The sequence below is a fragment of the Aquarana catesbeiana genome, linkage group LG07 (assembly GCF_042186555.1).
Source record: "Aquarana catesbeiana isolate 2022-GZ linkage group LG07, ASM4218655v1, whole genome shotgun sequence".
NCBI lineage: Eukaryota > Metazoa > Chordata > Amphibia > Anura > Ranidae > Aquarana > Aquarana catesbeiana.
Window position 1 is genome coordinate 337925453 of NC_133330.1, and position 288358 is coordinate 338213810.

A 288358-nucleotide genomic window follows, 5' to 3' on the forward strand; every position below is an offset into this window, starting at 1 on the left:
ATTGAGAGAGTTTTGTTCTGGTTTAGGGCAGAGTCCCTACATGACATCAAGACTAGTGTGGAATGTTACCAACGGTGTAGAAGGTTCAAGCCAACTCTATAAGAAAAGAAAAATGAGGCCACCGAAGGAAGTTGGAGCTCAGCCTTGCCTTACATCGGTATTTTGACACTTTGTATGAAGGATAAGCATTACTGACTCACCGTTCTCGCACATCGCTGCCTACACATTCCCTGCATTATATAAATATGGATCACAGGCTATATATAAAAAGGATATTGTTTTCGGTACACAAGCTATATTCAAGCTCAAAAACTCGGAATTTTCCGTCTGGTATGTCTGATTAAATGCCAACTTAACAATATAAAGCTCCATTCTAAACAGGACCTTTTGTACGATTTTAGATATACAGCATGTACAGCTGAACTACAAATATAAATATATTCCTTTGTAGCCGCAAAGGATATTACTCCGCTTTGTAAGTGCCTTGAAAAAGTATTCATACCCTTTGAAGTTTTCCACATTTTGTCATGTTAAACCAAAAACGTAAATGTATTTTATTGGGATTTTATGTGATAGACCAACACAAAGTGGCACATAATTGTGAAGTGGAAGGAAAATAATAAATGGTTTTCAACATTTTTTACAAATAAACAAAAAGTGTGGGGGGGCATTTGTATTCAGCCCCCTTTACTCTGATACCCCTAACTAAAATCAAGTGGAACCAATTGCCATCAGAAGTCACCTAATTAGTAAATAAAGTCCACCTGTTTGTAATTTAATCTCAGTATAAATACAGCTGTTCTGTGAAGCCCTCAGAGGTTTGTTAGAGAACCTTAGTGAACAAACAGCATCATGAAAGCCAAGGAACACACCAGACAGGTCAGGGATAAAGTTGTGGAGAAGTATAAAGCAGGGTTAGATTATAAAAAGATATCCCAAGCTTTGAACATCTCACGGAGCTCTGTTCAATCCATCATCAGAAAATGGAAAAATTATGGCACAACTGCAAACCTACCAAGACATGGCCGTCCACCTAAACTGACCGGCCGGGCAAGGAGAACATTCATCAGAGAAGCAGCCAAGAGGTCCATGGTAACTCTGGAGGAGCTGCAGAGGTGGGAGAATCTGTCCACAGGACAACTATTAGTCGTGCTCTCCACAAATCTGAGTGGCAAGAAGAAAGCCATTGTAGAAAGACAGCCATAAGAAGTCCCATTTGCAGTTTGCGAGAAGCCATGTGGCACAGCAAACGTGGAAGAAGGTGCTCTGGTGGTCATATGAGACCAAAATTGAAGTTTTTGGCCTTAAAGCAAAACTTTATGTGTGGTGGAAACCTAACACTGCACATCACCCTGAACACACCATCCCCACTGTGAAACATGGTGGTGGCAGCATCAGGTTGTGGGGATGCTTTTCTTCAGCAGGGACAGGGAAGCTGGTCAGAGTTGATGGGAAGATGGATGGAGCCAAATACAGGACAATCTTAGAAGAAAACCTGTTAAAGTCTGCAAAAGACTTGAGACTGGGGCGGAGGTTCACCTTCCAGCAGGACAACGACCCGAAACATACAGCCAGAGCTACAATGGAATGGTTTAGATCAAGGCATATTCATGTGTTAGAATGGACCAGTCACAGTCCAGACCTAAATCCCATTGAGAATCTGTGGCAAGACTTGAAAATTGCTGTTCACAGACGCTCTCCATCCAATCTGACAGTGTTTGAGATATTTTGCAAAGAAGAATGGGCAAAAATGTCCCTCTCTAGATGTGCAAAGCTGGTAGAGACATCCCCAAAAAGACTTGCAGCTGTAATTGTAGTGAAAGGAGGTTCTACAAAGCATTGACTCCGGGGGGCGCTCTACAAATGCCCCCCCCCCCCCCACACACACACACTTTTCACATATTTATTTGTACAAAATGTTGAAAAACAGTTATTATTTTCCTTCCACTTCACAATTATTTACCACTTTGTGTTGGTCTACCAAATAAATCCCAATAAAATACATTTACGTTTTTGGTTGTCACATGACAAAATGTGGGAAATTTCAAGGGGTATGAATACTTTTTCAAGGCACTGTATTACCTTGTAAAAGTATCAGCAACATCATCACTGTTGTGCTGTACATAGCCTGTGCAGAGAGCAGAGCTGTGGGAGGGGCCCAGCAGACTCCACCCACTGCAGGCTGTCTGCAGAAAACTACCCAGATAGAAAGCAATTAAGCTGCAAGTTTGAAAATGACTTGCTGAGCTCTTGCTAGCTTGCCGGGCTTCACAAGTTTGTTGCACAATTGCAGCATTGTCCGCATTGCATGACTCCAGATCAACTTTCTTTGCAAACATTCTGCAAGTCTGCCGCAAGTTCTGGTTCAGTTCTGTTGTGCAATATAGTCCTCCCACCACAGGGGGTCACTGTGGCTGGACTTTCATGCTGTAGACTTGCTGAGCTCTTGCTGTAGACTCAGCGCTGCAACTTTGCTTTTGCTAGAGACTTGCCACGCAAATTTGCTACAAGTTGGGGAAGTGTCAACTAGAACTTGTGATTCTAGTGCTCTGCAAGTGTACAGCTTGCCAGTGAAAATGTGCAGCAAGATAACAAGACTTACAATTCAACACTGCCACAAAGGGAAGTTATCCATCCTATCCGGATACAAGAGGGGGGCGGAGACAAGACCAGTCATCCTGCACATGGAAGGACAGCAGCAGTGACCGGTCTCTATTACAGGACGCTCCTTCAGAGGTAAGGCAGTGGTGGTCCAGAAAGGGAAATCATCAAACGTTGCAGAATACACAATATTGTTTTGCAATCACCTATAAATATTGATAGAGAATACGATTGATTATTTATAGATGTACAATATACAATTCATAAAATTGATTGATCATATAATTGATCTGTAGTCTGGTCAGGTCTCTGGTACACACAAATATTTGTTCAAGCGATAAAAAAGCAATTTTCAAAATTCCACCAAAGTCTCAGAGGGCCAGTTCACACCATAGAAACGCAGTCCGGATGCTTTTCAGATGCATTTCTGCACGCGTGTTTTTGATGCGTTCCAGTGCGTTTGTGATGCTTTTTTTGGTGCGTTTTTGATGCAGTCCGGTGCATTTTTGATACTTTTTTTGTGGGAGTTTTTGATGCAATCCAGTGCATTTCCCCCTCCCTCTTTTTTCTTAACCTTACATAAGGACATGTGTGTTCCAGTGCATTTTTGGTGCATTTTTGGTGTGTTTAGGTGCGGTCTAGTGCATTTTTGATGCGTTTTACAGCATTCCAGTACAGGCCAGGGCAGGAAAAATGCAACATGTTCTACTATTTTTTTTCTTCTGGAACTGCAAGCACTGCTGTGAACGATGCAATTGAAAACCATATAACCCACTTCCCATGCGTTTTTGATGCATTAAAAAAAAAACGCACTCCACTGCATGTGCTTGTGAACTGGTCCAGAGTCTATATTGATGCTCGCCGTATTTATCAATCAGGGTTTTGTTTCATTCGATAAGTTTAGGCACATCAAATGATCAACTGAATTAACCTATCAATGTGTGTGAAGCCATCATTAGATTCACCTACAAGGTGCATAGTGCAAGGACTCGCCATCAACATTCATTCTCCGTCCAACCAGTAGACAATTCATTTTATTCCGAATTAGTTTTTTTAAGGATTTTAACAAATTTGTCAATTAGGAAACCTCCTCGTTTAACTAATTTTTCCGAATATTCGTAAATTCAAAAATTCGAAGATTCAAATTCAAAAATCCGAAAATTCGAAAATCTGAAATAATAACTAACGATTAAATTATAGGTGTTGGAATTTTCTTTCAAATTTGGCTGTTAGTGAGCATGATGAATACGAATTTATCCGAAGTTACAAATTATCCAAAATAACAAATGATGTTTCTAAACAAATGGAACAGAATGAATTAATAATAATAAATAACAATAAAAATAAAAAAAACGTTCCATTTGTTTAGATGCGGCATTCCTTATTTCGGATAATTCGTAACTTTGAATAAATCCGTATTCGTTACGTTCACTAATAGAAACATTTGAAAGGAAATTCCAACACCTATAATTTCAAAGGTTAGTCATTATTAGTTAGTTAGTTAGTTATTCTTTAGAATTTTCGGATTTTCTTTCTTATTTTCGGATTTTTGAATTTTCTAATTTACGAAATTACAAATTTTGCATTTTTGAATTTTCACATTTTCAAATTTACGAATTTACAAAATTATGAATTTTCAAATCTACAAAATTATGAATTTTCACATTTTTGAATTGCGATCATAACATATGACCCGAAAAACGGAAAAAAAAAAGACGATTGAAACGAAAATAAACACATTTTTCAGCAGTGCACATGTCTACCAATCCGGCAGGCTTTCTTATTACAATAAAACATGGGGATTAAAAAACAAAACAAAACAAAAAAAACCCCTCAGTTTTGAGTTTTAAGGCTTTATTCTCATCTGAGCGTATGGAAAATGTGCGCAAATTCGTGCATTTTTGTGCACGTTTGTGTTGCCATTCATTATTAATGGCACCGTGCTTTTTTGCCGCACACAAAAAACGTGCAACAAATGCGGCAAAAACACGTGGTAAAAACCTGCAATACTGAACACAGCAGAAAGCTACCTTGAAATGAAGGGGCTGTCAGCAGACACAGATAATCAGAATCTGAGCCAAAGGTCAGGACAGATAGAAAACACAGATAACCGGGATACTCACCAGAGGTCAGGCCATGCAGCAAATACAGATTAGCAGGATATCCACCAGAGGTCAGGTCGGGCAGCAGACCCAGATAACCAGGATACTTGTCAGAGGTCAGGCAGGCAGCAGACACAGATAATCAGATTTTGAGCCAGAGGTCAGGGCAGGCAGCAGACACAGATAATCATAATCTGAGCCAGAGGTCAGGACAAATAGAAAACACAGATAACTGGGAAACTCACCAGAGGTCAGGCCATGCAGCAAATACAGATTAGCAGGATATCCACCAGAGGTCAGGTCGAGCAGCAGACACGGATAACCAGGATACTCTTCAGAGGTCAGGGCAGGCAGCAGATACAGACTACCAGGATATCCCCTAGAGATCAGGGCCGACATGGATAACCAGGATACTCTTCAGAGGTCAGGGCAGGCAGCAGATACAGACTACCAGGATATCCCCTAGAGATCAGGGCCGACATGGATAACCAGGATACTCACCAGAGGTCAGAGCAGGCAGCAGACACAGATAACTGGGAGCTTTTCTAGAGGTCAGGACAGATACCAAACACAGATATCTGGAATACTCATCAGAAATCAGACCAGGCAGCAAATATGGATACTCGCCAAAGGTCTTGGTATGCTTACACCTTAAGAGTTCCCTTCACTGGAACTAAGGGGCCAAGCCAAACCCCTGAAAATCAACCCCACACCCTAATCCCCCCTCCACCAAATGATTTGGACCAGTGAACAAAGCAAGGTCCATAAAGACATGGATGAGCGAGTTTGGGGTGGAGGAACTTGATTGGCCTGCACAGAGTCCTGACCGCAACCCGCTAGAACACCTTTGGGATGAATTAAATCAGAGTCTGAGAGTCAGGCCTTCTCATCCAACATCACTGCCTGACATCACAAACGCTCTTTTTTGAAGAATGGTCAAACATTCCCATAGACACACTTCTAAACCTTGTGGACGGCCTTCCCAGAAGAGATGAAGCTATTATACCTGCAAAGGTTGGGCCAACTCAATATTGAACCCTACGGACTAAGACCGGGATGCCATCAGTGGCAGCCCATAATGCAGAGCCCAGGGGCGCCGCCCACCTAATCCATGTGCCCAGCCTCCTAATCTACATGTGGGGCGCCGGACGCATGGATTCCAATGGGTTTTTTCTTCTTTAAGCACGTGATTAGAGTCTAAGGCTCTGATAGGCTTCAAAAAAGGGTGGGCTCGGGGCGGAGAGCACTGCACCCCGAGCCTACCCAGTTGTGTGACAATAGCAGTTTAATATTGTCTTATAGTGTCTTCCTAATTCTCCTCCCAACCAATCAGGAAGCAGGTCCTGAGACCCGTCACCCGATTGGCCGAGAGGAGAAGCGATACTATTAGCTGCCGAGGAGGAGGGAGGAGATGCAGGGGAAGCCACTGTGAAGCATCAGGGGAAGGAGAGGACTGACCGATCAGGGGGGGTTGCCTGTGACCGACCCATCTGACCGGGTTGCATTGGGTTAATTGTTTGGCACCCCCCCCATAAATTTACCACTGGATGCCATTAAAGTTTATGTGAGTGTAAAGGCAGGCATCCCAATACACCAATAATATATCAGAAAAAGTATATATAAACCAATAATATCAGAAAAAGAACACAGAGACACAAACATGATGTAATGTCAATTACCATTACTATGTAACTATGTAACCATTATATTAAAATTATCCGAGTATTACAAATAATAATTGGCCAATCATAACAAATCTAAATCAGACAGTACAATGGGATGGGGGGGGGTCGGCATCAGACATTCACCTGTGACCCCCAAATCCGGGTTTGTACACAGCGGATGGATCCCACTTCTGCTATAGATCACTAGCGGCAAAGCTGGAATTCTGAGACCGAAGAGGAAGATAAGCGAGGGGGAAAGCGTCCTCTGAAGTTGTAACCGGTGAAGACACAATCAATAGGAATATAGCTTCTCAAATCATTTCCAATCGAACGCACTTCAGACAGCCGGCTGAGTACTTCTCCGAGCCGCGGAATGGAATCCACATAAGTATCATTCTTCTCCAAAAATCGTGCCTCTCTCAGAGGTGAGCGTCTTTCACCCCCCCCCCCCCTTTCATACGCGTCCGCCAAATGTCACGGAAATGGCGGGATCGCCGCGTCTTCTGTAAAAGGCCTTTTGCATCCTGGCCCCTCATTAATCTCCTACAATTGTGCCTTCCTTCAAAACAATAATGACATTTTTTAATTAATTATTTTTGTTTTCTTGGCACGCCTTGTTTTAGACCATGTGATGTCATCACTGGGTCTCTGCAGGGCCGTCTTTAATATTGATTGGACCCTGGGCAAAAATTTTCTTGGGCCTCCCCCCATGCAATTTCGCTCTCCACCTGCTCTGAGACATACAATAAATATCAGCTAGACTTAAAATCAGTTTACTGTATCAGATCCGGCGGCGATTGTGATTGGTTGCCAGAGGTTACAGCACATCATTACCACTTACTGACTGGTTGCTAGAGGTTACAGCACACATTAGAGGTTGCAGCACATGATTTCTGCTTGTTGATTGGTTGCTAGAGATTACAGTACAGTAATACTGCTCACTGATTGGTTGCTAGAGGTTACAGCACATCATCTCCTCACTGCAGAGGGGCATGATATACACATGAATGCCGCCTTTATTTACATATCAATGCCGCTGGCCTGAGTTATTTACATAAAAATGCTGCCGCTATTTACATGTGAATCACGGTTATTTACATGTAAACACAGGGTCTGCAGGTGAGTTATCTGTACACAACAATAGGGCAGAGCTGGGCAGCATTAGTAGCAGCACTTCACACTGAGATATCGGGACACAGCACAGGACTAAAACTTCAAGGGACAAGTGAATTTAAACTGGGGTAGTTGGCAAGTATGGGGCAGCTGCTTTGGGCCCCACAACAATGACAGGGCCCAGGGCAGCTGCTCCTTTTGCCATGCCTTAAAGATGGCCCTGGGTCTCTGAGCTACTCTACGCAATGCAGGCCGATTATGGCTGGTGGGAGGGGCTGGCAGAGTGCTGAACATCGCTTCTACAAAACATCCCAGCACCCGGCCTCGCTACTTCTTTTAAAGTGCTTGTATACTGATATATATGTATACCCCTTTACCACATTATTACCTACAGATAAGTCTATAATAAGGCCTATAATAAGGCTTACCTGTAGATAAAATGAATATCTCCTAAACCTGTATGGTTTAGGAGATATTCACTTTGCATGCAGCCGCTGACGTCAGCGGCGCATGCGCTCTGAATGTCCGGCGGATGCTGCCAGCCCTTGCCAGAACGGCCCTCAGTACTAATGCAAGCAGTGGGAGGAGTAATGCAAATACAGTGCCTTGAAAATGTATTCATACCCCTTGAAATTTTCCACATTTTGTCATGTTACAACCAAAAACATAAATGTATTTTATTGGGATTTTATGTGATAGACCAACACAAAGTAGCACATAATTGTGAAGTGGAAGGAAAATGATAAATGTTTTTTATATTTGTTTAAAAAATAAATATGTGAAAAGTGTGGGGGGGCATTTGTATTCAGCCCCCTTTTCTCTGATACCCCTAACTAAAATCTAGTTGGCTTGCCTTCAGAAGTCCCCTAATTAGTAAATAGAGTCCACCTGTGTGTGATTTAATCTCAGTATAAATACAGCTGTTCTGTGAAGCCCTCAGAGGTTTGTTAGAGAGCCTTAGTGAACAAACAGCATCATGAAGGCCAACGAACACACCAGACAGGTCAGGGATAAAGTTGTGGAGAAGTATAAAGCAGGGTTAGGTTATAAAAAAGATTCCCAAGCTTTGAACATCTCACAGAGCTCTGTTCAATCCATCATCTGAAAATGGAAAGAGTATGGCACAACTTCAAACCTGCCAAGACATGGCCGTCCACCTAAACTGACAGGCCGGGCAAGGAGAGCATTCATTAGAGAAGCAGCCAAGAGGTCCATGGTAACTCTGGAGGAGCTGCAGAGATCCACAGCTCAGGTGGGAGAATCTGTCCACAGGACAACTCTAATGCCCTGTACGCACGACCGGTTTTGCAGTCGGAATAAACTCTGAAGGTTTTTACGACGGAGTTCCGACAGAATTCCGCTCAAGCGGTCTTGCATACACACGATCACACCAAATTCCAACCGTCCAGAACGTGGTCACATACAACACATATGATGGGACTAGAAAACGGAAGTTCAATAGCCAGTAGCCAATAGCTTCCGTCTCATACTTGCTTCAGAGCATGCGTCGTTTTTGGTGCGTCAGAACAGCATACAGACGAGCGGTTTTCGCGATAGTAATTTGTTCCGTCGGAAAAATATAGAACATGTTCTCTATCTAAGTCCGTCTGAATTTTCGACGGAAAAAGTCCGATGGGGCATACACACGGTCGGAATATACGATGAAAAGCTCCCATCGGACTCTTTCTGTCAGAAATCCCGATCGTGTGTACACAGCATTAGTCCTGCACTCCACAAATCTGGCCTTTATGGAAGAGTGGCAAGAAGAAAGACATTGGTGAAAGAAAGTCATAAGAAGTCCAGTTTGCAGTTAGTCAGAAGCCATGTGGAGGACATAGCAAACATGTGGAAGAAGGTGCTCTGGTCAGATGAGACCAAAATTGAACTTTTCACATCACCCTGAACACACCATCCCCACCGTGAAACATGGTGGTGGCAGCATTAAGTGGTGGGGATGCTTTTCTTCAGCAGGGACAGGGAAGCTGGTCAGAGTTGATGGGAAGATGGATGGAGCCAAATACAGGACAATCTTAGAAGAAAACCTGTTAGAGTCTGCAAAAGACTTGAGACTGGGGCGGAGGTTCACCTTCCAGCAGGACAACGACCCGAAACATACAGCCAGAGCTACAATGGAATGGTTTAGATCAAAGCATATTCATGTGTTAGAATGGCCCAGTCACAGTCCAGACCTAAATCCCATTGAGAATCTGTGGCAAGACTTAAAAATTGCTGTTCACAGACGCTCTCCATCCAATCTGACAGAGCTTGAGATATTTTACAAAGAAGAATGGGCAAAAATGTCCCTCTCTAGATGTGCAAAGCTGGTAGAGACATCCCCAAAAAGACTTGCAGCTGTAATTGCAGTGAAAGGAGGTTCTACAAAGTATTGACTCCGGGGGGCGCCATACAAATGTACCCCCCACACTTTTCACATATTTATTTGTATCATTTATCATTTTCATTCCACTTCACAATTATGTGCCACTTTGTGTTGGTCTATCACATAAAATCCCAATAAAATACATCTAAGTTTTTGGTTGTAACAAAAAATAGGTAAAATTTCAAGGGGTATGAATACTTTTTCAAAGCACTGTAGCAAAATGCCCTGATGATGGGCAGGTGAAATCTTTGGCCTGAAGGTGAGGTGAGCCCCAAAAGTTTGTTATTTTATGAGCTATTTGTTTTTATCTTGTTGATTTTTACCTAAAAAGGAGCTCCAGCCCCCCCCCCCCCAAAAAAAATGTAAAGGTCAGAACCTACAAATACTGTACCTGCTGACTTCTAATATAGGGACACTTACCTGCCAAGGGATCCCACGATGTGCTCGCCCCAAACCTATTCATCAATCAGCTTGGGGTGCATCTCAAGGGACACAGGAAGTGAAACCTTGCAGCTTCACAGCTGGTTTCCTATTACGCATGCGCGAGTCGCCCTGCACCTTGGGAATTGCCCCGCAGTCTTCTGGGACTCGTCTTCTCCAAAAAATCATCCCACAGCATGACACTGTTCTGTTCTCCTGCACTCTGTTAAAATGATGTTGCCATGCAGTGCCGGGACAAAGTCATCTAGAGCCCTGGGCAAACTTGCCAAATTGTCCCCCCCCCCCCCCCCAAGATGTATTATGTGTCAGCGAAAATCCCCTCCCCCCCAAAAAAAATTGAGCACTAATCTGTATGCTTACCCCCTAAACACCCAGCTCAAATCCTCCTATGTGCCCCCAACACAAATCCCCCCAAACAAGAAAATCTTCCCCCTCCGAGCACAAATCCTCCACCCACCCCCCAATCCCCCATCCGGGCACAATTACCCCCAACCATCCCTACCAGCACAAATCATCCCCCCGAAAAATATTTTCCTTCTACCATATAACTTTTATAGCACAACCCCCCCCCCCAGCACAAATCCTTTCCCCCCATCCCCCCTCCCAACACAAATCCCTCAAATCACAACTCCTAGCACACCTTCCCAAATTTGCCCTCCTAGAACAATTCTTACCCTCTGCTGCCCACCAAAATTCCCCTTCTCAACACAACCTCCCCCCCAATCACCTTGCAGTGCTCCCCCCCCCCAACCTCACACAATACCACAGTGCCCAAGGCAGCCGCTTCTCCTGCCCACCACCCCTTGTCCCGGCCCTGCTGCCATGCAAGCTCCAGGCCGCCCTGCTGAACTAGTGGTGCCCGGACACAGAACGGATGTACTGCCTGTACCCTCACCTGCTGAACCGGCGGGGGCCCAGGCTCGGGCTGGGTATGGGCATACTGCCTATATCCCCCTTTGGAGCTCCACGCAGTCTGCCTTCTCCAAAAATCATCATCCCACATCATGACAATGTTCTGTTCTCATGCACTCTGCTAAAATGAGGCTGCCATTTAAGGCCCGGGCCGCCCTGCTGAACCAATGGGGCCCGGGCTACCATACGGATGTACTGCCTATCAGGGGCGGACTGACCATTCGGGCACTCGGGCACTGCCCGAGGGCCCCATGCCACTAAGGGGCCCCATCAGGGTTGCCAGCCTCAATAAAACCAGGGACAATATGTAAAAATCTGTGTTTTTTTCAAAATTCCAAAATTATAGCTGCCCCGCCTCTCTAGTACCTTTTCAGTTTGTGTGTATACTGTGTGTGTATATTGTGTGTATACTGTGTGTGTATACTGTGTGTGTATATTGTGTGTATACTGTGTGTGTATACTGTGTGTGTATATTGTGTGTCTGTGTGTGTATACTGTGTGGCCCCATAATCTCCTATTGCCCGGGGGCCCCATAATCTGCTATTGCTCGGGGGCCCCATGAGTTGTCAGTCTGCCCCTAGTGCCTATACTCTCACCTGCTTAACCGGTGGGGCCCAGGCTCGGGCTGGGTATGAGCATACTGCGTATAACCCCCCTTTTGCAGCTCCAAGCAATCTGTCTTCAGTCTTCTCCAAAAACTCATCACCCCACAGCGTGACAATGTTCTGTTCTTCCGCAGTCTGCTAAAATGCTGAAATGATGAGGCCGTGCCAGGCCTGGGCTGCCCTGCTGAGTCAGTGGAGCCTGGTACTACGGGCGTACTGCGTATACCCTCCCTTCACATCTCCATGTAATCTGTCTTCTCCAAAAATGATCATCCCAACCTCCCCTCCCCCAAACCCTTCATAACATTTCACCCCCACCTGTATGCACCCCCCCCCCCCCCAAATGTCACTGTAATGGCGAGATTGCCGCTTCTTCCGTAAAAGGCCCTTCTGAATCACAGACCCTCATTAAATTTCAAATTATTCTGTGCTATTCAAATGTCATTTATCTGCCTAGTAATTGTGCTAATCTCTATCTTTGAACCACGCTGCTAGCTCCGAGTGCGAATATGAAGAAAAAAAAAAAAAAATGTTTTTTATTATTACTTTGAAATTGAAGCTGCGCCATAAAAAGCGCACAATGACTACATTAACTTAAACGCTCTCACTTCACACGCTTGATTAAAAGATGTTTAAAGGGACGCTGTGTACAGGAACGGTTCCTGCGGCGGCTGAAGTGACTGGATCTCCTCCCTCCAGCTTCCAGCCGTCTTGCCCTGAGTAATTATTACTCTCCGGATTCCCTTCCCGATGTACAAAACTCCTCCTTTGCTCCCATTCCTTATTTATAGGCACTAATCCCGAATTTTCCCTGGAGGAGGTGTTATGTAAAAATTCCGGCACGCCGGAGAAGACTTGTGAAGCAAGAAGAGTTTAATTGCTAATTGCGAGAAGTTAACCTCTTCGGGGGGAGCCGGCTCTTTATAGCGATGGCGGCTTAAGGGCCTCAGCAACATTACATGCGTTGCTGCGTTATTCATTTTAAATGGCGCCCCAATGCACCAAGGCAATGCATGTGGTGGAGGGGGGATTATGGTGTGGGGGGGAGGGGGGATTATGGTGTGGGGGTTGTTTTTCAGGGGTTGGGTTTGGCCCCTTAGTTCCAGTGAAGGGAAGGCGTCAGTATACCAAGACATTTTGGACAATTTCATGCTCCCAACTTTGTGGGAACAGTTTGGGGAGGGCCCCTTCCTGTTCCAACATGACTGCGCACCAGTGCACAAAGCAAGGTCCATAAAGACATGGATGAGTGAGTTTGGGGTGGAGGAACTTGATTGGCCTGCACCTCAACCCAACAGAACACCTTTGGGATGAATTCGAGCGGAGACTGTGAGCCAGGCCTTCTCTTACAACATCAGTGCCTGACCTCACAAATGCTCTTCTGGAAGAATGGTCAAACATTCCCATAGACACCCTCCTAAACCTTGTGGACGGCCTTCTCAGAAGAGTTGAAGCTGTTATTGCTGCAAAGGGTGGGACAACTCACTATTGAACCCTACGGACTGGGATGCCATTGAAGTTCATGTGCGTGTAAAGGCAGACGTCCCAATACTTTTGGTAGTATAGTGTATTATATTGTTCCAAACCAATTGGACCAATCGAACGATGTAAAAAGTGCCATACCTGGAATTCACCACTTCCCTCCCGCCGGCCGCCAAATGATGGCTGGGCAGTGAGGCTTTTGTTCTGGGTGTACGTCATATGACGGCCTCCTAGAAAGACCGCTCTCGCGCGCGACGTGGCGATCACGGCTCTTTAAACATGTGATGGGCTGTGTCCAATCACAGCCAGTCACATGTAAACATGGAGATGCCGGTAATCGGCGCTCCTCGCCTCACACTGACAGAGTGTGAGGAGAGGAGAGCCAATCAGCGGCATCTCCTCACAGGGGATAGCTAGGTATGTAATCAGTGCCCTGATTACAATTAAGTGACCACCAGTGCCAGAACTGTGTGCCACTGCCAGCAATCAGTGCCAACCAGTGCCCACAATTGCTACCAATCTGTGCCCACAAGTGCCAGCAATCACAGTCAGTGCTGGCTAACAGTGCTGCCCATCAATGCCCATCACTGCTGCTCATCAATGCCACCCATGAATGCCCATCAGTGCCGCCCATCAGTGTCGCCCATCCATGCCGCCTATCCGTGCCCACCAGTGCTGCCTATCTGTGCCCAGTGTCCACCAGTGCCGCCTATCAGTGCTCATCAGTGCCACATATCAGTGCCCATAAGTGCAGCATATTCGTGCCTCCTCATCAGTGCCACCTAATCAGTGCCCCAGCCGATGTTTCCTTTGGCTCTCAGGTGCCGCCATTGCCTGTAAGGGAAACTCGCAGTGAAGCCTTACGCCTTCACAGCCGGCTCCCCAATGCGCATGCACGAAGCGCGCTGTGCTTTGTGAATGGCCCGGTGGTGGTGGTAGGAGGGGGGCCGCAGCCAGGTCTGCCAAAACCAGATACCCATTCCCCCCTCCCCCCAAAAGGTGCCAATTAGGGAACCGGAGGGGGGGGGAGAAGCAGATAAGCGGAGCTTACTCTTTTGGGTGGAGCTCGGCTTTAATGTGATCAGGGTGTGTACCAGAATTTTCCTTTTATCAGAAATGGCAAATGGGTATCGAGTGCAGGACCATCAGTAGAAATCAAAGGGGCCTCATACAGCCTACCTGACCGGGCCCTCCCAGTTTCTCCCTATACACTTTAACCACTTACAGACCAGATGTTTTCCCCCTTAATAAACAGGCGTTTTTTTTTTTTTGCGATACGGCGCTTTAACTGAAAATTGCGTGGTCATGCAACACTGTACCCAAACAGAATGTATGTCCTTTTCTTTTAGTGGTATTTGATCACCTCTATGGTTACTATTTTTTGCGCTTTGCGCTCTAAAAAAAAAAAAAGCGACAATTTTGAAAAACAAAAGATACTTTTTACTTTTTGCTATAATAAATATCCCCGCAACCCCCCCCCCCCAAAAAAAAAAAATTCTTCCTCAGTTTAGGCCGATATCTATTCTTCTACATATTTTTGGTAAAAAAATCGCAATAAGCGTATATTGGTTAGTTTGCGCAAAGGTTATAGGGTCTAAAAAATAGGGGATTGATTTATGGCTTTTTTTTTTTTTTTTAGTAATGGCGGTGATCAGCGATTTTTAGCGGGACTGCGACATTGCGGCGCAGAGATCGGACACTTTTGACACTTTTTTAGGACCAGTGACATTTATACAGCGATCAGAGCTAAAAATATCCACTGATTACTGTATAACTGTTGTGACAGGAGTCACTTTTGGGCGCAGGGTGACCAAGAAAATAATGAACCCTGTATCTGCCATATTAGAAATAGTGGCTGATTCATAATGTTGGGAGAAATACTGTAAGGAGATGCTGATGTCATTTCCAGCCACCTGTCTGTCTGCTATAATGTACATTAGTCTAGTATGACTTGTCACAGCTTCTAAGAGTCTTTTCATCCAGTGTGCTGATTAACCCTGCAATTGTATGAAGGAGTTCTGTGTTGTTCTGTATAAAGGAGTTCTGTGTTGTTCTGTATGAAGGAGTTCTGTGTTGTTCTGTATGAAGGAGTTCTGTGTTGAGATGTATGATAATTAGGGATGAGCCGAACACCCCCCGGTTCGGTTCGCACCAGAACCCGCGAACGGACCGAAAGTTCGCACGAACGTTAGAACCCCATTGACGTCTATGGGACTCGAACGTTCGAAATCAAAAGTGCTCATTTTAAAGGCTAATTTGCATGGTATTGTCCTAAAAAGGGTTTGGGGACCCGGGTCCTACCCCAGGGGACATGTATCAATGCAAAAAAAACTTTTAAAAACGGCCGTTTTTTCGGGAGCAGTGATTTTAATGATGCTTAAAGTAAAAAAAAAAAAAAGTGAAATATTCCTTTAAATATCGTACCTGGGGGGTGTCTATAGTATGCCTGTAAAGTGACGCGTGTTTTCCATGTTTAGAACAGTCCCTGCACCAAATGTCATTTTTAAAGGAAAAAATCTCATTTAAAACTGCTTGCGGGTTTAATGTAATGTCGGGTCCTGGCAATATGGATGAAAATCAGTGAGACAAACGGCATGGGTACCCCCCAGTCCATTACCAGGCCCTTTGGGTCTTGTATGGATATTAAGGGGAACCCCGCACCCAAATTAAAATAAGGAAAGGTGTGGGGCCACCAGGCCCTATATACTCTGAACAGCAGTATACAGGCGGTGCAAACAAGACAGGGACTGTAGGTTTGTTGTTAAGTAGAATCTGTTTGTAATTTTGAACATTTTTAACGTGTTTAGCTCCAGCCAAAAAATCTTTTCTAAGCTTTTTGGAAAACATAGGGAAGGGTTATCACCCCTGTGACATTTGTTTTGCTGTCTTTCCTCCTCTTCAGAAGATTTCACCTCACTTTTTTGTCCCAATGAAAAATGTTTTTTGAAAATTTGGGTTTTTTTGTGGAACAAGGATTGGAAAGCATCAGTGGAAAGGAGAAATTGTTTTCCCATATTAACTCTTACAGGAGAGAATTTCCCTTCCTAGGGGTAGATTTCATCTCACTTCCTGTTGTCTCCTTCCGTTTGCAAGTAGGAGTCGTTTGTAAGTTAGTTGTTTGAAAGTAGGGTCCTGCCCTATATACTCAGCAGAAATTTGGGCCTTAGGTGTTGCTGTGGCCACAACACTGTAAGCCCTCACAGGGCCCTGCTGTGAAATATTAGATCAAGAATTGTAATTACATGCCCCTGTTGAACAGGAGCTGAAAAATTAGGCCTTAGGCACTGGTGCTGGTGCCACAACACTGCAACCCCTCACAGACACTCTAGTTGGAACGCAGGAACGAGCCCTGCTGCAAATTATTGCTTCAAAAATTGTAATTACACGCCCCTGTTAGACAGGGGCAGAAAAATTGGGCCTTAGGCACTGGTGCTGGTGCCACAACACTGCAACCCCTCACAGACACTCTAGTTGGAACGCAGGAACGAGCCCTGCTGCAAAGTATTGCATCAAAAATTGTAATTACACGCCCCTGTTAGACAGGGGCAGAAAAATTGGGCCTTAGGCACTGGTGCTGGTGCCACAACACTGCAACCCCTCACAGACACTCTAGTTGGAACGCAGGAACGAGCCCTGCTGCAAAGTATTGCATCAAAAATTGTAATTACACGCCCCTGTTAGACAGGGGCAGAAAAATTGGGCCTTAGGCACTGGTGCTGGTGCCACAACACTGCAACCCCTCACAGACACTCTAGTTGGAACGCAGGAACGAGCCCTGCTGCAAAGTATTGCATCAAAAATTGTAATTACACGCCCCTGTTAGACAGGGGCAGAAAAATTGGGCCCTAGGCACTGGTGCTGGTGCCACAACACTGCAACCCCTCACAGACACTCTAGTTGGAATGCAGGAACGAGCCCTGCTGCAAAGTATTACATCAAAAATTGTAATTACACGCCCCTGTTAAACAGGGGCTGAAAAATTGTGCCTTAGGCACTGGTGGTGGCGCCCAGAACCAAAAATGTTCTTACAAGCTATCAGCGTGATGATTGAGGAGGAAGAGGATAATTACTCAGGGATAGTCACTCAGCATCAGCATAGGCAGTCTTTGAAGGGATCTGAGATTTCAAAAAAAATTATTCGGTTACATCAGCATCAGGTGCTTGGTAGCTGGTGGTGATCCAAGACTCATTCATTTTTATGAAGGTCAGCCGATCGACCGAGTCGGTGGACAGACGCACCCTGTGATCGGTTACCACGCCTCCAGCAGCACTGAATGTGCGTTCCGAAAGAACGCTGGATGCAGGACAGGCCAGTAGCTCAATTGCATACTGTGCAAGCTCTGGCCAGTGATCCATCCTCAAGACCCAGTAACCCAGAGGATTTTCGGTGGGAAAGGTGTCCAAGTCTGATCTTGCCCCTAGGTATTCCTGCACCATGTAAAACAGACGCTGGCGATGGTTGCTGGAACCGATCATACCTTGGGGCTGCGGACCAAAAAATTGTCTGAACGCATCGGTCAGACGGCCACCTTCTCCACCGCTCCTTCTTTGACTGACCGAAGCCTCAGCAACACGTTGTCCAGAAACAGGAGTTTGTAACCTCCCAGTCTCTGGGAACGCGTTGCACAGACCTTTCTGCAAGGCCTCCCGAAGATGTTTCATCCTCTGCTCCCTCTGCGATGGCAAGATAAGGTCCGCAACCTTACCCTTGTAACGTGGATCAAGGAGGGTTGCCAGCCAGTATTGGTCCTTCTCCTTGATACCACGAATACGAGGATCCTTACGCAGGCTTTGCAGGATCAGGGAGGCCATGCAGCGTAGGTTTGCTGAGGCATTCGGTCCGGAGTCCTCTGGGTCACTAAGAACGACATGGTCCGCAGCCACCTCCTCCCAGCCACGTACAAGTCCATGTGTTTCTTGGGACTGATCTCTTAAAGACTGCTGCTGATGCTGAGTGCCAGGCTCCACCTCCATACTGACACAATCTTCCTCCTCCTCCTCTTCCTCCTCGTCCTCTTCCTGTGTGATCGGCGGGCACGCAGGAACACTGTCTGGATAAAGGGGGCCTTGAGAGCTAAGGAAGTCCTCCTCTTCCTGCCTCTGTTCTGCCTCAAGTGCCCTGTCCATTATTCCACGCAGCGTGTGCTCCAACAGGTGGACAAGGGGGACAGTGTCACTGATGCATGCACTGTCACTGCTCACCATCCTCGTGGCCTCCTCAAATGGTGACAGGACAGTGCATGCATCCCTGATCATGGCCCACTGGCGTGGGGAAAAAAAACCAAGCTCCCCTGACCCTGTCCTGGTGCCATAGTCGCACAGGTACTCATTGATGGCCCTCTGCTGCGTGTGCAGCCGCTGCAGCATGGCCAACGTTGAGTTCCACCTGGTGGGCATGTCACAGATTAGGCGGTTCTTGGGCAGGTTAAACTCCTTTTGGAGGTCCGTCAGCCGAGCACTGGCATTATATGACCGGCGGAAATGCACACAGACTTTCCTGGCCTGCCTCAGGACATCCTGTAAGCCCGGGTACCTGCCCAAGAACCGCTGCACCACCAAGTTAAGGACGTGAGCCAAACAGGGCACATGGGTCATTTGTCCCTGTCGGAGGGCAGAGAGGAGGTTGGTGCCATTGTCGCAAACCACCATTCCTGCCTTAAGTTGGCGTGGCGTCAACCACCTCTGAACCTGCCCCTGCAGAGCTGACAGAACCTCTGCCCCAGTGTGGCTCCTGTCCCCCAAGCACACCAGCTCAAGCACCGCATGGCATCTTTTGGCCTGCGTACTTGCGTAGCCCCTTGAACGCCTACGGAGCACCGCTGGTTCCGAGGAAGAGGCCATGGAGGAAGAAGAAGAGGAGGGGGTGGAGGAGAGAGGTGTGTCACAATCAGCATTTTGGAGGCGTGGTGGCGGAACAACCTCCAACACTACTGCACCTTGTCCTGCATCCTTCCCAGCTGCCAGCAGAGTCACCCAATGCGCCGTGAAACTTAGGTAACGTCCCTGTCCATGCCTGCTGGACCATGAGTCAGCGGTAATATGCACCTTACCGCTGACCGCCCTGTCCAGCGAGGCATGGACATTGCCTTCCACATGCCGGTAGAGAGCCGGAATCGCCTTCCGTGAGAAAAAGTGGCGTTTGAGTACCTGCCACTGAGGAACCGCACATTCCACAAACTCACGGAAGGGGGCAGAGTCTACCAACTGAAAAGGCAGCAGTTGAAGTGCTAGCAATTTTGCCAAGCTAGCATTCAACCGCTGGGCATGTGTATGGCTGGGAGCAAACTTCTTTCGGCGGTGCAGCAGCTGGGGCAGGGAAAGTTGCCTGGTACAATCTGACGTCGGTGTACCAAAAGCAGATTGCCCACAAGTACTTGGCTGTGACACACCTAATTCTACACCTTCATTCCTCTCACTGCAGGTCTCAGAGAGGACTGAAGGTCTAGTGGGGTTGGAAATCTCAGCTGATGAGGAGCAAGGAGAGATCCTCTTTGTTCTTTGGTGTGGGTCTTTTAGATACGCTTGCCAACGAACTGCATGGCAGGTCAACATATGTCTGGTCAAGCATGTGGTACCCAAGCGGGAGATGTTTTGGCCACGCGAGATACGCTTGAGACATATGTTGCAAATAGCAGCGGTGCGATCTGATGCACTCGTCTCAAAAAAGGCCCACACCAAAGAACTTTTTGAATAACGCGCAGAGACTGCAGCGCCCTGCACATGTGGAGCTTTGGGGTGTGATGCAGTCAATGTGCTGCCCTTAGGCTGGCCCCTGGAGGGCATCCTGCCTCGTTGGTGATGTGCTGCCGCCTCCTCCTCCTCCTCCTCCTCTCTCCTATCAGGCACCCACGTTGAGTCAGTGACCTCATCATCCCCTCCCTCCTCATCACTGGAGCAAACCTGGCAGTATGCTGCAGCAGGGGGAGCATGACTGCCAGATTGCTGTCCTTCTTGGGCACCCCCTCTGTCCGCGCTCATGTTACTGCCTTCATCGAGCTCAGTATCGTCATCAGAGCCTTCCAAACGCTGGGCATCCTCCTGGAGCATGTACCCAACACTGTGGTCAAACAGTTCGAGGGAATCCTCATGAGGACATGGTGGAGCTAGGGAAGGAGTCACTGATGACATTGAGCTGAGGGAAGAGGCCGCTGCTTTGCCAGACAAAGCACCCTGGGCATGGGTGAGAGAGGATGAGGAGGATGAGGACGGCTTGGTCATCCACTCGACCAAGTCTTCCGCATGTTGCGGCTCAACACGGCCAGCTGCCGAAAAAAAGGCCAAGCGTGTCCCATGGCCACGTGCTGATGAGGATGCACCGTCTCCACGACCAGCACTAGACACAGAGCCTGCTTGCCCTCTCTTATTGGCTTGTGACTGTCTGCCTCTCCTTCTTGGCCTTCCAGACATACTAATGGCCTGTAGCTGCACTAAGCTGGGATAAAACACCTGTAATTTTCTTCAAGTAGCTTTATATACTGTAACCAGACAAGCCTGCCTGTCAGTAGGAAGATAACAGGAACGGATCTAGCTGAACACTGTGAGCAGGACGCACTGTACTAAATGTAAATAGTCTAGCTGCCTGACCGTGGTACTAATAGGATCAAATAGAACACCTGTAATTTTCTTCAGGTAGCTTTATATACTGTAACCAGACAAGCCTGCCTGTCAGTAGGAAGATAACAGGAACGGATCTAGCTGAACACTGTGAGCAGGACGCACTGTACTAAATGTAAATAGTCTAGCTGCCTGACCGTGGTACTAATAGGATCAAATAGAACACCTGTAATTTTCTTCAGGTAGCTTTATATACTGTAACCAGACAAGCCTGCCTGTCAGTAGGAAGATAACAGGAACGGATCTAGCTGAACACTGTGAGCAGGACGCACTGTACTAAATGTAAATAGTCTAGCTGCCTGACCGTGGTACTAATAGGATCAAATAGAACACCTGTAATTTTCTTCAGGTAGCTTTATATACTGTAACCAGACAAGCCTGCCTGTCAGTAGGAATTTAACAGGAACGGATCTAGCTGAACACTGTGAGCAGGACGCACTGCACTAAATGTAAATAGTCTAGAAGATAACAGGAACGGATCTAGCTGAACACTGTGAGCAGGACGCACTGCACTAAATGTAAATAGTCTAGAAGATAACAGGAACGGATCTAGCTGAACACTGTGAGCAGGACGCACTGCACTAAATGTAAATAGCAGGAACGGATCTAGCTGAACACTGTGAGCAGGACGCACTGCACTAAATGTAAATAGCAGGAACGGATCTAGCTGAACACTGTGAGCAGGACGCACTGCACTAAATGTAAATAGCAGGAACGGATCTAGCTGAACACTGTGAGCAGGACGCACTGCACTAAATGTAAATAGCAGGAACGGATCTAGCTGAACACTGTGAGCAGGACGCACTGCACTAAATGTAAATAGCAGGAACGGATCTAGCTGAACACTGTGAGCAGGACGCACTGCACTAAATGTAAATTGCAGGAACGGATCTAGCTGAACACTGTGAGCAGGACGCACTGCACTAAATGTAAATAGTCTAGAAGATAACAGGAACGGATCTAGCTGAACACTGTGAGCAGGACGCACTGCACTAAATGTAAATAGTCTAGAAGATAACAGGAACGGATCTAGCTGAACACTGTGAGCAGGACGCACTGCATTAAATGTAAATAGTCTAGATAGAAGATAACAGGAACGGATCTAGCTAAACTGAATACAGTGTATATATATATATATGCAACACCTGGGATGCATATATATACACAATACACTGTAAGTGCAGCTAACTGACTGACTGTTCTGCCTAATCTATCTAACTCAAATCAAATGACACTGTCTCTCTCTCTCTCTATCTCTCAGCACACCGGAACACACACTACACAGGGCCGCCGTGCAGGCGGCCTTATATAGTGTGGGGTGTGTACTAAATCCCCTGAGCCATAATTGGCCAAAGCCACCCTGGCTTTGGCCAATTACAGCTCTCTCTACTGACGGCGCTGTGATTGGCCAAGCATGCGGGTCATAGTGCATGCTTGGCCAATCATCAGCCAGCAATGCACTGCGATGCCGCAGTGAATTATGGGCCGTGACGCGCCACACGAATTTAGCGCGAACGGCCCATAACGTTCGCAATTCGGCGAACGATCGAACAGCCGATGTTCGAGTCGAACATGGGTTCGACTCGAACACGAAGCTCATCCCTAATGATAATGTGTATTGTATAGTCGGTGAGTTAGGAGACGTGAAGTCTGTCATAAAGGTCATTTCTGAGTCACCTAGACTGTCTAAAGTATTAGACAATTAGCTCATGTTAATTAGGTTTCTGGTGAGAGTATTTTCATCCTGCGGTATATATTTGTGTGAGATCTCAAAATAAAGAGTCATTCCTGTTTGACCCTCAATACAGAGCCTCGTCTCGTACTTGGGGGGGATTATTATTTGTATGGGTTTCTCGTTCGGCTGATTGAAGTGTTCGGTAGCTGCCTTTGTGTTCGAAAATGGAATGTCCTAAACGGCTTTAATCCCTTTCATACTCGGGGTGTCTTTACAAATGTCGCTGGCAGGGAAGGGGTTAACACTAAGGGGTTAAGTGTGTTTCCTGGGAGGTGTTTCTAACTGTATGGGGGGATGAGACTGACTGGAGGAGGAGAGAGATCGCTGTTCCTAATCACTAGGAACAGCAGATCTCTCTCTACTCCCCTGTCAGAATGGGGATCTGTCTGTTTACATTGAAAGATCCCTGTTCTGGCTCTCGTTCCTGCGAAAGAGGGTGGCCAGCAGACATTGCGTCCGCCCGGCCACGTGTATAGGGTCCCCCCGCCGTAGAGGAGCCGACGTACACCTACGGCGATTTGCGGGAACGTGCCGACCTGCCGCTGTATAACGACGGCGGCTGGTCGGCATGTGGTTAAGAGGTGTGTATGTATAAAACATTCACTATGCGGATGTCTTAACCATTTGCATGGGCACCACAAACATGTATTGTTTGTAATATCATTATCTCCTATACTCATCAACTCCTTCTAGTGGCTATTGTGCGGTATTTTTTTTTTTTTTTTATTAGTGAGGGTTTTCTGGAAAATATTGCCTTATGGCCACTAGATGAAGCTGACATTCATAGGAGATAATCATATTATAAGCAATAGGACAACCATTTATGGGTATGACACCTGCGCATCAAATAGACCCCCCTAAGTGTTAAGAGAACAAACCATTAAAAGTTGGGGGGGAGTTTTGATTAGCTGGTAAACATGAAGATTGGAGGACAGTATTTGTGGGGTGGGAAACAATTCTAATGGCAAGATTTTCAGTGGGCAGAAAAAAAACCCCATAAAACTCAATGTAGGAATCAGAGAACGATGGTGACAGCTCCACTTTCATTACGTCTGACTCATAAAAGCGGCATTAATGGCTCTTCCTCGCTTCCCTCTTCTCATTCTTCAGTAACGTCACTTAAACCAAACAAGACGGGCGCACTGAAGAACACTTTTAATGCTGCTCCTCACACGTCCCCTGATCCCTCTTCATCAACACTTCTGAGTCACGCTTGATGTAGATGCGCTTAATCATTTTCCCTTTTTACAATATTAACCCTTCAAGTGGATGTAAATGCAATAGAATTGATTATTCCATATGAGAATTCAATGAGATCCCAACAAGAAATGCCATCATATACATACAGCATGCTTACTAAGCTCAAATATCTTTCTTTAACCTGACATGTATCTCGCACCTCACTTCCTGATAGTGGGGTGGAGATTAGTCTCAGTGTTTAACAAAGCTATATGAAAAAACACATTCCCGGTATCCCTTTAGACATGCATGCTCCTCCTTGCTGGCCAAAGAGGGGTACTAACTTTATCTGTGCAATCTGTTGATCAGTTGCTTGAATGTACTCTATCACACCTGCTTTTGTAACAGAATGAACAACTAATACTAATGTCTGGGGGGGGGAGGGTGAGGCATGTATGTCTACAGCAGTGGTTCTCAACTCCTGTCCTCAGGACCCACCAGTGGTGGCTGGTGCTTAAAATTTTGGGGGGGGGGGGGGGGTGCAAACAAACTGAAAAATTCTGAAAAAAAACCCATCAATTGCAGTCTCACTCTACCATCAATCGCAGCCACTGTGCCCATGAAACGCAGCCACTGGGCCCATCAAATGCAGCCACTGTGCCCATCAATTGCCGCCACTGTACCATCAAACGCAGCCACTGAGCCAACAAACACAGCCACTGTGCCCATTAATCGCCGCCACTGTACCATCAAACGCAGCCACTGTGCCAACAAACACAGCCACTGTGCCCATCAGTTGCCGCCACTGTGCCATCAAACGCAGACACTGTGCCCATCAAATGCTGCCACTGTGCCCCATCAAATACAGCTACTGTGCCCATCTTATACAGCCACTGGGCCCCATCATATGCAGCCTCACTGTGCCCCATCAAAGGCAGCCTCACTGTGCCCCATCAAATGCTCTCATTGTGCCCCATCAAATGCAGCCCTGAGTCTCACTTACTTACCTTACAGGCAGCGCCGCTCAGGCCGTGCGTTCCACGGAGCTACCAACGTCACTTCCAGTTTTCCTGTAACAGGGAAACTGGAAGTAATCTCTTAACCTGAACAACAAAGCTCCCACCCGTAGTAATACTACGGGCGGAAGCTGTTCGGCGCTTTGGATTGCGCCACAAAGCAGGTCAAAAGCCTGCAAATGAAGCGCCTTGTGATTGCATTGACGTGGCGCTTCCCATAGTGCACTGTGCCTGGCGCCCAAACACAGTGCACTTAAAGAACCTTTTTTTCTATTTTTTATTTTTAAAGGGGCCCTTTTTTTACATTTTTTTTGTGACTGCTGGGTGGGGGTGGCACCAGTGCGCCCCCAATAACGAGCCGCCACTGGGACCTTGTTTAGCATCTTCCCGTTCTGCCGCTCTGTGACACGATCGTGGGACACCGGCAGACATCGAGTCCGCGGGACCCCCGGGCACACTCATGGAGTACGATGACACAATGGCACGGCTGCGCAAATGGGCGTGCAGGTACGTCCCCTTTAAATCACGGCATTGTGGGCACGCGTGTGCCCACAATGCCGTGATTTAAAGGGGACGTACCTGCACGCCCATTTGCGCAGCCGTGCCATTGTGCCGACGTATATCGTTGTGCGTTGGTTGGCAAGGAGGTATATATATGATTTTATTTTTTTATTGCTTACCTAGTGGCACCTCCATCACTTTAAAATGTATCAATTCTGAAGTCACTACAGTATGAAGCCTCATCAAGTGATGTCACTTCTTACAAGGGAGCTGATTGGTTGTCCACAATATTGTTATTAATTCTGCAACAATTTAAACACAGCACTGAGAACAGAGCTTAGCTCTCCAAACTAAAATAAATACATAAAATAAAACACAATAAATACATTAAGGTTCAAAGAACAAGAAAACAAAAAAAAAAGAATAAAGAAAAGAAAAAAGAAAAAAAAATTTCAAGTAGTTCTTGGCCAGCAAATCCTGTCCGGAGTCGGGGGAAAAGCCGCGAGGCACAACCCATCGCTCCATCGGCCTCTTATTAACACGCTGGCCCCGGCCTATGGGAAATGCGGAGCAGCCAGGCGCTGGAGCTCAGCCAAGAGGGAGCAAAATTTAATGAGCATCTTCTTGTTTTTATCTAAACAGAAAATAACAAACCAAGAACAGAAAATCTCATTACGCCAAGCAAAAAAAAAAAAAAACACTGGCGGCGAATCCAGGCTGCGCGGTTTATAAATGGAGAGTTTGTCTGGTTGGGGACAAAGAGGAGGAGACGAGCTGGGAAACCTGACAGCTCTGCCTCTTGTGTCTATACACACTCACACAGGCCTGTCGAGTCCTCCTCATTAGAAGGAATGAAAGGCCTTGTCATTAAAGCTGTCAGCAAGAAGCGCTTCACATTCGGTGAGGTTTCTTATTTGCGGCGCGGAGGTTGGAGGCCAGTGAAGGATTGGTGAGCTGATGCATTCTTCCGGGAAAAAGAACACCTCCAAAATAAAATTAAAAAAAAATAATTTGCTAAATTTTTTAACATAAATTATATGAAACCCCGACCAATCAAATCTTATATAAGCTTTAATTTGCTTTTTTGTAATTAAAACAAAAATAATTTACAACCTTTTTAAACCTGCAGCTTTAAAATAAAATATAACTCGTGATCCAGCCATGAAGATCCTTGTTCAGAAACTTCCTGTTATAGGGTGACTACGCTCTGTCCCTGTGCCCCAATTGTGCTCCTGAGTTGTCACCCTGGCCTACCGGAAGAGAATACAAATGGTGGTTTCAATAGTATTAAGTTTGAGGATTTGATGAAAACAATTACTGGTGGGCCTTCCACCAAGGTCCTTGTTTAGCCACTTCTTGTTTTGGGTGACAACAACACTTTGTAACCCCATACTTGTAACCCAAGTATGCCCATGTGTTGTCACCCTGGCCTGCCAAAAGGGACTACAAATATCAGTTTCAAAATTATTAAGACTGACATTTTTTTTTTTTAAATAATCCCTGGTGCTCCTTCAACAAAGATCATTCTTTAGCCATTTTTTGTTTTGGGTGACGAGGCTTTGTCCTTGTCACCCAATCGCATAGCTTCCAACTGTCCCTGATTTCGAGGGACTGTCCCCGATTTGTCCCTCTGTCCCTCTTTCCTTCTCATTTGTCCCTCATTTTTCTCTGATCTATATAGTTGTATATAAAATGCACTTTTTATCTTTCAAAAAGTGTTTCTCAGCGCTAAACCTTTCATCCAAATTCTACATTGCTGCATTTGTAAATTTTAAAAGCCAAAATAAAGGAACAGTAGTCGTAAAAAAAAAAGCCCTTGTGGATTTGATTAAACTTTTTTTGGTTAATTCTCCTTTAAGGGGGTGTGACAGGGGGCGTGTCCTCTGCCTACATACGTTTACTAGTAGGTGCAGGACCATTTTTAAGGCAGGGCAAAAGGGGGCAGCTGCCTTGGGCCCCATCATTGTAGTGAGGCCCAAAGCAGCTGCCTCAGACTTGCCAATTATCCCAGTTTAAATTCCCTTATCCCTTGAAGTTTTAGTCCCGTGCTGTGTCCCGATATCTCAGTGTAAACTTCTGCTGCTGCTGCCTAGCTCTGCCCTGTTGCCATGTACAGATAACTCACCTGCAGATCCTGTGTTTACATGTAAATAACCTGCATTGATATGTAAATAGAGGCGGCATTCATAAGTATATCATGTCCCCCTGAGGTCACATCCACCATCACTTCTGCTGAATGCTGCCCACTGGGTTGGTAAAGGGGCATGCTTAGAAAGTCCTACCTACAACTATAGTCATTAAGCCTCACATCAGCCTGTTCTGCAAAAAGTAAGCAAATTGGAGGTGGAACCCTTCTTCAAAATAACATGGTGCCACAGCACACTGAATTTTGGTGCATGCGAATACGCAGGCAGGCAGTGAGGAGATGATGTGCTGTAACCTTTAGCAACCAATCAGTGAGCAGTTTTGCTGTGCACTAACCTCTAGCAACCAATCAGTGAGCGGTAATAATGTGCAGTAAACTCTAACAACCAATTAGTGAGCAGTATTGATGTACAGTAATCTCTAGCAACCAATCAACAAGCAGAAGTCATGTGCTGTAACCTCTAGAAAATAAACAGTGAGCCATAATGTGTGCTGTAACCTCTAGCAGCCAGTCAGTGAGCGGTAATGATACACTATAACCTCTGGCAACCAATCACAGTCGCTGCCTGATCTGATTCAGTAAACTGATTTTGAGTCTAGCTGCTATTTATCGTATGTCTCAAAGCAGGTGGAGAGCGAAATTGCGTGGAAGAGGGGGCCCAAGAAAATGTTTGCCCAGGGTCCAGTCAATATTAAAGTTGGGTAAGTGTCCCTCATTCCCATCTCAAAATGTTGAAAGGTATGCCCAATCGTGCTCCTGAGTTGTCACCCTGGCCTACCAAAGGAGACTACAAATGGTGGTTTCAATATTAAATCTGCGGATTTTATTAAAATATTCACTGGTGCTTCTTCCACAAAGGGGCCTTGTTTAGCCACTTCTTGCTTTGGGTAACACGCGTTGTCCTTGTCACCCAATAATGCTCATGCGTTGTCACCCTGGCCTACAGAAATAAACTATAAATGGCAGTTTCAACACACATTACCCAGGTATGGACGACTGCATATCTCCCAACTTTTTGAGATGGGAACGAGGGACACCTATTAAAAAAAGTATGTAGGTATAGCACACACTTCTGCCACATCCCCTTATGGGAGAAGTATACAAAATAGAAAAAAAAATGATTCAGTAAACCCACAAGTGCTTTTTTTACCACTACTATTCCTTTATACTGGCGTTTGAAAGTTACAAATGGAGCAATTTAAAAATTGGAAGAAAGGTTTAGCGCAGGAAACACTTTTTGAAAGATAAATAATACATTTTATACACAACTATATAGATCAGACCAAAATGAGGGACAAATGAAGAGGGGCAGAGGGACATTGTTTCCAAATCAGGGACAGGCCCTCGAAATCAGGGACAGTTAGGAGCTATGCCACTGTTGTCACTTTGTTGATTTGAAGTGTTTTAAGACTCAAGCAAGCCCTGATGAAGGCAAACTATTTGAACCCTCAAAACATTCTGGCTTTCCTATTCACTTAAATATCTAACAAAATACCATTTAGAACTCTTTCATCTATGGGTATAGGGCCCTTACTTCTTATATAGTAGGGCAGATGAAAATCTAACAGGTGTTTGAAACCTTCTGCTTACCCATCAGCAGGTGGCACTATTCCGGCTCTCAGCGGTGGCCTGTGTCCCAATTGCTGGGCAAGGAGACGCAACCTTCCGGTTCTTCTCAGTGATTGCTCACTGCTGGCCTCTTCTATTCCCTTTTTGGTAGTCACATGCCTCCTAGCCCCAGGACTGGTCCCTGGAATAGGAGGTACCTTATTTATATAATCAACCAGTGTTCCAATGCTTCTGATAGTATTTCCTGCTGATAAAGTGTGCCTATATTCTTTACCTGTTTGTTGCTGATCTTTGCTACATTACTGGGTCTCCCGACTGTCTGCTGCCTTCCTTGACCTTTGCTGTTTGTTCTGTCTGCTGCCTGCCCTGATCTTTGCTTCTTTTACCAGATTATTTTACTGCCTACTACCTATCCTGGCCCTTGTTACATTTCTGAATCTCCCTACTGCCTGTTGCAAGTCCTGACCTTTCTTTAATAATTTCTTCTCCTGTCTGCTGCCTGACCTTTGTTACAATACCAGATCTCCCTATTCTATTGTCTGTTACATTTAAAAGATAGTCTCTCCGGTCTACTGCCTGCCCTGACATTTCCTACATTTAACAGATACTTCTGTCTGCTGCCTACTCAGAACTTTGCTGTGATTAACAGAATATTCTCCTGTCTGCTGCCTGTCCTGACCTTTGCTACATTTACCAGATTCTTCTCTTGTCCACTGCCTGTCCTTACCTTTGCTATGTTTGTCCTGTCTGCTGCCTGCCCTGATCTTTGCTTCTTTTACCAGATTATTTTCCTGCCTACTGCCTATCCTGACCTTTCTTACATTTCTGAATCTCCCTACTGTCTGTTGCATGTCCTGACCTTTGCTACCTTTAATCATTTATTTTCCTGTCTGCTGCCTGACCTTTGCTACAATACCAGATCTCCCTATTGTCTGCCTATTGTCTGTTACATTTAAAAAGGTACTTTCTCATGTCTATTGCCTGCCTTGACCTTTCCTACATTGAACAGATATTTCTGTCTGCTGCCTACTCAGACCTGTGCTGTGATTAACAGAATATTCTCCTGTCTGCTGCCTGTCCTAAATCTTTCTACATTTAACCGTTTGCGGACCGCCTCATGCAGATATACTGAGGCAGAAGGGCACGTACAGGCAGAATCACGTACCTGTATGTTGCCCTTTAAGAGGCGGCCTGCGGGCGCGCGCCCGCGGCAAGCTCAGTGAGTCTAATGTAAACAAGCATCTCCCCGTTCTGCCTAGTGACAGTGTCACTGATCTCTGCTCCCTGTGATCGGGAGCAGAGATCAGTGACGTGCCACGCACAGCCTCTCCCCCCGCAGTTAGAAACACTCCCCAGGACACACTTAACCCCTACACTGCCACCTAGTGGTTTACCCCTTCACTGCCAGTGTCATTTACATAGGAATCAGTGCTGTATAAATGACAATGGTCCCAAAAATGTGTCAAAAATGTCCGATGTGTCCGCCATAATGTCGCAGTCACGATAAAAATCGCAGATCGCCGCCATTACTAGTAAAAAAAAAAATTTAAAAAAATGTCATAAAACTATCCCCTATTTTGTAAATGCTATAACTTGTGCGCAAACCAATCAATAAACGCTTATTGCGATTTTTTTTACCAAAAATATGTAGAAGAATACATATCGGCCTAAACTGAGGAAAGAAAATGTTTTTTTATATATTTTTTTATATATTTTTCACTCTTTTTTTGTTTATGGCGCAAAAAAGAAAAAACGCAGGGGTGATCAAATACCATCAAAAGAAAGCTCTATTTGTGGGAAAAAATGGACGTCAATTTTGTTTGGGAGCCACGTCGCACGACCGCGCAATTGTCAGTTAAAGCCACGCAGTGCCGAATCGCAAAAAGTGCTCTGGTCAGGAAGGGGGTAAATTCTTCTGGGGCTGAAGTGGTTAACAGATACTTATCCTGTCTACTGCCTGCCCTGACCTTTCCTAAATTTTGCTCTGAACTTTGCTGTGAATAACAAATATTCTGCTGTCTGCCGCCTGTCCTGATATTTGCGACATTTAACAGATACTTCTCATGTCTGCTGCCTGCCCTGACCTTTCCTACATTTAACAGATACTTCTCCTGTCTGCTGCCTGCTCTGACCTTTGCTGTGACTAACAGAATATTCTCCTGTCTGCTGCCTGCCCTGACCTTTCCTACATTTAAAAGATACTTCTCCTGTCTGCTGTCTACCCTGACCTTTCCTACATGTAACAGATACTTCTCCTGTTTGCTGCCCGTTTTGACATTTGCTACATTTTAAAATATACTTCTCTTGTCAGCTGCCAATCCTGACATTTGCTACATTTAACATATACTTCTGCTCTCTGCCGCCTGCTCTGACTTTTTCTATGATTAACAGATTATTCTCCTGTCTGCTGCCTCCCCTGACCTATTTTTACATTATTGAATCCTCCTACTGGCTGTTGCTTGCCCTGATCTTTTTTACATTTAGGGATTCTTCTCCTGACTACTGCCTGCCCTGACATTTGTACATTTAAAGGATACTTCACCTATCTACTGCCTGCCCTGACCTTTTTTACATGATTGAATCTCCCTACTGTCTTTTGCCTCCCCTGATCATTTCTATGTTTATTCGATTCTTCTCCTGTCTACTGCCTGCCCTAACAATTGTCCCTTCAAAGTATACATCTCCTGTCTACTGCCTGCCCTAACAATTGTACCTTCAAAGGATACATCTCCTGTCTACTGCCTGCCCTAACAATTGTACCTTCAAAGGATACATCTGTCTACTGCCTGCCCTGACAATTGTACATTCAAAGGGTCCTTCTCCTGTCTACTGCCCGCCCTGACCTTTGCTATGCTTAACAGGCTATTTTCCTTTCTGCTGACTTTTGTTAGATTACCAGATACCTATACCATCTGCTGACAATCCTGTCCCTTGCAACATTCACAGATTACACCTGCTGCCTGCTGACTCTTCCATTGTGGCTGTATCCACTCATCTCTGTACAGTACATCTATTCTATTCTATTCTATTCTATTCTACTTTGGGTTCTCCAGAGACCTCCTACTTCCAGAGTTTATAGTTTTTGTAGGCCTGCTTGCTTTAAAGGTTGAGGGCTCCTGTAGGTGAAGATGCCTTCACCCGCTTTACTCTGACCGGAGTGTCTGTATGCAGACCTTACATCCCTACTCTATCCAAAAAATAAAGTTTTTTTTTATTTAGCTACAGGAGTTCTGTGATAAGACCACTTCACTTGCTGGGGTCCAGCAGCAGACTGCGCCGCGTTAGTGTTTTTTTTTTAGGACCATCAATTTGTCTGCACAGACATGCATGAGAACAATGAATAAGAATGATTTGTGGTAAGACGTTTATGATTGAGGTAGACACAACAAAAGCTGTGCGGACAAAAAGGACAACCGAGAGTGCCTGAGCGAAGCAATCACACCTAGAAAAACAAGAATGGGAACAATACCTGCGATGCCGCGACGGCGATGTCTGCATACAAGTGAACACAAAATTACCATCTTTCTGTAAGTCAACTCTGTGATTTGGGAACAAAAACGGTGATGCTGTCTGTCTGTGAAATATAGGACTTTGATATCCAGACCGGATCCCAAAGAATACAAAGCAGAAAAAAAATACATAGTCGAAGGTATAATAGATAGAGTAAAACATAAAGTATAACATTAGTGGCACACCTAGTGCATTAAACCTTGTCAGACTTAGAAAATATAAAAGCAAAGAAATTCACACATACAGTGCCTTGAAAAAGTATTCATACCCCTTGAAATTTTCCACATTTTTCATGTTACAACCAAAAACATAAATGTATTTTATTGGGATTTTATGTGATAGACCAACACAAAGTGGCAGATAATTGTGAAGTGGAAGGAAAATGATAAATGGTTTAGAAATAAATATGTGAAAAGTGTGGGGTGTACATTTGTATAGCGTCCCCCTGAGTCAATACTTTGTAGAACCTCCTTTCTCTGCAATTACAGCTGCAACAAGTCTTTTTGGGGATGTCTCTACCAGCTTTGCACATCTAGAGAGGGACATTTTTGCCCATTTTTCTTTGCAAAATATCTCAAGCTCTGTCAGATTGGATGGAGAGCGTCTGTGAACAGCAATTTTCAAGTCTTGCCACAGATTCTCAATTGGATTTAGGTCTGGACTGTGACTTGGCCATTCTAACACATGAATATGCTTTGATCTAAACCATTCCATTGTAGCTCTGGCTGTATGTTTGGGGTCGTTGTCCTGCTGGAAGGTGAACCTCCACCCCAGTCTCAGTCTTTTGAAGACTCTAACAGGTTTTCTTCTAAGATTGCCCTGTATTTGGCTCCATCCATCTTCCCATCAACTCTGACCAGCTTCGCTGTCCCTACTGAGGAAAATCTTCCCCACATCATGATGCTGCCACCACCATGCTTCACGGTGGGGATGGTGTGTTCAGGGTGATGTGCAGTGTTAGTTTTCCACCACACATAGCATTTTGCTTTTAGGACAAAACTTTCAATTTTGGTCTCCTCTGACCAGATCACCTTCTTCCACATGTTTGCTGTGTCCCCCACATGGCTTCTCACAAACTGCAAACTGGACTTCTTATGACTTTTTTTCACCAATGTCTTTCTTCTTGTCACTCTTCCATAAAGGGCAGATTTGTGGAGAACACGACTAATAGTTGTCCTGTGGACAGATTCTCCCACCTGAGCTGTGGATCTCTGCAGCTCCTCCAGAGTTATCATGGACCTCTTGGCTCTTCTCTGATGAATGCTCTCCTTGCCCAGGCGGTCAGTTTAGGTGGACGGCCATGTCTTGGTAGGTTTGCATTTGTGCCATAGTCTTTCCATTTTCGGATGATGGATTAAACAGAGCTCCATGAGATGTTCAAAGCTTGGGAGATTTTTTTATAGCCTAACCCTGCTTTATACTTCTCCACAACTTTATCCCTGACCTGTCTGGTGTGTTCCTTGGCCTTCATTTTTGCTGTTTGTTCACTAAGGTTCTCTAACAAACCTCTGAGGGCTTCCCAGAACAGCTGTATTTATACTGAGATTAAATTACACACAGGTGGACTCTATTTACTAATTAGGTGACTTCTGAAGGCAATTGGTTCCACTAGATTTTAGTTAGGGGTATCAGAGTAAAGGGGGCTGAATACAAATGTCCCCCCCCCACACACTTTTCAGATATTTATTTGTAAAAAAATTTGAAAACCATTTATCATTTTCCTTCCACTTCATAATTATGTGCCACTTTGTGTTGGTCTATCACAAAAAATCCCATTAAAATACATTTACGTTTTTGGTTGTAACATGACAAAATGTGGAAAGTTTTTAAGGGACATGAATACTTTTTCAAGGTACTGTAGGTATCTACTATAATAATACTTGTCACAGCCAGGGGGTCCAACAGCACATGTCCTAGTAGGGGGTCCAATATAATAACACTTGCTATAACCACACAGGGGTCCAAGAGCTCAGGTGTCCTACAAAACAATCCAATATAACTGTCCTATAAGGGGGTGAAATATAAGGGAGATCTAACAGCACGTGTCCAAGAAGGGGGTTCAATATAATTACATTTGTCACAGCCACAAGGGGATCTAATGTAAGCGACCAACAAAGGGGTTCAAAAAATTAATACTTGCCACAGCCACAAGGGGTTTCAACAATTTAAGTGTCCAACAAGGAGGTGCAATATAATAATACTTGTAACAGCCACAAGGGGTTCCAACGGTACAAGTGTTACTACCCACCTCCCAGTATCGCTCCTTTTGGAGAATATAGTACTAAATATCATTTTGTGTTGCTAAATAATTTGTGGAATTTGTTCATGGTAACAAGAAAAGCAGTAGAATAGATCCTCTGCAGCCAGAAACAATAAATCCCCTCAGCAACAATAGATCCACCAGCAACAATAGATCTACCCCAGCAAAAATAGACCCTCCAGCAGCCAGACCAATAGACCCCTCTCTCAACAGTAGATCCCTCTCAGCAACAACTGATCCCCACCAACAACAATAGCCCCCCCTGTAACAATAGTTCCCCACTAGCGATAAAAGACCCCCCCAGCATCTATGTTAACCCCAGCACCCCTTGCCATTACATACATTCAGAGCTTAAGGTGCTGGAGCTGCGTTCCCCACATCCCTGCTGAAAAAAGCCCTGCTTGTCACAGCCACAAGGGGGGTCAACAACATAAATGTCCAACAAGGGAGTCAAAAATAATAATACCTGTCACAGCCACAAGGTGGTCCAACAGCACAAGTGTATGAAAAGGGGGTCCAATATAATATTTGTCCCAACCGCAAGAGGGTCCAACAGCACACATGTCCAATAAGGGGGTCCAATATAATAATACTTGTCACAACCACAAGGGGGGTCAACAAAGTAAGTGTTTAACAAGGGGGTCCAATATAATAATTCTTGTCACAGCCACAAGGGGATCTAACAGCACAAGTGTTTAACAGGAGGGTCCAAAATAATAATACTTGTCTCAACCACAAGGGAGTCCAACAGCACGTGTCCAACAAGGGGGTCCAATATATTTATACTTGTCACAGCCACAAGGGAGTCCAACAATGTAAGTGTCCAACAAGGGGGGTCTAAAATGATAATACTTGCCACAGCCACCAGGAGGTCCAACAACGTAAGTGTCCAACCCCCTTGTTGGATATAATATATATATATATTATACAATATAACAAGTGTCCGAGGAGGATATTTGTGACAAGTGTTATTATATTGGACATTCTTGCTGGACACTTGAGCTGTTGGACCCCTATATTGATGTGAAAAGTATTATTATAATGGACCCTCTTGTTGGACAATTGAGCTGTTGGACCCCCATGTGGCTGTGACAAGTCTTATTATACTGGACCCCCTTGTTGGACAATTGAGTTGTTGGACCCCCATGTAGTTGTGACAAGTATTATGATGTTGGACCCCCTTGTTGGACACTTGAGCTGTTTGACCCCCATGTGGCTGTGACAAGTGTTTTTATATTGGACCTCCTTGTTGGACATTTGTCCTGTTGGACCCCCTTGTGGTTGTGACAAGTTTTACTATGTTGGGCATTCTTGTTGGACATTTGTGCTGTTGGACCCCCTTTATGGATGTAACTAGCGTCACCCCAAACTCAAATCTCATCTTTTCTAAAACCAATGAAATAAACAGGAAGGAATCTCCTGAATGGAGACAAGAACAGCATTTAAAACCTGACTGAGGTTTAAACCCCTTCCTACTCTATTCAAAACCAAAAAAAAAGTTTTGGCTACACTTGGACTTTTAAGCCTCGTACACACGATCGGATTTTCGGCCAGGAATTGTGGGATGACAAACTGTTTGCCTAAAATTCGACCATTAGTACGTTCCATCAGAGAATTGTTGTCCAACTCTCGGCCAACAAATGTTGGTTGGCAGGCTAGTAAATTTTCGGCGGACAGCGGTTTGTTGTCAGATTTTCGTCTCGTCTGAACACAAGTCCGTCACACAAAAGTCCAAAGTGCAAACACACATGCTGGGAAGCAAGGACGAGCCGGAAGCGGTCTTGTAAACCAGTGTTCGTAATGGAGAATTAACATTCGTGACGCGGCAAATTATGAAATCTGGAAATGCAGCGCACAATTCTCTTCTTCTTTAATGGGATAATAATGAAGCTGCTTTGCTGGTGATACTGATGGAGTTCTGCCAAACGTATTTTAAAAGGCTTTTTTTTTCTAGTGATATCAAGAATAATATTATGCTTTTTTTTTGGGGGGGGCAAGTTACCACAACACCATTATCCCGTAGTTTTTTTTATATCAAAGATACAACTATGTTAACTGCCGACTCCCAAACTGTCATTTGAAGTAAAACACATAGCCAAGTATTATTCTACACAATTTGTTTTATTGTGCATTAAAAAAAGATAAACAATTAAATTAGAGATGCTATCTGACATCCAAATATAAAGAACTTAACCAAAAAATACATTCTATGCATATAAAAATATATAAAATCTAACAAATAAAATCATTATTCAACAAAACAAAACAAAAAAAAAATAGTAAAGGAGGTAGGGGTGCAAATCCCCAGACCGGCGGCCTTGTTGGGGGTCTTGTGGCTGGTATTGCCACTGACTATAATGCTTCTGTGGTGGGTGGGGTGGCTGTGGTGGGTGGGTTGGCTGTGGAGGTGGTGGATGTGAGGCCACAAAATCACTTTTTGGAAATTTGGCCCCTCACCCCCTTGTTGAGGAACTGCGGGATGAGTTCCTCACACCTGCTCCTTTGCTCACCGTCCATCTGCCTTAATTTATTGGCAGTCAGCAAGGCAAATCCCTCAGCCTCATCCGGGTCTGTCCGTATGGCAGTAGTGGCCTGGCTGAGGAAGGCAGCTGTGGCCTCGTCCAGATTCCTGCTCTTCCTGTCCCTTTTAGCAGGAGGGCGTAGGGGAGGGATCTGGGACTCCGTCAGGCTGCTGGCCACGGGCTCCTCCTGACTGACACTTTCCTGTGTATGAAAATGGGACATAATTGGAATCTTTTTTAGGGTTTGGTCATCAATCACATCCAATTTTGATCAATTGAATGTGGACAAATAGAAAAGACTATCATTCTGACCCCAGCATTTTTTATTCTTGAACAAATCATTTTTGGTTACTACTGTTTATTGATATGGAAACCACTTTGTTAAAGTGGTTGTAAACCCTTTAAAAAAATTCCAAAAAAAAAACTTCAAGATAAAGGCATAATGAGCTAGTATGTATAGCATACTAGCTCATTATGAATTTCTTACCTGAGATCGAAGCCCCCGCAGCGGTTCTCATTCACCGCTCCGGCGGCCGACATCTCTCTGGTGGGTTACTTCCGGGTATCGCGGCTCCGGCCAATCACAGCGCCGGAGCCGCGATGACGTCACTGTACTGTCACCGTGGTGACAGCACAGTGCAACTGAAGCAACGGCACACATTCACGTTCCTGAGTTTGGGATGTTCATCTAATGTTTTTGAACATGCCTGTTTAGCCCCCAAAAAGGGGAAAAAATGCAAAACATACATGTTATACACCAAGATGTTGGTTTGTTTTAAAACCTTAAAATGCACATGTGAATGTGCTTTGAGTAAATTGGTTTTTACTAAACAATGTGCGGCTTATTATTTCAAAGCTCAATACCAGTGTATTTGTTAAGTAGTTGTAGTTACAGTGACAATGTGCTCTTAAAATGTGGCCAACTCCCGCAATTTTTAGTCCTCCAAAAAATTATAAGAGTTGAAAAGGCATAATGTTTTTGAACTTCATGCATTAGATCCATTAGGAAAAAAAACGGTGTGTGTGTGTGTGTGTGTAGCAGACCCACAGGACACCATAATAGTTAGTTGAAGAAGATATTGTCACCTCATGTAGCAAATAAGGTACATTTGCACTATTGGAGGAAGTGACCAAAACAATGCCTATTTGTGAACATACTAAACAGATGAGAAACACAGACAACAGTAGTTCAAATGAAATATAAGTTTATGATCTCGAAATTAGATTAGGCATAATCAGCTACAATTTGCTGGCAAGCCACTGCTCCTCTACCCTCACAATAATCGAGGTATTTCTGCTGTACATCTCTGGCAATTTGTGAGGGCAATCCAGCATGGGCATTTTCAAGAGCCGTCAGCACGCCAACAGACGGCCAAGCTGCAGCCTCTTCAGCTGGGCCTGCCACTGCAGGGTCCACGTCAGTTGGCACTGAGGCACTGCTAGCATTCCTCCTTAAAAAATTATGGAGTATACAGCAGCACTGTACCACATGGTTTATTTTGTACAGTGCCAGGTTAATTGGTGTTAAAAACAGCCTGAACCAACTGGAGAGGATGCCAGAGGCGTTTTCGACCACCCTTCTGGCATGAGAGAGCCTGTAATTAAATATTCTCTGCTCTGGGTTGAGGTTCCTCATAGGAAACAGCTTCATAAGATGTTCCTCCAGAGCAAAGGCCTCATAGTTACATATAGTTACATAGTAGGTGAGGTTGAAAAAAGACACAAGTCCATCAAGTCCAACCTATGTGTGTGATTATGTGTCAGTATTACATTGTATATCCCTGTATGTTGCGGTCATTCAGGTGCTTATCTAATAGTTTCTTGAAGCTATCAATGCTCCCCACTGAGACCACTGCCTGTGGAAGGGAATTCCACATCCTTGCCGCTCTTACAGTAAAGAACCCTCTACGTAGTTTAAGGTTAAACCTCTTTTCTTCTAATTTTATTGAGTGGCCACGAGTCTTGTTAAACTCTCTTCTGCGAAAAAGTTTTAACCCTATTGTGGGGTCACCAGTCCGGTATTTGTAAATTGAAATCATATCCCCTCTCAAGCATCTCTTCTCCAGAGAGAATAAGTTCAGTGCTTGCAACCTTTCCTCATAACTAAGATCCTCCAGACCCTTTATTAGCTTTGTTGCCCTTCTTTGTACTCGCTCCATTTCCAGTACATCCTTCCTGAGGACTGGTGCCCAGAACTGGACCGCATACTCTAGGTGCGGCCGGACCAGAGTCTTGTAGAGCGGGAGAATTATCGTTTTATCTCTGGAGTTAATCCCCCTTTTAATGCATGCCAATATTCTGTTTGCTTTGTTAGCAGCAGCTTGGCATTGCATGTCATTGCTGAGCCGATCATCTACTAGGACCCCCAGGTCCTTTTCCATCCTAGATTCCCCCAGAGGTTCTCCCCCCAGTGTATAGATTGCATTCATATTTTTGCCACCCAAATGCATTATTTTACATTTTTCTACATTGAACCTCATTTGCCATGTAGTCGCCCACCCCATTAATTTGTTCAGGTCTTTTTGCAAGGTTTCCACGTCCTGCGGAGAAGTTATTGCCCTGCTTAGCTTAGTATCGTCTGCAAATACAGAGATTGAACTGTTTATCCCATCCTCTAGATCGTTTATGAACAAATTAAATAGGATTGGTCCCAGCACAGAACCCTGGGGAACCCCATTCCCCCCCCCCCGACCATTCCGAGTACTCCCCATTTATCACCACCCTCTGAACTCGCCCTTGTAGCCAGTTTTCAATCCATGTACTCACCCTATGGTCCATGCCAATGGACCTTATCTTGTACAGTAAACGTTTATGGGGAACTGTGTCAAATGCTTTTGCAAAATCCAGATACACCACGTCTACAGGCCTTCCTTTATCTAGATGGCAACTCACCTCCTCATAGAAGGTTAATAGATTGGTTTGGCAAGAACGATTCTTCATGAATCCATGCTGATTACTGCTAATGATACCGTTCTTATTACTAAAATCTTGTATATAGTCCCTTATCATCCCCTCCAAGAGTTTACATACTATTGATGTTAGGCTAACTGGTCTGTAATTCCCAGGGATGTATTTTGGGCCCTTTTTAAATATTGGTGCTACATTGGCTTTTCTCCAATCAGCTGGTACCATTCCAGTCAGTAGACTATCTGTAAAAATTAGGAACAACGGTCTGGCAATCATACTCATCTGCAACAAAAACAAAATTGAGGCCCTCAGCATTGTCCTCAGCAGATGGCAAGTTTAAGGTGCCATTCTGGAGCCGCTTGTAGAACTCTGTCTGCATAATGACTGCTCCATCAGAGTTGCGGCCGTTTTTCCCAACATCAGGATACAAAAACTCATATGTGGCAGACACTACAGCTAGCAGAACTATGCTGCAAAAGCCCTTATAATTGAAATAATATGAGCCAGAGTTGGGTGGTGGGACAATCTTGACATGTTTTCCATCAATAGCACCACTACAGTTGGAAAAATCCCACTGATGATAGAACTGGGCTGCAACGTCCTGCCATTGCTGTGGGTTGGAAGGAAACTGTGGATTAAAAAAAGAAAAAAGAAATGACTACTTCTGCATATAACATTGCAAGGAGATTTGACACAAACATGCTTAGCCAACATAAGGAGAAAACTTAAATTAATATTTAAAGACAAAATGGTAAGGTCAACTCATCTGTTTCATCTACCCCTCTGGTGGTCCATTAGCAAAATTCTGTGGTGGGGGGATGGGTAGATGTTTTGGACAGGTAACCCTCTCCACTTCCATGAGAGCTGTTTGCATAAATAATCTGGGATACTTTAGCCAGCCCCTCCTTACTTACATTATTGGCAGCCCAGTGGACAGGTAAGAAGTGTCATAATCTAAAAATATGGATCCACACTGTCCAAATTGCAGCACATTTTGACTTTCAGAAAATAACTACCAATATAATATGGGACAAAAACTGTCTGTTACAATTTGTAGGTAATCAGGCAGGCCCTTGCACTACATGGTTGGGTGAATTTATACAGAAATTTAAACACAAAAGAGGGATAGTGTGTATGGGTTTGACAAAGTCAGCAGATAGAGTATTTATATCTGTTGACCTTGCATGTCTGGGGAGAGGGAGGGTTCCAAATTAGTTTTTGCCCCAAAAAATGGTCTCTGCCTGAATTTGAGGACAACAATAACATTTGTACACATTTTAGGGGTTGTTTAGGGTAAGCCCCAAAATTTAGCTGACAAAAAACACTGTGAAGTTACTAGGCTAGGTGTGTATGGGCCCAGGATGGCATGCTGGGGAGGTTAGATAGGGAAAATATGCACGTAGGCCAACAAAGGAGCAGGAAAAGCTTACAGCATGCATGAGGACAAAGAGGACATTCACAGCATATTACACTATTGAAAATTATGTAATCAACAAATTAAGACAATACATTAGCAAACATTAATACACAGAATGTGATCTTAAAGGGAAAAACGTACCTGAATATAGTCCTTCTGCAGTACTTGAATAATGGTTGATCAGGTGTCTGGAATAATGAGTCCCAGAGCCTGGGGGGAGATCCCAGTGGTAAACCTGAGGTCCTGAAGACTTCTCCCCATCGCCAAGTAACGAAAGGTGACTATGAGCCTTTGCTCTGGAGTGATGGCAAGCCTCATGCATGTGTCCTGCTTCTTAATATAGGGGGTCACCAGTGCCAAAACTTGGTGAAAGCAGGGGTCCGTCATCTGGAGATAATTCTGAAAATCATCTGGATTATTCTCCTGGAGCTCCTGCAGCAAAGGCATATGACATAATTGGTCACGATTAAGCATCCAATTTTTGGTCCAAGAAATCCTCCTCCTGTTCCTGGACTGGACTTGAGTCAAAGCAAAAAACTCCAAGGCCAATAATAACACATTCTCTCCTCCGATTCTGCAACATGGCTGGTTGACAAACAGCCGTTCAGAAACGAACTGAAAAGCACAAATTGAAAAGCGCGAATCAACACTCACCAAACTTCTACTAACACGAAATTAGCAGAAGGAGCCCAAAGGATGGCTCCTGACAATTGAACTTCCTCTTTATCGGCTTGTAGTATGTCTAGTATGTCACTACATTCGTGTTTGTTGGCCGACAATTGTGTACCGTTTGTATGCAAGACAAGTTCACGGCACACGCCCTTTGGACAAAAGTCTGACGCTCCGTCTGCCAACAATCGGATCATGTGTATGAGGCTTAAGTCAGGCGTGGGATGAGGCATAGCAATCACAACCAGGCTTATACTAGAACTTGAATATTCCGTGTTAAATCATTATAATGTGCAGAACATTGAGGCTTACTCTGTAGCATTGCCTGGAGAAGAAATATCATGTAGGAGGATTGATATAAAATGGGTTCATCTGACCAGACTCTCAGCCGTGAGTCAGGCCAACTGTATTTATGAAAAGAGCAAGCTTTGATATCACACATTTTTGGAAAACTACAACAGAAAACATTCCAGCTCGCATCAAACCAACCGATAAACAACATATTAAAAACAGAGACACTAAGCCTCATCGATCAATCTCAGCCCGCTGTCTAGGCCCCCCAGGGCCCTTGTAGTGGCAGAAATTTTGCCACCAGAAACCAGCAGAGATTTTAATCCTGTAAATTTTTTTTTTTTTTGTCTCTTTTTAGTCCATCCACGAGGGGGGAAAACATTAAAGTCCAGCTGGGAGGACAATGAAGAGCTGTAAGTGTTGAGCAGCAGGACGAACGGCCAGCGCTGAGCTGTCAATATGGACGTAGCATGGCATCTGTCAGCCGAGAGCGCCAGTTGGCGTACAGAGCGCTGGGGAACGAGCAAATGGATAAGAGCCTGAGAAAAAAAAAAATAGCCTCCCCGGAATGAGCAAAGACGGAGATTCGTTTCCAAGACGCCGGAGGAAAAGCAGAACTAGAATGTTATACACTGGGCTTCCCACCGCCAATGTGTCTGCATTAATTATGCCCATTGATAAACAGTTCCACATTGCCAGTGATTAATCAATGCGCTCGGCGAATCTACTTGGAATGCCACTTAGGACGGCTCTCATCATTTCTACTTTTGTTTGAATCAGGCTTAGTTAGAAACATTAGAAGATGAAGAAATTGTGTGATGTTGTATATAGCAACCGCATATCTTTTATACAATGGAAGGATGGTCTACCTTCATATATACAAGACATTTTCCACTGGTGGTCAGATTTTCTCACCAAACTGCCAATGTACTGTAGGTCATAGGCGTGTGCACAGGGTGTGCCGAGCGTGCCTGGGCACACCCTAATCACCCCGTGTGGTGCAGATTCCCACTGCTTCCTGTCTCCCTCCTGCAGTGCTGCTAGCTTACCTCCTCTCTGCTCAGGAGTGGGAGAAAGGGGCTGGTAAATATTTTAATTAACCGACCCCTTCTTTTTCTGAATGAACACAGTGAGTGATCTGTAACGGTCGCTCCTGTCTTCATTCCTAACGGAAGCATAGTAAACTATGTTTACTGCAGGCTGCAGAGAAAGGGATTGGGCAATCTCTGTACTCAGTTTCTTTCTCTGTCTCAAAAATTTAAAATCAGGGGTTTGTTTAGACCCCTGATATGTCACCAAAGCCCCATAATGGGGCACCTTAAAAAATAGTAACATTTAATGAAAAATAACATTGTAAAAATTAAAGAAAATAATACAAATTAAAAACTACTGATGCTGTCCACTGCACTGCTGATATACACCCATGTGTGTCTGTGCTCTGGGGCGCACACCCTAATGCAATAGGCAGCGCACACCAATGCTGTAGGTCATAAGGAAAGCAGAGTGCGCCCTAATGAGAGGATGGATTTTATATTAAAGTGGAGCTCCATCCAAAAGGAAAAGGTACCCATCCCCACTTCCGGGCGACCTTAACGCGGTGACGTCCCTTGAAAGTTCGGCCCCCCTCCTCCATCCCCGCTGCCGGGCTATTCACAAAGCGCAGCATGCTTTATGCATGCGCAGTAGGGAACCAGTTGTGAAGTTGCAAGGCCCCACTGCCGGTTTCCCTTACGAGAGCTGATTGAAAGATCGGCTGGGGTGCCAACATCGTGGGATTCCAGGACAGGTAGGTGTCCTACTATTAAAAGTCAGCAGCTACAGTAATTGTAGCTGCTGACTTTGAATTTTTTGGTGGGGGGCTGGAGTATTACAAAGTAACAGACAACCTCCAAATATAGCTCAAAAAAGTTAAAGTAGTAGTAGTAGTAAACTATAGGCAGTGGCAGGTGGTGGTAATTTTTTGGGGGGAGGTGGCAACCACCAATGCCCCCCCCCCGTCCGGTTGGTCGAGTCCGGAGCACTTACCCCATCTATGGTGGGCAGCGCTTCTTCTGGGCTTCACCGGCGGCTTCCCCTGCTCTCCGCGGGCATCACAGCGGCGGCGACTTCTCTTTCCTCTCTCCTCCTTGGCAGCCAATCGGGACGCTTCTTCTTTCGGCCAACCAGGAAACGGGTCTCTTACCCGCTTCCTGATTTCCCGGGAGGAGGATCAGTGTTTCAATAGCGAATATTTATTCGCTATTGTAACACACCTGGGTGGGCTCGTAGCGCAATGCTCTGCGCCTGAGCCCACCCTATTTTGAAGCCTATTAGAATCTCTGGTGGGGTGCTCCAACCCAAGGGATCTGGTCAGGACCCTCAAAACATACAAACAACACCCTAAAAATGCTTTTACATTCAAGATGGTGCTGCTATAAGACCGACAAACAGAACAAAATAGATTATAGTGCACACATACAAAAATGACATTAAATCCTGCAAGGGTCCTGACCAGATCCCTTGGGTTGGAGCACCCCATCCCCCGCCATTACCTCTTATTAGTGTCCACCTGTGTTATAGGAGGAGTCCTTATAGTTCTCCCATAAAGAGGAGTTTTTCTCCCATGGTTGAGATGCACCACCGGGCCATCCACCGCACACCACCGGGCCGCGAGTACGGTGGATGGGCTGCATGAGGGATCCGAGCAGGCAGGTGAGAGAAGCAAGTGAGCAGGCAGGCGAGCCATGTCCATCCCATGACATCATCTCTCTCCGCCCGCCCCACATCACTACATTTCCGCATTGCGAAGTGACTGGGTAAACGGCGGGAGACAGGCAGCACTGGCTAGCAGGGAGCGATCGGGACCAGGAGCTCCACTGATGCTCTGACCCCTCCCCATGTAGACAGCATGTTCGGGACTCGGGAGGCCGCAGGATATGAGCTGAGATCGGATCAGTGGTGGTGAGAGCCAGAAGCTTTGTAGCTGGGATTGGAGTGGGAGAGAGCAGGTGCCCACTGTACTGAAAGCCAGCGGATGTTGAGTTCGGCTGGGCAGGACCAGGTAGGTCCTTCCCCCCAAATAGTCTACCTGTGAGTGTGGACTAAATCCTGATCTGGCTGTGGCTGAACTGTTCACCAATTGGAGCACTAGCATAGCATGCACCACCAGTGGTGCTGGCACATCTTCCACACATAGACATAGTGAAATGCAACACTATCTTTAGGCCTGGTTCCCATCTATGCGGGTTTGCGGCCCCGCGTTTGTGCTGGGATGGCAGCCCATTTATTTGATCGGGCTGCAAAGAAAAGGTGCATGCAACATTTTAAAACTTCAGTGGCCTTGAAATCGCACGGTGCTTTTTGCACTGTGCAATTTCCCGGCAGGTCCCGCACCCACAAACGCGCTGCATTTTTAGGATGTGTGGGGGCGCCATTAGGAATTTGTTTTTTAAACAGCAGCATGTGCAGGAATCTCAGCAATTCCACCACCCAGGGTCAAAACATGCCGCTGTTTAAAAACACGCGAGGCTGCCATTCATTCTTAATTGCACCCCCCACACATCTAAAATTGAACTGCAGGGAAATCGCAAAGTGGAAAAGCTGCTGCATTTTTCTGCCTAAAAATGCAGGCACAGCAGCCCATTCAAAGGAATGGTCTGCCATGCCTGCGCAAACATGCCCTGCAAACCCGCATAGACGACCCAGGCCTAAAGCGTTAGTAAAGTCTTTTTTTTTTTTTAATGAAAAAGCTGGACCCCCTGCAGGTTTAACCGCTTGCCTACTGGCCACTTTCACTCTCTTCCTGCCCAGGCCAATGTTCAGCTTTCAGCGCTCTCACACTTTGAATGACAATTGCGCCGTCATGCAGCACTGTATCCATATGACATTTTTATTTGCAAACAGGTATTTTTTCGCCTTTACTGATGGGCCGCACTGATTAGTGCCCTGATCAGTGCAGATGTCCCCTTTCACACAAGCTGGTTACTGGCTCTCTCCTCTCCTCGCGCTGTGAGGAAAGGAATGCCGATAACTGGCAAGTCAGTTTACACCATGATCGGTTGTGATTGGACACAGCTGATCACGTCACGTGGTAAAGAGCTGCTGTGATTGGCTCTTTACCCCAATCTGTGATCAGCTGTGGCATAGAGTGAGCTGGGTGTGCACCGCAGTGAGCATGGTTTTCAATAGACTCCCTCCCAGAACTGGACCACACTGTTGATCTACTTCATTATATATTGCAATGTAACAATAGAAATAATGCGCTTCAATCACCCTGACACCATATCAACCATGGTGCCATGATGATTGAAGCGCCAACACCAGCCACTGCAATGTCAAACGTTAACCCCCCCCCCCCGGTCCTGCAAAAAGGTTTGTGACGCTGCTATGGGTTCTAGCCCCAGATCTTTTGCAGACCTAGTAGTACTGATAATGGGGTACTTTGACGTAGTGGTGGGCTTAGAGCTATATGGCCATATGGTGTGACCAAATCCCTATATTTTTGAATATGTTCAAGTGTTTTAAATAGCCTTGCAGGATATAATGTCATTTTTGTATGCGTGCGCTATAATCTATTTTGTTCTGCATGGGGGCCGGACGCTTAGATAAGGGGGGCGGCGCCCAGGTGCCACTAATGGACGGGTCGCCACTAAATAGGCAATGCTTCTTTTTTTTTTTCATTTTGGATAGAGTAAGTTATTTTTTGCCCTCTGTTTTCCAATGGGGAGATTTCCCTTCACTTCCTGTCCCATAGCCAAAACAGGAAGTGAGAGGAAATCCCTGCAAATTAAGGGAATCCCTTGGGGCCCCCTAGGTCACCATAACTAGTGTCCCCATTGGAAGATATCCCCTCTATTAACTTTTCTTGGGTCAGAAAATCACTTTCGATGATAATGGTAAACAGGACAAATAGAGAGGGTGAATCTCTCTAATGGGGACACAGACAGAAAAAAACTGACAGGGGCTCTAATCCCTCTCCACTCTAAAACTAAAAAAAAGCTCTGGTACTTTAAAAAGGAACAATAGGCCAACAGTCCAACAAGCTCTGGGTCCCTCTGGCACCAGAATCTTCTCTCCAGCATCTTCCACCGTCTTGATTGGCCAGTGTGGGATGAATTTACTACTGCACAGTGACAGTCCAACCATATGGGGCGCATGGGCACCCCCCCCCATCCTTGTGTCCAGCCCCCTAATCTACATGCAGGTGCCAGACGCATGGATTCCAATGTGTTTTTTTTTTTTTTTTTAGAAGCACTTGATTAGAGCCTGAGGATTTGATTGGCTTAAAAAAAGGGTGGGCCTGGGGCGCAGAGCACTGCGACCCAAGCCCGCCCATTGTCAATAGACAATAGCGAATTAATATTTGCTATTGTCTTCCCGATTCTCCTCCCGACCAATCAGGAAGCAGGTCCTGAGACTTGTCACCTGAATGGCTGAGAAGGAGAAGCGATCCTATTGGCCGCCCAAAAGGAGAAGGGAGGAGACATAGGGGATTCCATCGTGAAGCACCAAAAGGAGGAGACGCAGGGTGAAGCCACTGCCCGTCGCCTGGAGGAAGCACTGTCCGAGACCTAGATGGACTAAGTGCGGGGACCATCCAACTGACTGGGGGGCTGGCGGCGGGTGGACTGTTTGCCTCCCCCCCCCCAAAAAAAAATATACCACCAGTCACCACTGCTACTGCGTATGCATGGCAATCATTCATCCCAGCACACTGGAACCATGCCGGAAATGTAAACTGAGCTGTGCATGCCACTCCTCCCGTTTAAAATGCTTCCACTTGCCCCTTGATCCCCTCTGTCCTGCCATTTGCAGGATAGGCTGGACACTACAATTGTGCGCCCCCCAGTGGCTGCTCTGGGCCTGTCAAACTGAGCGAGTGCACAGTGTGCTCTTTCCGTCTTTAGCTGCAGCGGCTGAGCTTAGAAAAAGAAGAATGGAGCACACTGCGCATGCACGCTGTTTGAACTGCCCTTAGCGGCCACCAGGGGCGTTGCTAGGTCTCCAAAAGATCTGGGGCTAGAGCCCATAGCAGTGGTCACCAACCTTTTTGCATGCCCGCGTGGGGGGGAACCGGTGGTAAGCAATTTTCAGCGGGCGATTGCTGGTGTTGGTGCTTCAATCATCATGGCACCATGGTTGATATGGTGTCAGGGTGATTGAAGTGCATTATTTCTATTGTTAAATTCTAATATATAATGAAGTGGTTCAACTCACCATACTGCAGAATCAGTGGGAGCTCTGGGCGTGTCACTTGCCACATCTCCTGCCACCAGATGCAGCTTATCACTTGCCACCATCGCCTGTCACCAGATGCAGCCTGTTACTTGCTACAGTCACCTGCCACTAGATGTGGATTGTCGCTTGCCACGTCTCCTGCCACCAATTGCAGATTGTCACTTGCCCTATCTCTTGCCGCCATTTACAGATTGTCACTTGCCACGTCTCCTGGCACCATTTGCAGATTGACACTTGCCACGTCACCAGCCACCAGATGTGGGTTGTCACTTGCCAACGAATGTGGATTGTCACTTCCCATGCCAGCCAGTGTCACCAAATGTGCATTGACGCTGCATTGGTGGCAGGCTGGCAGCACTGGTCCATTTAGTGAGAGCAGGAGAGCGGTGATGAGGGGCGGGCAGTGAGAGATGATGATTTATTAGTACATCCTTCCTGAGGACCGGTGCCCAGAACTGGACAGCATACTCCAGGTGCGGCCGGACCAGAGTCTTGTAGAGCGGGAGAATTATCAGTTTATCTCTGGAATGAATCCCCTTTTTAATGCCAATATTCTGTTTGCTTTGTTAGCAGCAGCTTGGCATTGCATGCCATTGCTGAGCCTATCATCTGCTAGGACCCCCAGGTCCTTTTCCATCCTAGACATGTGACCACTATGACAGCCAATCACAGTGGTCATGTGATCAGGCAGACCTTCCTGCCCCCTGGGCATAATAGCCTAGGAAGCAGTTAAACTTCAAACTTTCTGCACAAAAAGCATGTCATGCATCCACTGGGGGGGGGGGGGGCAGAAGGCAGAGGGGGGGGGCTCATTTTAGGGGGGAACATGGAGCCCGTAGATAGGCTTTATAAAAACAGCCAACTTCTACTCTCCAATATATGTTGGTATCACTTGTATTTAGATAACTCTACTCCCTGCGCCATGATGGAGCACAGCAGGGGAAATCTTTAGATATCTCAGTGCAAAAAGGAAAGAGAATACATATAGATAATATAATCAGCATGACATCATACGAGGCGCAGCATTTATAGAGATCCTACACTACATATGAGTTTCTTGGAGCAGCAGGGTGGCTGTATATTACTATCCACTTTTAAAGACCTCTGCACTCCCAGCCAGCATGGGTACACAGATAAGAAATTATTGCATTCCCGGAATATTTGCTGCCTTCTTAGATATTTTTTTTTCTCTTTCATTCCGACTTTCAAGAAAACAAAGAGCGAGGATGGGGAAAGACTATTGCAACGGAAAGATGTAATCCAGGAATAGAGTCCCACTTTCCACCTGCTGCTGCAGAAAATTGCTTATAAATCCCTCTTGAAAAGCCAGTCTGGGGCCTCTCAATAGAATCTACAGGATAGATATGGGACAAGCCCAGCCCCCCACATGCAGGCTGCACTTATATATTAAATAGCTCCACTTAAGCTGGTGCACCGCTTACAAGCATTCGGTGATGGGTATTCACAGGTGGAGCCGTACCCGTGGAGCAAAGACTTGTAGGTGCCACAATGTAAACGTATGCCAGTTTAGATCAAACTGCCAGATGGTCCCAGCCATGTGTGGGCAAGAACAAATATTATCTTCCTCTTTTATTTCTTATGTAGGTAATGCACATGGGCCTGCATCACAAGGCAGTGCAAAGTGCAATAATTAAAGCAGATGGCAACCCTCATATAAGATTTAATAGGTTAATGTACATTTAAAAGTCGTTTTCAATATTTTTATTATTGCTAATAAATGTTGATTAATGTAAAGTTAATCATTAATGTAAAGTTATGCACTTGGGGGCTAAGAATATGCATGGATCATACATACTAGGGGGAGTACAACGGGGGGGGGATCCGTAGTGGAGAAGGATCTGGGGGTTCTGGTAGATCATAAGCTCAATAATAGCATGCAATGCCAAGCTGTGGTTTCCAATGCGAGCAAAGTCCTTTCTTGTATTAGGAGAGGTATGGACTCCAGAGAGAGAGATATATCATCTATACAAATCATTAGTAAGATCTCATCTGGAGTATGCTGTTCAGTTTTGGGCTCCAGTTCTCAAAAAGGATATCGGGGAACTGGAGAAAGTGCAGAGAAGGGCAACCAAACTGATAAGAGGCATGGAGGAGCTCAGCTATGAGGAAAGATTAGAGGAAATTAATTTATTCTTTCCTGAGAAGAGGAGATTAAGGGGGGATATGATCACCATGTATAAATACATAAGGGGGATATGATCTCCATGTATAAACAAATAAGGGGGGCATATATAGTTACAGTAGGTGAGGTTGAAAAAAGACACAAGTCCATCAAGTCCAACCTATGTGTGTGATTATGTGTCAGTATTACATTGTATATCCCTGTATGTTGCGGTCATTCAGGTGATTATCTAATAGTTTCTTGAAGCTATCAATGCTCCCCGCTGAGACCACCGCCTGTGGAAGGGAATTCCACATCCTTGCCGGTCTTACAGTAAAGAACCCTCTATGTAGTTTAAGGTTAAACCTCTTTTCTTCTAATTTTAATGAGTGGCCATGAGTCTTATTAAACTCACTTCTGCGAAAAAGTTTTATCCCTATTGTGAGGTCACCAGTACGGTATTTGTAAATTGAAATCATATCCCCTCTCAAGCGTCTCTTCTCCAGAGAGAATAAGTTCAGAGCTCACAACCTTTCCTCATAACTAAGATCCTCCAGACCCTTTATTAGCTTTGTTGTCCTTCTTTGTACTCGCTCCATTTCCAGTACATCCTTCCTGAGGACTGGTGCCCAGAACTGTACAGCATTCTCCAGGTGCGGCCGGACCAGAGTCTTGTAGAGTGGGAGAATTATCGTTTTATCTCTTGCGTTGATCCCCCTTTTAATGCCAATATTCTGTTTGCTTTATTAGCAGCAGCTTGGCATTGCATGCCATTGCTGAGCCTATCATCTACTAAGACCCCCAGGTCCTTTTCCATCCTAGATTCCCCCAGAGGTTCTCCCCCCAGTCTATAGATTGCATTCATATTTTTGCCACCCAAATGCATAATTTTACATTTTTCTACATTGAACCTCATTTGCCATGTATTTGCCCACCCCATTAATTTGTTCAGATCTTTTTGCAAGGTTTCCACATCCTGCGGAGAAGTTATTGCCCTGCTTAGCTTAGTATCATCTGCAAATACAGAGATTGAACTGTTTCTCCCATCCTCCAGGTCATTTATAAACAAATTAAATAGGATTGGTCCCAGCACAGAACCCTGGGGAACCCCACTACCCACCCCTGACCATTCTGAGTACTCCCCATTTATCACCACCCTCTGAACTCGCCCTTGTAGCCAGTTTTCAATCCATGTACTCACCCTATGGTCCATGCCAATGGACCTTATTTTGTACAGTAAACGTTTATGGGGAACTGTGTCAAATGCTTTTGCAAAATCCAGATACACCACGTCTACGGGCCTTCCTTTATCTAGATGGCAACTCACCTCCTCATAGAAGGTTAATAGATTGGTTTGGCAAGAACGATTCTTCATTAATCCATGGTGATTACTGCTAATGATATCATTCTTATTACTAAAATCTTGTATATAGTCCCTTATCATCCCGATGAGCGTCGGCATCGGGCGCCTTAACCCGGCGTTCGGTTCATCCCACAGCGCCAGTTCTCCAAGAGTTTACATACTATTGATGTTAGGCTAACTGGTCTGTAATTCCCAGGGATGTGTTTTGGGCCCTTTTTAAATATTGGTGCTACATTGGCTTTTCTCCAATCAGCTGGTACCATTCCAGTCAGTAGACTGTCTGTAAAAATTAGGAACAACGGTCTGGCAATCACTTGACTGAGTTCCCTAAGTACCCTCGGATGCAAGCCATCTTGTCCCGATGATTTATTAATGTTAAGTTTCTCAAGTCTAATTTTAATTCCGTCCTCTGTTAACCATGGAGGTGATTCCTGTGTTGTGTCATGAGGATAAACACTGCAGTTTTAGTTACTGAAGCCCCCCGATTCCCTCGTGAAGACTGAGGAGAAGAATAAATTCAATACCTTCGCCATCTCCCCATCCTTTGTAACCAGATGTCCTTCCTCATTCTTTATGGGGCCAATATGGTCTGTCCTCCCTTTTTTACTGTTTACATACTTAAAGAATTTCTTGGGATTTTTTTTGCTCTCCTCCGCTATGTGTCTTTCATGTTCTATCTTAGCCGTCCTAATTGCACCCTTACATTTCTTATTGCATTCTTTATAAAGTCTGAATGCTGAGGATGATCCCTCAACCTTGTATTTTTTGAAGCCATCCAGGATTTTTTTTCGCTCTTTTAAATTTATTACCCAATTGGAATACATTGGCTAATGCCCTTATTTAATATGCTCTTAAAGCAAACCCATCTCTCCTCCGTATTCTTTGTTCCTAATATTTTATCCCAATTTATGCCTTTTAGCAAGGTTTGTAGTTTAGGGAAGTTGGCTCTTTTGAAATTCAGTGTCTTTGTGTTCCCTTCATGTATATGATCTTCATGTATAAATACATAAGGGGGATATGATCTCCATGTATAATTACATAAGGAGGATATGATCTCCATGTATAAATACATAAGGAGGATATGATCTCTATGTATAAATACATAAAGAGGATATGATCTCTATGTATAAATACATAAGGGGGATATGATCTCCATGTATAAATACATAAGGAGGATATGATCTCCATGTATAAATACATAAGGGGGGATATGATCTATATGTATAAATACATGGGGGGGGGCATATGATCAACATGTATAAATTAGGGTTGTCCTGATAACGATACTAGTATTGTTATTGGGACCAATACTGAGCATTTGTGCGAGTACTTGTACTGGCCGGGGCAGGGGTGCAGGGTGGCAGACGCATATTCCGTCGAAATCGGAGACCGGAGCCGTCACATTCGGTAAAGGAGGTGACGTTCTGTGTCTCCCTCGGAGGTTAAACATCACGACCCCCATCTTGGTACACCCTGCTCTTGGCCGCAGTAAGCCAGCAGTGGGCTGGGTGTAAAAAGATGTCCGCTGTTGCTTACTGCGGTCGAGTGCAAGATGTACCAAGATGGGCGTTGCAGCATACTATGGTATATGATAAATGACAAGAATGAGGAGAGGAAAGGCAGGATTTTGCAATGCTATATGCCATATAGCATTGCAAAATCCTGCCTTTCCTCTCATCATTTATGTCACTTATTATGCCAGACCAGCAAATGCCCATAAGTGCCATGTATCAGGGCCAAGTATCAGTGCCCATAAGTGCCACGTATAAGTGCCTATCAGTGCCCATAAGTGCCACGTATAAGTGCCTATCAGTGCCAGCCATCAGTCAGTGCCACCTATTAGTGCTCATCAGTGCCACCTATCATTAGTCTCTATTGTGCTTTAAAAACTGTCACATGACATTAAAAAAAGTATCAGTAATCTGTATCAGCGAGTACTTGAAAAAAGTATCGGTACTTGTACTCTGTCTTTACAAAGTGGTATCGGGACAACCATAGTATGAATATATAAGGGGTCCATATAGTGAACTTGGTGTTGAGTTATTAACATTACGGTCATCACAGAGGACAAGGGGGCACTCTTTGCTTCTAGAAGAAAAGAGGTTTAAACTCCAAATATGGAAAGGTTTCTTCACAGTAAGAGCTGTGAAAATGTGGAATAGACTCCCTCCAGAGGTGGTTCTGACCAGCTCAGTAGATTGCTTTAAGAAAGTCCTGGATTATTTCCTAAATGTACAGAATATAACTGGGTACTGATATTTATAGGTAAAGTTGATCCAAGGAATATCTGATTGCCTCTCGGGGGATCAGGAAGGAATTTTTTCCCCTGCTGGAGCAAAGTAGATCCTGCTTTGCTGGGGTTTTTGCCTTCCTCTGGATCAGCTGTAGGTATAGGATTGTGTATATAGAATTGTATGATTTATTTATGTATTTTCCTGTTATTGGTTGAATTAAATAGACTTGTATATTTTTTCAATTAGACTATGTACTATAACTATGTAACCCAGGCTGGTGCAAGGATTTTTGACACCCTAGGCGAAACCTCATTTTGCCGCCCCATTGGCTCCACTCCTGACTCCACCCCCTTTGCCCTGCCCATGTGACAGAAGGCACCTCTATACAGGAAGCATCAGCTCTGCTTCCTCTAGCGCTGGCTCCAGTGCTGTGCTGCACCTCTAATTACACTACCAGTCGGACTGAGTTAGTTACATGCTGCAGCCAGCAGAGCATGCAAACCCAGAGGGAAACCAGGGGCCGGGCACCCTTAGGCAGCAGTGCGCCCTAGGCGGCTGCTTAGTTAGCCTAGTTGTAGCACTGGCCCTGATGTAACCCTAAAAACAGTGATAAGGTAGAGCAAAGCACGTTGTATCTGTTAAACTTGTATCTGTTGTTGGAGGTGTTAATTGTGATACAAGTTCAACAGATACAAAGTTTCAAATAAAAGGAGAAGTGTTTTGCTCTTCCTTATTCCAATTTTGGGGTTGGTTATTAGCAAAATTCATGTTCAGGAGTTGTAGGATGAGCAAGCACTGGTATAAGTTTAGACTTATGCCCCGTACACACGATCGGACTTTCCGACGGGAAATGTTGGATGTGAGGTTGTTGGCGGAAAGTCCGAGCGTGTGTACGCTCCATCGGACAATTGTTGTCGGACTTTCTGCCAACAAATAATTGGCTAGCATGTTCTCAAATTTTCCGCAGGCAAATGTGTGTTTTTCGGATTTTCCAAGCATGCGTACAAAAGTCCGTCGGACAAAAGTCCAAAGTACAAACACGCCTGCTCGGAAGCAGAAGCGGTCGGTCTTGTAAACTCGCGTTCGTAATGGAGAATTAACATTCGTGACGCGGCAAATTATGAAATCTGGAAATGCAGCGCACAATTCTCTTCTTCTTTAATGGGATAATAATGAAGCTGCTTTGCTGGTGATACTGATGGAGTTATTGCAAACAAATTTTCAAAGGCTTTTTTTTTCTAGTGATATCAAGAATAATATTATTATGCTTTTTTTTTTTAATTTGTGCAAATTACCACAACACCATTATCCCGTAGTTTATAAGATCAAATATACAACTATGTTGGTGTCCCTTGTCAATTTTAAAATGTAACTGCCGACTCCCAAACTGTCATTTGAAGTAAAACACATAGCCAAGTATTATTCTCTACAAAATCTCTTATGAAATTTCCTTCCAAAAACACACAAATGTGTCAGGTGAAAGTACATTTCTACACTTATATAATGATCAACATTTCATTCCTGGTTTTTGGGACACAGTTGAGTCCACCTCAGGCCTACCCAGTGACTGGGCACTTTTGCTCAGACCCATCCTGCTTACCAGAGTGTCTCGCCAAGATCACAACCCTAAGTTTAGTAATACCGCCTACTCATGACCCAGGTCACTGCAATTAGCATTTTTTGAGGTACCATGAATGTACAGTAACTCAAATAATGATGACACTGTGATCCCGGACATGACCCCAAGATGTGGGTCTTTCCCAATTCCCATCACATCCAGGACAGTTGGCATGTATACACCAAGTACACAGACAACCCTAGTGATGCCTTTATCCTTGAGGAAAAATGGATTGTTTGGACTTTATTTTTCTTGATGATATTGGTTGGCCAGTTTTCATCAGGAGACATTAAAATGGTGCAAACCACTTTAAAATATCTTACAAAAGTGTTTCCAAAAACACACAAAAATGTGTCATTTGAAAGTACATTTTTATAGACCAGGGGTCTCCAAACTTTCTAAGCAAAGGGACAGTTTACTGTCCTTCAGGCTTTAGGGGTGGTGGTGGGGGGGTCACTGTGTCCAGCGGGAGTAGCAAATACCCCAATATCAGTGCCCCAGCATTGCTTTTAATGGGAGAAATAACGCCAAATTGTCGGTATCAAAGGAAGAATTGTGACCCACTGATCAGGTCAGTAGGAGGAATGGTGCTCCATCATTGGTGTCAGTTGGGGAAATAGTGCCCGAAGGGCCAGGTAACGGCAAGCAAAGGGCCACATCTGGCCCCTGAGCAGCCGTTTGGAGACCACTGTTATAGACCAACGTAATTATGAACACTTCAGTCCCTCTCCCTGGGACACAGTTAAGTCCATCTCAGGCCCACCCAGTGACTGCACAGGCCCCTTCCATTTATCAGAGCAGCCCACCAAAACCATGCCTCTAATTATATGACACGACCACCAAATAAACACCTTTTTAAGTTACTGTACATGTGCAATAATTCAAGTAATCGTAGCGCTGTGATCCTGGACATGGCCCCATAATCAGTGCTGTATCTTGGCCTAGGCCGACAAGGCCCAGGCCTAGGGTGGCAAAAACGCCCTCCCCATCTGTCCTCCTGAGTCCTGGCTCCCGCAGCCAACTACCGCACAGTCCCCGGCTTGCTGTGTTCACCATTCCGTACGTATTATTATAAGCAGTATGGGGCAGTACAGTTGGGGGGGGGGAGCGACTGGCATCCCCATAAAGTGGGCGGTGACTTTTTTAATTAGCGAAGCCTAATGCTCCACCTACCCTCCTCCATGCGGCATCCTTATATTGCATCTTCTCCCGGCCCAGAGCGGGGTCTGCCTGTGATAGGAGGAGAGAGATATACTTTGCAGTACATGAATTTTCACTGAATGTAGACTGTTTAAAGAGTTTGTATTGATTTCAGCATGCATGGAGCACTTTGCAGTACATGAACTTTCACTGAATGTGGACTGTTTGCATTGATTTCAGAATGTGCAAAGTGCTCCATGCATGCTGAAAACAATGCAAACTACTTAAACACTCCACATTCAGTGAAAATGAATGTACTTCAAAGTGCGGCTTGCTATAATCCATACATAATTCGTATACACCAATAAGCTGTGATATTATGCAACTGATGGGGCTGCACTGATTGCCACTAATGAGGTGGCACTCTTAAGCTGCACTGATAAAGCAGCACTGATATGCTACACTGATGGGCATTGATAGTCCGCACTGGTGGCCCCTGATGAGGCTGCACTGATGGGCACTGATAGGCTACACTGGGGGCCCCTGATAAGGCTGCACTGATGGCCACTGATGAGGCCGCACTGATATGCTGCACTGATGGGCACTGATGAGGCTGCACTGATAAGGCAGCACTGATATTCTGCACTGATGGGCAATGATGCGGCGGCACTGATGGGCAATGATGGGATGGCACTGATGAGGCTACAATGATGGGCACTGATGAAGCTGCACTGATGGGCACTGATGAGACTGCACTGATAGGCTGCACTAATGGGCACTGATACGGCAGCACGGATATGCTGCACTGATGGGCACCGATGGGCTGCACTGGTGGCCACTGATGAGGCAGCACTGATGGCCACTGATGAGGTGGCACTGATGAGCTGAACTGATGGGCTGCACTAATAAGGCTGCACTTTTCATTATTTTATTTTTATGATTACTATCTCTTAAAATAATAGATACAACATTTGAAATGGTATACAAAATATACAAGTAGGCACTTGGTTTCCACTTATAATGTACAGAGAGGAAGAAGTGGAGCGCTAAGAGCAAAAGGTGGAGCCTAAATAGGAAGGGGTGTGGTTTACAGATGGCAGGGCGGGTATTAAACAGGAAGGGGTGTGGCCTTGACAGGAGGGGGTGGATCAGATTTAAATTAGAGTGTGCACACGTTTAGTCAGGTCTAGGGCAGCACAAAACCTAAATACACCACTGTCCATAATGTGGGACTTTCTCAGAAAATCCAGGACAGTTGCCATCTCTACACTACGTACATAGTCACCCCTTGCTGTTGCCTCTACCTTGTAGGAAGATTTGATTGCTTGGACTGGATTTTTCTTGACAAGATTGGTTGGCCAGTTGTCATCAGCAGGCATGGAATGGTGCAAAACACCTAAGAATTTCTTATGAAAGATCTTTCCAAAAACGCACACAAACATGTCAGTTGTATGTACATGTTTTTATACACTAACATACTTGCCAAAATTTCAGTTCCTGTCCCTGGGACACAGTTAAGTCCACCTCAGGACCACCCAGTGACTGGGTGGTCTAGCACAGACCTATCATGTTTACCAGAGTGGCCCACCAAAACCATGTCTCTAATTATGTGGGGAACTCCCACTTGTGACCAAGACCAGCAAAATGAACAGCTTTTCGAATTACTACACAGTGACTCAAGTAATGGTAGCACTGTGATCCCATGACCCCACATTGAGGGACTTTCCTGGGAAATCCAGAACAGTTGTCATCTATTCACTAAGTACACAGACACCCCTGGGGTTGCCTTTATCTTGTAGGAAAATTGGATTGTTTGGACTGGACTTTTCTTGGCAAGATCGGTTGGCCAGGTGGCATCTGCAGAGGTTGCAATTCGGTCATGGATAAAAAGTTGTTTCCTTATCTGCTTGTTATGGTATGCCAATCATCTCTATAAGTAGCCTAAACCTGTACCAAGTTTTTTTTTTTCCTTTGCCATTTATTTAAAGGATATGTTTTTATTTATTTCAGAAAATAATAAATGTGAAAATGGGTAAAAAATATGTATTTGACTTGAGCAGCCGACTCTGATTCTTTCACACCGACATGACTTGTTAAACAGACCCCTATGACTGTCTTCCAAAAACAACTAACAAGATTTTGTGTCAGCCAAGGGATTGATGTGGCATTTTAACGGTTGGGTGGGGAGTGAGAGGAAGAGGAGGAGGGGGGGGGAGCTTATAAATTCCGCTTATCCCTGCGCTCTGCTGAAACAGATGGATTGGCAGAAAAATATCTGTTCGAAGTAAGATGGCTCTGCAGTAACTACCTCATTGATGTGCAAATAAAACCCCGCATTTTAGTGCTGCTCAGCGAACATTTTAGGCAATAACATTAAAAAAAAGTAAAAAAGATAAAAAAAAGGTCTTTAAAAAAAATACATAAGCAGAAGAAAGAGAAATGTAAACATGTCTGAGACTAAAAACAGATTTAAGTAACCTCGCTGGCCTCCACTAGGTGCTGTTTGTGTTTGTACTTTCTGCCTTGCATAACCTTGCTCTGGTTTAGTAAAACTTCAATGGGTTTTGTTTGTAGCATATTGATGGTATGTGTGCAGAAGATGGAAATTTTGCCCCTGGGTGAAGATAATAGAAAATCCACTCCACCTGGGATTCAAATTAGTCTATTATTTGCTACACAGGGTAATTATCATATTTTCCGGGAATATTTAAAACAACTGCAGCCCCCCCAGAGGAAACTGGAGTGCAAAGGCAGCACAGGCTCCCTAAGTTACCTCTAGTATACTGCTTCCTATAAGGCCAATCACAGAGGCAGAGATTTTCTCACTCAATAAACAGCCACAGAGAGAACCTACGTTGAAAGCTAGCACAGGCTCCCTCCCCCAAGTTACCTCTACTGTGCTACTTCCCACTCAATAAACTGCAAATAGGAAACCAAATCTGAAAGATAGCATAAGCTCCCTCCCCCGAGTTACCTCTATTGCTTCCTTATAAGGCCAATAACTTCACAGGAGTGGGCATTCTCATTCAATAAACCCCCGCAGAGGAAGCCTAAGCTCAACAATAGCACAGTCTCCCTCCCCCAAGTTACCTCCACTGTACTAGTTCTTTATAAGGACAAGACATCACAGGGGTGGAGGTTCAAACTCAGTAAGCCCCCATAGAGGAAACACAAGCTCAAAGACAGTACAGACTCCCTCCCAAGTTGCCTCTAGTATACTCCCCCTATAAGGCCAATGACATCACAGAGGCAGAGATTCTTACTCAATAAACAGCCATTGAGAAATTGGAAGCTGAAAGCTAGCACAAGCTCCCTCCTCTAAGTTACCTCTACTGTATTGCTTTCTTATAAGGCCAATGATATCACAGGGGTGGGGATTCTTACTCAATAAACCCCATAGAGGAAAACTAAGCTCAACAATAGCACAGGCTCCTTCCCCTGAGTTACCTCCACTGTACTAGTTCCTTATGAGGCCAATGGCATCACAGGGGTGGGGATTCTCACTCAATAAGCCCCATAGAGGAAACTAGGGCTGCAACTAACGATTATTGTCATAATCGATTAGTTGGCCGATTATTGTTTCGATTAATCGATTAATCGGTTAATAACCTTAAAAAAAAGTGTGGTGCATAATTTAGTTAATATGTAAAGTTGTAAAAAAAGGCAATTTATTCTTAAATATCTTTATGCAGTGGTGAATATAAGTAACCAACTATATGGTTAGGGAGCAAAATATCTAATCCACTCTGAGAATAACAGACAGAAGAGATATTCTGTACATACTATTAGAGGAGATATACTGTATATACTATTAGAGGAGAGATATACTGTATATACTATTAGAGGAGAGATATACTGTATATACTATTAGAGGAGAGATATACTGTATATACTATTAGAGGAGAGCTATACTGTATATACTATTAAAGGGTGAATCTGGTAAATATCATCAGACTCAGAGATCTATTTTTTATTTAAAAAAAACAATGTCTTCCCCGACAAATGACAAAAAATGTCATTTTAAGAACGTTCGTTCGATTTTCTAATTGTTAGTGGGGTCAAACTCGAATTGTCAAAGGATCTGCGGGAAAAGGTAGTTGAACTATAAAAAAAACAGGAAAGGGATATAAAAAGATATCAAAGGAATTGAGAATGCCAATCAGCAGTGTTCAAGCTCTAATCAAGAAGTGGAAAATGAGGGGTTCTGTTGAAACCACACCACTGTCAGGTAGACCAACTAAATGTATTTATTTATTTAATTTATTTACAGTAGAGAATATTTGCTCTATTTGTACTATAAAGAGCTCATTTTAGTTCTTTTTTTAACCCCATTATGTTACTGGCCGATTAATCGATTATGAAAATAGTAATCGATTAATTTCATAATCGATTAGTTGTCGATTAATCGATTAGTTGTTTCAGCCCTAGAGGAAACACAAGCTCAAAGACAGTACAGACTCCCTTCACTGAGTTGCCTCTAATACATTCCCTGTAAGGCCAATGACATCACAGGGGCAGAGATTCTCACTCAATAAACAGCCATAGAGAAAACCCACGCTGAACGCTCCCACAGGCTCCCTCCCCCACAGTACCTTTACTGTGCTACTTCCTTTTAAGGCAAATGACATCACAGGGGTGGGTATTCTCATGAAATAAACTCCATCTGAGAAAACCAAAGCTGAAAGATACCACAGGCTCCCTCCCCCAAGTTACCTCTATTGCATTGCTTCCTTATAAGGGGATTCTTACTCAAACCACATATAGGAAAACTAAGCTCAACAATAGCACAGGCTCCCTCCCCCGAGTTTCCTCCACTGTACTAATCCCTTTAAAAGGCTAATTACATCACAGGGGTGGGGATTTAACTCAGTGTTGTCTGGATCTTGCTGGAGACCTGCCGGCTGTGTGTGAAGGTGTGCACAGCCTTTCTATTGAAGGGCATAGAAGCAGCTCAGTGCTCCTACCTACTGGTGTGGTCTGCTCAGGAGACAGTACTCCATAGTGGCGATAGGAGGTTCCTTGTCCAGAATGCTGAGAGAGTCAAGACGGCTAAGCGAGTCTGGAGGACTGAGAGAGTCGAGACAACTGAAGGAACCTAGCGGTATCAGAGTACTGAGGAGATCCCATATCGAGAGGCTAGGGAATGGGCACATGCAGCTGGGTGTTTTATGACGGTTACGTGTTAGTTTATATTTTTGAGGGGTTTTGAGTTGTGCGAAGTAGATTCATACAAAAGCTTGGAGGTAAAATCAATCTATATACAGAATAAAATTTAATGAAATGATAACAGATAAGGATATCAAATGTAATAATATTGGAAAATGTAACAAGAATGCTTAGCTATAGATGCCTTTTGCCAAGGATTCGCCTGTCTTATGGCTTGGCATGATGATCAGACCAGACATGTGCATAATGCAGCTCTGGTACAGGACTAGTTTATTCCGATTTTGAGTGTGGTATATACAGGACTTGGGGGTAAGTAACAACCAATTGTAACCTTTTGGAAAGTGAAATGACCTTTTAAGGAAGATAGCACACATTCCTGAAAGGGCTTGGTCATTTGGTCAGTTCATAATGACATTCCTATAGGATAAAGTCAGCTAAGGTAACCAGGCTTAGGATTCATTCTTAGATATTGGCGAGCCAATAATAATAAGGAAATATGAAAAATCCCCATCACTGGGAGCTGCAACTAAAAAAACTGAAAGAGCATGGATAGCTATGAGGGCCAGGAAATCTGGGTGAGCTGAGAGAGGGGCACAGGAACACAGTTACTTTGTACGAAGGTCTGAGGGACCAGACAAAAGTCCAAAGGCCAAAGTCTAAGGCCTGAGCAGAAGCACTGATGAAGAGAGGAAGCCAGGTTGCTTGATATTATTTTCACATTTCCTGTTTTGGTGGTGAAAAAAACCCTGCGTGGACAACTACTTTATGTTGAACTTTAAAAATGGACAGACAAGCCCTAAAACACAGTTCTAACTGGCATGGATGTTTAGAACTAGTTACAATTCAGGTCAGATCTGAGTTTGCTGTGGTCCAACTAGAGTATCTCTGAACATTAAAAGGAAGTGGTCAATAAATATCTATAGGAGAACCCGTGTTTCTCAACCTTTTTTCCAGTCAAGGCACCCTTTCAAATTATGGACGATCTCAAGGCGCCCCCTTCTAAATTGTAATAAACCAAACTAATAGTTTCACATAGCAGCATCCACACACGTAGGACACCCAACATTAGAGATGATTTATTCTTTCAAAGCAAATACACTTTTACACACTGACACTGATTAGTAGTATTCCAGCATTTCTTCTTTCTCATGTCCTACCCCCCCCCAAAACTAACATGACCACAGTGCTGATCAACCAATGACGTCAGTGGTTGTTAGGATGCTAGTGGCTGGCCTGCACAGTACCCAAGGTTGTAATTGTTCACAATGAAAACCTGTGGCTTTGTGTACCAAAAAAGTAGGCTTGATCCACCTGCTGACTTTTTAGGCATTTTGCCAATTTTTAGGCATTTTGCCAAGCCACCCTGAAGAACCCAGAAAGCACCCTGGTTGAAAAAGGCTGGCTTACACCAAGCTATGTAGCAGACCCGGGAACTAGTAGTCAAATTTTTACAGAATGTTAAAATCTCGTGCAATCCTCATCCATGATCTGATGAGTTAGGGTTGAAGCTCTGACAATGCACTATTTTACCTTTTCCTCTAAGTTTTTTTTTTTTTAACACTTTCAGATTTTTCTAGCTCAGCTCGGCAAAAACTTTTCTCCCTGGCTCACCTCTCATTCATTAGATCTCATGAACGTCCAGGATCACATGTGAATGTTACCTAGGGTGGTCTGCATACAATGCCCACTCCTCTAGACTACCTAGGAACTGACCATTAGACTCCAGACTGACTCCAGACTGACATCTGACCATTAAGATGTTTTGATATTCATATCAACATAGATACACTTCCTCAAACTAAATCTTTCTAAACCCGAGCTCCTCCCCTCCTGTGTCCTCCTCCCTGACTTTTCCATAAAGAAAAAATAATTCAACTATCAGTCCCCCACCTCACAGGGTACTAGGTGTAATCTTAAACTCTAACCTGTCATTTCAGCCCCAAATCCAACCGCTGTCAAAAGCTTGTAGACTTCACCTTCGTAACATCTCCAAAATTCGCCCCTTTTAAACTAATAAAACCACCAAGCTCCTCATTCACTCCCTCGTTATCTTTCGCCTTGACTATTGCAACTCCCTTCTCATAGGCCTACCTCTCCACAGGCCGCTATTCCCTCTTCAGTCTATCATGAATGCTTCTGCCAGACTTATCCACCTTACCAACCGCTCATTGTCTGCCAATCCTTACACTGGCTTCCGATTTCCCAGCGAATTTAATTCAAAATACTAACAACCACATACAAAGCCATTCACAGCTCTAGCCCGAGCTACATCACCAATCTTATCTCCAAACATTGGCGGTGCGTCCATAGAGGGCGCAGGAGCGCCGCTCCCTCTCTCCTGCACCCGTCAATCTCCAATAGATAGATTCATGCGTTGCATGAATCTATCCATTGTGGCCTTGTCGGGCGCCGGGCATCTGAATTACAGTGGCGGGGGTGTTTTTGGAAGTGCCTGATTAGAGCCGTCGGCTCTAATAGACGTCCTGATTAGAGCCGTGGGCTCTAATATGCTTCCAAATTGGTAAACAGCTGTGCGTTCGCTGCTTACGTAGTGCTGTGTTAGGGAATCAAATAAATCGCTTCCCTAACACTGACCTGCCTCTCAGCCATTCAGGTGCACCGGGTCTGGTTACCTGTCACCTGATTGGCTGAAGCGTCAGGCGCTGTGATTGGACGCCTATCAGGCGTCCAATCATAGCAGAAGAGGACGGGAGAAGATATTGAGGACTCGGAGGGAGCGTGGAGGACAGCGCTGACCCGAGACAGGTAGGTGCCGGACGGGGGGGGGGGGCACACTGGCAGCAATTGATGGGGCAAACTGGCGGCAATTGATGGGGCAAACTGGCGGCAATTGATAGGGCAAACTGGTGGCAATTGATGGGGCACACTGGTGGCAATTGATGGGGCAAACTGGCGGCAATTGATGGGGCAAACTGGCGGTAATTGATGGGGCAAACTGGCGGCAATTGATGGGGCAAACTGGTGGCAATTGATGGGGCAAACTGGTGGCAATTGATGGGGCAAACTGGCGGCAATTGATGGGGCAAACTGGCGGCAATTGATGGGGCAAACTGGCGGCAATTGATGGGGCAAACTGGTGGCAACTGATGGGGCACACTGGCAGCAATTGATGGTTACAGCAGCTGCGTTTGATAGCACAGTGGCGGCAATTTATGGGTGCAGTGGCTGCGTTTGATGGCACAGTGGCTGCGCTTGATGGCACATTGGCAGCATTTAATGGGCACAGTGGCGGCAATTTATGGGCACAGTGGCTGCGTTTGATGGCACAGTGGCTGCGTTTGATGGGCACAGTGGCTGCGTTTGATGGGTACAGTGAGGCTGCAAATGATTTTTTTTTTCAGTTTGTTTGCGCCCCCCTAAAAATTTTGAGCACTAGCCGCCACTGTCTTTAAATATTACCCAAACCGTCCTCTCTGCTCCTCTCAAGACCTCCTGCTCTATTAGCTCTCTTTTCTCCTTCTCCCATGCTTGTCTCCATGACTTCTCCAGAGCCTCTCCCATCCTCTGGAACTCACTACTCCAATCTGTCCACTTATCTCCTACTCTGTCCATCTTTAGGCGATCTCTGAAAACGCATCTCTTCAGGGAAGCCTATCCCACCTCCACCTTTCCCATCAGCTCATCCCCCACAGTCATCTCCTTTTTGTACCACTTGTCCCACTTTATTAGATTGTAAGCTCTTCTGAGCAGGTCCCTCTTAACTCTTGTATGTTATTATATTGTCTCCCTTTATTTTGTAGAAAGCTGTGAAAACTATTGGCGCTATAAAACTCCTTTATAATAATAATAATAATAATAACAACAACTCCCAGGAACCAGCCCGCTGCTTGCACCAGGTTGCCACATTGCATTGAAAGTAAATTATTATAATAAATAAATTACAATATGGCTTGTCTAGTGATTGTATACATTTTTTTTTCTAGATCCCTCATTTATGGTTTACTCTAAACTTATGAGCTGTAAAGCGTCACTTATTGATAATGATGAGTACCACATTTTTTTCCCCATTTTTTTGGGTGCATGCAGTTTTGAGGCTTGGCACATACAGTACATGTATCATTTACTCTACACTACCTCATCTTTTATTGTATATACGAAAAAATTGGGAATTAAATTTGGTTTTTGTGCAATATAATCAATTTTTGTGTATTTATTCCTGAAAATATAGATTTCATAAACAGTTGCGCAAAGTTTGCTCAACATAAAAAATTGCAATTACCATCTTTTTATTCTGCAGGGCTTCTGCTTTAAATAAATATACACAGTATTGGGACACCTGCCTTTACACACACATGACCTTTAATGACATCCCAGTCTTAGTCCGTAGGGTTCAATATTGAGTTGGCTCCGCCCTTTGCAGCTATAACAGCTTCAACTCTTCTGGGAAGGCTGTCCACAAGGTTTAGGAGTGTGTCTATGGGAATGTTTGACCATTCTTCCAGAAGCGCAATTGTGAGGTCAGGCACTGATGTGGACGAGAAGGCCTGGCTCGCAGTCTCTGCACTAATTCATCCCAAAGGTGTTCTGTCAGGTTGAGGTCAGGACTCTGTGCAGGCCAGTCAAGTTCCTCCACCCCAAACTCACTAATCGGTGTCTTTATAAACCTGTTTTGTGCACCAGTCCAAATTATTTGGTGGAGGGGGGATTATGGTGTGTGGGGTTGTTTTTCAGGAGTTAGGCTTGGCCCCTTAGTTCCAGTGAAGGGAACTCTTAAGGCGTCAGCATATCAAGACATTTTGGACAATTTCATGCTCCCAACTTTGTGGGAACAGTTTGGGGACGGCCCCTTCCTGTTCCAACATGACTGCGCACCAGTGCACAAAGCAAGGTCCATAAAGACATGGATGAGCGAGTTTGGGGTGGAGGAACTTGACTGGCCTACACAGACTCCTGACCTCAACCCGAAAAAGAACACCTTTGGGATGAATTAGCGGAGCGGAGACTGCGAGCCAGGCCTTCTCGTCCAACATCAGTGCCTGACCTCACAAATGCGCTTCTGGAAGGATGGTCAAACATTCCCATAGACACACTCCTAAACCTTGTGGACGGCCTTCCCAGAAGAGTTGAAGCTGTTATAGCTGTAAATGGTGGGGCCAACTCAATATTGAACCCTACGGGCTAAGACTGGGATGTCAGTAAAGTTCATGTGTGTGTAAAGGCAGGCGTCCCAATACTTTTGACAATGTAGTGAATAATGTTCTAGGGGTTTTAAATAATTTTATAGCCAAAAATGTTAATTTTAATGTGAAAAATAAAAATGAAACAATGGCTGTAGAGGGGAACTGGTGGTTAAGTACAAAATTTAAAAAGTCTGCAGATCTCTGGGCTTTTAAATAATCTGATAAAATATATATACATATTTATACCATGTATCTTTTTAAGTATGTTATTACGCAAATACAGAGACATTCCACTTATAATGAAATTGAACGCCAACTGTAAGTCAACAATATTGCCAAGATAACTATATATAAAGCAGACAATATAGAGGTAAGACTGTAAGCTGGATCTGCAAGTCTGCATACAAAGCACCACTTTAGAGGACAATGCTCGGTGCTCTAAAGTGCTTTCATCCTAAAATATAACCATACATATAATTGTAATAAAAAGGTTTTTGGTAAACATCTCTCCGGAGACTGAATGAGGAATGTTCAGAAACATACAGTCGATGGTGATTGTCTTGTGTATTTTTAGACTCCTCGATAGTAGACTGTCATCCACCATAGTAAATGTCAAAGTGCTTGTGACTAGTAATTCCCAATAACAAAGCGTGTTTTCTGCTGATGCAGATAGTCATCCCAAATAGCGAAACACATGCATTATACATAACGCATGTCAGCTGGATTGTCATATAAAAATATAGATATTAAAAAAAAAAAAAAAAAAAACACCATTCAGTGTTGTCTCCGTTTTGGATAAACAATGAAAACAGTCGTTTGTGGAAGGTGGGATGTCGATCCATCCATTGCAATGTACAATGATGTACAACAATGTACAGAGGAGGCCAAACTCCAAAGATGTACAGTTATACGATGAACAAAGGAGGCCACACTCTAAGGATGTACAGTACAACGATGTACAAAGGAGGCCAAACTCCAAGGATGTACAGTACAACGATGTACAAAGGAGGCCACACTCTAAGGATGTACAGTACAACGATGTACAAAGGAGGCCACACTCTAAGGATGTACAGTACAACGATGTACAAAGGAGGCCAAACTCTAAGGATGTACAGTACAACAATGTACAAAGGAGGCCACACTCTAAGGATGTACAGTACAACGATGTACAAAGGAGGCCAAACTCCAAGGATGTACAGTACAACGATGTACAAAGGAGGCCACACTCTAAGGATGTACAGTACAACGATGTACAAAGGAGGCCACACTCTAAGGATGTACAGTACAAAGATGTACAAAGGAGGCCAAACTCCAAGGATGTATAGTACAACGATGTACAAAGGAGACCACACTCCAAGGATGTACAGTACAACAATGTACAAAGGAGGTCATACTCCAAGGATGTACAGTACGATGTACAAAGGAGGTCAAACTCTAAGGATGTACAGTACAACAATGTATAAAGGAGGTCAAACTCTAAGGATGTACAGTACAACGATGTACAAAGGAGGCCAAACTCCAAGGATGTACAGTACAACGATGTACAAAGGAGGCCAAACTCCAAGGATGTACAGTACAATGATGTACAAAGGAGGCCAAACTCCAAAGATGTACAGTACAACGATGTACAAAGGAGGCCAAACTCCAAGGATGTACAGTACAATGATGTACATAGGAGGCCACACTCCAAGTATGTACATTACAACGATGTACAAAGGAGGCCAAACTCCAAGGATGTACAGTACAACAATGTACAAAGTAGGCCAAAGTCCAAGGATGTACAGTACAACGATGCACAAAGTAGGCCAAACTCCAAGGATGTACAGTACAACGATGCACAAAGGAGGCCAAACTCCAAGGATGTACAGTACAACGATGCACAAAGGAGGCCAAACTCCAAGGATGTACAGTACAACGATGTACAAAGAAGGCCAAACTCCAAGGATGTACAGTACAACGATGTACAAAGTAGGCCAAACTCCAAGGATGTACAGTACAACGATGTACAAAGAAGGCCAAACTCCAAGGATGTACAGTACAATGATGTACAAAGAAGGCCAAACTCCAAGGATGTACAGTACAATGATGTACAAAGGAGGCCAAACTCCAAGGATGTACAGTACAACGATGTACAAAGGAGGCCAAACTCCAAGTATGTAGAGTACAATGATGTACAAAGGAGGCCAAACTCCAAGGATGTACAGTACAATGATGTACAAAGGAGGCCACACTCCAAGGACGTACAGTACAACGATGTACAAAGTAGGCCAAACTCCAAGTATGTACAGTACAACGTTGTACAAAGTAGGCCAAACTCCAAGAATGTACAGTAGAACGATGTACAAAGGAGGTCAAACTCCAAGGATGTACAGTACAACAATGTACAAAGAAGGCCAAACTCCAAGGTGGTACAGTACAATGATGTACAAAGGAGGCCAAACTCCAAGGATGTACAGTACAACGATGTACAAAGGAGGCCAAACTCCAAGGATGTACAGTACAACAATGTACAAAGGAGGCCAAACTCCACCAAGGATGTACAGTACAAAGATGTGCAAAGGAGGTCAAACTCCAAGGATGCACAGTACAACGATGTACAAAGGAGGCCAAACTCCAAGGATGCATAGTACAACGATGTACAAAGGAGGTCAAACTCCAAGGATGTACAGTACAACGATGTACAAAGGAGGCCACACTCCAAGGATGTACAGTACAACGATGTACAAAGGAGGCCACACTCCAAGGATGTACAGTACAACGATGTACTCTGAGTACAAATACACATGTCCATATGTGGTCATACTGATTTAGATAAATGTTCTTATTGCGGTGTCTGTTACAGACATGTTTCGCCAATCATGGCTTCCTCAGGGGACTTGAAGATCAGTAATGATTAAAGGTCTACAACAAGTAGCATTCACTCTGTCAATACTATCCCCCGCTTACCCGAGCAATCACCAACAAACTCCCACCTGACCGCCAGAATAGAAACATGGAAGAGAGGATATCACATGGCCACAGGAGACATATATGGACCAGGCTAAGATAAAAAAATATGGAAGTAGCTTGCAATTGTTGGCCAACACTTTGCTTTCTTCCCAGGATTCTACATTGTTCCCAATACTGGGAAACCCTCAATTCTTACAGAATAGGATCTTTCATTCCCTACTTGACTCTGGTAGTGTTCAGGCTTCTCACTTTCTGGTGGCGGACGGTTGGCCGTCGGTACTTACAAGCGCCTCAGGCCCATTTATTTTGGACTTTTGGAGAGCTCTTCATAATTTCTTTCATTCATTAACATCCCAAAGTACTTACAGCCATCACCTTACTGTCTTTGAGGAATACTGTACCGATGAAGGCACACTGCCCCACACACTATCCATAGCATATACCTTGCTGATCACACCTCCAGAGGAACACCAGTTGCCCTGGGTGACGAAATGGGAGACTGACCTAGACCACACATTCACTTCAGAGCAGAGGAACAATATTATTAGGTTCCCTCTCAAATCCTCTATTTGCACAAAAATACAGGAAACAAATCTTCAAATACTGTTGTGATGGTATCGGACACTGTCTCAGTTACACAAATTTTTCCCAAACATTTCCGATCATTGTTGGAGATGCCAGGAGGAGTGAGGAACATTCCTACACATCTTTTGGTCCTGCTCCAAACTTGAAAACTACTGGAAAGAGGTACGGAGGATTGTTCAAAAATTCACGGATTCTGTGGTCCAGGATGATCCGGCCTTCTTTCTTCTCCACGCCTCCACTATCTCAGCTACAATTTACAAATGCTTTGTGGTACGCCATATCCTTGATGCTGCTAAATCATTTATTCCCCTTTCTTGGAAATGTCCGCAACCATCAACCATTAAACTCTGGCTCCACAAAGTGGAAGAAATCAATAAAATGGAGGACTTGATCCTTACTGTACTGCATCTGTTATGGAAATGATTAAGAGCTCCAATCGAGCCCAAGGTTATCTGCTGCTGTCTCTAATTGGAAAGTGTGGCTATGCATGCATATAAAAGTAAACACTCTGAGACACGCTCAGCACCGTTACTTTTTACACTTCTGATTTATTCAAGGCGGTGCTAATGTTTTATACACACAAATACGTCATTGCTATGTTAGTCTAATAGGTACATCTCATTGGTTAAGATAGAAAAGAAGATGGAGAATCTTCATAACGAGGTTTGGCTGTCCTTGGTTTTATCTTCAGTTCCGCGTTCTTCTGATGTGTGGGATGTAGGGGGTACCCGCCATTTTGAGAAAAATATAGGAACAGAGCTAATCTGTATACTTATATAATGAGTAAGGAGAAAAATATGTATGCACATAAGAAAATAGACATTTTCAGATTACTATTATTATTATTTACATCACATTCCTTCACACATCAACAGGAACGGTACTCCAAGACTTGGATGCTCTGGAACATGTTTGTCTACTCTGAGGAGGGGAGAGCTCTCTTTGAGGGATGAGCTTCCATGAGACCATTGTCATCAGAGCAGTAGGTAAGTGGGCATTCAAAATTTTAGCATTCAGTATTCCCCAACTTTATTGTCAAAATTAGGCGTGCAATTCTGCTTCATTACGAACCGAAATTTGTATGAAATTTTCATTATTCTGAGATTTGGATGTATCCGAATCCTCGAATCACAACAGTAATGAATTTCAACTAATGTAAAATACATTTTAATGAAAAACAGCAAATGAATTCATATTCATTCATTTCATTCGGATGACATGATGCACTGCATATGAAATGGAAACATATTGCAATAAATTCGATAAGGTATAAAATTAAATATGATGATGATTCCTACTTATTACTTACTTACGAAATGACATTTTGTTTCATTTGTTACTTTCGCATGCATGCGACTCCAGTCAAGATCGTCCAGTCAGCTCATTCCATTTCTCTTTGTGGGTTGGACTAGCAGGCATCTCACAGAGTGCATAAGTAATCTCCCGAAATAACAAATTGACATGTTAAAATATATATAGCCAAACAATGAAAGAACAGCAGAACTGCGAATCGATTTGGAACAACAAATATACAAAACAAATCCGAGCATATGAAACTAATTCCGAAAATGAATCATTCTAACATAATGAATATGATGAAATTAAATGATTTACTGATGCTTTAATGAATCCGAAACGAGTTTTCTATCATGCACATCTTTGGTTAAAATTTTAGAGTTGTCACAAAAGCAAGAGGTGAGGGGCAATCTTCCAGAAGGGACAAATGTTCTGGTGACAACTGTCTAAAATGGGAATTCCCCTCACTTTATGGAGACTTATGCCGCGTACACACGGTTGGACTTTTCGTCTACAAAAGTCCGACGGACGCCGACGGACCAAATACAGCGGACAATCCGATCGTGTGTGGGCTTCCCCGGACTTTCAGTGGACTTTTCCAGCCGCAAATCAGACAGACTTTTTAAACGTGCTTCAAATCTTTACGTCGTAACTACGCCGGACCCAGAAATTCGCTCGTCTGTATGCTAGTCTGACGGACAAAACCCACGCTAGGGCAGCTATTGGCTACTGGCTATCAACTTCCCTATTTTAGTCCGGTGTACGTCATCATGTACGAATCCGTCGGACTTTTGTGTGATCGTATGTAGGCAAGTCCGTTCGTTAGAAAGTCCGCCGCAAGTCCGCCAAAAGTCCGTCGAAAGTCTGTCGGACGGGCTGTCGGACTTTTGTAGCCAAAAAGTCCGACCGTGTGTACGCGGCATTAAGCCCCGTACACACGATCAGACTTACCGATGGGAAATGTTGGATGTGAGGTTGTTGGCGGACAATCCGACTGTGTGTACGCTCCATCGGACAATTGTTGTCAGACTTTCCGTCAAGAAATGTTGGCTAGCATGTTTTCAAATTTTCAACAAATGTGTGTTGTTGGATTTTCCGAGCGTGTGTACACAAGTCCATCAGACAAAAGTCCAAAGTATAAACACGCATGCTCAGAAGCAAGGACGAGCCAGAAGCGGTCGGTCTTGTAGACTAGCGTTCGTAATGTTGAATTAACATTCGTGGCAAATTATGAAATCCGGAAATGCAGCGCACAATTCTCTTCTTCTTTAATGGGATAATAATGAAGCTGCTTTGCTGATGATACTGATGGAGTTTTTGCAAACAAATTTTCAAAGGCTTTTTTTTTCTAGTGATATCAAGAATAATATTATTATGTTTTTTTTTTATTTATGCAAGTTACCACAACACCATTAACCCGTAGATTTTAAGAACAAAGATACAACTATGTTGGTGTCCCTTGTCAATATTACATTGTATTTTATAAAATGTAACTGCCGACTCCCAAACTGTCATTTGAAGTAAAACACATAGCCAAGTATTATTCTACACAAATTTTTTTATTGTGCATTAAAAAAAGAAAACAAATAAAATTAGACATGTTATCTGCCAATAGAACTTAACCAAAAAGTGCATTCTATGCATCCAAACATAAAGAAAATATAATAAATCAAATCATTATTATTCAACCCAAAAATATAATGATAATAATAATAATATAATATAATAAAAACTCCAAGGCCAATAATAAATAACACGTTATCTCCTCCGATTCCGCAACATGTCTAGTTGACGAACGGCCGTTCAGAAATTAACAGAAAAACACGAATCAACACTCCCCAAACTTCTACTAACACGAAATTAGCAGAAGGAGCCCAAAGTGTGGCGCTAAAGAGCTAAAAAACCACGCTCGGTTTTGTTGTCGGAAAGTCCGATCGTGTGTACGGGGCATTTCTCTCACTTTCTGTTGCATCTTGAGTACAGGAAATGAAATAAAATCTCCCCAGCAGGACCTGATAGGGGTTTGAACCCTTTTCTACTACAATCAAAGCAAAAAGAGTTGCATCTATACATTCACTTATCATCTCACCAGGGTAGGAAGGAAGAACTTCCCACTCATGTTAGATTTCACCACCCCACTCCACACCACCCAGAATGCAAATATCCTTTACGACAAAGCTGTCCACTGAGGAAAGCTCTGAATGCACTGCTGTTAGGTTCATCAAGGACAAACCCTGGAAGACATTCAGTGACGGACACCTTGCAGGGCCCCCCCAGACCACCTCCCCAGCCCAAGTTCTCAATTGCATTCTATATTTCAGCAAGGACGAAATTTTCCTATAAAAATCACGTCCGTGTTAATTAGTGACCCTTCTCGAACAACTTAATTCCATCAAACGCAATGACAAAATAACAATGTGACGGGGGAATTATTGTGCAGAAAGCAAGCAGGATGTGCCAAGGTAGCATATGGCGCCGAGTTATATCTGAACATAGTTACATAGCTGAAATGCCCAGAGGCAGCTCGTACTCCATTTATTTCAGGCAAGCTGGTTGCTGCCGCGGAAGAGCTGGTTGCAGCAGGCACTTATTTCAGCCGCTCATCAAACGCAAATTTCCACAACCGTCACATTGCTGATCTGGGCATGAATGTGGTGCCAGCTTGGCAGCCATGCTGTAGCCTACGCTATTGATTCTCTAGGATATTCGTGAAGGAACCATGACAAAAGGTTACAGTATCTGATGTGTACAGCCCCACCTTGGACCTATGGAGGAGCTGAAGAACGTGAAAAAGCATAAACATTCTGTGAATCATTGTGAGCAGCCAACTAGATCATAAACATCTGACATATTTTGTATTCTGGGCTATTTTGTAGAATTTGGTGTGTCCCCTTCTCTGAAGTCATGCACATCTGATATTTGGAGACATGTGAGGTGGTCTATGTTTTGAGCATAGTGTGCCATTGCTAGCTCTTGTGGGACAACCTGTGTAAGAGAAGCCAAGGGAAGGTGCAGAAAAACTTAGATGGCTGACAAATGTGAAGATCAGGCAAGCTCAACCAGGTTTCTGTGAAACTTTAGGGCCCCTGCAGAGGTTGTTAGAGGATCCTTTAGCTGTGGCTGATTGACCTCCCATCTAATGGTGCCTGAGTAGTTCCAGTGCCAACGCTATTTGACAAAACCAGCAGCATTACACAATTATTTTTTCAATGTAAGGAGCATTCTTCCCACTGACCACCAATGTAGGGGACATTCTTCCCACTGATCACCAATGTAGAGGACATTCTTCCCACTGAATAACAATGTAAGGAACATTCTTCCCACTGACCAACAATGTAGGGGACATTCTTCCCACTGAATAACAATGTAAGAAACATTCTCCTCACTGGCCAGCAATGTAAGGGACATTCTTCTCACTGACCTCCAATGTAAGGAACATTCTTCCCACTGATCACCAATGTAAGGAACATTCTTCTCACTGACCTCCAATGTAAGGAACATTCTTCCCACTGATCACCAATGTAAGGAAAATTCTTCCCTACTGACCATCAATGTAAGGAGCATTCTTCCCACTGATCACCAATGTAAGGAACATTCTTCCCACTGATCACCAATGTAAGGAACGTTCTTCTCACTGATCACCAATGTAAGGAACATTCTTCCCACTGATCACCAATGTAAGGAACATTCTTCCCACTGATCACCAATGTAAGGAACATTCTTCCCACTGATCACAAATATAAGGGGCATTCTTCTCACTGATCACCAATGTAAGGAACATTCTTCTCACTGATCACCAATGTAAGGAACATTCTTCTCACTGATCACCAATGTAAGGAACATTCTTCCCACTGATCACCAATGTAAGGAACATTCTTCCCACTGATCACAAATATAAGGGGCATTCTTCTCACTGATCACCAATGTAAGGGACATTCTTCCCACTGATCACCAATGTAAGGAACATTCTTCTCACTGATCACCAATGTAAGGAACATTCTTCCCACTAATCACCAATGTAAGGAACATTCTTCCCACTGGTCACCAATGTAAGGAACATTCTTCCCACTGATCACCAATGTAAGGAGCATTCTTCCCACAGATCACCAATGTAAGGAACATTCTTCTCACTGATCACCAATGTAAGGAACATTCTTCTCACTGATCACCAATGTAAGGAACATTCTTCCCACAGATCACCAATGTAAGGAACATGCTTCCCACTGGTCACCAATGTAAGGAACATGCTTCCCACTGGTCACCAATGTAAGGAGCATTCTTCCCACTGAGTAACAATGTAGGGGGCATTCTTCGCACTGACCTCCAATGTAAGGAACATTCTTTTCACTGACCATAAATGTAAAGAGCATTCTTCCTACTGACCATCAATGCATTCTTCCCACTGACTAAGGGACATTTCCCTGTTGCTTTGGAGGATGTATCACCTCTCCAGCCCCCTTCTGGACACCCCTCTCTAGGGATTGCTTTGAGCATGATACATATTCAGGTTGGTTATTTGAATCCTCCAACTAAGCCCTGGGAGCTTCTTCTAGAGTAAGAAGGAAGCAATCATATTCCCATCCCATGAAGCTCTGAACAGACCAGGCCAAACAATCACTCCTCTCTTGATTACAGAAAGAGCCAAAAGCTAAATGTACCTAGCATCCTACACTAGGAGGGTGCTACATACGGGGAAGTCTCTTGGGAAGGAAACTTGTGTCCAAAAGGCAAAGCATGGTTCATTGATGTAGGACCTGAACAGGTATGCAGAAGACAGTCAACAGGTATCAGTTGAGAAAGGTCACCCAGACAGATCCCATAGATCTTGGAGGCTAGGATAGTTCCTCTGGGAGGCCCCATGCCCATGGTATGCTACTAAAACAAGATCTCTACCCCTGGGCCTGGCAGCTAAGGTGCTTCTAAGACAAGGTCACAACTTCTGAGTCTGACAGCTAAGATGCTGCTTAGACAAGGTCACTACCGCTGGGTCCTGGCAGGAACAGTTTAAAGAGTTGTTCCCCGCTATACAACATGTCTATTTTTATATGATCATCAGAGTTCTTTAATAGTTTAAGTTAGATTGATTAACAGTGACATATTCTAATGGTGGACCATGCCTGCACAATCTGCACTTAATCCCCATCAGGGATGCATGTCAGGGTGACAACACACGAGTACAATTGGTAGCTAGGGACCGATCGTTGTCACCCTATAACCAGATGTGCCTCCAAGGCAGGATCACCAAATATCATTTTTAATGAAAGCTGCAACTTTGAAGAGATTGAAACCAACTTTTGAAACGACGTGAACATTTTATTTCTTATATGAGATTTTTGTGGTTGGGTTTAGATCTATTTTAAATGCTGCATACGGGTAAGCTATACATGTCTTCGTTTTCCCCCTTACTGTAAATACTTGAGAGATTCCTTTTAAATCCGAACTTTCTCTCTCGCTTCCTTTGGCAAAGAATAGTATGTCAGGCACCCCGAAGATACTACAAGAATTTGGAACAGCATACAACAGACACACAGTCAGAGTGGGGGCACTGAATCCTTTCCGCAGACTCGCGACTAAACTGACCCAGCCCGGCTTTTCTTGAGCTACCGACTTTCAACTGTGTTCAGAGTCAAACCGTAATTGCCTCGTCTTTGATGATGGGAAGTGCAAAGAGTGCAGAGCGTCTCCGAGGAGCCGCGGGAGAGGGTAGCGCTCCCTTGGCGCTTTGTCCGCAGACTTTACACTGCCAGGCAGGCGGTTTACAAATTAAATTTAGTTGCTGAACAACGAGAGGGTTTTCTAGAAGATACAAGCAGAGTAAGGATGGGAACAAATGAAGATAATCAAAGACCAATACAAGTATTTCCCAGACAATATCAAGACGCTCTTCATACGGCATCCTACGGGCAATTTACAAAGGAAAGATAAAAGCTTTGCCCTCGATTCAGAGAGTTCACCTTACCTTTGAGTTCCTGCAGACCGCACCAGACGACACCGAACTTCTGGGCAAAACAGAAAAAAACTAAATTGTCTCTTTTCCGAGAGAGCTGAAGTGGAAGAAAGTAATCAACGTGAGCTTCAGTGGCTCGGTTTATTTTCACTCCTCGTCTGGCCTGTTTAGCCTCTGATAGATCGGGTGAACATTCTTGCTCTCTCGGTTCAGTTGTGTCTTTACCCAACCTTTTCTATCCAGCGAATACTTCTGAGGACTCCATCTTTTAACAATGCTCCGGAGATTCCGTAAGAAACCCAACTACAGAAACGGCCCGAAAAAGTCTGTATAAGTGCGTTCGGTGGCAGTTTTCATGAGGCTTGAGGTTTAAAAGGCAGAAAGTTTTTCTGCATGGTCATGCAACACTGCACTCATATGAAATTTTTATAATTTTGTTCACACAAATAGAGCTTTCTTTTGATGGTATTTAATCACCACTGGGTTTCTTATTGTTTGCTAAACAAATGAAAAAAGACAGAAAAAAAAAAACAAAAAAAAGAAAACAATTTTTGATAGTTTGTTGTAAAATTTTGCCAACGGGTCATTTTTCTCCTTCACTGATGTAGGCTGGTGAGGCAGCACTGATGGGCACTGATAGGTGGCACTGATGAGGCTGCACTGATGAGGCTGCACTGATAGGCGGCACTGATAGGTGGCAATGATGGGCACTGATGAGGCGGCACTGGTGGGCACTGATAAGGCTGCACTGATAGGCGGCACTGATAGGCGGCACTGATAGGTGGCCCTAATAAGGCTGCACTGATAGGCTCTGCAGGGGCAGGACTGAAGGGCACTGATAGGCATCACTGAGGGGCACTGATAGGTGGCACTAATGGGCACTGGTAGGTGGCACTGATGAGGAGTCACTGATGGGCACTGATTGGCAGCACTGGTGGGCATTGATGGGACTGCACTGATAATCAGGACACTGATTATCAGTGTCGATGTCCCTGGTTATTGGCTCTCCTTTTCTCTCCTCATGCTGTCAGCGTGAGGAAAGAAAGCCGATAACCGGCTTGTGTTTACTTCCATGAGCAGCGGTCATTGGACACAGCTGATCACGTGGTAAAGGGCTGCTGTGATTGGCCCTTTACCCCGATCTGTGATTAGCGCGTGGGCAGAGCGATCACGGGAGGACGTAAATTTACACCCTTCGGGCAAATTAAGCCTGCGCTTTAGCCGTCTTTCAGCTATAGTGCGGGCAGGAAGTGGTTAATGCATTCTTTGCATCAAGGTAAAAAATCTGCATGCAGCTCCCCCTTATACTGACCTGAGCCCGATCTCAATCCAGCAATGTGCACGAGGTCAGAAGCTCTCTCGGCTCTCTCCCTCCTCATTGGCTCAGAGACAGTAGCAGGAGCCAATGGCTCCTGCTGTTGTCAATCACAACCAGTGAGGAGGGAGCAGGGGTGGGGCCTGCAGGCTCAGGAGCGAGCATGCACGCGTGCCACCATAGCAAGCGGCTTTGTATGGAGGCATTCGACGGGGGGAAGGAGTTCCGTGGGGAACCCAAGTAGGGGTGGATCCGGGCTGCTCAGTGCAAAACCATTACACAGAGCGGGTAAGTAAGCGCCACCTCCCTGAAATTAGTTTTTGCAGGTTGGGATGTCTGAGTATGACATGTTTGTCATTTTAGTTTTGAAAAATCGAGCATTTACAATCACTTTAACTAAATGTACCAGAAGTTTGTTAATATAAATTATGTGGTGCATGCAACACCAACAGTAAATTGCAAAGAGGACATAGACAGAATCATATAACAAATATAAAAAATGTAAATCCTTCAATATTAAGCTCATTCTCTCGTTTCTGGACCTGTGTAGAGTCCTTTCTTCAGGGGCATTTCATTTGAGGTAGTGCTGGTATATTGATATTCTATAATGAGACAAAGTCACACATCAGATTCATATTCGAGGTCAGAGGAATGAGCATCGTTGAAGTCAAGTAAAAACAAACATACCAGTCAAGTAGAAAAGATGCAACAAGAACTGCCACATGTGGTGTGGCCAGAAGGTAGAAACAAGCACGGCTGCTGCAGAGATGTCTAGGTGGGTACAGGACCTAAGAGAATGTTAGTCCTCAATGGGAAAAGGAGGAAACATCTGAAGGGATAATAGGCAGAAAAACCGCTGATGCACCCACAGCGAAGACCCAAACAGTGCTGCTGTGTTATGGTGGTATCGACCAATACCCTTAGGGGAGAACAGAGACTCTAAGAGAAAGCAAATATGTTTCATAGATACAATGCTTGTAGATATGTAACCATACAAAAAACCAAAGCAATATTAACATAGAAAACACATTTGGTGCTCGGTATTAATAATGATATTCAAGAGCACCATGCATATTTAATTTAGAGTCAAGGTTGGTGAATTTGAATGGTATATATGTTAGTCAGAAGGTCATACAAGAAATAAAGGTTCCCCTAAGGGTAAACAGACAGAAGCCCTAAATGCAACAGCTAATTTTACTTAGGATGCAACATTGCCTCCCAGACCTGTGGACAACATGTACATGGTAGAGCTATACTCAGTGGCATCGGCCGGGGGGGGGGCTGACAGTGGCTGAAGCCCCCAGTGGGTCCTCAAAAAGCCCTGGGTCTCAAGTGGGCACGGTTCTGTTATTACCCCTGAGGGCCGCCAGTGAGCAGGGACCGATCTGATCCCGAGCTCGGCCGAGTGTGGCTGAGTGTAATAGCAGGTCCCGCCTTCTGAAGCCTGCAGTGCTGATGGACGTCCCACTGGTCCAATGCCGGGACCACGGGATGTGACGTCCATCATAGGCGCTGCAGGCTTCGGAAGGCGGGAATTACAATGCGGACCCACTCGGCGCTCAGGCGGGCGGGTGGCTCTCCTCTCCTCTCCTCATCATGGCTCTCTCTGGCTGCTTGGACTCTGGAGTCTACTCTACTGTGTGATGGGCATGTTGCTGAGCTGCAGGAGGACACCTGAAGTCTGGTCAGGTAGGTCAGTGTATGTCGTGTAGGTCAGTGTATGTCAGGTAGGTCAGTGTATGTCAGGTAGGTTGGTGTATGTCGTGTAGGTCAGTGTATGTCAAGTAGGTCAGTGTATGTCAGTGTCAAGTAGGTCAGCGTGTGTCAGGTCGGTACTACCACCCCCCCTCCCCCCGTGCTGGGCTTGGACTGAAGCCCCTGTTGTTTTTGCCACCTAGCAACTCCCCTGGCTATACTAACCTTGAGAGGGCCGAGCAGAGCGAGCAGCTCCACTTCCGGGAGTCATCTCTCAGGGGATTCCTACTTCCCCCGCCACCGGGCAGGCTTTGCACATCCGCAGTAGGGAACCAGCCGTGAAGCCAAAAGGCTTCACTACCAGATTCCCTTACGACGAACACCGGACAGCCGATCCGAAAATTGGCTGGGGTGCCGAAATCGTGGGATCCCTGGACAGGTAAGTGTCCATATATTAAAAGTCAGCAGCTACAATATTAGTAGCTGCTGACTTTTCATTTTTTTTCCCCCAGGCAGAACACCGCTTTAAGTGTAAAATTAGATGGCTTGCAGTGCTTGAAAGTGCCCCTAGGGTACAAGGTGTAACTCCCCACCTACAACATGCAGAGTGAGGGTAGTACTTTAAGGACTATATGCAAATTAGGATGTACACTTTATGGATGAAAACTTGCGGACACCTGATTAACCTACACTTAAGAGCTTCTAGGCAGGTGCAGTCTATTTTCTCCACTGCAGGTGGTGCTCAACTGCAGCGCCATTGCAGGGGGAGAGGAAGTCAAGAGAAACATGGTTCCTCTATGGTTTATTGGGTCCCTGGAGAAGCTATCTGATTCCATGCTGCCACCCCATGTGACTCTAGCAGCTATCTTGGGTCAGACAGAGCCTATTTAATGCCCTGGCTCCCAGGCTTGGCATACATTTCCCCTGTGGGCAGTGTAGGGACAGGTCATCTGTCTCACAGAGACAGTGATTAGTGGCAGGGAGAGGTTCCGGTTGAATAGGGAAAGAATAGGGACACTTCATCCTTCTTGAGACCTTCCCATTTGGGCTCAGATCGGCCAGGCCACATTCCTCCCCTCAAGACAGACGCTGTCAGCACATCTAGACCTGCTCTGCTACACATTGCTGATATTGCCTTGAGTGTTCCAGGTCAAGTGTCTTTCCACTGCATTTGTTGTGAATTACTGGATTCTGCATTAATACGAGTTCTGTTGTCTGTAATCGGACTCTGTGTGTTTATTGCTGCTGCACCAGGCTACACCTCCCAACAAGCTTGTTGGACATCCTATTTCAAAATCATGGTCATTAATATGGGGTTTCCCCACCTTTGTGGCTATAACAGCCTCCACTCTTATGGGAATGCTTTTTACAAGATTTTGGAGTGTGTCTGTGTGTCAGGTACCTGATCGAGTCCAGGTGGGAGATCTCTTGGATCTTTGGCCTGACCGATTCCGGTAGTGGCAACAGTTGACTTTGGGGACGACAGAGCAGCATGAGGGCTGCAACTGAAACATCTATTTAGGGCAGATAGGCACCACTCAAGAAGATGCAGACCAATGGGTATAACAGAATGAGGTGGTACCATGGGCAGCAGCAACCAGGCAGAGTCAGGCAAGCCATGGCTGGTTCAGCAATGTGCGGGAAGTGTGGTACAACCTCGGCAGAAAGAAGTGTAGTCAAGAAAGTCATGGTTGGTTCAGCAATGTGTGGGAGGTGTGGTACAACCTCACCAGGTGGAAGAGCAATCAGACAGTTGATGGTTGGTTCAGCAATGTGCGGGAGCTGTGGTACAACCTTAGCAGGCAGAAGTGTAGATGGCCAAGCCATGGTTGGTTCACAGTGTAGGAGGTGTGGTAAAACCTTGACAGACAGAAGTGTAGTCAGGCAAGCTATCATTGGTTCAGCAATGTGCAGGGGGTGTGGTACAACCTCGCCAGGTGGAAGCGTAGTCAGACAGCCGATGGTTGGTTCAGCAATGTGCAGGAGGTGTGGTACAACCTTACCAGGTGGAAGTGTTGATGGACAAGCCATGGCTGGTTCAGCAATGTGCAGGTGTGGTATGACCTCACCAGGTGGAAGCGTAGTCAGACAGCCGATGGTTGGTTCAGCAATATGCGGGAGCTGTGGTACAACCTTAGCAGGCAGAAGTGTAGATGGACAAGCCATGGTTGGTTCAATGTGCAGGAGGTGTGTTAAAACCTCTACAGACAGAAGTGTAGTCAGGCAAGCTATCATTGGTTCAGCAATGTGCAGGAGGTGTGGTACAACCTCACCAAGTGGAAGTGTAGTCAGACAGCCGATGGTTGGTCAGCAATGTGCAGGTGTGGTACAACCTTAGCAGGCAGAAGTGTAGATGGACAAGCCATGGTTGGTTCAGCAATGTGAAGGAGGTGTGGTATGACCTTAGCAGGCAATTTCAGGAATCAAGCCATGGTCAGTAGAAGTAGGAGGAATCCAGGAGACCAATCCAGGAATGCAGCTGGGTCAGTGGGTCTTAATTACAGGTACAGAGGTCGGGTCAGGACAGGTACAACTGGTGATCACCCAGCAAGAAGTTTAAGAGAGCAATAGTTTGAAATAGCTGTTTGGCACCAGTACTGCGAACACTGGCCATGTGCAAACATACATGCACACATCGTGAAGGATGAACATGTACACCTACACCTATATACAGAGGGGAGCACCTGACCAAAGCCCTATGTGAAGGGTAGCATGCACAGGTACCCACATCCCTGTGCTGACCGGGCTTTCCTTACACTGTGGGGATTTCTGCCCATTCAGCCAAAAGAATATTTGTGAGGATGGAAAAGAAGACTCAGCTTACAAATGGTGTTCCAATTCTTCCCATGTTGATGCTATTCTCAATAACAGCACAGTAACAAGGTTTATAGCAGGATACAAAGCTCCTATGAGGCCCCAAAACATGAGGGTCCATTTACATGTCACAAACAACAACTGCAAAACTTCTGACCCTTAACTGGCTTTACAAAACGCCGCGCTTATCCTCTTCTGATGGACAGATTGCTCATTGTTACTGTGCGTTCTCCTTCCCAGCACAGTTTTATTCAGCTAAATTCCCCCAAAGCGGTAGTTTTGTAATTGCCATATGTCAAATGTCAGTCATTCTGTCAGAGTCAGCTCCGCCGCTTTCTTGTCGAAGTCTCTGGTCCTGCAATAGTGGCACGTGTACATTGTTCTACACACAATAACATGCAACGCAGATCATGGAGAGTGGAGGATGATGGAACATCATTTATGTCCTCTGGTGCAAGAGACAAAAGTACTCACCTAAAGAGCAACCCTGGGCAAGGTAGCAGCTAGCCAGAACTAGCCAGCCGCAATCTAGAATTATTGCAGGTGTGCTTAAAAGGAGTGCAGATTCTTTTTTATGTAGAAAAAATGATCCGCACTCCGGTTGTTGCTCTTAAAATTTCTTAATTTTATTGAATAGCCAAAGTGAACAAACTCTGATTAAATCAGTTGACGCGTTTCAGCCTATAAGGCCTTAGTCATAACCACATAACCAGATTCTTTTTTTATAGCTTTGTAGATAAACATGTAAAAAGTAACGGCTTATTGTAAGTAATGTTATCAATATGTTTTCATGTTTCAAGAACCTGGTTTCTGAGTATATTTTGCAATTATGTAGGCAGGGGCAGTCTGTATACTCAACTGCAGGTGGCGCTCGACTGCAGCGACAATGCAGGTGGGGGAGGAAGTCAAAAGGGAACTTAGTTCCTCTATGACTTCCTCAATCACAAGGAGGCAACTATCCAATTGGAGGCTGGTGCCCCATGTGACTTTGTGGGCTATCTTGAGTCAGGCAGAGTCTATTTAAGACTCTGGCTCCTGGGCTTGGCACGCTTTTTTGCAAGTGGCTAGCGCAGGGAAAGGATCCCTATCTGTCAGGGATAGTACTAGAGATGTGGAAAGGTTCCAGAGGAGTAGGGACAGTGCAGGGGCCATGTCTACCTTCCAGGAAGCCTTCCCTTTCAGGTGTGACCAGCTAGGACACAATTCTGTCCTCGTGGCAGATGCTGTCGGCATCTTCCATTTTGCATCTCATGGGTCCACTGCCATCTCAGTTGTAAGTGGCTCCAGTCGGTTGTGTTCCTCCCCCCGCGGGTCCTGTTATATTTGCTGAACTTTTCTACAATATACAATGTTAGTTGTCAATAAATGTCTCTGAAGCGTGCCACATCCAAATAGCTAGGCAGAAAAGGGAGATAACCCCTAACTGGACTTTTAAGGCACTAGAATTCCAATATAAGTAGAAAGGTATAAATGTTTTCTTAGTAACGTACATATAACAAAAATACAAGATAAAAATAGCGGAATGTTTAACAAACATGCATATGGATTGAGACAGTCACCACAGTGATTGATAATGTTGCCTTATGAATCAACCAACGCGTTTCGGAGTTTTTTAAAACCTCCTTCTTCGGGCGTAGGTAGGAAATCATTCATGTGTCTATAATATGTTAACAGACAGTTTAAATATACAGCAACATAAAAAATGGCAGTATATATTATTAATAAGAATATGCGTATAACATGTGTACTGAAACTGTCATATGCATAACATTCCAAGTATATTTATATCTGCAACATAAGGCTGTTTTGTTTCCCCAAAATACGACGCCCATGCAGACTAAACAGCACTGGTATTGATATGCAAATTTTGACTTTTTGTTAAAAGTCAGTAGCTAAGCCCTCATTACCATCTCGTACCACTCTCCCAGCCACTGATGTAAGCAGAGAGCATTGTCACATGACTGCCATATGAAGGACAGGGATGTTTTTGACATGTGGGCATGATTTACAGCTTGGCTTTACCTTCTCCGATTTGCAAGACGTAAGATGGTGGCACTCAATGGAGGAATAACTGAAGAGGAACTGGAGCAGAGTTTTTTTAATATTTTTACTGATGTTTTGCTTTCATTTATCCTTTGTAAAGATTGGCATCCCTGGTAGATAAGACAAGCTCACCTAAGAAGCAGTCTAAGTGACAACCTGGTCTTTACTAGAGCAGCCTGCAAGGAATGATGGACCTCTAGAAGCCACAGGATCACCCCAACAAGGGGTTGCGGCAACAGAGAGGCTACAATGCAGACACAGGGTACTAAATAACAGATGGTCAGAGTGCAGACAGAGGTCTAGCCTGGCAGCAGGCCAGATCATTATCTGTGTCTAGGCAAAGGTCAATGCAGGTGGCAAGTAGGATAGTCTAGGCACAAGTCAAGGCAGGAAGCAGGCCAGAGGGTATTTGGTATTAAGACTGTGGTTCTGACAGGCAGCAGGCAAGAGAGTATCAGGAACAGGCACCAAGGGTGCACGAAACACAAGCTATGGATAGGTAGTTCAGGTCATCAACACAGCCGGTAAGCCTATAAGAAGACATAGCACTGGTAGTTGTAAGGGAAGATGTTTAAATATCCTCCAGTACCTGAGATCACAGCCAGTGTTAACTGCACTTTAAGCGAAGCATGCTAAAACATTTGCGCCAGCATGCCAACTTGCATGACAAGTGGCCAACAACAGTCAAAAGCCCACAAGTGCAAAACCTTCTGCAGATGTACAGAATGGGCCGTGCCCCTGGTTGTGCACATACAGATCATAGGGGTACTGTAACATACTTATTACATTTTAGGGTTGATAATCTCTGGCCAAACATCTGCCAAACTTCTGGACATCAAGAAAACATTGCATACTGACTGCATAAAAGAGCCAAGAAATTCACTGGATAAGCAGCATCTTCAAAGCAGATATCAGGCAGTGGGTATCTCAAAGTGGTAGCAATCTCCTGGCTGATTCTTGTCCCTGAACCTATAGGCAGATGCAGTTTAGCCTCCCGGCAAGGCTGGCACTTTCCCAGTGGCCACCCTGCAGGGAGGGCGGAGGATAAAGTTGGACAAAGTTTCTCTGAGTCCTCCCTAAGTCTCATCAAGAAAGCAGCTGTCCGATTGGCCCTGGTTGACCTGGCAGCCATCTTTGATGTGGGCAATAAAAAGCACTGTGCCGTTTGGGTTGGCATGCATTCCATGTAGTGGTGAGGATAAAGATGGATCTTATTCTAATATGAATGGAGGTTAAGTCTAAATCAAGCTTTTATTGTGGAAGTGATTGGTTTGGACAGATCTCCTGCTGGCTAGGGACAGTCGGATTAGCATAGGGCCAGGTTCCTGTGGAGGAGGCACAGTATAGGGACTGTCCCTGTGTATTGAGTAGTAGCCTTCCTGTTTATGGGCCCGGTTGCCGGTCTGCCTTCCAGCTGTCACCCCTGCCGGATGCTGTTGGGTGTCTACAGTGTGCACTATCACGCCATGTCTGGTTCCTTGTAAGTGTTCCGGTCCAGTGTGGACACAGTTGCAGGATTGCTGTATTCTCTCAACATTACTACATTAATACACTTGGCTGCATCACCTGTCTCCGTGTGAGTTCTCTTCTCCTACGGGCAGTGAGCCCAGGCCACACCTACATGCCTATCTTGGTAAATTTACCATAGTATATTTCATCCTGTAGCAGCTTGCAAGCAGACAGACTCCGCCTATCTCACACCAAGCCCCACCCCTCAGGAGCAAAAGACAAGAAGCAATCCCAGAAAACATTGGCAAGCGAGTCTACATTACGGACACTGCAATGGTCACTGAGTGTATTTTTCGGGACATGGAAGACACAAAAATTCAAAAGGAAACTTTTAAGGGTCTTGTTTCTCGTGCTCAACAATTTCCTGTTATCTTTCAGGGCAGAAATGAGAGACATTTCGAAAGATTATGTGTTTGGCGCGTGTTCTCCGACTGCAATCATCACAGCACATGTTCTAGGGAATGGTTGTTGGCTGGAGGAGGCTCATCGAAATGGCACTCAGCTGGCACCAAGAGGACAATTCATTGCCTCCAAGTCTTACTGATATGCAGCTCGCCTCCATTGTCCCCGCACAGATAACGGCTCTTCCCGACATCAGAAAAGTGACTGATCACTATTCCATAGCTCATATTTTTTTCCCAGTTTGCACAATGAAAAATAGTCGAACTTCAGCAAGTTTATCTCCCACTTACTATTTTAAAGCAGAATTTCACTCTCTCGAATCAACACTGACTATTTTTATTCCTTGTGCCTCTTATCATTAGTAAATAGATAGGAAGGTATATTATATTTGCTTTTTTAAACGTTTTTTTACATTTCTTCAACGGCTTCCTGGCCTAGGCCAAAATGATGTCATACATCCCAGGAGTCTTTATAGGGGGGGAAGGGTTCTCAGTTAACTACTTGCCGACCGCTCTATAGCTGAAAGACAGTTACAGAGCGGTTGTCCAGTTCTGGGAGGGCATCTATTGATGTCCTCCTAGAACCTCGCCCCCCCCCCCCCGTGCGCCATCGGGTCTTGCATCGGGCGCACTCTGTGATTGAGGTAAAGGGCCAATCACAGCGGCCTTTACCATGTGATCAGCTGTGTTCAATCACAGGTGATGCCATGGAAACAAATGTCGGTTATCGGCATTTCCTTTCCTCAGCGCTGTCACTGTGTGAAGAAAGGAAGGCCAATAACCAGCTATCCTGTGATAGGGCACATTTACACTGATAATCAGGGCACTGACAATCAGTGCAGCCCCACCAGTGCCAAACAGTGTCCATCGGTGCCCTTCAGTACCGCCTTATCAGTGTCGCCTCATCAGTGCCTATCAGTGCAGCCTCATCAGTGTCGCCTCATCAGTGCAGCCTCATCAATGCACATCAGTGTCGCCTCATCAGTGCAGCCTCATCAGTGCCCATCAGTGTCGCCTCATCAGTGCAGCCTCATCATTGCCCATCAGTGTCGCCTCATCAATGCACATCAGTGCAACCTCATCAGTTCCCATCAGTGCCACCTTACATAGTTACATATAAATAGTAGGTGAGGTTGAAAAAAGACACAAGTCCATCACGTCCAACCTATGTGTGTGATCATATGTCAGTATTACATTGTATATCCCTGTATATTGTGGTGGTTCAGGTGCTTATCTAATAGTTTCTTGAAGCTATCAATGCTCCCCGCTGAGACCACCGCCTGTGGAAGGGAATTCCACATCCTTGCCGCTCTTACAGTAAAGAACCCTCTACGTAGTTTAAGGTTAAACCTCTTTTCTTCTAATTTTAATGAGTGGCCACGTGCCTTGTTAAACTCACTTCCATGAAAAAGTTTTCTCCCTATTGTGGGGTCACCAGTACGGTATTTGTATATTGAAATCATATCCCCTCTCAAGCGTCTCTTCTCCAGAGAGAATAAGTTCAGTGCTCGCAACCTTTCCTCATAACTAAGATCCTCCAGACCCTTTATTAGCTTTGTTGCCCTTCTTTGTACTCGCTCCATTTCCAGTACATCCTTTCTGTAAATGTGAGATCTGAGGTCTTTTTGACCCCAGATCTCACATTAAAGAGGTCCTGTCATGCTTTTTTTCTATTACAAGGGATGTTGCCCTCTGATCCCTCCTGTATTGATTTGTATTGCAAGTGTATTGTTGTCTGCCCTCATGTTGTAAAGTGCTGCCCAAAATGTTGGCGCTATATAAGTCCTGCATAGAAAATAATAATAATAATAAAAATGTTTACATTCCTTGTAATAGGGATAAAAGTGACCCAATTTTTTTTTTTGTAAAAGGAAAGTGTCAAAATAAAAAGTAAAATAAATAAGTAAAAAAAAAAAAAATTTAAAGCGCCCCGTCCCGCCAAACTCTAATGCCCCGTACACACGGTCAGATTTTCCGATGGAAAATGTGTGATAGGACCTTGTTGTCGGAAATTCCGACCGTGTGTGGGCTCCATCACACATTTTCCATCGGATTTTCCGACACACAAAGTTTGAGAGCAGGCTATAAAATTTTCCGACAACAAAATCCGTTGTCGGGAATTCCGATCGTGTGTACACAAATCCGACGGACAAAGTGCCACGCATGCTCAGAATAAATAAAGAGATGAAAGCTATTGGCCACTGCCCCGTTTATAGTCCCGACGTACGTGTTTTACGTCACCGCGTTCAGAACGATCGGATTTTCCGACAACTTTGTGTGACCGTGTGTATGCAAGACAAGTTTGAGCCAACATCCGTCGGAAAAAATCCTAGGATTTTGTTGTCGGAATGTCCGATCGTGTGTACAGGGCATTACTCAAAACTGGTAAACTGTAGAAATTTTTAAACGTCGCCAATGGAGATTTTTAAGTGCCAAAGTTTGTTGCCATTCCACGAGCGGGCGCAATTTTGAAGCGTGACATGTTGGGTATCAATTTACTGGGCGTAACATTCTTTCACAGTATAGAAAAAAAAATTGCGTTTGTAAGACCCCTGCGCAAATATGGTGTGACATAATGTATTGCAACGACCGCCATTTTATTGTCTAGGGTGTCTGAAAAAAAAATATATAATGTTTGGGGGTTCTAAGTAATTTTCTAGCAAAAAAAACCTGATTTTAACTTGTAAGCAACAAATCTCAAAAAGAGTCTCGGTCCTTAAGTGGTTAAATTGCGTGAGTTTAGCGTGTTGGAAGATGTTCCCTGTAGCAGCTGGTTCAGTATGGCTGCCCTCCCTGATATTATTGATAGGTTCACTTTAAGTAGATTACATTTTTATTCTCCAGGATTCTCCCCCTGTATATCATCTAAATTGATGACTAACTCCGCCGCGTTCGTTCCTCACGCCTCTCACTAGAGACTTAACCAAAGGCGACACCTCCTTCCAGGCCCTGCCAGGCGGAATTACGGCACCAAAATGCAGATCTGATTTGCAACAAGAACGGAAAAGTCAATGACCCCTCTAAATCCGGTGACGCCCCCCCCCCCTCTTTTCCCTCTGCTTTAACGCTGCAACTTTTACCACCCCCTATATTTGAAGGAAAGAAGAATATTTTCTTTTCTACAGAGCTGTCATCTCCGCGCCGCTCCCCTCTCACCCGACACGTTCGCGTTTCTGGGTCAGTGATCCTTTTTTTTTTTCCGCAGGCCTAATCTGTGCTGACAAAGCTGCCACAAGTTTTTTATTTTTTCTTCTCTCTCTGAGAACGTTGCGAACGGGAAGATCACAGACCGTAGACGGAGGCCCCCCGAGACAGGTGAGGAAACATTAGCCGCGCAACGGGCGAGCGATGGGCCTAATTATCATGCTACCTGTCCGGGAAATTTAAAGGAGAATAAATAAGGCGTTTTTCAAAATAATTGTTTGTGAGATACGAGAGGCCGATCGCTTCTGAAAATTGGTTTTCTTTTTTTTCTTTGAAAACAAAGCTGTCATTTTTGTTTCCTAAGAAGCGCCTTTCTTTTCAGCGCAGAGAGTCTCATAATAACATTTTTGTCATATCTAGAAATGCAGCGTGCGTGCGTAGAATGGTTTCCGCGATCGTAAGATTCCTGCATTTAAGACGGCCAGGAGCTGAGTTATGACAGTGGCGCCCTTCAGATTTTAAAGTCTGATGTTTTTTTTTTTTTTATCATAGTGGGATTCAAAGTGATATGTCTGGTCTTAGGCTTTTAAAGTATACTCAGGGCCGGTGCTACCACTAGGCAAACTAGGCAGCCGCCTAGGGGGCACTGCTACCTAGGGGCACCCAGCCGCTGGTTTCCCTCCGCTTCAGCATGCTCTGCAGGCTGCAGCATGTAACTAACTCAGTCTCAGGCAGCTGCTCCTTCTGACCAGATTCAACTCTTCTGGGAAGGCCGTCCACAAGGTTTAGGAGTGTGTCTATGAGAATATTTGATCATTCTTCCAGAAGCGCATTTGTGAGGTCAGGCACTGATGTTGGACAAGAAGGCCTGGCTCTCAGTCTCTGCTCTAACTCATCCCAAAGGTGTTCTATCGGATTGAGGTCAGGACTCTGTGCAGGCCAATCAAGTTCCTCCACCTCAAACTCGCTCATCCATGTCTTTATGGACCTTGCTTTGTGCATGGCCCAAATCAAGTGGTGGAGGGGGGATTATGGTGTGGGGTTGTTTTTCAGGGGTTGGGCTTGGCCCCTTAGTTCCAGTGAAGGGAACTCTTAAGGTGTCAGTATACCAAGACATTTTGGACAATTTCATGCTCCCAACTTTGTGGGGACAGTTTGGGGACGGCCCCTTCCTGTTCCAACATGACTGCCCACCAGTGCATAAAGGAAGGTTCATAAAGACATGGATGAGCGAGTTTGGGGTGGAGGAACATGACTGGCCTACACAGAGTCCTGACCTCAACCTGATAGAAGACCTTTGGGATGAATTTGAGCAGTGACTGCGAGCCAGGCCTTCTCACCCAACATCAGTGCTGACCTCACAAACGCGCTTCTGGAAGAATGGTCAAACATTCCCATAAACACACTCCTAAACCTTGTGGACAGCCTTCCCAGAAGAGTTGAAGCTGTTATAGCTGCAAAGGGTGGGCCAACTCAATATTGGACCCTACGGACTAAGACTGGGATGTCATTAAAGTTCATGTGTGCGTGAAGGCAGGCGTCCCAATACTTTTGACAATATAGTGTATTTAGATGAAAGGAGGTGGTGCCAATACAAGTTAAGCCCAGCACAGCCAATCCTCATTACGAATTCTTACCTCAAGCATAGCCCCCCCCACCCATCATTTGGAGGACCACACTTACATCTCTGGCAGCCACTCTCTGCTGTGAGCTGCTGGGCAAGAGGCATGGGTGGGGCAGCAGAGCAAGACTAATGGATGGCGCTTCTGACCAGAGGGTGTGGCTCCATCTCACTACCCACACCATGTTGAATAAAAGACGAGTTCAGTCTAGTTAACTTGAAGTCTTTTCCGTTTCTTCCTGCAACTTCTTCTTCTTCTTTTTCTTTTCTTGGCCGCACTGAACAACATAGAGGCCTTTTCAAGACCCCTGACCCCCTTTGAATCTCTTTGCTCCAGGAAACAGCCGCAAAGACATGTCATATCAGCCATATATCAGTTTAATTCTGACAAATACCCAATCTGTTTCACTTCAGCATGTGGGGCCTGGAATTAGGAACTCGGAAGGGAATTGTTGGCTGATGATTGGATGACGATCCTGATATTGAGATACATAATGGTTCTTTGAATGTAACCATTCAAGAAAACTTAGATCTCACCGGTACAGAACTCCACTGTACTTCCATAAAATATACCCTTCAGTACCCGATACCTGCTGGCGGTGTGACAAAGAGGAGGAATCCCTACTACATATATGATGGTTGTCCCCTGATCTTCAGTCTTTCTGCCAAACAGTTTATGACACAGTAGTAAGTTTATCTACTCTCCAACTGGACTTTTCCCTTACAATGCCTTCTCTATCTCTCTTTGGTTCGAAAATCACAAGTCGCTTGCAATGCACACGATTATTGCTGCCAGACTGTGTATACCAGTTCACTGATGTTCTACAGATATCCCCAAAAAAATGAGTTTAAGCAGCCCATGAGTAGGCTGTCACTGGAGGTTCTCAAGGGAATGCTTCCTGACGACCTTAATGGCCGTGCTTGATGCTCCACTGCCAGAGAGTTAGGTGGACATGCAGCATTCCCTTTGCGATTCTGTGACCACTTCAGGAGAGGTGCCTGAGCTTGACACCTTATGCTCTACGCTGTTGGTTTTTCTATTCAGGAAGGTGTAGAAAAAAACAAGAGCACCACATCACGTGTTTAGAAGATTTGGAGATACCTGTCTGTTTCTGGAAACTGTCCAACAACATATCCATATATACACCACATCACGTGTTTAGAAGTCCAGGAGAATTTATTTCTTCAAGTTCAAAGATAACAAGCCAACACATTTTGGCTTTAAGCTTCCATCTTCAGGGCTACAAGTGTTGGTTTTTCTTAGTTCCATAGATAGTCAGGTTAAATAAAAAGACGGATCGGGTTTAACCAAAAGTGGTATGGGATAATTGTGGGTGATTCTCAGCTCCTTTGCTCCTTTCCTTTAAAAATGTACCTCATGACTAGTTATGTAGATGTGTCTCCATTAACCTATATGAGTCCATCACTCTACTAAAACCAGTACTTAAAGCCCTGATGAAGGGGGAACATTTTAGTCCATGAAAAAACAACAGCCTGTTGTCTTTGGATATCTATGATGAAATAAAAAGTCTTGGACTCCTAAACTTTTGGAGTGCTACTCTTATTTCGTGCACCTTTCTGTATTCACCTTTTGAGGCTTATTCTTGTTGGAGAGCTGACCAGCTAGAGTTATTGTTCGGTACAACGTGGACTTTTGTTGCAGCCTTTCTCTCTATTGTAGAGATTTCCTATCACATCCTGTGCATCTGACTTTCTGTAAAAGGGGCAGGAAGTGGGAGGAAATCTCCCCAATGGGGTCAGAAACAAAAAGAAAAGCTTGAAAGGAGTCTTCATCCTTTCCCACTATTTCCAAATCAAAAAGATAACATTTTGGTTGGTGTTGGGTTGAGCTGCATTTCTTCACCTAAAACCTCCCTCCCTCACCAAATCCCAATTTAAACATTTGTGCTGCTGATAGCCAATAAACCATTGCTAGAGCCTGGAAGACTCAATTTGTATGCTTTGCAGAAGTTAGTGCAAAGACACATTCTTCACCAATGAAAACCTCGCTAGTATACTAAACAATTTTCACCAAAAATTCCTCAAGGTGTAGAACCTATAGATTCAATATGCCCATACAGTGCTCCCATGTAAGTGAAAAAAAAAGAAGATTTTATGTAAATCATTTTTAGGAGACAATATGAAATGGTTTCAAACAGACATTCTTAGCCAGGGTTCTGTGAAGTCCTAGAGTTCCTCCAGAGTTTTCTAGGCATTCCTTGAATAGGAGGATTGACACTCCGTAAAACCAGTTGTGTGGCACAAGTGCCCATCAAAGTAAGAGAGCACTACATTAACCACCAATGTAAGGAGCATTCTTCCCACTGACCAGTGCCACCAATGTAAGGAGCATTCTTCCCAATTTTTCTTTATTAAAAGTCTTGCAATCAATAAGCATAAAATCACTATATATAATATACATAAATATATACATATTTACATAAATGAAAATAAATATAGCAAATCTGCTCTCAAACAAAAAATGACTTTACAGCAAAAACAAAACTCATCATGAACATGTCATTATTGGGGATAATCTCACTACAACTCACACCAATACACCAGACATCAAACCTGTGAGGTCAAGAAACAAACCCGCACCCATTATGCATGCAGCCCTTCTTCAAAAAGAAGATACTAACCAACAAAAGCTAAGGGAGTGAAAGAAACAGAGAAAGAAAAGAGCTCCTCACCCAGAGATGGGCAGTTCACCAAAGGCAGGTCTGATATTCCTCCACGCCCTTTTCCAGACCGCCCGAGGCTCCCTGCCTTTCTCAAGACCACGAATTTTCCCAACCTCACCCAGAATATCGTGCACCACCACCTCAACAGAGAGGACTTTTTTCCGCAGGGTAATCTGGCACCGTGCATTCCATGTGAAGTAACGGACAACTATACTAACTAAAAACAGTGTATCCAAATCAAAATCCCAGCGAGTCGGGAATGCCCCGTACACCCACTCCGCATAACCCATGCGATAGAAAAAGGGGATGCCTAGAGCCCTCCCCACCCTTTTATACACCTCTATGTTAAAGGGACACTGCAGCAAAAAGTGGTCCATAGACTCCACTTTACCAACACACTCTGCTCTAGGACAATCCCGATCATCCACAGGGCGATGCTTCAAGTTCCCTCTGACATAGAGCCTTCCATGGAAAGCGACCCAGGCTTGATCCCTAAACTTCAAGGGGATTCTTTCTAAATTGATTAAACGCAACCCCTCCCTCATTACAGAGCCTGGGCAATCCCTTAAGGCCAGTGACACACTGAAAGCAGAGCTCAAAATCCTCTTCTCCAGAAGCTTCCTGGGGAGGGACTTGATATCCTCCACTGTCACCTGCCACTGCCGAAGTATTTTCAGACACGGGGCAACATAAGCCGGGAGCTTGCCATGTCGGACTCTCAGACTTTTCACTGGCCCGCCATCTTCCCAGCATCGCAGAAAAGGCCTAAAACAAGATTGAAAAATGCCCACCCATCCCGGCGGGTTCTCTGCTAGCATGTTACCAAGATTGTACTTTAAAAAGAGCAGAGAAAAGAAAACTATTGGGTTGACCATTCCTAGGCCACCCTCCCGCCTAGACAGGTAAGTTACATTGCGTTTGATCAGGTTCAGCCTACTTCCCCATAACAGTTGGAAAAAACAGCTGTACACCCTTGCATAGAGAGATGCTGGCAAGATACAGACGAAGCTGACATATAAAAAGATTGGGACCAGGTATGTTTTGATCAAGTCAACCCTCTCCCTCAAGGAAAGCTTCCATTTCTTCCAGCTTGCTACTTTGGCATTGGCACACACCAACCTGCTTTCCCAATTTCGATGACCATAGTCACCAGGACCAAATTTGATGCCCAACACTTTAATTTCCTGCTGGGGCTCTGGGAAGGCATCCGGAAGTTCGAAGCTTTCACCCTCCTCACCCATCCAGAAAACTTCACTCTTTTCATGGTTGACTTTAGAACCAGAAGCCTCCGTGTACTGCTCTATCATAGAGACCACCTCCTGCGCCTCCTCCGTCCCAGAGACAATAACAGACACATCATCGGCATAGGCCACGACCTTCAGAGGCGGCACACCAGCAATGCCCAAAGGCACCCCGCACAAAGATCCACTCTCTAGCCTTCTTATGAAGGGGTCGATTGCGAATACATATAACAAGGGGCTCAGAGGACATCCTTGGCGCACACCAGAGCCAACCTCAAAAGGCCGTCCAACCCAACCATTAACCAGTGGGAAGCTCTCAGCCCCTCTATATAATGTCCTCAGCCAATCTATAAACCTCCCCTGCAGGCCGTATCTACCAAGTAGCAAATACAGGTACTCGTGATTGACTCTATCAAAAGCCTTCGCCTGATCCAATGCCAGCAAGTACTTTCTCCATCCAGCAGCCCTGCATCGTTCCAAAGCCTCCCGGACAGCTAAAACCGCTGAAAAGGTACTTCTACCTTGGACCGAGCAGTGCTGATGACTGGACAACAAATCGCCTGCTACTGACGACAAGCGCCAAAAAAGAATCTTCGCCAGGATCTTTCTATCAACATTGAGAAGACTGATGGGGCGCCAGTTCTCAATCATTGAGGGGTCTTTACCTTTTGACAGAAGAATCACAGCGGATTGCCTCATGGAGGGAGGGAGCGAACCCTCTTCTAGACAGCTGTTATAAACCTCTGCTAAAAAGGGAGCCAGAATGGACTTAAAACACTTGTAGAATTCAGCTGTCAACCCATCAGGCCCAGGCGATTTTTTGGTAGCCAGCTTCTCTATAGCATGAACTACCTCATCCACTGAAATTGGTTCTGTCAAATCAAAGGCAATGTACCATTTCCCAATCCTGGAGTAGAATCCAGAAAGCTTTCCATCCTGTCCCGACAAAGGTCCTTTCTTCCCAGAAGGTCTGCGTAATATGACCTGAAGATCTCCAGGATCCCTGATCTGGACTTCACCAGGGAACCCGTACTATCCCTCAGGCCTATGACCGTCTTAACTGCTATGCCTTGCTTACAGTTTTGGTAAGGATCAGGCGAGTGATATTTTCCATAATCCCTCTCCAGAACCAAGGAGGCATGCCGGTCGTATTGACACTTCCTAAGAAGAAACTTCACCTCAGAGATCTCCCCTGGATCTCCTCTATACGAGACAAGACGATCAAGCTTCCTCCGCAAATGCTGGTAGGCAATGTACATACCAAGCTGCTTCTTCTTACTTATGGCCTTGAAAAGTCCAATTGTCCTTTGTTTCACAAGCTCCCACCACTCTGACTTACTGCTGCAAAAGTCCAGAATAGAAACCTGTGCCTGAAAAAAATCCTCAAAAGATTGTCTTACCTCTACATCTTCCAGGAGAGTCGAATTCAGTTTCCAGGTACCCCTTCCCCTGGGTGGAGCATCCGAGGCATTCAGAGTCACAGACAGCATACAGTGGTCAGAGAACTCCACCGCCCTCAACTCAGGAGCCGAGAAAGCAGAGTTCTCCTTTAAAAAAAAACTATCTATCCTACTCTGACTATTCCCTCTCTGAAATGTGAATCCCGTGCTGCTAGGGCAGTGCTTTATATGCACATCTACCAGGCCTGCTTGTCTCACCATATCTCTAAGAAAAACGCTATCGTAACCCAGCCTGTCTATGGAGCCTCTCCTGTCTTCAGGCCTAATTATGGTGTTAAAATCACCTCCAAAGACAACCTGCTGGGACGTAAAAAGGAAGGGCTTGATCTCTGTGAGGAGGCATTTCCTGCCCCATTTTGACTGCGGTCCATAGATATTGATCAGGCGCAGGTCCTGCCCCCTAACAGAGACGTCTAAGACCATGCATCTCCCCATTTCTACCTCAATTACCCGCCGGCACGTTACCATATCGGTTTTAAAAAGGACCGCAACTCCGCTGCAGGGCTCAGCCGCAAGAGACCAAAAGGAGGGACCGCATCTCCACTCCCGTTTTGCTAGATGGACATCGGCCAAAGTATTGAGCCAGGTCTCTTGCAAAAATAAAATCTCGGCATCAAACTCGCTGAGCAAAAATAAGGCAATATCACGAGCTCTTGCAGATTTAATGCTGGCGACATTAATGGTCGCCACCTTTATCGGAGTGGGAACTGCCATCAGGATGATTGGGGTAGTCGTTTCTTAACCTTTGCCACACTCTCATCACCCGAAACAGCTCTCTTCAGACTACGTGACTCCCCCTCATCCATGGATGATAAAGAGAAAGATATATCAGACATCTCATCACCCGACAAAACTGAAAAGGTATTACCAAGAGGAACCCCTCCTGGGTCCGACCCTGAGGAAGAAATGACCACTTTACTCGTCTTCCTCTTCTTCTTTTTCTTCCTCCTAAACTTCTCCCACCCCTCATCATCCGAATCCCCCTCAACAGAGGGTGAGACATGGGATATGGACACCTTTCCCTCAACCCCTCCCCCATCCAACACCCTCACACTCCCCTGACCACGTTTACGCTGCTGAGGGACAGGGACTGGAGGCTGAGATGGAAGATCCGCTAAACCTGCCCCCCCAGCAGCTTCTGCTAGCCTGGAGGATCTACGTACAGTAGGATTAGGGACCACCACATGGGGGACAGACTCAGGGACCACATTACTGGGGGAAACAGAATCCAAAACAACAGATGTAACAGACACAGGAGGGACAGACTCAGGGACCACATCACTAGGGGAAACAGAATCTGGAACAGATGTAACAGAAACAGGAGGGGCAATAACAGTTTCCTCCCTAACTTTAGCGGCCTCATCCTCTTTGTCAAGCCTCTGTAGCTCAGCCGCCAATCCTGGCAAGTTATGTAATGCCTCTGGGCACTGGCTATAAGGATGACCGAGCTTCTGGCACAAATTACACCGAATTTCGGTACAATCTTTGGCCAAATGGCCCAAATCCTGGCATAGTGAGCATTTCTTACGGGTACAGGTGGATGCAAAATGGCCTTTGTCACCACATTTATTACAGACCTTAGGCTGACCCTGGTAGAAAATGGTCAGCCTATCCCTCCCCAGAAAAGCTGAACAGGGAAGGTGTTGAACTACATTGCCCAGCATGCCCAATTTTAGTGACACTGTCCAGGCCCCTGTCCATATCCCATGCTCATCAAGGACCTTCCGCAGTGGAGCGAGGACCTCACCATATCGGCGTAGCCATACTATCAAATCAGCCTCTGGTATGGATTCGTTACGCACCAAGATAGTCACCGACTTTATCAGAGGCTGCCTGGAAATCACCTTTGGCACCAAACCACTCCACTGCGGAAGGCCCTTGCACTTCCTATATCGCTCCCAAAATAAATCCAGACCCTCAGGCTTTACAAAGGACAAATCAAATTCATAACTCCCCACTGGGCAAATCAAAGCAAATATATCCAAGGCTTTAAACCCCATTTCCAGAACCAACTCAGCCACCCTCCCCCTTACTGGTGGGGTCCCCTCCCCCTCCCACTTCAATTGAACCACATTCCTTCTCCTGTACCCACCAACCATACCACCACCAAGCCTCCCCAAATTGTGACTAGTATTTACAAAATTCCCTCCACCCTCCTTGGTGCGACTCCCCAGAACAGACGCATAACTCCCCATATTCCTCCTTGCAGAGGATCCATCTGTGCGATTAGAAACATCTAAAACAACTTTGGCAGATAACAATTGCACAGATTTGAGATTAGATTGCACACCTGAAGAATCTTTCCCCTGCTGAGCAGAAGAAATGTCATTTTTACCTATAGCAGCCACATTAACCCCTTCACCACCACCACCCACCACCAACACATCCTTTGCTTTATCAGTAATATTGCTGTGATTATTTTCAGTCACATTTATAGTTCCTGCTGTGTCCTCACTCACTGCTGTCCCCATACACACATCACCTCCAGGCAGACTCTTCTCCTCCATCAGGACAGGACTATCAGCTGAGCAGAGTGAAGGTTCTTCTAATACAGCAACAGGTGAATCATTGCAGGAGACTTCCATGGCTGTCTCCACTTCACATGCTGCACTGTGCTGATCCCCTCCCCCACCTGCATCAATCACCCCAAGTGAAGGTGAAACAGGCTCTTTAGAGCTGGCAGCCATCTTGCTTGTAGAACTACAGGTCTCAGCATTAGCAGCAAAATCCATGTCCGGGGTGTTTGATGCAGATCCATCCACATTGCTCTGGTGAGCTAATGACACCTCTGCCAGGGGTTTTCCCTCCATGTCTGCAGACGGTTTCTCCACATCAGAGACTCCAACAGGCAGCGGTTTGCAGGGCTCCTTCCCTTCCTGTTCCTCAGCCGGGACACCATCCACTACAGCCGGGACACCATCCACCACAGCCGGTGGGGCAGACATGTTGGAAGGAGGCAGCATGGTGCACTGGGATTTTTCCACCAGTGCTGGCTCTGCCGGTCTGTAACCCCTCTGCTCATCCTCTGGGACTTCACCAACAGACCTGTCTGCCCTTAGGGGTGACTCCATCTGTTGGATGAACTTTAGGGTGCCATATTCATTCTCAACCCCCTGGCTGGTTGCCGCTGGCGATTCCCCAGCCTGACATGGGGGGAGAGGTGCAGAGGCAGATGAAGCCGGGTTGTCTGTTACCTGCGGCTGCTGATCCACAGAACTCACTGATGACTGGCTGGCAAATCCTCTGTCATTTTTAAACTTTTCTGCAAAAGCTCCACTTTTATGTTTCAATTTCTCCAAAAATAAAGATTGTTTCTTTACCATCTCTTCCATCTGCTGTAACTCTGGCTTCATGGCCAAACGATTCTTACTCCAGGCCTGGAAATACTTGGTCCTGAAGTTTTTATGTTCAGCTTTTAAACATTTCAGTTTCTCCTCAGCTCTTCCAATTGCTCGAAAGCGATCAATGATCTTCTGTCTGTAGACATCCACATTCTCACCAGGGCCTGGACCCACAGTCAGATCCTCCACCACCTCCTCCTCCTCACTAGGCCCCGTGTCATCAGGGGGATCCCTCCCTGGGCCTCCCCCAGGATCAGGCATTATTCCTGGGCCAAGCTAACAGGCAAGGCCCAGGCTTGAAAAAAGGCTGGTTCTCAGAGAGCTCTTTGGGTGTGTCCTCCTCCTCCTTCCCACTGACCACCAATGTAAGGAACATTCTTCCCACTGACCACCAATGTAAGGAACATTCTTCCCACTGACCACCAATGTAAGGAACATTCTTCTCACTGATCACCAATGTAAGGGACATTCCTCTCACTGATCACCAATGTAAGGAACATTCTTCTCACTGATCACCAATGTAAGGAGCATTCTTCTCACTGATCACCAATGTAAGGAGCATTCTTCTCACTGACCACCAATGTAAGGAACATTCTTCTCACTGATCAGTGATCACCAATGTAAGGAACATTATTTCCACTGACCACCAATGTAGGCGACATTCTTCCCACTGACCACCAATGTAAGGAGCATTCTTCCCACTGATCACCAATGTAAGGAGCATTCTTCTCACTGACCACCAATGTAAGGAACATTCTTCTCACTGATCACCAATGTAAGGAGCATTCTTCCTACTGATCACCAATGTAAGGAACATTCTTCTCACTGATCACCAATGTAAGGAACATTCTTCCCACTGATCACCAATGTAAGGAACATTCTTCCCACTGATCACCAATGTAAGGAGCATTCTTCCCACTGATCACCAATGTAAGGAACATTCTTCTCACTGATCACCAATGTAAGGAACATTCTTCCCACTGATCACCAATGTAAGGAACATTCTTCCCACTGACCACCAATGTAAGGAGCATTCTTCCCACTGATCACCAATGTAAGGAACATTCTTCTCACTGACCACCAATGTAAGGAACATTCTTCCCACTGATCACCAATGTAAGGAACAATCTTCCCACTGATCACCAATGTAAGGAACATTTTTCCCACTGACCAGTGATGACCAATGTAAGGAACATTCTTTCATGGACCTCCAATGTAAGGGACATTCTTCTCACTGACCGCCAATATAAGGAGTATTCTTCCCAACGGACCACCAATTTAAGGGCATTCTTTCCACTAACCACCAATGTAAGGACATGCTCCCACTGAACACCAATGCAAGGGCATTATTCTCACTGATCATCAGTGTAAGGGCATTCTTTCCCCTGATCACCAATGTAAGGAGAATTCTTCCCACTGACCACCAATGTAAGAGAATTCTTTCCACTGACCACCAATATAAGAGCATTCTTCCCACTGACCTCCAATGTAAGGAGCATATTTCCTATTGACCACCAATGTAAAGAGCATTCTTCCTCAATATAAGAGGGGCCTTCTCCCACTAACCACCGGTCTAAGGGAGATCTTCCTCCCATCGATCACCGATTTAGGTAGGCCCTTCTCCACTCAGCACCAATATAAGGGAGCACAACACTGACACCAATGTAAGGGTTTGGTTGGGGGTGATGCAAGATTAGAGAGGTACTCTTATGCCGCGTACACACGGTCGGACTTTTCGTCTACAAAAGTCCGACAGCCTGTCCGACAGACTTCCGACGTACCTTCGGCGGACTTGCGGCAGACTTTCTTACGAACGGACTTGCCTACACACGACCACACAAAAGTCCGACGGATTCGTACGTGATGACGTACACCGGACTAAAATAAGGAAGTTGATAGCCAGTAGCCAATAGCTGCCCTAGCATGGGTTTTTGTCCGTCGGACTAGCACACAGACGAGCGGATTTCGGGGTCCGTCGTACTTACGACGTAAAGATTTGAAGCATGTTTCAAATCTAAAGTCCGTCGGATTTGAGGCTAAAAAAGTCCGTTGAAAGTCCGGAGAAGCCCACACACGATCGGATTACCAGCCAGCTTTAGTCCGTCAGCGTCCGTTGGACTTTTGTAGACGAAAAGTCCGACCGTGTGTACGCGGCATAAGTCTTGATGATGTTCAAAATTGTAGGTTTAGTGGTTTCACTATAGCAGTTAGGACGCTCCTATGCCAGGGCTACCCTTTATCCATTGAGAGACCTTGGTTGAAAAAAGTAGCACCAAAAGAGATTAATTTGATGAGGTGGATAGGTGGGAGTAATCATCTTCTGTTATAAGCTGATAGCCAACACTTTTCATGGGCAAAAAAAAAAATCGCTCTTCTTCAGGGTTTGAAGAAGAGATATTGTTTTTAAAGTACAGCTGCTGTTGTTTCAGTACTTGTCTATGTTTTTGTTATTGTCTCAATTTAGAGCAGCCATTCTCAACCTGGGTTCAGTGGAACCCTAGCGTTCCTCCAGGGGTTTGCTGCGGGTTCCTTGAGCTGTGAGTGATTGATCTTTCATTTGACGGTGCCTACATAGTTCCAAAACCGATGCCATGTAGTATGACACCACCACTGTGTGCAGTCTATGCTAACCAGGGGTTTGGCAGGGCCAGTCCCCCTTCGCCCTTAGAGCGCTGCAGATGCTAAAGTTAATCTTGGGCGGGGGTGGTTCTTCCATATTAGCATTCAGAATAGGGAGTTCACTATTCTAAATGTCTTTAGGGTGACTATGACTGGTGAGTTGTGTAGCACGTAAAGTAACTGAGGCATGAGGATAATTTTAATCAGGTTTACCCTACCGGCTACTGACAAATAGAGTGAGTTCCATGTCTTAATCCGATCTTTGAACTTTTGTAGCAGCGGGGAGATGTTCAGTCTCCCATAGTCGCGAACATTAGGCGTCACCTGGACCCCCAAGTATCTAAATTAAGTGGTTATGGGTATGGAGCTAGTATTGGGAGGTGTACCCCCTGCGTCGATGAGCATTAGGGAGGACTTTGTCCAGTTAATCTTGAGCCCGGAGTACTTGCCAAATTCCGTTATGGTGGACATGGCCTCCTTAAGGGAGCCGTCGACATCTCCAAGCAGGATCAGAGCATCATCATAGTATCGTCTGCGTATAGCATCAGTTTTTCTTGTCTGTCTCCATAACGGGAGGCGGTGATACCCAGGTGGTCTCTGATTTAAATTATCAGGGGCTCTATGGCTAGTGCAAAGAGCAAGGGTGACAGTGGACACCCCTGTCTAGTGCTCCTACCCAGCGCGAAGGCGTGTGACATACTACCTGATGTCCGGATAGCCGACTGCGGGTCGCCTGTGGGTCGCAGTAGAGCAAGCGTACCCAGGAAATGTATGCGCCCCCGAATCCAAACTGCTGAAGAATCCCCCACAGATACTCCCACTCTACGCTATCTAAGGCCTTCATAGCATCCAGTGAGAGCAGGGGGCCCTCTGTCCTACATTATCTGCCGGGGATTGCTGTATGGGTAATCTTGGTATGACTGGATACATCTAACAACAAGTACGTTTTAGGTAAAAATATAGCAAAAGATATCTAGAATTCAAAAGCTGTCACCACCATCCCTGGCTTACAAGCATCCCCTTGGGTTATTTTAAAAGATTAAGGAGAAATTGTACTTCAGAGAAATATTTGATAGATCAAGCAGCTACGTTTCAAGAAGATTCTACACCAGGAAATATCCAAAAAGTTTGATAGAAGGAGCATATAACAAGGCTAGATGAATATCACAAGCTACCTGTTTACAACCTACCAAGACCAACATGGGAGAGGCTCTCTGTTGTACACCAAATGTTATTAAAGATATAGCATTCAGCATAAGGAAATTAGAAATTGTTAAATAAACACTGGTATATACTCGCAGCTGATACATTTTTCACCACTAGCTTACTGGTGTATGTATAAAAGCATCCTGTCAACAAGGTGTTGTTACAAGTCTTAGTTAATTTTTTTTCAAAAACAGCGTCTGGCAGTTTTGTAAAAGTGATCCAGGTGGTTCTGCGAAGAGCCCCCCCCCCCCCCCAACTGTTGCCTTCAGTGGTTCCTGGGCTCTCCTTTTCATCTGGAGAGCCAAAGACTGCTTCCCACAGAGGAGATGGAGGAACACACATTCCCTGATTTCCTCTGTGATGAATTTCAGAGATATCATTCCCTGGATGTTACAGTCAGAGAAGCAGCTAACCGAGCATGATTTGCTAACGAAGACCTCTGATGATTCCATAAACTGTCATGTGCCCAAAGCTATCACAACATTTGGTGCCCTCAAAAACAGGAGATAGATAGATACAAAATAACATTGTTTATAAACATTGATCAGATGGAAGATAGAGAGATACAAAGTAACATTGTTTATAAACATTGATCAGATGGAAGATAGAGAGATACGAAGTAACATTGTTTATAACCATTGATCAGATAGGAGATTGATAAATACAAAGGAACATTGTTTATAAACATTGATCAGACAGGAGATATAGAGATATAAAGTAATATTTTTTATAATTATGAATCAGACAGGAGATAGAGAGCTACAATGTAACATTGTTTATAATCATTGATCATTTATGAGCTAGAGAGATACAAAGTAACATTGTTTATAATCATTGTTCATATACGAGATAGAGAGATACAAAGTAACATTGTTTATAAACATTGATCAGACAGGAGATAGAGAGATACAATGTAACATTGTTTATAATCATTGATCATATATGAGATAGAGATATAAAGTAACATTGTTTCTAAACATTGATCAGACAGGAGATAGAGAGATACAATGTAACATTGTTTATAATCATTGATCATATATGAGATAGAGATATAAAGTAACATTGTTTATAAACATTGATCAGACAGGAGATAGAGATACAATGTAACATTGTTTATAATCATTGATCATATATGAGATAGAGATATAAAGTAACATTGTTTCTAAACATTGATCATATATGAAATAGAGAGATACAAAGTAATATTGTTTATAATCATTGATCATATATGAGATAGAGAGATACAAAGTAACATTGTTTATAATCATTGATCATATATGAGATAGAGAGATACAAAGTAACATTGTTTATAATCATTGATCATAAATGAGATAGAGAGTTACAAAGTAACATTGTTTATAAACATTGATCAGACAGGAGATAGAGATACAATGTAACATTGTTTATAATCATTGATCATATAGGAGAAAGAGAGATACAAAGTAACATTGTTTATAATCATTGATCATATAGGATATAGAGAGATACAAAGTAACATTGTTTATAATCATTGATCATATACTAGATAGAAAGATACAAAGTAACATTGTTTATAAACATTGATCAGACAGGAGATATAGAGATACAATGTAACATTGTTTATAATCATTGATCATATATGAGATAGAGAGATACAAAGTAACATTGTTTATAAACATTGATCTTGTTGGCCCCCTTGTGATAGCAATAAATTTAAATGAAAAAAAAAGCGCAAAAAATATATTTAAGTTAAATAATTTAAAAATAGTGAAAGTACACCCATCCCCCCACGCATACACGCAAATGCAATTGCACACATAGGTCAGGCACACATTTGTAAACAGCGATTGCACAACACATGGGAGGTATCCTCATGAACGCTGGAGAAAGAGCAATAATTCTAGGGCCCTAATTCATGATTAAATCTAAATTGTTCACCTGTAAAGATTTCTAAAGTGTCACTTATGGACAGTGTTAGATACCGTAGTTTGCAACCATTTCATGGGTGTGCATAATTTTAAATCTCATTACATGTTTGGTATTTATTTACTCAATGCAGCATAAATCTTATATTTTACCAAAAACAAAAAAAAAGGTGTTATGTTGTGTTTGTGTGCACTAAAATTCCTTTTAGTGTATTTTTTTTCTAAAAATTTGCGTTTGATAAGTGGCAGAAAAAACTGCAAAAGCCACCGATATATTTGCAAGGGTTTCTGCTTTCAGAAAATGTATAATGTTTGGAGGGTCAAAATAATTTCCTAGCAAAAAAAAAAAAATGCTGATTTTGACATGTGTGTGAAGAATTTAAAGAACATCGTAACCAACCCAAATTGACTCTCCATAGAGCAAAGGCTTTGAAGAATATACGGAAATCAAATCCAAAAACCTCTCTAAAATGATCTAATATTATCATCAACAGAACTCACATTGTGACGTCACAAAGTAATGGTACCATCTGGCCATTAAAAACCCTGGTGAATTGTGCTTTCCAGTACATCATTTACCTAATAAAATGCCCGTGCGGATTACGATACCTGGATGGAACAGCTCTAACATTTCACCTAAGGATGACTACACATAGGTCTAAGATAAAACCTGGTTTCAAAGAACATGGCATTTCAAGACATTATGCCATTTTGTTTTTTATCAATAACTTGCTTTTGGATTGCATAACTACGGTAAATAAATTCTGTATGAGATCATTCGACAACAGATACAAGAAGCTGTGCCAAAGAGAAGCTTTCCATTGAAGGATCAAGGAAGAAGACTTGAAGTGCAGAAGAAAAGTAGCACCAAAAGTTATGAATTTGATGAGGCAGTTAGATGGAAGATATAGAAATTAAACTAAAGTTTGAACATACTATAGATCTAAATCCATCGGTCATGTGTATTCTTCTTGAATCCCGATGTGTTTTCTGCATTTCTCCCAGATCCGTGCAGTAATCCAGTGTGAGACTTCCTGTAATAAAGACCCCTCACTGCAGCTTTCTCTCCTGTTGGAGGGTTGCTTGTCTTGTCTCCGCCCCCCCTCCTGTAGTTTTCTGTAATGTGTGGATCCTGCTGGGCCCCTCCCACAACTTGGCTCTCTGCACAGTAATGATGTCACTACTACATCTACAAAAGGAATATCCAGAGTTGCAAAGGCATTTGGTGCACACAAAGGGGGATTTATATCCTTTGTGGCTTTTGAGGAATATATTTAAATGAATGTTTTTGTGCCCGGAGTTTAGCTTTAATGAAATAATAGACATTTTTCAAATTAACGTTTGCATTTTTAAACATTTTTTTTGCTGTTCCTACTTATTTTGAATTCCAACTTAGCCACAAAAACAACTTTTTTTTTTACGCGTTTCACTATTTTTCATATTTACACAGGACCCAGTAAAACATTATTTAATCAGGTTCTCTCATTGAATACAACCACGCTGCATTGTCTTGTTAGGGGAATACATCCATTAAACATTCATTCATCACGGTAAGCACTCAAATGCTTCACCCGTTCTCTCTTTTTACGGTCTTCTTTATTCATGGCTGCCTATAAACTACATTCCACTGACACATCATCTAATTAGGTTTGTCCATTCATCCCATACACACGGTATTCACTTGTTATGTGAACTCATCCTTTGTATATATCATCCAATGGCACCTAGCATTATAAACTCATAATTTACGTTTTATCCTCATAACCGCCACTGACCCCCTTTTTTTCTTTGCTATTATATGTTTCCTTATTTTTACAAACAATTGGCATTTTCACACTCCACTTATTTATTCCCATTAAACCATTTTTTGAATACAGTGAAACCTCGGATTGTGAGTAACGCGGTATACAGCGTTTCGCAAATACAAGCTATTTTTTTTTAAATCCTGACTGCATCCCGCATTTGGCCAGAAATGCAGGGGTACCAGTGATGCTCGGAGATGCTTGGAGACACTCGGAGACGCCCAGAGACACTGCGTTCCCGAGTGTCTCCCAGCGTCTCCAAGTGTCTCAGAGCGTCTCCGAGTGCCCCCCGCACCTCTGGCCACATACAGTACTGCATACACCAGCAGTGACTTTGGAACTAATTAACCAATTTTCCATTGATTTCTATGGAGAAACTCGCTTTGATATACGAGTGCTTTGGACTACAAGCGTGCTCGTAATCCAAGGTACTACTGTACTTATATACTCTGTTATCTAGGGCCGCCATTGGAAATCATGGGGCCCCATACAGCCTTAATTAAAGGCCCCCCCCCAGCTTAAAGGAAAGGAAACCTGACACAATAGCGCTAAGAACTCCCAGAGAAGCTGACCACAGTACTTCTGATATAGGTAACCTCTAAGCAACCCGGACTGGATGATCTAGGTGTTGCTGCCCTCTTAAGATCAGGGAATCTTGTAACTGCACAAACAATAAAAAACAAAGGACGCAAACGCCTAGTGCATTATGAACAGCACTTTATTGAAGGATGAAAAAATATAAATTATGATCAGAAAACCATTGTGAATGACAGAGTTGTATAAAAAAAAAAACAAGGAACCGAAAGCAAGCTATCAAGAGAACTCCTCCAGTTTTGAATGGATGATGTCACCAGCTGGCACGTTTTTGAGGGACAAGCCCCCTACTTCAGAGCAAAACTCAAGTCCTGCTCTGAACAAACGCGTCAGTGGTGACATCATCCATTCCAACCAGAGGAGTTGTATGGGATTGTTAATAGTTACAACACTGTCATTCACAATGGTCTTGTGAGTATAGTTTATATCTTTTATGTTTCAATAAAGTGCTGGAGATAATGCCGCCATACCTGGTACAAGGGGTGGGCAGATGGGGCGGCTGCCCTGGGTGCAGCGTGTTTTCTAGAGATGGGGGCGCTGCAAGTTTCTTCTACTATAAAGCTGATAAGAGTAGTGACAGAGGCATCACTACTTCTGTCAGCCCAGCACTGGAAGCGGCAAGGAGAGGAGGAGAGAGCCGGGAGGAGGTGCGGGCTGTGCTCTCTCTCCCCCTCCTCCTCATAAGCTCACACATAATGAAAGGTAGGGGAGAAATTTAGCATCTTTGCCCTGGGCACAGGGTAATCTTGTCTCTGCACTGAATACCACTATGTCAATTTCTTCCCTGGCCCTCTTCCCCGGTCCTCTGACACTTACCGTGATTCTTGTAATCGGCATCACTTGGGTTGTAGAGTGTCACATACCTGTATAAGGAGCCCAAGATAACGAGAGTGGCCCCTTGCACAGTTCCTGTCTAAGCACCACTGAAAGTTGGGACAAGAGCTGTGAGCACAATACAAGGGTGGGGGTGCCAGGAAGAAGACATGTACGGAGCTGAAAAGAAATGTAAGCGCAGGGCATACATGACGGGGTGGAAGGAACTACCAGACTGCAATAGGTTAAAGAGGGGTTGGGACTGTTTAGATAAAATAAAATGGCCCTTACCTGATTAGAGGAGTTTAGTGCAGGATAGGGAGGAGCTGAATAATTAGTGAAGGGAGGAACGAGGAGGCATCAGTTGCAGGTGGAAAGTCGGTGGTGGAATGTCCCGCCCTCCCGCCCTAGTGGATAAGTTTGGAGGTACTTCATGCAGAAGGTGTGGCGATTGGGGTCCTTGACGAGGGTTACAAAAATGAGGTATTTGATAAAACGGTGGGACCCGTCTCAGGTATGGAATCCTCCTGGTTTGTCTAGTTCAGTCTAGTGGTAAGGTGGTAGGGTTCTGTGGTCAGTTAGTAAGTCCTTTAGGCAGTGTTCGCGGCTGGGGACAGAATCTAACTTAGAGGTACCACAGATTCCAAAAGTTTGGAAGATGGTGTCGTCAAGAATCTGCAATCATTTATTAATTTTAGAGCTGGAGCATTTAAGAAGGTTTATGTTTAAATATGTTTTGAGTTAACAAAAGTCCAAGCGGCCATTTAAATCCAACACAGTGTCAGTGTCCCTACTGGGGAGGAAAGGGGGGGTGTTGGCAGGTACATAATTGAGTTGGGGCAGTGAGTTATCTGAACTACCCTAGTCATGAAAATGAAGACTTGAACTTAGGAGCACTGAGATGGCAGAAGCACAGCAGAGAAGGCACCCAAAACACACCAAGTCCAGTAGTGAGCAGAGCCTGGTCACAAGCCGAGTTCGGTAACAATCGAGCAGGAAGGCACCAAATAGTGAGCAGGATCAAGGTCAGGGACAAGCAGAAGTTGGCAGCGTGCTGGCAGTGAGGTACAGAATTGGTAAGCAAAATCTTGGTCTTAGGTCCAGCCCGAGGTCGGTAACAAAGATAGGCAGCAAACGTGGATGAGCAAGTTCAGATGAAAGCCAGGTCAATAACAGGGTCAAGCAGGTTCAAGCTGAAATACCATTCAGCAATGATATCATACAGAGCCCAGGTTTAAATTGCCCCATAAGTGCTGGTATTTAAGGTGGACATGCCCATGTGTTCCTCTGCACTTATGCTTGAGCTCAATTATAAGTGCAATCACCTTACGGCTGTCATGGCCTTTCTGATGGCTGCCAAGATGTTCTTGACATACGGGTTCTTGTGGGTCATATGTAGGTGGATGAAAGTCTTTATATCCACCATGTATTCTTCTGAATCCCTTGGCCTAAGGTGGCTCAGGAGAGGAAGACTGGTTGTTAGAAACAAAAATGTGTGAAAAGCGCATAAAAAAAATGCACTAAAACCCGTGTGCCGTGTGATTTTAGGTGCTCCAAATGAAGTTTATGGAGCCAGAAAAAAAAAAGCTTATGTAACTTTTCACATGACAATCATATTTGAATGAGAACCAATAAATATAATAGAAATATTCATGTGGAGTATTGTCACTCATTACTCAATCCTTTTTTTTATTGGTCTTATGTAATATTCTAATTTTCTGAGATACTGAATTTTGGGTTTTCACTAGCTGTAAGCCATAAACATCAATTAAAAAAAAAATGCTTGAAATATATTAACTCTGTGTGTAACGTATCTACATAAAATATATGAGTTTCACTTTTTCAATTTAATTACTGAAATAAATTAACTTTTTGATGATATTCTAATTTTTGAGATGCACTTGTATATAGTCAATTAATTTGTATAGATTGCATATCATTGCTGTATTATGTTTTTTTGATTATACAAGACTGTAAAATGTATTTTATGTGATTTTTTATGGATCAGTTTGTTATTATATTACCCCCTATCATAATATATTAAAATTCATTCATAAATAAATTTGATTAAATAGATAAATGTTTATTTAATAATACAATGTAATAGATACATGCCTTTAAATAGATACAATATATTTTTTTTTATTAGTAGACTACATAGATTAATTTACACATTTATTTTTGTAAAGTTATAAATTGAATTGTAGAAAGCACGTTATTTATTAATATACAGTAGAATTTAATTATTATTTACTTATTTTACTTTTATTTTTTATTTAATTTTTTTAAAATTTATAGATATAGTCAACTGTGAATATTTCCATAATAATGTTGTAGACTAGACAACAATGTCTTCATTGCCCTGAAGAATGAGGAACCCGAAATGTGCTGGCTTTTCATGATTAAAAAAAAAAAAAAATCTGGACTTTATAAGTAGATTGTAAGATGTAATGTAAGATTTTTGCAAATTTTTGCAAAGATCGCCAAGATAAGGGAGAGAAGATAAGATAAGATATCTACTGAATACCATTGTAAAGGGGCACTTTTCCCTGACCACCAATGTCCTGAGAGCTGTGAACATAACAATTTAGGAGGTGTTCCCTGAGACCCGAAAATAATTTAAAGGACTTTTTCCATGATAACAAGGCTGATAAAATAAACACAGTGGCTTAAAGTGATGCTAAAGGCTATATTTTTTTTTGGGTTTAAAAATAAAAATGATGTTATATTTACCTGCTCTGTGCAACGAAATTGCACAGAGAGGTCCCTCACCGCCTCTTCTGGCAATTCCCCCATCAGATCTGTCCTCTTCACCCTACTCTGGGTGATTCCTTAGCAAGTCGGGTGATAAAGAGACACCCATGCTCCCGAGCCAGGCTGTGTGCGTCTATAGAAACACACAGCACTACTAAGCCATGCCCTTGTACCCTCTTCACAGGAACTGTCAGCAACAGGAGCCTAGTGGTTTGACTGCCCTTTGTTTCTCCTGTGAAAACAGGGAGTAAGAGGAGCTGGAGACAGCATTGGAGCTGTGACAGGAGCCAGGTAAGTGTTTAGGAATGGGGGCGGGTAGGACAGGTATTTCGTTTTTTTTTTACCTTATTGCACAGAATGCGTTAGAATAAAATAACCTTTAGACCCCTTTCACACTGGAGGCGTTTTTCAGGAGCTTTAGCGCTACAAATAGCGCCTGTAAAGCGCCTGAAAGAAGCCTCAGCTGCAAACCCAGTGTGAAAGCCCGAGTGCTTCCGATGGCAGGGCGTCAGAAAAAGTCCTGCAAGCAGCTTCTTTGCAGCGCATTAGGAGCGGCGAACTCACCGCTCTTAAAGTGCCCCTGCCCATTGAAAACAATGGGGCAGCGCTGCTATACCGTCGGCAAAACGCAGCTGCAATGGTGTTTTGTGGGCGAATGTAACCCCTTTTTGGCCGCTAGCGGGGGTTAAAACCGCCCCGCTAGCGGCCAAATAGCACCGCTAAAACGACGGTAAAGCGGCGCTAAAAATAGCGCCGCTTTACCGCTGACGCCCGGGGGGCGGCACAGTGTGAAAGGGCTCTTAGAATTTAGAACCTCTTTACCAGCTAAGTGCCTACTGGGCACTTTTATCTCCTTCCTGACCCGGCCAATATTCGCAATTTGTCGCACTTTGAATGACAGTTGCACGGTCATGCAACACTGTACCCAAACTATTTTTATCCCACACAAATAGAGCTTTCTTTTGGTGGCATTAAATCACCACTGGGTTTTTTATTTTTGCTAAATAAACAAAAAAAGTAAAAAAAAAAAAACTATTATAGTTTGTTTTAAATTGTAGGAAACAGGTCATTTTTTTCCTTCACCGATGTGCGCTGATGATGCTGCAAGGATGGGCACTGATAGGCTGCACTGATGGGCATTGATGAGGCGGCACCGATAGGTGGCACTGATGGGCACTGATAGGTGACACTGATAGGCACTGGTCAGAGACGGCCCATCCACTAGGGGCACCCGGGTGCTGCCCCCCTCTCTCCAGGCCACCCCCTATGTGCATAATGGATAGATTCATGCAAAGCATGAATCTATCCATGGTCTCAGCGGCAACCCCCCTATTCATGCATCCGGCCCCTTTCAGGGCACCTGGCATATGAATTACAGTGGCGAGGGTTTTCTTTTTTTTTTTGAAGCACCTGATTAGAGCCAGGGTCATAGAGGATACGTCCAGAGCCCACCCAGGTGTGTTGCAACACTGATCCTCCTAATTATCCTCCTAGTAATTTTCCTTGAGAAAGTCACGTGGCTTGTGACGTAACGCGTCGGTCGGAGCCAGTGAACGTCACCTCTTGTGTTTTGGTATACCGGACGTGCAGTGAGGAGGAGAGCTGCGTGCACTACTGATTGTTCAATCAGCATTTTTTTACCCGAACCAAATGTGAGTGAACAGTCTATATTAATCAGGAAGTTATGAATACACAGCAATCTTACGCAACTGTGTCTTTTTTATTTCTGAGAGTCATTTTTAGAATCCATCATCTTGGGAGAAAATAGAACATCTGAATCGCGGGAAACTTATAAGCTCATCGTAGCGAGGATCCATGTTTCCGATAAGTGTCATTTGGCTCAGTTTTTTTTTTTTGTTTTATTCAACTTGTGAAGGTGAACAGGAACTTTATTCTTAGGTGGTGGTGATTTCTTCGTTGGAACTTTCTTTACACTTTTTTATTTATCATAATTTTAATACACCTCTAAGCATAGAGGAAGGAGTGTTATTATTATCATTTTTGATTATTTTGCACATTTAAGGATTATTGGTGATCACACTGCTGTGCATTATTATTGTTTATAAGTTGGGTTTAGGCGCACTATTATTATTGTATTAGTATCTTCTATGTGGCATCAGAGCACATTTAAAGAGTTGCAGCTGAACTAGTTCTTACACATTAATTAGGTTTATATCAGCGCTTAAGTAAAATAAATTTTAATTTTTTATTTTTTTTTACACTATGTAAAGAACTGTGTACATTGCCGGCACCATATAAAAACCTGACCTGTAATAATAATAATTGTAGTGTCACCATAAGATCTTTTTTTTTTTCGAGAATACCTTCAGCCAATCCTCAAGCAGGACAACGTACTCTCGTCTCCTGCGTTAGCACCATAAAAGAATTAAAGCCCCCATGCATTTATTAAAACTCTATAATTTAAGCGCTGAACATATTTATTAAGTGCTGCAGGAGCGAGGTTTTAGACCCCGGCAGGAACAGTATTAAATATGTCAAATTAATGAAATATACATGACGGCGCCTAAATATTTCAAGGCAGGAAATTTACTGCGTCCCGTGCAGGACTGATGCGTGTTGGAAGATCGCTTCATTAAATCTAAGCGGATGGGAAAGGTGCGACGCCGAGTCAGACGCCGCGCTTCAACATGAACCTCGACAGGGAAAATGTGTATATTCTGCCTGTTTGTGACAAGTATGGCAGAAATCATCCAGTCACTTCTGAAGCCAAATAAAGCGATCTCATAAACGTAGGGCGCCGGCGCCGGGTACTTGGTATTCAGGCTGAGAACGCGCAGTTTTCGGGAATTAACGTCACACCGGTGTGCTAAAAAGATCTCTCTGAATTTGTCACCCGGTGCCTGGTATTATTACGGCTGCTGCATGGATGGTTTATAACTGAACTCCAGGCAGGGGCAGATCCGGGGGGGGCAACGGGTAATTGCCTCCCCCCCCAAGAAATTAGTTGCAGGTGCGGCGGGCCATTCAGCGGGTCAGTGAGCGGGCGGCTCGGCGGCCGGGCAGGTGAGTGAGTGAGTGGGCAGGCGGGCGTCTCGGTGGGTGAGCGGGCAGGCCAGTCGGCAGGTGAGCGGGCGGCTGGCCAATCAGCGGGCCGGAGGGCAGGGGGAGCAGAGAGATAGCATCATATCTCACCGCCCCCGTGCCCTCCCTGCAGTTCTGCCCTCACTCTGCAGGTAGCCGCGGGCAGGAGAGAGATTACATCATCTCTCTGCTGCCTGACTTCACTCTGGGACACAGGAAGTGACAATCCCCACCTTAGCAGGCAAGTGACAATTGTTGCAGGCAAGTGAAGATCCACAACGTGGATTTTCAGTAGGAGGAATAGTGCCCCATCATTGGTGTCAGTGGGAGAAATAGTACCCCACCATTGGTGTCAGTGGGAGGAATAGTGCCCCATCATTGGTATCAGTGGGAAGAATAGTGCCCCATCATTGGTGTCAGTGGGAGGAATAGTACCCCACCATTGGTGTCAGTGGGAGGAATAGTGCCCCATCATTGGTGTCAGTGGGAGGAATAGTGCCCTATCATTGGTATCAGTGAGAGGAATAGTGCCCCATCATTGGTATCAGTGGGAGGAATAGTGCCCCATCATTGGTATCAGTGGGAGGAATAGTGCCCCACTATTGGTGTCACTGGGAGGAATAGTACCCCATCATTGGTGTCTGTGGGAGAAAAAGTGCCCCATCATTGGTGTCACTGGGAGGCATAGTGTTCCATCATTGGTATCAGTGGGAGGAATAGTACCCTCTCATTGGTGTCAGTGTTAGGAATAGTGCCCTATCATTGGTATCAGTGGGAGGAATAGTGCCCCATTATTGGTATCAGTGGGAGGAATAGTGCCCCATTATTGGTATTAGTGGGAGGAATAGTGCCCCATTATTGGTATCAGTGGGAGGAATAGTGCCCCATCATTGGTGTCAGTGTTAGGAATAGTGCCCTATCATTGGTGTCAGTGGGAGAAAAAGTCCCCCATCATTGGTTTCAGTGGGAGGAATAGTGCCCCATCATTGGTATCAGTGGAAGGAATGGCGTCCCATCATTGGTGTCAAAGGGGGAAAGAGTGCCCCATTGTTGATGTTCATCGCAGGAATTATGCCCCATCGTTTTCAGTGGGAGAAAAAGTGCCCCAGAACCGGATAAAGGCGAGCAAAGGGCTGCAGTTTGGAGACCAATGCTTTAGGGCCTCTGCTTTCAGAAAATATATAATGTTTGGGGGGTTCTAAGTAATTTTCTAAAAAAAACAAATACTGATTGTAACCTGTGTGTAAAAATGAAGAAATTGCCCCAGACAGCAAATAGTTAACAGACAATGAATGTCCGGCGCTGACTGACCTGCACTGATATACCGGAGATCCCCTATAACATGGACAGTGCTGGCTGACATCATCCTGGTGGACAGAACTCCTGGGCCGCCCCGAGCCCATTCATCGAAAGATGCGGCGCTCCCATAAATCACGGTGAACGATTGTGCCAATATAATAGAGTTTGCTTTCAGCTTTATAAATGATCCTCGCAGCGATTCCCTCACCCCGCTCATAATGGGAACAAATTAGACACAATAAAATTGTCAAATCATATTTCAGACGAGACCCGTTACGGGAGAGTTGTCTCTCCGCCATCATCGGCGAGATTGCTTACAAAATAATATTGATAAAAATGATCCATTCACTGCAGATGAATTGGCACTAGTCAGGACTTGTAGGGAAGAGGACCGTTTCTCTGCCAGTAGGGGGCCCCACTTCATTGATGAACCCCTTTATTATTTTATTTAAACTGGTGTAGGACAGAAGACACTTGGTCAGGTTTTTATAGCTGTCCGTGTCCCCAATGGGGAGGATCTCTGAGGGCCCACTCACACGTTGTGGTAAGACGCACCATAACACATGGCATCACACCTGCCAATGACGACATGTGGGCTGCCCATGGACCACAATGGATGGGAAAATGAATGTGACCCATTTTTCAAAAGGCTCGGCACCGCAACGTACGGTCTATGTGTTATGGTGCATTGTGTTCTACAGGAGAGGACAATTCACCGCAGTGCACCACAACGGCCATATTGGTTTTATCATCCCTTGTGCCGCATTGGCAGCCCATGTGTGGTGCCATTCATATACATGGCAAGGGCAGTGCCAACGACACCCAGTGCACTGCAGTACGGTAGACATGTGCAGAACAAAAAAAATTGTTTTGATTCGTTATTTACATAAATTTGTTTTATTCAATTTGTTTTCGGAATTCGTTTCATTTATTCGAGTTCAAATTGATTTGAATTTTCCGAGTTTGGTCGAATTGAACTCAATTAGGTTGAATTCAGAAAAATTTGATTTGATTCGAATTCCATTCTAAATTGAATTTATACTTTTCTAAATTCAACTTTTGGAAGACGGTTATATTCTTTCTATTCCATTCTATTTTATTGTTTTTCCTGTTCTATTCTATCCTTTTCTATTCTATTATTTTATTTTCTATTATGTTCTTTTCTTTTCTTCTCTATTATATTCTATTCTTCTATTCTTTTCTAATTCAGAATGTTTTCTATTCTAAATTCAAAGAGGGTTATATTGTTATACTCTTTCTATTCTATTCTTTTTTTTTTCTATTCCATTCTATTTTATTGTTTTTCCTGTTCTATTCTATCCTTTTCTATTCTATTATTTTATTTTCTATTATGTTCTTTTCTTTTCTTCTCTATTATATTCTATTCTTCTATTCTTTTCTAATTCAGAATGTTTTCTATTCTAAATTCAAAGAGGGTTATATTGTTATACTCTTTCTATTCTATTCTTTTTTTTTTTCTATTTTATTCTATTCTATTCTTTTCTATTATTTAATTTTCTACGCAATTTTTTTTCAATCTATTCTATTAATTTCTATTCTATTCGAATTTCAAATTTATTCTATTTGAAATTCAAATGATGGGTTATATTCTATTTTGTTCTATTCTATTCTATTGTTTTTTTCTATTCTATTCTTTTATTTTCTATTCTATTTCAATCTATTCTTTTCTGTTCTATTCTATTCTATTCTTTTTTACTCTATTTGAATTCAAATTTATTGTATTTTAGATTTAAAGAAGATGGTTATATTCTATTTTATTCTATTCTATTTTTTCTATTCTATTATTTTCTATTCTATTCTATTATTTTCTATTCCATTTATTTCTATTCTGTTCTATTCCTTTCTTTTCTATTCTATTTTCATTCAAATTTATTCTATTTGAAATTTTAATTTCAGAAGATTGTTATATTCTATTTTATTCTATTCTATTTTTTTCTAGTCTATTCTTTCTATTCTATTCTTTTCTATTCTATTCTATTTTCATTCAAATTTATTCTATTTGAAATTTTAATTTCAGAAGATTGTTATATTCTATTTTATTCTATTCTATTCTTTTTTTTAATTCTATTCTATTCCTTTATTTTCTATTTTATTTTATTCTTTTATTTTCTATTCTATTTCATTTTTTTTCTGTTCCATCCCTTTATTTTCAGTTCTCTTTTATCTATTCTTTTACATTGTGTTCTGTTTTATTCTATTCTGTTCTTTTCTATTCTATTCTTCTATGCTGAAATTTGAATTTGAATCGAAAACTATTTGAATTTGATTCGAAAACTATTCGAATTAGAGTTTCATCAGAAATTTTCGTTTAGTTTTTTCAGATTCGTTAAAATTCATTACTATTGTAAATCGCATGAATGACAGAATTCCACCCATTCAACAAAAGAACTGAATGTCTCGAACAGAGCACAGGAAATAGAACAGCCCATGGGCAAGCAGCGATCGACATAAAATTCGTCCTGCCAACAGCACCCCAAGGATGGACTGGTAGCAGGCAAAAAGCAGACTCAATGTTAGATTTTGCCATTAGAGCCCCTTAGCCGTAGCGGCGAACCCAGATCACCGCTGCGTCAAAAGAAGTATACGACACCGTACACGCTTCCGGATCGATTGCATCATTGACAGAACCTCCCTTTGAAGAGGACAGGTGATAGACCAGTCGTAACTTTTGTTGTTCCTTCTTAGGCACCACCCCTAGTGGCGAGACCACCAAATCCGGCAGAGGCTTCACTGCAAAAGGCCCACCCATGCGACCCAGTGCCACCTCCTTAGCCAATATTTTCAGATACCGCCCCCGGATGCTGCAATGCCAAAAGCAAATTATGCACCATAGGCGACACGGCCTACCAAGGAACATGGGATGCGAAAACCTTCCAAGAATCCCTCCCTCAACAGGCGCGCAGCATCCTGGTCCCCCCTCACCGGCGTCATTCCACTTGTTTGCAAAATCTTCGGCACGGCACTTACCTTTTTTTAAAGCAGCGGGACACGGGGTGCGAACCTCCACAGCCCAAGCATTCATGTTTAAAACGGCATGATCCCCCGTTGTATTGCCAACATATACCCCATTTTTTATTGGCCGGTTGTCCAGTGGATGCTGCACCACCGGCCCCCCTTGGAAAAAACTGATTCGTGGCCCGCGCTAAGGACATGAGCTGCATCCAGAGGCTAATGTCCTTGTGGTCCCACCGAAGGGACGGCCGGATAGCCCTACGTTGCCGAAACTGCTCGTCATAACCTAGCCAAGCAGTTCCACCATACACTCGGTAAGCTTCTGGAATGGCGTCCATGTAGCAAAAAAGTGCCGAACCACGTTCTGGATTCTCATCTGATAACGCTCGCCATAATGGCAAACGATTGCAGCCAGTTGTCTAAAGTCCGTGGAATCAATTGATATCAACGCTTCTCCTCTTCCTCCTTTTTAGTGTCGTCAGGCTTGAGCCTGTCCAGGTTAAACTTCTCTAAAGGCAGTAAGGAGAAAATCTCCACATACTCACCCTTGCAAATCTTTTCTCGGACTTCCTGTTTTAAATGCGCCCCTAACGGACCCTCAAAGCATAACAAAAACTTTGCATTTTGCCACATCGGCTAACCGCACGTGATCCGTTTTTCCTGAGACCACCTGCAACGCTCCCGTCTTCTCAGGCACTGCAATAGCTGCCCCCACTGCCGGGGGGCGACACTGAAATCCCTGTAGCTACTGTGGCCAACACCAGGACCGCAGGGAGGAGGGTAGGCACCGCACCGGACCCCGGACTTGCCCTGTCTACCACTGCCCCCCCACCCGGTTGAACCCAAGGCGACACATGCCTGGACTGTTACCCCCCCCGCAAAATGCTGCACTAGATCCTGCAGCCCTCCCAATAAATCACGCAGCTGCGCATCTGTACCAGAAGTGGCAGGTGCATTATCTGTCCCTTGCGGGCCAGCAGCCGAACTCCCAGCCTGCGGCGCGACCCTGACATTCACAGAATTCCCCCATCCCTTAAACCCAACTACCCGGCCAATGCAGCATTTCAAAAGGTAGTAGATAAGGAGTCAGACTTACCGAGCTGACCAGGGGAGACCCCAACAGCCGCCGCTCCCGAATTCACCAGTGCCGGCTGGTTCCGCGACTCCTCCTCCTCAGAGTATGACAGCTCTCCTTCAAACCGCTCTGCTGGAAGCTGCTGCTCCTCTGGTCTTAGCACCCCAGGCATGGAGGGCCTGGATGCCGAGGACCCTTGCCATTTCTGGCCCCTCCTCACAACACCGGATCCGCCCCCCGCACAGCTTCTAAATTGTCTGTTGCCTCCAGAAACCGCCTGTGCTCTCCTGTTTCTGCCTTTACCAGCTCCTACAGGGGGACCTGGCCTGGTGGTGGAGCCGCCAGCCGCGTCTGGTAACGGCCCGGCAGCCATGGCTGATCATTTCCCTCGCAGGAACCCCCCTCTCAGCAGCATGAGGGGGGGAATCTGCTGGGTCCCGACAGTGACGCCGAGCGGGCAGGGGTGGGGTTTGAACGCGACTCGCCGCCTCACTTGCAGAGCTCCGCCTCCGACGAGGATTCTGTCCAGGCGATCCACCTGCTGAAGCCGATGGTGGCCCAGCATGTGTCCCTGATGGGTCCCGTTCGGGGCTCCTGTCCTGGCGCAAAGCTCAGGGGGAAAGTTTCTGGGGAAAAAACGCTCCGGGGGATGAGACCTCCGAGCGCGTAGGAGTTGTCACCCCACCGCCTCTGCTGCCGACCTGGAGACCTGGATGCCTGGTCCTCTATAAGGGACGCTACCTGACTATGCAGCCACTCCGGTCCCCTCGTGGCGGCAGCCGCCCGCAGCTGGGCCAAAATCCTGTCCACCTCTGACATAACTGTTGCATTTCAGCTTGTAAATTGCCTGCTTCTTCACCTGCTGACCCTCCAATAATGCCAGAGAGCTCCGCCTCTCCCTAAGTAAACTACCAGACCCCTCCTTTTCCTGCTTTCCCCAGCCAATCCTCTCTTTTTCCTGCTTCTACAACTTTAACTTCCTTAACCCCTTCATTGCCTCCCCTTCTCACTCTGTCATGCCGTCCCTTCACTATTTTCATTACATTCCTATCGCTCCAAGCCTATCTTTAGTATGGGCGCTAGACTCGCGTTAATGAGCTTTAGTATGGGCGTTAGATTGGTGTTTTACAAGCATTAATGACGATTTAAAAATGCTCCTCAAACGCCCTAGGGGTTTTGAGGCGTTTGATGAGCGTTAGGGCGCGTTAAAACCACTCCACAAGTGCCTATTTCATTACAGCAAATAAGTTAATCTTAACCCCCCGTAACTGCCTGCCGGGGTTACCATAGACTTTAATGGGGGACATTAAAAGGCTTCAGACACCTCCTGACTTGCTTCATGTTTTGACAGTGTGAACAGCACTGTGTCCATTGTATCATTTGCATAGGCCTTTAAGGGGCATTTTTAACGCATTTTTAACGCTTCTCAAATGCCTGCTTTTAATGCCAGTTATTGTTTGCTCATTTGCTGCCCGTGCATTTAATGATTGCCCACTTGTTGCCCACATTTTGTAATGATGGCCCATTTGCTGCCTATGTATTATAACAGTTGGTCATTTGTTGTTCATGGATTGTACTCTCTGGCCTTTTTTTGCCGACGTAATATAACAATTGCCAGTTTTGTTGCCCCATGCATTGTATTGATTAGGCATTTGTTGCTCACATATTTAACCGCTTGCCAACCAGCCGCGGCAGGTTGGCTCGGCTGCGCGAATCGCCATCGTTGTACGTCGGGAGCGTACACAGCGATCTGTGGGCACACGCGCCACCCATTTGCTAGTGGGGGAGCCAACCAGCGGGTCAGGCAGACTCAATGTCCGCCGGCCACCCGCGATCGCTCCACAGAGAGGCGGAACGGGGATCTGTCAATGTAAACAAACACATCCCCGTTCTGTCAGGGGAGTAGAGTGAGATTGTCTGTTCCTAGTGATTAGGAACAGCGATCTCTCTCCTCCTCCAGTCAGTCCAGCCCCCCCACAGTTAAAAACCCCTCCCAGGGAACACATTTAACCCCTTGATCACCACTAGTGTCAACCCCTTCCCTGCTAGTGTCCTTAATACAGAAATCAGTGCACTTTTATAGCACTGATCGCTGTATAAATGTCACTGGTCCCAAAAAAAGTGTCAAAAGTGTCCGATCTGTCTGTCGCAATGTCGCAGTCCCTCCAAAAATAGCAGATCGCCGCCATTACTAGTAAAAAAAAAAGTAATAATAAAAATGCCATAAATCTATCCCCTATTTTGTAGATGCGATGACTTTTGCGCAAACCAAACAATATACACCAATTGGGATTTTTTTTTTACCGTATCGCAAAAAATGGCCTGGTCAGGAAGTGGGTAAATCCTTCCTGGGGCTGAAGTGGTTAAAGAACTGCCCATTTGTTTACCAAATGTTGTCATGATTGGCTGTTTGTTGTCAGGATTGTCAGTTTTTGCGCACTATTTGTTCGGAGGCCCATATTGTTATGATTTTGTCTCCAAAATCCTTGTCTCTATCAATCCAGGACCTGAAAAACAGCACAACCCTATTATCCCCCCCCCCCAGTTTCGGCTGGTGAAGCCCCCAAAGTTCACAGGTATAAGTATAGTGCTTTATCAGGGCAGCAAACTACCACAAGCCTGCCTGTTGAGGGCAGGGCCATCTTTAACACAGGGCAAAGTGGGCAGCTTCCCTGGGCCCAGTCATTGTTGTGAGGCCTAAGGCAGCTTCTCCTTGAGCCCACAAATAGTTGATAAGTGGATTCAGGAAAGCCCAAGAAAATGTTTGCCCAGGGACCAATCGATATTAAAGACGGCCCTGGTGGGGGGACATGCCAAGCACTCTGCCAGTAAAGTGACCCTGAAAGTTAATCCACCTGATCACCAGAAATTCCACAGAGATCCTGGAGATTCAGGAGTGCCTTGAGCCTCTCCCCGGTCCCTTGTGCATTGCTGGGCTCAATATCAGTGGAGCCTATAGAGCCACTTTCAGGGGTAACTGCAATCATGGTTTTGCCAGTTGCTCAAAAAGTAGCTAATCTACTGGTAGTGATTACAAAGGTACAGTGGGGAGAACAAGTATGGGATACACTGCCGATTTTGCAGGTTTTTCTACTTACAAAGCATGTAGAGGTCTGTAATTTTTATCATAGGTACTCTTCAACTGTGAGAGACGGAATCTAAAACAAAAATCCAGAAAATCACATTGTGTGTTTTTAAGTAATTCCCATTTGCATTTTATTGCATGACATAAATATTTGATACATCAGAAAAGTAGAACTTAATATTTGGTACAGAAACCTTTGTTTGCAATTACAGACATCATACGTTTCCTGTAGTTCTTGACCAGGTTTGCACACACTGCATCAGGGATTTTGGCCCACTCCTCCATATTGACCTTCTCCAGATCCTTCAGGTTTCGGGGCTGTCGCTGGGCAATACGGACTTTCAGCTCCCGTCAAAGATTTTCTATTGGGTTCAGGTCTGGAGACTGGCTAGGCCACTCCAGGACCTTGAGATGCTTCTTACAGAGCCACTCCATAGTTGCCCTGGCTGTGTGTTTTGGGTCGTTGTCATGCTGGAAGACCCAGCCACGACCCATCTTCAATGTTCTTACTGAGGGAAGGAGGTTGTTGGCCAATATCCCACAATACATGGCCCCATCCTTCCTCCCCTCAATATGGTGCAGTCATCCTGTCCCCTTTGCAGAAAAGCAGCCCCAAAAAATGATGTTTCCACCTCCATGCTTCACAGTTGGGATGGTGTTCTTGGGGTTGTACTCATCCTTCTTCTTCCTCCAAACACGGCAAGTGGAGTTTAGACCGAAAAAGCTCTATTTTTGTCTCATCAGACCACATGACCTTCTCCCATTCCTCCTCTGGATCATCCAGATGGTCAAACTTCCGATTGGCCTGGACATGCGCTGGCTTGAGCAGGGTGACCTTGCGTGCGCTGCAGGATTTGTAATCCATGACGGCATAGTGTATTACTAATGTTTTTCTTTGAGACTGTGGTCCCAGCTCTCTTCAGGTCATTGACCAGGTCCTGCCGTGTAGTTCTGGGCTGATCCCTCACCTTCCTCATGATCATTGATGCCCCACGAGGTGAGATCTTGCATGGAGCCCCAGACCGGGGGAGATTGACCGTCATCTTGAACTTCTTCCATTTTCTAATAATTGCGCCAACAGTTGCTGCCTTCTCACCAAGCTGCTTGCCTATTGTCCTGTAGCCCATCCCAGCCTTGTGCAGGTCTACAATTTTATCCCTGATGTCCTTACACAGCTCTCTGGTCTTGGCCATTGTGGAGAGGTTGGAGTCTGTTTGAGTATGTGGACAGGTGTCTTTTATACAGGTAACAAGTTCAAACAGGTGCTGTTAATACAGGTAATGAATGGAGAACAGGAAGGCTGTGAGAGCCGGATTTCTTACTGGCTGGTAGGTGATCAAATACTTACGTCATGCAATAAAATGCAAATGAATTATTTAAAATTTTTACAATGTGCTTTTCTGGATTTTTGTTTTAGATTCCGTCTCTCACAGTTGAAGAGTACCTATGATAAAAATTACAGACCTCTACATGCTTTGTAAGTAGGAAAATCTGCAAAATCAGCAGTGTATCAAATACTTGTTCTCCACACTGTAAGTCCTGATCTTTTCCATTACAATGTATTCCTCCCCTCACTTGGCTTTTTATACATGAGGGAAAAACTGGTTCCTCTGACAAAACGTATACACGCTCATAACGTGCCACAGAGCTAAATCAAAGTGATAATATTTATCTGCCTAAACCATCACAAGAGTTTAGGGGCAGCGGATTAGTTTTTAGTGAATACGGGTAATTGCAGATCTTCCAGAGTAATTGCCACACTTTTAAAAGGCATCAACACTGCATGAGCGTGCATAGTTATTAGTAGACTTCCATTAAAACTGGTGCACGACCCATAAAACCATGAAATAGATAGGAAGCCGCATTTAGTTTGCTTGCAGAGCAGTGTGTGTAGATGGGATCAGCTCTTGCAGGGATTCTTTCTGCTCAGATATTCTTCAGTCCTAATAGAAAGCAGACAGATATTTACCAATGCCAGCTTTTTGCTGTGAATTGCATTTATGGAAGAAAAACACCCAATGCCACCCAGCAACTAATCCTCCTCATCTCTTTCCTTTGATTAGAACAAGATGCATTCAGATGTTGGAAACTGTTCCTCCATGTTCTGTGCAGGAAGTGTTGCAGACAAAGAAAACAAAACAAAACAAAACACAAACTGTGGGCTTTTTTTGGGGGGAAAAAGCGGGGGGGGGGGGGGGGCGCAGATACAGCACCTCCAGCACTGAACAGGCATGTACTGGCCATCGGGACTACCAGGAGGTTCCTGGTGGGCCAATGGCTTAGTAGGCCGGTTTCCATAAATTCCAAGTCTCTCGCGGGAGTCCCCCGCATTGTGGCTGCAGCTCCGGGACACCCGCGAGGCACTTGTGATATCCCAGCTGCAGGGCTGATCCTGGATAGACCCTTCAGGTCTGGTATGGATTTTAAGGGGAACCCCGCACCCAAATTTAAAAAAAAAATGGCATGGGGGTCCCCCCAAAATCCATACCAGATCTTTATCCGAGCATGCAACCTGGTAGGCCAGGATAGGGGGGGGCGAGCGAGTGCCCCCCCTCCTGAACCATACCAAGCCACATGCCCTCAACATAGGGAGGGTGCTTTGGGGTCCCTCCAGGCTGCATGCTTGGATAAGGGTCTGGCATGGATTTTGGGGGGACCCCCTTGCCATTTTTTAAAAAAATGTTGGCGTGGGGTTCCCCATGGGGTTCCCCTTTAAATCCATACCAGACCTGAAGGGCCTGGTATGGATTTTGGGGTGGACCCCTATGCCATTTTTTTTTTTAAATTGGCGCGGGGTTCATCTTAATCACTTCAGTACACTGTCTTATATATACTACACTGCCTGCACTGACTGAATATAGAGTCTACACTGAATATCTAGTCTACACTAAATGCAGAGTGTGTATATATATATATATATATATATATATATATATATATATATATATATATATATATATATACACAGTATATATTAAATACACTCCCTGCATGCCACTAACTAACCTGCCTGCCTAATCTAGCTAAATTTATCTCTGTCCACACACTATACCCAGCGGCTATGTAAGCAGCCTTATATAGTCTGGGCCGTGGACTTAGTCCCCCTGAGCCATGATTGGCCAAAGGCACCGTGCCTTTGGCCAATTTTGGCTCTGGCAGCAGAGCGCACTGTGATTGGCCAAAGCATGCAGGTCAGGTGCATGATTTGGCCAATCATCAGACTTCAATGTACTGTGATCTCGCAGTGCATTATGGGGCGTTCCGTGGCACTTGTATTTGCCGCGAACGCCCCATATGTTCAAGTCGAACTTGAATTTGCCGCCAACGCCCCATATATTCGAGTCAAACTGACGTGGCTCGAACCGCGTGCTCATCCCTAGTCCAGTGACACGGTCGCGGTGACCTGGTGGCTTGGTGTCCGTTATGGACTTTGAAATGCTTTTATGATTGACTCCTTTGTGAGTATATTTCCTTTTATACCAATAAACATTACAGGGTTGGTGCTCCCACTTTTCGTTTTTTTCTACAGTGTTTCCATCGGGTTTCCCCGGACCACTGGAGGGCAACAAGGTCTGTGCATTTACCCGGAGCCAAAGAGATCCTAGGCAATACCGACCGCCGTCACATCCCTTTTGAATGCAGGAGACTTTGTTTGTCATTAGTTCCGGGCTAGTATTTTCCTGCAGTGGTAGAGCTGGGACCAGTGTCTACAGGGGAGTTGGAGATACTCCAGGATGCAGTTCACAAAACTTTGTGCTACTTTCTAAGGGACTGAGAGTTCCTAAACTGCAAAGGGCTGTTGCTGATCTAACCGAGACTGATAGGTTGTGCAGAGGAATCATTTGGTGTTGTATATAGGGAGGAAGTTGCCCTTGGTTTTACCACTATCTAGCTTGACTAGCTTGAGGGCTGTTCACTGTGCCTGAATGAAAGCTGAATCTGTTATGTTCCTGGCTGTGCAGCAGTGGGGAACCCTGTCATCTGCAACCCCTACCGGGGTAGTGCCACATTTAATGTAATATTTTAATGTTTTAGCATTTATTTTAAAATTGTAAATTTTGGGGGGGAAAACCATTCTAATTCTAAGAAGGTAGCCCAGTCTTAGTGCAGAGGCAGAAGAACCTGTGGACGTGACTTCCTATAAAAAAAGATAAGAAGTTCTTTTTTTTCCTTGGTGGAAGGTGGTTTGAGGTGGCCCATGCTGGTTCATCCACTCTTCTGAATCTTTAATAGGCTACGGATGAAAGGGAAGACCAACACCACACATAAGAAATGGCGGACATGCTTGGCCTCTTGCAAGCTGTGAAGCCCCACCATAACTTTGTTGTTACTCTCCATTGCCCCCTACCAACATCCACACCGACCCCCCTCTACTCCCGAGTCCCCACCTTTAAGTCTGTCTTAATATCTAGGAATGTAGTTGTATTTGTATTCTTTTATATTAGTATTATAATCTTTTATATTTTTTTATTATTTAATGTAATACATTTGATGTTTTAGTATTTATCTTCATATTGTAATATTTTGTTTGAAGAACAGAGATAATAGAAAGGAGTCACAAGGGTCCTGTGAACAGAACTACCGGTGAGCCGCAGCTATTCCTGCATTCTTCTGCTGACAGATGACAGCATCATTCGGCTGCTATCTGGTGCTCACTGCTTTGGCCCCCTGTTGTTTTTTGGGCACCCTGTTTCCTCTCCCAGCATGTTGCTTTTGTGCAACTTCCTCCTCGTCCTTCCCCTGCACATCACTCTGATGGTCAAAGTTATAAACCCATGTCACCTCAACCACTCCGTCTTATCAAATGTTATCATTAAAAAAAATATATTTCCATATTTTTTGGATTGAACAACAAAAAGAGAAAGAAATGACAAAGGCCACCACAAGCAATGTCACAATGTCGCTTTGTCCATGGAGGAAAGAATGTATTTCTCATATAAAAATACTATTGAAAGAAATAATTTTATTTCTTTTTCTTTGTTCTGAACAGCACTAAGAGAAATAAATGACAAGGCCACTGCCAGCAATGTCACAACAGTGTCAGTTTGTCACGGGAGGAAAGAATGTATTTGTGTTTGTCTTATAAATAAAGAAAAATGTAAATTTATTTTTTTTCGTTTTAATAGCAATGATTTCTGGAAGTATGGAAGAGCCCTGGGGCCATCATATATATATATATATATATATATATATATATATATATATATATATATATATATATATATATATATATATATATATATATGTGTATATATATAATTTTTTTTTTTTTTTTTTTTTACAGAATTCTGTGATTTAATTTTTTTTTTTACGGAATTCTGAGTTTGAATGTCAGAATTCTGAGAATAAAAGTCAGAATTCTGAGATTGAAAATCTTAATTGGGAGTTTATTTATTTATTTATTTTTTTACAGAATTCTGAGTTTGAAAGTCAGAATTCTGTCTTTAAAACTCATAATTCTGACTTTCAAACTCATAATTCTGACTTTTAATCTCAGAATTCTGACATTCAAACTCAGAATTTTGACTTTCAAACTCAGAATTCCGTAAAAAAAAAAAAAATCTAACTCAGAATTCTGTAAAAAAAAAAAAAAGTATATATATATATATATATATATATATATATAATTTCTTTTTTTAACGGGATTCTGAGTTTGAAAGTTACCCAGAATGTCAGAATTCTGAGATTGAAAACCTTAATTGTGAGTTTAATTTTTTTTTTTTTTTTTTTTACAGAATTCTAAGTTTGAAAGTCAGAATTGTGAAATTAAAAGTCAGAATTCTGAGTTTGAAAGAGAGAATTCTGACTTTTTCAAACTCAGAATTCTGTAAAAAATGTATATATTTTTTAAACTCACAATTATGACTTTCAATCTCAGAATTTTGACTTTTAATCTCAGAATTCTGACTTTCAAACATAGAATTCTGACTTTCAAACTCAGAACTTTGTAAAAAAAAAAAAAAAAAAAATGATGGCCTCAGGGCTCTTCCATAATTCCATAGATGTAGCACCCTCCTAGTGAAGATTGTAAAAGATTACCTTGTAAAACAACCCATTCAGTTTATAGAGTTGAAAGGCAAAACGTTTGTGTATAGATATAAAAAAAATGTCATAGATACCTTCTTTTCCCTTAATCACATTACCTCTGTTCTCAGTGTGAATGGCTGTGCAGCGGGGGTATGTCAGGACAAGTATGATCATTGGAGGAGAGTACACAGAGGTCCCAGGATAGCTAGAGAACTGACCACGCTGTGCTCTCCTGCTAAGTGTGGTCAGTTTCTAATAGGAAAGAAGAGAGACTGGCAGGAATACCAGGGATTTCACATAAAGGAAGCAATACAAAGAGAACAGGATCATTTCTCATACAAGTACATGGTACAGCAGGCACATATCAGGAATGTGAACTGTTGGTGCAACAAACTCTTTAGGTGCTGGGCTGTCAGGTAAATTTAGTTCATTTTGGGCTCCTCTGTAATCAGTGAAGCAGTTGTTGATTGCTTTGGATTGATCAGGGTCCTAAGGGCTGCAGGTGTGACTGTTTTTCCCTGCCTTCAGGAAGGCTCCAAAACATAGGAGTGGAGCAAGTCAAATGTGTAGTCTGAATATTTATGGAGTCTCAGCCAATCCCTGGGGAGGCGTGCCCAGTAGGTGGCTGCAGAGTTCATAAATAGTCTGGGGCCTGGAGCAGTCGGGGTTCTTGTTCTGGAGGAAAAGTTCCCAGCTTGGAGAGCTGCTGCCTTTTCAAGCAGCCCAGCTGAAAATTTCCTGAGCTCATTGACGTCCCAGCTATGCTAAAGCTGGGGGGGGGGGCTACATGCAGACAACCCAGATAGCAAGCAATTGTGCTGCAAGTTTGAAAATGACTTGCTAAGCTATTACTAGACTTGCCGGGCTTCACAAGCTTGTTGCACAATTGCAGCAAGTCCGCATTGCAGGACTCCAGATCAAATTTCTTTGCAAACATTCTGCAAGTCTGATGTAAGTTCTGGTTCACTTATGTTGTGCAATAGCCCTCCCACCACAGGGGGTCACTGTGGCTGAATTTTCATGCCGTAGACTTGCAGACATCTTGCTGTAGACTCACCACTGCAACTTTATTCTTGGTAGAGACTTGCCATGCAGGTTTGCTATAAATTGGAAAAGCATCAACTAGAACTTGTGCTTTAAGTGCTCTGCAAATGTACAACTTGCCAGTGAAAAAGACAGGACTGGAGCTGAGTAGGCACGTATTCAGCGGAGGGGATACATGACAGGGTGGTAAGGGTAACCAGTCAACGGGGGGGGGGGTTACCAAAATATATTTTCATTTAAGCACAGCCTCTTACCTGTTTGGCCAAAGAGAAGGGGGTTGGGGGGCGCTTAGGAAGTATTAGTTGCTGGGTAGGTGGGGCTTCAGCAGTTGCAGAGGAGAAATCGTTGGACGAACATCCCTCCTCCCACCCTTAATGTGGTAACGATAGTTATGGATGTTTTTCAATTCTTGTGTTGGCAGTTTGGGGTCCTCGACGGCGATCTAAATCTGGTCATTTGGTAAATGGTGGGGAACCGTCTGAGGTATGGTATCCTCGAGTGGAAACGGTTCACTGCATAGTGGCCAGGTAGTGTTGAGGATCCTGGGTGGCTGAGGTCAGCTGTGATTGTGAAGTGGAATAGAGCTGCGGGGGGGGGGGGGGCTGTGGTATGTAGTGGAGGTAGAGTTGCAAGTGGGGCTGTGGTGTGAAGTAGGTGGGTTGAACTGTGGGGGTCTGTGTCGTGATAGGATGGGCCGAGGACAATGCTGTGTGGGGGGGTGGCAGAGCTGTGAAGGGGGGCAGAGGACACCCTCCTTGTGGATGGGACAGAACCATGAAAGGGGAAGAGGACACTAATGTGGAGGGGGGGTGTGAAGTAGGGCAGTGCTATGGAGAGGGTGATGTGAAGGGGGGCAGCTCTGTGGGTGAGTGATGTGAAGGGGGGCAGAGGACACTATTGCACTATTGGGGGGGCTGATGTGACGCTTTAGCTTGCTGTCAGCTGAAAACAGGTCATGGGAGTGCAGAATGAACTGCACACCTGTGAGCCACAGGAGAAGTATAGGCAAAATAGTTTTGGCCTGATATGGTACAGGGGGGGGGGGCGCTCGCTCACCCCCCCTCTTTTCTGACCTGCCGGGCTGCATGCTCAGGGGGCGTTTTTTTTTTTTCATTTTGGCGCGGGGTTCCCCTTCAATATCACAAGTCGCATCACAAGTCGGATCATGATGAGCCAACTTGGATGCGACTTCTTTTTAAATCAATGGGATCAAAGTCAGATCAGTTAGGACGGCTCTCATAGGGAATTATTGATTTTGAATAGAGGCAGAGTGTCCCCGTCTACCCCAACACAGGTGATCAGACACTATAGCTGGCTACTGTGTGCTTCACCTATAGCAGCTCCCCTTCCCTTAAGGCAAGCAGGCCTACCGGTGCTTGGTTGCCCCCAGGACTTATACACAATGCTATAGTGCCTGGCCACCACACCAGGGCAGATGCGAACTAAGCAAACACACAGACTCCTTGCAGTTAGCAGACAGATAGCGTAGTTCTATGACAGTCCAGGTAAAAGGCAGGCTGAGTTCAGGGAAAAGTACAATATTTGATCCCGGTCATACATAGGGAAATCCAAACTAGCAAAACAGGGCAGGCAAAAGGGGGGCTCGATCAGGAACAATGCAGGTATCACTATCTCTATCACCAGCAAGGGACAGAGCATTTGGCTTGCTTATAACAGGTGACTGACCATATTATTCAGGTGGACACAGACAGGGAGAATGCAATAGCCAAAACCTGGATGCTGGAATGAGGAGCAGGAGCACTTATGTGATCCTGACACAGAGGCAGAGAAATGCTGCTAAAAGCTAATAGGGCTAAACGCGCATTAACGTCAATGCCAAAAGCTACTAAAAGCACATTTTTACAGGTGTTTTTTCCTGGCGTTGGTAGTGGCTTTGCAGCTCATTTTTTATAATGCCCTGTGTGCATGGGGCTTAAATAACAGCTTTGTTTGTCTTGCAGCAGACCAATAGCATCATCTCAGCCAAGACAACATCACTGATTGGAGCTCATTTACTGCTTTTTAATGACAACTTGCAGCTTTGACATACAAATTGTCAAGAAAGACGTTCTGGCAATCGGAATAGCAGAAGAATACCTGTGAGCAGAGTTCCCATTAAAAGAACTGTCCGGCACATGCGCGTGCGCAATAGCACGAATGATGGCGCGCGTACGCGCACAAGCACGCACGCACCGTGACAGCACTTGTCAGGTGCCAAGAAACGTTATTTAAAGGAGACTGACACCTTGCTGCCTTACTGTCTGGTCTATAGCGTTCCCTGAGACCCTTGCTACTTGTTTATTTGCTTACCTGATTCCTGTCTACCCGGTTTGTTCCTGACTACTCCTGCTTGCTGCCAGTCTCTGGCCCCGGCTTGTCCTGATGTCTCTTCTACCTCTTCCTTGGTACCTTTGCTGCCCGCCTGTTATGGACCCGGCCTGCACCTTGACTACTCTTCTGCTTCTGCTTGGTACCTGATCTGCCCGCCAGTGTTTACCCGGCCTGCCTGACCCTGCTTACGTCCTGCTGAACTACAGAGCACCTCCCTGCAGCCTGCTGTATCCTGTTGCTCCAGCTGTACTACAGAACACCTTCCTGTTGCCTGCTGTTGCCAGTTGTTCCTGCTGTACTACAGAACACCTTCCTGTTGCCTGCTGTTGCCAGTTGTTCCTTCTGTACTACAGAGCACCTTCCTGTTGTCTGCTGCTTCCAGCTGTACGCTGTATTCCAGCTACCGGTTCCAGCCTGCTATCTCCTGCCAGCCTCTCTTCAGCTGCATCGGAGGTCCGGATCAGCCCCCTGCATCAGCCATCTGTTAGGCACTTGTGCCCCTTTGCACTCCTGAGCCCCTGTCTGCTCTACCAGGGGTTCCAGAGCCAGAGGTATACGAGAAGCCGCTCCCTGCATTCTGGGCTCAACCACCAGGTGGTGACACAAATATATATATCTGAAATCAAATCTTTATTATTTTTTGGCAACACCCCTCCAGCCTGTGTTTTAGAATAAGAGGGAGGTGAAGCCTCAATCAATCTACATGTAATATGGAGGAGGAAGGAGGGAGTGGTCTGTCATTTATCACTATTTATACGCCCACATGTGTGACTCTATAGTCACATGGGCTGCTCAGATGTGATTGGGAGAAAATGTGCAGCATAGAAACTCAACAGCTGCAAAATCCCTACCTGAATGGGGGACATGGACAGAAGGGGGAGATAGAAAACAGCAGGATCAACCAGGGCTTTTTGCAGAATCCAGAAAATGAGTCTCATAGTGACTGAGTGAGTATGAACAGCATGGAATACATTATTTATTCATAGTTTTTTATGTTGTGGATTTAGTGACACTTTAACTTTTGCCTGTAAGCAACAATAATGGTAGTGTCAAAAGCGTGTAACTCTCCTGTTCCATGGCAGCTGCAAGTCTCATTCCAGCATCCTGGTTTTGACTAAGCTGCCCTCTTCCTGTCTGACTGTCCACCTGTAGGGTGATTGATGTAGACACAGCCTCTGGTTGCCTGCCTTGTTCTTGTGCCTTGATTTTTGCCTTCGCTTGATCCTTTCCCTGCCTCCTAGTTTGGACCTCGGATTAATTTTGGAGTACTCTCTGAAGTCAGCCTTAAGACCATGGCAAAATCGGCCGATCCATAAGGGGCGCAGGGGCACCACCTACCTAATTTGCATGCAGGGATGCATGCGGGACGCTGGACTCATAGGTTTCTATGAGTTTGTTTTTTTTCAAGCCACATGATTAGAGCTGGAGGCACTAATTGACTTGAAAAAGGTTGGGCTCAGGGTGAACCCACCCACTTGCGACACTAGGAAATCAATATTCAGTATTGTCTTCCAGCTTCTCCTCCTGGCCAATTAGGACAGGAGGCGGATCAGGTTGGCCGGGAAGCCGTGGAAGGTCTGAGTGTGAGGGGGGGACCATGGAGGTCTGAGTGCGGGGGTGGGGCGTGGAGGCAGTGGTGGCTGGTGTTTTTTGAGGGGGGGCGGAAAACAATCCTATGCCCCCGCTGCCACCACCCTTCAGCCAGGTCATGGGGGTCACGGCCGGCACCACCTCCCCCAGCCTGGGCCCTGCACTTACCTCATCTCACGGGGAGCGCAGCAGGCTGTGTCAGCTTCTCTCCGGGCCACTTGTTGGCTCGGTTCCCATCTCCTCCCTCCTCCAGCCAGCCAATCCCATCGGATCTCCTTTCGGCCAATCGAGTTATCGGTCTCATGACCTGCTTCCTTCTGGGAGGAGATTCAGTGTTAAAATAGCGAATATTCGTTCGCTATTGTAACACAACTGGGTGGGATCGGAGCGCAGCGCTTTTTTGCTCTCTTTTTTGACGCCTATTAGTGCCTCTGGCTCTAATCACGTGCTTAAAAAGAACACCCTCCCCCCCATTGGAATCCATGTTTCCGGCATCTCTGCATGCAGATCAGGGGGCCAGACGCATGGATAGGGTGCCCCTAGTGGACAGGCCGCCACTGCGTGGAGGGCTGAGTGCGGGGGGGACTGTGGAAGGCTGAGTGCGGGTGGACCGTCGAGGGCTGAGTGCAGACCTGAGGGTATTTGTTTGCACACCCCCAAAAAAAGTTTAGCACCAGCCGCCACTGGGCCATGGATTGACCCTGAGAACTCTCTGAGCATTGCCTGCATTGAACCACAGGCCGCCAATGCATGGAGGGCTGAGTGCGGGGGGACCGTGGAGGGCTCAGTGCGGCCCTGAGGGGATTTGTTTTCCGCCGCCCCCCCCCCCCCCCCCCAAAAAAAAAAAAAAATTTTAGCATCAGCTGCCACTGGACCATGGATTGACCCTGACAACTCTCTGAACATTGCCTGCATTGAACCCCAACTGCCATTGTCAACCCCAAGTACCTATTTGCTCCACTCTGCCTGTGCCTGTCCCGGTGTAGTGGCCAGGCACTATAACATTGTGTATAAGACCTGGAGGCAACCAAGTACCGGTAGGCCTGCTTGCCTTATGGGAAAGGGGGCTGCTATATGTGAAGAACACAGACCCAGCTATGGTGCCTGACCATCAGTGCTAGGGGCAGTAGAAGGGCCGGGACAAGAGGTGGACTGGAGGGGCGGCTGCCCTGGGTGCAATGGTTTATTGCAGGGGTGGGGGCTCCCTGAACCTAACCCTCTTTGCCCTAGGCACTTGATGACCTTGTCCCATCACTGGGTAGGAGTAACAGGTAGTCTATGGGTATGGGTTTTACAATTATAGAGTTTTTAGTGTAGTCCAAAATACCACCTGGCATATTTATTTTTACACTTTGCTAGAGAAGCAAGTCTTCGCCGCCAGCATTTCAATTTTACAATACATAGCTCAATCTGCAAAGCTAACACACCAGAATAACCCTTGTTTTAAAAAAGAATGACAGTTATTTTCAGCAAAGAGCCAATGCACTTTAAAAATGACAGTCACATGGCTGAAGGTAAAGATCCTTATCCTTGTCATAAAGCTTTGTAGATTGGACCTAATGAGTCTATCCAGCTTTAAAACTTCTCTAACGAGCACAATGCTAGCAAAATATAGTGCTGACATCAAACGGCGTCAACCCTTTCCCGCGTGTCACTTCTACATGGTGACTTCTCTGCCCACGCGTTTTTCCTTTGTTGCTCCAAGAACTAGCCCAACATCAGGCTGGTAAAAAAAAAAAAAGATATAAGAAGGCAATTTGTAAGATAAACAATGACTGCCCCTTTAAAGTGGCTCCCATCACTTTCAGCTGATGAAAAGGAAAGAGAGAGAGCGGAGGAGAAGAAACCAGTCTAACTTCAACTAGGAGCTGTCCAAGTGGCAGGGACAGTATCAGCCGTGTGCAGGTTTGAGCTTTAATTAATGGTGCTCGGCCTTGACACGTGAAGCTGGGCAAGGATGATAGACCTGAACTGCTGAAGAATAGCTCTCACGTCAAAGAGTCATCAGAGCAGAGAGGAGAGATTAGAGGCAGCGGCTGAAGACAGGTGTTCAGCTGGACAAGAAGAACCTCAGGACCTTAATAATACGTGACAGATGGAGAACATGCAAAAAAAAAAGAAGGATTTCTATATAAGATGTGATAACACAGCCAAGCCAACTCAAAGAAGTCAAATGTCGCCACGATCTCAGCGTTCTGATACATTGCGTGTCAATTCACAAGAAAGCCAAAACAAATTGGACATGTTTTATTTGAGAGGACTCAACATTTCCTACCCCCTGGGAGGCTCCTACCTCCGATGCAACTAGAAACTCACAGCAACTCCTCTCAGTTAGGAAAGGAAGAGCAGATGCAACGTTCTGTGGGGAAATATTGACTTCAATCCTTATGGTAGTTTTTTTTAAATTATATATTTAACTTTAAATTTTAGGTTTACATTTTTTGGAGAACTAAGATATATTTAAATTTTGTTATTTTTTTAGGATAAGGAAGGGCCAACACGTTTTCGAGGTTCACACACTCCCCCTTCATCAGAGTTTATTTATTGTTTGAAATGTTGCTACAAATCTCAGAGTTTGGTTACCTTGTGTGTCATTTCGTTAGAGATCCAAAACAAATTGCACATGTTTTATTTGAGAGGACTCAACATTTCCTACCCCCTGGGAGGCTCCTACCTCCGATGCAACTAGAAACTCACAGCAACTCCTCTCTGTTAAGAAAGGAAGAGCAGATGCAACGTTCTGTGGGGAAATATTGACTTAAATCCTCGTGGTAGATTTTTTTTTTAAATATATATTTAATTTTACATTTTTTTTTGGAGAACTAGGATATACGTATTTAAATTTAATTATTTTGGAGAACTAGGATATATTTAAATGTTTATTTTTTTTCGAGAACTAGGATATATTTAAGTTTACATTTTTTGGAGAACTAGGATATATTTAGGTTTACATTTTTTTGAGAACTAGGATATATTTAAATTTTGTTATTTTTTTAGGATAAGGAAGAGCCAACACGTTTTCGAGGTTCACACACTCCCTCTTCATCAGAGTTTATTTATTGTTTGAAATGTTGCTACAATCTCAGAGTTTGGTTACCTTGTGTGTCATTTCATTAGAGATCCAAAGTTTTTTTTGAGAGGACTCAATACTTTCTACCCACTGGGAGGCTCCTACCTCCAATGCAACTAGAAAACACAGCAACTCCTCTGCTAGGAAAGGAAGAGCAGATGCAATGTTCTATGGGGAAATATTGACTTATATCCTCATGGTAGATTTTTAAAATGATATATTTAAATTACTTTTTTTTTTTGGAGAACTAGGATATATTTAAATTCCATTTTTTTGGAGTACTAGGATATAGTTACATTTTATTTTTTTGGAAAACTAGGATATATTTAACTTTAATTTTATTTGGAGAACTAGGATATATTTAAGTTTACATTTTTTGGAGAACTAGGATATATTAAATTTTTTTTTTTTTTTTTAGGATAAGAAAGAGCCAACACATTTTCGAGGTTCACACACTCCCCCTTCATCAGAGTTTATATATTATTTGAAATGTTGCTACAATCTCAGAGTTTGGTTACCTTGTGTGTCATTTCATTAGAGATCCAAAACAAATTGGACATGTTTTGTTTGAGAGGACTCAACATTTCCTACCCACTGGGAGGCTCCTACCTCCGATGCAACTAGAAACTCACAGCCACTCCTCTCTGTTAGAAAAAGGAAGAGCAGATGCAACGTTCTGTGGGGAAATATTGACTTAAATCCTCATGGTAGGTGTTTTTTTTCAAATTATATATTTAATTTTACATTTTTTTGGAGAACTAGGATATATTTAAATTTGATTATTTTGGAGAACTAGGATATATTTAAATGTTTATTTTTTTTGGAGAACTAGGATATATTTAAGTTTACATTTTTTGGAGAACTAGGATATATTTAGGTTTACATTTTTTGGAGAACTATGATATATTTAAAATTTTGTTATTTTTTTAGGATAAGGAAAAGCCAACACATTTTCGAGGTTCACACGCTCCCCCTTCATCAGAGTTTATTTATTGTTTGAAATGTTGCTACAATCTCAGAGTTTGGTTACCTTGTGTGTCATTTCATTAGAGATCCAAAACAAATTGGACATGTTTTATTTGAGAGGACTCAACATTTCCTACCCACTGGGAGGCTCCTACCTCCGATGCAACTAGAAACTCACAGCAACTCTTCTCTGTTAGGAAAGGAAGAGCAGATGCAACGTTCTGTGGGGAAATATTGATTTAAATCCTCATGGTAGTTTTTTTTTTTAATTATATATTTAACTTTAATTTTTTGGGGGAGAACTAGGATATATTTAAATTTAATTTTTTTGGAGAACTAGGATATATTTAAATGTTTATCTTTTTGGAGAACTAGGATATATTTAAGTTTACATTTTTGGAGAACTAGGATATATTTAGGTTTACATTTTTTGGAGAACTAGGATATATTTATGTTTAAATTTTTTTGGAGAACTAGGATATATTTAAATTTTGTTATTTTTTTAGGATAAGGAAGAGCCAACACGTTTTCGAGGTTCACACACTCCCTCTTCATCAGCGTTTATTTATTGTTTGAAATGTTGCTACAATCTCAGAGTTTGGTTACCTTGTATGTCATTTCATTAGAGATCCAAAACAAATTGGGCAAGTTTTATTTGAGAGGATTCAATACTTTCTACCCACTGGGAGGCTCCTACCTCCAATGCAACTAGAAAACACAGCAACTCCTCTCTGCTAGGGAAGGAAAAGCAGATGCAATATTTTATGGGGAAATATTGACTTATATCCTCATGGTAAATTTTAAAAATGATATATTTGAATTACATTTTTTTTTGGAGAACTAGGATATATTTAAATTTCATTTTTGGGAGTACTAGGATATAGTTACATTTTATTTTTTTTTTGAAAACTAGGATATATTTAACTTTATTTTTTTTGAGAACTAGGATATATTTAAATTTAGATTTTTTGGAGAACTAGGATATATTTAACTTTTAATTTTTTAGGAAAAGGAATTGCAAACACATTTTCGAGGTTCACACGCTCCCTCTTCATCAGAGTTTATTTATTGTTTGAAATGTTGCTACAATCTCATGGTTACCTTGTGTGTCATTTCATTAGAGATCCAAAGTTTTTTTTTGAGAGGACTCAATACTTTCTACCCACTGGGAGGCTCCTTCCTCCAATGCAACTAGAAAACACAGCAACTCCTCTCTGCTAGGAAAGGAAGAGCAGATGCAACATTCTGTGGGGAAATATTGACTTATATCTTCATGGTAATTTTTTAAAATGATATATTTAAATTACATTTTTTTTTGGAGAACTAGGATATATTGAAATTCAATTTTTTTGGAGTACTAGGATATAGTTGCATTTTATTTTTTTTGGAAAACTAGGATATATTTAACTTAAATTTTTTTTTGGAGAACTATGATATATTTAAGTTTACATTTTTTGGAGAACTAGAATATATTTAAATTTTTATTTTTTTTAGGATAAGGAAGAGCCAACACGTTTTCGAGGTTCACATGCTCCCTCTTCATCAGAGTTTATTTATTGTTTGAAATGTTGCTACAATCTCAGAGTTTGGTTACCTTGAGTGTCATTTCATTAGAGATTCAAAACAAATTGGGCAAGTTTTATTTGAGAGGAATTAATACTTCCTTCCCCACGGGAGGCTCCTACCTCCAATGCAACTAGGAATTCCCAGAAACTCCTCTCTGTTAGGAAAGGAAGAGCAGATACAATGTCCTGTGGGGAAATATTGATTTATATGCTTGTGGTAGATTTTTTAGAATTATATATTTAAATTTTGAATATTTTTGGAGAACTGGGATATATTTGAATTACTCTTTTTTTAGGATTAAAGAGCCAAAGCATTTCAGGGCATCATACACTCCCCTTTTTTCAGTGTCTATTCTTTGTTCGAAATGTTGCTACAGTCCAGGACTTTGGTTACCTTGTACAGTATAGCATTTCAATAGAGATCCTAAACAAATTGAACAAGTCTTATTTAAAAAGACTCAACACATCCTACCCCCTTGGGGGACTCCTACTTCCAATCCAACTAGGATTTCACTGCAACACTGTTAGGAATGGAAGGACGGGAAATATTAATTTAGACCCTCGCGCTAGATTTTTCAAATTATATATTTAAATTCCAAAGGCAGACATTTTTTTCTTTTTTTTTGAGAAAAGTCTAAACAAGCCTACGCATTTCAGAGATTCACATACTCCCCCCTCATCAGCATTTCTCTATTGTGTGAAATGTTGCTACAGTCTATGCAGTCATATACATTGTGTGTCATTTCCCAAGAAAGTCTAAACAAACTGGACAAGTTTCCTTTTGGAGGACTCAATAATTCCTAACCCCCCCTTCCCCGGCCCCCCCCTTCCCTGGGAGGTTCCAACCTCCAATGCAACTAGGAATTCACAGAAACTCTCTGCTAGAAGAGGAAGGGCAGTTCTGTGGGTAAATATTGACTTACATATATCCTTGTGGAAGGTTTTTTAAAGTTATATATTTGAATTTAAATTTTTTAGGATAAAAGCACCAGCACCATGTTTCAGGGGATCACTCCCCCTTCTTCTGGGCTTACTCAGGGTTTGAAATGTTGCTACAGTCTTAAGAGTCTGGTTTGGTTACCTTGTAAATCACTTCATTAGAGATCCTAAACAAATCGGACAAGTCTTATTTGAAAAGACTCAACACGTCCTACTCTAGACACAAATTGCTCATTGCTCAAGGAACCCCTAGCAACGTCAGTACCAGGGGCGGACTGACAACTCATGGGGCCCCCGGGCAATAGGGGCTCATGGGGCCCCCTTAGTCCCCACCCACCCACACACAAGCCACACCCTCACAAAGCCCCACGTATATATTGCACTGCTACATTACATGCATTGGTCACAGAATTTCTCTACTTCATGTTCAAAATAAATGTTTAAAGATTAAAGAAAAATAAACTCACTTTAACCACATACATTTACTGCAGGGCTGCGTCTCCTGTGAGCAGAATCATGTACAGGTACTTGATTCTGCACTTGCGGGTCTGCATGCTGTTTGACCTGCTGCTGCTGTGATTGGACACACCGAGAGCTAACCAGCGGGTCCGGAGGACCCCATGTCCGCCAGGCCCCGACGATCGTTTCCAACAGAGGCAGAACTGTGGTCTGCCTATGTAAACAAGTCCCCAGAGAGCCTCCCCTTACATCAGGGTCCCCAGAGAGCCTCCCCTTACATCAGGGTCCCCAGAGAGCCTCCCCTTACATCAGGGTCCCCAGAGAACCTCCCCTTACATCAGGGTCCCCAGAGAGCCTCCTCCTTACATCAGGGTCCCCAGAGAGCCTCCTCCTTACATCAGGGTCCCCAGAGAGCCCCCTCCTTACATCAGGGTCCCCAGAGAGCCCCCTCCTTACATCAAGGTCCCCAGAGAGCCCCCTCCTTACATCAGGGTCCCCAGAGAAACCCCCCATACATCAGGGTCCCCAGAGAGCCCCCCTTACATCAAGGTCTTCAGAGAGCCCCCCTTACATCAAGGTCCCCAGAGAGCCCCCCCATACATCAAGGTCTCCAGAGAGCCCCACATACATCAGGGTCCACTCCCCAGAGAGCCCCCCCATGCATCAGGGTCCCAGAGAGCCCCCCATAGATCTGGGTCCCCAGAGAGCCCCCCATAGATCTGGGTCCCCAGAGAGCCCCCCATAGATCTGGGTCCCCAGAGAGCCCCCCCCATACATCAGGGTCCCCAGAGAGCCCCCCATACATCAGGGTCTCCAGAGAGCCCCCCCAAACATCAGGGTCCCCAGAGAGCCTCCTCCTTACATCAGGGTCCCCAGAGAGCCTCCTCCTTACATCAGGGTTCCCAGCGAGTCCCCTCCTTACATCAGGGTCCCCAGAGAGCCCCCTCCTTACATCAGGGTCCCCAGAGAGCCCCCTCCTTACATCAGGGTCCCCAGAGAGCCCCCTCCTTACATCAGGGTCCCCAGAGAAACCCCCCTTACATCAGGGTCCCCAGAGAAACCCCCCTTACATCAGGGTCCCCAGAGAGCCCCCCCATACATCAAGGTCCCCAGAGAGCCCCCCCATACATCAAGGTCCCCAGAGAGCCCCCCCATACATCAAGGTCTCCAGAGAGCCCCCCCATACATCAAGGTCTCCAGAGAACCCCCCCATACATCAAGGTCTCCAGAGAGCCCCACATACATCAGGGTCAACTCCCCAGAGAGCCCCCCTATACATCAGGGTCCCAGAGAGCCCCCCATAGATCTGGGTCCCCAGAAAGCCCCCCAAAGATCTGGGTCCCCAGAGAGCCCCCCCATACATCAGGGTCCCCAGAGAGCCCCCCCATACATCAGGGTCCCCAGAGAGCCCCCCCATACATCAGGGTCCCCAGAGAGCCCCCCCCATACATCAGGGTCCCCAGAGAGCCCCCCCCATACATCAGGGTCCCCAGAGAGCCTCCCCCCATACATCAGGGTCCCCAGAGAGCCTTCCCCCATACATCAGGGTCCTCAGAGAGCCTCGTCCTTACATTAGGGTCCCCAGAGAGCCTCCTCCTTACATCAGGGTCCCAGGAGAGCCTCCCCCCATACATCAGGGTCCCCAGAGAGCCCCCCCATACATCAGGGTCCCCAGAGAGCCTCCCCCCATACATCAGGGTCCCCAGAGAGCCTTCCCCCATACATCAGGGTCCCCAGAGAGCCTCGTCCTTACATTAGGGTCCCCAGAGAGCCTCCTCCTTACATCAGGGTCCCCAGAGAGCCTCCCCCCATACATCAGGGTCCCCAGAGAGCCCCCCCATACATCAGGGTCCCCAGAGAGCCCCCCCATACATCAGGGTCCCCAGAGAGCCCCCCATAAATCAGGGTCCCCAGAGAGCCCCCCATAAATCAGGGTCCCCAGAGAGTCCCCCATACATCAGGGTCCCCAGAGAGCCCCCCCCATACATCAGGGTCCCCAGAGAGCCCCCCCCATACATCAGGGTCCCCAGAGAGCCCCCCCCATACATCAGGGTCCCCAGAGAGCCCCCCCATACATCAGGGTCCCCAGAGAGCCCCCCCCATACATCAAGGTCCCCAGAGAGCCCCCCATACATCAGGGTCCCCAGAGAGCCCCCCATACATCAGGGTCTCCAGAGAGCCCCCATACATCAGGGTCCCCAGAGAGCCCCCCCATACATCAGGGTCCCCAGAGAGCCCCCCATACATCAGGGTCCCCAGAGAGCCCCCCCATACATCAGGGTCCCCAGAGAGCCCCCCATACATCAGGGTCCCCAGAGAGCCCCCCCATACATCAGGGTCCCTAGAGAGCCCCCCATACATCAGGGTCCCCAGAGAGCCCCCCCCATACATCAGGGTCCCCAGAGAGCCCCCCCCCATACATCAGGGTCCCCAGAGAGCCCCCCCCTTACATCAGGGTTCCCAGAGAGCCCCCCCCCCATACATCAGGGTCCCTAGAGAGCCCCCCATACATCAGGGTCCCCAGAGAGCCCCCCCCCATACATCAGGGTCCCCAGAGAGCCCTCCCCATAGATCAGGGTCCCCAGAGAGCCCCCCCCATACATCAGGGTCCCCAGAGAGCCCCCCCCCCATACATCAGGGTCCCCAGAGAGCCCCCCCCCATACATCAGGGTCCCCAGAGAACCCCCCATACATCAGGGTCCCCAGACTTAACCCCCCCAGAGGTTCCCCTGTACCTGGCTGTGCACCTCCAACCCAAGGGGGAGGTGGGAGGTGGCGATCGGCAGTTCTATGGTGCCTGTGGATCTCACTGGGGCTTGTAGTCCTCCTTCTGATTCTGAACAGTAGATAGGGGAGGGGCCTCTGACCCGGGCAGCAGTCGGCAACAGCGTACAAGCAGAGAGTGAAACTTGTAGCTGCCCGGGTCAGAGGCCCCTCCCCTTTCCACTCTACAATCTGGAGGAGAAATACAAGTCCCCGGGAGATGCTGCGAGCACCATAGAGCTGCTGATCGCCGCCTCCCACTCCCCTCACTGCATCCCAAACTGAAAGAGGAGATGCCCGCCTCATCCCCCCCCCCCCCCCCCCCGCGGCAGTCGGCAGAACGGCTCCACCGCAGCACGCCCAGCAGCATACCCCTAGATCCGACGAGCATGTCTCCCGGGCCCCCTACTGGCTGCGGGCCCTCGGTCGGCGTCCGATCGACCGAATGGTCAGTCTGCCCCTGGTCAGTACTTTGTAAACTATTTGAGGGAGATCCAAGAATTTGCTGATGAAAACAGTATCATTATCAGTAATCAGCACAGGTTCATGAAAGGTCGCTCTTGCCAAACCAACCTAATAACATTTACGAGGAAGTGAGCTGCCATCTGGACAAAGAAATATTAGTTTAGGCTACCTGTAAGTTTAGAACTGGAACCCAAGCCACATCCCAAATACAAGAAAAGAACAAATGAAATGCCCCAGGGATTTTATGGGCAAGGGATAAAACCATATAAGAGAGTATGAAACGTGTGTAAAAAAAAAAAAAAAGAAAAAAAAATTGGTTTACAAACGTGCAATTACATATAGTAGATAGAAATAAAAACAAAGCTGATGCATGCTACAACAATCTACAACTAAATTCTGAATCATGAGGTTGGTCTCACGCTAGGAGGCCGAGCGAATTGCATGAATTCAGAAATCCCAACATGTTTCGGAATATGTTTAAATGGTTAAAATCCTTCTTCAGGGTGTGGTTTGAGTCAAGTTGTATTATCTAATAACAACGGCAGAAAAAAAAATCAAATCAGAAACTCATATATATATATATATATATATATATATATATATATATATATATATATATATATATATATATCTATATATATAACTATATACACATAGTATTGGAATATAGAGTGTATAAGCAAAAAATTATATAGGAGACAGCATAGAGGGTATAGGGGCAGGCAAATTTGGATCTGGTAGTACCTACAGATTGACCAACTTTGGTAAACCAAGATACACATCAGAATCCACTGAAAACAGGGTTTGCGTCTCAGTTTTGCCTCATCACATGGGTCAAAAAAAGCTCTCTTGGATAAGTAGAAAACATGTGCAATGTTTTCTAATCAAGCAGTGGTATGCAGTTCACCATGGTGCATTTTCGGCAAGATAATGAATTCAAAGAGCACATCTGCCAAAGAGGAAGAGGAGGGGGGGGGGGGGGGGGCGCGGTCATAAAGGGTATGTTGTATAAATATTATATATATAACATAGTTGGAATATATGAGTGGGCATTTAGAGTAAAGTCTAACCAAAAAGAAGCCATGTAAAATAAAACATAGTTAACTTACTTTCAACTGCCAGCAAACCGGCTTTCTCTTAAGCAGTGATGAGATTCTGGCTGTGTAGCAACTACTTAATAATGTGCTTGAGTATATATAGACCAATGAATCTAGTGGTACACGCCTCAAGGAGAGGAATTGCCCAATCCTGATGGGGATAGGCGTCAGCTGACTGGGGGCTCACCCTTGAATTTGACGAGCTTCTCAAATCAGCTGTATCACCAGTGTTCTTGGGGGTTCGACGGCTGGACGATTCCCCGGCACAAGCGTCGTCTGGCGCAAGCGCGTCAGGCGACGACATGACCTGGGTGAACTGCGAGCGCCAAGCATGGTGCTCACAGGTCACCTTTTTTTACGCATATTAGAGCCTATGGCTCTAATCAGGTGCTTCAAAAACACCCCCCGCTGCTGTAAATCAGGCAGCCCGGCGCCGAAAAGGGACCAGCGCCTGAATAGGGGGTGGAAGCGGCGGCCCTGGATCTATCTATTGGTCATAGAGGAGGTGGCTGGAGAGAGGGGGTGGCGCCCGTGCGCCCTTAATGGACGCACTGCCACTGCCCTAGGGGCTTCCAGGATGGAGAAACATCTAGAGGTTCTAGTAGAACACAGGCTGAGCAATAGCATGCAATGTCAAGCTGCGGCTACCAAAGCCAGTAGAATATTAGCATGCATTAAAAATTTACTACAGAGATAAGATGAGTATTCTGCCACTTTAAAAGACTCTGGTTCAGCCGCATCTGGAGTATTCCGTCCAGTTCTGGTCACCAATCCTCAGAAGGGATGTGCTGGAGCTGGAGAAAGTCCAGAAAAGGACAACTAAATTAATATGGGGACCGGAGGACCTCAATTATGAGGAATGACTACAATCGCTAAATTTATTCTCCTTGGAGAAGAGACGCTCGAGAGGAGATATGATAGCGATATACAAATATCTCAACATTGATCCCAGCATAAGTATGAAACTTTTCAGTCCCAGGGTGTGTAGGAGAACACGGGGCCACACAATGAGACTGGAAGAGAATCGGTTTAACCTTAAGCTGCGTAGGGGGTTTTTCACTGTCAGGACGGTAAGGATGTGGAACAGATTCAGGAGTCAGCCAGGGTCATACACTGGTAATCAGGCAGCAGAAGAGTCAGCCAGAGGTGACACACAGATCAACAGGCAGAAGCGGAGTCAATGGAACAAGCTGAGGGTCAAAGCCAGGAATGGAGACAAGATGGGTCAAAGGCGAGCCGGGTAACAGGAAATCCACTTGTAGCACTAACTCACGGTGGAGCTGCTGGTTTAAGCGGGTCTGTTACCTTCACCTTGCTTCCCTTGGTTTTACCGGCACCGGGTCTAGGGGTTCCGTTGAGTTTACCTCTGGACGACACACGCACCAACACTGGAGTACGTTTTCAATGCTTTATTGAACAAACAAACTTTAGGAAGTAGCAGGAAAGAGGCGGAAAAGGAAACTTTCAGGAGAAACTCAAATATCTTCTTACAGAATTTTAGTAACTAATGTCCCGGTAGAATTTAGATAATTAGGTGGAATGCCCTCCCCTCGTGGGACACACTCCTTGCTCGTCTGGATAGGCCTCTCTCACCGGTCTAGCAGCCAGTACGCAGCACGAATCAAAAGTCTCTGCCACAGACTCAGCTGGGGGGTAAATCCGCACGATCCTCTGCCACAGGATGTATCAGATCTTCTCTGCAGTGAAAGTCAGTCACAGTGCCTGAACCTTTAAGCCGAACCGGCAACACTATGCTGTATAATTACTTCTTTTGGATACGTCCTTCGACCGAGTCACCAGGCCCCTCTATAGACCAGCACGCTGCGTGATCCCTCCAAGACGGGTCCTCCCCTGGGATCTCCTCGGTCGTCCAGCTTCGTCACACAGGATCGACAGCTCAGGACCATTCCTCGGCCGCGGTGGTAGGCCCCAGACAAGCCTCTGGGCCCACCTCTGCGCCGCAGAATCCGATCGGGAGGTCCACGAGGTAGCTCCTTAACGCATACCTGTCGGCCAGGAGGGCCAGCAGGTGGCTGTAAAACGAACACCAGAACATGGCGTCTGTCCCATAAATACCCTCTTCCCAGAATGCAACTCGGAGGACCACCTCTACCGAGCTTGTCTCCGAGACAGAGGAGCATCTATATACTTCGACACATTGCCTTTCCAACACTGACCAGTGGTAACAGCGACACCCACCGGTCAGCACAGAAGCGCACACAACGTCAGCCAAGCTGGAATAGAGGCGAACTTTAACCTTCCTATCACACAATTTACTAAATTTACCTAACCTGCGGTAGATTGTAAATCTACCAGCGCTACATACTCCCCCCACTATAATAGACATTGTCCCCAACGTCTGTCTCAACACAGTAACAGTAACTCTCAAGCCTGAGAGTAGCATTTGAGTTTCTCATAACTTTAGATAGGCAAAGAGAGAGAAAAAAGGACAGTTTAAAGACATTATGAGACTTATATCTTATAAAACATTATGTTCACAGCCGCGAACAAAACCACAATATAATTTTACACATCCTCACTAACTAACTAGCTGAAAAGCCTCCCAGCTATACATATGACCTGATGATCCCTGAAAAGAAAACATATTTAAACACACATATATACATCCTGCGCAACACCAGGAGCAAAGCCTCATTTAGAACGAGACTCTCTTCCTATTATTTATATAAAAAAAATATATATACTTTTGAAGTCCATCCCTGCATAAGAACTCTTTCTGTAAAAGAAATACGGCTAGCAACAGAAGTCCTTGGATTAATACACAGAAAAGGATCTGTAGATCTTGACCATGCAGATCTCTTTACCCTGTCGCTATCTAACTAAGTAACTTCAAAGTGATAGTGTCCATAATTACCAGTAAAACCGAGGATCTGGCAAAGTCACATATTTTCCTTCTTTATCCACAGTGGTAATAAAATATACAGCATTGTCCTTTCCCGGTCTGCAGATTACCAATTTATCAGCATAGATATGCCGACCATAGTTCCAATGTACAAAGCATCCGTTGAAACGTTCATCCATCCGGACAGAACATCCAGTCTTTCTAAAGGGCTTAGGCACAGACAAGTAGTCCCAAATAGCGTCACTATACCAAAGCTCCCGATTAGCTTCAATCTCCTGCATGACATCCGGAGGCACATGGGGGAACTCCAATCCATACTCTGCAGCCACACGCTTGTTTAACATCCTTTGCAAGCAAACAAGTTTTGGCAAAGGTCTGTCTCTCCCCATACCAGGCGGTACACAGGAATCTAATGACTTTTTCACCATAGACCCAGCCGGTGTCTGTAGCGAATCAATAACTTTTGACAAAGTCCCAGCAACTGTACTGTGCGTCTCCACACAGGGTGACGTCTTCCCAGAACTCATGGCAGTCCATTCAGGAAGGGTCATTGTGGAGGCAACATCCTCGCCTTGTGACCACAATAGCTTTTGCGACATTGTCTCGAACAAGTCATCATCCCCGGAAAGATCCGACATGGATTCTATTTCCGAGTCCCTTAATTCTTCCGCTGGCAAATATTTATTTACAGTCCCCAACAGTGGCTTACCCGTCCCAGGCATAGACTCTGGTAGCTCCGGCTCAGGTAACCTCTGGGGTAGGACTCGACCACGGCCGCGGGAAGCCTTCACATAGCCCACCTTCTTCTGAGTAGGTACTACAGGAACAGGCGTAGAGGACTCAGAAATTAAAGTAATGTCTCCTGATGAGACGGCAGCAGCAGTGTCTCTCTTCGAAACATTTTCGGTAGCAACAGGCAAAGTAGCGCCTGTCGCTCTCTCTCTGCAATGGTAGCAGCTTCTACTGTAGCGACACCCAATCCATCCAATAGGCACGGGTGGCATAGTAGATGGCTCCACCACAAATAAGTACTCTCCACACTGCAGACATCGGCCGAATGGACGAAGATGCACGGCCAATCCTCCACATCAATGGCAGGTCATGCCCACTCCCTCAACATCTCTCGAGGTATACAGGACAAACTTCCCCTGCGGCTTCATTCGAACTCCAGTATCCGTGAGCAGAGTTCCAGATTGCACAGTATTCATCACGGTGCTTGCAGGGAACACTCTGGGTCCCACAACCGATTGCAACGCCGGAAAAGACATGGCCACACTCTGATCCTTCAGCACGATCACAAGGCTTCTCCTCTGGCGCCAAGCACACTACACGCATCCCACGCGGCAACAAGTAGGGTAACTCCTCCCACTTGTTCTTTCAGTCACGTAGCTCCTGGGCCTCTTCTGGCGCCCAGCGTCTACGCACTCAAAAGCAAAGTCCCGCAGTTTAACCTTTTCTCTTCCTGAAAAGATTTTTTTTCTCAAAGTCCAGCTCTCTCTGTAAACTCCCGGTAAAACACTCCACTGGGTTGCAACAACTGTCGGTCAACAAATTCCCAGACGACGCCCCCACATGTAGCACTAACTCACGGTGGAGTTGCTGGTTTAAGCGGGTCTGTTACCTTCACCTTGCTTCCCTTGGTTTTACCGGCACCGGGTCTAGGGGTTCCGTTGAGTTTACCTCTGGACGACACACGCACCAACACTGGAGTACGTTTTCAATGCTTTATTGAACAAACAAACTTTAGGAAGTAGCAGGAAAGAGGCGGAAAAGGAAACTTTCAGGAGAAACTCAAATATCTTCTTACAGAATTTTAGTAACTAATGTCCCGGTAGAATTTAGATAATTAGGTGGAATGCGCTCCCCTCGTGGGACACACTCCTTGCTCGTCTGGATAGGCCTCTCTCACCGGTCTAGCAGTCAGCATGCAGCACGAATCAAAAGTCTCTGCCACAGACTCGTTTGGGGGGTAAATCCGCACGATCCTCTGCCACAGGATGTATCAGATTTTCTCTGCAGTGAAAGTCAGTCACAGTGCCTGAACCTTTAAGCCGAACCGGCAACACTATGCTGTATAATTACTTCTTTTGGATACGTCCTTCGACCGAGTCACCAGGTCCCTCTATAGACCAGCACGCTGCGTGATCCCTCCAAGACGGGTCCTCCCCTGGAATCTCCTCGGTTGTCCAGCTTCGTCACACAGGACTGACAGCTCAGGACCATTCCTCGGCCGTGGTGGTAGGCCCCAGACAAGCCTCTGGGCCCACCCCTGCGCCGCAGCATCGTGGGCCTCCCGATCGGAGGACCACGAGGTAGCTCCTTAACGCATACTTGTCGGCCAGGAGGGCCAGCAGGTGGCTGTAAAACGAACACGTCTGTCCCATAAATACCCTCGCCCAGAATGCAACTCGGAGGACCACCTCCACCGAGCTTGTCTCCGAGACAGAGGAGCATCTATACACTTCGACACGTTGCCTTTCCAACACCATCCAGTGGTAACAGCGACACCCACCGGTCAGCACGGAAGCACACACAACGTCAGCCAAGCTGGAACAGAGGCGAACTTTAACCTTCCTATCACACAATTTACTAAATTTACCTAATCTGCGGTAGATTGTAAATCTACCAGCGCTACACACTGATAGCAGGAACAGGAACTCAGGAACATATGGGGGGAGCTGAAGATCATCCAGCAACTAGTGGCTCATGCTGCTGGCTTTAAATAGGCCACTGGGCACTAGAATCAGTCATGCATTGCGCGCGCCACGGTGCACACTGGCACATAATTCTTTGTGGCTGTCTGTGCGCACATGCACATTGGCAAATTTCTATGTGCCAATCTGCTATTCCGCTGGGTATTAGCAGATGTGCCAGTTCTTCTGCGAACTGTTCTCTGACATGGGCGTTCTCCAGCCAGGAAATGGGGCGGGGCTCTATCTGACTTGCTGCAGCTACTAATGCACATGTGAGAAGTTCACAGTGTGCAGTAAATTCAGAGGAAGCCATTTCAGTCTAGGAGAGGAGCCGGTACAACTGTGCAAGACTGACGGGACGGGGGTCAGATTGAACTAAAGTTTATTACAATATGGCCTGAGATCTAACTAAAGCTTCTTTCAACTAACACTCCAGAAAAAAAAATATTCTGGGGAGGTGCAGTATTCCTCATTGCCCCATGATTACCGCAGTGGTAGCCTGTAATGCACCAGGGGCACCACCCCCCTAACCATGCACCCGGTGCCCTAATCTACATGTGGGGCGCCAGACGCATGGAATCTGTTGAGTTTTTTTTAATTTTTTTGAAGCACATCATTAAAGCCAGAGGCTCTAATAGGCTTCAAAAAAGGGTGGACTCGGGGGGCAGAGCACTGCGCCCCAAGCCCACCCAGTTGTGTGACAATAGCGCATGAATATTCGCTATTGTCACTCTGATTCTTCTCCCAGCCAATCAGGAAGCAGAAGACCCGTTTCCCGATTGGCCAAAAGGAGAAGCGATCCTATTGGCCTAGGAGGAGGAGGAGGAAAGAGTTGGAGGGAAGAGGAAGGAGGAGACGCATGGCCGCCGTGATGCCGAGGAGGAAACGCAGGGGAGCCGCCGCCCGTAGGGAAGCACTGGCCACGCCATAGATGGGGTAAGTGCTGGGCTGGTAACTGACCGGGGGGGGGGGGATGTGGGTGACCCAACTGATCGGGGGGGCTGTGGGTGCATTGTTTGCCACCCCCCCAAAAAATATACCACCAGCCACCACTGGATTACAGTATCCACTGCAGCACATACCGGTGATGCATGCAGTCAGGATGGTGTCTTGAAGAAGCTTTTGCTGCGGTCGCAGGCCTAAGGCAGCAAAAATCTGAGCCGGCTAAGTCATAGAATGTAAATGTATGAATGCCGTGTCTTCCACTCCTCTGAATGTCATTGTAAGTACAAGTGGGAAAATAAAATATATAGCATTAGGACAACCTAACCAAACCCCCCACCAGGCCCCGTACCTCCTTCATAATTGAAATACTCTGAAATCCTTTATTAAGTTGCCAATCACTTTTGTCTCCGCTTCCATCCGGCATTCAAGGTGAAATGTTATCAGAGATTTGTATCAGGACCGATTATTATTGCGCTCGCTTGTAATACGCCGTTTATGCAAATTCAGGCCCTTTTGTTAAAAAAAATATATATTCTTGATAAATGGATAAGATTGGTCAAATGACAACAGCTGCAGGAAAAAAGAAAAAAAAAGATACAATGTATCCTACAGTCATTGTGGTTTTATTCTAGGGCTCGGAACAGAATGTTTTAGCCATTTAAAGGAAAATACCTAATAGATAATAGGAGGGTGCTAGATGGGGGGGGGGGGGAAAGCTGGCTGCGACAACTTAAATTTGTATTGTTTTTTTACCCTAAAGTGATTGTAAAGGTTCACATTTATTTTTTTTTTTAAATAACAAACATGTCATACTTACCTCCACTGTGCAGTTCATTTTGCACAGAGTGGCCCCGAACACCAACTTCTGGGGTCCCTCAGCGGCTCTCCCGGCTCCTCCCCTTCAGATAACCCCCTAGGAGAAGGGCTCTCCCGGCGGGGGGGGGGGGGGGAGTTACCGTGCGGGCGTGCTCCCGAGTCCAGCATTTGCTTCCATAGACAGGAATGCCGGACTCGGCCCCGCCCCCCCGGCGCCTGTGTGATTAAATTTGATTGACAGCAGCGGGAGCCAATGGCTGCGTTGCTATCAATCTATCCAATCAAGAGCTGAGAACCCTGGTCAAAGGAAGAGCGCGTCTCCGCCAGGTGAAATTCCAGGGCTCAGGTAAGTAAAACAGGGGGGCTGGGGATGCATTAAGGTGAAAAAACACGAGGGTTTACAACCCCTTTAATGCATCTTATGCATCAAGGTAAAAAAACATCTGACAGTAACCGCCCCCTGCAGCCATTGGCTCCCGCTGCTGTCAATCAAATCCAGTGACCAGGCTTTGCTCCACTCCTCTGCGTCAATGGAGGTCGCCAAGTCACGGTTCCATCGGGTTTTTCAGGATTTAAAGCGGGGGTGCACCTATCTATCGTTTTTTTTTTTTTTGAGTTCATTCACAAACTTTTCTTCTCAGCATTACATACTCACATATTGTGTGTAATATGTCCGCCTGTGTCAGATTTCCTCGGAAAGAATAACTTATATTATTCACTGCAGGCGGTTTCCATCTTCATTGTGGGCATTTGAAGCCCACAAGCATTTATTTCCTGGATGTGGTGAATGCTGTGCTCCCAGCATTCACCTCTCATTCCCGCACATGCTCAGTGGCATCCTGGGAAGCCTGTAACTAGCTCCCAGGAGTCTGGGAGAGGCTAGAAACACGTCTACTCCCACGGGAGGAGAACCAGGAAGTGCAAAGAAGAATAGAAAAATAAAAGGTAATTACAGCGATTTAAATTTTTTTAAACGGCATGTCAGCATCTAGGCAAGGGAGAGAATACATACAGATATTGTTCAAAATTTGGGTGGAACCCCGCTTTAAAGGAATCTGCCGCAGGAGGGTCTATAGCATTGAGGGAGGAGTAAATCTTCGAGATGCCTGGGGAGCTGGGAGAATGGAGGTAGATGTGTTTGAAGGCTGTTTTTTGAAAGGTGAAGAAGAATGGCATCTCAGTGAAAACATCCAATGACATAGTTGAACATACCTAAAGAATTCTGCAGGCGGCACTTTGTGGGTTTCCTGAAAGGAGGGCCGGGGGGGGGGGGGGAGGTGCGGAATGATAGAAAGTGTCAGAGGATGTTGTAACTTCTAATGACCTTTGGCAGCCATCTTGTTATGGGATCTTAGGGTAGGGTTCATTCAGGGACAACACCTGCCTTCAAGAAACATTAATTTATGAGGTTAGGCACTGGTGTTGGACGAGAAGGCCTGGCTCGCAGTCTCAGCTCTAATTCATCCTAAAGGTGTTCTATTGGGTTGAGGTCAGGACTCTGTGCAGGCCAGTCAAGTTCCTCCACCCCAAACTCACTCATCCATGTCTTTATGGACCTTGCTTTGTGAACTGGTCCAAATCATTTGGTGGAGGGGGGATTATGGTGTGGGGTTGTTTTTTAGGGGTTGGGCTTGGCTCCTTAGTTCCAGTGAAGGGAACTCTTAAGGCGTCAGCATACCAAGACATTTTGGACAATCTCATGCTCCCAACTTTGTGGGAACAGTTTGGGGACGGCCCCTTCCTGTTCCAACATGACTGAGCACCAGTGCACAAAGCAAGGTCCATAAAGACATGGATGAGCGAGTTTGGGGTGAAGGAACTTGACTGGCCTGCACAGAGTCCTGACCTCAACCCCATAGAACACCTTTGAGATGAATTAGAGCGGAGACTGCCAGCCAGGCCTTCTCGTCCAACATCAGTGCCTGACCTCACAAATGCTCTTCTGAAAGAATGGTCAAACATTCCCATAGACACCCTCCTAAACCTTGTGGACGGCCTTCCCAGAAGAGTTGAAGCTGTTATAGCTGCAAAGGGTGGGCCAACTCAATATTGAACCGTACAGAATGGCATCAAAGTTCATGTGCGTGTAAAGGCAGGTGTCCCAATACTTTTGACAATATAGCGTATCTTGGAAAAGGAGGATAAATAGATGGCTATTATGGATTATAACACGCAGAAAAAAAGTCCAAACTGGCAAGTGTCATTTTGGTTTAGTTTAATAACAAGATGCAATTAAAACTTAAAATTAAAATGTGTGTTGATTAATCAGTTAAATTTTACTGCTTATGCCAGACGGTGGCTTTTAGCACCATCTTTGTCAATTAAAAAAAAAGCTGCTGAAAGGCATAAGAGCGTTTTACAAGCAAGAACTCTGCGGTCTGGAGGAAGACGTCTTTTTTCTTGTGGCGGGACTGCAGAGTTTAGAGCTGAAACACACTGCGCAGTATTCGGCTCCCGGCCATTCAAAGTGTGTCATAGCAAACAGATTAGTACACAACTATCATCCACTGCAAAAAAAAAAAGTCCTCAAATGGACAGGCTAGGGTGAAACGCGTCTGTTGAGGGGGTCCCAGATGGGGCTTCTATGTGCAGGTTCTCGAGAACAATAAAGTTTTATTGAACTCTGAGATTGTAGGCGTGCGGCCATTTTTGGGATGAAACATAGAAAAGTGAAAGCAGAAAAAGACTGAGTAGTCCATCAAGTCTGCCCGTTAGTTAGTTTGAGGTCATGTAACCGTGTTCTTGAATTTGGTTTCATATTGAAAAAAACGGCCTTCCTGAACCTTGAAAACTACAAGTATCTCCCATGGGATTTTATTGCAGCAAATAGAACTCAAACAAAATGTTTTTTTTTTTTTCTTTTTTTATAAAAATAGAAAATATTTATTTGTACAATAGAATGAAATCAAAACCGGTGACCCGTCAGGTCAAAAAAGATAGCCCTGAAGGGACCTCAGAAGAGACCATCATGCAGGTGACCCATCAGGGTCACCTGCATGATGGTCTCTTCTGAGGTTCCTTCGGGGCTATCTTTTTTAAAAAATAGAAAATATTTATTTGTTGAATAGAATAAAATAAAAACCGGTGACCCATTAGGGTCACCTGCATGATGGTCTCTTCTGAGGTCCCTTCGGGGCTACAGTACTTTAACTCCCAAATACACCTGATTCATTCTTATGTGTCCATCCTCCTTGGATTAGCACAAAAAATTATTTTTGTCTACATGTCCACTTACTGCTGACTGGACCTACTGGTGTATGATGGGATTTGCACTACTTCCACCTGACCATCCTTGATCCCCTGTGTGTTGCTTGAAGTTGCCCTCCACGCCGGGGGCCCCATAGGATGTGCTACAACCATTGTTTCTGTTTTTACATCTGGTCCGTCCATCCGTGATTATCTCCACCTCATTATCCCACGAAGAAGACTAAATACAGTCGAAATGCGTTGGGTGATTTTGGTGGTCATGTAACTATCAGATTATGTGTATGCTATCTCTACCCTCCGAGAGGAGAGTATGAGATCATATCTAAACGCCAGACCAGGAATTTGAATGTCTAGACCAGATATGAACTTACCCTCCACGCGGGGGGGCCCCATAGGATGTGCTACAACCATTCTTTCTGTTTTTACATCTGGTCCGTCCATCCGTGATTATCTCCACCTCATTATCCCCTGAAGAAGACTAAATACAGTTGAAATGCGTTGGATGATTTTGGTGGTCATGTAACTATCAGATTATGTGTATGCTATCTCTACCCTCCGTGAGTAGAGTATGAGATCATATCTAAACACCAGACCAGGAATTTGAATGTCTAGACCAGATATGAACTTACCCTCCACGCTGGGGGCCCCATAGGATGTGCTACAACCATTCTTTCTGTTTTTACATCTGGGCTGTCCATCCGTGATTATCTCCACCTCATTATCCCCCGAAGAAGACTAAATACAGTCGAAATGCGTTGGGTGATTTTGGTGGTCATGTAACTATCAGATTATGTGTATGCTATCTCTACCCTGTGAGGAGAGTATGAGATCATATCTAAACACCAGACCAGGAATTTGAATGTCTAGACCAGATATTTTTTAAAATTTTCTTCTTTTTTACAAATAAATATTTTCTATTTTTATAAAAAGAAAAAAAAAATGTAGTTTGAGTTTTCTGCAACAAAGTCCCATGGTAGTTTTCAATTTATTAAGGACGGAACAGCCATTTAACCCATTATACTGTATATTCTCTTGTTTTGCCTTCCTGAACGTTATTCAGCCCCTTGATGTAGATTAGGGATGAGCTTCGTGTTCGAGTCGAACCCATGTTCGACTCGAACATCGGCTGTTCGATCGTTCGCCGAATTGCGAACGATATGGGCCGTTCGCGCCAAATTCGTGTGGCGCGTCACGGCCCATAATTCACTGCGGCATCGCAGTGCATTGCTTGCTGATGATTGGCCAAGCATGCACTATGACCCGCATGCTTGGCCAATCACAGCGCCGCCTTAACAGAGAGCCATAATTGGCCAAAGCCAAGGAGGCTTTGGCCAATTATGGCTCAGGGGATTTAGTACACGCCCCACACTATATAAGGCCGCCTGCACGGCGGCCCTGTGCAGTGTGTTCCGGTGTGCTTAGAGAGAGAGAGAGACAGAGACAGTGTCATTTCATTTGAGTTAGCTAGATTAGGCAGGACAGTCAGTCAGTTAGCTGCACTTAAAGTGTATTGTGTATATATATATGCATCCCAGGTGTTGCATATATATATATATACACTGTATTCAGTTTAGCTAGATCTGTTCCTGTTATCTTCTAGACTATTTACATTTAGTGCAGTGCGTCCTGCTCACAGTGTTCAGCTAGATCCGTTCCTGTTATATTCCTACTGACAGGCAGGCTTGTCTTGTTACAGTATTTTAAAGAAAATTACTGGTGTTCTTTTGATCCTATTAGTACCACAGTCAGGCAGCTAGACTATTTACAGTTAGTGCAGTGCGTCCTGCCCACAGTGTTCTGCTAAACCTACAAGTAAGTGGGGTGCGTCCTGCTCACAGTGTTCAGCTAAACCTACAAGTTAGTGGGGTGCGTCCACCTCACAGTGTTCAGCTAAACCTACAAGCTAGTGGGGTGCGTCCTGCTCACAGTGTTCAGCTAGATCCGTTTCTGTTATCTTCTTACTGACAGGCAGGCTTGTCTTGTTACAGTAAATACAGCTACCTGAAGAAAATTGCTGGTGTTCTTTTGATCCTATTAGTACCACAGTCAGGCAGCTAGACTATTTACAGTTAGTGCAGTGCGTCCTGCTCACAGTGTTCTGCTAAACCTACAAGTTAGTGGGGTGCGTCCTGCTCACAGTGTTCAGCTAAACCTACAAGTTAGTGGGGTGCGTCCACCTCACAGTGTTCAGCTAAACCTACAAGCTAGTGGGGTGCGTCCTGCTCACAGTGTTCAGCTAGATCCGTTCCTGTTATCTTCTTACTGACAGGCAGGCTTGTCTTGTTACAGTATTTTAAAGAAAATTACTGATGTTCTTTTGATCCTATTAGTACCACAGTCAGACAGCTAGACTATTTACAGTTAGTGCAGTGCGTCCTGCTCACAGTGTTCTGCTAAACCTACAAGTTAGTGGGGTGCGTCCTGCTCACAGTGTTCAGCTAAACCTACAAGTTAGTGGGGTGCGTCCACCTCACAGTGTTCAGCTAAACCTACAAGCTAGTGGGGTGCGTCCTGCTCACAGTGTTCAGCTAGATCCGTTTCTGTTATCTTCTTACTGACAGGCAGGCTTGTCTTGTTACAGTAAATACAGCTACCTGAAGAAAATTGCTGGTGTTCTTTTGATCCTATTAGTACCACAGTCAGGCAGCTAGACTATTTACAGTTAGTGCAGTGCGTCCTGCTCACAGTGTTCTGCTAAACCTACAAGTTAGTGGGGTGCGTCCACCTCACAGTGTTCAGCTAAAGCTACCTGTAGAAGGTTGGTGGTGTTCTCATACTACAGGCAGGCAGTTGATTTTGCTAGCTGCAGTATCAGTACATATATATATATATATATATATATCCCAGCTTAGTGCAGCTACAGGCCATTAGTATGTCTAGAAGGCCAAGAAGGAGAGGCAGACAGTCACAAGCCAATAAGAGAGGGCAAGCAGGCTCTGTGTCTAGTGCTGGTCGTGGAGACGGTGCATCCTCATCAGCACGTGGCCATGGGACACGCTTGGCCTTTTTTTCGGCAGCTGGCCATGTTGAGCCGCAACATGCGGAAGACTTGGTTGAGTGGATGACCAAGCCGTCCTCATCCTCCTCATCCTCTCTCACCCATGCCCAGGGTACTTTGTCTGGCAAAGCAGCGGCCTCTTCCCTCGGCTCAATGTCATCAGTGACTCCTTCCCTAGCCCCACCATGTCCTCCTGAGGAGTCCCTCGAACTGTTTGACCACAGTGTTGGGTACATGCTCCAGGAGGATGCCCAGCGTTTGGAAGGCTCTGATGATGATACTGAGCTCGATGAAGGCAGTAACACGAGCACGGACAGAGGGGGTGCCCAAGAAGGACAGCAATCTGGCAGTCATGCTCCCCCTGCTGCAGCATACTGCCAGGTTTGCTCCAGTGATGAGGAGGGAGGGGATGATGAGGTCACTGACTCAACGTGGGTGCCTGATAGGAGAGAGGAGGAGGAGGAGGAGGCGGCACATCACCAACGAGGCAGGATGCCCTCCAGGGGCCAGCCTAAGGGCAGCACATTGACTGTATCACACCCCAAAGCTCCACATGTGCAGGGCGCTGCAGTCTCTGCGCGTTATTCAAAAAGTTATTTGGTGTGGGCCTTTTTTGAGACGAGTGCATCAGATCGCACCGCTGCTATTTGCAACATATGTCTCAAGCGTATCTCGCGTGGCCAAAACATCTCCCGCTTGGGTACCACATGCTTAACCAGACATATGTTGACCTGCCATGCAGTTCGTTGGCAAGCGTATCTAAAAGACCCACACCAAAGAACAAAGAGGACCTCTGATTGCTCCTCATCAGCTGAGATTTCCAACCCCACTAGACCTTCAGTCCTCTCTGAGACCTGCACTGAGAGGAATGAAGGTGTAGAATTAGGTGTGTCACAGCCACGTACTTGTGGGCAATCTGATTTTGGTACACCGACGTCAGATTGTACCAGGCAAATTTCCCTGCCCCAGCTGCTGCACCGCCGAAAGAAGTTTGCTCCCAGCCATCCACATGCCCAACGGTTGAATGCTAGCTTGGCAAAATTGCTAGCACTTCAACTGCTGCCTTTTCAGTTGGTAGACTCTGCCCCCTTCCGTGAGTTTGTGGAATGTGCGGTTCCTCAGTGGCAGGTACCCAAACGCCACTTTTTCTCACGGAAGGCGATTCCGGCTCTCTACCAGCATGTGGAAGGCAATGTCCATGCCTCGCTGGACAGGGCGGTCAGCGGTAAGGTGCATATTACCGCTGACTCATGGTCCAGCAGGCATGGACAGGGACGTTATCTAAGTTTCACGGCGCATTGGGTGACTCTGCTGGCAGCTGGGAAGGATGCAGGACAAGGTGCAGTAGTGTTGGAGGTTGTTCCGCCACCACGCCTCCAAAATGCTAATGATTGTGACACACCTCTCTCCTCCACCCCCTCCTCTTCTTCTTCCTCCATGGCCTCTTCCTCGGAACCAGCGGTGCTCCGTAGTCGTTCAAGGGGCTACGCAAGTACGCAGGCCAAAAGATGCCATGCGGTGCTTGAGCTGGTGTGCTTGGGGGACAGGAGCCACACTGGGGCAGAGGTTCTGTCAGCTCTGCAGGGGCAGGTTCAGAGGTGGTTGACGCTACGCCAACTTAAGGCAGGAATGGTGGTTTGCGACAATGGCACCAACCTCCTCTCTGCCCTCCGACAGGGACAAATGACCCATGTGCCCTGTTTGGCTCACGTCCTTAACTTGGTGGTGCAGCGGTTCTTGGGCAGGTACCCGGGCTTACAGGATGTCCTGAGGCAGGCCAGGAAAGTTTGTGTGCATTTCCACCGGTCATATAATGCCAGTGCTCGGCTGACGGACCTCCAAAAGGAGTTTAACCTGCCCAAGAACCGCCTAATCTGTGACATGCCCACCAGGTGGAACTCAACGTTGGCCATGCTGCAGCGGCTGCACACGCAGCAGAGGGCCATCAATGAGTACCTGTGCGACTATGGCACCAGGACAGGGTCAGGGGAGCTTGGTTTTTTTTCCCCACGCCAGTGGGCCATGATCAGGGATGCATGCACTGTCCTGTCACCATTTGAGGAGGCCACGAGGATGGTGAGCAGTGACAGTGCATGCATCAGTGACACTGTCCCCCTTGTCCACCTGTTGGAGCACACGCTGCGTGGAATAATGGACAGGGCACTTGAGGCAGAACAGAGGCAGGAAGAGGAGGACTTCCTTAGCTCTCAAGGCCCCCTTTATCCAGACAGTGTTCCTGCGTGCCCGCCGATCACACAGGAAGAGGACTAGGAGGAAGAGGAGGAGGAGGAGGAGGAAGATTGTGTCAGTATGGAGGTGGAGCCTGGCACTCAGCATCAGCAGCAGCTCTTTAAGGGATCAGTCCCAAGAAACACATGGACTTGTACGTGGCTGGGAGGAGGTGGCTGCGGACCATGTCGTCCTTAGTGACCCAGAGGACTCCGGACCGAATGCCTCAGCAAACCTACGCTGCATGGCCTCCCTGATCCTGCAAAGCCTGCGTAAGGATCCTCGTATTCGTGGTATCAAGGAGAAGGACCAATACTGGCTGGCAACCCTCCTTGATCCACGTTACAAGGGTAAGGTTGCGGACCTTATCTTGCCATCGCAGAGGGAGCAGAGGATGAAACATCTTCGGGAGGCCTTGCAGAAAGGTCTGTGCAACACGTTCCCAGAGACTGGAGGTTACAAACTCCTGTTTCTGGACAACGTGTTGCTGAGGCTTCGGTCAGTCAAAGAAGGAGCGGTGGAGAAGGTGGCCGTCTGACCGATGCGTTCAGACAATTTTTTGGTCCGCAGCCCCAAGGTATGATCGGTTCCAGCAACCATCGCCAGCGTCTGTTTTACATGGTGCAGGAATACCTAGGGGCAAGATCAGACTTGGACACCTTTCCCACCGAAAATCCTCTGGGTTACTGGGTCTTGAGGATGGATCACTGGCCAGAGCTTGCACAGTATGCAATTGAGCTACTGGCCTGTCCTGCATCCAGCGTTCTTTCGGAACGCACATTCAGTGCTGCTGGAGGCGTGGTAACCGATCACAGGGTGCGTCTGTCCACTGACTCGGTCGATCGACTGACCTTCATAAAAATGAATGAGTCTTGGATCACCACCAGCTACCAAGCACCTGATGCTGATGTAACCGAATAATTTTTTTTGAAATCTCAGATCCCTTCAAAGACTGCCTATGCTGATGCTGAGTGACTATCCCTGAGTAATTATCCTCTTCCTCCTCAATCATCACGCTGATAGCTTGTAAGAACATTTTTGGTTCTGGGTGCCACCACCAGTGCCTAAGGCACAATTTTTCTGCCCTGTTTAACAGGGGCGTGTAATTACGATTTTTGATGTAATACTTTGCAGCAGGGCTCGTTCCTGCATTCCAACTAGAGTGTCTGTGAGGGGTTGCAGTGTTGTGGCACCAGCACCAGTGCCTAAGGCCCAATTTTTCAGCCCTTGTTTAACAGGGGCGTGTAATTACAATTTTTGATGCAATACTTTGCAGCAGGGCTCGTTCCTGCATTCCAACTAGAGTGTCTGTGAGGGGTTGCAGTGTTGTGGCACCAGCACCAGTGCCTAAGGCCTAATTTTTCAGCTCCTGTTCAACAGGGGCATGTAATTACAATTCTTGATCTAATATTTCACAGCAGAGCCCTGTGAGGGCTTACAGTGTTGTGGCCACAGCAACACCTAAGGCCCAAATTTCTGCTGAGTATATAGGGCAGGACCCTACTTTCAAACAACTAACTTACAAACGACTCCTACTTGCAAACGGAAGGAGACAACAGGAAGTGAGAATAAATCTACCCCTAGAAAGGGAAATTCTCTCCTGTAAGAGTTAATATGGGAAAAACATTTCTCCTTTCCACTGATGCTTTCCAATCCATTGGACAAAAAGTGAGGTGAAATCTTTTGAAGAGGAGGAAAGACAGCAAAACAAATGTCACAGGGGTGATAACCCTTCCCTATGTTTTCCAAAAAGCTTAAAAAAGATTTTTTGGCTGGAGCTAAACACGTTAAAAATGTACCCGTTCAAAATTACAAAGAGATTCTACTTAACAACAAACCTACAGCCTGTATACTGCTGTTCAGAGTATATAGGGCCTGGTGGCCCCACACCTTTCCTTATTTTAATTTGGGTGCGGGGTTCCCCTTAATATCCATACAAGACCCAAAGGGCCTGGTAATGGACTGGGGGGTACCCATGCCATTTGTCTCACTGATTTTCATCCATATTGCCAGGACCCGACATTACATTAAACCCGCAAGCAGTTTTAAATGAGATTTTTTCCTTTAAAAATGACATTTGGTGCAGGGACTGTTCTAAACACGGGAAACACGCGTCACTTTACAGGCATACTATAGACACCCCTCAGGTACGATATTTAAAGGAATATTTCACTTTTTTTTTTTTTACTTTAAGCATCATTAAAATCACTGCTCCCGAAAAAACGGCCGTTTTTAAAAGTTTTTTTTGCATTGATACATGTCCCCTGGGGTAGGACCCGGGTCCCCAAACCCTTTTTAGGACAATACCATGCAAATTAGCCTTTAAAATGAGCACTTTTGATTTCGAACGTTCGAGTCCCATAGACGTCAATGGGGTTCTAACGTTCGTGCGAACTTTCGGTCCGTTCGCAGGGGGGTGTTCGGCTCATCCCTAATGTAGATGGCCAAAAAGTTAGAGGGGTTTTTAAACTAGGCGATGGGGGGGGGGGGTCCAGAGACAGTGATAGCCAGCGCGGATGATATTCCAGAGGGTAGTGTTGGGGGCATTAGTGGTAGGTTAACCAAAGCACAAAAACACAAGGTGAGTATAGTAGCAAGTCCTAGTTGCAATTTTGAAACACCCAATACGAGGACAATATGCGACTGGTCTAAACTATGTGGCATGTTCACCAACGCCAGGAGCATGGCGGACAAGATGGGTGAACTAGAGATACTGTTGTACAAGGAGGATTTGGATTTTGTGGGAATTTCAGAGACCTGGTTCAACAGCTCTCATGATTGGCTGGCAAACATTCAAGGGTATACCCTATACCGCAAGGATAGAGAGGGTAAAAAAGGGGGAGGGGTATGCCTATATATCAAGAATAATGTACAAGCGAATGTGAGAGATGACATCACTGAGGGGGCTAGAGAGGAGGTGGAATCCTTATGGGTAGAGCTCCAAAGGGATGAAGCTAAGGGGAAAATAATACTGGGAGTATGCTATAGGCCCCCTAACCTGAAGGAGGAAGTGGAGACGGATCTCCTATCACAAATTGGATTAGCAGCAAGGATGGGAAGTGTTATCATAATGGGGGATTTTAATTATCCAGACATAGACTGGGCGGAGGGAACCGCGCATTCATTTAAGGCTCGCCAGTTCCTTAATGTCTTGCAGGACAATTTTATGGGTCAGATGGTAGACGCACCAACTAGAAATAAAACATTACTGGATCTACTGATTACCAACAATACAGACCTGATTACAGATGTGGAAATACGGGGCAATTTAGGGAACAGCGATCACAGGTCAATTAGTTTCAGCATAAATCACACAAATAGGAAACATAAAGGAAATACAAAGACACAGAATTTCAAAAGAGCCAACTTCCCTAAACTACAAACCTTGCTAAAAGGCATAAATTGGGATAAAATATTAGGAACAAAGAATACGGAGGAGAGATGGGTTTGCTTTAAGAGCATATTAAATAAGGGCATTAGCCAATGTATCCCATTGGGTAATAAATTTAAAAGAACGAACAAAAATCCTGGATGGCTTAACTCCAATGTAAAAATGCATATAAAAGCAAAGGAGAAGGCCTTCAAAAAATACAAGGTTGAGGGATCATCCTCAGCATTCAGACTTTATAAAGAATGCAATAAGAAATGTAAGGGTGCAATTAGGACGGCTAAGATAGAACATGAAAGACACATAGCGGAGGAGAGCAAAAAAAATCTCAAGAAATTCTTTAAGTATGTAAACAGTAAAAAAGGGAGGACAGACCATATTGGCCCCATAAAGAACGAGGAAGGACATCTGGTTACAAAGGATGGGGAGATGGCAAAGGTATTGAATTTATTCTTCTCCTCAGTCTTCACAAGTGAATCGGGGGGCTTCAGTAACCAAAACTGCAGTGTTTATCCTCATGACACAACACAGGAAGCACCTCCATGGTTAACAGAGGACGGAATTAAAATTAGACTTGAGAAACTTAACATTAATAAATCACCCGGACCAGATGGCTTGCATCCGAGGGTACGTAGGGAACTCAGTCAGGTGATTGCCAGACCGTTGTTCCTAATTTTTACAGACAGTCTATTGACTGGAATGGTACCAGCTGATTGGAGAAAAGCCAATGTAGCACCAATATTTAAAAAGGGCCCAAAAAACATCCCTGGGAATTACAGACCAGTTAGCCTAACATCAATAGTATGTAAAATCTTGGAGGGGATGATAAGGGACTATATACAAGATTTTAGTAATAAGAACGATATCATTAGCAGTAATCAGCATGGATTCATGAAGAATCGTTCTTGCCAAACCAATCTATTAACCTTCTATGAGGAGGTGAGTTGCCATCTAGATAAAGGAAGGCCCGTAGACGTGGTGTATCTGGATTTTGCAAAAGCATTTGACACAGTTCCCCATAAACGTTTACTGTACAAAATAGGGTCCGTTGGCATAGGGTGAGTACATGGATTGAAAACTGGCTACAAGGGCGTGTTCAGAGGGTGGTGATAAATGGGGAGTACTCAGAATGGTCAGGGGTGGGTAGTGGGGTTCCCCAGGGTTCTGTGCTGGGACCAATCCTATTTAATTTGTTTATAAACGATCTGGAGGATGGGATAAACAGTTCAATCTCTGTATTTGCAGACGATACTAAGCTAAGTAGGGCAATAACTTCTCCGCAGGATGTGGAAACCTTGCAAAAAGACCTGAACAAATGAATGGGGTGGGCGACTACATGGCAAATGAGGTTCAATGTAGAAAAATGTAAAATAATGCATTTGGGTGGCAAAAATATGAATGCAATCTGTACACTGGGGGGAGAACCTCTGGGGGAATCTAGGATGGAAAAGGACCTGGGGGTCCTAGTAGATGATAGGCTCAGCAATGGCATGCAATGCCAAGCTGCTGCCAACAAAGCAAACAGAATATTGGCATTAAAAAGGGGATCAACTCTTTCTCTCCCCTGGTGCAGTAGCTCTGGGCTCAGCATTTGAGAGCTCACTCCTGTGATGGGGGAGGTGAGCAGTGTTGACTAGGCCTCACTTAGTAATGTCCTGGGAGTACTTAGCAACGTCCTGAGAGTATTCCAGTCAGGCTTCATAAGGTATGTAAATGGGACTACACATATAGCAATGGCTTTATTCAACTTTAGTCAGTGCTGCACAGTTTGTTTTTAACTACAGACACCTCTTACCTGCATAGGCAGGTTTGAGGTAAAGGTAAACTAACTCTTGAAACAGTTGTTAGCATTTCTGTTATTATTCTTTTCCTGCTTTTGGGCCAGTCGCCAAGTGGTTAATAACAGATTTACTGCTACAAGGCGGCTGCACTATGCAGGATCACATGTGTATATATATATATATATATATATATATATATGTGTGATCCTGCATTTCTGGGTATCAGGCATGCATGTGCACTGCCAGAGGCTTGTGCACAGCGGGAGCCAATCAGCAGGCCCGGTGAGCCCGCTGTCCGCCGGCACTATGTAAACAAGGCAAATTGCTGTTCTGTCAGTATGGAAGGCATTGATTCTGTGTTCCTGCAAAGGATCTATGCCTTCCACTAGTAAAAAAACCTCCCCCACTGTAGTAAAGCACTGGTCAGGCAAACAGTTAACCCTTTGATCGCCCCTGATGTTAACCCCTTCCCTGTCAGTGTCATTTGTACAGTGACAGTGCATATTTTTAGCACTGATTACTGTATTAGTGTCACTGGTTCCCAAAAAAATTGTCGAAAGTGGCAGTTAGGTGTCCGATTGTCTGCCGCAATATCGCAGTCCCGGTATAAGTCACTGATATCCACCTTTACTAGCAGTGTCGGCCGCTCATAAGGGGCGCCCCCTTAATCCATGCACATGGCCCCTAATCTCCATGCAGGGCGCCGGACGCATGGATTTCAATGGGGGTTTCTTTTAAGCACATGTTTAGAGCCTGAGGGTCTAATTGGCTTTAAAAAGGGTGGGGTCTGGGTGCCCCAAGCCCACCCATTTGTGTGACATTAGCGAATTAATATTCGCTAATGTCCTCCTGCTTCTCCTCCCCGGCCAATCAGGAAGCGGGTCCTGAGACCCAATTGACCGGAAGTCCTAAGACCCGGGAGGAGAAGCTGTTGGGGTGTATGTATGTTCTAAAAGCAAGTGAACCCTCGTATGACATCCTGACTAGAGTGTTCCTTCAAACCCATTCAGATCTGGGGACCATTCCGACAAGAAATTATGACACACAGTCAGTACATGCAGTCAGAATGATCTAATCTTTTACTTCCGTATTTCACTTATATAACCAACATGACATCACAACAAAAGTCCAACCCCTTCATTAATATATGGTAAAGTTACAGACATACAGGATGTTTAAATAGAATATTAATAACTCATATAGAAACTAACAACAGGAAAAGGCTAACAGGAAAGGACTTACACGTCATTTAAAAGAAGTCAGGCCATTTACAAGAATTTGAAACTAACTTTTGATAGACACCACATATACATATTTTTATAGCTAAAATGAAGGACAGCAAGCTAAAATATCCCTACAATCCCCTCTTTGATCATAAATGTATGATCTCACTTCCTTATCATGGTGGTATTCTCAGCTTGCTTCTGATGATACATACTGAGATAAGTTTTATTGGGAGATGAGGGATCTGAAATGCGAGTGGCTCTATTAATAAGGCACATAATAAGCTTATACACAAGATAAAGGAAAAGGAAAAAGAACACAATCATGATCAAAATTATGGCAATATCCCTTATCCAAGAGAATATCCCTCCAAATCCAAAATCAACATTTCCAAAAGGACTCCAGGTCTGGGCTATGTTGCGAGCCTCTTGTTGCAGCTTGGCCACCTCTTTTCTATGCTGAGTAGGGATGAGCCGAACACCCCCCTGTTCGGTTCGCACCAGAACATGCGAACAGGAAAAAAGTTCGTTCGAACATGCGAACACCGTTAAAGTCTATGGGACACGAACATGAATAATCAAAAGTGCTAATTTTAAAGGCTTATATGCAAGTTATTGTCATAAAAAGTGTTTGGGGACCTGGGTCCTGCCCCAGGGGACATGGATCAATACAAAAAAAAGTTTTAAAATGTCCGTTTTTTCAGGAGCAGTGATTTTAATAATGCTTAAAGTCAAACAATAAAAGTGTAATATCCCTTTAAATTTCGTACCTGGGGGGTGTCTATAGTATGCCTGTAAAGGGGCGCATGTTTCCTGTGTTTAGAACAGTCTGACAGCAAAATGACATTTTGAAGGAAAAAACTCATTTAAAACTACCCGCGGCTATTGCATTGCCGACAATACACATAGAAGTTCATTGATAAAAACGGCATGGGAATTCCCCAAAGGGGAACCCCGAACCAAAATTAAAAAAAAAAAATGACGTGGGAGTCCTCCTAAATTCCATACCAGGCCCTTCAGGTCTGGTATGGATATTAAGGGGAACCCCGGCCAAAATTAAAAAAAAAAAAATGACGTGGGGGGTCTGGTATGGATTTTAAGGGGAACCCCGCGCCAAAAAAAAAAAAAAAACCGGCGTGGGGTCCCCCCAAAAATCCATACCAGACCCTTATCCGAGCACGCAACCTGGCAGGCCGCAGGAAAAGAGGGGGGGACGAGAGTGCGGCCCCCCCTCCCTCCTGAACCGTACCAGGCCACATGCCCTCAACATTGGGAGGGTGCTTTGGGGTAGCCCCCCAAAACACCTTGTCCCCATGTTGATGAGGACAAGGGCCTCATCCCCACAACCCTGGCCGGTGGTTGTGGGGGTCTGCGGGCGGGGGGCTTATCGGAATCTGGAAGCCCCCTTTAACAAGGTGACCCCCAGATCCCGGCCCCCCCCCTGTGTGAAATGGTAAGGGGGTACCCCTACCATTTCACGAAAAAAGTGTCAAAAATGTTAAAAATGACAAGAGACAGTTTTTGACAATTTATTTAAATGCTTCTTCTTTCTTCTATCTTCCTTCATCTTCTGGTTCTTCTGGCTCTTCTGGTTCTTCTGGTTCTTCCTCCGGCGTTCTCGTCCAGCATCTCCTCCGCGGCGTCTTCTGTCTTCTCCTCGGGCCGCTCCGCACCCATGGCATGGGGGGGAGGCTCCCGCTCTTCTCTTCTTCTCTTCTTCTCTTCTTCTTTTCTTCTTTTCTTCTCTTCTTCTCTTCTTCTCTTCTTCATTTTCTTCTCCGGGCCGCTCCGCAATCCATGCTGGCATGGAGGGAGGCTCCCACTGTGTGACGGCGCTCCTCGTCTGACAGTTCTTAAATAACGGGGGGGGGGCCACCCGATGACCCCGCCCCCCTCTGACGCACGGTGACTTGACGGGACTTCCCTGTGGCATTCCCCGTGACGTCACAGGGAAGTCCCGTCAAGTCACCGTGCGTCAGAGGGGGGCGGGGTCACCGGGTGGCCCCGCCCCCCCGTTATTTAAGAACTGTCAGACGAGGAGCGCCGTCACACAGCGGGAGCCTCCCTCCATGCCAGCATGGATTGCGGAGCGGCCCGGAGAAGAAAATGAAGAAGAGAAGAAGAGAAGAAAAGAAGAAGAGAAGAAGAGAAGAGCGGGAGCCTCCCCCCCCATGCCATGGGTGCGTAGCGGCCCGAGGAGAAGAAGATAGAAGACGCCGCGGAGGAGATGCTGGACGAGAACGCCGGAGGAAGAACCAGAAGAGCCAGAAGAGCCAGAAGAGCCAGAAGAACCAGAAGATGAAGGAAGATAGAAGAAGCATTTAAATAAAGGAATTGTCAAAAACTGTCTCTTGTCATTTTTAACATTTTTGACACTTTTTTCGTGAAATGGTAGGGGTACTTATGTACCCCCTTACCATTTCACACAGGGGGGGGGCCGGGATCTGGGGGTCACCTTGTTAAAGGGGGCTTCCAGATTCCGATAAGCCCCCCGCCCGCAGACCCCCACAACCACCGGCCAGGGTTGTGGGGATGAGGCCCTTGTCCTCATCAACATGGGGACAAGGTGTTTTGGGGGGCTACCCCAAAGCACCCTCCCAATGTTGAGGGCATGTGGCCTGGTACGGTTCAGGAGGGAGGGGGGGCCGCACTCTCGTCCCCCCCTCTTTTCCTGTGGCCTGCCAGGTTGCGTGCTCGGATAAGGGTCTGGTATGGATTTTTGGGGGGACCCCACGCCGTTTTTTTTTTTTTTTTTGGCGCGGGGTTCCCCTTAAAATCCATACCAGACCTGAAGGGTCTGGTATGGAATTTAGGGGGAACCCCACGTCATTTTTTTTTTTAAATTTTGGCCGGGGTTCCCCTTAATATCCATACCAGACCTGAAGGGCCTGGTATGGAATTTAGGGGGACCCCCACGTCATTTTTTTTTTTTAATTTTGGTTCGGGGTTCCCCTTTGGGGAATTCCCATGCCGTTTTTATCAATGAACTTCTATGTGTATTGTCGGCAATGCAATAGCCGCGGGTAGTTTTAAATGAGTTTTTTCCTTCAAAATGTCATTTTGCTGTCAGACTGTTCTAAACACAGGAAACATGCGCCCCTTTACAGGCACACTATAGACACCCCCCAGGTACGAAATTTAAAGGGATATTACACTTTTATTGATTGACTTTAAGCATTATTAAAATCACTGCTCCTGAAAAAACGGCCGTTTTTAAAACTTTTTTTTGCATTGATCCATGTCCCCTGGGGCAGGACCCAGGTCCCCAAACACTTTTTATGACAATAACTTGCATATTAGCCTTTAAAATTAGCACTTTTGATTTCTCCCATAGACTTTTAAAGGGTGTTCCGTGGCATTCGAATTTGCCGCGAACACCCCAAATTGTTCGCTGTTCGGTGAACTTGCGAACAGCCAATGTTCGAGTCGAACATGAGTTCGACTCGAACTCGAAGCTCATCCCTAATGCTGAGCTATCACATCATAATAGTCTGGTACCCCTATATTGGTATTGTGTACCCAAGTACAACATTCATAATCCTCAGTCATTTTACATAATCCTGTAAGGGCTGAACTCATGCTCTCAATGGCTAAGTCATGCAATTCTAGTTGTTTTCTAATAGCCCTAGTTTCAACATTAAGTTTAGAAACGTCATCAGAATTCTTTTCCATCATCTCATCAATAATTCCTGAGTAATTATTTAACCTTTTCATCAAATCTATTCCCCATCCTGCCCAGGAAGGGAACCATGCCCAGGCCATATCCTTTTCAAGGAATAACTCTCTCTTGTTGCGATGTTTTAATGGATACCTTGGGTGTATACTAGCTTCAAGTAAATGACTCCCATCACTATCACCTACCACCCCCATTATGGGCACCAGTGAGGCCAGGTAACACCAGCCTTGGGCCTCTTGTGGAATCCAGGGATAACAAGTCTTTCCACAACAAACATAAGTGTGGTTACCAAACGAGTCTCTTTGATCTACTGCTGTAACTATTGCCAGAACCTGAAACAAATGCTGTACAGATTTACTACTATCATTTTCAGAGGCAAGAGTCTTTTTAAAATCAGCCCGTACTCTGACCTCCTCGTGGTGTGTTTGATTCAAAAAAACAAGACTTCCCACTAGGGGCATAGCAATTAGAAATGTTCAAAACCGATTGACTACAGGTATGAGCATTTCTAGTAGAATTCCCTACATTAAAACACCAGGTAGGATTATGACTTCTATTGATGATGTGAAAGGAAATGGTGTCATTAGTTCTTCTGCTGACATTCAAAAGGTCAAGGGAAAAAATTCCTTTTAAAAGGGGAGTAATATTTAAAGGTATAGCCATTAGGGGTATCCTAACAGTGCTAAGGTGCAATTTGCCACAAATCCAACATTTCTGAAATCCTGATTTCTGAGCATAAGCATATTTAAATTTTAGCAAAAGCATTCAGCAAAATTATCCTCAATGTCTCTCTTGTTTCTAACTTGTATCACTGTAATGTTCTCGTTTCCACAAACACTTTTAATGCCACCCAAGTCTTCAGGGTGGTAAATACAGTTAGTGATGATCCAAGTGGGCAGGAACACTATCAAGGTGATCAGGAACAGGAAGCAAAATGTTTTGCCAGAAGTCTGTGGTGAAATAAGCGAGGTCATCTTCTCTGGCCGGACCTGCTTTTCCAGGAACTCCTCCTTCATCTGCTTGGACTTCTGCTTGAGGGCCTCCTGTATTAAGGATCTCCTTCCTGCTCTTGGGGCTTTGGGCAACCTTTTTCACTCAGCTGGCATGGATCCCGGACTAGCAGTTTTCCACCAGGATAGCCGTTCTGATCACTGCAATCACCATAGTAGGAGGTCCAAAGGGATACTCTTGCTTCTTATTTCTGTTCAGCTGTTGAACCACCACGGTGTCTCCCTCCTTGAAGAGATGAGTAGCTTCCTGTGAAGACCACTGGGACTCAGGAGGAGGTGTAGGGGGGAAGCCGCGACCTGGATGGGGGTAGGTGCGGGGCTGGTCGGCGAGCGGGCGATCGATCGAGCGACGGGGATGGGTGGGGACAGTGAGGGGGGCCAGGTGTTTTTGCCACTCCCCCCCAAAAATTGAACAGCCGCCACTGATTACTAGTAAAAATGTAAACACTAAATTAAAATTCCGTAAAAATATCCCATAGTTTGTAGACGATATAGCTTTTGCGCAAATCAATCAATATACACTTATTTGGGTTATTTTTTTTACCAAAAATATGTAGCAGAATACATATTGGCCTAAATTGATAAAGAAGTTAGATTTTTTACATTTTTCTTTATTGGATATGTTTTATAGGAGAAAGTAAAAAAAATATATATTTTTTTAAATTGTCGGCCTTTTTCTGTTTATAGTGCAAAAACAATAAAAACCGCAGAGATGATCAAATACCACCAAAAAAACCCTCTATTTGTGGGGAAAAAAAGGACATCAATTAAATAAATAAAAATATCCTATAGTTTGTAGACGCTATAAGTTTTGCGCAAACCAATCAATATACACTTATTGAGATTTTTTTTACCAAAAATATGTAGCGGAATACATATTGGCCTAAATTTATGAAGAAATTAGATTTTTTTATTTTATTGGATATGTTTTGTAGCAGAAAATAAAAAAATATTGTTTTTTTTTTTAATTGTCAGTCTTTTTTTGTTTATAAAAAATAAAATAAAAACTGCAGATCAGATTAAATACCACCAAAAGGAAAGTTCTATTTGTGGGAAAAAAGACAAAAATATTATTTGGGTACAGCGTTCGCAAGACTGCGCAATTGTCAGTTAAAATAACGCAGTGCTGTACGCAAAAAAATGGCCTGGTCATGAAGGGGGGGAGGGGGGGAATCTTCTGGAAGTGGTTAAACAGGTTTTTTTTAGCGTTTCTGTTATTATGCTTTTTTTTATATTAAGCTGTTTGTCAGGAATTTGGCCTTTGGAAAAATAAAGCAGAATATTTGGCAGCAAATGACAGAAAAAAAACACCTGACTGCACCGCGGGAAGGAAATATCTACTGCTTATCCGTCTGACTTTTTTTTTTTTTTCTTTAAACGCGTGCTTTTTTTTTAAATTTTAGATACCTTTAAAAGCGCCTTTTTTTTTTTTTTCTTCCCACCTAATCTCCCGGAGGATCTCCGATACAATAAATCAGGGCCGGGCCGGGGCTAAACGATGCGCGGCACTGAACCGAGATGAAAAGGTGCGATATAACATAACCGCGTCTTTCACGCTGGCCAACCCCGGGCTGCCAAATTGGCGGGGGCCCAGGCACCGTGAGCCAGCGCAGAGAGCTGGAGCCACTTAGCAAAAGAAAAAAAAAAAAAAAAAAAGCCCCGCCGCAGCTTTCATATCAATTGGCATTTGTGCGATTTCACAATAAAACATGATAAATATTTAATGCGCAGCTTCGCCGTGAACCACTGTTAACAACAAAACAGTTTATGATGCGGAGAGGTGATGAGGAGCGCCGGGACCTGCCAAGCGCGTTTCACACATAGATTTGCAGCGACACGTTAGCAGAAGACAGAAGGCCCTTCCAGGGATCTTATCTGGTGACGGTTATAAACCATCTCCCAGGCAGCACGCTCCTCTCTCTCTCTCCTTATTGGTCTTTGAATACAAATGATGTTATTGTAGCAATTCTCATTGCTCTCGTTTTTGGATTCCATAAAATCCGCATATGTATTTAAAATACAGCGCGCTCGCTGGGAGAAGAAGAAGAAAAAAAAAAAAAAAAAAGAACGGCGTGTAACATCTACAAATATATATGTAAAAATGTTCGCGGCTTGACAATATGTGCAATTTTAAAAAGCGTCCTAGGTATTTCCGCCCCCGTGGGGGGGATGCAATTTTCTCCGACGCGTAGCAATAGTAAAAAAAAGAAAGAAAAAAAAAGAAGAAAAAAAAAAAATGGGTAAAGGAATAATATTAACTTCGGCAGTCGCATTGTTACATTAACAACGACAGTGGCTGAGCTGCGCTGTGTTAAAGTGCTTTAACTTTGGGAGGATGTTTCTGTGGCAACGGAGAATGCTTTCAACTTGCAAAAATAATAGATGCCGTGGGACGGATTGGACGGGAAGCACGGCGGAGAAGACATGTCAGGCGCGGATTGGACGTACGGGTGTAACCAGGCCAAAAAAAGATAATGTAAGATAGACCTGAAAAGCAGGCCCATCAAACCCAAATCAGCCCCGGAACGATTTGCCCTGTTAATGCCATTTATTGTGATACGGCACTGAGTTGGTTTAACTGACAATTGCGCTGTCGTGCAACGCTGTACACAAACAAAATTGACGTCCTTTTTTTCCCCCACAAATAGAGCTTTCTTTTGGTGGTATTTGATCATCTCTGCGGTTTTTATTTTTTGCGCTATAAACAAAAAAAGAGCGACAATTTAAAAAAAAAAAAAGTATATATTTTTTACTTTTTGCTATAATAAATATCCAAAAAAAAAAAAAAATTCTTCATCACTTTAGGCCAATATGTATTCTTCTAAGTATTTTTGGTGAAAAAAAATCCCAATAAGTGTATATTGATTGGTTTGCGCAAAAGTTATAGTGTCTACAAAAGAGGGGATATATTTATGGCATTTTTATTATTATTAATTTTTTTTTTTTTACTAGTTATAGCGGCGATCAGTGATTTTTAGAAGGACTATGACACTGCGGCGAACAGATCGGACACTTTTGACACTTTTTTGGGACCAGTGACATTTATACAGCGATCAGAACTAAAAATAGCCACTGATTACTGTATAAATGTCACTGGCAGGGAAGGGGTTAACACTAGGGGGCGCTCAAGGGGTTAAGTGTTCCCTAGGGAGGTGTTTCTAACTGTGGGGGGAGGGGACTGACTGGGAGTAGAGAGAGATCACTGTTCCTGATTTCTAAGAACAGCAGATCCCTCTCTACTTCCCTGACAGAACGGGGATCCGTTTGTTTACATTGACAGATCCCCGTTCTGTCTCTCTGAGGAGCGATCGCGGGTCGACGGTGGACATCGCACGCATCCCCTGTAGCTTTTAAAGCGGCCGATGTACACCTTTGGCGGTTTGCGCAGCCCTGCCAACCTGTCGCAGTATAACTGCGGCCGCTGCTGGGCAACGGGTTAAGCAATGGGTCAGACTGAGTGTTATCAACAACAATACATATTCAGGGGGGACGTGTTTTACCTATTGAGGGCTGCACCTATTTAAAGCTAAAGCTTAATTTGTTTATATTTTGCCTTCCCCGGTTCTTCCTTTTCTCCTCATCATTAGGGATGGGCCGAACGACCCCCTGTTCGATTCGCACCAGAACTTTCGAACATCGCAAAAGTTCGGGAACCGAATAATGAACCCCATTGAAGTCTATGAGACCCAAACTGTAAAAATTAAAAGTGCCCATTTTGAAGGCTTATATGCAAGTATTTTAGCATGCATTGGTTATGGGGGTTCGGGTATTGCCCTGGGGGACATGTATCAATGGCCCAAAAAATGGCATTTTCCCTGCAAGCTTTATTTATTTAATAAACAACAGCTTGGGGAGCCAGTCTGTATGATGAGGTCACAATATAGTGCACTGGGAACAAGATTAGAGATTTTTTTGATAAATTCTGGTGTCTCTTCCACAAACTTTGGATATGTGGGGAAAAATTGGTCTTTGGGTGTCGGTGGCGCCTTCACACCGTAACACTCTTGATGAAAGCAAGAATTGGCCTTGCTGTCAAAAATCTAAATGATATACACCTGTCAAACAGGTGCAGAAAAATTGGTCTTTGGGTGTAATTGTGGCTTGAAACCTACACCAAAAAAATTCTTCCAGGTGAAATCAACACCCCAACGCTAGCCAGCCTAGAAGTTCTGCAAGGATTCCACATCCCAAAAACACTTAATCAGGGACATCGGCATCAGGGGCTTCATAGCTGCTGGTACTCCAGGACTCATTCATTCTAATAAATGTCAGACGGTCCACAGAGTCTGTGGAAAGAGGAATTCTATGATCAGTAACAAAACCTCCAGCAGCACTGAATGTCCATTCGGAAAGCACACTGGATGCAGGGCAGCCCAGCAGCTCAAATGCATACTGGGCAAGTTCTGACCAGTGGTCTATTCTCATGACCCAGTGGATCATCAACTGAAAAGCTTTCCGTCTCTGTTTTCGCCCCTAGATAATTGTCCACCATATGATGCAGACGCTGCTGATGGGATGTGGGAGCTGACTAAGAAAATTGTGAAATACAGCACCTAGGCAGCCGCCTTCTCCACCACTCCTCTCTTGACCAACAGAAGCCTCAAAACTACGTTTTCCATAACACTGTAACCTACCAGAGTCAGGAAAAGCATTAGATAAACTCCTCTTTAAGCTGTCCTCAAGAGATTTAATCTTCTGCACCCTCTGTGGGGATGGGATGAGTTCTGAGACTTTCCCCCTGTAACGGTGATCAAGGAGGGTTGCCAACCAATAGTGATCCTTCTCCTTTATGCCACCTATTCTTGGGTCCTTTTGCAGGCTTTGAAGCATGAGGAAGCCCATGAACCGCATGTTTGCAGAGGCATGAGAAGCAGACTCCTCGGGGTCACAGAGGATTACAGTATCTGGAACTGCCTCCTCCCAGCCACGTACTACACCCAAGGGTTCTGGGGATGGAAAACCATCTCTTAATGTTTGACGTATGCCTTCCTCCCCTTCAATGCCTCCAAAACTGCCAGAATCACTCTTCCTCCTCCTCCTCCCTCTACTCTTGTGTGTTCTGTGGCGTATAAAGAATGGTGTCTGCATAAAGTGGGCCTTGAGAGGAAAGGAACTCCTCTTCTTCCTGCTGCTCTGCCTCAAGTGCGTTGTCCATAATGCCACGCAGAGTCTGCTTCAGCAGGAACACAACAGGGATTGTGTCACTGATGCATGCATGCATGCATTGTCACACCTCACCATCCTTGTGGCCTCCTCAAATGGTGACAGTACAGCGTATGCATCCTTTATGAGCAGCTATTGGCGCAGGGAAAAAAAAGCCTAGCCGGCCTGAGCCTGACGTTGTGCCATACTCACACAGGTACTCGTTGGCGGCCCTCTGCTGCATGTGCGGTCGCTGCAGCCCTGCCAAAGTCGAGTTCCAACTGGTGGGCATGTCACAAATCAGGCGATTTACGGGCAGGCGGAATTCCCGCTGAATTTCAGCCAACCCAGCACTGGCTGTGTATGATTGCCTGAAATGGCTACACACTCTTCTGGCCTGCATTGGCAGATCTCCCAACCCTGGGTACCTATTTAGGAAAAACTGCACCACCAAACTGAGGACATGTGACAGGCATGGCACGTGTCAACTTTCCCTGTCTAAGGGCGGACAGGAGGTTTGTGCCATTATCACACACCACCATTCCTGGCTCCAGCTGGTGTGGCGTGAACCACCTCTGGGCCTGTCCCTGCAGAGCTGCAAGAATCTCTGCTCTGGTGTGGTTCCTGTCCCCTAGACACACCAGCTGAATCACTGCATGGCACCTTTTAGCCTGACTCATTAAATGGCACCTGGAACGCTTAGGGGGTACGGAGTCCTGACCTCAACACGACTTCCCGACCTCAACACAACGTTGCGGGAACAGTTTGGGGATGGTCCCTTCCTGTTCCAACATGACTGTGCATCAGTGCACAAAGCAAGGTCCATAAAGACATGGATGAATGAGTTTTGGGTGGAGGAACTTGACTGGCCTGTACAGAGTCCTGACCTCAACCCGATAGAACACCTTTGGGAGTAATTAGAGCGGAAACTGCAAGCCAGGCCTTCTCGTCCAACATCAGTGCCTGACCTCACAAATGAACTTCTGGAAGAATGGCCAAACATTCCCATAGACACACTCCTAAACCTTGTGGATGGCCTTCCCAGAAGAGATGAAGCTGTTATAGCTGCAAAGGGCGGAGCCAACTCAATATTGAACCCTACGGAATAAGACTGAGATGGCATTAAAGTTCATGTGTGTGTAAAGGCTGGCGTCCCAATACTTTTGTAATAAAATGTAAATACTCTACGGCTGACCTACAGTCTTGTTTGCACTACTGTCCACTCTCCTGCAGGTGGTGCTATATAACCCATAGCCAACATACTGTATACTGTTCTTGTGTCTCTCAATGCACTCTGAGAAAGGGGTTTTACAGTCAATACAAAAATCCTGTTTTCAATAAAAGACAAATTGGATTTTCCGCCAGAATTATGCATAAAGAAAACAAACTCTGCGGACTGTTAAATGTCACCTTTTGCTCATGTATTAACTTGTTCAGATCCTGCTTTACTGGGAATACGTCTATTGACGTCCTCCCGTGCCCGAGCGGCCTGCGCGTCCCCTGCAGGTCGCGTGCGGTGCGCTCTGTGATCAGCGAGTCTATGAGACTCGGATCACAGATCGGAGTAGGAAGTTGATCCCGACCCCTTACCACGTGATCAGCTGTCAGCCAATGACAGCTGATCATGTGATGTAAACAGAGCCAGTACATCAAAATAGCCGGGAAAAAAACATGATCACCGGCGACTGTGATAGGAACATCGTTCCCGATCAAGGAGATTGCCCCAAGCTCATCTGTGCCCACCTGTGCTACCTACCAGTGCCACCTAGCAGTACACAACAGTGCGCCCTACTAGTGCCCACCAGAGCCACCTACCATTGCCCACAGTGCCATCTATCAGTGCCCACAGTGCCATCTATCAATGCCCACAGTGCCACCCATCAGTGCCCACAATCAGTGCCATATCAACAGTGCTGGCCATCAGTGTCACCTACCAGTGCCCATCAGTGCCACCTATCAGTGCCCATCAGTGCCATCTATCAGTTGTACCTATCAGTGCCCATCAGTGCCACCCATGAGTGCCATCCTATCAGTGGCCATCAGTGCCGCCTTATCTGTGCCCATCAGTACTGTCTTATCTGTCCCCATCAGTACCGCCTTATCTGTCTCCATCAGTGCCACCTTATTTGTGCCTATCAGTGCAGCCTATCAGTGCCCACCAGTGCAGCCTATCAGTGCCCACCAGTGCCGCCTCATCAGCGCATATCAATGAAGGAGAAAAATTACCTGTTTGCAAAATTTTATAACAAACTATGAAACATGATTTTTTTTTTTTTTTCAAAATTTTCCATATTTTTTGTTTGTTTAGCAAAAAATAAAAACCCCAGCTGTGATTAAATACCACCAAAAAAAATCTCTATTCGTGTGAAAAAAAATTATAAAAATTTCATTTGTGTACAGTGTAGCATGACCACGCAATTGTCATTCAAAGTGCGACAGCGCTGAAAGCTGAAAATTGGTCTGGGCAGGAGGGGGGTTTAGGTGCCCAGTAAGCAAGTGGTTAAAAGCAATCCTCAAAAAACAATAAAAAAATAAAAACCTACAAGCATCCCTACAAATTGCCATCATTCAAATTCTCCCCGTGTTTCCTATTTCCTCCAGGACAGACGTCGCCTCGCCGCCCGCCACTCTGTAGAAACCAACGATCTTTTATAAAGAGTTATGGGCCCCCCGGCACCTCATTTTTTTTTTTTAAGCGTAAAATACATTTTTTTGCCGCACATAAACCTATTTTCATCAGAAAAAGTTATGACTTCGGAACGCAGAGAAGTAATTGACCCGCTGGGGCACGTTTTTATTTTATTTTTTTTTTAAGGCGCCAATAATAACGCAATCTCTCCTCCGTAAACTTGCGGGATTCCGGCGCCACGAGCGGTCGTAGCGCAGGCATAATGCGCGATTTTCTCCGGTTGACTGCCGTGACAGTGATAGCTTGGAAATCAATAAAATCTTTAAGCTATTCGAGGGCTTTGGAATAAACGATGTCAGGGCGGCGTAATTTGTGTATTCCAACTGAATGGATATTCGCTCTTCGATGACGTCTATTCCCTACTTAATGCAGGATTCACTCGCCGCCATTCAAAGCCGTTTTTTACATCTTATTCTCCACTGGAATGTAAACTTTTTATCTAGTCTGGATATCGATCGGAGAGCCGCAGTAAAGGCAGAGAATCCCGCTCGCTTTTTATGAATTAGGATTTAAGAGGTTTTTGTTTTTTTTGTATCTTCCTTCCCGGCTGAATTTAAAAAAAAAAAAGCCGAAACCTGGAGGGAAGATGGCGAGTATTCTTACAGAGTTCATCGTTTATTACTGGAACATTCGCTTGGAAGCAATTTGTGATACAGTGCCCGCTTTTTACTGGATTGCTGTTACATATTTTATGGATCGTATTTCATCCAGATTTATTAAAGCTGGGCTCCAGGTGTGGAGTTTAGGATCGGATTGGCTTATACCAGGGGTGCCAAACTCAATTTCACTACGAGCCGCATGAGCATTATGGTTGCCCTCAAATGGCCGATTGCAGTGGCGTCGCTAGGGGGTGGCTACGGGGGACCACAGCCTAGAGTCTCTTACCTAGGGTTGGCTCTGTGCTCCATCTGTTCAGATGGTGGCTGGGGGAGGAACATGGCTAGTTAATGTTATCAGGCACAAGTTGTTATCTATATTCAGCAGTTCCGACAATTTAATCATTGTCCCGACGTCCACTTCTATACCGATCTGCCGGGCAATGTAATTGTCGGGAACCGCAGCACAAGGATTACTCCACCGGGACTATTTTTTGGGCTCAGGCATAGTAATCCTTGTGCTGCGGTTCCTGACAATTACATTGCCTGGTAGATCGGTATAGATGTGGACGTCAATTGTCGGAACTGCTGAATATAAATAACAACTTGTGCCTGATAATATTAACAAGTCATATTCCTCCCCCCCCCCCAGCTGAGCAGATGGAGCCCAGAGCCCAGTCCAGTCTGGATCACCACAAACGGTAAGCACTTGAGCTGAGGGCTTAAACAGTCCTGTTGGTTCCCCTGGCCCCCAGCTGATCAGAAGTTTTTTTTATATACGTGCGCGTGCCCGCCCAAGCGTATGACTTTCTTCACTTCGCTGCTATGGGCTCCAGCCGCAGATCTTTTGTAGACCTAGCAACGCCCCTGGCCGATTGTATCTTTGAGGCTGTATACTCTCACCGGCAACTTTATTAGGTACACTTGGTAACACCAATTGCTAATTAGCCAATCACAGCAACTCAGTGGATTTAGGCAAGTAGACGTGGTGAAGACGACTTGGTGAAGTTCAAACTGAGCCTCAGAAATGGGAAGAAAGGGGATTTAAGCGACTTTGAACAATTCATGGTTATTGGTGCCAGACGGGCTGGTCTGAATATTTAAAATTTATGAGTATTGCCTCACATAACATGAAACTTGTAACAATTAATAAAGTACCATCATCCAAATTAGTCCCCTCATATTCCTTCCCCCCCTCCACCCGTTCCTTTCCCTTCCACCCCTTTTCCCCTTCCCTTCAACCCCCCTCCCCCTTTCTTCCCCTGCCTTTCCCTCACCCCCCACCCCTCCCTCCCTCGCCCCCCCTTCCCTCCCTTCACACCTACCCCCTTCACTTCACCCCACCAACCACCCTTTCCTCCCCTTCCTCCCCCCCTCCTTCCCCTTCTCTTCCCTTTCCCTCTTTCCCTTCCCCAAATCCCCCCCCCTTCCCCTTATCACAGTTGACCTTCACATATTCCAATGGCACCACTTTATATTGCAACACCTGGTGTCCAATCACACATTATGGGCCCTACAAACCAATCTTTGATTGTTTTTTTTTACTTACCATCATTATATTTATTCTTAACTAGAAGTGGCCTTGTACAATCCCCCCACGTTCGCCACGGGGGGGGGTCTCGTTAGCGGCCTGGTTACGTATCGGTGTATGATCTTCTGGGTGAGCAGATCTCTCTATTACAATATTTGCTGTTCAATTATGCTTTTTGATGATATATTATTGTATATATATTATTGTATATGTTATTGTATGTTTTGTTTTATAGACAGTTCCTCCTGAGGAAGCAATCAATAGTTTCAATCCACGAAACTAGTAGGGGATCAGTTTGTCTATACCCCACATCAGCAGTTACCCTTCGGGTGATCTCGTTAGTAATTTTTTGTGGTCGAATTTGAATTTTACTCTATGTTTTTTGTATATTTTTTTATATGCAATAAAATTATATTTTTATATGAAAAAATAAAAACCGCAGAGATGATCAAATACCACCAAAAGAAATGTCTATTTGTGGGAACGTCCGGAGGAGTCACCTAAGTGATCTGACCAGAAGGGGGATCGGGTAACTGGTAAAAGTAGGTATCTGCTCGCACCCCCCCCCCCCCCAAAAAAAAAATTAAAATCCAAATATGGCAGAAAGGGGGAGGGGGAAGAAGGAGAGTGGAACTTCCCCTTTTGGGTGTGGACCCCTTTAGTTACCTATTAAACATGTGCAATTCGTTCCGAATTGTTTTTTTATGAATTTTAACAAACTTGGTGATTCAAAAGCATCAGAATTAACGAAAACCCGTTATTCAGAATATTCTAAAATTGGTAAATTCGAAAATTCAAATGGGATGTAAAGAATTAATTATAATAAATAATAATAAACTTTTTATTATTTATTATTAATTAGTTCCATTCCATTTGTTTAAGATGCAGCATTCGTTATTTCGGATAATTCATAACTTTTGTATTTGTTACGTTCACTAACAGCCAAATTTGGAAGGAATTTCCAATACCAATCATTTAATAATAGTTATTATTAGTTAGTTATTATTTCAAATTTTTGGATTTTCTTTCTTATTTTCGAATTTACGAATTTTTAAATTTACAAGAATTTACAACATTTACGAATTTTCGAATTTATGAATTGCGATCATAACGAATGACCCGAAAAACGAAAAAACAAACAAAAACAAATTAAACGAAAACTAACACATTTCTTGGCAGTGCACATGTCCAGGGGCGGACTGACCATTGAGCCACTCGGGCACTGCCCGTCGAGGGCCCTGGGCCACTAGGGGGCCCCATCAGGGTTGCCAGCCTCAGTAAAACCAGGGACAGTATGTTAAAATCTGTGTTTTTTTTGCATCTGTATGTGTATTCTGTGTGATTGTATACTGTGTGTGTGTGTACTGTGTGGCCCCATAATCTCCTATTGCCCGGGGGCCCCATGAGTTATCAGTCCACCCCTGTACATGTCTATTACCTATGTGGTTGCAATTAACTTTATTGCTATCACATAGGGGCCACTACCCCCCCCCCCCCCCCAATGCCCCGTACACACGATCGAACATTGATTGGACATTCCGACAACAAAATCCATGTTTTTTTTCAGACAGATGTTGGCTCAAACTTGTCTTGCATACACACGGTCACACAAAGTTGTCGGAAATTCCGAAAGTCAAGAACTCTGTGACGTACAAGACGTACGACGAGCCGAGAAAAATGAAGTTCAATAGCCAGTGCGGTTCTTCTGCTTGATTCCGAGCATGCGTGGCACTTTGTGCGCCGGAATTGTGTGCACACGATCGGAAATTATGACAACAGATTTTGTTGTCGGAAAATTTGAGATCCAGATCTCAAATTTTGTGTGGCGGAAATTCCGATGGAAAATGTCCGATGGAGCCCACACACGGTCGGGATTTCCGACAACAAGCTCCCATCGAACATTTCCCATCGGAAAATCCGATCGTGTGTACGGGGCATAGGATAAAAGAAAATCAGCAAAAAATAAATACAGGGAAGAAGAGAAGTTTTTTTTTTTTGTTTAATATATATTTTTTAAAATTCATAAATAACAGTAATTTTTAAATTTTTTTACAAGGGCGGTGGTAATAACATGCAGTTGAGCTTTGGTTTAACGCTGATAACCCCCCCCCCCCCCCCACTACCCCGACCTCCAATCCACATTTTATTTAGTAATGAATGCAGAGCAGGACTCCACCTGTCATACTGATGGATAATTCAATCCTGCAGATCACACAGGGAGACTGCGACTCGCCTCTTCCTGTGTAATCATAGTTACATAGTAGGGAAGGTTGAATAAGGACACCAGTCCATCCAGTACAACCTGTGTGTGTGTGTGTGTGCACTTATTTCACTACCATTTCCCATATCCCTGTATATTGTGTTCGCTAATAGACATGCGCACTGACAAAAAATGTGTTAGTTTTCGTTTCATTCGGTTTTATGCTTTTTTTTCTTTTAAATTTGAAAATTCAGAAATTCGGATTTTGGAAATTTGGAAATTTGAAAATTCGGATTTCAGAAATCCCAAAATTTGGATTTTCAAATTTCCGAATTTCAAATTTTCCGATTTCCAAATTCTCAAATTTTGGAATTTCTGAATTTCGAATTTTCCGAATTTCCGAATTTTCTAATTTTCTAATTTCCGAATTTCTGATTTTTTCGAATTTCTGAATTTTCACATTTCTGAATTTTGAATTTCCAAATTTCGAATTTTCAAATTCCGAATTTCAGAATTTTCGAATCCTGAATTTTCAGAATTCAAAAATTCGGAAATTCAAAAATTCGAAAATCATAAAATTCGAAAATCTGAAAAAAAAAAGAAAATCAGTAAAATTCGAAATAATAACTAACTAATAATAACTAACTATTAAATTATAGGTATTGGAATTTCCTTTCAAATTTGGCTGTTTGTGAACGTCACAAATACAAATTTATCTAAAGTTACGAATTATCCAAAATAACGAATGCCGCATCTAAACAAATGGAATGGAACAAATTAATAATAAATAATAATAATTAAAAGGTTTTATTAATATTATTGTTTTTTATTATTATTAGATTGTTACGTTCCATTTGTTTAGATGCGGCATTCTTTATTTCAGATAATTCGTAACTCCAGATAAATTCGTACTTGTTATGTTCACTAACAGCCAAATTTGAAAGGAAATTCCAATACCTATAATTTAATAGTTATTATTAGTTAGTTATTATTTCAAATTTTCAGGTTTTCAAACTTTCGGATTATCATTTTTTTGAATTTTCAGATTTTCATTCTTATTTTCGGATTTTCCAATTTACGAAGTTTCGAATTTACGAAATTCCGAATTTCCGAAATTCCGAAATTCCGAATTTCCGAAATCTTGAATTTCGGAATTAACAAATTTGTCAAAATTCATAAAAAAATTAATTTGGAACTAAACAAATTGCACATGTCTATTCGCTAAGATGCTCATCTAAAGCCTTGTACACACAATGAGAATATCGGATGAATTATCATCCATTTTTTTTTTTTTTTTGCATGCTAGTCTCATATCGAACATGAGGAGGTTACTAAGGAAAAATTCTCGTACGACAGAATACAACTTCAGGAAGTGATGTTATGTGTTGTATTGTGCTGCACTGCCCAATCCAGGGGCCTCTATGCCCGTCAGCAAAAGCTGGTGACCTACTTATTTTTGTCAGCCAAAAAGAACAATTGCCCAGGTCTGGAGGAAGCCTACGGTTCCTTTTCAGGGCGTTAGAGAACCAGTGGCAGGAAAAGGTTGCCATTAAAAAAATATGGATGTGACCAGGGCCGCTGATAAGGCAGTACGGCCAGCCCTCCTGTACTGGGCCCAGGCCCCATCCGTTCAAAAGGGGGGGGGGGCTCGGTCCTGGCTGTACATATATCTCTGACCATATATGATGACCTTTGTCCTTTTATCTAGTTACTTTGGCCGCCGGGGGTTTCCTTTGGACCCCGGTACCCCTCGTTGTTTTTTATCATACAGTTTTGCATTACTAAGTTAGGGAGCTCTACATCGGAAAGTTGAAGAAACTTCCCTTAGGCCCACTCAGTTGAGAATATATTGCAGACCCTGGAACTTGCCACAATGTGTAAGCTTTGAATATGTTGAGCTGCCTTTGCAGTAGTAGTAGGTATGTAATACTTGTTTCTAGCATTCACACATCATTGTATTTAGCTCTACCTATACTTTGATTTGTATACCGTAACTGTTGGTTAAATAAAGAAATAAAAAAAAAAGGGGGGGGCAAGCACCTGCTGAGCAGGAGGGCCGGCTGTACTGTCTTATTACAGACACCAATCCTCTTCTGCCTCCCCTGCAGTGCTGCCAGCTTCTCCTTCTCTCCCTCCTTTTGGCTGCACCGCAGCGGGATTGGTTCTAGCACCTGGGCCCTTTCCACCTGGTGTCCGGGCCCCCCGTGTGACCCTTTCCCTCACAGCGCTGCTGGCCTCCCTCCTCTCATCTGTGGGCACACAGGGGGATGTTTCAGGATGAAGATCAAGGGCAAGGGTCGGTAAATAGGCCATTCCTAAATAAACACAGTGAGCGATCGGCACCAATCACACCTGTGTCCATTCGTCACTGTGTTTACTATGCTTCAGTTTGTGAATGAGCTGGAAGCCTCAGAAGGCTTCCTATTCATTCACCTGTGCAGCTGAGGCTACAGAGAAAGGGACTGATAAATATGTCCTCAGTCACTTTCAGCTGGGGGGAAGAGGGGGGCCCTGTCAGATAGGCTGTATGGGGCCCCCCGTGATTTCTAACAGCAGCCCTGGCTGTGACGCTTGCCTTATAACCGCGCATGCGCAGCTCTGGATCAGAGCTGGCAGAGACTATCCAAGTGCCTGCTACAGTGTGTTCGGCTGGGTCTGGCGCAGGCATGGGATGTCATAGTGCAAGGGAGCCGGGAGGAGTGGCCCGAGCCCCGTGTGCAAGTCTGTGGGGGCGGGAGCAAGGAGTCCTGTCCCTTAGCTACTTAATATATTGAAAATAAATTAAGAAATATGTTTTTTTGCCTTAATATCTACATTAAATCTCATTGCTAATTGCATACTGTACTTGTTTGTAGCCTAAATACTGAAATTTGCACTTAAAACTGTAGTTTTAAGCAATTGTACGATATTCTGATTGTTAGTACACAGCTTTCTGGTACAAATATTTTATTCAAGTTTTAAGAAAATAACAATGAAGCATCCAATCTGCCCACGCCGGGGCTTGGAATGACAACAGGAAACAGAACAGAGCTTCATGTATTGTCAAACGAAAAGGGAACAGTAGCAATGATTATGTTCAAGGAGCACAAACAGTTGGAAAGCAAGGTGCGGGAATATCCGTAAGGAAACTGTCAAACCTGGACAGGCTAATTCACTGGGAGTGATGCAATATAGGTTACCCACCCAAAAGAACATTAACCACTTAAGGACCGCCCCACACAGATATACTGTGGCAGGGTGGCCCTCCTGAATTTGATGGGCACTGGTGAGGCTGCATTGATCTCTTGTATCATGTCTGAAGTCTGACCATCTCTTGTATCATGTCCGCAGTCTCTGACCATCTCTTGTATCATGTCCGCAGGCTCTGACCATCTCCTGTACCATGTCTGCAGTCTGACCATCTCCGGTACCATGTCTGCAGTCTGACCATCTCCTGCATCATGTCTGCAGTCTCTGACCATCTTCTGTACTATGTCCGCAGTCTCTGGCCATCTCCTGTATCATGTCCGCAAGCTCTGACCATCTCCTGTATCATGTCTGCAGTCTCCGAGGGAGTCAGGAGAGGAGTCAAGAGTGGGAGTGCCGCCGGGATGGGGGTCATGGAAGAAGTCAGACGTGTGTGGACTGTGGAGAGGAGACTATAGGATAAAACCAGAGCCACCAACCTGGAGCCATCTGACTGATCCCTGCACGGGGCACCTTAGAGGAGGCCAGTCTGAGGGGGGTCACTGATGTAAGGGGGCAGTGAATACAATAATGTAAGAGGGCACTGATATAAAGGTTTCCCGATGTTATCATTAACCCCAACCCCCCTTACCGTAGTATATTCTTTCTGCGGAAGGTGGTCTCTGTGCTTTAATATTTATGGTTTTTCCCTTTTATGAACAAGAAAATAATGACGTTTGCGGTTGGGCTGGAATAATAATGCTTATTTATTCCCAGTCCGGCCCTGGATATAGTCAAGGTCACTCCGCCTTAATCTGAGAACTGATTGTATTCAGGATCCTGGATTCTGAGATGTCCCTCTTGTCACACAATTGCTACTTGAGTTGCATTAGTGAGAATAAAATCTCAAATTGCTGCCCTCAGAATGGGATCACTCGCTGGGCTGACAAGAAGACATTATAAGACGCTTGGACTGCAGATGTCTTACTATGGCCACACACTGATTTCTCTTCTAGATTTGCTAGGATTCGATCATGATGTTCAGGCCTGGTTCACATATGTGTGTGTGTGCGTGTGCACATAGCAAGAAGAACAGCCCATTTGTTTTATTGGGATGCCCCATCAGCGGGTAATGCAAAGAAAGAAGCCCCCAACCTTTTTTTTTAAATTAGGCTGCACCAAACATATGGATCTCCCACGATCCTTGGGGAAGTATTATATTAAAGATACATTTATGAGCTTGTAAAAATGTAACGGGGGTGTTAGAACAATTCTTAGTTTGGCCACTGGTGGCAACCTCTCTTAACTTATAAACACTGTGCAGAGTAAAAATAGAGGGAATTGACTAGAGAGGAGGCAAGGTGTGGAGCTGACCCCATGGAACTGGTCGGGGGCCATATTCACAGTTATATAACCCTAAAAGTGTGTACAGGTAGGCAAGTTGCCTACTGTATATATAGTTAGGGGAAAGTGGTTAATGTTTTTGCCGCCCTTCCCCTGTAAGTTTGCAGGCTTTCGCTGGGGTCCAGCTTCCCTCCCGTGATTTATAAAAGGGAAGACTTCTGGTTTGGGCTCCCGCCCTAGCTGTCTGTCTCCGTCGGTCACCAGGAGTGGACTAGCGTTATGGAGATCTATGCCTGGTCACTTAGTATGGAAAGAGAAGAGTTTACTAGAGGTGACTGTGGAAAGAGGGGTTGGTGTCACCTACCAGCTGGTCTCTTCATCATGCTCTCTAATGATTTCCCGCACGCACTGCATCTGCCGGCAAAATGCACAGAGCCAATGGACAGCCACCGATAGCAGTAGCTTGAATGGAGTATGGATGAACAAGGAAGGACTGGATCCAGACAAACCTTACACACTGACCCACGGATCCTCTGTCCAGTTTGGAGTACCTCTTCCAAATATGGACAAACCCGAGTTTGAGTATACACTGGTCCAGGAGAACCTGGGGAAAATCCAACCATTTCTGGTCAGCAAGAGCAAACCTCAGCAAAACAAGCGCAAACTGAACTGTGAAGATTCTGAGACTTCTGGAATGGAGGTTGGTACCTCCAGTATGTCAAGAGCAAAGCTTCCACGAAGAGAAGAACAGCTTACAAAATTGTCAAAACCTGACCTGTCCAAACAGCCGACAACTAAGAGCAACCATGAGGTCCACGTTGGGTGCTCAAGAGTGAGCTAACAGAGGTATGCTGACTGGTGGAGTGGACAGGGCTCAGCACGTCCCTCTGAACACAGCACATACATCAGCACAAGTGTGTAGAACACGAAGCGAAGAAGCCTAAGGAGAACTCGGTATCTTGGATACTGTACACATGTGGCTCATCGTGGAGTTGGGAGACCACTTTAATGTTTGATTTTTCACATGGTCCCCAGGCATTGGTGAGAACACCCTCGGCAAAGTACTGTATTACCCAGTGCAAGGGTTAGTGACCCCCTTCAATGCCTAGCATAGTCCAGGAACCCACCTTGAGGGGGAACCTCTCATGTGACCCTTGTTTGGCAACCAACGAGAGAGGGAAACATGAAGGACGTGACAGACCACCACTCTATCTCCCCTCTTACAAGCGTGAGGCATTTCCTGGCTAGGGAATGCCTGGGGAGGTCCTGGTACCCTAGTTGGGAGTAGTAATAGGCATAGGACAATGTTTATCCACCTTGGGGAAGCTACTGTTAACCTCTGCTGATATTACGAGAACTCACCTGCCATACTGTTCTTGGAGTAAAGCATTGAAAACCTAATGGACATGATTCTTCCTTTTGTTGATCTATTCTGAACTGGTACTGAGCTCAGACAGGGAGAATGCAGGGTGAAGTGCCGTGGCATGGTAATGCACGTATGGTGGTGACTTTACACTTCAATTTCTCTTTCTAGGAGGTGGGACTCTCAGTAACACAAAAACTAGGGCAAGAGACTGGTTAGGCGTACCCAGGAATGAAATATTATGCCAACGTTCCTTAGGTCCTGCCTATAAACGTTTCAAAGAAACTAAAATAAAATTCACCAAAATTAAATTAGGTTTATGGAAAACAGCCAACAGCTGGTGTTGGAGTTTGTTGAATACTACCTTTGCCAATGAGTCACACCATCTGGTGTTGTATGATATGAGCAGGTAAGGTTTCTTCTTCTAAAGCTAGCCAGAGATGGATAAAATTTCAATTGAAAATTCTTAGGAGGATTCTAACGAAAATTTGTGCAAAAATTCTCAGAACATTGAAATGTTTAAAAGTTTTTGATTTTGGAATGAATACACTTTACCGAACCAAAACCACCACATACACTGTCAGAAATTCACTCATTTGAGAAAAAAAATCCATCCTCTTTTTTGAATTTTCTCATCACTCCAGTTAAAAACGAAGGTTGATTTGACCCACTAATGATTAGTAAAACCTTCTAAGACTTTTTGCTCGAAATTCCACCCATCTATGGCCAGCTTAAGTTTAAAGAATTGGGAACCCTGTGGCCTCTTTGAGATTTATTTTATGAAAAAGGCAAGCGGATTGCTGATCAGAGAAGCTCCAGCACACCAAACTGAGGTTGGAGCTCTCCTAGAATATTAATAAGAGTGGAGGAAAACTGCAAGAATGGCGCCGAATTGGCGTTTGTAGTAGTAGGAGAGGCTCCATGGAGGAAATCGTAATTCACAGCAAGCCCAGCCAGATACAAGGTCAGAAGAGAAGACTGAGATCACAGGAAATGTATAGAAATCATATTTTATTCTATAAAGAGCTCCAAGATCTTAGGCTTGCCTTGGCTATTTGATGTGACTTGCTTTTGAGTTTTAACCTTTTATGGGGGGAAAAAAAATATATATGTGCTCCGTAGAGCTGTCAAGAGTTAACAGATGGAACATGAAAGTATTTTTTTGACCAAACAACAAATAGCCTGTTCCATCTCTATTCTGCTGTGGAAAAACTAGATAAAAGGCTTAGCTACAACAGAGGTAATGTCAGGCTCAGATTAAAAGCAGTCTTGGGTTATATTGTCCATACTTGTGGACAGGCCTGGATGTAAGTGCAATGCAGTAGTGATGTTTGTTGAGTGGAAGTATAAAGGTTGTATCAGTTCAATAATGGAACACTGCTTTCAAAGATGCATAGGTTGGTGTCAGTTTTGGTGCTTGTTCTAAAAACAGGACTGACTGAGACTGAATAGCCAGAGCTGTCAGTTCTTAATTCTGGAGAGTATGGCACTCAGGTAATGTCCAGGAGTACTGTGAGCCCAGGCCAGCATGGTAATGCTCACCTATTGGGTATGCCCATGACACCCTGGACTCACAGTAAGTGTGTAGGCAGATGTAGGTTGTAGTGTTTCCTCCAATCTGAAGGTGGCACTGTGGCGTTTCTTAAGACTAGCAGGTGACCATTAAGGATTAATTGTTCCTTGCTATGGGCTCCATCATGGGGAGGATGGGAATCTCACTGGATACCGAAATCTTGCAAGATTTGGGCGGCCATCTTGACTCAAAATAATTCCATAAATTGGAGATCATGTGCGTCATTTTGCTTTACTTATCAACATTTCTTTTTTCCTTCCTTAAAGTGGAGTTCCAGCCACATTTTTTTTTTATTATTATTTTTTTTAAAGGCACCCGTTCTGTATTAATCAAATTCTCTAGTAGATGTTCTTACTAAATCCGCCATTGTATTATATGTTTTTTTTTTCCTAACCTTTGTCTTCTCTGTGCTGCATGGTTCCATCTTGGTTGTGGGCATGTGGCGCCCAGTAGTGCTCTTTCCCGGGATATGGTGCTGCTGGCTACCCAGCATGCACCTCCCTAGCATGATCATTACACACAGGGCGCAGCACGGGGATTGTCGCGGGTTGCCATCACAACGGGCGGCCCACTGACTCAGGGAACGATGACACACATCTCCCAGGAGCAGAGGCGCTGCAGGAAATGACGTACATCGCAGCGGCCCTGAAGGAGGAAGAATACCAAAGACACCCTAGCAAAAAGCTACACAGAGAGGGTGTCACATTCCTACGTACCTGACGGATGAGCCCGATAGTGCAGAGGAAGGCCTCCCTTACGTATCTGACTCGCGGCCCCTGATAGAGCAGACAGGTGGCTCAGAAGTGCAGAATAGTATGAGTGCCTGGTGGGTCAGCTGTCAGAATGGCCACTCTGGGGTTCCTGATGCTGCAGGGATGAGGACCAGCAAGGTGAAGGATCAGGACAGCAGACTGGCTGAAAACTGTATCACCCAATATCCAGACACATACACACCCAGGTGCAAGGACTGAAAGACAGTGGATCAGCCCAGAGGGGTATGGATCACAAGCTGGTACAGGCAGACTGGATCTTCACACAGGCAGGAGATGCTGGGGCAGGTGCAATAGACAAAGCAGGTCACGTAAATGGCCAAGTCGGTAACTGGCGGGCAGCATAGTACTTATAGGAGCAGGCAGAATCAAGGTCAAAGACGAGCCGGGGTCAGGTGCAGGCAGGAAGCAGGGAGAGTCCAAAGGCAGGCCGAGCAGTTCAGGAAGTTGATCACAGAAGCAGATTTACAAGGAACAGGGGTCACAGGAAGATGCAGATCAGACAGCACTGGTCCTGTCTGCACATCCTGTTTAAATAGGCCATTTGGCGCGAGAATCGCGCGCGCACACGCACCGGCGCACACAGACGTGCACCAGCTCGGCCAGCAGCATTGTTTCTTCCACAGGGCACTTCCTGACAGTAGGAAAAAAGATAAAACATTATCCAAATGTGATTCAACTTGCAGGACTATACCCATTGAGACAAAAATGCAACTATGGGTGGAACTCCGCTTTAAAAACTGTACAGTCTACAACATATGTAATACCATTGCTATAACTGGAAATTTGGGTTGTGATGCTCCATGGGGGCCCGAGGGATTCAGCCACAAAAGGTTGGTTGTAGACCCATGGGGAGAGTTTAGGTGTCCACCGGAAAAAGAAAGGAGGGGGAGGCAGGAAAGCCATTATAGTGTAGTGGGTGACTCAAAAAAAGATCATTACCTCAGCTATAAAATGAAAATGACATATGTCCGCTGAGTTTGCAGGGACCCTAAGGGGGTATATACTCCCAACCATATAGGAGAACCTGTCTCCATGCAGGGTGTTAAATTTCACTCTCAAAGCCATGGGAGTCCCTTATTCTGAATCCTAAGCAGGGTCCTCATTCGGGTGCTAAATCAGGTAAGTAGAAAAACATACAAAGGAGGTCTGATCGACAGAGGCTCCCATCGTTGTGTGTTTAAGAATAGAATGGAGTCATCTTGGTTAATCCAAAAACCAAAGAGCTGTACTACACGAAACAGTTTAACAAAGCTATTTGATGTTCAATTAACAAAGATGATTTTGATTAATTCTTAAACACACAACGGCGGGCATCTGTGTAGCTTGGTCCTCCGAAAGGCTTTTTTTTATATTTCTTTCTACTTACCGAAATGCTGTAATCGCCCTGTGCCAATGTATACACAGTGTTCGAATAACTCGGTGATTCCTCTCAATCTCCAGGTACACTCATTAGACCCCCACCTACAGAACCATAGTAGACGGGAATGTAAAGTTGGATGTTTTTCCTATTTTCTCACAAGCTTGTAGGAAGGTATTGGTCTATCCTCCAACCTAGAGGTGGCATCGTTCCATCTCAGATTGGTAGGAGTTCAATGGGTAGGAAGAGTCTCCTTTCTTGGGCTCCAGATGGCCACCTTTGCAAGGCGGTGATACAGTTGGATGACAAAGTCCCCATGAGATTTGGGTGACCAACTTGTTGTAGGACCCTAAATTAGGGGGCCGAGATCAATCGACATGCCCACAGTGAGGCATTAGGTAGGGGAAGAGCTCCGTAGGGAAAGCACACACAGGTGCAGTACTAGGGAGAGGTTCTGGATGAGTGGGGACATTTAGGTTTCCAGGGTGTCCACATTGCACTAGATTGCCTTGTAACAGATTGTCTTACCACCACACCTTCAATGGGGCCTCTTTACTAGTACTCTGCAGACAAGCAAACTGTGCAACTCACAACTTTTCTGTTGGTTGAACAGGATGGACTTTTTTCAACCAGATTGACTATGTAATTAAGTAACAACTTCTGTGGTGCCAAGATTATATCTGGCTATTGTGCCTTGTTGGTTGACTATTAAATTTCGATCACAAAAACCATACCAAGCCATCCTGTCTTGTAGTTCTTCCATAAGTTTGGTACACCACTTAGGCCCCACCCACAAGCTGAGCAATAGTTATTTAAAAAAAAAGTGGAGTTGGGCTTTAAGGTAAAATGAACCCTCTGCCTTCAACACTGTTTCAATGTTTCCTGCGAAGCGCTTGCAGTTGACTGATAGATCCTACTAGTCAATGTTGCTGTTTCATAGAGCCGGCTGAAAACACGGAGAAAAGCAAAAGTTGCTCCCAATAGAGCAGTCGACTTATTTCCCTCTCCAGCACCTGAATTAATTTTAAAAAAGCGGCGATGCAACAGCAGCCAGCGGTCAGGAAGGATTCTAAAGAAGGCATCAGGGGTAACAAAGAAAAGAGTAATTGATCAAGCTGTGAATAGTTTGTCGGTTGCTCCCTCGATTTGCATATGTGGTAAAATAAAACGATTTGTTTTGTTTGATTTTCGCACAATATGTCAGAGGCTGGAGGTGTGAAAGGCAGGAGTATATTAATCATGTGTCTACCCGGGAGACAATGAGCTGCTTCTCCCACCGAATGCACTAAATTACTAATCAGGAGAGTGCGAGTACAATGGAGGGAAACCCACCTGTCATTTGGTTACACTAAATAAAACGCAAAGCTTATCTAAAGCTAATATTTTTTTTTAAGGTTTAGATAGAGATGGGAAAGGGGTTAGAAACCCTGTCGGGTTTGTATAGCTAATTGAAAAGTGTCACAGACAGTGGTGCATGGGAGTTGCTAGATGACGCAAAGAACTGGGGGTTCACTTAGGTGCATTGGGAGTCACTAGAAGACATAGGGACTGGGGGTACACTTGGTGAACTGGGAGTCACTAAAAGACATAGGGACTGGGGAGCACAGTTGGTGCAATGGGAATCAGTAGAAGACATAGGGACTGGGGGTACACTTGGTGCATTGGGAGTCACTAGAAGACACAGGGACTGGGGGTACACTTGGTGCATTGGGAGTCACTAGATGTCACAAGGATAGGGAGCACAGTTGGTGAATTGGGAATCAGTAGAAGATATAATGACTGGGGGTACACTTGGTGCATTGGGAGTCACTAGAAGACACAGGGACTGGGGGTACACTTGGTGCATTGGGAGTCACTAGATGTCACAAGGATAGGGAGCACAGTTGGTGAATTGGGAATCAGTAGAAGACATAGGGACTGGGGGTACACTTGGTTAACTGGGAGTCACTAGAAGACACAGGGACCGGGGGTACACTTGGTGAACTGGGAGTCACTAGATGTCACAGGGATAGGGAGCACAGTTGGTCCATTGGGAATCAGTAGAAGAAATAGTGACTGGGGGGTACACTTGGTGAACTGGAAGTCTCTAGAAGACACAGGGAATGGGGAGCACAGTTGGTGCATTTGGAATCACTAGAAGACATAGGGACTGGGGGTACACTTGGTGAACTGGGAGTCACTAGAAGACATAAGGAATGGGGAGCACAGTTGGTGCATTTGTAATCAGTAGAAGACATAGGGACTGGGTGTACACTTGGTTAACTGGGAGTCACTAGAAGACACAGGGATCGGGGGTGCAGTTGTTGCATTGGGAGTCACTAGATGTCATGGGGACTGGGGCAGCACTTGGTGCATTGGGAGTCACTAGATGTCATGGGGACTGGGGCAGCACTTGGTGCATTGGGAGTCACTAGGAGACACAAGGATAGGGAGCACACTTGGTGCAATGGGAGTCATTAGATGTCACAGGGGCTGGCGGAGCACTTGATGCATTGAGATTCACTAGAAGACACAAGGATAGGCAGCACACTTGGTGCATTGGGAGTCAGTAGAAGACATAGGGACCGAGGGTGCACTTGGTGCATTGGGAGTCACTAGAAGACATAGTGATCGGGGGTGCACTTGGTGCAATGGGAGTCATTAGATGTCACAGGGACTGGGGGAGCACTTGGTGCATTGAGAGTCACTAGAAGACACAGGGATTGGGAGCACACTTGGTGCATTTATCCATCAGAATGCATGTGCTTCCACTGTGGGGACACTCATATTTTAGTGTTAGGACCACAGATATCAGAGTGCCGTGACGAGGCTCTGTGGCTTACGCATGCGTTTGCAAATGCGTACGGACTAAACCCCTGTTTTTAACGCATACTGTTAGACAGGTCAATTTGGTTGTCTGCGAGCTGGTGGTAAGTAGGCTTGGAATTTTTTCCTGGGCATTCCCCAGGCTTTGTTTGCATCTGGGAGTCAGAAGAAGACATAGGGACCGAGGTTGCACTTGGTGCATTGAGAGTCACTAGAAGACATAGGGACAGCAGGTGCACTTGGTGCATTGGGAATCACCAGATGACACAGGGACTGGGGGTGCACTTGGTGTATTAGGAATCAGCAGATGACACAGGGACTGGGGGTGTACTTGAAGTCAGAGGGTGCATGGAAAGGCTTGGGGGAATGCACTGAAGACACAGGTGGCACGAGGAACAGGTAAGTACTGCAACAGGAGGACTATAGCGTAGTGTTGCATTGATTGGATTGAACACCAAAACATGCACCAGTTCACAATTTAGGGGGGTGCCAGTCAGCAGAGCTTTCTCTTGAATGGTCATAGCCAGGGCCATCTTTAAGGCAGGGCAAAAGGGGCAGCTGCCCTGGGCCCTGTCATTGTTGTGGGGCCCAAAGCAACTGTCCCATACTTGCCAATTATCCCAGTTTAAATTCCCTTGTCCCTTGAGGTTTTGGTCCCGTGCTGTGTCCCAATATGTCAGTGTGAAGTTCTGCTAATAATGATGTCCAGCTCTGCCCTATTGTTGTGTATGGAAGGCTCACCTGCAGACCCTGTGTTTACATGTAAATAACCGGCATTAATATGTAAATAGAGATGGTATTCATATGTATATCATGTCCCCCCCTCCGGTCAAATCCACCATCACCTATACTGAATCCTGCCTACCAGGGAGGTAAATGGCCATGCTTGAAAGTCCTGCCTACAACTGTGGTCATTAAGCCTAACATCTACCTGTTCTGCAAAGGCAAGCAAAATGGTGGGGGGAGGGTAGTGTGGGGTGTGCAGAGGTAGGCAGAGAAGGATTTACAGTTTGGGGTGCACAGGTGAGCAAGGAGGGGATGTTTGGAGGTAAGGAAGGTGGGTGCAAAGATGAGCAGAGGAGTCAGGTAGAGTTAAAGTGGTGTTCCGGCCGAAATTATACTTTTTAAATAAAAATACCCCTATAATATACAAGCTTAATGTATTCTAGTAAAGTTAGTCTGTAAACTAAGGTCTGTTTTGTTAGTTTATAGCAGTAGTTTTGTTATTTTATAAACTTCCAGCAGGCTGTGGCCATCTTAAGTGTGGGCATCTGAAGCCAGACTGTATTTCTTCCTGGATCTCATCCTTGCAGATATCGCACATGCTCAGTGCAGCACAAGCAGTGTAATCAGGGCCGGATTTGCCACAAGGCCACCGAGGCCTGGCCTCTGAGCGGCAGTGGTGCAGGGGCGGCGCCGCCCTCCCCCTTTCGGGCTGCCCGTTAATGTTCATTAGGGGCAATGGTGTCCGTAGAAAAGATGGCCGCCCACTACTGCGCATGCGCCGTTCCGAAGCCGGCCGGGCTCGGGAAAGCTCGTATGTGCTCGGCCAGGGGGTGCATGCGCAGTAGCGTGATTGCGCCGCCCGGCGACATTGTTGAAAAGAAATGTCTCCAACCTGTGTGCCGCGGCGCCTCTGCTGCCGGGCCATGGAGGAGACAAGTAATGTCAGCAGGGCAGCGGCGAGGGAAGAGAGATGATATCTCTCATTGCCTGCACCGCTGTTCCGCCCTCCTCCATCTGGTGGCAGCCAGGCAGCGTGGCAAGTGACATCCCCATCTGGTGGCAGTGTGGCAAGTGACATCTCTATCTGGTGGCAGCGTGGCAAGTGACATCCCCATCTGGTGGCAGCGTGGCAAGTGACATCCCCATCTGGTGGCAGCGTGGCAAGTGACATCCCCATCTGGTGGCAGCGTGGCAAGTGACATCCCCATCTGGTGGCAGCGTGGCAAGTGACATCCCCATCTGGTGGCAGCGTGGCAAGTGACATCCCCATCTGGTGGCAGCCAGACAGAGTGGCAAGTGACATCCCCATCTGGTGGCAGGCAGTGTGGCAAGTGACATCCCCATCTGGTGGCAGGCAATGTGGCAAGTGACATCCCCATCTGGTGGCAGGCAGCGTGGCAAATGACATCCCCATCTGGTGGCAGGCAGCGTGGCAAGTGACATCCCCATCTGGTGGCAGGCAGCGTGGCAAGTGACATCCCCATCTGGTGGCAGGCAGCGTGGCAAGTGACACACTCAGGGCTCCCAATGATTCTGCATTATGGTGAGTTGAACTATTTCATTTTATATTACAATGTAATGATAGAAAAAATGCGTTTCAATTATCCTGACACCATAACAACCATGGTGCCGGGGATGATTGAAGCACTAACTCCAGCCATTGCCCTAAAAAATTGCCCGCGAAAAATCCTTACCCCTCGCGGGGGGTGGCATAGAAGGACCCGGCCTTGGGGCGGCAAAGGGAGTAAATCCGGGCCTGAGTGTAATAGGTTTCAGGTCAGGTTTCCATAGCAACGGCAGTGTCAGAGGAAGTTGCCGCCCCTTCCCAGAAGGCATTGCAAACAGGGAATGATGCGATGGGCCACGGCCAGGGAGGAGGAAGTGAAAAATGAATACAGCAGATATACAGGAGGTGCTGAGAAAATTTTTTTTAAAAATATCCAATTTGTTTACAGTGCGCAGTTTAGTGAGGGATGCTGAAGAGTTGTAAAAGTGGGTGGAAGTCCACTTTAAAGGGGTGAAGGGTTGGCGTGGAGAGGATGGGGGAGGTTTGGGGTGCAGAGGTCAGCAGGGGTTTTAGGATGCAAAGGTGTAATGACAGGGTGGATAAAGATGGAGGTCACGTGTAGGGCATTCATTTCAATGCGCTAGAAATGCGGAAGAAAGTCCCTAATGCTTTTTCAAAATCACACGGTGCAAGGCACATCTCAGCTGATGTGTGAGGGTGTAATTAACAATCGATGGCACTGCTGTGTATCTGCTAAAGGGCGGCACGTTTCTGTGCTGTCAGGAAAGGGATTTTGCATGTATTCCCGACACACACAAATGTGAACGCAGGCTAAATGTCTCAGTTACATTGGTGGTCAGTGTAAATCTTCTCATTACATTGGTGGTCAGTGTAAATCTTCTTATTACATTGGTGGTCAGTGTAAATCTTCTCATTACATTGGTGGTCAGTGTAAATCTTCTCATTACATTGGTGGTCAGTGTAAATCTTCTCATTACATTGGTGGTCAGTGTAAATCTTCTCATTACATTGGTGGTCAGTGTAAATCTTCTTATTACATTGGTGGTAAGTGTAAATCTTCTCATTACATTGGTGGTCAGTGTAGATCTTCTCATTACATTGGTGGTCAGTGTAAATCTTCTCATTACATTGGTGGTCAGTGTAAATCTTCTCATTACATTGGTGGTCAGTGTAAATCTTCTCATTACATTGGGGCTTGGTGTACAATCCTTTCATTCACACTAGTGGCCAGTGTGAAAGTCCCCCTTCCATTGGTGGTCAGTGTAAATCCCTCTTTACATTGGTGGTTACTGTGAAAGCTTCTATTACATTAGTGGACAGTGTAAACCCCTATTACATTGGTGGCCAGTGTTAAAACTCCTCTTTATATTGGTAGTTGGTAAAAAAATCAGCATTGCCACTGATCAAGCCCTCCCCTCCCCCCAGCACTGCCAGTAGTCCTAGGATCTCTAGGAGTTTTCTGTCTATTGATGGGTCCGCTCACTTCCCCAGTCCATGGTGTGCAGGCAGTGAGGAGATGATGTGCTGTAACCTCTAGCAACCAATCAGAGAGCAGTTTTACTGTACAGTAATCTCTAGCAACCAATCAACAAGCAGAAATCATGTGCTGTAACTTCTAGCAAAGAGTCAGTAAGTGGTAATGATATGCTGTAACCTCTGGCAACCAATCCCAATCACTGCCTGATCTGATACAGTAAACTGATTTAGCTGCTATTTATTGTATGTCTTAGAGCAGGTGGAGAACGAAATTGCATGGGGGCGGGGCTGGTGGGGGCCCCAAGAAAATTTTTGCCCAGGGTCCAATCAATAGTAAAGACGGCCCTGGTCATAGCAATGAAGCTCTGGGTAAAATCCTGAAGTGCCAGTGGCCATGTTTTGAAAAGGAGACCCTGCGCTGGATCCCGGGAAAGGTGAGTATGACAGGAGGGATGGGTGGCACTGCCAACAAGTTTTAGGAGGCCCCTTCATCAGGACTTGATGAATAGGTGAAATGTCACAGGAATACAACCGCAGCCATGATCCTTGCCACCCGTGACCCAGGACGTTTCTATAGGTAGGATGGGTGGCGAGTGTATAATTCAATGGTTTGATATTAATGACAGCAATTCTAATTAAGGGAAATTCCCCAGATATGACCCGTTGAGGGTATTTAGGACTGATGTTGGGAAACCAGCGATCTTTTCAAAAGACAGATCTTAAAAAAATATATTCATTGGAAAAAACTTCCAGCACACCAATCTATTAAACCCATTCACCTTTTACTTCACTTGTTTCTGTGTGGCAATCTTCCTAGTCCTGTGCAATCAGTACAGTCTATTTTTATACAACTTGTCAGACGTACCAATGAATACATCCCCTTCCGCTCGGAATGCAAATACATTCCACTTTCCTTAGGATTTGAAAATTCCTTTTCTGCAAATCCCTCCATGCAGAGAATTACTCTTCCCGAAGACCCCTCTCTCTCTCAGTCTTGCAGCGGGGTTGGAGTGTACCTAAAGTTTTCTTTCGATTTGGAAAGAATAGATATGGATGAGAACCCCTAACATTTTTTTTTAAGCTAAACTCCGGGCACAAAAACTTTTATTTTAACCACTCGCGGACCGCCCACCGTACCACCAATACTGCGGCAGGGCAGCCGTTCTGTGCCGGATCATGTACCTAGTATGTGATCCGACACTTCCAGGTCCGGGGCGCGCAAGCGCACCGCCGACGCCTCCCGTCCGCTGTGATTAGACACCGTGGGAGCTGATCTGCAGCTACTGCGGACTTGATGTCAGCAGGCACCCGCTGACCTTTGGGCAGAGAGCCAGAACGACAGTCTGCCTATGTTAACAGGGCAGATCGCTGTTCTGTCAGTAAGGAAGGCATGGATGCTGTGTTCCTTCAAAGCAGGAACATGGATCTATGCCTTCCCCCAGTAAAAACACCTCCCCCCCACTGCACACAAGCACTGGCTAGGTACACAGTTAACCCTTTGATCACCCATGATGTTTAACCCCTTCCCAGCCAGTGTCATTAGTACAGTGACAGTGCATATTTTTAGCACCGATCACTGTATTGGTGTCACTGGTCCCCAAAAAGTGTCAAAAGTCTCAGTGTCCCAACTGTCTGCCGCAAAATTGTAGTCGCTGATCATTACTAGTAAAAAGAATAAAAATAAATAAATAAATATATCCCATAGTTTGTTGACGCAATAGCTTTTCTACAAACCAATCAATATACGCTTATTGGAATTTTTTACCAAAAATATGTAGCAGAATGCATATTGGCCTAAAGAAATTTGATTTTTTTTTTTTTTTTTTTCAATTGGATATTTTTTATAGAAGAAAGTAAAAAATATTGTTTAGTCTTTCAAAATTGTTGGTCTTTTTTTGTTTATAGCGCAGAAGATAAAAACTGCAAATACCACCAAAAGAAAGTTCTCTTTGTGGGGAAAAAAAGGACATAAACTTTGTTTGTGTACAGCGTCGCACGACCGCGCAACTGTCAGTTTAAGTAACGCAGTGCCGTATCACAAAAAATGGCCTGGTCATGAAGGGGGGTAAACCTTCTGGAGGGCAAGTGGTTAATATCTTAATGGTTAAACACAAAGGTTAGAAACCCACGTTGTGTATAACAATTGCTTTTGTAAACCCAGATATTACCATATAAAAGTAGCAGTGACATCATCACTGTGCTGGACATAGCCTGTGTAAAAAGCAGAGTTGTGGGAGGGACCCAGCAAGCCCCACCCATGATAGAAAACTACGGGAAGGGGCGGAGACAAGACCAGTCACCCTGCACAAGAAGAGAGAGCAGCAGTGGGCGGTCTTTATTACAGGAAGTCTCACACTGGATTGTTACACAGATCTGGAAGAAACACACAAAACTCACCGAGAATCAAGGAAGAATGCACATGACCAACGTGCTTGCTTATCCCGGAGTTCTGCTTTAATTTTTGTTGTCTGTATCCTTCTGGGTAGATTTTTATGCACTTCCTGTTCCAGAGACACAACAGGAAATGAGGGGAAATCCCCTCGGAGACAGTTGTTCCTGCAACAGGTGTCACCATTTCCCCTTACCTTGTGTTCCAACTTGACTTTCAAATCGACAACTATAAAAGTTAGGGTTTCCCATTGATAAAGAAAAAAAGTGATTATATGTTTTACTCCTGGGTAAATGCTGGGAGATATTATTATGTCCACTGACACTAAAGCTGGGGGTTATCATTCTTTCCAATGACACCAAAGATGGGAGTTATTATTGTGGTCTCTGACTCTCTTTTCCAATATTTTTATTCAGAAAATTTTTCAACAAATACAAAATCGACCTTAATCTTTTCTTTTGTATAAAGTATTGGAACAATTGACAAGTCGTTTATAGGAAAGTTACAACACAAGTTATTTCGTATTCCCGTGAAGTTTTATGTTTCCTTGTCCTTATTTTGGGACTATTGGTCTCTGACTCACAATGCTGAAGGGGTATTATTGCCTCAACTCACACCAATGCTTGGGGATATTGTTGCATCTACTAACACCAATGCTGGGGGTTATTATTGCATCCACTGACACTAATACTGGGTGGTAATATTGCATCCACTGACACCAATGTTGGGGATTATTATTGCATCCACTGACACCAATGTTGGAGGTTTTTACTGCATCAACTGACAATATTGGGGGTTATTATTGCATCCATTGACACCAATGCTGGAGGTTATTACTGCATCCACTGACACCAATGTTGGGGGTTATTATTGCATCCACTAACACAATGCTGGGGGTTATTATCGTATCCACTGGCACCAATGCTGGGAGTTATTATTGCATCAACTGGCACCGATGCTGGGGGTTATTATTGTATCCACTGGCACCAATGCTGGGGGTTATTATTGCATCAACTGGCACCGATGCTGGGGGTTATTATTGTATCCACTGGCACCAATGCTGGGGGTTATTATTGCATCAACTGGCGCCGATGCTGGGGGTTATTATTGCATCCACTGACACCAATACTTGGGGTTGTTATTGCATCCGCTGACACCAGTGCTGGAGGTTATTACTGCTTCCATTGGCACCAATGCTGGGGTTATTATTGCTTCCACTAACACAATGCTGGGGCTTATTATCGCATCCACTGGCACCAATGCTGGGGGTTATTATTGCATCCACTGTCACCAATGCTGGGGATTACTATCACAACCACTGGCACCAATGCTGGGGATAACTATCACAACCACTGGCACCAATGCTGGGGATTACTATCACAACCACTGGCACCAATGCTGGGGGTTAAGACAAAGAGAGAGGGGATGGTAGCGGGACTTTACTCTCACTCCAGGCATTGCCATGGCTGGGGAAGGACCTTCCGCGTTGCACCGGCACCACTCAGGTAATCACATTTTTCCCTTACACATCCTTTTTCATCACGTTGTCTTTTGATTGACTCTTCACGCACACACACTCCCTGTCCCTCGCACCCTTTCCTCCTCTACATCACCCATTACCCACCACATTTCCTACTTGTTCCCTTTAACTTACACACAACACCCATATATCCCTTCACCATGCAGTCTTCACTGATACATTCATCCTTTACATACACACACACATCCACCTCTATCCCCTCTTCTTCTCACTTTCATACCTTTTTTTCTCCTCTTTACAGCCCATCCTGTGCTCAGCGGCCTGGTTGCACCTTTCCTGCCTGGTGGTGTTCTCATTGGGGTGCTGCGGTTCCTCGGTGGCTGTGATCCACGGGTCGGGGGGTATGTGCTCGGCCTCAGCCCCGGTTGAGACTTTGTTGACCCAGCCAACTTAGATATCCCGGCTCATTGGTTGTCATTGACCAATGAATTGTATGTAAGCATCATTGAGACATATGTTTTTTTTATACTTACTTTCTATCCATCCATAACTGATTCTACACTAATAGATGTCTCTATTGTTTTAATTTTTAGTTCATTTGCATCTGACTCCTGATGATTGGTAGAAAGCCAAGAAACGCGTAGAGTTACCAACTTATGGATGTACATATTGTTTTTTATATAAGAATAACAATATCTCTTTTTTCTGTAACTGCCTCGATTACAATCAATTATATCCATTGCTTTATTGCTTGTAGTGTGTCCAACCACGTTGTACAGTGTATTCTATGAAGCATGTTTTACGCAAACCGTATTAAAATATTTTGTACCATTTTATACTTCGAATGTCTTTGGAGATTATGGTATCCCAGGCTATATGCACATTTATGGTCATTACAATATTTTACCCATTACAGATATAACATTTGTTTCAGGTCAACCCCTTTTTGATCTGGAACAACCAGTTTTTGCATTCATTGGCATGTCTCAAGTAAAGTCCCGCTACCATCCCCTCTCTCTTTGTCTTAAACTATTGGGATGGAGACATGTCAGTGTAATTATTGGTGTGGACAGGTCACAATTCTAATTTAATAATGCTGGGGGTTATTATTGCATCCACTGACACCAATACTGGGGGATATTATTGCATCAGCTGACAACAATACTGGGGGTTATTATTGCATCCACTAACACCAATGCTGGGGGTAAATATTGCATGCACTGACACCAATGCTTGGGGTTAATACTGCATCCATTGATCCCAATGCTGGAGGTTAATACTACATCCACTGGCACCAATGCTAGGGCTTTTTATTGCACCCACTAACACCAGTGCTGGGGGTTATTATTGCATCCACTGGAACCAATGCTGAGGGTTATAATTGCATCCACTGGCACCAATGCTGCAGGATATTATTGCATCCACTGGCACCGATGCTGGGGGTTATTATCACATCCACTGGCACCAATGCTGGGGGTTATTATCACATCCACTGGCACCGATGCTGGGGGTTATTATTGCATCCACTGGCACCGATGCTGGGGGTTATTATCACATCCACTGGCACCAATGCTGGGGGTTATTATCACATCCACTGGCACCAATGCTGGGGGTTATTATCACATCCACTGGCACCAATGCTGGGGGTTATTATCACATCCACTGGCACCGATGCTGGGGGTTATTATCACATCCACTGGCACCGATGCTGGGGGTTATTATCACATCCACTGGCACCGATGCTGGGGGTTATTATCACATCCACTGGCACCAATGCTGGGGGTTATTATCACATCCACTGGCACCAATGCTGGGGGTTATTATCACATCCACTGGCACCGATGCTGGGGGTTATTATCACATCCACTGGCACCGATGCTGGGGGTTATTATCACATCCACTGGCACCAATGCTGGGGGTTATTATCACATCCACTGGCACCAATGCTGGGGGTTATTATCACATCCACTGGCACCAATGCTGGGGGTTATTATCACATCCACTGGCACCAATGCTGGGGGTTATTATCACATCCACTGGCACCGATGCTGGGGGTTATTATCACATCCACTGGCACCGATGCTGGGGGTTATTATCACATCCACTGGCACCAGTGCTGGGGGTTATTATCACATCCACTGGCACCAATGCTGGGGGTTATTATTGCATCCACTGGCACCAGTGCTGGGGTTTATCTTCACATCCACTGGCAGCGATGCTGGAGGTTATTAAGGCATCCACTGACACAACAGAGCTGGGGGTTTTATTAGTGGTCACTGACACTAATTATGGGGCTTAACGCTCTCCAACTCTTTCTTCAGTGCTCTGCAAAACGCTGCCAAGAATGCAGCAGGAAGGAAATGTTCAGGCATTGTGGTGTGTTACAGCCTGTTCACCTAATAGGGGGTCACCTAGCTTGATGCAATGCACCTCAATGCACAGAAGCATGCTTCTATTGTGTGGTCCTCTGGAACTTTTGGGGTCCACACTTCAGTTTTATATGTTGATTTCTTTTTCCCCATCATAGTCTGTCTCAGTAACAATGTACAAATCTCCCCAGTGGGGACCCAGACAGCCCTAAATGGCCAATGGGTGGGGGGGGTACTTATCCTTCCGCCCCTCCGCCATCCAAAGTGAAACAAAATAAAGTTTTGGCTTTGCATACACTTTAAGCTTCTCTGTCGATGATCTGCATTCCATGATAACAAGTTTGATTAACCAATTTCTTTGACTGACACAACAGTGAGCAGAAAATTGAAAAAATAATTGGCGCACATCAAAGCTTTTAGTTTGATATATGGACCCTTTTTGTTTTTGCTGCTACGCAGCTTTCCCTCTTTATGATGATCACAATTAACTATTTACAGCCGTAAATGCGGCTGCGGAATTAAAGCAAAGGCGATATTACAATCGGCGCCACAAAAAAAAGAGAAAAGCGTGCGCGCGAGAGAGCGACGGAGAAGAAGCCTAACGGGTCCTGATTAGGCGGTTATTTTATTTGTATTTTATTTTATTTTATTTTTACGTCCTTATCATATTAGGTTTTATCATGACACTTTATTATTGGGTTCTTAGCTGATTATGGTTTGATTCTGATTCCGCGTTATTGGCGGAGTGCCTGTCAGCGATGTGACTAGTCCCCTAAGAAGAGAATTTTTTTTTTTTTCTCTCTTTCTGTGTTTAAAGGCGCCCTATTTCAATTTATCACATCTAGTAAAATTCCTCGCTGTCTCCTGCCTGCCGTTTGTATTTTCGCGTCTTTCTGAAGGTGAATGTCGCCTAATGCAAGGCCTGCGGCTTTCTGGCCAATTGAGCTGGCCTTAATGATAGGTAAAATCCCCCTATAAAGGGGAGGAAGTGCAGGAGGCTCTTAACACGCTCCTTCTGTTGATTAACCGCACCAGAGCACATGCCGGATGAAGGCTGGGGAATTACTTAGCATTTTGACACGAGTGCGGCGGTAGTCCGCCGCGGTACGCCTTTCCGTGGTTACCTCTGCGGCTCGCCCAGTAATTATTTTACACCAATAATGATAAGGGACAGCGGGAAAAACCAAAGGGTCCGTCCAGTGAAATCTAATACTACTGATTTTAATCGATGCTGGAGTGTTAAATCAACGAAATTGAAGCTGATTTCACTAAAGGAATTTAAGGAAACATTAAATAGGCATTTTAGATCCCCACTTTCGGGTTTCGTACTCTCCCCTACTAGAGGGCCACTTCACTCCTATAAGTGGTTGTAAACCTCAGACATGAAATACAGCGGTGGCTGGTGCTCAAACGCTCGCTCGATCACCGCTTCGCTCACCCGCCGCTCGCCAGACCGCCCGCCAGCACCGCACTTACCCCATCCAGGTTGCGGCTTTCGCCCCTGCATCTCCTCCCGAGTCCCAGCGGTCGCTTCTCCTCCTGGCCCAAACGGGGCCTTCCCGGCCAATCGGGTCTCGGGACCCGCTTCCTGATTGGCCAGCAGGAGAAGCAGGAAGACATCAGCGAATATTCATTTGCTGATGTCACACAAGTGGGTGGGCTTGGGGCGCAGTGCTCTGCGCCCCCGAGTCAACCATTTTTTGATGCCAATGTGCTTTCAAATAAAAAAAAAAAAACAATTGAAATCCATGCGTGGAGATTAGGGGCAGGGCACATAGATTGGGGGGGGGGGGGGGCGCCCCTAATGAGTGGCTGCCACTGATGAAATATGAACAAAGCATATCCCTCCATAGTGTGTACTTGTCTCACTCGAGAGCACAGAGGGGTTGATTTACTAAGGGCAAATAGACTGTCCATTTTGCAAAGTGCAGATGCACTCTGCAAGAGCAGTTGCTCCAGAGCTTAGTAAATGAGATAAAGATTCGCTTTGCAAAGAATACCCAATCAGGTGCAAGGAAAATAAAAATAAATAGCATTTTTGCTTCCGCATGATTGGATGATGGAAGTGGGCAGAGCTTCTGCTAATTTACTAAGCTCTGGAGCAACTGCTCTTGCATAGTGCATCTGCAAAGTGCACAGTCTATTTGCCTTTAGTAAATCAACCCCAGAGTGTCATTAATGACCGCTGCCTCCTTCCTCTGCTATCAGCATGAATCACCTCTGACAAGTTTTCCTGACACCAAGAGAAAAATGGTGACAGGGGAGGGATCTCCAGCAGTTTGACAGCCACAGCTCTGTTCATTTGTGCTACGTGAAGGGGGGGGGGGGGGGGAATGGGGATGTCCCTTCCCTCCAATCAGCTCTCAGAGCTCTCCTCACTGAGTCCTCATAAGTGGCGGCTGGTGCTCAAAATTTTTGGGGGGCGCAAAAAAAATTTGAAAAAAAAAACCCATAAATTGCAGCCACTGTGCCCATCTAACACCGCCACTGCGCCCATCTAACGACGCCACTGTGCTATCAAACGCTGCCACTGTGTCATCAAACGCTGCCACTGTGTCATCAAACGCTGCCACTGTGCTCTCAAATGCTGCCCCTGTGCCCATCAAACACTGCCACTGTGCCATCAATTGCAGCAACTGTGCCACCAAACGCTGCCACTGTGCCCATCAAACGCTGCCACTGTGCCCAAACGCTGCCACTGTGCCCATCAAATGCTGCCACTGTGCCCATTAAATGCTGCCACTGTGCCCATTATACGCTGCCACTGTGCCATCAAACGCTGCCACTGTGCCCAAACGCTGCCACTGTGCCCATCAAATGCTGCCACTGTGCCCATTATACGCTGCCACTGTGCCATCAAACGCTGCCACTGTGCCATCAAACACTGCCAGTGTGCCCAGCAAATGCTGCCATTGTGCCCATCAAATGCTGCCAGTGTGCCCATCAAATGCTGCCAGTGTGCCCATTAAATGCTGCTAGTGTGCCCTTGAATGTTCCCAGTGTGACCCCCGCCCGCTCGCCGTCTGCCCAGCACTTACCCTGTCTTGGTTGGGCAGTGGGTGATGGCGACGAGCGGGATCCTTCGTGCGTCTCCTGCCCTCCTCATCTCAGGTCCTCGCCTCCTGATAGGCGTCCAATAGCGCACCTGTTGTTTCAGCCAATCAGGTAACAGATGCGAGCACCTGATTGGCGGACAGGCAGTTTAGTGTTAGGGAAGCGAATATTCATTCGCTTTCCTAACACAGCTGAGTGACCCCCCCCCCCGCCGCTGTAATTCAGGCGCCCGGCACTCGAAAAGGGGTAAGGTGCCTGAATAGGGGGTGGCATCGGCTGCCATGGATAGATTCATGCAATGCATGAATCTATCTATTGGTGATAGAGGGGTGGCAGGAAAGAGGGGGCGGCGCCCGTGCGCCCTTATGGACGCACCGCCACTGGTCCCCACCCCCTTTTTTTCAGAACTTTCAGACAAGCTTTATAATTCAGCACTTTGAATGGATGTAGAACAGAGAAGACTGCAGATAAACAGGTACAACTTACTTAGGAGGATTTGTTTAATCTCCATTTTTTTAGTTAAAATATAAAAGATTGGGTTGCGTTGAGTAAATAGACACCAAACATGTCAAGCCTTAAAATTGCCCACACCTGTGAAATTGCGAAAATCTATGATATCCGAAATTCTCCATGGGCAACATTTTAAAAGCCATACAGTTTATTGCGAATTACGACCCTAGAATTATTTCAGTCACTCCAATGTTTGCGATGATACCTCACATTATTATTATTATTATTATTCAGGATTTATGTATTATTGTTAGTATACAGGATTGATATATTATTATTATTTTTATTAACAGGATTTATATATTTTTATTAGTATACAGGATTTATATATTATTATTAGTATATTTTTATTATTTTTTATTATTTTTCTAACATTTTTTTTCCTTTTTTTTAACTTTATTGCTATCATATGGGGCCAACAAGCACCTTGAGGGCCCCATAAAAACGATTGAGCGACTCTAAAGCCTCCTGGATCACTTTTATCAGAAAGCCCTTTGCCAGCTGTTAAAGCCGGTAGGTAACAAGCTCACATCTGCAGCAGCAGTCGTGTGTAAGCAGATGATTACAGAGGTTTTATTGTGTTGATTGTGTTTCACATTTTCTGTGTTAAATGTATTTTCTATTGTGTGCACTGTTTAGATGATGCCGCCAGAGAGGTAAGGGTTAACCGTGCTGTACAGGTTTTCCCGGGCTTTTCTGAGGAGCACCGCCCCCTTCTGGACAAAGCATATAAAAAGGGACATTGTATCAAAGTAAAAGGTCTTTTGCTCTCACATGGGTGGGTGGAATATTAGCAAGCGCTACTAGTCGGTCCCACATTGGGCATGTTAAGCCCCACCCACACATACGCTTGATTTAACCACTTGTCCACCATGCCATTTATAAACTTACCTTGGAAGACAAGTGGTTAAACCAGCTAGTTTTTCTTTACTTACCCTTTTCTGATGTGTTCTGGCCAGTCACCAACAGATTAGCGCCACTTTAAGCCTGTATCAGTCTTCCGGGGTTACTCTGTATTCAGGTGCTGGCAGAGACAGAGCATCTCTCACTCCAAGGTGGCATACAACTACCGCCGCACACTGTGATCAACTTCACTGTGAAGTGAATGAATGACAGACTTCAGCTCAGATCCCCGTCCATCAGTCACACCCCTCTGACATGTTTCGCCCAATGTGGGTAGAGTCATTACCCCCCCTTCACATCAGAGTCATTACTCCCCCTTCACATCAGAGTCATTACTCCCCCTTCACATCAGAGTCATTACTCCCCCCTTCACATCAGAGTCATTACTCCCCCCTTCACATCAGAGTCCTCAGTTCTCCTAGCTCCTCCCTTTCACATTAGAGTTCTTGGTTTCTTTCCTGTCCTCTCACGTCAGAGTCCTCAACTCCCCACCATCCTTCACATCAGAGTCCTCAACTCCCCCCCATCCTTCACATCAAAGTCCTCAGTCTTTCTCCCTTTCACATCATCCCCCCCCCCCTCACATCGGAGTCCTCAGTTTCCCTCACTTCGTTTTTCACAAGAGAGTCCTACCTTCCAGTCTTCACCACCTCTGTGACTGTGGCAAGATATCAGCAGGCGGGAGGGGGAGCAGGTCCAACCAGAGGAAGACTTTTGCCCCCCTCTAAATGCTGAGGCTTCCCCCCCATACCAAACTGCCCTGAACTAGTGTCATGCGTTTCCATTGGTTCTGGTGGCCGGCCTGGTCTCCAACCTGGAAATGCAAGTCACTGTGCAAAAATACTGAATGCAGCGCAGGACCCCTGAGGAGCCCACCAAGGTGTCCTGGCACCCCCCTCCCCCCATTGGGAAATGCAGGCTTAAATGACTTTCTAGAGATAAACTCCTAGTATCACCTCGCATCCTTCTCCTTCTTTGTTTTTTTTTTAATTACCTGACTGCAGCCATTATTTCCAGAACTCCAGACTGAGCTGCTGAAAATGATCCCAGTAATTTACAAACACAGGGGAGCCCTTAAATGAATCACAGATTTTACAGACACCGCTGAGTCCAACACAAAGCTCTCCCGAAAAAAAGACATTAACAGTCAGCTGAGTGAGGTTCTCCTGTTTGATTTAGTTGGGTGACTTGTCCACGCCGACAAAGAATAACATAAAAAAGGATATAAAGTGTATCGGGATATGCCAATGGTCACACCATCCTGAATCATGTCACACACACTCACAATCTGCTCTGCGAGGATTTACATATCCGTCTATAATCTACAGCAGAAATCCATTATTTACAGCATCATATAGGTTCTAAGGGCGGATCTGGGCTGGAAGATTTGTGCTGGATGCCGCGCAGCTGCTGAATTATTTATACATCAGAGTCTCCCGGAGACAAAACACAAGTAAAACTGCGGGAAGATATTTATTAAAAGAGAGGCCGGCACCCAGCGCCATCGGACGCGTCCTTTGATTTATCCATATCCCACGTCACAAATGGAACACAACCCCACCCCCAACGCGGCCAACTTCACCTCCTACCAGCTGTGTGTGTGTGTGGGGGGGGGGTCACTGCATGGGAAGTTATAGGTACAGATCTCCACGTCTAAGGATAAATGTTACAATTACAGTGATAATGGGAAAAAAATGTACTGGAATATAATAAAAAACAAAACAAAAAAAAAAATGAAAAATAAATCAACCATATACACTATATTATTAAAAGTATTGGGACGCCTGCCTTTACACGCACATGAACTTTAATGACATCCCACTCTTAGTCCGTAGGGTTCAATATTAAGTTGGCTCCACCCTTTACATCTATAACAGCTTCAACTCTTCTGGGAAGGCCATCCACAAGGTTTAGGAGTGTGTCTAGGGGAATGTTTGACCATTCTTCCAGAAGAGCATTTTTGAGGTCAGGCACTGATGTTGGATGAGAAGGCCTGGCTCTCAGTCTCCACTCTAATTCATCCCAAAGGTGTTCAATGGGGTTGAGGTCAAGCCAGTCAAGTTCCTCCACCCCAAACTCATCCATGTCTTTATGGACCTTGCTTTGTGCACTGGTGCGCAGTCATGTTGGAACAGGAAGGGGCCGTCCCCAAACTGTTCCCACAAAGTTGGGAGTATGAAATTGTCCAAAATGTCTTGGTATGTTGACGCCTTTAGAGTTCCCTTCACTGGAACTAAGGGGCCAAACCCAACCCCTGAAAAACAACCCCACACCTTAATCCCCCCTCCCCCCCACACCATAATCCCCACCTCCACCAAATGAATTGGACCAGTGCACAAAGCAAGGCCCATAAAGACATGGATGAGCGAGTTTGGGGTGGAGGAACTGACCTCAACCCGATAGAACTCCTTTGGGATGAATTAGAGCTGAGAATGCGAGCCAGCCCTTCTTGTCCAACATCAGTGCCTGACCTCACAAATGCTCTTCTGGAAGAATGGTCAAACATTCCCATAGACACCCTCCTAAACCTTGTGGACGGCCTTCCCAGAAGAGTTGAAGCTTTTATAGCTGCAAAGGGTGGTCAATGCATAATCCTACTGACTAAGACTGGGATGCCATTAAAGTTCATGTGCGTGTAAAGGCAGGCGTCCCAATACTTTTGGTAATATAGTGTATTTCTCAGTAGTGCTGTTGAAACCTGATGGGAAGTTGCTGCACACCAACTGAAAGCTGAAATCAGGCTTGCTGGTGCAGTATCTGCCCCATAAGATAAATTCTTGGATAAGGAGCAGCTATTACAAAAAGTTTATGTCACTTAAAGGACATTTTGAAACATTTAGTAGCTAAGGGCAGGGTTCTCCAAACTACGGACTGTGGGCCACATCTGGCCCACTACATTATATTACGGGCTTACAGCAACTTGTAACTTGTCTTATATTTGCATTGTGTAGGCAGGCCAGCCACCAGCACCATAACAATCAATGATACTAAGTGGCAAGGACTCATGGTCTTAATCATTGCTATGGTGCTGGTGACTGGCCTGATGGCACCAAAGAAATGCATGATGTTGATCCAGGATGGTGGCATCTAGGACCACCGCAGAATCCAGAAAAGGACCTACCCTGACTTCCGCACTGTGCTTCCCACAGTGGGGGGTTGTAGTTCCGGTGTCCAACAGCGGGTGTCTCCCAGCAGCCAGAAGATTCCTGTAATCAGTATCCACCTGATGGTGGCTGCTGGGAGGGTATTTAGTCCCTCTTCTGCTATTACACTTTGCATTAGACTTGGTTCCCATCAGATCATAGGCAGTAATTCTAGCACCAGACCTCCTGTGTAAATATAAAGTGGTAACCAGTAAAGGCTTTTAAAGCGTTGCTTATGGATAATAAAAGTTACGGCGTTTGTCGCCATTGCAAGGGCGTGCGCAATTTTAAAGAGTGACATATTTGGTATCTATTAACTTGGGGTAACATTATCTTTTATATTTTTCCAAAAAATGGGGTTATGTATTGTGTTTTTTTTTTGCATTAATCACACCAGCTCCAGAAGATTTACCCCCCTTCATGACCAGGGCATTTTTTGCTGTACGGCACTGCGTTGCCACAATTGTCACTGACAATTGTGCGTTCGTGTGACACTGTACCCAAATAACATTTTCGTCTTTTTCCCACAAATAGAACTTTTCTTTTGGTGGTATTTAATCACATATGTGTTTTTTTTTTTTTTTTATATAAACAAAAAAAGACTGACAATTAAAAAAAACAATATTTTTTATTTTCTGCTACAAAACATATCCAATAAAACAAAAAATAACATTTCTTCATAAATTTAGGTCAATATGTTTTCTGCTACATATTTTTGGTAAAAAAAAAATCTCAATAAGCGAGTATTGATTTTTTTTGCGCAAAACTTATAGCGTCTACAAACTATAGGATATTTTTATTTTTCTTATTTTTTTACTAGCAATGGCAGCGATCAACGACTTATAGCGGGACTGTGATATTGCAGCAGACAACTTGGACACTAACTGACACTTTTGACACTTTTTGGGGACCAGTGACACTAATACGGTGATCAGTGCTAAAAATATGCACTGTCACTGTACTAATGACACTAAGGCTGGGAGGGGGGTTAACATCAAGGGCGATTGAAGGGTTAACTGTGTGCCTAGGTTGTGCTTAATTACTGTGGGGGAAGTGCTTTGATTAGGGGAAGGCAAAGATCAGTGTTCCTTTGCAGGAACACAGGATTGATGCCTTCATTTCTGACAGAACGACAATCTGCCTTGTTTACATAGTAAACGGTGTACTGTGTAATCGGCAGGTGCCAGCGGACATTGAGTCCACGGTACCCACCGCTGGGCTCCCGCTGTGTATAACGACAGCTGCAGCGGGTTGCCGGTGGCGCTAGCGCACGCCAGACCCAGAAGTGTCACTAGGTACGTGATCTGGCACAGGGCGGCCGCCCTGCCGCAGTATATCTATGGTGGGCAGCCCTAAGTGGTTAAAATTTAAAAAGTTGAATTTTTCCAAACAAATAGCATTTGAAAAACCTCTGTGCAAATACCATGAGACATAAAAAAAAAAATCACAAAACCCACCAGTTTATTCTCTAGGGCCTCTGCTGTAAAAAATATATATACAGTAATACCTTGGATTACGAGCATAATTCTTTCCAGAAGAATGCTTGTAATCCAAAGCACTCGTATATCAAAGAGAGTTTCCCCCATAGGAAATAATGGAAACTCAGATAATCCGTGTGACAAACTCACCCGGGATAGAGGCTTTTGGAGGGGACTGAATGTGAGCCTCTTGCCTACAGATTATGGGCCCTGGCATTTGGGGTACCCTTGAGGTGTTGTTACTATGGCAAATACAGGGTTCCGCTCCACAGTCACTGCTTGTCTATGCAGTACCGCATGTGGCCAGAGGTGTGGGGGGCGCCGGGGGCACTCGGAAACACTTGGAGACACTCGGGAACGTTTCCGAGTGGTTCCGAGCATCACCGTCGCCCCCTCTGGCCAAATGCGGTACTGCACACCCCAGAGGCTTGAATCCTGCTCGTCTTGCGAGATCAGGCTCGCAAAGCGAGTCAGGATTTTTTTTCAAAGAACAGCTCATATTGCGAAACGCTCGTAAACCGCGTTACTCGTAATCCGAGGTTCCACTGTATAATGTTTGGGGGTTCTAAATTTTCTAGCAAGAAATTACTGATTGTTACATGTAAACAGAAAGTGCCAGAAAAGGCCCGGGGGGGGTCAAGTGGTTGAGACTCCAGTAATAATCTATGTTGGGCAGAGTTGAGTATTTTGAGAAATATTTACTATTTCTGCCAGAATGACCCCCTCTTCAGTACCCGGTTATTCCCAGCAATCATTGGAGTCATTGAGATACAAGCATAAAACTAGCATCTTGTGTCATTCTTAGTGAATGAGCCCCGCGGCGGAAAAATATACAAAGCGCCTGCAGTTCCTGCGGCGATTCATTACCTCTGCAAAACTGTTGACATAAAACTCGTCTAATAGACTTGTATGACACGAAATGATTCTAATAAAGCAGAGTTCCATGGCAAGCCAACGCTCACTGCGGCTCCCTAATCCGCGCGCTTTCTAAGTCACCTCACATCACCATTTATTACATATGCTACTAACAGACATCACACTCCGTGCCGTGGCATATTGCATAAATTACTTGTCTAGGCGGCATCCCGTTTCCGCGCATATTGCCTAATATTTTGTAGACTCTCTTACCGAATACATTTCCATCTGATATAATCAGATTCTTGATAGGATTCTGGGGCTGAGCAGGTGCTGAATATCACAAGACATTCCGCCCAGAGAAATGGATATTGTTTCCGGCCTTATCACTCCTAACCACCAAAATGTGCAATTCGTCAGTTTTTCCCAAACACCGTCTGAGCCGAGCTGTCCCCAGCGGGTGAGGCTTCATTTCTGTAGAAGGGATGAGGATTTGTGCGGAGTGCGGTGGGTCCCCGGTGATGGACTCTCTCGGCCAACGTCTGAATGTTGACTGACCTGACAGCTCCTCAGCCAGGGCTACGAGTAGTTCTAAAAAAACAGGCTGGAAGCATTTGGGAAAAAAAAAGCCTTTTTTTCTAAACAAACAACCCACCAAGTTGTGTTTTTATCATTTCGAGCGGCCATGCTCATTTTGCTTGCTGTAGGGCAGGTATAACGGATTCAAATTCCAGGAGGTCCAGTTAGCAAACATTTCTTCCAGCAGAGGTCCAAATCTCATGTTTGTGCTATGGCTTCAGTACATATGAAGTAATTTTCATGTCTATTAAAAAATAGGTCATGTACAAATTTCATAGAATTTGAATAATGTTTACTTGCCTCAAGTTTCCCCTTCATAGTGTCCCTGCATAAGAGGTCCCCATCACAGTGCTCCCTTACATCAGGTGTCCTCATCAAAGTGCCTCCATACATCAGATGTCCCCATCAAAGTGCCCTTTTCCATCGGGTGTCCCCATCAAAGTGCCTCCGTACATCAGATGTCCCCATCAAAGTGCCCTTTTCCATCGGGTGTCCCCATCAAAGTGCCTCCGTACATCAGATGTCCCCATCAAAGTGCCCTTTTCCATCGGGTGTCCCCATCAAAGTGCCTCCGTACATCAGATGTCCCCATCAGAGTTCCCTTGACATCAGATGCCCCCTTAGATCAGGTGTTCCCACTGCTCCTTCACTTTAGGTGTCCCCATCAAAATACCCCCATCCATCAGGTGTCCCCATATAAGTGCCCCTTGACATCAGGGCATCCTTCCATTAGGTGTCCCCATCAAAATGCTGTCTTCCATCAGGTGCCCCTTTCCATCAGGTGTCCCTATCAGTGTGCCCCTTGAAATCAGGTTCCCGCTACATCAGGTGTCCCCATCAAAATGCCCTCTTACATCAGGCATCCTCATCACAGCACCCCCTTCCATCAGATGTCTCCATCAGAGCACTCCCTTTCATCAAGTTTTCCCATCAAAGTGCCCCTTACATCAAGTGTTCCTATCACAGTGCCCCCTTTTATGTCCCCCCCCCATCAGGTGTCCCCATCACAATGGCCCCTGTAGCGTCACATATGGCGACCCATCACATTTGGCTACCCGCTGGAGTACGCATGGGCGACGCCGCCATATGCATTCCAACACTTTTACGACAAAACAGCACACTAAAACCGGCTCCACCCCTAACTCCAGGTTCAAGCCCCCACCATCCAAGTGGACATAGAGCTAGATTATAATTATGCCGAGCGAAGCGAGGCCGTGCCCGAAGCGTGGCGTGTGAAGCAAATGGGGCCCTGTTGCAAAGTGGTGTCTTACAATCAATAATTATACAGAAGAAGAGCTTGTCTGTAACGTCACTTCCGTGACATTATCTGACGATTTAAAAAGAAGAAGGACTTAGGGGTTGAGCCCGTTAGTGTGCTGTTTTGTCGTAAAAGTGTTGGAACGCACAGGGCTTTTTTTCTCAAACAATAGGTGCTGGAACTCAACCATGGCCCCCCAAAACCCATCCACCCAACACACACCCTCCAAATCACATCAAATAGTGGGTGTGGTCAGGCAAATTTCACAAACAGTAGGAGGGTCCTAAAGGGGCATTAAATACCAGGATTGCATTACATACAGAGGGCAGAGTTCAGGGCGGTTACACACAGAGTGCAGAGCTGTCACTTGTAAACACAGAAACCGGACTTCTGTATTTACAAGTGATTGTGGTCAGCAGGCCCCCCCCCCCCCAAGGGTCTGAGCCAGGGGTGGTGGAACCGAGTTACCACCAAGTTCCCCCTGAAAAAAAGCCCTGGGAACGCATATGTTGCATATGGCGCATGCACACTCCAGCGGGTAGCCAAATGTGATGGGTCGCCATATGTGACGCTACACCCCCCCTCTAGTTAGGTTTGTAGGTGGGGTGCAGAGTGGTGCAGTAGCAATAACACACACACAGTCCAAGTACCATGCAAGAATTTGTACTGAAGTAATGCAAAAAATAGTTCACAGTAAACCCGCAGGGAAGACAACCCAACCAGGAACATGGATTCCAACAGCGTGCAGACAGCAGGTTTCAGCCAAACTGACAGCCAAAATGACAGCACCAGTTAGGAGAGGCAGAATGCGGCCTGTCTGTCTTGTGCCGAAGCATGAAGGGGCCCCAGAGAAATTGCCAACTCTATGCTTTCCCTCCTCGTCAGGAACCTTTCCCTGCTGCTAATTCTGTCCCTAACAGATGGAGTATTTGTCCCTACTCTACACACTCACAAATGTGCCCCAACCCTGGGAGCCAGGGTCTTAAATAGGCTCTGCCTAACCCAATATGGCTGCCAGGGTCACATGGGCAGCAACATCAAATCCAATAGACTTCCCCAGTGACCAAGGAAGCAATAGAGGAACCATGTTCCTCTTGACTTTCTCTACAATGGCAGTGCCGCTGCGGGCGAGTGCCACCTACAGTAGAGAAAGTAGACTGTACCTGCCTACTGGTTGTTAGAGTAAATTTAGTTGTTGGTTTCACTGTAGGGAAGGGGTCATCCAGAAGGGAGTTAGGAAGGTGATAAATGTTTGGGAGGCCTGGGCAGTGGTGTCTTTTACTCTTCAGGGTGGGTTTCAGTGCTCCTTGGGCTACTGCCCCTGGGAGGCAGCCAGTGTAGAGAAGAGTTGCAGTTTGGCCCTCAGTAGCTGCTGGGCTGAAGACCTGGAAAAGAGTTGCTAAGGACATTTTCCTGGAGAACATCAGCCTGTAATCATGGTCTGGAGACTGATCTTTTACCTCCCCTTACCTTACAGTAGAGTGTCAAGTGGATGCTGGGTGGCAGACAGCTTGGACATTGTGAGTAGGCCTTTGCAGTGGACGCTTGGGTGTGCTTGTTCTGAAAGGGAATTAGAAGCCAGAGGATACCAAATGGACTGGGACTGCTCTTATAGGGTTCTAACTATACTGTACTGGCATTCCCTATTACCTTCAGCAAAATTCTAAAAAGACATCCCCTGGCCTAGACTGAGCTTGTATTGTCAGTGAGCAAGTAAGAGTGCTTGTGACTGGCAGCCTCTGTATTACCACCATGGGAGAACCTGTCATTCCATCTACCCCTCCTGAGGTAAGCACTACAAAATTAAAGATGAAGCACCAATGTGGAGAGACTCAACTGAAATAGTAGGTGAGAGGTTAACATTACATTACAACAGTGCTATGTAGGATTGGAGTCCACAGAACTAGATGAACTGTAAAACTTGATCCCATAAGGAGACTGGAATAAAAAAAACATCGTATATGGCCAGGATAACATGCAATGTGCACCGTGGCAAACAAGTTGTGGGAATAACACCTCCAATATGTAAAAAATCATTGGTGGATCAGCCAGTAAAATAGCCTTGTCAGAAGGTCTTACAGCATATGAGGACACCAGTTCTTGGCTCATGGCTAAGATAACACAAGATGCTCTACGGCAGTGATTCTCAACCAGGGTTCCTTCAGCTATTGCTAGGAGTTTCTTGGGCTTTTGCTGTTTTACCTCCTATTTAATGATGCCTGCATAGTTCCAGGGACAATGTAATTTGGTGGAGCCAGCATTCTGACCACCACTGAGGGGGGGTTCAAACCTCCTACTGGCCATCAACGTAAGGGACAATTTTCCTATTGACCCTCGATGAGTTTGTTTTAGTAAGGGTTCCCCGAGACCTGCAAAAGTTACTTTAGGGGTTCCTCTGGGATAAAAAGGTTGAGAAAGGCTGCTCTACAGTAACAGGTTGTAGATATAGGGAATTCATCCTGCATATGGAAGACAAATATGTTCTTGATCATTTAGACACCTTTTCTATCCTGAAGGTCCACAGGGGAGACTTGTTAAGAAGTTAATCATTCAAAGTGTGTCGGAGGATAATCCTGAATGCTTGACAGGCCCTCCATTGTCCCCGGTCTCCTCCATGGGCCATAATCAGTGGGTAGAAGGCAAGCCCCTAGTCCCCTCCAAAAGTCCCTGTCCCAGTTGGGCCTGTGACACCATCTCATTGATGGATTGCTACCTGTATTTCTTCCCTGAGTTGCCATGTCAACTGGTTTGCTCTTTTAATTCAGATGGTACCTTTTGCAACACCACCTTCCTTACTGGACGATTGTGTACAAAAGCTTTCTAATTAAATAAATAAAAAAGCCTTGAAATGAATAAATCAAACCATTTAACTACTAGACCTGCTGTGCAATACAAGGGGAAATATAGAGTATATTCAGTTTTTTTTTAATGTCTTAAAGTATTGTTTTTTGTGAATTTCACATTTTTAAATGCTTGTTGTATCATATGTTTTAATTTTATTACATTTTATTAAATATAGTGATATGTACATAAGTCAGCCACAAGGGGGGAGTGCTCAGTTTCTTAACAAGTTCTGAGATCAGCCACACATGGAGTGCATAGTTTTTGATGAGCCAATTTATTCATTGAGAAGGAGCAGTAAAGCACTGTCTCCTGCAGACCTACTGCTCTGAGGTCCACTCATGACCTACATCCTTCAATCGACTTCCTGTGGGCCCTGGGAAAGGGTCAATGGCATCACTAGACTGCAGAAATAAAGGTATATGGAGAATATCTATGTAAAGCTCTCCATAAATTGACAGCGCTATATACTGTAAGTACCTGTAATAAATAAAAAATAATAATAATATGGAGAGCCTTTTTACAAGGTAAGGGAAAAGGATGAGAGGTGGGGTTTTATTTTTTTTAATCCAGAGTTCAGCTTTTGTATCCAAATAAAATTTTTAATGGATCACACATACCCTTTAAATCAGACTATTCTCATTAAAATTTTACAAATGTGACTCCTTGTCATAGAAGGAAAAGTGGAAAGATTGTTTTTTTTTTTTTTTTTTTTCATCTCTGTGTGAGACCCGTCCCTCCTCAGCATGAAACAATCAAGGCAGAGTCTCCCGACTTTCGCACGGTTGCAGTACCTCCTGCGTTCACCGACTATTTTCAACCTGTTGCTTGGAGACGTGCCGGAAGGCAACGCTTCTCCTGGAGGTAGCATCCCTTTAATTTATTCCGTTTCATTTTTAATTGCAAGGTTAGACTTGCGTTTTAAAATCCTAATCTGCATATCTGAACTCCTGAAAGAAATATTTCAGCATGATGGGACCTCGCTGAGTGATTTAGATTCTCAGCCTGTACAATAACTATGAAGAAGTGCAACTTCACCTCTAAACAGCTCCCCCACTGCCTATAAAATGACGAGTTCGTTATCATCAATTACTTTAATGAGTGAGGAGATAATGTTAGTGATTGCCATGTTGCGCAGATTGCTGCATCCATCCTGACTTGACTGTGGGGGGGGGACGGGAGAGGTGATCGAGGTTGTATGTCAGTGTGTTCACACAGAAGGCCAGAGATCGGTCAGGCCCTCTAGACTTGGCGGTCATTCTTCTCTGTTGGCTCTGAGATGATCGATGGGCCTCGTTTATACACAGGACAATACTTGTGGCTCTCCCGGCTGACCGTGGCAAAAAAAATACAACTCATCAACCCCATGACACCAAGCAGGAGAAGTTTCTGAACTGGTATACTGGGATTGTGTACTCCTAAACATTATTGGCCGGCTTAAAACATATATACACCCCCCTTGGCATTTTTCGTGTTTTGTTGCCTCACAACCTGGAATTAACATGGATTATTTGAGGATTTGCATCATTTAATTTACAGAACACGCCCACAACTTTGAAGATTTTTTTTTTTTTTTTTTATTGTGAAGCAAACAACAAATAAGACAAAATAACAGAAAAAGTCAATGTGCATAACTATTGACCCCCCTAAAGTCAATACTTTGTGGAGCCACCTTTTGCGGCTATAACAGCTCCAAGTCGCTTTGGATAAGTCTCTATGAGCTTGCCACATCTTACCACTGGGATTTTTGCCCATTCCTCCTTGCAAAACTGCTCCAGCTCCTTCAAGTTGGATGGTTTGCGCTTGTGAACAGCAATCTTTTTGACAGATTTTCTATTGGGCTTTGACTAGGCCATTCCAACACATTTACATGTTTCCCCTTAAACCACTTAAGTGTTGGTTTAGCAGTGTGTTTGGGGTCATTGTCCTGCTGGAAGGTGAACCTCCGTCCTAGCCTCAAATCACACACAGAGTGCTACAGGTTTTGCTCAAGAATATCCCTGTATTTAGCACCATCCATCTTTCCCTCAACCCTGACCAGTTTCCCAGTCCTGACTGCTGAAAAACATCCCCACAGCATGATGCTGCCACCACCATGTTTCACTTTGGGGATGGTATTCTTTGGGTGATGTGATGTGTTGGGTTTGCGCCAGACATAGCGTTTTCTTTGATGGCCAAAAGGTTCAATTTTAGTCTCATCAGACCAGAGCACCTTCCTCCATACATTTCGGGAGTCTCCCACATGCCTTTTCGCAAACTCAAAACGTGCCATTTTGTTTTTTTGCTGAAAGTAATGTCTTTCTTCTGGCCACTCTGCCATAAAGCCCAACTCTATGGAGCGTACGGCTTATTGTGGTCCTATGTACAGATACTCTATTCTCTGCTGTGGAACTCTGCAGCTCCTCCAGGAGTAGAATATTATATTATCACCCCGTGACAAGTGAAAATATATATGTATAATTTTAGAACAAAAAGTCCATAAAATAATCCAAAAACAACGATTCAGTTTAGTATCCAGGTGGGTCCAACAAACATTAAAAATTAATCTGAAGGGGTTCTATTCATGTAGAAAATGTATATGCTGTAGAATGAGTGAGAGTAAATAATAGGGGTATGACCAGCATTATGAACAAGGATGATGAAACATTTGAGATAAATTAGTTCATCACTTGTAACTCCTCATATGTGGTATACCTGTTGTGGTGCCCATGTGGGTTATTTTATATGTGGTATACCTGTTGTGGTGCCCATGTGGGTTATTTTATGTGGAGCGAACAAAAAGGTTATTGAAAATTTGTATTGCTGAGCATTTAGGCAAAAAAGAGGATTCTATAAAAGTAGCCAAAAACCGGACTTTGTAGGCATGGAAACAATGAAGAGGTGGAGAAATTAAAGTCAAAATATTTATTTGAAAAAATTACAATATATAAACACTATGTTCAAAAAGATAAAAAACATAGAAGCTGATACAATTGGTACAGTGAGCCCTTGTGCATCTACGCATTTCGCCGTGAGGCTTCTTCAGGACACGATCAAGGTTCAAAGGCGTAACAAAAGAGAAACAGAGAACAAGTCTCACTGTCTTTGATTTGGTAGGCCTCGTATAAAAATCCCCATGGTGGAAAGTATGTAAATCTTTTGTATCTTTTATATCCTCAAGCAGGGGCCCGCATAGGTCGTGTAACAGAAGGAGGAAAGACCATCAGGACAATAGTGCTTTTTTGCCTACATATTTTCGATTGTGGCATTGGTAGTGTGTTTTCTTCTCATTTTCTCTGCTGAGCATTTAGCTAACATCAAGAAGGGTTTTAAATATCATAGCATTTCCCTACATTTTAAAGAAAAACATCACCAAGATCCCACTCTATTACAGTTTTGAGGGATAGACTGTGTGTTTCCATCTTGGAGGGGTTCGAATCGGGTATGTGATTTTCTTGTTTAAAATGTCTTTTTCTGAGAGGCTTAAACATTGAGGTAGACCTCAATTGCTTCATTAATAATTTTTAAGAATTGAATATTACCGGCTTCCAATGTTTAGGTTTAATTTGCTTTGATAAATATAGTTTTAGAATTGTATATGTATACTGTATATATTGTACAGGTCATAGATAGGTTGTGATAATAAAGCGATGCATAGTCTGCCAAGTGGATTAATACTCACGAAACAGAAGTAGAACTAATTTAATGGAGTGTGGTACTATAACAACCTACCAGTGGATGTTAACTAGTGTAAGATCACTTCATTTTAAAAAATATAATTTAAATATGTATAAATATATATATATAATTGATTGTATATTTGTTTTATATATTGGTATTATATAGGGTATATATAAACACTGGATCATACATGAACTAGAAAGACAATCAAAAAAACAATAATAAATTTTTTTTTGATTGTCTTTCTAGTTCATGTATGATCCAGTGTTTATATATACCCTCACATACAATGTTGTTGACTATGGATCGTTAACCCTATTTTGCAACTATGTAACATTATGTCTCATTTATGTGCTTTTCATTATTATTTAGAGCAGGGGTCTTCAAACTGCGGCCCTCCAGGTGTTCAGGAACTACAATTCCCATCATGCCTAATCATGTCTGTGAATGTCAGAGTTTTACAATGCCTCATGGGATGTGTAGTTCTGCAACAGCTGGAGGGCCGTAGTTTGAGGATCCCTGATTTAGAGCATACCACAATCCATGCCAAAACTCCTGAAGAAGCTCTGAATCAGCGAAACATGTTGAGTGGTATTGAACTAAGTGGTCTCTTCTATTGCATGCCCATTAGGGGTTGTGAACATTGAGATATATGCATTATCTTTTTATACATGATGGTGTCATGTTAGAATGACATTTGTTTTTAATGTAAACTTTCAATAAAATTATCATTTATTATGGATATATTGTATATTTGTAACTTGAGAGCCTTAAAAGTCCCGGGGTTGTTTTTCAACCCCTCCTCCCCTTTGCTTCTTTCATATATATTATGGGATGTGGTGCTATTTGCTGACTATTTCTGCCCTTATTACCATTTTAGTAATAATTTTAAATACTTTGATTAGGATTTTAGTGTTTATTTAAATATTTGCATTTACTAGATATGTTGCCAAGGCTCAATCACCTTTTTTGTTGTGATGCCAAATATGAATATTTTATGTATTTGTGGCAAAGTCTTGTATAAAGTCCTCTGTATGGCAGAGCAGTGACCCATCAGTTGGGGTATTGCGAGTACGGGGACGCGAGATGTGCGCATGTGCAATGGGACTGCTTCCGGCCGTAATTGGCGTGAGGGGTATAAAAGGATGGGTTGCTGTGCCGCATAGCCAATCCCATGATTAAGTCTGTGTGATGAAACATGTCGGGCCATGGGTATACGACAACTATCGTGAACGTCTGACGCGGCACGCTACACTAGGAAGTGGATATCTGGATCTGGAGAACGGCTGAGGGTGAGACAGAGTCTGCACACCTAGGGCCCGCTGTGACCGCTATTCACCACTTTGGGCATTTAATGGAAAGTTTGCTGTGACGTCTTCTACTTACTTTGAAGATATTGATGTGAGTGCAATGAATGAAGATTTTGTAGTGATATATTAAACTGGTTTTATGGTATTACAATATTGGAGCACTTCTTATTGTTTTCATGTGGAGAGATCCTGGTTTTCTCATGGCTGGATATCGGAGTTCACTTTAACCTTTTCTGGGGGGTTCAAAAGCGTTATAGCCAAACACGAGAGTGTGAGGAAATTTGAGTTGGTGAGTGTGTTTTCTAAAGGGAGCGGAATCACTTGCACATGGTGTGGTGGATGATTAAGAGATACTACACTGAATTGTTGTTTTTGGATTATTTTATGGACTTTTTGTTCTAAAATTATACATATATTCTTTTTACTTGTCACAGGGTGATAAAATAATATTACATTAATATTTGTTTATCACATTGATTTATATATATATATATATATATATATATATAAATATATATATATATATTTTTTTTTTTTCATTTTAATTGTGATTTTAGCGCCACTATTTTTATCACTGTCTATTTGAGATAGAGGTTAAAATACTATTCATAACTATACACACTGTACATATCACCTCACCACTGAGAGGAGGTTACAATCCTCTCTGCGGTGACAGACGAAAATACATTTCTCTCCACATTTTACAAATGTGGCAAGTTTTTCCCTGTCTGCTGTCACTCACCCAGGGGGGGTCTAAGGGAACCTCCTGGAGAGCAGCCAGACATACATGCCGGTGGCAATGGAAACCTTTTTTTTTTTTTTTTCGCTCCTGGGTGGAGGGGCCCCTCCTGAAGGGTAGGTAGCAAAAAAGGTTTAACAGGGACAGTACACCCTAGTGTCCATGACACTCTCCATCAGGCACCCTGGGTGGCAGGCAATCACTGTCCTCTGCATAAGTTTTGTCTTAATCACACAGGCCCTGCCCTGGTCTTGCAGTCCTTGTGACTGCTTAAATACAGGCTGCACAACACAGCAGTCCACCTCACAAGTAGAAGCGTGGATCCGGCAACCTCCTCTGGCTATCCCCTTCTCCTCTGACGGAAACCGAATGGCTCCTGGTAGGCCGACCCGCCTTTACAACCAGGACTCGGTCTTTATAGATGGAACGTCCCAATTTCCACTCTTGCTGAATGTGCTTTGCCATCGTATTTAAGAATTAGAACAAAGGGTTGAGCCTTGAAGTACTGATGTACACATAATATCTACAGGTGCTTCTCCTGCATAATACCATGCAGACTATTTCTCCTCCTCTACGTATCTCCTGCAGACTGTTGCTCCCATGACTTCCACCATCCTGCACAAACTTGAACTGTAGATCATTATTCTTTCTGTCACATCATCCTCTTTTGACAAAAGAGACCACTCTGAAGAGTCTCAGTTGTTGGCTAGAATTGGTTGCATTGTTACTAGGCCAGAGGTCTGCAGTACCACTCCCTGCGGCCTAGTAATTTAGTAGCATGTGCTGATTGGTGGACTACTGCTCCCAGCTAGTTCGGCCTGCAAATCCTGTGCCCTCAGGCCGCAGCGAATTGACACTCTCCCCACAGTCTCTCCTCTGGCCTCACACCCAGCTCCCCTGGCATGCCTCATCCAGAACTCCACTGTGGTCCACTCACCGACTTTCTCCTGCCCCGAGTCCATGATGGAGAACTTTAACTGGATATACGTTCCGGCAGCTTCTCCAGCCCCTCTGTTCAAAAACACTTCATCCATGACCGTGTAAAGATGAAGCTCCCTCCCAGCTCTCCCAGGCTCCTCCGCTAGGCCTTGCACCCCCCCCTCAGATGGGGATGGGGCCCCCGCTACTGCTTAGTACTCCATTTTCCATGTTTCTCAGCCGACAATTCCTCCCAGTGGGCTGTTACCTCAGCTTATATGGGAGGCCTGCCCCCTGCCAATTCCAGTTGGGGATTGGTCAGGGCTCCTCACATGAGCTGCCTGCCACTCCAGTCCTAGGCCCTGCCCCTCTTCCAGATCATTCTTCCTGAAAGCAGGGGAAGCGCCTCAGAACTAAAGCACAGGTGGTCACACCCACTGCTGCACTAACCACTCCCTGCCCCCCAGATCAAAACAAGCAGGCCTAGCCTGAAGCATAGACCTGCCTAAATTTACCTGATAGTTTCCCTTACAAAATCCTCACTTTAGCACCTACCTATGGTAGAGGGTGCTACACAAGTACATAATTTTATGATGTGATGGCTACAGTCCCCCTCATCACTTTCATTTTCACCTGGTATTCTACCAGGTTTGGAGTCCTTGACCATCTTAATTGGTTGGGCCGCAGTGAGTTAACCTGGCACATGCACAAAATGTTGGCTATGATCCTCCTAGTCACCAGGGCTTTCATCTTCACCCGGTCTTCTGCCTGGCTTGGAGTTTTGGTCATCTTAATTGGCTGGGCCAGAATGATGTAACCTGACGCATATGCGCAGGAGTTACTTCTTCCCAGCAGAAAATTTTGTGATGTCATGGCTACAGTCCCCCTCATCAATTTTATCTTCATTCAGTCTTTTCCAGGTTTGGAGTCCTACACCAGCTGTAATGTAATTCTACGAAGGCACAAAATCTTGGCAATGGTCCACCTCATCACTAGCGCTTTAATTTTCACTTGGTCTTCCTCCGGGTTTGGAGTCTTGGCCATCTTAATTTGTTGGGCCGGAGTGATATAATCCCATGAAGGCACACGGAAGTTACTTCTTCCCCTGCACAAAATCTTGGCTATGTCCACCTCATCACCGGCACTTTCATCTTCACCCGGTCTTTTACCTTTTACCTTTTGGCTGTACCAAATCGTTGTAATCCCATGTATGCGCATGGAAATTACTTCCTCCCAGCACAAAATATTGGCAATGGTCCACCATGACCTCAGCATTTTCATCTTCACCTGGTCTTCCTCCTGGCTTGGAGTCTTGGCCATCTTAATTGGCCGGGCCAGAATGATGTCACCTGGTGCATGTGCACGGAAGCTACTTCTTCCCAGCAAAAAATTTTGTGATGTCTTGGCTACGGTGCGCCTCATCACTTTCATCCTCATCCAGTCTTCTTACAGGTTTGGAATCTTCCACCATCTTAATTGAATGGGCCAGAGTAATGTAGTCTCATGATGGCACACAGAAGTTACTTCTTCCCAGCACAAAGTCTTGGTAACGATCCACCTCGTCACTGGCGCTTTAATTTTTACCCAGTCTTCCTCTGAATGTGGAGTCTTGGCCATCTTAATTGGCTGGGCCAGAGAGATGTAACCCTGCACATGCACACAGGAGTTACTTTGTCCAGGCACAAAATTGTGCTGGGTATAAAAAGCTAATAAGCAATGAACAGTGGCGGCTTTTCCATAGGGGGCGCCCGGGTGCCGCCCCCCCCTCCTGTAGTCACAAAATAAAATGTCCTTTAAGTGCACTGTGTTCGGGCACCAGACACAGTGCACTATGGAAAGCGTCACGTCAATGCAATCACAAGATTACAGATGCAGCGCTTCATTGGCGGGGTTTGGAGCTGCTTTCCCGCGCAATTGATCTCGCCGAGCAGCATCCGCCCGGCCGGGTGCTTTGTTTTCAGTGTGAGAACAAAGTCACTTCTGGCGGGCTACAAAAAGATGGCCACCATGAGGACTAATCCCCTTGTGTTCAGTGGAGAGGGGAGGCCCCTCCCCTCTCCACTGAACACACGTAGAAAGCCAGGAAAAAGCACAGACGCGGCTTGAAGGAGTGCTGTGCTGCCAGGGACACAGATGTGAGGAGAACCCTGCTGCTCCGCTGGGGACACAGATGTAAAGAGCATACTTGACAACTGTCCCGAATTTCCCAGGACATTCTCGGGATATAGACCCTTTTCCTGATTTTATTGTGTCCTGGGAAATGTGTTGGGAAATCCGTTTTTCCTGATTTTTTTCCGCCGCTAGAGGTCTGCGGCCGGCAGAGACAATGTCCCTGCAGGCCGCCACTTTTAAGAAGACCAGAAGAGTAACACAGGTGGCTACAATAGAAATTAAGCTGCGGCTCTGCCCACCCCCCGCCCCACCCTGCTGCCGCTCCATCTCTGACCTGTTATGGAAAGGGATGGGGGTGGGCGGCGCCACAGCTTAATCTCCATTGTAGCCACATGGCCAGCTCCGCCTCTATTTTGTTCGCCCTCGGGGAACTGGGAAACCGTAATGGCTGCGGAGACAACGCTATACCTGCTGTAAGGGGACTCCAATGGGGGGGGCTGATGTAAGGGGGCTCCAATGGGGGACGACTAATGTAAGGGGGGCTCCAATGGGGGGATAACTGATGTAAGGGGGGCTCCAATGGAGGGAGACTGATGTAAGGGGGGCTCTACTGGGGAGACGACTGATGTAAGGGGGGCTCCAATAAGGGGATGCCTGATTAAGGGGGGCTCCAATGGGGGGACACCTGGTGTAAGGGGGGCTCCAATGGGGGGACACCTGTTGTAAGGGGGGCTCCAATGGGGGGGGACACCTGATGTAAGGAGGGACTCCGCTTGGGACGCCTGATGTAAGGAGGGACTCCGCTGGGGATGCCTGATGTAAGAAGGGACTCCGCTGGGGACACCAGATGTAAAGGAGGGCTCGCTGCTGGGGACACCAGATGTAAGAGGGGCTCCGCTGCCAGGGACACAGATCTGTAAGGAGGGCCTCTGCTTCTGGGGGCACCTGATGTAAGGACGGACTCTATTGAGAGCACCTGATGTAAGGACGGACTCTGCTGGGGGCACCTGATGTAAAAGACGGACTCTGCTGGGGCACCTCATGTAAGGACAGACTCTGCTGGGGGCACCTGATGGCATCTGGTTGCAGGCAACATGGCAGGTGACACGCTCAGGGGTCCCACTGATTCTGGATTATGGTGAGTTGAATGATTTCATTCTATATTACAATGTAATAATCGCAATAATGTGCTTCAATTATCCTGACACCACAACAACCATGGCGCTGGGATGATTGAAGCGCTAACACCAGGTGTTTGGACTATCTTTATGTGCCGATTTGTTAAACTCTGGAATACACATTTCTATTGTGGTGTATGATCTGGGCCTTCTGTCCCTCCATCCCTCTTTCCTTCCTTCTCTATCACCTTCCCTCCTTCTTTCCTTCTTTCTCTCTCTCTCCCTCCTTTCCCCTTTCTTTCTCCATCTCTCATTCATCTCAGACGCTAACCACACCCCCATTTGAACCACACCCACATAAGCCACGCCTGCTATTTCACGTAAACCACGCCCATTTTTGGCACGTCGCACTATGTGCGCCACATTTTTCTTCTTTTGCTATGTCACGCCTACAAACACATGCCCCGCCCCCTAATTATAATAAGACTCAGCCTACAGCCAAAAAAGTGTCCCTATAAATTTTTTTACAATGTTGGCAACTTACTACTGTAAGGAGGGACTCCGCTGACGGGGACACAGATGTAAGAAGGGACTCCGCTGACGGGGACACAGATGTAAGGAGGGACTCCGCTGGGGGCACCTGATGTAAGAAGGGACTCCGCTGGTGGCACCTGATGTAAAGAGGGACTCTGCTGGGGGCACCTGATGTAAGGAGGACTCCGCTGGGGGCACCTGATATAAGGAGGGACTCTGCTGGGGCACCTGATGTAAGGAGAGGCTCAGCTGGGGCACCTGATGTAAGGACGAACTCCGCTAGGGGCACCTGATGTAAGGACGGACTCCGCTGGGGGCACCTGATGTAAGGACGGACTCCGCTGGGGGCACCTGATGTAAGGACGGACTCCGCTGGGGGCACCTGATGTAAGGACGGACTCCGCTGGGCACACCTGATGGCATCTGGTGGCAGGCAACGTGGCAAGTGACACGCTCAGGGCTCCCACTGATTCTGCATTATGGTGAGTTGAATGATTTCATTTTATATTACAATGTAATAATAGAAATATCGTGCTTCAATCATCCTGACACCATAACAACCATGGTGCCGGAATGACTGAAGTGCTAATGCCAGGTGTTTGGAGTATCTTTATCTGCTGATTGTTAAACTTTCTAGAATACATATATTTCTATTGTTGTGTAGGATCTGGGCCTGCAGTCCCTCCCTCTCTCCCTTCCTCTCCCTCCATTCCTCATTCTTCTCAGACGCTAACCACACCACCTTAGAGCCACGCCCACTATTTTGCTGAAACCAAGCCCGTTTTCACCAAGTGGGAGGGGTCAAAAGGGAGTGCGGGGTCTGGCGCCCCCCAATCCTAAAACATCACCAGCCGCCACTGAATGAGAACCATTAATGTGTCACTAATCGTACTCACCGAGGCCGAGATGCCGAGAGCGGTTTCGCGTTTGCGACTAAGCACAGCTCGCCCCCTGGAGTTGGTACAGGGAGAGAACGGCACGAAGAGGCACGTTGGGTGTGCACCAATGCGTGTGCGCGAGTGCCGTAGCGCCGGGCCGTGAACGCGCATGCGCCGGAACGTCGTTCCACAGGGAATGCGTGAGAAACGACCGGACCGGAACGAGGGCTTCTTCTGACAGTGCCCCCCCCCGAGGGGTGGCCTCTGGACACCCAAGGTTGACATTAGTTCTGGATGTTCCAGGTGAAATGCCTGGAGAAGCTGTGGAGCATGTAGATTCCTGGCTGGTTCCCAGGAGTTATCCTCAGGAGGATACCCCTTCCATTTAATCAAGTACTGAAGTTGTCTACCATTTTTTCTACAATTTAGAATTTTTTCCACCTCAAACTCGTCTTCTCCGTTGATTAGGACCGGTGGTGGTGGAGGTCTCTCTCTGTCAGAAAAAGAGCTAGGAACAATAGGTTTTAAGAGAGATGCATGTAAGACTGGATGCACCTTGTACGCATCAGGTAGAGCTAGTTCAAAGGCCACTGGGTTGATTACCCTTTTTATTTTGAAAGGACCTATAAACTTTGGCCTCAGTTTCCGGGAGAGAATTGGCAGTCTGAGATGGACAGTTGATAGCCATACCTCCTCGCCTACTTTAAAAGCTGGGTTCTCCTTCCTTCCCCTGTTGTAGTATTTTTGGTAGTCATCCTGAGCCTTTTGCATTGCTGCTTTGATCCTTTGGAAATTTGACTGGATGGAACTTACTCGGTCCTGCACGGCAGGGACCGATAATTCAGGAATGGAAACTGGAAGAAAGGAAGGGTGGAATCCAAAATTAGACCAGAAAGGGGTCTGGTTGGTAGCGGAATGGATGGAGTTGTTATATGCAAATTCTGCGTATGGCAAGAGGGAGGACCATTCATCCTGGGAATCAGAACAGAAGCATCGGAGGTATTGCTCCAGGGTTTGATTTGTCCTCTCGGTCTGGCCATTACTTTGAGGATGATAAGCGGAGGACAGACAAATCTTTATTTCCAAGGTCTTGCATAATTCTTTCCAGAATTTTGAAGTGAATTGAGCCCCTCTGTCAGAGGTGATGCTCACCGGGGTACCATAAGGCCTGATAATTTCCTTAAAAAACATGTTGGCAGTAGCAGAGGCAGAGGGAGTACCCACCATGGGCAGGAAGTGTGCCATCTTTGAAAGTCGATCAATTACGACAAAGATAGTCGTGAACCCCCCTGATGGAGGCAAATCTACAATAAAGTCCATGGAGATTTCTGCCCACGGGCGTTCAGGGATGGACAAGGGTTTAAGCAGGCCCCATGACTTCTTATTTGAGCCCTTGCTGCGCTGGCAGGGAATGCAGGATGACACATAGTTTTTGCAGTCCTGTCTCCAGCCTGGCCACCAGAAGAAACGTGAGATGGTTTTTTGTGACCCAAAATGGCCTGCTAGCTTGTGGTCATGAAAGGACTGTAGGGTTAGGAGCCTAGATTCCAGCGGAACGAAGATTTTTCCATGAGACCAAAATAGATCATTGTGTTTTTCCATAGAAGATACGTGGTGTTTAGAGCATTGAGCGGATGCGGATTTGATTGCGGACATTAGGTCCCCTTGAGTAACTAGGAGGAAATTTTGCGGAGACAGGATGGTGCTTGGCTCTGTTACCTGAGAAGTTTCATGGAACATCCTTGAAAGTGCGTCCGCTTTTCAGTTCTTTGATCCTGGTCTATAAGAAATATGGAAGTTAAATCGGGAAAAGAAGAGGGCCCATCGGGCTTGCCTGGGTCTTAGCCGTTTAGCTGTTCGCAGGTATTCCAGGTTTTTGTGGTCAGTAAATATCAAGATAGGATTGGACGCCCCTTCAAGCAGATACCTCCACTCCTCCAAGGCGAATTTGATGGCCAATAACTCTCTATCGCCTACATCATAGTTTCTTTCAGGGATGCTTAGTTTCCGGGATGCAAAAGCCACGGGATGCAGTAGAGCCTTGGGCCCTTGTCTTTGTGAAAGGATGGCACCAGTAGCTGTCTCTGAGGCATCGACTTCCAGAATGAATGGCAAGGCTGGACCCGGGTGTCGTAAGACTGGTGCAAAGGAGAACAGTGCTTTTAATTTTAAGAATGCTTCCTGAGCCTCCTGAGACCAATGAAAACGATTATGCTGACGTGTAAGTTGAGTGATGGGGGCTACGATGGCCAAGAATCCTACAATAAATCTTCGGTAAAAGTTTGAAAAACCTAAGAACCGTTGTACTCCTTTTCTATCTACAGGGGCTGGCCACTCTTGGATTGCTTTGACCTTCTGGGGGTCCATTGCAACACCGTCAATTGAGATTATGAATCCTAGAAACTGCACTGTAGTCTTTTCGAATTCGCATTTCTCCGCCTTAAGGTATAGTTTGTGTTTTCTGAGGATCGAGAGAACCAGTTTGACATGTGCACGATGAAGTTCTATGGTAGCTGAGAAGATGAGAATGTCATCTAGGTAGACTACTAGGAAGTTGTCAAGATATTCGCGAAAGATATCGTTCACAAAGTGTTGGAACGTGGCTGGGGCATTGCAAAGTCCAAATGGCATTACCAGGTATTCATAGTGTCCAAACCTGGATCTAAAGGCTGTCTTCCATTCATCGCCCGCTCGGATTTGGATAAGATTGTATGCGCCACGCAAATCTAGTTTGGAAAAGATGCGGGCGGACCTGAAACGTTGGAATAGTTCCGGGATGAGAGGAAGCGGGTACCGATTCTTGATGGTGATTTTATTTAATTCCCTGTAATCAATGCAAGGTCGGAGGGATCCATCCTTTTTCTCTACAAAGAAAATACCAGCTCCGGCCGGTGATGAGGAGGAGCGAATGAACCCTTTCTCAAGATTTTCATCAATGTATGTTTTGAGAGTCTTTAATTCTGTTTCAGACAAAAGAAAAATGCGACCAAAAGGGATTTCAGCGCCCAGCAAAAGATCTATGGGGCAGTCATAAGGCCGATGGGGTGGTAGACAGTCAGCCTGCTGTTTATCAAATACATCTTTAAATTCCAGATAGCTTGTGGGTACATGTTGAAGATTATCGGATATGGTTGCAATGGTAGAAACAGAGGCTGGAGTCGGGAGAAGGCAATGTCTGGAGCAGTATTGAGAAGAAAAAGAGACTTCTTTCTTGTTCCAATTGATCTGTGGTTCATGGGCTTGGAGCCATGGGAGTCCCAAGATAATGGGGAACATCGGAGAAGAGATGATATCAAAGCGCAGGTATTCTTGATGGCCTGTATCAGTCGTGGTGAGGATGGGTCTGGTTTCCTGAGTGACAGGTCCAGAACGAGGCAGGGACCCATCGGCTAGGTGGATCTGTAGACGTTCTTAGTGGTTAAAGGAACGTGCAAGCTTGTGGCTAGTGAGGCATCCAAAAAACAGCTACACGCTCCGGAGTCAACTATAGCGGGTAGGTGAACCTCCTTTTCCGGAAGCTGTAAAGAAACAAAAAGAGTAACATAAGGCTGAGAAGACCCGGAAACTTGTTGGTTAATAGCAGACTGTAGGTAGGACTTACTGGGTCTCACGGGACAGGAACGGAGGAAATGTCCAGAACCCCCACAATAAAGGCACAGATTGCCCTGGCGCCTACGTAGTCTCTCCTCTGAAGTGAGTGGGGCACGGACTAGACCAAGCTGCATAGGCTCAGCTTCGGGAGTGGTAGGGACTGGTGGAGCCGTGTAAGGTGGATGGATAGGAGTCGGTTTAGGCATCATCCAGGTAGGGCGAGGAGTCTGGAAGCGCTCTGCACGTCGCTCACGCATGCGACGATCCAGTTTAGTGGTGATTTGGATGAGGTCTTCCAGGGAATCAGGGGTCTCGATCCTGGCCAGCTCATCCTTCAACGCTTCAGACAGGCCTTGACGGAACTGGTATTTAAGGGCAGGTTCATTCCAGCCAGTATCAGCTGAGCACTTACGAAACTCTACAATGTAGTCCTCTACTGGTCTTCGTCCTTGGCTTAGATTATGCAATAAGGCTTCGGCCGTGGCCGTGCACTGGGGGTCATCATAAAGTTGTGCCATACCTTCGAAGAAGGTGTCTACAGAATTCAGTATGGGGTTCCTCTGTTCCATTAGGCTATGAGCCCAAGCTTGTGGTTCATCTGCCAAGAGAGAAATGATGAAGCCAACTTTTACCACATCTGATGAAAAGGTCCTAGGTTGCAGGGCCAAATACAGGGAGCAAGCATTTTTAAAAGCCCTAAACTTTTTACGATTGCCGGAGAATCGCTCTGGTGTGGGAACCCTGGGTTCCGGAGCGGCCATGACCACGGTGGGATTGGTTGGTAACTGAGAAGAGGAACCCCCACTGGGGGGTACAGAAGCAGCGGCAGAAGCTGGAGAAGGTCCGGAAAGTTGTTGGAGACGGCCGTCGATTTGGGCGTAGCCATCTTGCAATTTCTGGACAGCCTCAGTGAGAGCCGAGACCTGCTGACACAGGATCTCCAGTGGGGAACGTGCTCTTTCGGTCTCTGACATGGCTGGTTTGTACTGTCACTAATCGTACTCACCGAGGCCGAGATGCCGAGAGCGGTTTCGCCTTTGCGACGAAGCGCAGCTCGCCCCCTGGAGTTGGTACAGGGAGAGAACGGCACGAAGAGGCACAGGCTCCCCAATGGACTGCGGATGACTTGCTTGTGGAGTCTTGACAGAGAAGAGCTGCTGTGCAGGTACTAGTAGGTAAGGTGCAGCTGAAGACCACAGGCGGAAAGTCCAGAACCAGGCTGGGGATCAAACACCGGGTGGTGCTATGGCACTGCAGGATCTGCAAGGTAGGAAGACAAGATAAGAGAGTCCGGGTACAAGCAATAGGGTCAGGCTAGGAGACAGGAGACAGTCCAGGTAACAGGCCGAGGGTCAAACACAGGAGCTAGGTGGGAATCCGATAAACAGGCCAAGGTCAAGTCCAGGAGAGAGGCAAAGAGAAGTCCAAGGGCAAATCCGGGTCACAACGGGTAATCAAGCAGAGATACAGGACACAAGTTCAGGTAACACAGGAAACTGAGACAAACCAGCAACTTGTGTGATTCTCTGAGCGCCTTTTATAGGCCGCCCAGGGAATCACGTTGGGTGTGCACCAATGCGCGTGCGCGAGTGCCGTAGCGCCGGGCCGCGAACGCGCATGCGCAGGAACGTCGTTCCGCAGGGAATGCGTGAGAAACGACCGGACCGGAACGAGGGCTTCTTCTGACATAATGACGGAAGAGACAAACAGTCTCTTCTGCTATAAAATGTTCTACCTGTCAGCATTTTATTGAAACAAGAGTTTAGTTCGGCTACAATCAATGCTTGTTCCATGCAGCCTTCTGCCAAGTCTTCATCATTTAAATAGTTAGCGGCAGCTCCCAATATTAATATATCACTGCTGGAGTTAATTTCAAGAAGTCAGTAGCTCATATACAGCTCAAGTCAAAGGTGATGTGGGAATTGTGAGCACCACTAATAATATTATTAGACCGGCGTGGACACAACTGGAAGGGTATTGACGTCGGCTGCCAGGAATAATTAGCGTAGTCCGAGATTACACAACCAAGGCTGGGAAACTCAAGATAGAGTCGTACCAAATGTGATGATCTTCAAACCAAAAATTGTCCATGTGTTCTGACTCACTGGAAACTGTCTTTATGGAGGGAAGACAGTGCTGGAGGGTCAGGAGGTGCGGGGGAGGCTTTGTTATAACTTCATCTAATGTATATTTCACCATCACTTTCTTTGATGGAGGCTGCAGCCAAGGTGGGGGGGGGGGTTGTTGCTTACTGGATTTTATAACAGAGGTACAGCTGTCATTTAACTCATAAAATATTTAAATAGAATATAAAGCATGTCACAATTTGTACAGATGAGATGTTTTTACAGACATATTTGTGGAAAGTATTGTTGTCTCTGCTACAAACCAGAAAACTTGCCGAAAATGTAACTGTCCTTAGAACGAAAGTGCAGTTGGCATTGGATACGGCATGGTAATGCGGTAACATGCCCCCAAAATCTGAGATGCCCTCGGTCTGCAAACATCAGCATTCAGGAAAGTTGTGTCCTCCCACAGGAAGCCTCTCCATGGGTCACCAAGGCCCTGTATTCTATTGTGCACTGCAGCGGGGGGGCATACCAGAGCAACGACTTTCCAAAAAAGTCAACATTTGCATGCTGCAAGTGCCCAGGGTTGTACCATTTAACCACTTGCTTACTGGGCATTTATACCCCCTTCCTGCCCAGGCCAATTTTCAGCTTTCAGCGCTGTCACACTTTGAATGACAGTTGTGCGTCACTGTACCCATATGACATTTTTTATCATTTTTTTTTTTGAGACAGATAGAGCTGTCTTTTGGCGGTATTTGATCACCACTCTGGTTTTTTATTTTTTGCCAAATAAATGAAAAAAGACCAAAAATTTGGGAAAGAAAAAACAACTTTTTTTAAAGTTTCAGTTATAACATTTTGCAAATAAGTAATTTTTCTCCTTCATTGATGTGCGCTGATAAGGCTGCACTGATGGGGTGGCACTAATTGGCACTGATAGATGGCGCTGATGGGCACTAATAGGCAGCACTGATATGCAGCATTGATGGGTACTGATGGGCAGCACTGATGGGTACTGATGAGCAGCACTGATGGACACTGATGGGCAGCACTGGTGGGCACTAATTGGCATTGATGGTGCTGCACCGATGATCAGTTCCCGGATTATCTATGTACATGTCCCCTGTCAGTATTGCAGGTTACAGGCTCTCCTCTCCTCATGCTGTAACAGCACAAAAGGAAAGGAGAGCTGATAACCAGCAACTCTGCTTACATTGTATCAGCTGTGATTGGACACATATTACCCCCAGCCAGATCTTTTACCTAACCTCAGGCTTAAGATGGACCCCCAAAGGACCCTCAAAGCAGACATAGACCTTGCATTTAACCAAATCCGCCAGGCGAACCCCATCATCCCCTGACTCCTTGGTCTTGACCGACTCCGAGCCATTAGCCTTCGCTGTCTGGGAGGCAGACTCAACAACCGCCACAAAGATAGAGCGGCCTTGGTACCTACGGCTACATCCTTCCTCCCCTGCTCGCCAGTCTGCGATGTGGCACTAATTGCCACCGGCAGCACAGAATGAGGTATGGCAGAAACATCACTGTCTAAGCCACTTGATGTGGCTGCAGTAGGGAGCAACGCCCTTAGGCCCAAAAGCGGGCCCGACTGTCCCGGGTGGAGCACAACGTTCCAACAAATCACAAAAACCTGCAAAAAATTCTGCCAAGCCCAATGTACCCCCAGGGTTCCTTACCGGCAGACCTAGACTAACCCCACCAGGGGACCCATCCCGATCCCCTGCGCCAACCCCCATATTCTGATCTAAAAAGATAGGTAAAGAACGGGACTTACCAGGCTGCCTTCTCCACAGCTGGCAATCAGCCGCACCTCCGGATCCCAGCTAGCTCCGTATGGCAGATCGCACAGCCGCAGATTTCCCTTCGCCGTCATTACTGGAAAGCTCGCCAGGCTCACTGGATGATTCTCGTTGAGGCACTGTACCAGGTGCCTCACTTGCCGGAGACTCCAATGGCGGACATGGAAGGCTGCAGTACCGCTGAAGAAACAGCAGATGGCGCCAGACCTCCTCTGCTGCTTGAAGCTGTTCTCTTCCCCCCCGCCGAGCCGCTCTCCCAGCCACAGGGGAGGGGGCCGACTGCTCCGGGTCCCTGACGAGCGGCGGAGAAGGGAAAACCTGCGGTCTCCGCTCCCGGTGACCTCCGAATAAGTGTAAGTGTCCTCCCCACACCAGAAGGTCCAGGGCTCCTGCCGCTGCCCGCTGCCGAGCGATTCCCACGTAGGGTTGCCACCTCATCCCTTTAAAACCGAACACATATGAATTACACAGGTTCTGAGGCTGATTTATTGCAGATAAGGCACCAAGTGAGTTTTATTACCGCCTTAATCAGCCACAGAACCTGTGCAATTAATATGTGTTCGGGCTTAAAGGGATATTCCCACGCGGAGCTGGCCCCCCGCTCGGCTCATCAGCAGGTGAGCCAGCCGCCAGCTCCCGGATCAGTGAAGAGGGGGAGGAGGCGGGATGAGAGCATGGCGTCCCCTCCTCCCGTGGGTCCCGCCGACAACCGGGATTCCTTCCAGTCCCTTTGCTGGTGCCAGAGGCATGCGGCCCAGCAGGAGACACTGAAGGGTCCCCAGGAGGGGGGGCTCCCATGTGGCCGCTGGACCCGGGGGGGTGTATGAAGGGCTCAGGCGCTCAGGAGGATGAATCCTCCTAGCATGTTTTGACGATGGGGGAGATCCAGCAGGAGATGAATAAACCCCCGACACCCCTGTCATGCCCATCAGTTGTTGCTGTAGCCACTGTGGACCCCGCACCGCCGCATCGGCCCTAACCTGGTCCCACAAGGCCTCCAGGTAGCTCATCCATTTTCTCTCTCTCCGCCGGGAACAGCAAACTCTTCACATCAACAGAACTTTCTAGAATGATTACCCATCAGCCCTTGCACAGAAAAACCCTTGCGGCTCCACCCTGACCATCTGACCTCTAAGCCACCAATCAGGTAAGCTCCTACCCCACTAACTATATAGTTCTTTAACCCTTCTCAGACCTGTTCCTCCCTTAGTCATACCCACCTTGTGTCTATGTTCTCTTCTCCGGGTCGCACTGTATGTCAATGCATAAAATTACATTTGAAAGAGAAGAGTTGTGGGTCAGCACGGCTTCTTTTGTCTTCAGGGAAACCCCAGATTACACTATGTTAGAGACTTTCAAAGTGAATATTCGAACAAAGAAACAAAATCCACATAGATTTAAAAAAATAGTCTAAGCTTGGGGCCATAAAACCCAAATTTTTGTTATAAAAGCAAAACAGGCTACCAAGAGCTCCATAGTATTAAAATAATCAATATAAATGTTGGAAAACCCTCAATAAACCAAAACCCAACCCCCTTGAAGGATTTATCCCAGTGATAGGTGTACATATAACAGACAACGCCCCATTATCCCAGGAGCAAACAATCTAGGTGGAAACACATACACAATATTGGTATAATGTTCAGCGCTAAACCATCTGATGAAAAAGATTAAAGTTTAAAATTTAAATGAAAAGGCCTGCATCTGCATGCTGATACATGAAGGTGCAACCATGTGAATGGTGAGTGGATTGAAAGTTCTGGGGGATGAACCCCTAAAAATTAGTCTCTAAATGGAGGCTGTAAAGGGAGCGAGGCTGCTTCAGGCGCGGGCTGGGGAACCCGATCACTGTGAACAAAAGGAAAGCAAAAGGAGGAGAGAGAAGTGCCAAGCCAACTTACCGACCGGCCACTGTATATATACGTCCTTTTTTTGAAGATGGATATCTCGGTAACGGCAGCAGCTGCTGCCACAACCGAGGTATCCATCTTTAGGGCCGGCGGTTCTGTACACGATAATGGTGGTCTCAGCGAGGGGTTCGCCGCGAGATCACCGTTATCGGCGGGAGAGGTGCCACCCCCCTCCCGCCGCTCTCCCGCACCTTCCGCCGCTTACCGGAGCCGCCGGTAGCGGCGGAGGCGATCGGGTCCTTTCCCTTCTTAGGTATGGAGACGAGTGAGGCTAAGATGGCCCCCACCCGTCTCCATACCATGTGACGGCTGAAGCGACGTCATTACGTCGGCTCCGCCCACTTGTCTTAAAGGCACCATTTTTTTTGTGTCATTTTTTTAAACAACTTTTTTTTTTTTTTTTTGCATTAAAGTCTAAATATGAGATCTGAGGATTTTTGACCCCAGATCTCATATTTAAGAGGACCTGTCATGCTTTTTTCTATTACAAGGGATGTTTACATCCCTTGTAATAGGAATAAAAGTGATCCAAATTTTTTTTTTTTTTAAAAAACAGTGAAAAAATAAATAAAATAAAGTAAAATAAATAAGAAAAAAAAATTTTTTTTTTAAAGCGCCCTGTCCCGACGAGCTCGCGCGCAGAAGCGAACGTATACGCAAGTAGTGGCCGCATATGAAAACGGTGGTCAAACCACACATGTGAGGTGTCGCTGCGACCGGTAGAGCGAGAGAAATAATTCTAGCCCTAGACCTCCTCTGTAACGCAAAACATGCAACCTGTAGAATTTTTTAAACATCGCCTATGGAGATTTTTAAGGGTAAAAGTTTGACGCCATTCCACGAGCGGGCGCAATTTTGAAGCGTGACATGTTGGGTATCAATTTACTTGGTGTAACATTATATTTCACAATATAAAAAAAAAATGGGCTAACTTTACTGTTGTCTTATTTTTTTATTCAAAAAAGTGATTTTTTTCCAAAAAAAGTGCGTTTATAAGACCGCTGCGCAAATACGGTGCAAACAAAAGTATTGCAATGACCGCCATTTTATTCTCTAGGGTGTTAGAAAAAAAACAACATATAATGTTTGGGGGTTCTAAGTAATTTTCTAGCAAAAAAAACTGTTTTAAACATGTAAACACCTAAAATCCAAAACGAGGCTGGTCTTAAAGTGGTTAAACAGCTTAGGAATTTATTCAGTATATAAGTATAAAACAACACTAAACACTTGCGTGAAAAATGTTGGAACACTTGCAGAGTGCTAGAGCGGGAGGGAGCTTCCACGTGCCGTGTCACAGGAGGACCGCCGGAAAGTCTCTATAGAGGGATCCACGAGCGCCGTGTGTTAGCCGCAGCTGGAGCATCCATAAGCCTCATAGAGACATCGGCTGTGTGTCTCTGGGTGGGAGATGTCCAGGGCTGTCAAACTGGGGAGCCGCCCACACGCTGTCTGGCCAAAAAGAACGCGTTACGAAGGCACGGCCTCGGCTTCTTCATCAGGCTGATGAAGAAGGCGAGGCCGTGCCTTCGAAACGTGTTCTGATGTCAAATCGCAAATCTGATGTCAAATCGCATGCCAAATCGGTGGCAATTGCCGGCAATGGCACCGCCCGAATCGGTGCGACGCCGCATTTGCGCCACCGCACCAATTACCAAAAATGGTTCCTGTACTACTTTTGGCGATTTGGTGGCATGATTTCCATTGACATCTGTGCAAAAACCCACACAGAAGTCTCTGAAATCGCCCCCGAAGTCGGGACTGACATGGGGGGAATTAAATTGTGCGATTTCAGCTGCACGATTTCATTCGCTCAGTCAGTGTGAACCTGGGCTTAAAGACCGAAAAACAGCTTTTGAACAGTGGCGGCTGGTGTTTTTTTGTTTAGGGGGGGCAAACAGCCACTGCCCCCCCTCGCTGTCTGCTGATCCACCGGCACTTAACCCATCTAGGCGGCGGGCACATCGTGCAGCTTCGGGGATCAGGCAGCGGCGGGCACATCAGGCAGGGCTGGGCACATCGGCATCGGCGGAGATCAGGGCATCAGCGGGCATTAGGCTGCAACAGACATCGGGCAGCAGCGGGGATCAGGCAGTGGCAGACACATTGGGCAGCAGTGGGAATCGGGCAGCGGTGAGCACATTGGGCATCGGCGAGGATCGGGCATCAGCGGACATCAAGCTGCGGCGGGCATCGGGCAGTGTCTCCTGTGTGTTCTCCTCCTTGCTTCCGCCATGCGTCTCCTCCCCTCCTCCTAGGTGTCCAATAGGATCGCCTGTCCTTTCAGCCAATCGGGTAACAGGTATCAGACCTGCTTCCCGATTGGCCGGGAGGAGGATCAGTGTTGCAACAGTGAATATTCATTTGCTGTTGCAAGACAACTCGGTGGGCTCCAGGCGATATGCTCTGCGCCCCTTTAAGCCTATTAAAGTCTCTGGCTCTAATCAGGTGCTTCAAAAAACGCACCCCCGTCCACCCCCGCCATAGGAATTGCCCTGCGTCCCTGCATGTGCCCTGCGTCCTGAAAGGGGCCTGGGCGCATGGACAGGGAGGGCGGCGGTGGTGGATAGGGAGGGCGGCGGCAGTGGATAGGGGAAGGCGGCGGCAGTGGATAGGGGAAGGCGGCGGCGGTGGATAGGGGAAGGCGGCGGCGGTGGATAGGGGAAGGCGGCGGCGGTGGATAGGGGAGGGCGGCGGCGGTGGATAGGGGAGGGCGGCAGCGGTGGATAGGGGAAGGCGGCGGCGGTGGATAGGAGAAGGCGGCGGTGGATAGGGGAGGGCGGCGGCGGTGGATAGGGGAGGGCGGCGGCGGTGGTGGATAGCGGAAGGCGGCGGCGGTGGATAGGGGAGGGCGGGGGCGGTGGATAGGGGAAGGCGGCGGTGGTGGATAGGGGAGGGCGGCGGCGGTGGATAGGGGAAGGTGGCGGCGGTGGATAGGGGAGGGCGGCGGCGGTGGATAGGGGAAGGCGGCGGCAGTGGATAGGGAAGGGCGGCGGTGGATAGGGGAGGGCGGCGGCGGTGCAAAGGGGAGGGCGGCGGCGGCGGTGGATAGGGGAAGGCGGCGGCGGTGGATAGGGGAGGGCGGCGGCGGTGGATAGGGGAAGGCGGCGGTGGTGGATAGGGGAGGGCGGCGGCGGTGAATGGGGAAGGCGACGGCGGTGGATAGGGGAAGGCGGCGGCGGTGGATAGGGGAGGGCGGCGGTGGTGGATAGGGGAAGGCGGCAGCAGTGGATAGGGGAGGGCGGCGGCGGTGGATAGGGGAAGGCGGCGGCGGTGGATAGGGGAGGACGGCGGCGGTGGATAGGGGAGGGCGGCAGTAGTGGATAGGGGAGGACGGCGGCGGTGGATAGGGGAGGGCGGGTGGCGGTGGATAGGGGAAGGCGGCGGCGGTGGATAGGGGAAGGCGGCGGCGGTGGATAGGGGAGGACGGCGGCGGTGGATAGGGGAGGGCGGTGCCCGTGCACCCACACTGAAGGAGCCGTCCCTGCTTCTGAAATTCCATTACCATGAGATTTTAGTGACTGGCTTTGGATCTACTTTATCTCCTATTTAAGATTTACTGTCTCTTTAATTTATGCCGAAAATAAAAAATATAAATCAGCATAGGACAGCGTTGTTCTTTCTTTCCGGCTGATTAATAATCAGACGTAGTCATTCAATTAATGATACAAACAAATGAAAGGGAACAGTCGTCACTCGGAGCGATTTTATGATGAGAAAACTTTGAAGGAAACAGAAGTTTACTTGCGCTCTATATCATTAGCGCCTTAATATATGCTCCGAATACATTATTCAGTAAACGCTAAATTAAATATCAGTGCGGACAGGGAAGACAGATCACCAACACAGCAGATAAAATATACATGAAGGGTAATGTTTTCATTGATATGGGTTATATAAACATTACGGAGAAATCGCCGCCGTTCCCGGGGACCGGATTGTAATTTTATTAATCCGCGCTCACTTGTGATTACATTTTATTGTTTGTGAAGACATGAAAGGCTTTTCATCTTCCCCATAATAATACAATGTGACACATGCAGCTACTGTGGGAAGTGTGAGCAGACCGAGTCCTGGTTTAGTAGGTTGGGGTGGATCGTTCATGTGGAAAGAACATTTTTTTTTTTTAGCGAGGGCGCGCCGTAATCCTCTTTTTTTCTTTTTCTCTCCATTAAACGCGACGTAAAAATATACCTGACCCCTTAAAATAGGGTAGAGATGAGCAAAATTCTGAAACGTTCGATCGGTTAGGGTTCAAAAATGTTACAAACTGACAAGCCTTTATGACGCAGAATTTCCAAACTGAATGTCCCACAGAAGTCAGTCATTTCAAACCTGGCTCCACAAAAATGTGTTAAAGTGTAACTCCACTTTTTTCAGAAAAAATTATAGCAAAAAAAAAAAAATGTATTGTAATTTAACCCTTTTGCTGCCACTGAGGTATGCCATATGTTGGTGGCTTGGGGGGGGGGGTTTACACACTGTCAGTCACCAGCGCTCCGCTCTACTCTGCCCCTCCAGCGCAAACTAGAGCTCCGGGCTGTGGAGGGGGCGAGAGCGGCTGGCTCAGTCTCCCCCCAGAGGCTCACTGAGCCAGGTGCCAGTTCAGACATCTGGGTGGATCCCGACATTAAAGTGGAGATCGAATCAGTGACGTCAACCAACAGCGGCCTTTAGCCGTCTGAAAACAGGTCACAGGAGTGCAGAACTAAGTACACTCTTGTGATCCCCAGTCAGCTGCCACTCCAAACATCTGGGTGGATCCCGACATTAAAGCCAAGATTGATCCAGAGCCTGGACTGGCTGAGTGACATCAGCCGACTGCGGGCCTTTATCCCGCCGTCGGCTGAAAACGGGTCACAGGAGTGCAGAACTAAGTACACTCCTGTGATACCCAGGAGAAGTACAGCCAAAATAGCTTTGGCCTTACATCTCCTTGAATTAGATATTAGGGGTCTGCTGGACCCCTGATGTCTCAACTGCCCTTCAATGAAGCTAATGGAAAGGGCAAGAGCGGCTGGCAAAGTCTCCCTGCGGTTCGCTGAGTCAGCTGCCATTCCAAACATCTGGGTGGATCCTGACATTAAAGCCAAGATCGATCCAGAGCCTGGACTGGCTGACTGACATCAGCCGACAGCGGGCCTTTATCCCGCCGTCGGCTGAAAACGGGTCACGGGAGTGCAGAGTAAGTGCACCCCTGTGAGCCCCAGGAGAAGTACAGCCAAAAAGCTTTGGCCTTACTTCTCCTTTATTTAGACATTAGGGGTCTGATAAACCCTTGATGTCTCACCTGTCCTTCAATAATGCCAATGAAGTGCAGCTGCCGTAAATCTGACAAGCCAACTGTCGTCTGTCAGATAAAAGTGATCCAGTGACTGTGAAGCTGCCGGATGGCTTCCACACACTCTTTTAACTACTGGTCCCCCCCCGTGCATGCCCCCACCATGTTTCCCAGGCTCCGAACACTCATTGGAGGACCCGGGACCACCATGGCGAGTGCTGTCGAGTAGAGTCGAAGGAGAACAGCAAAAGTCCTTTTCCAGAAGCGAAATGTAAAATGTCACTTCTGGGTCCTGGTGTCACACTGGCTGGGGAAGAACCTAATGGACTGCAATCTGCTTCATTGGAGGGCAGGTGAGACATCAGGGGTCTATTAGATCCCTAATGTCTAATTCAAGGAGAAGTAGGGCTAAAGCTATTTTGGATGTACTTCTCCTGTGGATCACAGGAATGCACTCAGTTCTTCACTCCTGTGACCCATTTTCAGCCTACGGCGAGCTATAGGCCGCTGTCGCCTAACGTCACTTAGCTAGTCCAGGTTCTGGATCGATCCCAACTTTAATTTCTGAATGCACCCAGATATCTGGACTGACTCAGCTGAGCCAGCCGCTTCCGTCCCCCACCACAGGCTGGCGCTCTAGTTAGCCCTGGAGGGGCAGAGCAGAGAGCAGGTCTGCTCAGCGAAGACTGAGAACTGAGTGGTCAACTGCCTTTGATCGCTCAGTTCTCATTCTTAGAACCAGTGGGGGGCAGATGCAGTATGTACAGTATGTTTGGTTTTTTTCCCTTCCCGAACTTCTCTTTTAAATACATCACATAGGGGGGCACTTTGTCCCCTATATAATGAAAAATAAAGTTTAGCTAAAAAGAAATGTAAAAAAATGTGTAAAAAATTAAGGTTACAACCAAGCAATTAAACCCCCCCCCCTCAAAAAAAAAAAAAGTTTAGCCCCTCCACCCCACAGGTGTGTTACTGACCAGATCACAGGTGAAAACAGAGGGAAAAATGTCTAAAAAAGAAAACTAATGCAGCCACCATATCCAATGATTGGTAAGCTGCAATATATTATATTTTTGGTTTGGGGTTCAATACCACTTTAACTCCACAAATATGTGGCCCCTCAGGGAAGTGGGCCCTGATGCCGAGTGGCTGCAAATTTGTAAACCAGAATGTAAACACAAATGTGCCGAGAGCGCACGCCCTGTGCGCCCCCGGGAAAGTGAGCAGCAGCGACCAGCAAGTGGCAATCGGGAGCTTTCCGATCATGTGACCTCTGTGACAGCCAATCACAGTAGTCGTATGATGGTCATAAACCCCGCCACGCCTCATCTGAAACCCGTTTAGCACCCTCCTCGGTAGGTGCTAGAAGAAAGTACAGTTTTTGGTCTTTCTGCTTACCAGGAAGATGGTCAGGTAAAACCTAGAGTGCTCTCTGCCTACCAGGGAGCAGGATCTATTGGTTAGGTCTGCTCATTGTACTCAGGTGTAGCTCAGCTTGTTCTGACTGTCCCTCACTGGTCTAATAGGGAGGCATATTGGACAGTGGGAGGGGACCTGACAGGTGAGTGCACAGGCTTTGTTACAGTCCTGGACATTGGCAGAAGGAAAGTGCTGCATTGCATGTTGGGATCCTGTATATAAGCCCTGGGTACATGTGCCCAGAGTTAGTTGAGCCGGGGAACAGAGCCCAGGAGGGAGGGGGCGGCTGCCCTCTCCTCCGCGGAGGTGGTCGACCTAAGGGCCTATGTGAGAGACTTGTAGTTCCTCATCAGTTGCAGGGGCAGCACTGAGACTTGCAGATCTTTAGCAGTCAGGTTCAGTGCTGGGACTTGTCGATTTTTACCATCTGAGTACAGTGCTGAGACTTTTAGTCCTCCAATTGTCAGGGCAGTGCTGGGACCTGTAGTTCCTCACCAGTTGGAGGGTACTGCTGAAACTTGTAGTCCCCCAAGAAGTTCTGGGACATTTAGTTACTCACCATTTGGGGACAGTGCTGGGAAGCACTTGTGGCTCCCCAACAACCAGACACAACACTGAGACTTGTAGTTTCCCGCCAGAATGGGTGCAGTGAGACTTGTAGTTTACCACCAATGGGGGGCAGTGCTGGGACTTGTAGTTCCCCAGGAAGCACAGAACACTGCTGGGACTTGGAATTCCTACACAACTGTCCAAGCATAGTGCTTTCTTTAGTGCATTACACAACCTAATTAGAAGTGTATCAGTACTGTTTAACCTGCAGAGCTAACAATCAGCTGAAGGAGAGAGGATGAAATCTCTGACAGAGGACCCCGCATCTCTCTTCTGGGAAATCCCATATTACACAGTGACACAAGTGACTGACATACACCAAACACAACACCACGGGCACCATGTAAATATGAGGCACAGCAGCACATTTCCCTTCATGTTCTGTATATTCAGTGAGAATGCAGAAAAAACACACAGGGCGCCCAAGGGGAAGGAACATGATGTATGACTGATGTCAGGAAAACTGGTCTCTGCAATTGGGGCGGTTGGATTGAAAGGAACTGCATGTCCGTTTCCATCCAATTGTCATCCGATCCGCCAGATGGATGGCGAATGTATCCCCAATACGTCTGTTTTTTAGTGGACCGGATTGTGACAACTGAAATGACACACGTTCGCTGACAACTGCTGCCCCATAGAGAACAATGGGTGGTTTGATCAGGTTCCGCCTGAAAAACAGATAGGCGGACCCGATCGTTCCACCGGTGTGAAAAAAGGGGCCTCAAGTGTTCGGGTTTGGCTTGAAAAAAAGGTGGCAACCCTAGGCCTGTCACGTGAGGGATGCTCTCGGAACCCTGATTTATGAGGGAACACTGAGAATTCTGATGTACGGAGAGGACTCTGATGTAAGGGGGAACACTGTGGCTTCTGGTGTAAAGGGGAACTCTGATGTAAGGGTTGCTCTGAGAACCCTGATTTACCTTAGTGTACTCGCTCAGAGGCAGGAGAAAGAAGGGGGAGACTTCAGTCACAGACAGGGATGGATGGTGAGCTCACTCACCCCTTGGCAGTCAGCACCTCTCATCCAGATGTATCTGAGGCTGCTGGACTTCAAATTTCCGTCTCCAACTTTCCTTTTCTGAGGCACAACGCCGGGGATTGGAGTGTGGGCAGACACAGAGGGATAGGGGTGTTTGGGGGGGGGTTGTTAGTGTTGGCTTTGGGCAGTGTGAAAGAGTATAACAGACACTCTCAGCTAAGACAACTGCAGCCAGCAACCCTGCTGGGAAGCCATAGTCCAGTCTAAATAATGTGTCCGGGTTTCAGGCAGTCTGAAACCCCGGCGTATGATTCCAAACCCGAACTGTCCGAGTGAATCCTGGACAGGTGGCAACCCTAGATTTCAGCGAAGCAAGTCTTGAACAGGATCACAGGAGATAGTTTCTGTGATGTGACCAAGGCGAAGGCAGAGATCCTCTGGACGGCTTAAGTAGGCAGGACTGACGAGCAGGATATCATCAACAGCTGAGTAACTGTGGAGAGAGATGAGAGCTGGCAATTAGCTGACAGCTGAGCGGCCAGCTCAGAGAAGGAAGGGCTGAGCCCAGTCCTGACAGAGGTGCATCAAGTCTGCTGCTAGTGAGAACAAGAAGACTTAACCCTTCCATACATGTGGTTGTATGAAAAAAAGCAGTGTGTTAGCTTCCATAAATAATCCAGTGAGGCCAAGTCAGAGTTGTCCTTATCCACACCTCCCAAAGTTTTCAGATGGGAATGAGGGACACCTACTAGCAAACGTATGTAGGCATAGGACACGCCCCCTGCCACACCCCCTTAAAGGAGACCTAACTAAAAAAAAAAGGTTGATTAAATCCACAAGGGCTTTTTTTACCACTACTATTCCTTTATATTGGCTTTTAAATTTACAAATGCAGCAATTTAGAAATCAGATGAAAGGTTTAGCACTGGGAAACACTTTTTGAAAGATAAAACATGTATTTTATATACAAGTATATAGATCCGACCAAAATGAGGGACAAATGAGGAGGAAAGAGGGACATTGCTCCAAATCAGGGACAGTTGGGAGCTATGCCTTATCTATTGTGAATATTTCCAGTTGGAGTATCCCACTCATCCCTTCTCCCATCCAACTTCCAAAATAAAAATAAACAACCCAAATACTCTGGACTGGTCATTGAGTAACGAGCAAGCTGGAGTAAGAGTGGGACAAGTGGAAACCCCTGGCAACCAGCTGCAGGTACCCAGAGAGAGGCCTATGAAGCCAATAATCAGCAAGCCCTACGGGGACAGTGCTACACTCGTTACGGAGGCACCGGTGCCAAGCCGTTAATAGTCTTAATTGATGTGTGCTTAAAAAACTCACGCAACAATGAAAACCTGAAAAGGGTTCTAACTCGTTGCCACTCCTTCCAATTTAAAAAAAAAATAAAATAAAGTTTTTGCTTTTTTATACATTTTTTTAAATTCAGTAAACAATGGGCGGATCGTTGGCGGTGCCATTGATTGAAATCCACCCATAATTAGCTGCCATGTTTCCCGATTGGCCACGCGGTTGCATTTGTCCCAAATCAGTAGGCCCGAAGCCATGGGAAGCTTCTAGCTGTGCCCGCTCTCTTATCCCGGGGCTCTACAGGGCGCAGCGATCCAGTGAATGATCTTTATTTAGCTCAGAATCTGGATTCAGTTGACTTGTCTTGTATCCATCCCCGCTCTGAATGGACAGAGCAATGTAAGCTGACATTGAATCTTCCCCAGCGAGACGGCGAGATGGACGGGGAGAGCTGCAAAGCGCAGATATTATCAGCCGAGCACTCGGAGGATTTGTATGCTGCATTCAAACTGCATCATTTCATGATAATGAAGTCACGTCCTCATCCATCGCCCCGCACCTGACATGCATCTGAACTCCTAGCGCCAAACACAGACATCGTTTAACCAGATGGAGAGGAAAATATATTAGAGGGTCAAATTGACTCCCCGCGAGCGAACTGCCGGGGAATTTATTAATGCGAGAATCGGCCGCGATATTTTTTTTTTTTCTTTTTAACCTTTTCCATAAAATATTTTTATGTTGCTTTCGCAGGATGGGGCAGATGAAAGATGATCGGGGGTGGGGGGGGGGAATCACTCTGCGGTGATACGTATTGGAGGGCCGGGCAGAGCTGTCATTACTTTTACCCTCTCCAGATAATCTTCATAAATAGTGTTTAGCATGATATGTGCTCGGCTTACGAACAAGTCTCCGAGACGGAAAGGAGAAGAAAGACTAAGATGGCAAATGGTAGATAGTGCAGAACCAGGGGGATGGGTAGAAAGGGCTGGCATTACCGCCAGGCCTGTGGCTCCTGGGGGGGCCCCAACTGCAACCAGATTTATGAGTGGTTGCTGAATCTTCACCCATGGTGCAGTATCAGGAATCCCATTTCCTATATTATCTAATGATAGGATGATAACAAGTACAAAGTTTCAGATTCCATGTTATAGGAATGAACGCCCTAAAACGAAAATTTGGTAAGTGGGCCGTGTCCTTAGAAGAGCTCTGATTGGGATAATCTTCACACATATGGTGGAGAATGCGGGCAGGTTTGAAGCCCCTCATCCTTTATTGGTGAGAACCAGAGGACTAACTAGAACCTTCAGGGTCCCGGTGCAAGAAACCAATGAAGGGGCCCTTCTCAGTACAAATGTGCGGTTCGTTTCGTTCTGAATTGAAATTCGGTCTCATTTTACAATAGTAATGAATGTAAATGTTATCCGAAATAACGAAACTAAATTTTGCATATAATTTTAATTGTTTTCTAACATTTTTCAAATTACAATCGTAATGAATGTAAATGTTATCCGAAATAACGAAACTAAATTTTAATCGTTTTTGAATCGAATTCGTATTTCTGAAGAGAATAAAATAGAATAGAAAATAAAGAAATAGAATAGAAAAGAATATAATAGAATTGAAAAGAATAGAATAGAAAATAAAAGAATATAATAGAGTAAAACAGAATACAAAACAAAAGAATAGAAAAAAATAGAATAGAAATAAAAGAACAGAATAAAATAGAATAGAAAATAAAGAGACAGCATAGAATAGAATAGAAAGAATATAACCGTTTTTCGAAATTCAAATTTTGAATAGAATACATTTGAATATGAATATAATAGAAAAGAATAGAATAGAATAGAAAAGAATAGAATATAAAATAAAAGAATATAATAGAGTACAACAGAATACAAAATAAAAGAATAGAAAAAAAAATAGAAAAAAAAATAGAATAGAAATTAAAAGAACAGAATAAAATAGAATGGAAAATAAAGGAATAGCATAGAATAGAAAGAATATAACCGTTTTCCGAAATTCTAATTTCAAATAGAATAAATTTGAATTTGAATAGAATAGAAAAAAATAGAATATAATAGAAAAGAATAGAATAGAAAAAAACAATAGAATAGAATGGAATAGAAAGAAAAAAAACATCTTCCAAAATTCGAATTTTGAATAGAATAAATTTGAGTTTGAATGGAATTCGAATCGATTTTAATTTTGGATTTCGGTCGAAATGAGTTTAATTTGACTGAATTCGGAAAACACAAATCGATTTGAATTTGAAAAAACAAAACAAATTCAGAAAATGAATTAAACAATTTTAACTAAACAAATGTATGTAAATAATGTATCGAAACTAAATGAAACAATTTTTTTTGTTCTGCACATGTCTACTTCCCACTGATCCCGGGGCCCTTTACCCCCATCGTGGGACTTTTTATTACGGTCCCGCAGCGGGCCACCTTCCTGCTGTCTTGGGGTTATCCCCTCGGTGTCAGAATGCCAGGGCCCAGTCGCCAGTGCCAGGATGGCAACCCTGGTAATTCCACTACTGGTGCCAGTCATTTTTTATTTTTGTTGTTTTAATTTTTCTTTACAATTTTATTTTTTACTAATTTTTAAGGACCCCCGTTGGGGGGGCTTTGATGAAATATCAGGGATCTAAACAGACCCCTGATGCCCACAGAAAAAGGGACTGGGGACAGATTCATCGGTTTCTTTCTCTGCAGACTCAGTTGCATAGAACAAATGTACAGAGCTTCCTGTTCATTCATAAACTGAAGCAGTGCTCGACAAATCCGAGACACCAGGTTGCCATGGTGACTAGAAATTGCATCCTGGCTCATGGACTTTTGTCAGCCGCCCACATCCACCTCCCACTTGCTGACTGCATGGTCATCCAGTTGTGCGAGGATGCCTACTGATGTCCTCCCAGAACCCCTCCCCCCATGCGCCTCTGGGGCATGCATTGGGCGTGCTCTGTGATCAGCTGTGTCCTTCGGACACAGCTGATCACAGATCGAGGTAAAGAGCCAATCACAGTGGTCCTTTACCATGTGATTAGCTGTGTCCAATCACAGCTGTGCCACCTATCAGTTCCCATCTGTGCTGCTTATCAGTGCCCATCAGTGCAGCCTATCAATGTCCATCAGTGCCCATCAGTGCAGCCTCATTAGTACAGGCTTTCAATACCCATCAGTGCAGCCTCAATGGTGCCCATCGGCGCAGCCTTATTGGTGCAACCTATCAATGCCCATCAGTTCAGCCTCATTTGTGTCCATCAGTGCAGCCTCATTAGTGCCCATCAGTGCAGCCTTATTGGTGCCCATCAGTGCAGCCTTATTGGTGCCCATCAGTGCAGCCTCATCAGTGCCCATCAGTGCAGCCTCATCAGTGCAGCCTATCAATGCCCATCAGTGCAGCCTCATCAGTGCCCATCAATGCAGCCTCATTGGTGCCCATCAGTGCAGCCTCATCAGTGCCCATCAGTGTAGCCTCATCAGTGCAGCCTATTAGTGCCTATCAGTGCAGCCTCATCAGTACCCATCAGTGCAGCCTCATTGGTGCCCATCAGTGCAGCCTTATTGGTGCAGCCTATCAATGCCCATCAGTGCAGCCTCATCAGTGCCCATCAGTGCAGCCTCATTGGTGCCCATCAGTGCAGCCTCATCGGTGCCCATCAGTGCAGCCTCATCGGTGCCCATCAGTGCAGCCTCATTGGTGCCCATCAGTGCAGCCTCATCTATCTATCTATGGCTTGATATGTTGGATAACTTTTTACTCAACGCAAACTTCATATATTATATCTTATCAAAAAATCAAGTAATATGTTGAATTTGTGCATTTAGTGTATTGTTTAATTTGACAAACAGTTGCTAATATTGTGTGACATAAAAAACTACCACTCGTTTATACTGTATATAAAATATAATTTGGGAGGGTTAATTAATCTTACCTAAACCTAAACCTAAACCTAAAATGTGGATTTTACATGTGTGCAAAAGAATAAAAAAAAAAAAAACTGAAAAAGCAAAATGCAGTCTGGCGGTAAAAGGGTTAAACATTGTTTTTTTGTTTTTTGTTTTTCCAGGAGAATGTTACAAAAAATATGAAATCTATAAATTGCAACAAAGTTTCCCTTTAAATTTAGAATCTGAGCGGAGTGAGTCTTTAAAATAAATAGCACGGTGCCCAGAGGCTACTTTATTCTGATTTTCCTCAAGGTCATGTGTCAGCGGCAAACTTTAAAGGCGGCAAACTAATTTTCGGAAATCTTTCCCCCATCTGAAGTCGCTCGGCGTGCCATTCGTTGTCACCTTGGCCGCACTCCTGGCTCTGTCTGTTTGTTGCAAATGAAGATTTATCGTCCCCATCTTCCCTTTTCCAATATCGCTGGCAATTTCTGGCAGAAAAAGCGTTAAACGATAAATCCAATTAATCTCCTTTGTATGTTTGTCTGAGCTCTAAACTAAGACGATGAAGCTGTAATTATCCCTAATTAGTGCCGCGCTGTGCGGAACGGCGGTAATTACCTGGAGGTAGGGCTGTTATTTCGGGCGAGGTCGCAGGTCGGTGTCACCGTTCCCGAGTGGCTGGAATTATTACAGGCTCTGAGCTGTTCCCTGGGAAATGCAAATTACAGCGGTGATCTCCGAGATTGGTGTCAGGGCCTTGTCGTATCCGCCGCGCGCTACCCTTCACTCCGTCCCAGCTCGGTAGTCTGCCACGGCCACACTCGGAATAGAAGGGGAGAGTAACCAAACCAGGAGAGAAGAAGATACAGTGCGTCCGCAAAGTATTCACAGCGCTTCACATTTTCCACATTTTGTTACAGCCTTATTCCAAAATGGATTAAATTCATTATTTTCCTCAAAATTCTACAAACAATCCCCCGTAATGACAACGTGAAAAAAGGTTGTTTGATCTCCTTGCAAATTTAATAAAAATAAAAAACAAGAAATAAATCCCATGTACAGAAGTATCACAGCCTTTGCTCAGTACTTTGGTGAAGCTCCTTTGGCTCCAATTACACCCTCAAGTCTTTTTTAGTATGAGGCTACAAGTTTGGCACACCTTATTTTTGGGTGGTTTCTTCTATTCTTCTTTGCAGGACCTCTCAAGCTCCATCAGGTTGGATGGGGAGGGTCGGTGCACAGCCATTTTCAGATCTCTCCAGAGATGTTCAATCGGGTTCAAGTCTGGGCTCTGGCTGGACCACTCAAGGAGATTCACAGAGTTGTTCTTAGCCACTCCTTTGTTATCTTGGCTGTGTGCTTAGGGTCGTTGTCCTGTTGGAAGATGAACCTTCACCCCAGTCTGAGGTCCAGAGTGCTCTGTAGCAGGTTTTTTTTCAAGGATGTCTCTGTACATTGCTGCATTCATCTTTCCCTCGATCCTGACTAGTCTCCCAGTTCCTGCTGCTGAAAAACATCCCCACAGCATGGCACTGCCACCACCATGCTTCACTGTAGGGACGGTATTGGTCAGGTGACGAGTGGTACCTGGTTTCCTCCAGACATGATGCTTGCCATTCTGGCCAAAGAGTCCAATCTTTGTTTCATCAAACCAAAGAATTTTGTTTCTCAAGGTCTGAAAGTCCTTCAGGTGCCTTTTTGCAAACTCCAGGCGGGCTCTCATGTGCCATTTACTGAGGAGTGGCTTCCGTCTGGCCACTCTACCATACAGGCCTGATTGGGGGAGAGCTGCAGAGATGGTTGTTCTTCTGGAAGGTTCTCCTCTCTCCACAGAGAAATGCTGGAGCTCTGTCAGAGTGACCATCGGGGTTCTTGGTCACCTCCCTGACTAAGGCCCTTCTCCCACGATCGCTCAGTTTGGCCGGGCGGCCCGCTCTAGGAAGAGTCCTGGTGGTTCCAAACTTCTTCCATTTACGTACGATGGAGGCCTCTGTGTTCATTGGGACCTTCAATGCTGCAGAAATGTTTCTGTACCCTTCCCCCGATCTGTGCCTCCATACAATCCTGTCTCGGAGGTCTACAGACAATTCCTTGGACTTTTCATAGCTTGGTTTGTGCTCTGACATGCACTGTTAGCTGTGGGACCTTTCTATAGACAGGTGTATGTCTTTCCAAATCATGTCCAATCAACTGAATGTACCAGAAGTGGACTCCAATCAAGTTGTAGAATACATTCTCATCACCGACACGCAGCACGACGTTCCACAACGCACAGAACACCCTCCTCCCCGACACACAAATGAGGTTCTAACTAAAGAAACAATTTTATTATTATTGTTTTATATACCTGCTTTTTACTACCTATTATTCCATCTATCTTTGAATCTATAATCTTTGTTTACAAATACACATTTATTACTTAACGAAAGATTCCCAGCAGAAGTTGCTATTATTTATCCATCAGTGCAGCCTCATCAGTGCAGCCTATCAATCAGAGAGGAGATAAGGGCGCTCTGGTGGAGGTGGGTAGCTGGTCAGAGGGATGATAGTAATGAGGTGGCACTTCTGGCAGCACTTTGGTTAGAGGAGAAGAAACTCTGAAGATATAAAAAAGGAAAAGAAAGGCGCCTCTAAGTCCAGTATGCAAAATTTAATGAAGTGCACAAAGGGTTAAAAGCACTTACAAGATTGTTGAGTGTTAAAAGACATAATAAAATCAGGAGTCCTCATCTGTGGCATGTGTCCATCCTCAGCACGGTGGTAGAGAGCCGTGTAGAGCCGTCCAGCAGCTGTAAAGCGTTCTCATGCGTGTTGGAAAGAGGAGGCAGCAGGGAAGCCTGTATTCACTGCGGGACACACAAGGCTGATGGTGTCAGTGTGTGCGGCTCCTTCATCAGACGAGGTCTGACGAAGGAGCCGCACATGTTTCAAAATGCGTTACCGCCCCCCTTCTCTACACTGACACCATCAGCCTTGTGTGTCCCGCAGTGAATACAGACTTCCCTGCTGCCTCCTCTTTCCAACACGCATGAGAACGCTTTACAGCTGCTGGACAGCTCTACACTGCTCTCTACCACCGTGCTGAGGATGGACACATGCCACAGATGAGGACTCCTGATTTTATCATGTCTTTTAACACTCAACAATCTTGTAAGTGCTTTTAACCCTTTGTGCACTTTATTAAATTTGCATACTGCACTTAGAGGCGCCTTTCTTTTCCTTTTTTATAAGTGCAGCCTATCAATGCCCATCAGTGCAGCCTCATCAGTGCCCATCAGTGCAGCCTCATTGGTGCCCATCAGCGCAGTCTCATCAATGCCCATCAGTGCAGTCTCCTCAATGCCCATCAGTGCAGTCTCCTCAATGCCCATCAGTGCAGCCTCATTGGTGCCCATCAGTGCAGCCTATCAGTGTCCATCAGTGCAGCCTCATTGGTGCCCATCAGTGCAGCCTCATCAGTGCCCATCAGTGCAGCCTATCGGTGTCCATCAGTGCAGTCTCACTGGTGCCCATCAGTGCAGCCCCATCAGTGCAGCCTATCAATGTCCATCTGTGCAGCCTCATTGGTGCCCATCAGTGCAGCCTCATCACCACACACCAGTGAAGAAGAAAAATTACTTATTTGCATTTTTTTTATTTATTTATAAAAAAACAAAAAAAAAAGCAGTGATTAAATACTACCAAAAGAAAGCTCTATTTGTGTGAAAAAAATGATAAAAATTTCATATGGATACAGTGTAGCATGTCTGCGCAATTGTCATTCAAGACAATTGAGAGAGATTCTGAGTGGAGTGATATCTTTCTATGTATCTATCTATCTATCTATCTATCTATCTATCTATCTATCTATCTATCTATCTATCTATCTATCTATCTATCTATCTATCTTTGTATCTATCTATCATCAGTATTTTACAAATACACATGTATTACACAACAGAGGATTCCTAGAGCACTGCGGGGGAGCGTAAAAACACAGAAATTGCATCTATCTATTTATTATCCATCAGCTATCTATATAGCTATCTTATCTATCTATCTATCTATCTATCTATCTATCTATCTATCTATCTATCTATCTATCTATGGAAAAAATGAAAGCTATATGATATCCAATGGTACCAGTTGAGATAGAAGGTGTCTCAGACACTTTTTATTTATTTCATCCTCTATGTTTTGCTGAAACCTCAGATACAGCCCTATGTAGAGAGGAGGGGGAGGAGTCACTGCCCTGACTTACTCCCTGGTGTGTATGAATGTCATCTTGAGCTACTGGGCTCTGTAAACTTTTTTTTTTTTTACAATAGCTGGTATGTAGAAATAGAGAAACATAAACAGGAGAGTAAAGCTCAACTTACTGACTGGAAATTAAAAAAAAAAAAAAAAAAAAGTTATCTTGGTATGCATTTTTTTGTGTGTCTGAATGAAAAACAAAAACAAAACATATATTTATGTCTGCAATAAATGCATGCTCCAGCTCCGCTTGTTTTTTTTTTTTAATGCTGCAACTACAGAAAATACCTGTTGATCTGACAGAAATCCAGTGAGCTCTTCACCTCTCACAGCGAGGTGCACTCCAATTCACTTTTTATCAATGTGCCAACAGACTAATTGGCCTGACTTAGAATAGAATAAGAAGTGCTATCAAGTATAGTATTGGAACCAAAATCCAAAAATGTTGAAATCATCATTCTTATATTTTTCTTTCATTTAATGGCCTGACTTAGGTGGAGCCACTCCAAATTTTCCATTGCAATGTGGTTCCCCATCAGGTCCACTAGGAGGAGCTGTTACTATATGTCCGGATCACTCGGCACCAGCTCTTTATGATATTGTAGTCTGATTGGCCACAGCATTAGATACAGGTTCCCTACCAAGTCCATATTTTAACATAAGGCTGTATACATTTTAATAGAGAGTGGGCGGGATTTATAATCTGTTTATATAGTTTTCTATCGGGTCCATTAAATTATGCAGCATGAAAATTTGCATAGCCATTCGTCTAGAAAACTGCATGTACATTATCTCTGTGCAAATGGGGGCGAAATTGAATTTTCTCAGGCTATTACCTCTCCAAGTTGAATGGTATTCAATCATAAAGAATGAGTGCTTTTTATGGTTTTGTTGATGGTTTTGTATGCAAACTCCCTACTCTCTGATCCCCTTCTGTCCCCTCTCCTTACTTCTCCTTTCCCCCAATTGTCATACTATGCACTACTGAAATTAATCAACTTTTTAATGTGAGATGTTTTGCTGCTTATATTGCTTTTTTAATATAAATGACTGATATAAGGGAAAAAAATGGCAAAATGCAACATGGCCACTAGATGGAGCCAGCGATTACAGTATCTAAAAATGTATTTTTTATGATAATCAGCGCCATCTAGAGGCCATAATGCGGTATTTTCCCAATTCACTCTTTTTTTTTTTCAAGGAATAACATTCAACCAGAAGAGATCATAGCTCTGAAATGGTTTTATAAATACACCCCTATGTGTTTTCAGGTCTTCCTAGAGGGCTTTTCCCGATTGGCTGTTGCAAAAATGTGTGCTTTAAAATGATTGGTGATTAGTACATTCATATTTTGCAATCCATGCCTGTTTGGTGACCTCTCACTTCCTGTTGCATCTCCAAGACAGGAAATGGAGGGAAATCTCCCCAGCAGGACACAGATAGCAAAAAAAAGGGGGGGGGGGGGGTTGAACCCTTTCTTATTTAATAAAAACAATGTTTGTTCTGTAGTTACACTTTAACCCCTTTACATAGGCAGTGACACTTTGACTAGCTGCACAGTAGTGACATCAGAGCCGGGACAAGGGGTGGGCAGGAGGGACGGCTGCCCTGGGCACTGTGGTTTCATATGAGGTGGGGGGGCTGCAAGGAGATTGAGAATTTGGGGGGCAGCAGGGGATAAGAATTTTTTTAGGGGGGGAAATTTGGGTGGGGTGTGCTAGGAGTGGTAATATAGGGGGATTTATGTTTGGAGGGGGGTTTGGAGGGTCTGTGCTAGAAGAGAGGATATGGTAGAGGGGTTAGGGGAATTGTGCTAGGAGAATCATTTTTTTTGGGGGGGGGGGGGGGATTGTGCTTGTAGGGATGATTGGGGGGTATTCGTGCTAAGAGGAATAATGGGGGGGATTTGTGCTGGGCGGGGGGATTTGGAGGGGGGAGAGAGGATGTGTACTCAGAGGGGAGATTTGAGAGGTAGAGGATTTGTGCTAGAAGGGGTGCTTTTTTTTTTTTGCTGGGAGGATTTGGGGGATGGGGCAAAGATTCATGCTGAGAGGGGGGGATTTTAGCAGAGGGGCAGCTGCCCTGGATGCTGTGGTATCATGTGAGGTGGGGGGGCACTGTAAGGAGATTGGGGGAGGAGATTTGTGTTGGAAGGGGGAATTTAGGGGGGCAGCAGGGGATAAGAATTGTTTTAGGAGGGGTAATTGGGGGGGAGTGGTGCTAGTAGGAATGATTGGGGGGTATTCATGCTAGGAGGAGTGTTGGGGGGATTTGTGCTGGGCGGGGGGTTTTGGAGGGGGGGAGAGGATGTGTACTCAGAGGAGAAATTTGAGAGGTGGAGGATTTGTGCTAGAAGGGGTGATTTTTTTGGGTGGGGGGGGCACATGTGTGCTGGGGGTATTTGGGTGATGGGGCAAAGATTTTATGCTGAGAGGGGGGATTTTAGCAGAGGGGCAGCTGCCCTGGGTGCTGTGGTATCATGTGAGGTGGGGGGGCACCGTTAGGAGATTGGGGGGAGGGGACTTGTGCTGGAAGGGGGAATTTGGGTGCAGCAGGGGGTAAGAATTGTTCTAGGAGGGGAAATGGGGGGAGGGGGTGTTCGGAGTAGTGATTTAGGCGGATTTGTGTCGGGAGGGGGGACTTGGGGGGTGGGGTCTGTGCTAGAAGAGGTAATATGGTAGAGGGGGCAGGGAAAGTATGCTAGGAGAATGATTTTTTTTTTAGGGGGGGGGGAATTGTGCTAGTAGGGATGATTTGAGGGTATTTATACTAGGAGGTGGGATGGGGAGGATTTATGCTAGGAGGGGGGAGAGGTTTTCTAGTAGGAGGGATGAGTTTTTGGGAGAGGGTGCATTTGTGCTGGGGGGATTTGGTGAATGAGACAAAGATTTATGCTGGGGGGGGGGATTTCAGCAGGGGGGTGGATTTGTACTGGGAGGAGGGGGAATTTATGCTTGGCGGTAAGCATGCAGATTAGTGCCCCATTTGTTTTTGGGGGGGGGGGAGTTTTGCTGACACATAAAGCTCATACATCTTGGGGGGTGCAGTTTAGCATGTTCTCCCTGGCCTCTAGATGGCCTTGTCCCGGTGTTCTGCCGAGAAAGTTCCCCTCGACGGATAAGGACCCCCCTGTACTGCGCAGGCGCATCGCTTGTGCAGTACGAGCCAGCGGAAATAGCCGAATCCGAATAGTTGTAAATCAGCTGTACATGGCACCTGTAAGAGGGCCCCTCGCAGGCTCGCTTCGCTCGCCACGCTTCGGGCACGACCTCGCTTCGCACTTTTTTATTCTACCTCTAGGTCCACTTGGAAGGTGGGGCTTGAACCTGGACCCAGGGCGTGTACAGCTGACTGAAGGTTTTCAGATTCGGCTATTTTCGGCAGCTCTTTAGTCGTTCGTACTGCGCAAGCGCTGCGCCTGCGCAGTACAGGGGGGTCCTTATCTGCCGGGGGAACTTTTACGGCAAGACACCGGCACTGGTTAACATCATCAGAGGCATGTCCTATCAGAGGGTTGGTAGCTGAGCCGTCTGGGACAGCTTGGTGCTGATGAAGTGCGCTCAAGAACAAGACCGTGGTAAGGCCCACTCACCAACCCTGCCCCCGCTTATATGCGGATAGCTGTCATAAAGGGGTTAGAAGGAAGGTGGGTGTTCAGGATGGCAGGGACGGTGTGGGGTGGGGGTGGGGATATGTTATGCAACAATAAGACAAAGAAGGACCAGACAAATATAACAAAACATTATGGAAACATTGTTACCAAAGTTCTCCTATAATATAATAGGTGCACTTTAAATAGTTGGACTTCTCTTCCCCGATCCTGCGAAGACTTTTGCATTGTTGTGCGCAGGATCACCCCGGGGAACACACAAGGTTTGCTCAGATTAAATTGGCATTGTTGTACACAGTTGCTTAGATGCTACACGACAAGTTTTCCTCGTCCCCCCCGGTGAGTCATTTCTACGGGTGTTTTTGGGGAGTATTTTGACAACCGCATATGAAAAACCCGGCAGGACATTTCTAAAACTCGTGTAGGCTGAAAACTAGGCGGCTTCTGAGACTCGACTAAAAATACTGATTTTTGCTTTTGGTTACCTTGCAACACAAAATAAAAAGAACAAAAAGAATGTTTTCCTTTATACATATTTTGGAAAACCTGACACTTTGACAGTGTGATCTATAACAATCAAGAGAAGATGAATTCTGATTGGCTGCTATGGGTTATTGTGAGCTTCCCATCTAGTTTGTTGTTCTATTTTTATTACCTAAAATAAAATAGTTCAGTAGTTCTTTTCCTTTCTTTTCTTTTGTCAGAGTTCAGATTGTATTTCTGTCTTTATTTTTTTGTCCTATTTTTCTTTTCTTTCTTAATTTTGTTTTTTTTTTATTCTTTTTTTTTACTTTGTGTTTCTTTCTTCTGCTTTTTTCTTTTCTATCTTTTTTTATTTAATTTCTCTTTTCTATCTTTTGTCTTCCTTTTTTGCTTTTCTTTCTTTTTTTCTTGATTTTTCTTTTTATCTTTCTTGTTTTTTTCTTTTCTCTTTTTTCCTTTCTTTCTTTCTGTTATTTTTTTTAATTTCTTTTTATCTTTCTAGTTTTCTCTCTTTTTTCTTTTTTTTCCTTTCTGTTTCTTTCTTTTTTCTTATTTTCGTTGTCTTTCTCTCTCCCCCCCTCTCTCTCTCTCTCCCTCCCTCATTCTCTCTCTCTCTCTCTCTCCTCCCTCTCTCTCTCTCTCTCTCTCTCTCTCTCTCTCTCTCCTCCCTCTCTCTCTCTCTCTCTCTCTCTCTCTCTCTCTCTCTCTCTCTTTCTCTCTCTCTCCCTCCCTCCCTCCCTCATTCTCTCTCTCTCTCTCTCTCTCTCTCCTCTCTCTCTCTCTCTCTCCCCCCTCCTTTTTCTCTCTCTCTCCCTATCTCCCCTCCCTCCCTTACTTTCTCATTCTCTCTCTTTCTCTTTTTCTCTCTCTCTCTCTTTCTTTCTCACTCCCTCTCTCTTTCTCTCTCGCTCCCTCACTCTCTTTCTCCATCTCCCCCCCTCTCCCTCTCTCTCTTTTCTTGTTTTTTTTTTTATTCTTTTTTTTTTTTCGTAGGGTTAACAACACTGTTTGAGATTTCAGTGCAAAAGAGGCAAATTTGTCGGCCCGCTTCTGTATTTACAGCAATTTTTTAAAGGGATAAAACATAAGGGGACATGTTTTTCTTCTTTTATTATTTTACATGCAGTGTTTGTTTCTTTTCTTTTTCTTTTCATTTAGACCCCCATTTTAGTGTAAAATGATTGCATGTTAAGATGATGTATTTTTATTTCCAGCCATCAGGTGGAGCAAAACTGATACTTTTTTTTTGTTTTCCCTTTTCTACATACCAGCTATTGTAAACATCCTCTTGTTTACAGAGATCAGTAACTCAAGATGTCATTCATACACATCAAGTCAGAGCAGTGACTCCCTTCACAGGGCACAATCTGAAGTTTTAGAGAGAGGCAGTGTCTGAAAAAAGCAACTTCTGTTTTTTTTAGCTTCCCCTATAGTGATCTGGGAAGCTTATGTCATGTATTAAGTGTGTATTTGTAAAACAAAAAATATAGAAAGATAGAAAGATAGATAGATAGATAGATAGATAGATAGATAGATAGATAGATAGATAGATAGATAGATAGATAGATAGATAGATAGATAGATAGATAGATAGATAGATAGATAGATAGATAGATAGATAGATAGATAGATAGATAGATAGGGACTTTCTCTGCTTGCCAATAGAGCTTACACATGACTTGTTTTGAAGGGAAATTGACAGCCAATAATGACCCAGTCCACCTTCTAACCTGTGGAGTTACTGTACAGTAGAGCTGCACGATTAATTGTTAAAGAATAGAGATCGTGATTCAACCCCCCCTCACGATCTTAAAACAGCATTTCCTCGATTCAGCTGACTGCTGTCAAAAACCCCCCCATAAAAACAGGCAGCCTGCCAAGTTTATCACAACACCACTTAGGCGGAGATAAAGAGAAGCATCGTAATATTTAGTTCTTTTAGGTCAAAGGAATGAACTTCGGTCTGTAAATAAGGTCAGTTTAACCACTTAAAGACTAAACCTTTTTCTGACACTTACTGCCTACAAGTTAAAATCTGTATTTTTTGCTAGAAAATTACTAGAACCCCGAAACATTATATATATTTTTTAGCAGAGACCGTAGGGAATATAATGGCGGTAGTTGCAATATTTTATTTCATGCTATATTTGCGCAGCGGTGTTTCAAACACAATTTTTGGGGGAAAATATACACTTTAATGAATTAAAAAAAACTAAACAGTAAAGTTAGCCCAATTTTTTTGTATAATGTGAAAGATGATGTTACACCACAAGAATCTTGAGAAAATCGTGATCTTTATTCTAAGCAAAAAAAGTCGTAAATCCAATTTTAGCCAGAACTGTGCAGCTCTACTGTGCAGGTAATACAGGAAGAGTGCACGAATATAGGGGCTATTTATGAAAGGCAAATCCACTTTGCACTGCAAGTGCACTTGGAAGTGCAGCCGCTCTAAATCTGAGGGGTAGATCTGAAATGAGGGGAAGCTCTGCTGATTTTATCATCCAATCAGGTGCAAGCTAAAATGCTGTTTTTTTATTTTCCTTGCATGCCCCCCTCGGATCTACAGCGACTTTACTTCCAAGTGCACTTGCAGTGCAAAGTGGATTTTCCTTTAGTAAATAACCCCCTCAAGGTTGATTTACTAAAACTGGAGAGTGCAAAATCGGGTGCAGCTCTGCCTAGAAACCAATCAGCTTCTAACTTCAGTTTGTTCAGTTAGGTTTTGACAAAAGTACCTGGAAGCTGGTTGGTTACCATGCAGAGCTGCACTCTCCAATTTTAGTAAATGAACCCCTGTGTGTTACAGAGCACAACAAAATATTAATATAAATATGTATTTTTTGAGTTAAATATAATTATTAGATGGCAATATTAAACATTTTTGTATTCTAGTTGCTTCAAAGCAAAAATGTTCTGCTGTGACATAAATATATATATTGTGTTCAGGAATAAAAAATAAATTTTTTTTTTTTTTTTTAAGGGGAACTAAACTGTATCTAAGCACCACAGACTGAAAACAGTATTTAATGTATTTGTAATATTTAAAGCAAACCCCCCCCCCCATCCATTCATATCTCCATACTTTATTTTGTTGAGAAATCACTTTAACCACTTGCCTACTACTGGGCACTTATACCCCCTTCCTGCCCAGGCCAATTTTCAGCTTTCAGCGCTCTCACACTTTGAATGACAATTACGCGGTCATGCAACACTTTATCCAAATGACCTTTTTTCACACAAATAGAGCTTTCTTTTGATGGTATTTAATCACCACTGGGGGGGTTTTATTTCTTGCTAAATAAACAAAAATGTTGCAAAAAAGAACAAAACGTTTTTCATATTTTGTTATAAAAATCTGGATGTGAAAAGTTAGTAGTGACAAATCCCAACAGACCAAAGGCTGGAATTAAAGTGGTCAGATAAAAAAAAAGCTCATTATGAAATACTTACCTTAGAACAAGGTCCCCGTATCGCAGGCCGGTCCACACCGGGGGAGCTGACATTTTGTCCTCAGATATCCCCCCCAGCACTGTGACCCCTCTACACCCCAGATATCCCCCCAGCACTCTGACCACTCTACACCCCAGATATCCCCCCAGCACTGTGACCCCTCTACACCCCAGATATCCCCCCAGCACTGTGACCCCTCTACACCCCAGATATCCCCCCAGCACTCTGACCCCTCTACACCCCAGATATCGCCCCAGCACTGTGACCCCTCTACACCCCAGATATCCCCCCAGCACTCTGACCCCTCTACACCCCACATATCCCCCCAGCATTCTGACCGCTCTACACCCTAGATATCCCCCCAGCACTCTGACCCCTCTACACCCCAGATATTGCCCCAGCACTGTGACCCCTCTACACCCCAGATATCACCCCAGCACTGTGACCCCTCTACACCCCAGATATCGCCGCAACACTCTGACCCCTCTACACCCCAGATATCCCCCCAGCACTGTGACCCCTCTACACCCCAGATATCGCTGCAGCACTCTGACCCCTCTACACCCCAGATATCCCCCCAGCACTCTGACCCCTCTACACCCCAGATATCCCCCCAGCACTGTGACCCCTCTACACCCCAGATATCCCCCCAGCACTCTGACCGCTCTACACCCTAGATATCTCCCCCCCAGCACTCTGACCCCTCTACACCCCAGATATCCCCCCAGCACTCTGACCGCTCTACACCCTAGATATCTCCCCCCCAGCACTCTGACCCCTCTACACCCCAGATATCCCCCCAGCACCCCAGATATCCCCCCAGCACTTTGACCCCTCTGCATCCCAGATATCCCCCCAGCACTGTGACCCCTCTACACCCCAGATATCCCCCCAGCACTGTGACCCCTCTACACCCCAGATATCCCCCCAGCACTCTGACTGCTCTACACCCTAGATATCTCCCCCCAGCACTCTGACCCCTCTACACCCCAGATATCCCCCCAGCACTCTGACCACTCTACGCCCCAGATATCCCCCCAGCATTCTGACCCCTCTACACCCCAGATATCCCCCCAGCACTGTGACCCCTCTACACCCCAGATATCCCCCCAGCACTCTGACCCCTCTACACCCTAGATATCCCCCAAGCACTCAGACCCCCCTACACCCCACATATCCCCCCAGCACTGTGACCCCTCTACACCCCAGATATCCCCCCAGCACTGTGACCCCTCTACACCCCAGATATCCCCCCAGCACTGTGACCCCTCTACACCCCAGATATCCCCCCAGCACTCTGACCGCTCTACACCCTAGATATCTCCCCCCAGCACTCTGACCCCTCTACACCCCAGATATCCCCCCAGCACTCTGACCCCTCTACGCCCCAGATATCCCCCCAGCATTCTGACCCCTCTACACCCCAGATATCCCCCCAGCACTCTGACCCCTCTACACCCCAGATATCCCCCCAGCACTCTGACCCCTCTACACCCCAGATATCCCCCCCAGCACTCTGACCCCTCTACACCCCAGATATTCCCCCAGCACTCTGACCCCTCTGCACCCCAGATATCCCCCCAGCACTCTGACCCCTCTGCACCCCAGATATCCCCCCCAGCACTCTGACCCCTCTACACCCCAGATATCCCCCCAGCACTCTGACCCCTCTAAATCCTAGATATCCCCCCAGCACTCTGACCCCTCTACACCCCAGATATCCCCCCAGCACTCTGACCGCTCTACACCCTAGATATCACCCCCCCAGCACTCTGACCCCTCTACACCCCAGATATGCGCCCAGCACTCTGACCCCTCGACACCCCAGAAATCTCCCCAGCACTCTGACCGCTCTACACCCCAGATATCCCCCCAGCACTCTGACCCCTCTACACCCCAGATATCTCCCCAGCACTCTGACCCCTCTACACCCCAGATATCCCCCCAGCACTCTGACCCCTCTACACCCTAGATATGCCCCAAGCACTCAAACCCCCCTACACCCCACATATCCCCCCAGCACTCTGACCCCTCTACACCCCACATATCCCCCCAGCATTCTGACCGCTCTACACCCTAGATATCCCCCCAGCACTCTGACCCCTCTACACCCCAGATATCCCCCCAGCACTCTGACCCCTCTACACCCCAGATATCCCCCCAGCACTCTGACCCCTCTACACCCCAGATTTCCCCCAGCACTCTGACCCCTCTACATCCCAGATATCCCCCCAGCACTCTGACCCCTCTACACCCCAGATATCCCCCCAGCACTCTGACCCCTCTACACCCTAGATATGCCCCCAGCACTCTGACTGCTCTACACCCTAGATATCACCCCCCCAGCACTCTGACCCCTCTACACCCCAGATATGCCCCCCAGCACTCTGACCCCTCTACACCCCAGATATCCCCCCAGCACTCTGACCCCTCTACACCCCAGATATCCCCCCAGCACTCTGACCCCTCTACACCCTAGATATCCCCCAAGCACTCAGACCCCCCTACACCCCACATATCCCCCCAGCACTCTGACCCCTCTACACCCCAGATATTCCCCCAGCACGCTGATCCCCCTCTACACCCCACATATCCCCCCAGCACTCTGACCCCTTTCACCCCAGATATCCCCCCTGTGTATCCATCACTCTAAGTGCCATCATGGGGCCCCCAATTTCCGGACAGGGTGTGCTCAAGGAGCAGCTTCTTTGGAAAAAGTGCAGGGGCCCCCCATGCAGCTGGGGCCCATGGGCAGTGCCCAGGTGTGCCCTCTCATTAAGATGGCCCTGCTCCACTGCCTCCCGGAGCTTGCTTAACGTCATGTTCATTGTTTCGATGTTTAGATGCTCTCTATCCATCTTGTTTTCTGTTGTCTTCTTCTGCTTTTTTCCTTCCATGTTTCCCAGCATCAGGGTCTTTACCAATGAGTCCTCTCTTCGCATTAGGTGGCCAAAGTATGTGAGTTTCAGCTTCCAGTACCTCCTTTCAAACCTGGTCCTGCACCTGCCATGGGTGACATTCTGCCACCGGCTGCTGCATACAACCTACTTTTTCACCCGGGTGTCCTGTGTCTCTGCCATCTTACTGGAGTACTAACCAGTCAAGCGCTATCAGAAGCAACATCAGCAGACCAGCCGAACCAGCACCTGTACATCTTTGGGCTTTGCACTCCCTGTCACCAACTCCAGGGGTGCTTGGACCTCAGCCGCAAGGGAAGCCCTCTAATTATTTCATCCTGCAACCAGGTACATGACACTTTAAAGCAGGGGTCTCAAACTGGCAGCCCTCCAGCTGCCTCTGCCTGTGGGAGTCATGCTTGTAACTGTCAGCCTTGCAATTGCTCATGGGACTTGTAGTTTCACAAAAGCTGGAGGGCCACCAGTGTGAGAAACTCTGCCTTAAAGTGATTGTAAAGGCTGGTTGTAAAAAACCTTTGGTGTGCTGCTCCCCCACAACCCCCCCCCCATACTCACCTGAGCCTACTCTCGATCCAGCATGATGCACAGGAGCCTCAAGTGTCCCGAGTCTCTTTCTCCTCATTGGCTGAAACCCAGCAGCGGGAGCCATTGGCTCCTACTGCTGTCAATCACAGCCAGTGATCCAATGAGGAGAGAGCGGGGGGTGGGGCCGAGCTGCAGCTGAATGTGCCTTAAGGATGCATAGAGTGGGGCTTGGGAGTGAGCACGCACCAGTGCCCCTATAGCAAGTGACTTGCTATGGGGGCACTGGCCAAGGAGGAAGAGCTAGGAGAGTCGGCAAGGGACCCGAGAAGAAGATCGGGGCTGCTCTCTGCAAAACCATTACAGTGTGTTTTGAACATGGTTTGGGAGACGCGTACGGTACACGCCTTCCCCGCACCACGTTCTGGTGTGAATCGGCCTTTACTTCAGTTAAATATGCTGCAGATTTTTTTTCCCCCGTTTTGCACAAATCTTATGCTATTTTCACATTATATATTTATAAACATTCAAATTTAATAATAAGAACACCAAATGATATGCAAATTCTATGCAAATCAATACATATTATCTGCACTTGGATATTCCATCCTTGGTGTGATCTTAATGATTCTGCTTCTTCTGACATAAATTAAATAGGTACAAATTGTGATGTCAACGTCCCAGCAGGGGACTTTGTGGTTCATTTCCAGATATAATGCTTTATTTTTGTCAGAAGATCATTGTCAAGGCTGCATTCACACTGAAAGCGCCGGCCGTTAGCGGTAAAGCGCTGCTCGTTTTAGCGTCTCTTTACCGCTGTTTAAGGGGTAAAAACCTCTCATGTTGCGGTTCTTCCCAAACGCATTCATTGCAATGGGCAGGGGCATTTTGGGAGCGGTCCCAAACCGCCTCAAAGATTCTGCTTGCAGGACTTTTCCGAACGTCCCGCAAGCGCACCGCCCCAGTGTGAAAGCACCGATTGTAATGAATGGGAGGCAATTTTTCTAGCGCTAAAACGCCTGAAAACTGCCTCCAGTGTGAAAGGGGTCTAAGAGTCAGCATATTCTATCAGATCCGTATCGTGGGTGCCTTGTTTTTTATTTGAGATTTGTCAGATTAAAACCAGATTACATACATATTGGTAATAACACTTCCTCTCAGAAACAAATACAACTTTCTCTGTGTTACAATTCTATATAAGAAAAAAAAAATGTCTATCACTTGCTGCCACACCTGGACAGCACAGTAACAGAGGCACAGTTCTTCATTTCTAAATAGAGCATTTACAATTCAGCTTATCAATTTAGAAATATTATTTTAATAAAAAGATAAGAAATAGACAGAAAAGATTTTACAAATACACACAATTAACAGTAAACTAAAAAGGTTTTAAATGTTAAAAAACTAAGGTGTAGTAGACCTCAGCTATGGTTCAGTGCTGTCAGGGCCTGGATCTGAACCCAGGACTTCTGCACACACGAGCGGACTTCTCGACCGGACTGGTCCAACGGACCTAGTCCGGAGGCCAACTGACCGTGTGTGGGCTTCATCGGATCTGCAGCGGACTTTTTCGGTCGAAAAGCTGACGGACTTTAGATTTGGAAGATGTTTCAAATCTTTACGTCGGAACTCCGCTGGACCCAGTTCCTATCAAAAAGTCCGCTCGTCTGTATGGTAGTCCAACGGACGTAAACCGATGCTAGGGCAGCTATTGGTTACTGGCTATCAACTTCCTTATTTTAGTCCGGTCGTACGTCATCACATTGCAAGTCCATTCGTTGGGAAAGTCTGTTGGAAGTCCGCCGAAAGTCCGTCAGATAGTCCATCGGACCTGTCGAAAAGTCTGCTCGTGTGTACGCAGCATTAGTAACACTTCTTGCAGATCCTTATATGCTGGACAATGCCCTGCATAATTCCTTGGACAAACATACTTTCTATCTGGTTTCTGGTGAACCTTAAACTCCTCGCTCCTTCCATGAACTTTCTACTCACTACTCTACTCTTTGTGCTCCAGCTGCCATCCATATCTTCACTACCACTCGTTACTGACCTTTGGCTTGTTCCTTGACTACACCTCAGCTTGATCCCAACCTAAAACCAATAGTTGCTGACCTTTGGCTTGCTCCTTGTCTGTGCTTCTGGTTGACCCCAACCTGAAACTACTGGTTACTGACCTTTGGCTTGTTCTTTAACTATACTTCAACTTGATCCCGGCCTGCAGGCACTCATTACTGACCTTTGGACTGTTTATACTCCGGTACACTTCTGCTTGATCCCTAGCTGCTACATCTGCTACCGCACCTACAGCTTGCTCACCTTCTGGTGGGGCGATCCTGAAGACTGCAACCTGGTACTAGCATGCAGCAAAACCCATCTCCACACTCAGGAGCTCTGGTGAATACTGGCTAGTGCTTAGACCCCTCACCTTGGGTGAGCCCATGTTATCCACCAGGGGGACCTGCTTGTGTATTTATCATGCTGATTTCTCTGTGAGCCTTTCCACTGCTATTGCTACTAGCCTCCGAACCTAACCCCTGATCATGACAAGTGCAGAATTTGAATAACATGCAAAGTAAGTCCAATAAGATGAACAAGAGTCACTCTACCGCTTAAAGTACAACTAACTAACACCAAAAATGTTTGTATTTAGTTTTGGATAAAGTGCAGAGGGATTATAACACCTGTTAGTTATTATTGCTGTCTGTGTCCCCATTATTGAGATTCACCATCTCTTTGTCTTATTTACCATTATCATTGAAAGTAAAACAAAATCCCACATTTTGGGTCCCCAGGAAAGTAATAGAGAGGAAAACTTCCAATGGGGACACTAGTTCTGGTGACCTGGGGGTCTCCAGGGAATACCCGTAAAGGGCTTGTAAACCCTCCGTGTTTTTTCACCTTAGTGCATCCGATGCACTAAGGTGAAAAAACTTCTGACCCTGATCAGCCCCCCAGCCCCCTCGTTTTACACACCTGAGCCCTTCGTTCCCTCGGTGGAGACACGCTGTACCTCTCTGCCCCGGGTTCTCGGCTCTTGATTGGATAGATTGATAGCAGTGCAGCCATTGGCTCCTGCTGCTGTCAATCAAATCTAATGACCCAGGCACCAGGGGGGGGGGTGAGTCCGGTATTCTGTGTCTATAGACGCAAATCTTGGATTCAGGAGCGCATCCGCAAGGTAACCCCCCCAGGAGAGCGCTTCTCCTAGGGGGTTTACCGATGCAAGGAGGAGCTGCGAGAGCTGCCGGGGGACCCCAGAAGAGGAGGATCGGGGCCACACTGTGCAAAACGAACTGCACAGTGGAGGTAAGTATGACATGTTTGTTATTTAAAAAAAAAAAAAAACGGGGTTTACAAACTCTTTAATTTGCAGAGATTTTCTCTCACTTCCTGTTTGGCTAGGGAACAGGAAGTGAAGGGAAATCTCTGCAATGGGACATACATGGCTAAAAAAAAAAAACTTACAAGGGTTATACCCTCTTTTGCTCTATCCAAAATGAATAAAAACAAGTTTTGCCTATAGTTCTACTTTAACGAGACTCTGTATTCCATAGCAGTTCCACTCGTAAAAGCGTGGACTCTGGCTGCCACATGCAGCCATCTTTTCTTTTTTTGTCCCTGGAGAGGATGTTGCAGAGCCCACTCCTCCCAAGGGTCAGAGGGGTTTGGTGTAGGCGTATTTTTTTAATGCTCCACGGGACACACCCATTCCATACCTCCCAACTTTTTGACATGGGAATAAGGGACACCTATTAGCAAAAGTACGTAGGCATAGGACACACCCCCTGCCACACACCCTTAAAGGAGGATTGTACAAAAAAAATGACTGCTTAAAACCGACAAGTGCTTTTTTTGCCACTACTATTCCTATATACTGACTTTTGGAATTTACAAATGCAGCAATTTAGAAACTGAATGGAAGATTTAGCACATTTTGATAGATAAGTAATGCATTATATATACAACTACTGTAAATAAAGCAGAACAAAATGAGGGACAAATGAGGAGGAATGAGGGACAGAAGGACTTTGTTCCAAATCAGGGACAGTCCCTCGAAAACAGGGACAGTTGGGAGCTATGCCCATACTACCAATTATTCTGGGCACATCTAAAATTTCCATATGCCAAGTTTTTGCTAGCTAAAGACCAGCATATTATTCAGCAGAATGAAATTACAATTTATTAGATACCAACTGTGGATCTTATGCATGCTTCTTTCAGGAGGTCTAATGTGTGTTATTAGCCCTTTGAATTTTGTAATTAGACGTGCTTGGTGTCAAACTGATTGGTATCTCCTTATCTATTAGTGTAAACAGTTTTTATTAAGGTAGCTCCCTAATAGTAGGAGTTTTGGAATATGACTTAGAGTTGGGAATTTGAGATATATAAAAGCTCAGTTTTACGTAAAAAACAAAAAACAAAACAGCTTACAGATGTGTATTGCGTTCTAGACTGTTTACGACTCTTTACAACAGGACCATTTACGACAGGGCCTTTGTAGACCCTAGTTAGTAGTGTTTTATAATAGCAATCCTTTTTGTCAAATGTGTCTTTAGATGGACTGCGTTTCATCAAAAGTGCGACCTTCTATGAATACCTAGCACAGACATGAGACTGAAATCTGACCACTTATGACTTCGGGATAAAGTAATAAATTAGGGATACAGTAATAAATTAGGGATACGGTGTTCAGTAATTCTCCCCCATTCTCTCCACCTAATTTGGGGTTTGTCACACCTCACTATTGTCACGGGTAACTGTTGCTGGTGTCCTGTAGCCTTTTTCAGAAACCTCCTATCTATACTTCCTATCTATCTACTAGACATGTGCACTGGCGAAAAATTTCATTTTCATTTCATTCGTTTTTATTTTTTTTTCATAAATTTGTACATTAAAAAATTTGAAAATTCAGAAATTCGAAAATTCGAAATTTTGGAAGTTCGAAAATCTGTAAATCCTAAAATTCGGAATTCGAAAATTCTAAAATCGAAAATTAAAAAATTTGGAAATTCGAAAATCCGAAAATAAGAAAGAAAATCCGAAAATTTGAAAGAACGAAAATCCAAAAATTCCAAATAATAACTAACTATTAAATTATAGGTATTGAAATTTCCTTTCAAATTTGGCTGTTAGTGAGCATGACGAATACAAATTTTTCTGAAGTTACGAACTACAGTTCACCAGCATCTTGGACTGTGTTTTATTGCTATATTGCGCTGCACTTCCTTTATTTTTATTATTTGTTAATGATTTTTGTGAAAATCTTTCAGTGTTCAGCTTGCTGATTGAACCTTCTATTTACATACAAGTTACGAATTATCCGAAATAACGAATGCCGCATCTAAACAAATGGAATGGAACGAATTAATAATAAATAATAATAAACAGATTGTATTATTATTATTGTTACTTTATTATTATTAATTTGTTACGTTCCATTTGTTTAGATACGGCATGTGTTATTTTGGATAATTCATAACTTCAGATCTTTGTTCTGATTTTCAGATTTACGTTGTTATTTTTGGATTTTTGAGTTTTCGAATTTTCAGATTTTTGAATTTCCAATTTCTGAAGTTCTGGATTTTAGAATTTAGAATTTCCGAATTTTCAGATTTTCGAATTTTCAAATTAACGAATTTGTCTAAATTCGTTGAAAAACGAATTTGTACCGAAACAAATTGCACATGCCTACTATCTACAGGGAAAAAAAGGCGCCTCCAAGTGCAGAATTAACACTTTTAATATCCCCTAACAAAATTAAAAACACTTACAGAATCAAGGATAAGAAGAGGCATAACATGGATGTATGAAGCAGGTGATCCCAGTGTATCACAGCTTTCCAGAGATAACGATATGCAGCAGCAGAAGGTCCCAGGATAACCAGAAGGTGTCCATGTTATGCCTCTTCTTATCCTTGATTCTGTAAGTGTTTTTAATCTTGTTTGGGCAATGGCGACCCTAGGGGGGGGCCAGAGGGGGCCCTGACCCCCCCAACATTATGCTGTGCCCCACCATGTGCCCCCCCCCCCCCCAAAAAAAAAATTTTTTTTTTTTTTTTTTTTTCAAAAAATCAATGTCTAAGAGGGAGAGAGTCCCCAGTCAGCTCCTGCGGGTGATTCCTCCCCCCTCCCCTGCTCACTGACACTGCATAATGCGAGCGTTCACACAACCACGGCCGCCTGATCTGCTCCTTCACTTGCATCCTCATTGGCAGGGAGAAGAGCGAGTTGCAGGAAGGACTCCACCAGGACTTTCAGTTACTGAAAAAACAGACTGATTTCTCCCGTCCTTAGGACAGGAGAACCAGCCTGTAAATTCCAAGAGATGCCAGACCAGCGCTGTCAATAGCAGGGGCAGGACAGCAAGAGGAGGCTGGGGAACCCCACAGTGGCAGAACACCAGGGCCCGGAGGCAAGACAACCTTTGCAACCCTGATAGTTCTCCCACTGCTTTGGATCCTTATATTTTCTTGATATGCTGGTGACATATATCTCTTGTTTTCTGCCACCCTGGGGGACCCCAATACAGTAGGAAGGGAGCTTACTGCAGAACATGTGAAAGGGCCCGTTGTGGGGTCGTAGTAAAGGGCCCCAGGATATATATATATATATATATATATATATATATATATATATATATATATATATATATATGCATTTTATAGTTGCCCCCCTACTTTTGTCCCTGTCCCCCCATGTGCCCCCCCTAAATTTGAAAGCTGGAGACGCCACTGTGTTTGGGGATATTAAAAGTTTTAATTCTGCACTTAGAGGCGCCTTTTTTCTTTTATTTGTTTTCTATTAGAGATTGCTCCCCTCTTTGAGTGCAGCCCTAAGTGTTTGAAGACCACTTCATCCATCCAATAAAGACACTATCTGCCTGGTCCTGACATTTTGAGCGCCCTTGACATACGTTTTATCTACAATCTACAGGGACCTGATCACTTCCAGACACCCCCATAACTGCAGGTCACCCTAATCCCTGTGCGTGCCCCCCGCCATGTTTCCTGGGCTCCGCACACCCAATCGGTGGACCTCGAGACCACTATGGCAGGTGCCAGCAAGTAGAGGGGAGGGAGATCAGGGAATGTTGGTTCCTGCTAATGACTTCTTGGTCCCGGTGTCACTTTCCCAAGCCAGTATGGCTGGGGAAGGAGCTAATAGAGTGTGATCTGCAGTCAGTTAGGTCCATTGGTCTTTTAGACCCCTGATGTTTCATTAAAGAGAATCTTAAAGAGGCTTTTTGTCCCTTATATGATGAACTATCACTATTTTATTCTCTAGGCCAGGGCAAGGGTCTCCAAACTATGGCCCGAGCACTGGATGTGGCCCTTTGCTTGCTTTTATCAGGCCCTTGGGGCACTACTTCTCCAACTGACACCAATGATGGTGCATCAATTTCATTCACAAAAGCCGAGGCATTTTCTGCTCCCGTTGGCCACATTCTGGCCCCCCTAGAGCCTGAAGGACAGTAAACTGGCCCTTTGCTCAAAAACTTTGGAGATCCCTGCTCTAGGGTATCTGCTTTCATAAAATATAATGTTTGGGGGTTTAAGTAATCATAAGGCCTAAATTTTTTTTTTTTTTTAAACAGGTGGAAAAAAAAGCAAAAAACATCTCTGGCAGCAACCATGCCTAAAAAACATACAATAAGATACATAAGGAGCAGCGTGATGTAGAGTTCAAGGCAGGAATAAGCCGTTTATTTATAGATGGAGATCAATTTTAATTTATATCCTAATTAGCTAGCGGAGACCGTTAAAGCAATTTTTTTTTTTATTTCCAGGAGCTCCCACGGCGGTTTCCTCTGGTGCTTGTGTTTCTCAAGGCTGACTCTATATTCTTTTGTTATTTCACAGGACATGTTGTAATTGTTTATTAATGTCTGAAACAATAAATAATATATAGGAGTTTGCCTTTGAACTTGGTAAAGATCTCGGGGTATTTCCTTGGTGATCAGTGGAACGGATCATTAAAAACATTAAACCAGCTATTTGTGGTACGTTGCCGTCATTTCTTACAGGAACATTGTAAATAATGGGATGGAAAAGCCATTTTCAATGTCCGCGCCAGCTTTTATGGTATTAATACGGCTATTTTTACAAGGCGTTCCGTTATAAAATGCCAAGACAGGTGGCTGGATCATCACCAAGGATTTTCAATTTTCAAAAATATGTACATATTTTGAGTTCTATTCATTTTAACATAAATTTGGGTGAAAGTTGGGAGACCTTGGCAAAATTGTGCCATTTTGACGAAATGCGTTGGGGTTCAAGAGAAAGTGAACTAGAAATAAATCTTGAAAGAATAACAAATGTAAATGTAATATAAATATGATATATTGCAGTGCACTAAAATTTACACTTTGTGCCTGCAGTTCGCACATTTACGCAGTTCACATGTAGCGCAGCCCATTCATTTTAATGGGCAGTCCTACATGTGAGAAACGCTCAAAGAGGTCCCTGGCCCTTTGTCAGAAACCATGAAATCAGGCCGAGACAGAAGTACAGTTAAATCACACTTGTTTAATATTAAAAGTAAAAAGAACAAACGTAGTCAAAACATATCCAAAGTTCAGTAACCGGAATGGATAGTCAGCCAAGCCAGAAGTCAGGGATCAATGTAGTGGAACAGCAAGCAGGATCTGGAGCCAGAAGGGATGTCAGCAAAGCAAGTCTTGAACAGGATCACTGGAGATCGTTTCTGTGATGTTGACCAAGGCGAAGGCAGAGATCCACTGGGCTGAACAGCTTAAGTAGGCAGGACTGACGAGCAGGATATCATCAACAGCTGAGTAACTGTGGAGAGATAAGAGCTGGCAATTAGCCGACAGCTGAGTGGCAAGCTCTGAGAAGGAAGGGCTGAGCCCAGCCCTGACACCCTTTTAAGAAATTGTGCAATGCCGAAATGCATGGTTCTGTGGCTTCTTGCACACTAAGAACTGCACCAGTTCCCAGATACATGGGGTGCAATTAGGAATTAACAGCACCGCTGTATGCCAGCTGAACTTTCTGTGCATTGCAGGAAAGTGCGTCATCTTGCATGTATTCCTGCTATGCACACATATAAACCTAGCCTTAGATGAAAATTCAGCTGGTTCACACTTCCCGCGGTGAACACAGGAGGAGAGGGGCGGGTGGAGAAGGAGCAGATCGGCTCTCTCTTCTCCCATCCGTGGGGGAGAGGGGGAGCGGGAACTGTTAGTGCAGGCTGTGAGCTGTATGACAGAGACTCTATCTGCTCAGAGCCCTGTGGCAAGCAACTCTGCTGGGGGCCCCCCAACCCGATGGTGGCGAAACGCCAGGACCCAGTCGCAAATGCGACCTTTGTGACCCTGGTAGTTCTGCCACCAATGCAAGGATATTTTTTCCTTCCAACGACACCACCAACTCAGGGACATTTTTCCGTTTAGTCACACCACTGACTCGGGGACCTTTTTTCCCCATCCAGTGAGGGCCAGGACAAGGGGTGGGCAGAAGGGACAGCTGTCCTGGGCACTGTGCTATCATGTGAGGTGGGGGGGGCCCCACATGGAGGATTTTTGTTGGAAGGGGGAATTTGGGGGGCTGCAAGGGGTAAATATTGTTCTAGGAGGAGATATTTGTGGGGGGAGGTCCATAAAGACCTGGATGAGCGAGTTTGGGGTGGAGGAAGTTGACTGGCCTGACCTCAACCCGATAGAACACCTTTGGGATGAATTAGAGCGGAGACTGCGAGCCAGGCCTTCTCGTCCAACATCAGTGCCTGACCTCACAAGTGCGCTTCTGGAAGAATGGTCAAACATTCCCATAGACACCCTCCTAAACCTTGTGGACAGCCTTCCCAGAAGAGTTGAAGTTGTTATAGCTGCAAAGGGCGGAGCCAACTCAATATTGAACCCTACGGACTATGACCGGGATGCCATTAAAGTTCATGTGCGTGTAAAGGCAGGCGTCCCAATACTTTTGACAATATAGTGTAAGTAACGACTTCAAGGATAGACGTCCGCTTTGCACCAATTCAGTCCTCCGGCTTCTAGGTGCTTTGCCATAAAGCGCTCTCAAGGCTGACGGACACGGCGAGGGTTAAATCTACTAATGCAAGCCAACGTTAAAGATGAACACAGAATTCCCCCTTAAGGCACATAGATATTTCATTTGGTAGGATTGTAATTACAAGAAATGAAGATCGTGTCAACATTAATGACCAGATATAACGTATCTGCCATCTCTAATTAATGTCACGTTAACCTTAATGAAACAATCGGTCGGCTTTACAATTCTCTTTGATCATGGAGGGTCCGGGATCCCGGGGAAGGAAGAAGCTCAGGACAATAGGAAGGAACTACAGAAGACAATCTACGGGATCCAAGGCGGTGACCCCACGCCGGGGCCTGGTGCACAGAGCGCCCCCCGCAGTCTCCTGGGAGGTGTAAAATGAAACTTTCATGCACAGTTCCCGATACATCGCACTGCAGCTCACAAGCCTAATACATTTTATACAACGATCTGCCGAACGATGGCTGATTGAAAGGGAAATGACAGCGTGGTTCTGCTAGTATATATTTGCAGTTAATAATGTAAAATTTATTGGAATGCTTGTTTGTACCATATTTAGATGACTGAACATTGCAAGTCCATTTGTAAAGTGAGGCTGTGCTGCCCCCATGCAGGGCAAAGCAACGGGGTCACATGTTCATAGCGCTTCATGAACGCGATTACACCGCGCATGCGCTTGTTTGTTTTTTGTTGCGTATTGTCACGCCACACACACACACACATAGGTCAGTCTATTCATTTCAATAGGGTGCATTACGCACAACAAATGCAACAAAGTAGCTTTTTTGAATGTCGAGCTTCACGTGTTTCGCATCGTTTGTGGCACTAAAAATCTGTTTTGCCATTAACAATAAATGAGACCACGAGCCCGCCACTTGTTTCATAAAAAGCGCAGAAAATCACACGTTAACAAAACGATATAGTAGGAATGTAGCCTTTGAGCATGCGGTTGGAGGAGGTGGGGTTAAATACATGAGGTTGAGCTGCGTTCTTAGCTCCTCCCTTCCCCAACTGCCCCCCTTAACCTGCAGCAAAGGGGGGGAGGGGTGGGGCTCACATGCCATGGTCATAATCTTTTGCGTCAAAAAATAGCCACCATATCGCAAACTGCAGGAGACAAGCTCACCAAACATGATTGGTTCAATGAAATGGGAAAGCTCATCAAATGCCCTGGGCTTAAAACAGAAGGTGAGGAGGCGTCACGTCACGTCACCTCCTCACCGCCTGTCAATCACCTGGAGTGGTGAGTTTAGACATACTTCTAATACTCAAGCTAGGGCCGCGTCATTGACTGGGTGCCTCCGGTGGAGGCAGGATCCTGTGCGTGTTCCTCGAGATCATCCATCGCTGGAGATCGAGAATTGGATTACATCGCTGGAGTAGGAGCATGGATTTATTGGATTACATCGCTGAATCTTTTTAATTTTTTTATTTTTAATAAAGGACTTTACCCAAGCCGTCTCCTGTGGTTTTTTAACATTTGGACACTTTCTTTTTGTGAAATGGTAGGGTTACAATGTACCCCTTACCAATTCACATAGGGGGGGCCCGGGATCTGGGTGTCCCCTTTGTTAATTGGGGCTTCCAGATTCCGATAAGCCCCCCGCTCACAGACCCCCACAACCACCGGGCAAGGGCTGTGGGGATGAGGCCCTTGTCCCCATCAACATGGGGACATTCTCCCCATGTTGAGGGCATGTGGCCTGGTACAGTTCGGGGGGGGGGGGGGGCGCTCTCTCGTCCCCCCCTCTTTTCCTGTGGCCTGCCAGGTTGTGTGCTTGGATAAGGGTCTGGTGTGGATTTTTGGGGTAACCCCACGCCATTTTTAAAAAAAATTTTGGCGTGGATTTTCCCTTAAAATCCATATCAGACCTGAAGGGTCTGGTATGGATTTTTGGGGGGTAACCCCACGCCATTTTTTTTTTACATTTTGGCATGGAATTCCCCTTAAAATCCATACCAGACCTGGAGGGCCTGGTAATGGAATTTTGGGGAGGCCCCATGCATTTTTATTTTTCAATGACTTTCAATGACTTTTATGTTTATTGTTGGGACAGACAATTCATTAATAGCACTAGCGCTAGCACTTTTAAATGACTTTTTTTCCTTTAGAAATGTCATTTTGCTCTTGGACTGTTCTAAACACGGGAAACACGCGCCCCTTTACAGGCATACTATAGACACCCCCCAGCTACGAAATTTAAAGGGATATTACACTTTTATTGTTTCACTTTAAGCATTATTAAAATCACTGCTCCCGAAAAAACGTCCGTTTTTAAAACTTTTTTTTTTGCATTGATACATGTCCCCTGGGGCAGGACCCAGGTCCCCAAACACTTTTTATGACATTAACTTGCATATTAACCTTTAAAATTAGCACTTTTGATTTTTCATGTTCGTGTCCCATAGACTTTAACGGTGTTCAAACAAATTTTTTGCCTGCTCGCATGTTCTGCATGCGAACCTAACAGCAGGGTGTTCGGCTCATCCCTACTGTCAAGTAAGTCCTGCCTCCTGCATTGGCTCCTATGATAGACGGCACACTGGTCCAATGCCGGGAAATTGAAGTAGTGTGACAACTATCATAGGAGCCGGTCCCGGAGGCGAGACTTTGACAGCGGCCGGCGTTTCATATCCAAGCCGCGTTACATCTCTGTGTGATCCGACCAGCTCTCCTCCCGTGTGAGGCTGCACTGATGGGCACTGATAGGCTGCATTATTGGGCACTGACGAGGCTTCACTGATGGGCACTGATAAAGTTGTTGTTGTTAATATTTATTTTTGTAACTTTATTCTGCATAAAACATTTACCAGTGCCATTTCATGAGATAATTTACGAGGGTGCGTTTTAGGCCTGGAATTATGGGCGGGGCTGGGTAGGGGTTGGGTGGGGCAACTGGTGGCGAGTAACCCTTAAGGCCTGGCTAGTAGCTCAGGATTTGAAATTTTGAGCCCTATATACAGTACATGTATATTTACCGGGGGCCAAAAGGGAGCAGATAAGAAATTTCATTGTTGGGATTTGTAGAATGATGCACCTCTTATGACACGCCATAGCCGGATGTGTAAAGTCTTTCCTAGCGCAGGCCAATACAGCAATGCAAATGTAGTCCTGTGCCTAGGGGAGAAGGGTAAGAAGGGGCAAATAACAGGGCACCAAATACACCATTTTGGTTGGCGCTTTCTTGACATTTTAACTCTGGAACATTTTGGTAGAATTGATTGCCCTGAAGGACACACCCAAGAGGCACATGACAGGGCGGGACGACAGAAACGGTGGAAGGGGAGGGGTGTAGGGTTTGGTAAAGGAAGGAAGAGGAGGAGCACAGTGGGGCTACCAGTGACCAGTGGACAATAAGCATGGAGGAAGATCGTCCCACCCCCCCCCCCCCCCCTCGTCCTTTTTTTGTAGGTTTTGAACTTGTTAGGGTAAGGTGCTAATGGGTTTATGTGGTTAATTCCGGTACCCATCTTTCTTTAGATATTTAGCTTTACAAGCGTGGGGGTTGGGGCGGTATGAGGATGAGTTCATCCGAAGCGAAGAGTGAGGATGTGGAACTGCGCCCCCTCCTACCCCCCCCATTGCTAATGCATGACATAGAATGGGAGTACCACCCTGCACCTATTCCCTGCCCCCTCTGGCTGCCCATGGTTAGCATGGAGTGTGCACTGGGCCTGCGCGGGCCAATCACTTGGAGGTTCGAGGCTGTTCTGTGCAATACCATTAGGTAAGTATAACATATTTAATATTTTTATTTAACCACTTGCTTACTGGGCACCTAAACCCCCCCTCCTGCCCAGACCAATTTTCAGCTTTTAGCGCTGTCACTCTTTGAATGACATATGCGCGGTCATACAACTCTGTACCCAAATGACATTTTTATCATTTTTTTCCCCACAAATAGAGCTTTCTTTTGGTGGTGTTTGATCACCCCTGCGGTTTTTATTTTATTGTTAAAAAAATGTAAAAAGACCGAATTTTTAAATTTTTTCTTTTTTTTATATTTTGTTATAAAATTTTAAAACAGGTAATTTTTCTCCTTCATTGATGTACACTGATGAGGCAACACTGATGGGTGGTAGTGATGGGCACTGATGGGTGGCAGTGATGGGCACTGATGGGTGGCAATTATGGGCACTGATCGGTTACACCAGGGGTGTCCAATCTTTTTTCCAAGAGGGCCAGATTTGATGAATAGAACATGCTTGAGGGCCGACCATTTTGCCTGACATTCTTAAACCATTAAAATTTGGTCTAAGTGTGTCCATCCGAGCACTAATACACGGCCCAACAAGAATTCTCTTGCCTTTGTGCTGTGTGTGGTGAATAGATGAGCTTGGGCGTGTTATTTGGATATACCGGATTTAATCTGCTTATAACACGCACCTTCACTTTAAAAATGAAGTTTCAGGAAAAAAAATCTTAAATTTTAAATAAAGAACTGTGAAGCAAAATAAGGGTCAGTGCCCATCAATGCAGCCTAATCAGTGCCCATCTGCGGCCCCCACTCCATTGCCATGAATGTGGCCCCCACTGTATTGACATGAATGCAGCCCCCACCGTATTGACATGAATGCAGCCCCCACCGTATTGACATGAATGCAGCCCCCACCACATTAACATGAATGCAGCCCCCACCACATTAACATGAATGCAGCCCCCACCGTATTGACATGAATGCAGCCCCCACCGTATTGACATGAATGCAGCCCCCACCACATTCACATGAATGCAGCCCCCACCACATTCACATGAATGCAGCCCCCACCACATTCACATGAATGCAGCCCCCACCGTATTGACATGAATGCAGCCCCCACCGTATTGACATGAATGCAGCCCCCACCGTATTGACATGAATGCAGCCCCCACCGTATTGACATGAATGCAGCCCCCACCACATTGACATGAATGCAGCCCCCACCGTATTGACATGAATGCAGCCCCCACCGTATTGACATGAATGCAGCCCCCACCGTATTGACATGAATGCAGCCCCCACCGTATTGACATGAATGCAGCCCCCACCGTATTGACATGAATGCAGCCCCCACCGTATTGACATGAATGCAGCCCCCACCGTATTGACATGAATGCAGCCCCCACCACATTCACATGAATGCAGCCCCCACCGTATTGACATGAATGCAGCCCCCACCGTATTGACATGAATGCAGCCCCCACCACATTCACATGAATGCAGCCCCCACCGTATTGACATGAATGCAGCCCCCACCGTATTGACATGAATGCAGCCCCCACCGTATTGACATGAATGCAGCCCCCACCGTATTGACATGAATGCAGCCCCCACCACATTGACATGAATGCAGCCCCCACCGTATTGACATGAATGCAGCCCCCACCGTATTGACATGAATGCAGCCCCCACCGTATTGACATGAATGCAGCCCCCACCGTATTGACATGAATGCAGCCCCCACCGTATTGACATGAATGCAGCCCCCACCGTATTGACATGAATGCAGCCCCCACCGTATTGACATGAATGCAGCCCCCACCACATTCACATGAATGCAGCCCCCACCGTATTGACATGAATGCAGCCCCCACCGTATTGACATGAATGCAGCCCCCACCGTATTGACATGAATGCAGCCCCCACCGTATTGACATGAATGCAGCCCCCACCGTATTGACATGAATGCAGCCCCCACCGTATTGACATGAATGCAGCCCCCACCACATTCACATGAATGCAGCCCCCACATTGACATGAATGCAGCCCCCACCACATTCACATGAATGCAGCCCCCACATTGACATGAATGCAGCCCCCACCACATTGACATAAATACGGCA